The sequence below is a fragment of the Macaca fascicularis genome, chromosome 7, assembly GCF_037993035.2.
Source record: "Macaca fascicularis isolate 582-1 chromosome 7, T2T-MFA8v1.1".
Taxonomy (NCBI): Eukaryota; Metazoa; Chordata; class Mammalia; order Primates; family Cercopithecidae; genus Macaca; species Macaca fascicularis.
In genome coordinates, this window is record NC_088381.1 from 122,990,093 (window position 1) to 123,221,421 (window position 231,329).

Here is a 231,329-nt window from a genome sequence, read left to right on the forward strand (position 1 = left end):
TGAATTCCCCTCAGTGAATTCTTCACTCAGGTGATTCTGGAGAGGGCGGGGGAGAGACGCGGCCGCAGCCCAGGCCCCCGGAGCGCCACGGAACCGAACGGTGGTGGCAGAGGGCGCGCCCCTCAGCCCGCGCTCTGCCCGTCGGGAGCTTCCTGGTCGCCCCTGCGGCGGCGGCGCGGGGTGTCAGGCGGACGCGGGGCTCGCCCAGCATGGTCCGGGGAGAGGCTGGGCTGGGCAGGGGAGCCGCCCCGCCTCGGGAGAGGCGGGCCGGGCGGCGCTGGGAGTATTTGAGGCTCGGAGCCACCGCCCCGCCGGCGCCCGCACCTCCTCGTTAGCAGCCGTCCGGAACCAGCCAACGAGCGGTGAGCGGCGCGGGGCGCTGGGGACGCGGCTCCGGCCGGGCAGGGGTGAGTGCGCCCGGGCGCTGCTTAGGGCGCGGCTCGGAGGGGTTCGGCTCCCCGGGACCAGGCCGGGACGCGCGCGGAGAGCCCCACAGCCTGTGCTCTGCCCTCCGGGTGCGGGGCGGCGGGCCCGGGGCGGTCGCCTTTGATTCTTGAGGGCGCTGGCGCTCGGGAAAGGTTGGCAGCGCCTTCCGAGACCCACACACGTCCCCGCGGCGGCACGGGCCACCTTCTGCGGAGCCTCGGGGGCTTCACCGCCGTCGCACCTCCGCCGGCTGCGCTCTGCGGCCCCGGAGTAAGCCCCATCCGGTGAAGAGCCGCGGTCTGGTCACCCCAGTCCTGCCAGGTCCCGCTGCGAGGGGAGGCGGAGGGACTCGCTCAGCAAACCAGACGGCCGCTCCAGTTTCTCTAACTGGGGTTGGGGCCGGGTAACCCTTCCCCAGAGCTCGGCCGCGGGGGAGCGAAGGGACTTCTGAGGACTGCATAGGGCGCCTCCCGGAACCCACAGCTTGGCTCGCCCGGCCCCTTTTGAGCATCAGCTGAGGCTGGACTCGGAGGAGATCTCTCTGTGGGGCGCGAATGAGTTCTTCCACGAGGACCAGCTGCGGCCGGGCTGCAGCCGCTCTCTGGTTGCTAATCCCACAGAAATGGTGCTTGCCCCATGGCCTGAGTGGGCATGACCCGGCTTAGCGAAGACTGCAAACTCTTAAGCTTTTCCGAATCAAATGCCCTTCCCTGCCCAGACTGTCTGTGCCGAGGAAGTGTTGGGTGTGGCAGAATGTTGGTCCTAGTGTGCAGAGCCCTAGCGGGGGACTCCCAAAACATGTTTGAGAGTTTATTCTGAATTATTGGGTGCTCAAATAGAAACACTAAAACGATTGCCCTCTGAGAAGTAGGCACTAAGGGCCAGGGAATCGGGGACGCATGGTGGAGGCTGGGACTTAGGCCTCAGTCTTACCCTTCAAGTTAGCCATGCCGATTCCAGAGACTGCGGAATGTTTGTAAAGTGACTCTGGGAGTTGGGTTGCTGCACAATGAGGACACCTGGACCTCAGTGACCCAGGCTGTTTCTAGGATTGTGGGAAAGGAATGGGAGAAGGCTCAGTTAATTCTGAAGAAAATGAGGCTGATACAATGAACCACTTGGGCACAGAGCTTGAGAAGAAAAAGCTGTCGTCAGCTTCCAAAGTTCTGATTTGTTTACTTCAAGGTTTTTGTTTTTTGTGTTTTTTGTTTGTTTTTTTGAGACGCAGTTTCACTCTTGTTGCCCAGGCAATGGCACGATCTCGGCTCACTGCAACCTCCGCCTACTGGATTCAAGCAATTCTCCTGCCTCAGCCTCCCGAGTAGCTGGGATTACAGGCATGCGCCACCATGCCCGGCTAATTTTGTATTTTTAGTGATGGTGGTGGTGGTGATGGGGGTGTCTCTCCATGTTGATCAGGCTGGTCTCGAACTCCTGACCTCAGGTGACCCACCCGCCTCGGCCTCCTAAAGTGCTGGGATTACAGGCCTGAGCCACTGCGCCTGGCCTACCTCAAGTTTATAAACATTTCATGCTAGGAAATTGTGTGTTTCCACGAAAGGTAAAGTTGAATAATGATTATTTACTTTTCTCCAACAATGGTCTCCCTTTTAGACATTGACTCTAAATCCTTAGGGTAGGGTCTCTCATTCTAGGGATGATCATACCCCATCCTTGATCTTTGGGGGATTTAAGCAGCTTCCTAAATTCATATTTAGAGGTGACATTTAAAATCAGCACTTAGTCCAGATTCTGGGGAGAAGTTTGATGATGGTCCTTGAATATTTAGCACTTAGAAGTGCTAGGAGGATGCCTCAAAAGTTACGTAAGAAGCACAAGAGGACGAGTACCGCCTGATGGATTGACCCTGAAAACTAGTTGTGTCCAAGTAGAATAGGTGTCTTGCTCTGTTAAGAGGTCTTTAATCTATGATAGTTCGCTGTGCTACAAATATGCATAGGTGCTTTATAAAGACTTTTCACTTAGTGAGGTCAAGAGGCTAATGCTGGTCTCATGTATAATTTAGGTACCTTTTTACATAGAACTTTCATTAGCCAGACTATAAACCTTAACTGCAGCCGAGACCTATGTTCATGTAGTATGCCTTCAGAATCTCGTGTTGACCTTAAATGCCAAGTGACTTGTAAACTTACGTACTTGATACTTGCGGTAACTGATCTCAAACATAGCTCTTCTTTCCTGTCGTTTGGGACACAGGCTCCCACTCAAGGGTAGCTCCTTGTGTCTGGTGCCTGAACTGATCTTCTCATTAAATTCTGAGTGGGTAACTTGAGAGCCAGGCTAGGCAGTGCTTGCTGTATACTTCCAGTTCGCTATTGACTAAGTGTCATGTGTTCTCTTTTGACCCCTGTTCAGCTTTTCCATAGCGGGAAAAAATCAGTCACTGAGAAGCAGAAAGTAACTCTACCTTCCTTGATGCCAGGGAGCTATGATGAGAAAGAAATCCTAGGAAAGGACCAGTTCTCTTTATTCCAACTTAGCATCACTGAATTTGTCTTTGGAAAATGGGCTTTCCTCAAGTCCTGCTCTGTGTTTCAGCAAGGACAGAAAGTAGACTGCCTCTTGTGCTACTTGAGGAGCAGTGTGGGGCAGTGCCTAGGGGCTCAGGAAACAGTCTTCTTCCGTTACAGCTTGCGTACAGGTCAGGGACCTTTATGAGCAGAAATTTCAGAAGTGTTCCTGGGAACCCAGACAACCAGACTGATTGCTGGGTGGGCCTAGAATAGCATAGCGCAGCTACGCTTTGTTAAAGGGAAAAGCTACCAGTTAACTGATTAAAATGGTCTGTATTCTAACTCATGTTTAAATTCCTTATTCCAAAGCTACACTGAACTGCTTACTGTAGGTGTTTACAAATGTGGAGACCCAGCTAGTATTTCTCTACTTCTAGTTTATTTTTTGAAGTGTTTTTTTTTTTTTTTTTCCCTCTGACTCTTCAAAATTATCTGATCCTGGAAACACCAGGATGGGGTTCACATATCTATAGTGTCTGTAGAGTGGGAGGATTTCTGACATTTGATTGTATGTCTCTCTCTGTAAACTACTCATCTGAAAAGAAAAACGAAAAAAATTTTCAGGCAAGTAAGGATGATATTTATCTGAATAGATGTCTTTTTTTGTTTTCCTGGAAGTTTTGAGGTTAATAATCTTGATTTCAAAAGAGCATCAGTTATAATGCTTTTTTTTTTTTTTTTCCTCTTTTTCTTGAGATGGAGCCTTGCACTGTCTTCCAGGCTGGAGTGCAGTGGTGCCATCTTGGCTCACTGCAACCTCTGCCTCCCGGGTTCAAGCAATTCTCCTGCCTCAGCCTCCCTAGTAGCTGGGATTACAGGTGCCTGCCACCACAGCTGGCTAATTCTTTGTATTTTTAGTAGAGATGGGGTTTCACTATGTTGGCTAGGCTGGTCTCGAACTCCTGACCTCATGATCCTCCCGCCTTGGCCTCCCAAAGTGCTGGGATTACAGGTGTGAGCCACTGCGTCCGGCCTATAATGCTTTTCAAAAAAGAAATCTCATGGTTGGAAGTTGACATAATCAAAACCGTACATACCCAATTTTTGGAAAGTACACTTTATTGGTTAAAATATGGTTATAATTAGCAAAGTGACTACACAAAATGGCATTCTTGTATTAAATATTCAATATTATTTTGTGCTTGAATGAATCACCCAGTTAGTTTTCTGACCAAAACACAATCCTTTTTAAATTTTGTTTACAATTTCAGTGTGTTATGTAGTTACAGATGAGTTAGTCAGAGAATTAATTTCCCAGTGAAGTAATTAACACTTTCAAAGGACTGTACTTTAAAATTTCAAAGTGTGATATTTTCTATTGGTGTAGAATGAGCCTAAATAAGGAGTAAAAAGACACGAGCCCTACTCCTTGATCTGCCAATGACAGATGACTTTGGGCCACCATGTTATCTCTCTGAGCCTCAGTTTCCTTATGGTGAGAACACAGGAGTCTCCCCCTTATTTTCAGGGGATGCATTCCAAGACCCCCTGTGGATGCCTCAAACCATGGATAGTACCAAACCCTATATATACTGTTTTTTTGATCTGATAACCAAGCCTGCTACTAAGTAACTTGTGGGTGGGTACCATCTGCAGTGTGGATAGGCTGGACAAAGGGATGATTCATGTCCCAGGCTGGACAGCGAGATGGCAGGACAGTACAAGATTTCACCACAAAGATTGTCATTATAACTAAAATAGATAAGGTATGTGAACATGCTTTATAAGCTGAAAAGCACCACACAAATGCCAGGTTCTAGTGGCCTTGTCTAATATGTCGAGACAGAATCTATACTGCTCTCCAAGGTGGTGTTGAAACAGTGGAAATGCAGTGAGAGCTGCTTTGTTTCCCAAACTGGATTTGGTTAGATTGGAAAATAAACTAAACATGCTTGAGCGGAGGCTTTGAAAAGAATAAATATTAAATTATGGAAATGCCTTCTTTATTTGACTTTCTGGTTGGAATCAGCCTTTAAACACATCTTAATTTGAATAGAGTGATGTTAGGACCCTTTATAAAGCAAATTCAGGCTAGTTTGAACAATTGAAACTACCTTTTTGGTTTTGTGGAACCACGTGTGTACATTCATGTAGGGATACACTGCTAACTAGCTAGATTGGCGGTCCTCAACTAGCCATGATTTTGCTCCCAGGGGATATTGGCAATGTCTGAAGACATTTTTTTTTCCTTTTTTTGGTAGAGACTGGGGTTTCGCTATATTGCCTAGGCTGGTCTTGAACTCCTGGGCTCAAGCAGTATTCCCGCCTCAGCCTCCCAAATGACTGGGATTACAGGTGTGAGCCACCACACCCGGCCTGAAGACACTTGGTTGTCACAAGTTGGAGTGTGGTGTGCTGGAGTTCTGGCAGCATATGTAATGAAGCCAGCAATGCTGCTGAACATCCTACAGCGCACAGGACAGTGCCCCACAGCAAAGCATCTGACCTGAAGTGTCAGTGGTCCTGAGGTTTACAATAAGCTCCTGTGCAATGAGGACATTTAAAAGAAATCAAAATGTTGATAACATTATTGCTGGGTCTTTGATATGTTGCCTTAGGCTGGAAGAAGTATGTGTAATTAAAGGAACTAAGCTTTCTGCCCACCTTGAAGTTCAAGATTGTTTCCTACTGGCATCCAAAATGAGGGAGACTTTCTTTTCCTGAATTAAAAATTTTCATTTATTTTCCTTTTCTGTAACAACTCTTCTCTCAAGTTCCCCCTCCTCTAGCAACACAGTTTCTTATACAATAGTGTGGCAGCCTTTTGGGGAAGGAGGCACATGCAGAGGAGCTCACAACTTTTGCTTTAAAAAGCCAAGCACTACAGGATGTAAAAAGTAAATGAAAGATGCAGTAACCGCTGGAGTCACCGTGACTTCCCTGTCAAGCTGCCAGCAGTTCCCTAGGTTGGAAAATGGGCATGGTCATAACCTAACCACTTCTGAATAGGTTTCAGAATGACCATGTTCAAAAAGAGATGTGTGGCTGGATGTGGTGGCTCATGCCTGTAATCCCAGCACGGTGGGAGGCTGAGGTGGGAAGATCACTTGAACCCAGGAGTTTGAGACCAGCCTGGGCAACATAGTGAGACCCGGTGTCTACGAAAAAAATAACTCAGCTGGGTGTGGTGTTGTGTGCCTGTAGTCCCAGTTACTTGGGAGGCTGAGGTGGGAGGATCACATGAGCTTGGGAGGTGGAGGCTGCAGTGAGCCCTGAAATCATGTCACTGCACTCCAGCCTGTGCAACAGAACAAGACCCTGTCTCAAAAAAAAAAAAAAAAAAAAAAAAAAGAGGTGCAGAAATATTTTAGTCAAAGGTAATGTCTGACTATAATATAAATAATAGCAGTATAGTACAGGATGAGCATCCCCAGAGCAGAAATCTGAAATGCTCCAAAATCCCAAACTTTTTGCATGTCTGCATGATGCTCAGAGGTAATGCTCTAAAGAAATGCTCACTGGAGGTCTTGGATTTTGGCTCTTCAGATTAGGGATGCCTAACTGGGTATATGGACATATTCCAAAATCTAAAAAAAAAAAAAAAGGAAATCAGAAACACTTCTGGTCCTATTTCAAATAAGGGATACTCAACCTGTATAAAATATCCAGTGTGTATAAATGAAGCATGTTAAGCTCTAGGAGGAGCTCTGCCTGTTTGAGTTTTACCACAAAAATGTAATATTTTGTGCTTTTCTTTCTTTCTTTTTTTGAGACGGGGTCTCACTTTGTCACCCAGGCTGGAGTGCAGTGGTGCAATTACAGCTCAGTGCAGCCTTGACCTCCTAGGCTGAAATGATCTTCTCACCTCAGCCCCTCAAGTAGCTGGGACCACAGGCTGCACCACCACACCTGGCTAATTTTTGTATTTTTCATAGAGACAGGGTTTTGACATATTGTCCAGGCTAGTCTTGAACTCTTGGGCTCAAGCAATCCGCCCACCTTAGCCTCCCAACGTGCTGGGGATTACAGGCATGAGCCACGCCCAGCCAATATCTTGCATTTGAATCAAGTAGTGGACATTTATTGAATCCCTTGGGGCGATGTCATTTCTAAAAGTGATTGAGTAAATATCACAGGTAGGCAATCAAGGATATTCTGGTTGTTTCAAGGTCTATGTAATTCAGGCCATGGCACAGGTGATCCTGAGCTTAGGAAGAACTCACCCATGCCTCAGGGGCCCAACTGCCCTCCTCCCCTCACAGCTGGAGCACCTGCAACAGCTGTGAAGCATCTTGTGCTTTAGGAGCCTTGACATGGGAAGGAACAGGAGAAAGCAGGATTGATGTCTCCAGACCACCCCTTGTGGCAGCTTTGGGCAAGGCAAACCCTCTTTGGTAGCATCTTACACCCAAATATTTTTTTCTTTCACGTTGCCTGAATTTTTTCACCTTAGTTTGTTGTACTGCCAAAGATTTTATTTGGAATAACAAGTACCTTTAAAAAAAGAAAGCACATACAAACTTCAGCTGCCCTTTGAGGCTTAGCTCCAACAGCACTTTTCCTTTCCTTCTTAGAAGTAAGCTTTCTGCGTTTGAATTCCTACAGCACACATTCTAACTCATAGCATTCGTGACTTGTTATTTCACATTTCCATGGATGCATCTCATCTGCCTTGCTGGACTGTGGGCCCTTTGGCTTTTTTTAAAATTCTTAATCTTTATGGGTACATAGCAGGTATATATATTTATGGGCTACATAAAGATGTTTTGACACAGGTATGTAGTGCATGATAATCACATCATGGAAAATGGGGCATTCATATTCTCATTTATTTGTGTTACAAACAATCCAAGTATACTTTTAGTTATTTTCAAATGTACAATGAAATTATTGACTATAGTCACCCTGTTGTGCTGTCAAATATCAGGCCTTATTCATTCATTATAACTATTTTTGTCACCCATTAACTATCCTCACCTCCCTCCCACTCACCCACCCCCAGTACCTTTCCCAGCCTCTGGTAACCATCCTTCTACTCTATACCTCTGTGGGCTCAATCGTTTTGAGTTTTAGATCCCATGGCCCCTTTGACCATGCAGATCATGGCCTATTCATCTTCGCACCTAGACAGGAGCCTGCGCAGTGCCTGACCAAGAGCAGGCATAAGTGTGTGCAAATAGAGGAATAAATAACAGGGCAGCAACTATGTCTGGAGGTCATTGTCTTTCCTGTCTCAGTAGGAATCAATCACTGCTGATCTTCAAAAACCCAGAGGAGGGGATGGGGCAGTTAGTGGGGACAGAGGGCAGATGGGCAAGATGAACACACCAAACCCTTTATAAGGAGTAAGGAAGGAAGGTGAAGAAGAACCAAAAAGAAACCATGACTGTTTACATTTTTCACCTGGAAAAGGGACAGGACCTTTTCTTCCTCCCTGCCTCCTCCTCCCTCATGCATTGTATGGCCTCTTGGTCTCAGGATTCAGAGCACAGGCTAGTGTGATGGAAGTTTAAACTTGTGAGTTATATTTAACTCACAATCTAGCTGGAAAGCATCCCTGCCCCTTGAGGAGATGTTGTGTGGTCCCACACTACTGACTTAGGCATAATGCCTAGAGATTGACTAGAACTGCACAATGAACTAGTGGTGAGGTTCAATTTAATGGAAATCGGTGAAAGCTTTCAGGATCAAATGATAACCTTTGTCTCTTTCTTTCTCTCAGGAAAATGGCAGACAATTTTTCGGTAAGTGTTTTATGCCTGTTTCTTACCCTCGATCAACTCCACATGGTTGAGCGTTGGGGGTTTTGTTTTTACCATGACTTTCCCTTTTCACCCTCCCACTGTGTGGCTTCCCCTAGACTCATTTGTCCAACGAGGGCTTGTGAGCTGGAGCCTTGTTTTCCCAGCAGCAGATTTGGGAAGAAAGCCAGGCAGAGCAAGGCCTGGGACTCACTCACAGTAACCCTTTCACCAAAAGGCCCAGGGCGGAAGGGAGTGGACTCTGCTGGCAGGAGCTGAGAAATCCTCTGAGTAGCGGGAAGCGCGGTACAGTCTGGGCATTCTGATGTTTGTGATTGTTTTTCTCACAGTGATTAAAAAATATGTGCTGTAAATAGAGGAGCGCTAGCTCCTGACTTGGGCTAATTATGAAAATGCAGCCCTCCCTGATTTGAGACCTTGGGAGGCAAGAACAAAGTGAAAAAGCATATGTAACCCCAACGTCTAATTTTAGTCTTAGACACTCAAAACTATTAACAAGTGGAAAAAGTATAATGCTATGCATGTAATGCCTTTGCTATATTCCTCTCCTTCTTAGATCACATATTCCTATTTCCCTGAAAATTCTGCTTTTGAGAATGCTTTCTGTCCTGTAATTGTTTATGTCTTTCTTTACAGCTCCATGATGCCTTATCTGGGTCTGGAAACCCAAACCCTCAAGGATGGCCTGGCCCATGGGGGAACCAGCCTGCTGGGGCAGGGGGCTACCCAGGGGCCTCCTATCCTGGGGCCTACCCCGGGCAGGCACCCCCAGGGGTTTATCCTGGACAGGCACCTCCAGGTGCCTACCCTGGAGCACCTGGAGCTTATTCCGGAGCATCTGGAGTCTACCCAGGGCCACCCAGTGGCGCTGGAGCCTACCCATCTCCTGGACAGCCAAGTGCTCCTGGAGCCTACCCTGCCACTGGCCCCTATGGCGCCCCTGCTGGGCCACTGGTGAGATGGCATTCCTCCTTTCATGTACTTGGCATGCAGAGGGCTTCAGGGAGACCCTGAGCTTTAAACCTGCTGTGACAGCCACTTCTCAAGGGCCAGCCATGGGCATATGTTGGTAGAATCGAAAAATTAAGTGTTCATGTTGAGCTTATTGTGTGTGGTTAGTATAAACAGAAGGTAATGAATATTTTGAAGGCACTGATAAAGCTGCTTATGAATATAAACCAAAATTGTAGTAATGGAGAACATTTTGGTTATTATTAACACTTACTGAGTACATGTCAATAATATGCATCTACCTGGATGATCTAATTTAACCCCATTACCACCCTATACGATACTGTTAATAACCCCATTTCACATGTGGGGAAATGGGGCAATACAGAAGTGATATAATTTGTCCAGGGTCATTGAGCAAACAGGTAGAGGAACCAGGGTAATCTGGTTTTGAAAAACCTTCTAAAGATAATTTTGTGATCTAAGGGTTGAATTTTCATGCAAATTAAAATATGTCTTAGCAAGTGAATTCTAAATGTAAAACATAACTCTGTGGGGGATCCAGATACATCTCAGCCACAGGATCCTTCCTTTCCAGATTTATAGTCTAGTTAGATGATAAAACATATAATAAATATGAGGAAAGAGCTAAGTACCAGTGTGGGATTAGACCATTTCAGAACTATGCAGAAGATGGCACAAGATAGCATTGTCTCCTTTTAGGTCGGTTCAGAGTAGAAAGACTTGGGGGAGTGGGTGGCATTGAGATGGGCCTATACCAGAGATGGTTAGTCAGTTGCAGAGAGAGGGGGACATGAAGGCTGTGGAAAGGAACAGGCAGATGTAAGAGAGATGACAGAGGAAGAACCCCCAGAACCTACTGATTATGTCTTAGAAGACATAGAAGACTCTGACTTTTCAAGGCTGAGCAATTAGAGCCATCAGCAAAGCTTTAGCCCAAACTGGGAACTCATGAAGGGGAATTGATGGGGGAGGGGGAGGGAAGACCATTCTAGTTCACACTTGTTGAATTTGAGGCACTAGCAGCAAATCCAGGTGGGAAGAAGTACAGGACTAATACACATCAGGACTAGAAAGAAAAGATTTGGATAGGCTGGCTGTGGTGGCTCATGCCTATAATCCCACCACTGTGGGAGGCTGAGGCAGGAGGATCACTTGAGTCCAAGAGGTCGGGGCTGCAGTGAGCTATGATCACACCACTGCACTCCATCCTCAACAACAGAGACCTGGATTTTTGAAACCTTGTCTCAAAAAATGAAAAGGCTGGGGTGATAGTTAAACCCAGAGGGAAGCCTTAAAAAGGGAAAGAAAAGAGGCCATAAATAAATAGAGCTTTGGGGATATTCACAGTACCTTGAATGTAGATGGTCAATAAACATTTGTGGAATGAACCTCAGTTTTAACAGTGTTCATTCTATAAATATTGAGTATCTGCCACGTGCAAAGCACTCTGCTGGAGCCATGTGAGTACAGACCATATGAGAACCCACAAGCCCAGTATGTGATATGCTGCTTGCCCCCAGGAAGCAGAATAACCACAGTGAAGCAAGTGACATGACAGGGCCTTAAGAGTGATACAAAAATGTTAATGTTGATCACAAGATCTAGCTTAAGCCTTTCCAAAAAATAGCCAACATGAATGAGTAGATTGGGATGGCCATAGTAATGAGACTTACTGATGGCTTTCTTTTCAATTATTTGTACATGTAAGGAGCCTTATCTCTTTGGCCCCTGGGCAAAGTGGCCTGAGAGTCTGGAAAGATGGCATATACTAGAGTTATGTGTTTTTCACACATATTAATAGTAATGGAACTTCAGCAACATCGTTTTCTTTCCCTAAAGAAACATGACTCCCATATGTACTTGTTCATTCCCAGTCTGTGCCTTATAACCTGCCTTTGCCTGGAGGAGTGGTGCCTCGCATGCTGATAACAATTCTGGGCACGGTGAAGCCTAATGCAAACAGGTAAGGAGAGCAAAATTAACAAGCCTACCCTATTTGTAGATTGGTTTTTGAATAAAGAATGGCCTATTTTGATTTTTTTTTTCTTGCCCTGTCTTACGGTGCTATTTTGAATTTTGATAAAATTTTAAAAAACTACATATTTAGAATCTTGGCTATACCATCATATAGGATTATCCCATAAATCCGTACATATTCCCATATAATTTTGCTAAGCATCGGGGCACTCATAGTAAATGGTAACACACCTTATTCTATACTTTGATATGTATTATGTCAGCTAATCTCCATGGTTGAAGGCAGGATAAGGAATATTGCTTTCCCCTTTTTATAGACAAAACTGAGGCTCAGGTTCTACAGATGATCAGTGGTAGGCCTGGGAACCCGTCTTTTGAGTAGATACTATTTGCTTATGGGTTTGAAGAGATTCTTCAAGTTAAAAACTTCATCATAATAAATCAACCTTTGCTATTGGAAGTGGTTTGATTGATGAGGTGGGCTAGGATGGGGTGAGGCTTTATTTAGGAAAATACATGCTAATTATGGCTGTCCTGGGCCACTTGGCCCTGGTTGTCACCACTGGTTATGTAGTATTTACATATTATACAAAGAAGCTGGCCATGTCCTGAAACCATCCGGGATGCTTGCGCCTGAGGTTAGTGGAAGAATCTCTAGGTCTTATGAACAGTACCTAAATGGTACAGATTCAAGCCATGTACACAGGTTTATGCAAGAATCCATAAACAGTCTCAGTGTCTGTCACCTTGCTCCACATCCTGCCATCAAGAGATGGACTTCACTTCTGATCTGATAATTTCACATTGAAATGCTCATTCGCTCCACCTCAGCCAGCCTCCCCTGTTTCTGCAATGGTAGTCACTATCCTAAGCCAACCCATCTTTCCACACAGCCTAGACAATTTCTGTAAGCACAGAACTTCCCCATACAATAATGCCCGTCTCATAGCAAATTACAAATATATATATCCTCTATGTCCTTATCCGTATTTCCTCCCAACATCACATAGAACCCAGCACACCTTATCCTGTGCACACAGCACTCATGATTTATTAAATATCTGCTCTCCTCCTCCCACAACCCCTAATGCACACTGAATACCCAGTGTGGTATCCTTGTCTTGTTAGAGTCATTTCACTGGAAAGTTTAGCTCTAATGCTAGAGATGTAGATTGAGACTGGCAGATCAAAACTAATTCTGGTTGAAATGGTTAATGGTAGTAAACTAAAAAAACTGTTGCTTAGTCCTACAAATTCTATGACGAACTGCATAGAAAAAAAAAGTACTTAAGGTGACAGAGATGACAACATTGTATATTTAGTCAAATACAAATTCTATTGCTGTTTTTTCCTTACAAGTTTAATCACTGGAAGATCATTTGTGGTTGAATGTGACTTTTACTGGGTGAATCAAAATACAGAGAATCTTTGTTAGTTGGTCTCGAGTGCAGACCTGGCTTTAAAATAAGAATACCTACTGATGATTCTGGTGTTACTGCTCTATAGAGCACACTTTGAGAAACTCAGGGATGGGGTTAGTCAAAGAGGACTTGTGTTTGCATTAACATCCAGGGAGAAGGAACAGGGTCAAAAAGCTAAACTAGCAATTTCATTGGTTCCAGCTCACATCATAGAATGTTTACCACATTTACTATCATGACTTTACAACTTAGCAACAAGATACTGAATATTAACTACCTTATCTCATCCTTGCTGTTTTAGAGGAACTAGGGCTTCTGGTTAATTACGAGGAAGCCAGGCATTTGATGGCTGTTAACTATATAGCTGGCTTGCCTTTACCAGGTATTGAAAGCAAACTGGAAGAGCAGGAAACATTATCTATAGTAAGGGATAAAGTATCCTCAGAGTGGCTCTAAACCTCTGTAAGAAAACCTCGAAGGGTTTTCATGAGTCTGTAAAGGAGGCATTACAGATGAATGGAAATATGATCGAAGACAATGAGGCAAAAAAAATTCAACATATATTGTCTTGCTTACCTTTAGATTTTATGATAGTACATAGAATATCAGGTGTAGGATACTTTCCAGTTTGAACCCATTCTGATTTGCTTTCTGTTCAGAAAAATTTCCTAGGTACTGTATTATGAAATTATTTGCTTTTTAGAAAATTATATTCTTTACTTCGTGTAGATATACAGTTTTAATCATTTTAATAACTGGTCTTTGGTTTAAAACAGAATTGCTTTAGATTTCAAGAGAAGGAATGATGTTGCCTTCCACTTTAACCCACGCTTCAATGAGAACAACAGGAGAGTCATTGTTTGCAATACAAAGCTGGATAATAACTGGGGAAGGGAAGAAAGACAGTCAGTTTTCCCATTTGAAAGTGGGAAACCATTCAAAGTAAGTTATTGCTACTATTATATATTGATAATGTGCATTTCTCATGAGGAATCACTCTAAAACCACAAAGCACTTGAAATGAGTTTTTATCACCTGTCCTAAGGTGCCTAACCAGTGTATCTTCTCCCTGCCCAGGGGACCAGGCTCAGCAGGCTGAGAACATGGCCAGGAGTGGCACACTCCACACTTCTTTCAGGCACCTCACCAGCATCACTGCTGCCACCCTTCTGAGTTTAAGCCTTTCTAGAGATGAAAATAATATAATCTTTAACAAAAAAGGCAAAAGTCTTTATGGTACAGTTGTACTGCAACTTTGTTGCTTAAAACAACACAGTTGGGCTGGGCGCTGTGGCTCACGCCTATAATCCCAGCACTTTGGGAGGCTGAGGTGGGCGGATCACAAGGTCAGGAGATCGAGACCATCCTGGCTACCACGGTGACATCCCGTCTCTACTGAAAATACAAAAAATTAGCCGGGCGTGGTGGCGGGCACCTGTGGTCCCAGCTACTCGGGAGGCTGAGTCAGGAGAATGGTGCAAACCCAGGAGGCGGAGCTTACAGTGAGCCAAGATCAGATTGTGCCACTGCACTCCAGCCTGGGTGACAGAGCGAAAAAAAAAAAAAAAAGTTGGCATAGAGATCAAAACTACATGTTTTTTATTCTAAAATTAAAGTTTTATGAAAAGTTTATAAATTTTAAAATTAACAAGGTTTCCTTTCCTTTACTCCTTCCCCCATCCTCACAAAAGATTGCAATTTGATGAGTATCTTCCTAGTGTTTTCTGACATACAGCACGCTTTTTATTTGTAAGCACTGCTTCAACAAATATTAGGTCCACAGCATTGAGTTAGGGTTGACTATAGAGTGGTAAATAAAACAGCTGGACTGTAAACTCTTCAACAACAGGGACAAATAAGGACCATAGTCTACATTTGGTGGACATCTTTTCATATCAGAATATTGTTACTTAATAGCATTTTTTTTTTTTTTTTGAGATGGAGTCTCGCTCTGTCGCCAGGCTAGAGTACAGTGGCATGATCTTAGCTCACTGCAACCTCTGCCTCTCAGGTTCAAGTGATTCTCCTGACTCAGCCTCCCGAGTAGTTGGGATTATAGGTGTGTGCTACCATGCCCAGCTAACTTTTGTATTTTTAGTAGCGATGGAGTTTCACCGTGTTGGCCAGGATGGTCTTGACCTCTTGACCTCGTGATCCACCCACCTCGGCTTCCCAAAGTGCTGGGATTACGGGCATGAGCCACCACGCCCGGCCAATAGTATTTTATTTTTAGATGTGATAATTTAACTAGTACCCTACTGATACAAATTTACAGAATAGAAACACTCCAACCTGGAAATGTTTTACTAAAATACTGTAATAACTATCCTTACAAATATTTTCTTCCTAGAAGCAAATCTTCTAGAAATCTTTGCTTTAAATATGTATGTTTACAATTTAGGTATTATCAAATTGCTGCTTCCAAAAAGATGTAGGAATGAACATCCACTAACTATTGGAAGAGTAGATTTCTCCTACCCTTGCCAAAACTGATTATCACCAATCTTTACAACATTTGCCAAAAGAATCCTACTTTTGTGTTTTTCTTTCAGGTGTTTTAGGCCATACCAGAACTTTTGGTTGTTTTGAGACAGAGTCTCACACTGCCACTCAGTCTGGAGTACAGTGGCAAGATCACAGCTCATTGCAGCCTGTCAACCTCCCAGGCTCAAACGATACCCCCACTTGAGCCTCCTTAGTAGCCGAGACCACAGATGTATGCCACCCACGCCTGGCTAATTTTTTTATTTTTATTTTTGTAGAGATGGGATTTCACCATGTTGCCTGGGCTGTTCTCAAACTCCTGGGCTCAAGAGATCTGCCTGTGCCTTTGCCTCTCAAAGTGTTGGGATTACAGGCGTGAGCCACCACACCCAGGCTCTTTTAAGTTTTTATGCAGGCAAATCCTTAGCCTTCACCTTTATGGCTTCACTTATATATCCTTGTAATAAATTTGTTGCTTTTAAAAAAAATCTGAATAACTTGGAATTTTTGCTGTAAAGTTACTTTCCCTGGATCTTAACTGGTCCCGCGAATGATAAGGATGAAATGTTGGACATCCTGAGTTCAGGCCAGACTGGTTTGAAATTAATGGACTTTTTTTTCCTTTCAGTTGACAAAAAATTGTTTCTATCATGTACATGAAACATGTATATATTGTGGAATGGCTAAATCCAGCTGACATATGCATTACCTCATGTAATAGTTTATGTATATGCCATTTCAGATACAAGTACTGGTTGAATCTGACCACTTCAAGGTTGCGGTGAATGATGCTCACTTGTTGCAGTACAATCATCGGGTTAAACAGCTCAATGAAATCAGCCAACTGGGAATTTCTGGTGACATAGACCTCACCAATGCTTCATACACCATGATATAATCTGAAAGGGGCAGACTAAAAAAAAAATCTAAACCTTACATGTGTAAAGGCTTTATGTTCACTGTGAGTGAAAATTTTTACATTCATCAATATCCTTCTTGTAAGTCATCTACTTAATAAATATTATAGTGAATTACCTGTCTCAATATGTCATTTAATTGGAGTGGTTTATTCTCGATAATGTGCAATGGAAAAAATATGCAGCAATATTAATACTGCATTGGGGCCTCAAGGTTTCCTATACTTGTTAAAATCTTTTTCTTAAGGAAAGAAAGTAAATACTACCTCAAGATTCTCTCTTCCAGAATTTCATTAAAATCAGGAGACGTTCCAAGGAAATTATTCTGTCATTTTCTTAAGGAAATATGTTCAGGAAATGAGAATAGCATTAAGAAAAAGTTTACCTATAGATGACCTATAGACAATTATTGTTAGGATTCTGGTATATTTCTTGACTGCTTTTTAATCTCATTTCTCCTTCTAAACTATAGTTTGCTGCTTTCAGATCAGTAATTTGATATCAATAAAGGAACATCTCCCTGGTTTTTATGAAATCTCTTACAGAGAAAAAAGGTATCTTATATAGTCAGCTTTCAAAATTTAATTGTTCCCATCGTCAACATTCTTACCCATGCCTTTCTACCCTTATTAGCAGCAAGCCCAAAGATTAATAAAATTCCAAAACTAGGATGTGGCAAAACCACTTCATCTTATAGAAGACCAAATTTTTTTTTTTTTTTTTTTTTGAGATTGAGTCTCGCTGTCACCCAGGCTGTAGTGGCGTGATCTCAGCTCACTGCAACCTCCGCCTCCTGAGTTCAAGCAATTCTCTGCCTCAGCCTCCTGAGTAGCTGGGATTACAGGTGCCCACCACCATGCCCCGCTAAGTTTTGTATTTTTAGTAGAGACGGGGTTTCACCATTTTGGCCAGGCTGATCTTGAACTCCTGACATCATGATCCACCTGCCTTGGCCTCCCAAAGTGCTGGGATTACAGGCGTGAGCCACCACACCAGGCCCAAAATATTTTATACAATACTACCTTTTCACATCTGTTAAATTAGTAATTGTCACAGGTTGGGTTTCCCAGGAAGCAGAGAGATTAGATCTCAAGAGGCTTGTGAGGGAGTGTACTTGCAATCAGTACATGTGGGGATGGGAAAGACATGATTGGGTTGAGGGAGAAGTTGAGCAATAACTTAGCCTACCCTATGGGAGTTCTGAAGCTGGGATTCTTCAGAGCTGCAAGGGGGCCAGGCCTTTTTATACCCCCACTTTAATCAGTCACTGACTATAGGACAGCTGGGAAAGAATGTGACCTGAGATAACATGGCTCTCTTCAGCTGACACAGCACAGTCCTCACAAGGGATGTCAGCTGAGGGCTGCTGCCAGCAGCACTTCCTGCACCTCAAGGAGTAAGTCCTCTATTGCTAAAGAGGGATGTGGGCAGCATATCATAGCATATTTCAAAAAATTCCTTACCCCAACATTTGGGTCTTGACTTCTACTCTTATTAAATAAATGGAAGAACATAGCTTTGGAGAAAAGAGAGAACTTGGTTTACACAAAATTACTTAAATCCTCTGAGCCTTGGTTCCTTTGTCTATCAAATGCACAGGTCTTATAGAGTTACTGTAACATTAAGTAAAATATTGTTTGCAAAGGGACTGTCAAATAGTAGGTCCTCAATAAATAGCAATTCCCATTCTATTTTGGTAGAAAAGAACTTTTTTTTTCCTCTGACAATACACTGCATTAAGAACTCTTGCTCTGTCCAAAACAGTTTTCTTTCATTTTGTCTCTAAAAATTTTCCTAATACCTCATAATTCTAGACTCCAATAGCCAAGCACGTTATCTAGTAGGGGACACTGATGGTTGCCTACCCAATATCTATTCCTTGTTTCCTAAGAGCCAAGGTTTTATTCAGGTGTGATCCCAGATTCAACAGGGAATTCTGATTCATTTAAGTCAATCCCCTGCTGGCTTACTGATCTGCAGATGGGGATGTGGCATTAGTTGGTCTAATCAGGCCAAAGGGAAGAACATAACTCTAACTGCCAATAGCAGCCATCTTATGACCCCAAAAAGACCCAGCCGTAGAGGAGAAGCCGACATCAAGGATAACAGAATGAACTAGGAACAGAAAGTTGGACCTTGATGTGATCACTGAGCTATTGATTATAAAGTACCTGGAATCACTTTGATAACTTGTGAAATAATAAATTTCCTTACTGTTAAGCCAGTTCGAGTCCATTCCTTGTTTGAGTAATTCAAACAAGCCATGTAGGAAAAAGAAATATACATAAACTAGGGTTTTCTAATGGCCCAGGGCCATGAACAGCTGAAAGCTTTCTAAACAACTCAGTGATACATCTTATTAAAGATCACATTTACTGACATTGTCTTATTCTGATCTGCTTTATTTTTGAGAGCAAAATATTGTTGTGTCACATATTGCTTTGTATTAACTGTAAATCTTGGGTTTCTTTGTACCAGTTTTTTAAATGTTCATATGACTGATATGTTATATGATTGACACGATTTTTTTCAAAAGTAAAAAGCATCTCCTCAATGTCTCTTGGGCATGCCAATGGGAAAATGAAAACAAAAAGGCAAGGACTTAATGGGTACCTCTAATGATTGAACTGTTTGAAACCGCAGCATGTCAAACTGACTTCGGAATCCAGAAAGCTCATGTAAAGAAACTCAGAATACTATGGAAAAATGTAATACCCAAAGCTGTTCAATGTCAACAAATTTAGGATTTCAAACTAAGAATAAAGTGTAAAAAGATGCAAATACTTCTGTCACAGGTTAATATTTCAATTAAACTAAAGAATGTTTATAAGCGCTAAGTATACTTAGCCTTAAGCTTATTCCTTTCAAACAAGAGAGGCAAGGCACAGTATATTTTTTATTCTGTGTTGAAAATGTACAAAATATCCCCACTTCCCTTGAGAAAGAGTATATCTAAAATACACTTTGATAAACAGAGTATTAAAACATTATATGATACTATAGAAGTGAACACAAATACATTTTCTCCAAAATTTCAATAGTCTAAAGAATATATAAGCATTGATAATGTGAAGGAAAATGGATTTATTTTTAAATTCAAAATTCTCCTTGTAGAGGTGAAAAAGTAATCAAGTTACCACCAAAAGAAATGTGTCTGGCATGCTCTTGATGTCTCCTCTCCAGCTGAGTAAATGGATTACTGCACTGTAGACCTGGCTGGAGAACAAATCCAGAGAAGTCAGTAAAGTATCCATCACGAGTTTCACCAAGTAATTCTTTAACATTGCTATAGTAAATTAATAAATAACATAAATAAACCGGGTGCGGTGGTGCACACCTGTAGTCCCAGCTACTCGGGAGGCTGAGGTGGTAGGATCACTTGAACCCAGGACTTCAAGACCAGCCCGAGCAACATAGCAAGATCCCATCTCAAAAACAAACAAAAAGAAACATGTAAATATTTTCCCTATATAACAATAAAATTATAAACAACGATTATGCTACTTTCTAGCAGATCTTATTTCAAATGTATATTAGTTATTTTTAAATTGGAAAGGTATATTCAGAATATATGTATAAAATGTGAATAATATGTAAATGGACTCAACCAGTGTATGCAGAATGAATAAAACTGAGGCCATATCTTAAGCCACTTACACAGATTCCATAAATCCTAAACCATATAATAGCACTTAATAGCCCTTTTACTACTGTGTGATCCTGCTGAGATCTTTTTACTCCCTCAAGCCCTGCTTCAAGTTCAAATTATGCTACTGGGGCAAGCAATAATTTGGGTCTAAAATAGACATCTAAATATTAATATTTACAGAAGTGAAAAAAATCAGACTAAATGATAAGGTACTAAGATCTATCAATGAGAAAACATAATTGTGATGTACTTTTAATCACATTACTAATATATTAAAATATTATGATTTGGTAATCTCTGGATTTACTTATAACAACATATATTCTCAGAATCAATCATTCAGAGTTTGATCTGGGAACAGGGTTAAATCAGGTTTACATAAGTTGGCCTTATTCTAAAAGCCCTGATCCTCTAGGTCTCAGTGTATGATTAAAGAAGGCTAAAACCAAGAAAGAATGGTATGCGGGTCACAGTAACACATTTTATTCTGCTCCTGAGACACAGGACAGCCCAGGGCCTGACCACAAAAAAGGCAGCTTTGAAAAATAATGAAAGCCAAGATACACAAGGGTCTTTAAGGAATTCATGGCTTATGGAAGCTAAGTATTTGCCAGGTTTCATGAAGTTAACAAAAACTGTGGTTGTTTGATCCTATATTTGCTTTATGAATGAATTTCTTACATTCTGAGATTAAAGAAGAATAAAACCAAGGCCATTTTCTGATCTACTGTAGTAGTTAGTCCTGGAAAATTCCAAGGTAAGGCTGTAAACCAGAGGTGTAAACCATAAGAATCACTGATGAAGAAAAAAATGACAAATCCCTACTCCAGATCTTTGAAATAAAAATATCGGCCAGGCACGGTGGCTCACCTGAGGTCAAGAGTTCAAGACAAGCCTGGCCAACATGGTGAAACCCCGCATCTCTACTAAAAAATACAAAAATTAGCCAGGCACGGTAGCAGACACCTGTAATCCCAGCTACTCGGGAGGCTGAGGCAGGAGAACTGCTTGAACCCGGGAGGCAGAGGTTGCAGTGAGCCAAGATCACACCATTGCACTCCAGCCTGGGTGCAAGAGTGAAACTGTCTGCAAACAACAAAACAAAAAAACGTCTGGGATGGGGCTGAAACCAATGCTATATATAAACAGCAGGAAAGAGAGCACTTTTAATTCGTGCCATATCAAAGGTATGAATCGGACAGCTCTACTTAATGTGGAATTTACAGTTAATAAGGAATTAGATTCCTGAAGTTATATTTTTGGAATGCATTCATATTATACCCTGAATAAGAGATGAAATGTAAACACTGTATGCCTATGTGCATCTGTAGCTATATATAAATTAACATGGGAGAGATAAGAGCTTTTACAGAATGCTTCACAAAAGGGCTGTCTGAACTAGATTTAGAGGCAAGAGGTCACCAGAAGTAAAAGCAGGGAAGTAGTCACTTAAAATAGCAGGACATAAATAACCAATGACGACTGAAGGTGGGATAGACATGATTTCCCCAGAAGGGCAGAAACTGCCTTATATTTTTCTTGAATCACCTAGAAATATATTCAGACATTCAAGTATCCAGTTTATCAGAGCAAATTTGATAGAAAAACCACATAGAGAAACATATCTTCAGGGTTTAATATTAAAACATATTACATTTTAAAGTATATAAACACCAAATTTTTTCTTCATTCTGTGAAAAATAGTGAGTGAGCAAAACAATGACAAGATATACATTTTAGGCCTTGTACACAAATAGAAAAGCAATATTCATTTTATAAAACAAATCTAGAGTATAAAGGGACTTGTCAAATTAAGTTGGAAAACTTACCGAATCAAGAAGGTGGCATTCAGTAGTGAGACTTTTATCAAATAGTACTGAAAAACAACAAAAAAAATTAACTTTTTAAAGAATATTCTCACGTTCGAGGGTCTTAGAAATGGACAAAACCTTGAAAAATATGAAAAGTTCCACATATCAAATGCTAAGACAAAAATATAGACCATCTTATGCTATACTTTTTGAAAGTAGTTAAATTTCTTGGTTAAATTCTTATCCTTAACTTTGGTATAAAAGGAGTCTTCTGTAAACAAATCTCATACTTGTAATATTAAAAGTACCCAGAAGATGCTGATGAAGAACAGCTGGAAGACATTAAATGTCTGGCCAAGGTTATAACCTTTTGTTTTACCATAGGCCCCAGTTAGATCAGCTACAGAGTAACTGATGAAGATAGCAGGTGGAACTGGCACACATTATAACAAAAATACAGGAGCCATTTCCTATTGCAGAACCATCACAACAATATAGGTAGAACTAGGCAGTAGGGAAGAAAAATAGGATATTTTGAAGAAAGACTTGGGGATATGTGTTGAAAAGAAGGAGAACTGAAAAAAAGCCCAGCCTGACCAATGTGGTGAAACTCTGTCTCTACTAAAAATACAAAAATTAGCCAGGTGCAGTGGCACGTGGGGAGGCTGAGGCAGGAGAATTGCTTCAACCTAGGAGGCGGAGGTTACAGTGAGCTGAGATCACGCGACTGCATTCCAGGTCTGGGCGACAAAGTGAGATTTTGTCTCAAAAAAAAAAAAGCTTGAGGGAATTTTTCTAATTCATGGTCTTCACTAACAGTGAAGGTTCCTAAATAGTTAGCTCTAATGTAAAATGGACCTTATAGGATAATTTATACCTTAATCCAAGTTCATTTCTTTAATAAAGGCTCATTTAAATATATTTTAAATATCTCACCTGACTGAGAAATTTTAGTTTCCCCTTCTTCTAAGATGCTATTTTGTGAAGCTGTATTTTTTTCAGGGCTACTCATCAAAACATCCTGTGATGTAATCGAAGAATTCAGTTCCATGCCTTCCACAACATCTGAAATTCCTTCTTTTTTGTTAGTATTAATATCATCTGCTACTCCACCAGCAAGAAGAGGCAAACTCATTCCCTCACTGGGTAAACAATCCACCTTCAAGTTTGTCTTATTTACATCCTAGAAGTAAAAATGGCATTAAATTTAATTATCAATTACTTGGAACAAATTTTAAAAGTCTTGTTGCTATTAAATGTAAGAAAAACAGAAGGATGATATCCTGGACACAGGCTTAAGAACATTATAAATCCTACTATCCTGCCTCTTCAACAATTAGTTCAGATAAAATAGAAATAGTATGATTGAAGGCAAGTTTCTCAGCAAGTACCTATACTCTAGCTCAGGGACTGGCAAACATTTTCTGTAAAGGACCAAATAGTAAATATTTTAGGTTTGTGAGCCACAGGGTCTCTGTGATAAGTACTCAACTCTACCACTGTATTGCAAAAGCAGCCAGATAGAATACATAAACAAATATGTGGCTACGGCAATAAAATATGATTTGTAAAAATAGGGGCCAAAGTTTGCTGATTTCTGCTCCAGTTCACTGGTTCCATATTCATCCTGATATGAGTTGAAGAATACAAAATGACACTATGGTTTTAAACGACCCAAATGTCATTGAAACAAGAACCACCATTCTATATGACTGATCTAGATTTCCAATGGAAATTTTGGGGATGGTTTATGAAGTTACATTCTATAATGATATAAACATATGACATACTGGGGGCTATCTAACCACACTGGAATTGTACTTACATGGTTTTCTTCAATTAAATCTGGTAATCCAGGACACCGAGCATCTTCCACTATGCTGTTCCTAAAGAAGAAAAAAAAAACAGCATTACACTCATAATTAAACATATTGTTATTGTTTCACTTGTGTTTTGAGTCCATCCTTTATAATGGCAATTAATTTAGGGAATGGATCAAACATGGAGCCTGGCGCAAGATCAGGCCTGATCCAGATAGATTAGTTTTGGACTACAGCTACTGTGGGATGGCCTTATAAACTAAATGCATTCTTCTGCAGAAAGCTCACAAGTCTGTTACCATGGTGGTCAGTCAGGCTCAGGTGGCTCTATCAGCAATACTCTGAATCTCAGCCAAATCCAGAGCTATATACTAAAGAAAAGTCAAAAGGAAGGTGACTTCTGGAGACAGAAGCAACAACTCAATTATTGTCTAGCTGGAGTTAGCTACATTTACTTGTTACTTGTTAATCCATGAGCTGGAGTAAAGGTACCTGCTAAGAAACTTGCCTTCAATCATACTATTTCTATAATTTTATCTGAACTAATTGTTCAAAAAGCAGAACAGGAGTTACAATGTTCTTAAGTCTGTTGCTTGTTAACAAGTAAATGTAGCTAACTCCAGCTAGGCAATAATTGAGTTAGAATACAAGGTATTCTAATCCTGAAGTTACTAGCTTGTATCTTATTAGAAAGACCTGTCTTGGCCAGGCGCCTTGGCTCATGCCTGTAATCCCAGCACTTTGGGAGGCCGCGGCAGGTGGATCATGAGGTCAGGAGATTGAGACCATCCTGGCTAACATGGTGAAACCCCGTCTCTACTAAAACTACAAAAAATTAGCTGAGCGTGGTGACACGTGCATGTAGTCCTAGCTACTTGGGAGGCTGAGGCAGGAGAATCACTTGAACCTGGGAGGTGGAGGTTGCAGCGAGCCGAGATCGTGCCACTGCACTCCAGCCTCGGCAACAGAGTGACACTCTGTCTGCAAAAAAAAAAAAAAAAAAAATCTATCTCCGTTTCTTCCAAGTTACTTTTTAAAAAAGATATTCTCCATTTTTCTAGTGTCCAGCTTTACTTTGCCTTTATTGCACAAAGTTGCTTATTTGTATGATGCCCTTTGAGGGCGTTTTGGGGAATCTAAAACATTTTTAAAGAGTACTTATGGCCGGACACAGTGGCTCAAGCCTGTAATCCTAGCACTTTGGGAGGCCGAGACGGGCGGATCATGAGGTCAGGAGATCAAGACCATCCTGGCTAACATGGTGAAACCCCCGTCTCTACTAAAAAAAAAAATACAAAAAACTAGCCGGGCGAGGTGGTGGGCGCCTGTAGTCCCAGCTACTCTGGAGGCTGAGGCAGGAGAATGGCGTAAACCCGGGAGGCGGAGCTTGCAGTGAGCTGAGATCTGGCCACTGCACTCCAGCCTGGGCGACAGAGCGAGACTCCGTCTCAAAAAAAAAAAAAAAAAAAAAAAAAAAAGGGGGGGGGTACTTATAATATGACTCAAATGCAATTATGAAGCTTATTAGCAAACAATAGTAAACTACAAGATATACAAAGTAGGCCGGGTGCGGTGGCTCATGCCTGTAATTCCAGCACTCTGGGAGGCCAAGGCTGGTGGATCATGAGGTCAAGAGATCGACACCATCCTGGCTAACATGGTGAAACCCTGTCTCTACTAAAAATAGAAAAATTAGCTGGGCATGGTGGCACGTGCCTGTAGTCCTAGCTACTTGGGAGGCTGAGGCAGAAGAATCGCTTGAACCTGGGAGGCAGAGGTTGCAGTGAGCCGAGATCGTACCACTGCACTCCAGCCTAGGTAACAGAGTGACACGCAGCCTCCAAAAAACAAACAAAACCTAGAATCATATCTAGCCAATAATAATCGTTCAGTACACATTAACTCCCCTTTCAACATGCTCTGCCATCTGTCAAGACAACAATCTCAAGGTACTTTCTACAAAGGCAGGTAAAAAGTGCCTATCTCTCAACCACCTTGGGGAGGCATTAGCATTGCTGCTTTGTAGATGATGAAAGTGAAGCTAAAGAGAATTAATTATTCGCCCCAAAGTTGCATAGCTAGTAAGTCACAGAGCTCTTCTCAGCTCAGAACTGTTGAGCAGTACGTTTAGCACCAAAGGATACCATATTGTTTCTTTTCTTCTTAGTGCCACAGAATTTATGGATCTAAATGTAACCATTTAGTATCCTGAAATCTTAAGCTTTAGTTTTCTCATTTATAAAAAGGGAGTACTGCCTATATGTTGCAGAGTCATTATGAAACTTATTAACAATATATGTCTGGCACCTTTTACCATCTTAACAATCTGAAATGGCATTTAATATCAGCAACTGTTAAACTCTTATTAACATGTTAAAGAAATACCTGCTTTCAGGAATATTCAAAAACAAAGTCTTCTTCACATGTTCACTTTTAGTATTCTGAGGACCGGCACTTTCTGGTGACGTAGTTTGTTGTGGAAGGCCCATCTCATTTCTACTCTGAGATACAGCTTTGCTGACAGACTTAGGTGTTCTAAGTCTTTGAGAAGGGCCTTCAGAAGAGACAGAAATTCCTAGAAGATGAGAGAAATCGCCTCAATACCAAATAGTTCTTTTACTTTTCATAACTAGGAATACACTGAAAATCCTATCAGCCTCTTTCTCCTGTCAAATAATGTCTGTTGAAGACAAATGCCTGGGACTTTCTGTTTAAGACAGTATTGAAATGCATATCAGATGCTGCTTCCATTTGACATCCCACTACTTTTACATGAACAGAGATAATTTTTTTGTTGTCGTTGTTGAGACAGAGTCTCACTCTGTCACCCCGGCTGGACAGGCTAGAGTGCAGTGGTGTGATCTCTCGGCTCACTGCAACCTCTGCCTCTCAGCTTCAAGTGATTCTCCTGTCTCAGTCTCCCCAGTAGCTGGGACTACAGATGCATGCCAATATGACTGGCTAATTTTTGTATTTTTAGTAGAGATGAGGTTTCGCCATGTTGGCCAGGCTGATCTTGAACTCCTGACCTCAGGTGATCCACCTGCCTCGGACTCCCAAAGTGCTGGGATTATAGGGGTGACCCACTGCGCCGGGCCTGAACAGAGATAATTTTTTTTTATTTGGAGATAGAGTTTCATTCTTGTCGCCCAGGCTGGAGTGCAATGGCACGATCTTGGCTCACTGCAACCTCCGCCTCCTGGGTTCAAGCAATTCTCCTGTCTCAGCCTCCCGAGTAGCTGGGATTACAGGCACCTGCCACCAGCCTGGCTAATTTTTTGTATTTTTAGTAGAGATGAGGTTTCATTCACCATGTTGGTCAGGCTCGTCTCGAACTCCTGACCTCAGGTGATCCATCCACCTCAGTCTCCCAAAGTACTGGGATTACAGGCGTTAGCCACCGTGCCTGGCCAGAGATAACCTTAAAAAGCAGAACTCTACAAGGACAAAGGAAACTAAAGAGACAGCAACAATAACAACATTTTGGAAGCTATAATGTAGATTGTTGAGTGGGACTTAGACTCAAGAAAACAAATTCTAAGCCACCAATCAAGAAAAAAGAGAATCAATCCAATTTCTAGCACATAACCCCTCAAAATAACTGGTGGCTCTAAGTACCTTTGCAAGTGGAGATGAAAATGGAGCTAAACACAGAAGGAATGGCTCAAAGTCAGTTTAAACAAGGAGAGCTCAGATTCCTTTCCTCATTCTGCACAGCAAAGCAACTGTCATTACCCACCCCCATCACCAAAAACAGAAGGGTCTCTAGTTTAGAGGATACCAGATACAGTTGAGAGACAGGGTACTGCATGGAAAATAAGGGAAATAAGTGAATATTTACACATAAAATGTTGAGACACTTAGCTTTCTTCCCCCACATGGCTCCTGAAAGACTGGCAGCCAGAATGATACCTTCCAGGAAGCAGATGGAAAGCATCTTCTCTGGGGAATCTGAGTAGACTATGAGAAAAGTCTTAAATGCAGTGACGTGTAGGTTCCCAGCATAATGGCCCCGCTAACAGTAGGGCCCCCACAGTAAAGGTCCTACCCATGTGCAGAGAGTTTCCAGTCAGCTTTTTAGTGCCCTATTCTTAACCATGTGCAGGCAGTGAGAGATCACCAGATTCCTGAGGAAAGCCTCTAATACAAGAGACAGAAACCAAAAACAACTAGACGAAAGTACCCTGAAACAAACACTGTCTATAGTGGATGAAGAAAACATAAAAGCTATCATTAATATCCTTGGAAAGATAAAACAATGCACTTATGAAACAAGTGCAGAATGCTATAAAATGAACATTTGGAGAGTAAGAAAGGGCTCTTGGGAATTAAAAACATGATAGCCAGCATGAAAATTGAGGAAATCTCCAGGAAATAGAAGAAAACAGTAAGTACATGAAAGAAAGATTAAAAAGTCTACCAGAAGAAAAATGTGTTTTCAAAAAAGATCAAACCTTGTCAAGAGAGATGGTGGTAAACAACAAAAGACTCTAGTAAGAATTGAAAGTAGTTGCTTCCAGGGGCTGGCAAATGGAATGAAAAGGGCTTCCTCAGGGACTACTGTTTTGTAATTAGCCTCATATAAACTATGTGTTCTGTAACAATTTTAAAAGACCAATTTTTGCCATAAACCTTAATCTCCCTATCTATAAGGACTGAGTTGAGTATGCGAAAGAACAGAATGATGAGCTCATGGCTGTAAAAACCACGAAGATCCTTGACAGGTAGTAGAATGGGGCCACGTTATTAGCAGCAGTGAGAGATTCCTGGGTATCCAGGGAGTATAGCTGCTTAAGGAAACAAACAAAAGTGCAACAGATTTGATACCTAAACCAACAAGAAAGTTATAATATACTTGAGGATCACTGTAAATATCAGATAGCAGGTATTAGAGAACAATTTAGGTTTATTTTGAAAAAACTTCCTAGTGGACATCTATGGCTTATAAATAATTTCAATTGAGATAAATTCAATTCAAGAAAAATAGTCTGTGAAAAAAAGCTATTGACAAATACAATTAGAAAGTCATAAAAAAATGATTTCCTGAAGTATTAAAAACTGCTTTTACTGGAATATTTTTAAATTAGAAAATTAGTACATTTATTGCCTCTCAAAAAGATTTGAGCAAAAGTTTTAATACAAATGCAAACAAAACCAAACCCACTTTGCATAAACTTCCTTCTGTTTTTAGAGATAGACTCTTGCTCTGTCACTGAGGCTAGAGTGCAGGGGCACAATCATAACTCGCTGTAACCTTGAACTCCTGGGCTCAAGTGATCCTCCTGCCCCCACCTCCCGAGTATGTGGGACTACAGGCATGTACCGCCAGGCTCGGTTAATTTTTTATTTTTCTGTAGAGAGGGGCTCTCACTAAATTGCCCAGGCTGGTCTCAAACTCTTAGCTTCAAATGATCCTCCTGCCTTGGTCTCTCAAAGTACTGGGATTATAGGCATGAACCAACACACACAGCACATAAGCTTCATTTTAAAGCACAGCTAGAGAATTGTGATAGCTGGATGCTCAAGTTTCCTTTGCAGTTTAAATTCTAACCAAACTTCTAACTGACCTGAAGAAAATCACTTTACTTCTTCATGCTTCTGTCACTTCTCTTACCTCTTGGGATCCTGTGACCTTTCTCATAGACTGTAGGGTTACATGGTAATTACATTACAGATGTGAAATTACTTAGAAAGTAGAAAAGCAATCTTAGAAGACATATCGCACTTAAACTAATCTGATCATATCCATCAAAATGTGATTTACATGTGTTTGTGAGTGAGCGTAGTCTATTTTCTAAAAATCACAGAAAAACTTACGTCTCTTAATGTAAAAACTATTTTTCGCCTTACACAAGCCCCCATCTATCCCAAATATTTCTCTTAAGTAGTCTCAGGAAACAACAACAACAACAACAAAAACCAAAAACAACAACTAACCTGAGAATGATTTAATAGGACTTTCAACTCTGAAAAATCCAGCATCAAATACTATTTTATCAACTTCCTTTGGTATCACAGAGGCTGCTGTTTCAGCATGTTCTTCCTGCTTAATTCTCTCTCTCATTGCATTTTTTATGGCAGCTAGGCGATTTCTCGCTGCAATTCTTCCAGCATCATCCTGTTTTGGTTTACTCGCTATACCTGAGACAACTTTTTTCTGCAAAGAGAAACTGACATATAGTAAAGCTGCCCATTACCATCTTATAAGAAAAACACACAACAAAAACAAATTATCACTTAAAATTTTAATTTTTAAAAATAAAGCATACATAAAATATTTCACATTCATCATGTATTTATCAAGTTCCTAGTATGTGCTAAAAGGGTGAAAAGGTAAAGGACACAGTGGCTGCCCTCAAGGAGTTTGCAGCTTAGTGGAAGATCTGGGAAGTAAAGAAAGAAGGATAAATGTCCTGTTAGAAATAAATGTAGGGGCATCCTTCAGATTATAACCATGACACCCCCCTCCAAAAAAAAAAAGAAAAAACAAAAAAAAAAGTAAAGAAAGAAAAAAAGTAAAACATTAAAAGAAAATAAATAAGGATGACATCTAAACCAATCTTCAGACATCAGGAAAGGTTGTAGGAAGTAGCACCTATGCTGAAACCACATTTCATCAAACTAAAAGATGGGGTGAGGCAAGGGCTAGAGAGATGTTTCCAAAGCCAGAAATGAAAGAAAGCAAAGTGGAGTTAAACAATAGCTAGATTATAAAATCACCTGCATGTAAGTTTTAAGAAAATCACATTTACACAAAGGACAAAGGAATAGAGAGTTATTAGTGATTTTTAAGCAGAAGATTAACATTATCAAGCTGGTGTTTTAGAAAGATCACTCAGACTAAGGAGTAAGAGATGAAAAAAGTGGATAGATTCAACAGATATTTGAAAGGTAGAATTGAGAGGACTTACTCATCTATTGGATGTCTGTGGGGTGGAGATGGTGAAATAAAGAAAGCAAAGGACCAAAAGAGATACTGAGACTTCTATCTTGAACACCTGGTGGGATGGCAACAGCATTATGAGACAGGGCAACATTGGTGTGTGTGGAGATGCTGTCAGTTTGGGATATATTGATTTTTAAGGTATATTGAGTCATGATATATAGAATTAGAGCTTAGTAAGTATGGTCTGCAATACAGACTTGGGAATCATCACAGGTTGGGTAAGATTGCACAGAAAAATTATGGAAGGGAAGAAGAGAGTAGAGGTAGGAATTCTAAGTATCAAAAACATTTAAGGGATAAATGGAAAACGAATATGCAAACATGACTGAAGAATAGACAAAGAAGTAGTAAGGAAATATAATTTCAAAAACAAGGAAGTAGGTCAGGTGTGGTGACTCACGCCTGTAATCCCAGCACTTTGGGAGGCTGAGGCGGGTGGATCACTTGAGGACAGGAGTTCCAGACCAGCCTGGCCAACATAGAGAAACACCAGCTCCACTAAAAATACAAAAAATTAGCTGGGCATGGTGGCACATGCCTGTAGTCCCAGCTACTGAGGAGGCTGAGATGGGAGATCGCTTGAACCTGGGAGGCAGAGGTTGCAGTGAGTCGAGATGGCGCTACCGTACTCCAGCCTGGGCAACACAGCAAGACTATCTCAAAAAAGTAGACCATATTTAATACTGCAGAAAGGTTAGATTTATTTATTTATTTACTTATTTATTTATTTTATTTTTGAGACAGAGTCTTGATCTGTCGCCCAGGCTGAAGTGCAGGGGCATGATCTCGGTTCACCATAACCTCTGCCTCCTGGGTTCAAGTGATTCTCCTACCTCAAACTCCTGAGTAGCTGGGATTATTGGCGCCCGCCACCATGCCTGGTTAATTTTTTATTTTTAGTAGAGATAGGGTTTCACCATGTTGGCCAGGCTAATCTCGAACTGACCTCAGGTGATCTGCCTCCCTCAGCCTCCCAAAGTGCTGCGATTACAGCCTTGAGCCACCACGCCTGGCCTAGAAAGGTTAGATTTTAAAATTAAGTACTAATAACTTAAGCAACTAGTGGATTAATAATTTAGATAACTATTCTAAAGTTATAGAGGGGGTAAAACTGAATTGCAATGAGTTGGAGAAATAAAGGAACAAAAATAATTGAGTATAGACAACAGTCAGCTTGTCAGTGACTGGGAAGAAAGAAAAATGGGGGTATACAAGCAATTAAAGGGAGAAGCAGACACCACAGGTTTCTTTGTTTTAATGTAAACAATGATAAGACACTTAAACATGTTTAAAAACTGATGGAAAAAAGGGGGAAGGGAAAACAAGACTAACTGATGGAATTGATGGAATGAGGGATTAATAAATAAGAGGTAGTAGGGAGTGGTATCCAAGTATAGTATAAAAGATTAGCTTTACTTTGTTTGATTATCTTAACAGTAGCCTATAAAATAAAGTAGGAGAGAGACACCTGGTGATAACAGGCAGAATTACAAATCTCTCTAGGACACAGCCATGATCTGCATCACTGATGATATTAATATTTCCAGGACTAAATCCTTAATAAGAAATGCCCACAGTAGCTTTAATAATGAAGTAGCATCCTTCACTATTTATAGTTTTGAAATCCATTCAATCAATTTAGTTACTGTCCTCAGGGTCCTTGTCGTGAGACTTTATTAGTAAAAAAAAATTTTTTGAGACGGAGTTTTGCTCGTTGCCCAGGCTGGAGTGCAACGGTGTGATCTCAGCTCACCACAACCTCCGCCTCCCAGGGTCAAGCGATTCTCCTGCCTCAGCCTCCCGAGTTGCTGGGATTATAGGCATGAGCCACCATGCCCAGCTAATTTTTGTATTTTTGGTAGAGACAGGGTTTCTCTGTGATGGTCAAGCTGGTCTTGAACTCCAAACCTCAGGTGATCTGCCCACCTCAGCTGCCCAAAGTGCTGGGATTACAGATGTGAGCCACTGCGCCTGGCCTAGTAAAATATTTTTTAAGGCCGAGCACAGTGGCTTATGCCTGTAATCCCAGCACTTTGGAGGCTGAGGCAGGAGAATCACTTGAACTCAGGAGGTGGAGGTTGTGGTGAACCAAGGTCATGCCACTGCACTACAGCCTGTGCAACAAGAGCGAAACTGTCTCAAAAAAAAAAAAAAAAGTTTAAACATAAGGTTTAAAAAAAAAACACTTTAACAAGTTAAACTCCTAAGATAGGATTCAAGAGAGTTTTTATTTGGATTACATAGTATAATAAAATACCAATCTAGACAAGCTGAATTTATAACTACAAGCATTTTTCTCATATCACAAAAAAAAACTGAATGCTTAGTTTGAAAAGTGTCCACCCAAACCAAAAACTTTGAATTCAAAAACATTACTAGAAAGATAATTACTAGAAACAAATAAGAACAAAATCTATCATGTTAACAAAGCAACAAGGATAACAGCTTCCATTTCATATAACTGTTGTAAGGATTAAGTTAATATATATAAAGTACTTGGAATATTTGGCACATACTAAGCATTATATAAATTACCTACTACTACTATAACAAAATGTGTAAGTACAGTTTAAAGAATAAAACCAACACTCATATATCACCATGTGGTAACTTAGAAGCCCTCTGGGTACCCCAATTCAATCACAGCCCCTCCTTCTCTCTAGACATAACTATCCTAAATTTTATGTTGATCGATTTGCTTGCTCTTTCTTCAAAGGCAATCAATACACTGTAAGCAATATACAGACTTAACTTTGTAAAATGATGAGAAATCTGAAGTTAAATGTTTTTAAAACTTAAAAACAAATAGAAGAATCTATATTAGAAATCTGGATGTATGTAGAACAGTTCCTTAACTAGAAAAAAAAAATTTGGATATAAAACCCACAAACTTACCCTAAAGACATTTTTGTTCATATTATTATTCATATTATTATTGACTTGCCACCCAGATTCCTCAAGTTTGATCAGATTGTTGAATTTGTGGATTACATCTTCTATCTGTTAATAAATAAAGCACAAATTTAACAGATTAATGATAGCCATATTAAAGTTATAAACTAATGAGTTGAAGACTAAAAAATAAAAATGGCGATTCAGAAATCGCCAGTTATTAAGTCCAGTTATTAAAACTGGACTGAGTCATTCTCAATTTAGTGTTCAAATCAAGAATTTTTATGGTAAAGTTTTTCATTATCTTTCGTCTTACAAACCTCCAAAATCTACATAAAGAATATCATATATGAATAACTCTCCTAGATTATTTTTTACTAAAATGCTAAAATGGTAGAAAATACATCCTAAATGTTTTTGTTTCTTAATTACACAATGTGAACACAATCCAATTTCTTTTTATTTATCCATTCCTCCACTGAAGGACATCTTGGTTGCTTCCATGTTTTGGCAATTATGAATAAAGCTGCTATACTGCTAAAAACATCCGTGTGCAGGTTTTTATATGGACATAAGTTTTCAACTCATTTGGAGCGCAATTGCTGGATCGTATGGTAGGAGTATGTTTAGTTTTGCAAGTGACTGCCAAACTGTCTTCTAAAGTGGATATAACATTTTGCATTCCCATAGGCAATGAATGGAAAGTTCGTATTGCTCCATACCCTCCCCAGCATTTGCTGTTGGCAGTGTTTTAAATTTTCACTGTTCCCTAGTAGGTATGTGGTAGTATCTGTTGTTTTGATTTGTAGTTCCCTAATGACATATGATGTTGAGCATCTTTTCATATGCGTATTTGCCATCTGTATATCTTCTATGGTGAGTTAACAGTTCAGGTCTTTTGCCCATTTTTAATTGAGTTGTTCATTTCCTTATTCCTGGGTTTTAAGAGCTCTTTGTATCTTTTGAATAATAGTCTTATCAGATACATCTTTTGCAAATATTTTCTCCCAATCTGTGCCATTTCCCATTTTCTTGACATAATCTCATTTTAAAAGATACAAGTATATTTAATAGGATGGAAATATAATCTCCATCTTTCTGATACTTCCAGTCTCCTACAAAGAGTTAGTTACTGTCAACAGTTTGGTAACCATGCTTTGAGTTTCCACGTTATGCACTTATACACACACATCCTCTCAGCTTTGCTCTCCCTTAAAAATATGTAAATGTCTGTAGGCACTGTGGCACATGCCTATAATCCAAGCTACTTGGGAGGGTGAGGCAGGGGGATTGCTTGAACCCAGAAGGTCAAGACTAGCCTAGGCAACAAGTGAGACCCCATCTCAAAGGGGAAAAAAAAAAAAAAGTAAATGTCAAAATGACTCAGATTTACACTCATGACCAACTGATTTTCAACAAAGATGCCAATACAATTCAATGGGGAAAAGACAGTCTTTTCAACCAGCAGTGCTTGGAAAATTGGTTATCCACAAGCAAAAAGACGAATTTAGACTCACAATCTCGTACCATATACAAAAACTAACCAAATGGATCATAGACTGAACTGTAAGTACTAAAATCATAAGACTGTTAGAAAAAAACACAGGAGAAAATCTTTATGACTTGTGGTTAGGTAAGAGTTCTTAGACATGGTGTCAAAATCACAACATAAAAGAAAAAAAAAATCTGGCCGGATGCAGGGGCGCACCCCTGTAATCCCAGCACTTTGGGAGGCCAAGGCAGGTGGATCAGTTGAGGTCAAGGGTTCAAGACCAGCTCGGCCAACATGGTGAAATCCCATCTCTACTAAAAATATAAAAATTAGCCGGGCATGGTGGCATATGCCTGTAATCCCAGCTACCTGGGAGGCTGAGGCATGAGAATTGCTTGAACCTGGAAGGCAGAGGCTGCAGTGAGCCGAGATCACACCACTGCACTCCAGCCTGGGTGACAGAGTAAGACTCCATCTCAAAAAAAAAAAAAAAAAAGAAAAAAAAAGAAAAAATTTGAAAAATTTAACTTTAACCAAAAAAAAAAATGGCACTTCAAAAGATACCATTAAGAGGATTAAAAGTCGAGCTATAAACTCAAAGAATATTTGCAAATAATATTTCTCATAAGGGACTTGTATCCAGAATATATAAAGAATACTTAAAACTCAATAATAAAGACAATCAAATTTAAAAATGGGTGCAAAAGATTTACACAGACATTTCAGTAGAAGATACATGAATGGTGAATAAGCTCACAAAAAGATACTTAATATCATTACTCATTAGAGAAATTCAAATCAAAACTACAACGAGGTCAGGCATGGTGACACCTGTAATCCGAGCACTTTGGGAGGCAGAGGAGGGTGGATTGCTTGAGCTCAGGAGTAAGACCTGGGCACCTGGGTAACATGGTGAGACCCTACCTCTACAAAAAAATATGCACTCCTGCCTAGGTGACAGAGTGAGACCGACTCAAAAAACAAACAAAAAACAAAAAACCCTACAATGAGATACCTCATACCCACTAGGATGGCTATGCAACAGTTCCCCCTTATCTTCAAGTAATCTGTTCCGAGGGGATGCCTGAAATGCAGATAGTACTGAACCCTATATATACTATGTTTTTTTCTATACATACATACCTATGATAAAGTTTCATTTCTAAATTAGGCATAGAGATTAGCAATGATAATCAACAATAAAATAGAACAATTATAACAATATTCTGTAATAAGTTATGTGAATGTGGTCTCTCCTCCCTGCCAAATATCTTATTGTACTATACCTCAGGTAACTAAAACCACAGAAAGCAAGACTGCTGATAAGAGGGGACTACTATAATAAAAAAGACTGACAATAACAAGTATTAATGAGGATATAGAAAAACAGAACACTCATACATTGTTGGTGGGACTGAAAATGGTATAATCACTTTGGAAAATAGTTTGGGCAGTTTCTTAAAAAGTTAAACATAAATTTACAATATGACCTAGCAATATCTAGGTATCTGCCCAAGAGAAATTTAAAAAGATATGTCTACACTAAGATTTGTGTGGAAATATTCACAGATTCTTAATAATCACCAAAAAGTGGAAGCAATCTAAATGTCCATCAACTGGTAAATAGTGATATATCCATACAATGGAATACTACTCAGCAATAAAAAGGCATGAAGAACACAGGGCAAGCTACAATATGGATAAAACTCAAAAACATGGTAAGTGAAAGAAGCCAGATGCAAAAGACCACATAATGTATGATTCTATTTATATGAAATATCCCAAAAAAGGCAAATCTACAGAGACAGTAAATAGATTAGTGGTTGCCTGGGTCTAGGAATAGAAATGGGGATTGACTGCAAACAGGCAGGAGGGATCTTTTTATACTGATGAAAATGTTCTGACTGGGTGTGGTGGCTCACATCTGTAATCCCAGCACTTTGGGAGGCCAAGGCAGGTGGATCACTTGAGGTCAGGAGTTCAAGACCAGCCTGACCAACATGGTGAAACCCCGTCTCTACTAAAAATACAAAATTAGCCAGGCGCAGTGGCACATTACTGTAATCCCAACTACTTGGGAGACTGAGGCAGGAGAATCGCTTGAACCTGGGAGGTGGAGGTTGCAGTAAACTGAGATCGCGCCATTGTGCTCCAGTCTGGGCAACAAGAGTGAAGCTCCATCTCAGAAAAAAAAAAAAGTTCTACATTTGGATTGTGGTGATGGTTGCACAACTCTGTAAATTTACTAAAAATGATTGAACTGTACATTTCAAATGAATAAATTTTATATGTAAATTATACCTTAATATAGTTCCTTTGTGTTTAAAAAAAAAAAAAAAAAAAAAAGTGCCCCAACTTGAAGTGGCTCCCACTAAGCCAAAGCTGGGAAATGAGCATCGATCAAGATAATGACTATAGGCTGGTGTGGTGGCTCACACCTGTAATCCCAGCACTTTGGAGGCCGAGGTAGGCAGATCACTTGAGGTCAGGAGTTTGAGACAAGCCTGACCAACATGGTGAACCCCATCTCTACTAAAAATACAAAAATTAGCCCGGCGTGGTGGTGGGCACCTGTAATCCCAGTTACTCGGGAGGCTGAGGCAGGAGAACTGCTTGAATCTGGGAGGCAGAGGTTACAGTGAGCCAAGATCACGCCACCGCTCTCCAGCCCGGGTGACAAAGTGAGACTCTATCTCAAAAAAAAAAAGACTATAAACAATGAAAACACATCATACTTTTAAATCCACAACTAATAATGATACAAAAATCGCCACAGAATCATATAATCAGAATTGAAGGGTGCTAGTGAACCAACTATTATGAAAACTGGTGAATATATAAACACTGATCATAAAGTAATGCTTAATTATAACTACATAAACACTATTCATGTCTGAGCCATACAGTTGCTGAGATTCCATTTCTTTCCTCACAATGTTTTCTTTAGACTTAATAAATGTTTTGCCTTTTGTTTGCTCAGGGTTTTCATTTGGTTTTTTTGAGACAGGGTCTTGCCTCTTTCTAGGAATGGAGCCCACTCCTCTTTTCTTGGGTAACTCCCTCATCTTTGTGAGGGACATTCTCAGTTTCCTGAGAAAGGGTACATGGAAGGAGGTGAACTTTGAGATCTTGCGTGTCTGAAAAGTGCCTTTCCACCCTCATACTTGATTGGTTCAAATAGAACTCCAGGCTAGAAGTTAATTTCCCTCAGAATTTTCAGAGTATTGTTCTAGCTCATAATATTGCTGTTGAGAGATCAATGCTACTCTAACCCTTGATGCTTTGTATAAAATTTGTTTTCTTTCCCTGGATGCTTTAGCCTACCCTCTTTATCCCAAGAATTATATCACGGTATTTAATGATGTAAGTTGCTGTGGGTCTACTCTGATTCTCAGTGCTAAACACTCAACGGGCTCCTTCATTGTTCACTTCCTCCCCAGTTTTTTTTTTTTTCTGTTCTCTTTTTCTGGACTTTCTATAATTTGGCTATATTTCCTGGACTGGTCCCTGTAATTTTCTTATCTAAGCTCTTCTGTCTTTTTTTTTTTTTTGAGACGGAGTCTCGCTCTGTAGCCCAGGCTGGAGTGCAGTGGCCGGATCTCAGCTCACTGCAAGCTCCGCCTCCCGGGTTCACGCCATTCTCCGGCCTCAGCCTCCCGAGTAGCTGGGACTACAGGCGCTGCCACCTCGCCCGGCTATTTTTTGTATTTCTTAGTAGAGACGGGGTTTCACCGTGTTAGCCAGGATGGTCTCGATCTCCTGACCTTGTGATCCGCCCATCTCGGCCTCCCAAAGTGCTGGGATTACAGGCTTGAGCCACCGCGCCCGGCCGAGCTCTTCTGTCTTACAGCTTATACTACAGGCATGTGCAACCATACCTGGCTAAATTTATTTTCTGTAGAGACGGGCTCTCACTATGTTGCGCAGGTTGGTCGTGAACTCCTGGGCTCAAGTGATCCTCCCACCTCAGCCTCCCAAAGTACTAGGATTACAGGCTTGAGCCACTGTGCCTGGCTGAGATTTCCTTAACTTCATATTCTACCTATTGTATTTTACATTTCTGTTCTCATATTGCTTAACTTCAAAAAGCTATTTATTCTCTGAATGTTCTTTAACAGGTATTTTTACTTGACAGATGAAATGTCTGGTCTCTTTGGGAATATGAATACTTGCATTTAAAAGTCCATCCAAATAGCTTTCTTCCTAGATGTTTGCTTTGGCCTTTTTCTTTTAGCTTTGAAGCTTGGTTCGATGTCTATTGTTGACTGTTGGTTCTTGAAATGCTATTTTATATGCTTATTTCTAAAATAAGTTCAAAAAGCTAGAGTCACCTTCCCCCATACCTTTAAGGATCTTCCTAGTAATTTCTTTTATCACAGCAACTTTCTACATTAGAATTATATTTTGTATCTCAGTCACTAATCAAATTACAAACTCCTCTGGGATAGGGAATGAACTCTTTTATCAACTCCTAATACAATACTCCTAATACAATAACAGATTAATACAATATGGGCACACAACAGGAACTCAGTAACTGCTAGCTGAACTCAACTACCAAAGGCCAGTTGACTCATTTCTCACGGGTGGAATCATTACAGACTATTCAAGAATTGAAAATAACTTCAGTTTTCAACCTATATAGAAATTATCCTGAGAATATATGGGAGAAGAGTACATCAGTCATAAAATTTAGATGTTTTACAGTTTATAAAGGTGCTTTATAACATCTCATTTCATATTACAGGTACCTAAGCAGCGACTATTACCCCATTTCACTCCTGCTACTTAAAAAAAAAAAAAAAGTCCAAAGTTAATATATTTAAAATATTGAACCACATACCTGAAAACTAATCATATCCCAAAATCCATCCAGATCTGTACAGGTAGTTTCCTTTACACCTCGTTTATATTCACAATCACCAACCAGTCCTTCAAACTGTTTGAACCTTTCCTTCATAAGGAGTCTTGTTTGACCAACTGCTGTGCGAATAAGATCTTTAGCTGAAGGAAATAAGAGGTTTTTCAAAATTAAAAGACAAAACAGAACATTCATTGCAAGTCAGCCCAGTGATAAGACTTCACTCCAAACATCCTAAGGCTTACAGGTTGTTAAAGCAAAACAAAAAATATCTACCACAAAACTTTGTCATACAAATAACTGAGTATTAACTATTTGCTTCAATTCCCGCTCAAAATTAACAATATATTCTCATACCTATTGCTATATACTAAATAGCATTCTACTTTTTCTTGTACTTTATAAGAAGTCAATGTCAGCCGGGCACGATGGCTCACACCTGTGGGCACGGTGGCTCATGCCTATAATCCCAGCACTTTGGGAGGCTGAGGTGGGTGGCTCACCTGAGGTCAGGAGTTCGAGACCAGCCTGGCCAATGTGGTGAAACCCCATTCCTACTAAAAATACAAAAATTAGCTGGACGTGGTGGCAGGCACCTATAATCCCAGCCAACTGGGAGGCTGAGGCAGGAGAATCACTTGAATCCAGGAGGCAGAGGTTGCAGGGAACCGAAATGGTGCCACTACACTCCAGCCTGGGCAACAAGAGCAACACTCATTTTAAATTAATTAATTAAAAAAAAAAAAAAAAGGTCAAACAACTCACTGCAAATAATTATCTAAGAAGGACTTCATACTGAGAGCACATAATTTTTTCTAAACAGCTTCCCCAAATAAATCAGATTAAGGAACTCTTCAGAAAATCTTTCCCATATTGATTTAGGTAATTTTCATTCGGAATATATTTTTGTGTAAACAGTATCAGATATTGATATCACCCATAAAGTCTTATTAAAAAAAGCTAATAATATTCAGTGTTACTTGCTTGGTTAGAAAAATGTCTAAGTCAAAGGAATGATAGTCAATATTCTAATTTCTTAAATCTTTTAAGTTATATACCATTTCAGCACGGATGTTAGGGAACATATGTTGAGATATGAAAAACACTTGCTACTTTATTGTAGACATCAGGTTAAAGAAGAAAAATTCTTGCTACTTTGAATAATAATGAAACTATAAAGTTAGGCAATGCTATATTTTTATGCTTCAGATAAACATAACCATAGTAAAAGAAAGCAAACAAAAAAATATAAATGTTGCCTCACCATCATCTGGAATGTCCAATTCAAGCTTCCTGTCCCACTCGAGGCAATGTGAAGTTAATTTCTCAGTTTCTGATTGGAGGATATTTCTAAAATGATGACATACATTTCAGTTCTACAAGTAGTTTTTACACTACTGTCTAAGTATTAGCATAACATCATGATACATCATATTAGGAAGTTATAAAAGGGAGCCATGATATTTTCCCATAGTTGATACTGAATATTTATAAACTGTGATATATTAAAATCCATAAATACAAGTTGATACCCTGTGTATGTACATCCTTTTACACCTAAAACTTATGTGGATGGATAATACCAAGAACCTACTTTTTAAGCTAACATTTCTAGTTTGTTCTGTTCTTTTTCAGAGGCTGATCAAAGTCAGACATTTCTAAATGTGCATCAGATTATCTGCATTGTCTATGAAACTAAAGCCAACTCAACTGTCAAGAGTAAATTAAAGCTAAAACTGTTAATTCCAGGATTACAGTGATACGGCCTCACAGATCCTAATTATTAGGCTTTGCTTGTTTAAAGGCAGTGGTTCTCAACTGGGTCAATTTTGCCCCACTCTAGGGAACATTTGGTGATGTTTGGAAATATTTTTGATTGTCATGACTGGAGGAGTGCTACTGGCCAGGGATGCTACAAAACAGCCTATGATGTATAGGATATATACCCACAACAAGTATACAATCTAAAATGTCAATAGGGCCAAGGTTGAGAAACCCAGGCCTAAAAGAAGTTTAATTTGTGTCTACATAAAAAGTATCCAAGTATGTAGAGGGAAACTGGAACCCTTGTAAGCTGTTGGTGGGAATGTAAAATGGCAAAGCCACTATAGAAAACAGTATGGCAGCTCCTCAAAAAATTAAAAATAGACTTACCATATGACCCAGCAATTCTGCTTCTGGATATACTCCCAAAAGAATTTAGAGCAGGGTCTCAAAGGGATATTTGTACACCCATGTTCATAGCTGTTCACAACAGTTAAAATATGGAAGCAACCCAAGTGTCCATTGACAGACAAATGGATAAGCAAAATGTGTTATATACATACAATGAAATATTATTCGGCCTTAAAAAGGAAAGTCTGACACATGTTACAATGAATGAACCTCAAGGATATTATGCTAAATGAAGTAAGCCAGTAACAAAAAGACAAATACTACATAATTCTACTCAAATAAGATACTTAGCTGAGTCAAAATCATAGAAACAGAAAGTAGAATGGTATTTACCAGGGGCTGGGAGGGAATGGCTGAGGAATGGGGAGTTACTTTTAGTAGGTACAGAGTTTCAGGCACCTACCACCACTCCCAGCTAATTTTTGTATTTTTGGTAGAGATGGGGTTTCACCATGTTGGCCAAGCTGGTCTTGAACTCCTGATCTCAGGTGATCTGCCTGCCTCAGCCTCCCAAAGTGCTGAGTTATAGGCGGCAGCCACCACACCTGGCAGGTTTTGTTTCTTTTTTTTTTTTTTTTTTTTTTTTTTGAGACGGAGTCTCGCTCTGCCGCCCAGGCTGGAGTGCAGTGGCCGGATCTCAGCTCACTGCAAGCTCCGCCTCCCGGGTTCACGCCATTCTCCTGCCTCAGCCTCCCGAGTAGTTGGGACTACAGGCGCCTGCCACCGCGCCCGGCTAGTTTTTTGTATTTTTTAGTAGAGACGGGGTTTCACCGTGTTAGCCAGGATGGTCTCGATCTCCTGGCCTCGTGATCCGCCCGTCTCGGCCTCCCAAAGTGCTGGGATTACAGGCTTGAGCCACCGCGCCCGGCCTGGGTTTTGTTTCTTTTAAAAAAAAAAAAAAAAAATTAGGGCCAGGCTCAGTGGCTCATGCCTGTAATTCCAGCCAGCACTTTGTGAGGCAGAGGCAGAGGCAGGCAGATCACTTGAGCCTAAGAGTTCCAGATCAGCCTGGGAAACATGGTGAAAACCAATCTCTACTTAAAAAAATTTAGCCAGGCATGGTGGTACTCTCCTGTTATTAAAAAAAAAAAAAATTTAAATTTAAAAGATAAATGAAAATCACCTAACATCAGTTTCCCTCCACTATATTAAGGTTATAAATATTTTAGTTTGGGTTTTAAATGTCTAGATATTAATACAAAATTCTTACGCTAGAAACAGACATAGTCCCAGCTCCTCAGGAGGCTGAGGTGGGAGGTCGGGAGGTCAAGGTTGCAGTGAGCTAAGATCGAGACACTGCACTCCAGATTGGGTGACAGAGTGAGACCCTGTCTCAAAAAAACCAAACCCAAAAAATTTGAGTTGTTTATATTCAATGACACACATTGATGATTAATGAGGAAGCAGAGGGTCGGGCATGGTGGCTCTTGCCTGTAATCCCAGCACTTTGGGAGACTGAGGCAGGTGGATCACGAGGTCAGGAATTCGAGACCAGCCTGACCAACATGGTGAAATCCTGTCTCTACTAAAAATACAAACATCAGCCAGGTGTGGTGACACGCGCCTGTAATCCCGGCTACTCAGGAGGCTGAGGCAGGAGAACTGCTTGAACCCGGGAGGCAGAGGTTGCACACAGCCAAGATCAAGCCATTGCACTCCAGCCTGGGTGACAGAGCGAGACTCCGTCTCAAAAAACAAAAATCAAACAAAAAAAGAGACAGCAAAAATGATTTAGCCCTCACATTGTGTAGTTAGGTAGACTGCTTAATATTTCAATAACTCAGTGGAACGACAATGGATTAGCTACCTCTAAAATCCCTTATAATTCTAAAACCCAGTGCTCTGAAAAAGAAATCAAGCCAGACATAGTGGCTCATGCCTGTAATCCTAACAGTATGGGAGGCCGAGGCAAAAGGATCGCTTGAGCTTGCGAGTTCGAGACCAGCTTGGGCAGTATCGTAAGACCCTGTCCTACAAAAAAACAAAAAACAAAAAACCACCAAAATTAGCCAAAATTAGTAGGAGGATGGCTTGAGCTCAGGACAGAGAGGCTGCAATGAGCTGAGATCACGTCACTGTACTCCAGCCTGGGCAACAGAGTGCGACCATTTCAAAACAAAAAAAGAAATGAAGTCACTCAAAAAAAATATTCATAATAGAACAAATGAATAGTAAAACTATAGTGAGATACTTATCTATTTTGATTTGCAAACAGAATAGTGTATATTGTATGATATTGTCTAGATATATATATATTTTCTTTTTTTTGAGATGGAGTCTCACTCTGTTGCCAGGCTGGAGTGCAGTGTGCTATCTCGGCTCACTGCAACCCCCACCTCCCGGGTTCACGCCATTCTCCTGCCTCAGCCTCCCCAGTAGCTGCGACTACAGGCGTGTGCCATTATATTTTTAGTAGAGATGGGGTTTCACCATGTTGGCCAGGATGGTCTCAATATCTTGACCTTGTGATCCTCCCACCTTGGCCTCTCAAAGTGCTGGGATTACAGGTGTGAGCCACCGTGCCCAGCCTATTGTATTTTTTAAAAAAGAAAAAAATGTGTATGCCTATATTTGTCTACATAAGCATTAACTATCCATGGAAGTATTCACAAGAAATGAGTAACACTTGCCTTCATGAAACGTTCAGACTATGCGGTTGGGTCACAGTGCTGAGAAGACTTCTCACTTGTACCTTTTCCTACCCTTTGAATTAGGAACCACATGAATGTACAAAAGAAACTAAAATTTAAACGTGAAAATCACCTAATATCAGTTTCCCCCCACTATATTAAGGTTAAAACTTTTTAGTTTGGGTTTTAAATGTCTAGATATTAATACAACATTCTTACACTAGAAACACACAGACATACCTGAAATATGGCACATCATGGTGGGGCTGAGTTATTTGACCTTCATTTCTTTCAAGTGGTGGGACTTCTTTTATTGGAAGGCCATTTGAATTTTTAGTAGTAGCTTCGTTTTTATTTAAAACATGTTCTATAAATTAAAGAAAATCTTACATGTAAATTTCAAAGCGACAATTCCTAAAATGAAAGCCCCTAAAAAGACATTTTAAATATCCTTCAATTCTTTCCAATGTTTAAAATTTTATTTCTGCCTCAATCACTTAACTCACATTTCCTCTAAAGTAGCTCTCAATATTTTTTTTATTTAAATTTACATTTATTTCCCCTCTCCTGTCTGTATTCTTCATTCCAATGATCTCTTCAGGTATCTTTACCCATGCTTTCCTGTCTTTTCTGACCTTGAGTTCATATCCCCAAATGATATGGTGAAAAAGAGCTCCAAACAAATCTGACAAGTAATAATCCAGAAAAGTAAAAATTTAATTACTATACCTGAAAGCAAAATATTTTTTGTATTATTGATAAACATTATTCTAAAAAATGAATAAATTAATTAAATACTATACCTTCATGCCAAACTGTTAGAGGACCCAAAGGACATTGCAATTTATTTGAATCTTGCTGTATTGTCTTGGTAGAGTAAGTTTTACATTTTTGTGCCAATATTTCTTTTGTTGCTTCTTGAGACTCATCACTAAAAACAATAGCAAAAATATACTTCATGAAACATGAACTCCATGTATCTAATATAAAGGGTTTCAAAATTGTGTCACTTTTTATAGATCTGGGCTAAAATAGAAATGTTTCTATTTTTAAAAAATGTGTATTCTGGAGGGGAGAAAATGTAAACACCTATGGTGTGAATGTCCATCTTTAGTAATTAATTGTAGTGAGATTCAAAGATTTTGAAGATTTCTTAACAGAACATAAACACTTAATAGTCTTAGATGATGCTGAGTAGTTTTTAGTATATTTGCTGCCAGCCAGTCTTTGCAAAATGATCTTGCCTTTTCTTTTAAAGGTTCCAACTGATTTTTCCATTGTTTTGCAAATTAATCATGTTTGTCTTCAGAGGCAGTTTCTCTAAATACTAAGCCAGAAGAAAATAAGGAAAAAGTCGTATCTGAGTTAAATTAGTATAGCAATTTTCTTCTTTTGAAAAATGTATTTGTGTTATAATTAAGTCACTTATTAAAAACAAAAAAACCCAAATTGTATAGTGAAAATAACAATGCATAAGAAATATAAAAACTGTCAATTACATTACTGTACCTTCTGAAGAATTTTTTTTAAAGAAAAAATTTCATGATTCCTAATTAACATAGTTCACTAATAACTTTTTAAGAGCATAGACCAAATATAAGAAAGGCATTTATGGCCAGGCACGGTGGCTCATGCCTGTAATCCCAGCACTTTGGGAGGCCAAGGTGGGCGGATCACGAGATCCGGTGATCGAGATCATCCTGGCTAACACGGTGAAACCCCGTCTCTACTGAAAATACAAAAAATTAGCCAGGCGTGGTGGCAGACGCCTGTAGTCCCAGCTACTCGGGAGGCTGAGGCAGGAGAACGGCATAAACCCGGGAGGTGGAGCTTGCAGTGAGCAGAGATCTCGCCACTGCACTCCAGCCTGGGCGACAGAGCAAGATTCCGTCTCAAAAAGAAAAAAACAGAAAGGCATTTATTACCCATTTTATCAAGGGACTTATCATTAAGATCATATTCTTACACTTCTGTTTTTAAAGGAGTCCAGGTGTAACTGGGTGTCAAAAAAGCATTAGCACTTCCGGGAGTCATAGGTGTTACTTGATAGGTCTTCAGACCATCCAGTGGCTGAAACATAAAATCTTTAGGTGCGAAGGAATTCTTCCCTTTTATTTTTGCAGTATTCATCTCAGGTAAGTTTTCCATTTTTGATAAGACTCCATCTGGATCCATTCCACTTGTTGCACTAGTTTGTGAATTCAAAGTATTTTCTTCACTATCGGCTTTACAAGAAATACCCTAGGATGTGAGTTAACAAAGTAGAGTAAGATTTCTCTCTTGTGAGGATATATTCAACCAATTTTTATAGGTCTGAAAATATGACAACAGAAATATATGTCCTATGTACATAATTTGAGAGATAAAAACAGATACAATTAAGTGTATACATGGAATCAGAAGACCAGTTATGCTAAACCCATTGCTATTCCCCGGGAATATAATCAATTATTTATTTTTTTTTTTTTGAGAGGGAGTCTCCCCTCTGTCGCCCAGGCTAGAGTGCAGTGGCGCCATCTCGGCTCACTGCAAGCTCTGCCTCCTGGGTTCACACCATTCTCCTGCCTCAGCCTCCCAGAGTGGGTGGGACTACAGGTGCCTGCCACCATGCCCAGCTAAGTTTTTGTATTTTTAGTAGAGACACGGTTTCACTGTGTTATCCAGGATGGTCTCGATCTCCTGACCTCATGATCCGCCCGCCTCAGCCTCCCAAAGTGCTGGGATTACAGGCGTGAGTCACTGCGCCCAGCCCAAATCAATTCTTATTAAAAGACTAACTAATACCTTTCAGGTATTACAAGAAATTAAAAGATAATGGAAAATTAATATGGAAAAACTTATTCAACAAATATGTATCTTTTTACTTAAATTGATAATCATGGCCGGCACAGAGGCTCACGCCTGTAATCCCAGCACTGAGAGGCCAAGGCGGGTGGATCACGAGGTTAGGAGATCGAGACCATCCTGGCTAATACAGTGAAACCCCATCTCTACTAAAAATACAAAAAATTAGTGGCAGGAGCCTGTAGTCCCAGCTACTTGGGAGGCTGAGGAAGGAGAATGGTGTGAACCCAGGAGGTGGAGCTTGCAGTGAGCCAAGATCGTGCCACTGCACTCCAGCCTGGGTGACAGAGCAAGACTCTGTCTCAAAAAAAAAAAAAAAAAAATTATGTTGATATTTACAATGGTTTAAAATCAGAAATCTAACATTATGGAATGACTATTAAGGACCAAATCCTTAAATAACCTTAGATTATAAATAGTCTTATCACAACAGCAATACTTTCAATGTGACACAGAAGATTAACCATATAAAATACAAAGCATATTTACTATTTCAAGTCAATGTGTTACTTGGTATTTAAATAATTTCTCGAGATTTCTAGGTTTCTGATTTTTAGTAAGATATGAACTCAAACTCAGGTATTTCAACCTGGACAAGAGTTTAAGTGGTAACACTGTTGAAGCCAGCATGGTAGTCAAAGCAAAAACTAGTGATAATCCTTAAGGGTTCATCTTAAGGGAGGACCTATAAGGTCCAGATGCTTTATCTGTGAAGATTCACTGTATATTTCCTTTCTCAATCTGTGTTTGATTTTTTACTAAGAATCTAGCCAGGTTACTTAATCTTTGATACTTTTTTTAAATTAAGAAATTATTCTGAGGCCGGGCGCGGTGGCTCAAGCCTGTAATCCCAGCACTTTGGGAGGCCGAGACGGGCGGATCACAAGGTCAGGAGATCGAGACCATCCTGGCTAATCCGGTGAAACCCTGTCTCTACTAAAAAATACAAAAAACTAGCCGGGCGAGGTGGCGGGCGCCTGTAGTCCCAGCTACTCGGGAGGCTGAGGCAGGAGAATGACGTAAACCCGGGAGGCGGAGCTTGCAGTGAGCTGAGATCCGGCCACTGCACTCCAGCCTGGGCGACAGAGTGAGACTCCGTCTCAAAAAAAAAAAAAAAAAAAAAAAGAAGAAGAAATTATTCTGGCCAGGTGCAGTGGCTGCTAACGCCTGTAATCCCAGCACTTTGGGAGGCCGAGGCAGGTGGATCACCTGAGGTCAGGAGTTCAAGACCAGCCTGGCCAACATGGTGAAACCTCATCTCTACTAAAAGTACAAAAATCAGATGGGTGTGGTGGCGTGTGCCTATAATCCCAACTACTCAAGAGGCTGAGGCAGGAGAATCACTTGAACCTGGGAAGTGGAAGGTGCAGTGAGCCAAGATTGCGCCATTGCACTTGAGCCTGGGCGACAGAGTAAGACTGTCTCAAAAAAAAAAAAAAAAAAAAAAAAAAAACCAGAAATAAATTATACCATAGATTATAAGCCAAGGGGTTGGGTCCTCAAATGGGGCATCTTTTTTGAAGACCTTATTAGAAACCATGCTAGACGCAGGCAGAAATTTTAGTTTATTTAATTCTTACAACTACTCTATGTAGGTATTCCATGTTAGGAATAAGAAAACAACCTCATAAATTACATAACTTGCCCAGGGTTATGCAGCTAATTGGAAGCAGAGAGAGTATTCAAACCCAGGCCTAAATGAATCCAAAGTCAATGCATTTCACCCCACTTTACCCTATGTCTTGGCTAATTCCCACATACAGGTTTCTCTCAGCTGTGTTTTTATTATTTTTCTCCATCTTCTAACCAAATTATGCTCTCTCTACCTATAAAGCTCTGAAAATAAGATACCTGAAAAACAACAAGAGTAAATCCTCTTGATGCTTTCTTATGGTTCAGGAAGTTTTAACACACATGTAGGTTAACCTCTTGAAGCAGTTCTTTATGTTTAATTTCAACTTTATGAAAGCAGCAATGAGATTTTCAAAGCATCTAGAAGTAAAAAGATTTTATTCTCTACCTTGTCAGGTTTTGTTCCTACATTTTTGGCAGGTCTTCCTTTATTACTTGGCACCTTTCTTTCTGGTTCATTTTCTAAAACAATAAAATATTTATTTTACTAGATAGAAATGCTATATTAAAATACTAGGTAACTTGGGAAAGGAAAAGAAGCAACAGTGGGAATATATGTCTTGAAGGATTTTTATGATTAAAAGCCATATTATAAAAGGGGTTATGGAATTTCCTGCCAAATACAAACCATCTGTTTTCAAAACCAGAGTGTTTTATCTTTTTCCTCTGAATACCAAATACAGATTGAGTATCCCTTATCCAAAATGCTTGAGACCAGAGATATTTTAGATTCCAGATTTTGGAATATTTACATTATACTTACAGGTTCAGCATACCTGATACAAAAATCTGAAATGCTCCAGTGAGCATTTCCTTTCAGCATATGACCTTTGAATGTCATGTCATGTTGGTGCTCAGGATTTTGGATGTTTTGATTAGGGTAGCTCAGCCTGTACATATTTATTACAGACAATTAGAAAAATACAGAAAACTATAAACAACAACAATGACAAATCACCCAGGATTCCATTACTCAGTTGTCACTTCGGGGTATGGTTTTCCAGTCCTATGTCCACATATTCACAAACTGCTTTTTAGAATTGCGATCCTACTGTTCAGAGTTTGACATGCTCTTCTTTGCCCACATAATATATCATGAACCACATCACTGAGTGTTCTTTAATAATACTGTTCTTAATGGCTACATTATATTGCACCAAATAAATGAACTGTGATTTATTCGGAGCATTAATTTTTCACTTTGAAACACTGCTTATACTAATTAAGTTCTTCAATGTTTGGGCACCCATTGTGTGCCAACCAGAAGTCAGGGCACAGAATCTATTTTCAGGTATTAGAATTTCCCGTTTCCTTCTCTCCTACTCAAAGAAGTACTTGTTGATTTTTGAAATGGAACACAAAAACCTCAAGGACCAAACATTCTAGTTCAGTCACTGATCAAGGAATAGTTTTTACCATTAGCAGCTCTTGTGACTGGCTTTCTTGCTGTGGTAGATGAGACCATTCTGGGAACCTGCTTTGCCGCTTGAGTAGCTGATCGAGTCATTCTCAACGACATGGGCATTACAGGCTGCACGACTGTGGGGAAAAAAAAAATAACCAAATTGAATGTCCCTTGTAGTTATTAAATTACGGCTGTGAAGCCAGGCACGGTAGTGCATGCCTGTAGTCCCAGCTACTTGGGAGGCAGGAGGATCACTTCAGCCCAGCAGTTCGAAACCAGCCTGGGTAACATAGTGAAACCCCGTCTCTACAAAAAATATAAAAATCAGCTGGGCATGGTGGCAAACCTGTAGTTTCAGCTACTCAGGAAGCTGAGGTGGGAGGATCACTTGAGCCCAGGAGGTGGAGGCTCCAGTGAGCTATGACTGCGCCACTGCACTCCAACCTCGGCGACAAAGCAAGACTGTCGCAAACAAATAAATTCCAGTTGACCTTCTGGACACTTAAAAAAAATTATGGCCATGGTAGCCTCAGAGGATTTATAGTAATTGCTAATATTCCTACCTTTTTTCTCTTTGTTTGACACTTTCTTTTCAGAAGTTTGTCTTTGACCAGGTTGGATTGCTCGAACATCACTCTCATTATCAATCTATTTAAGAGATTAGGTGCTACATGATTTAATTGCATAATGAATCAAACCATCATATTTTTAATCTGTAAATTGATTCCTCATCTGAAATCTGATCACTGTAAATAACCCAACAACAAAAAACTACCCCAAATAAAATGAGAAAGAAAAGCTTAGGCTGGGCGCGGTGGCTCAAGCCTGTAATCCCAGCACTTTGGGAGGCCGAGACGGGCGGATCACGAGTTTAGGAGATCGAGACCATCCTGGCTAACACGGTGAAACCCCGTCTCTACTAAAATACAAAACAAATTAGCCGGGCGAGGTGGCGGGCGCCTGTACTCCCAGCTACTCGGGAGGCTAAGGCAGGAGAATGGCGTGAACCTGGGAGGCGGGGCTTGCAGTGAGCTGAGATCCGGCCACTGCACTCCAGCCTGGGCAACAGAGCCAGACTCCGTCTCAAAAAAAAAAAAAAAAAAAAAAAAAAGAAAGAAAAGCTTTCCATTAAGCTTCCAAAAAAGGTTACATCCTTTTTCAGAATCACAGAACTAAGAAAATGCGAATAACCCAAGCTTTTAAAAACAGCTAACTATAACTTGCCTTCTGAAGGTCCTTAAACACTCCTAGACATGTTTTCACTTCAAGACCTTCTAATTTTGCCTAGGAAATGCTTCTCCTGGATAAAAAGCTCTTTCCCATGGTCTCTCCTCCACTTCCATAATGACTTCACTCAAAAGGCTTTCATCTCAGGGAGGCCTTCCTTAACTGCCCAATCAAAATTCTAGCCCACACCTACTTCTAGTACACCCCATCTCCCCATCTCTTCCATAATACTTATCATCTTCTGACATATTATGTATTTATTTTTTCTTAAAGCCTTATATGTAAGTTCCACAAAGGGAATTTAGTTTATTATATCCAAAAGCCTACAACACCAGGAACATCATAGCAATGCAAAATATATATGCATATATGGAACTTAGCTTCCTCACCTGATAAAGACGTATACTATTTCCCTTCTTGCCCACTTCATTTTGTTTTAGTAACCCTCCTAATATCTCTATTACAGTATTTTGAAGACCCATAAGTTTATAACACCTACCCTGTGTGCTTTCCTCCCCATCTGCATTTCATGCAGGTAACTTGGAATGCATAATAGGAGCCCAGTAAACAAGAGTGTGACACAAAGACAGTTTGCCATGGATCTCATAAGGAATGCTGGAGCAAATATTTTAAGTGAAATTGCTCTACGTCACCATACCAAGAACAGTGACTTTGGTACCTGTTAACTAGTAAATTAATCATTATGTTTGAATCTGATACTAGATTGAAAATGAATTTACTTACTAAAAAAGTACACTTTATCATTTTAGTAACAATTATCTGCTATCAACTATACCTTAGTCTGCTCCATTTGGTCTTTGGCCTTTGACCTTGTAATCCGTACAGAAGATGGAATAGCCTTAGAATAGTCAAAAGAAGATAAACTTAAAAAAAAAAATGAACTGGTAAAGGTTTACTTGCATAACTTATTACAAAATAAAGTTCCCATTTTAAAGTTAAATTTTATCCTTAATCTCTTATAGGAAAAAGATACTTAAATTCCTTTTTCTGGTTCTAGCTTGATTTAAATTAAGTTAGTAACTTCAAAAATTACTCATATTTCTCAGTGAGAAAGAAATTTCAAACCATATTTTCCAGGTATTGGAATCATCATTAATATGAGCTTCTATCCTCTCTTTTAGTTCTCCTGCCTCTCTGACCAGTCCTCAGCCTGGTACTGGACTTCTGCCTACCTAAAGGTGCTCCCTAGAGCCCACTTTTTCATAATTTTATATATCCTTATTGGAATGGTCTCATTTAGTCCTACAGCTTAAACACCCATCCATACTCCCAATATTATATCCTAAATCAACATCTTAGCACCGATTTCCATTCTGCTTTCCAAATGTTTGCTAATATCTAGGTGGCCCACACAAGTTTAAGATTTTTTAAAAGGTTATTAACATGCACCCACTTAAGCCTGTTCCTTTTCTTGTCTTATCTCTTATCTCTGCTTTTTCAATTTCCTTTACCCCTCACCATCTACTTGGCCACCAGTCCTGTCAAATGCCTTTATTTAGATGTCTTACACCTATTTTTTCCTTTTAAAACCCACTGCCCCTTTCCATCTATTCTATTACAATAGTCTCACAATTGGTCTCCCTATCTATAAATGTTTCCCTTTCCAGACCAAAATCTTTAGGGCTACGGTATTTTCCTGAATTATTAATTTGACAATGGCACTACCTTCATTTATAAACTTCTCTTGATTCTGCATAACCTACAGGATAAACACCAAATCCTTTGCATAACATTGTTTTAGCCTGGTTCTACCCATTTTCCTAGTTTTATCCTATCTCAGCTTACCTACAGCTATCTTAAGGGACCTGATTTTCATTCTTGTGAGCTACTATTATGTCATTCCCACCTTCTACCAACCAGTTAATAAAGAGACTAAGGGAAAGGGGTTATTTTAGTCACTTAATGTCTTGAAGAAAATTCCAAATAAAAAACTATTCCTTTATATTAAGACACTAAATTTACCTTTTTTGGCTCAGCTTTCACAGCATTCTGGTTTGATAAAAGAAAACAAGGCATATCAGGTCTATAACGACCCACTTTAAATATTCCTCGTTTAGCTTTCTCTCTCTGCTCTTTCAATTTTTGAAGCTGCTTTTCTTCTTTGTATTTTTGGAGCATCTGTTTTCGTTGATCACCTAGAATAGTTTTCATTGCCCCTAGGCAGAAAAAAACCAAAACCACACAGTATATAACACATTTCAGATGAAAAGTTATGCAAACGTATAAACAATTATTTTTGTGTCATTTCAACTGCTGCTAAAAAATGCTTTCAGGCCGGGCGCAGTGGCTCACGCCTGTAATCCCGGCACTTTGGGAGGCCAAGGAGGGCGGATCACCTGAGGTCAGGAGATCGAGACCAGCCTGGTCAACGTGGTGAAGCCCCATCTCTACTAAAAATGCAAAAATTAGCTGGGCGTGGTGGCAGGCACCTGGAATCCCAGCTACTTGGGAGGTTGAGGTAGAGAATTGCTTGAACCCAGGAGATGGAGGTTGCAGTGAGCCAAGATCGCGCCTTTGCACTCTAACCTCGGCGACAGAGCAAGACTCCGTCTCAAAAAAAAAAAAAATGTTTTCAATAAGCCAGGCACAGTGACACATCTGTAGTCCCATCTACTGGGGAGGCTGAGGCGGAAGGATCATTTGAGCCCAGGAGTTCAAGTTCAACTTCAGTAACACAGCAAGACCTCTCCGCACAAAGGAAATGCTTTTAATATTTCTTGTTAATTCTTTAGCACTCTAACCACAAGTTTTTTCAACCCCTAGTCTTTTAAAATTTGTATTCATTTTGCCTTCATGTGTTCAAATATTAACTGCTTGCTATGCTTCACTTTTAAATTAACTAACTTGTATGATAGCCAGCAACCAAGCTGCCCTCTACTGATCCTCACTTCCTGGTAGTCTTGCCCTGTGTCATCCCCTCTCACACTGAATAGGGCTGACTTGTGTGACCAAGACAGTATCACAGGAATAATGGAATATGACTTCTAAAACCAGGTAGTGTTTGCCTTGCTCTCTCTTGAAGAGTCGCTTGCTCTGGGAGAAGCCAGGTGCCATGTGGGGCCTTAAGAAGACTCAAGTAGTCCTATGGAGGTGTCCACATGACAAAGAACTACGGCCTCCTGCCAAAAACCAGCATCAACTTACTGTTCATGTGAGTCAGTCATCTTGGAGGCACATCCTCCAGTCTCAGTTAAGGCTTCAGATATATCTCTGGATGACATCTTGGCTGTTACCTTCAGAATCACCCAGCTCAGCCATACCCAAGTTCCTGACCCACAAAAATTGTATGAAATAATCAATGTTTATTGTTTTAAGCTGCTAAGTTTTGGGATAACTAATACAATTATAGGTGCTATTTATTATAATAGATGTACTCCCTTCCTTCTCACCTATTCAAGGACATTCTTCCAGCAACTTATCCTCTCACTCATCTATTTTTTCCTCTACTGAATTGTTGCCATTATGAAGTTACAAACATGCAATAATTTCTCCCAACCTACATCCTCATCTAGCACTTATTTCTCTAGTCCCATTTAAGGCAAAATTCTTCAAGAGAGTTACCTGTATCTCTACTATCAACACTTTTATTTATTTATTTGAGACAGAGTCTCGCACTGTTGCCTGGGCTGGAATGCAGCGGCATGATCTCAGCTCACTGCATCCTCGGCCTCCCAGGTTCAAGTGATTCTCCTGCCTCAGCCTCCCGAGTAGCTGGGATTACAGGCACCCACCACCATGCCCAGCTAATTTTTTGTATTTTGGGTAGAGACGGGGTTTCACCATTTTGGCCAGGCTGGTCTCGAACTCCTGACCTCGTGATTCACCTGCCTCAGCCTCCCAAAGTGCTGGGATTACAGGCATGAGCCACTGCGCCTGGCCTGTTTTGAGACAGAGTCTCACTCTGTTGTCCAGGCTGGAGTGCAGTGGTGCAATCTTGGCTCACTGCAACCTCCACCTCCTGGGTTCAAGCAATTCTCCTGCCTCAGCCTCCCTAGTAGCTAGGATTACAGGCATGCGCCACTGCGTCTGGCTAATTTTTGTATTTTGAGTAGAGATGGGGTTTCATCATGTTGGCCAGGCTGGTCTTGAACTCCTGACCTCAGGTGATTCACCTACCTTGGCCTCCCAAAGTGCTGGAATTACAGGTGTGAGCCACCACGCCCAGCCTATTTCCAACACTCTTTATATTCCCTCTCTTAATTTTTCAAAATTATGAAAAACCTCTAATATACACACAAACAGAATTCTGATGAACCCCATATACCTATTACCCAGATTCAATATTTATGAACATTTTGCTGCAGTTGTTTAAAACAAATTATGCTTAGAAGATTTCATCTCTAAATACTTTAGTATATACTTCTAAAAAATAAAGACATTTCCGGCTAGGCGTGGTAGCTCACGCCTGTAATCCTGGCACTTTGGGAGACCGAGGTGAGTGGATCACCTGAGGTCGGGAGTTCAACACCAGCCTGACCAACATGGAGAAACCCTGTCTCTACTAAAACTACAAAATTAGCCAAGCGTGATGGTGCATGCCTGTAATCCCAGCTACTCAGGAAGGCTGAGGCAGGAGAATCACTTGAAACCTGGAGGCAGAGGTTGCGGTGAGCTGAGATCACACCACTGCACTCCAGCCTGAGCAAGAAGAGCAAAACTCCGTCTCAAAAAATAAAACAAATAAAAAAATAAAATGAAGACATTTCCTTTCACAGCCACAATATCATCATCACACTTAACAAAATCAGCAGTAATTCCTTGTTATCTATTACAGGATCCAGATTTAAACTTCTCTGTTTGTTTCAAAGAGGTCTTTTAAACCATCTATTTATTTAAATCAAGAACCAAGATCAACGCATTTTATTTGGATGTCTTTTTAAATCTCTTCATCTAAAACAGATCTGTCTGACAAAACAGATTTTGTCTTACTGACAAAAGGTAGTCAGTTTTCCTACTGAATGTCCTTGCAAGCTATATTTGTTTATTTACTCATTCCTCTAGGCCCCATGTTTTCTATAGACTATAAATTATATCTAAAGGTTTGATTATACTCACCCATTCCAATCTGACTTTCACTCCCTGAATCTCACTCCACCAAAACTATTCAAGATCACCAGTGACCTCCACAGTGGTGAAGTCCAAATTCTCACCTCTATTATACTTGATCTAACAAGCAGTACTGACTAACATAGTTAATTGGTCTCTCCTTGATATGCACTTTTCTATTCGGTTTCTAGGATAGCATGTTCTTCTGGTTATCCTCTTACATTACTTTGCACTGTTTCTTGGTTCTTTACTAGTTTTCCCTTTTTCTTCTTTTTCGAGACAGAGTCTTGCTCCGTCACCAAGCTGGAGTGCAGTGGCATGATCTCGGCTCACTGCAACCTCCACCTCCTGGGTTCAGGTGATTCTCCTACCTTAGCCTCCCAAGTAGCTGAGACTACAGGTGCATACCACCATGCCCAGCTGATTTTTGTATTTTTAGTAGAGATGAGGTTTCACCAGGTTGGCTAGGATGGTGTTGATATCTTGACCTCATGATCCACGGGCCTCAGCCTCCCAAAGAACTGGGATTACAGGTATAAGCCACCACGACCAGCCCCTTGTCTTTTAATACTTAATATCAACTAAATTATTGCAATAGTCTACTTACTGCTCTCCCTGATGTCATACATACTACCCTACAATCTATTCTCAACACAGCAGCCAAAGTGATCCTTTTTTTTTTGAGATGGAGTCTCACTCTGTCACCCAGGCTGGAGTACAATAGTGTGATCTCAGTTCACTGCAACCTCCACCTCCCGGGTTCAAGCGATTCTCCTGCCTCAGCCTCCTGAGTAGCTAGGATTACAGGTGCATGTCACCACACCCAGCTAATTTTTGTATTTTTAGTAGAGACAGGGTTTCACCATGTTGGTCAGGCTGGTCTTGAACTCCTGACCTCATGATCCACCCGCCTCGGCCTCCCAAAGTGCTGGGATTACAGGCATGAGCCACCGCGCCCGATCTGATCCTTTTTTTTCTTATTTTTATTTTTTTAGGGGACAGGATCTCCATGTGTTGCCCAGGCCAGAGTGCAGTGGCCTTTCACAGGCACCATCGTAGCACACTAAGCTTCAAACTCCTGAGCTCCAGATTTCCTGCCTCAGCCTCTGGAGTAGCTAGGGCTACAGGCCTGACTCCAAAGTGATCCCTTTTTTTTTTTTTTTTTTTTTTTTTTGAGACGGAGTCTTGCTCTGTCGCCCAGGCTGGGGTGCAGTGGCCGGATCTCAGCTCACTGCAAGCTCCGCCTTCCGGGTTTAGACCATTCTCCTGCCTCAGCCTCCCGAGTAGCTGGGACTACAGGCGCCCGCCACCTCGCCCGGCTAGTTTTTTGTATTTTTTAGTAGAGACGGGGTTTCACCGTGTTAGCCAGGATGGTCTCGATCTCCTGACCTCGTGATCCGCCCGTCTCGGCCTCCCAAAGTGCTGGGATTACAGGCTTGAGCCACCGCGCCCGGCCCAAAGTGATCCTTTTAAAATATAAATCAGATTACATAAACACTCATTAATGGCTTCTCATTTCAGAGTAAAAGTCAATGTCCTTATAATGATGGTCCTTAGGATTCTATGCAATCTATCACCCTTGCTCATTCTTTTATACCCAGTTACCTACTTGCATTCACTAAAACATATCAGGCACACTCCTATCTCTAAGCCTTTGCAAATGGGAAATAAAGGATATTTTAATAGCATACTGACATAGTTCAAGCATACTGACAGTAGTCATACTGACAAAAGTCATACTGACTGACTTTTATTTGAAATATTTTTGGTTAAGAAATGGAGCATTTGAGAGGACAAGAGTAAAGGCAAGAAGATGACTTAGGAGGTAACACTACCACCCTTTCTCAAATAAAAAATGTTTGGTTCTTTCTGCCATTCCCCATTTATCCTAGCGTTATTCAATGCCATCTAGCTCCTAATGCCTGCTATATGAACACAACAAATAGGAGTAGGGTGACTCCTGACTAAACACAAGTCATTTCTCAGTTCCCTTTCTCTTCTCTGTAGCATCCTTTGCCTTCTAAGATGCTCTATTTTCATCTTTTTCTGAGATTATTCCTTTCTTCTTTAGTTGGTTCCCTCCATCCTAATGGTCCCAATCCTTCTGGGCAAGCTGCAAGGATGGATTCTTTGCTCTTCTTAGTAATGTTTCCATTGACAAAGTACTCTCATTTCATGGATACTTTAATTATTCTATATTTACATTGCTTATCAGTTTATCTTATTAACACTTACCCTACCCAAGCTCCATAAGAACTTTAGGATTTCTATGAGGCAATATAGATAAAGTGTTATAATACTCCATAGGTAAATGGCTTTGCCTTAAAGACAGTAGTTAGTTGCAGAAAACAGGTTAAGGGGCCAGGCGTGGTGGTTCATGCCTGTAATCCCTACGCTTTGGGAGGCTGAGGCAAGAGAATTCCTTGAGCCCAGGAATTTGAGGTTACAGTGAGTACGCCACTGCATTCCTGCCCAGGTGACAGTGAGACCCTGTCTCTTGTAATAAAAAAAAAAAAAAAGAAAGAAAGAAAGAAAAAAAGATAAAAGACCAAAAAAGAAAAGTTATTTATAGAATGATATTTCAAAATTCTTCTGGCCAGGGTTTTTTACTCACACAGGCATTAAACCAACTATTATTCACTCTTCAAAGTACTTAAAATTACAACAGACCTTTACTTACTTGGCTTAACGATGGCCTTTTCTGGAATAAGCTCTTGAGAAGTCTCATCTAATTCAACAAGAATTCTACCTTCCAAGGTTGGAATGTTTACATCTTTCAAACCAAAGTGTCTATTTCGTTCGTATTCCTTATGCCTGTTTTCTTTCTGAGACAGTGATTTCCTATGAGCAATTTTAGTTCTAATCATTTCAGTACTTAAATCCTTCCTGTGTCGACTGGCAAAATGTGATGAAGACATCCTGTCAAGGAAAAGGACAAAACCCAACTTACATGAATTTTCATTATTTAAAAAATTAAGATTATAGTTCATCTCCTGTCCCACTTCAGGGCCTTCTGAAATAAAAATATAAAATGTGCAATGAAAGAAATATGTAACACTGAAAAGTGGGAAGATGATTATCAGAGCATAAGAAGCTACCTATTTGGGGGGTTTTAAATAGGAACTTGCTTGACCGATGAAGAGAAAGCCAGGAAGCTATAGTCCAGAATAAAAGAGGCTCTGGGCTTAGAGAACACTGCAAAAAGAAAAGCGTGAACTAAAGGTGAAAATAGGTTAAGTGAAGGACCATGTACAGAATGGTTTCCTTACCCATGACGACGAATGCAGGTAGTCTAACATTTCCTCTAAAGCCAAAAAAAACAAACAAAAACCCCACATCAGGTACCTATTAGTCATGTAGAGATAATCAATAGGCAGCCAGATACAGATAGAGTTGGATAGAGAGGCACAGGGCAAAGTATGTGGAAAGGAACAAGGAGCTTCCATGCTCTCTCAGGTAGCACCACCGTTTAGGAACCTTCATGTGTTCACCTAAGAAGCTCTCCAAACACAGGTGTTTTTTTTTTTTGTGGTTTCTATGGCAGCTTCATTACATAAGCATGAGTGATTAAATCATTGGCCACTGGTGATCAAGTCAACCTTCAGCTCCTCTCCCCTCCCCAGAGGTTGTGAGGTGGGGCTGAAAATCCCAACTCTGTAATCCTGCCTTGGTCTGTCTAGTGACCAGCCTCAATCCAGAAGCTACTGAGAGGCATCCAGCTATCAGTCAATCATTAGCATACAAAAAGATACCACTTAGAAGACTCCAAGGATTTTAGTAGTAGTTTACCAGAAAACAGAACAAGACGAAATACATAGTTCACAATAACCCTATCAGTTTGCTCCATTATTTTCATCCATACAAGAAATCATACAGTTTAGGCTGGCAGGGTGGCTTAGGCCTATAATCCTACCACTTTGGGAGGCCAAGGTAGGAGGATTGCTTGAGCCCAGGAGTTTGAGACCAGCCTGGGCAACATAACACGACTCCATCTCTATAAATTTTAAGAAAGAAAAGCCATACACACATACACACACAGACATACACACGCACGAAATCATATAGTTTACTTGGCACATGCCTTTTTCTTGGAAAGATCTTTGAGAATGTATTCAAGCAAAACAAAAGAGGACAATAAAGACGATGCCAGTGGGTCCAACTGGGAACAAAGAAAACTGGAAAGTTTGAGGGGGTCACCTGGGTAGCTGGTATAGAGAACTACCAAGCCAAACTGGAGAAAGGATACTGATTCTCAGAAGTCTTGGCAGTTAAAAAACAAAAAACAAAAAAAAGGTAAGGGGGGAGGCTCTGTGATAGGCACACTATGGTATACTCTTTAACAAGAATTAACTAAATCCACTAGAAAACTCCAGACAATAGGAAAATTGGCACAAGTAATGCAATAAATTGTTACATGATTCTTAGCAATCGACAAAATATAAAAAATGAGAATCTGACCTGCACGCTAATAACATTCTCCTCTAAGACCCAAGGAAAGTGACAATGGACTGTGCTTTTCATAAAGAACTCTTTTCCACTATTTATCTCCTGCAGCATTAATTCGCTGAAGATTGAAGAAAAATTAAGACTTATGTATTAAATACAGGCCAGCACTATCCACAGCAAGAGAAAGAGCGAGCGAGGACAACATTAAAGGTATAATTATCAGAATAACCCTGAAAGATAGTTACTATTATCGCTCTCATACAGATGAGGTCAATTAACAGCTCACATCAGCATATCTAAAAGGTGGTGAAGCCGGGATTCCAAGCCAGGCACCCTGACTCTTCACACACACCTAAATTTTGTTTGGCTGAGTGGCGTTTCCTCCAGCTTGAAAGTCTAGAATGCGTTAATCTTGCTTGACTAGAGGTTCTCAACCGGGCGTTTTTAGTTGCCATGGGACCTGGGAAGAGCTACGGAAATTTAATGTCGGAGCTAGTGAAGAACAGTTTCACCCCAAAGGCCAATTACGCCCCGGTGGTGAAACATTGACTTCTACAGAGGTCACGACAAACATACGGACTCTTCTAAAGGTTCGCGTTATCAGCTTCAGGAAGAGCAGGTAACACCCTCCTAAAGGAGCCTGCCTCTGACTGGCTCCGACGCTCGCAGTCCCCGGTCCTCAGACCCTTCTAGACCTTCAACGGAAGCGGGCCAGCGTTCTCCGTCCAGCTCTTCAGCACCCACCTACCTGAGGCACCTTCTAGCGTGAAACCTCAACCAAACAAAAAGTAAAAAACACTCGTTCTGGACGACCACCGCCGACTCCGAAGCAGGAACCCTCACAACCCGAGCCTCCACGAAATTCAAACTTTCCGCACGGAGCCGCTGATTGGAGGGGCTTTAACCAACACTTCCGTGGAAGATCCCGCCCCTTCCACTCAACTAGGCTTGCGATTGGTTTGCTCCTTGCGATATTTGAATTGATTGAAAGGTGAAGGGACGGTTCAAAAGATGGGTGTGAGAGGGAAAATAGGCGGGACGGCGACGCGGGATGAGAAGGGGTGGAGCGGTGAGGGCGCTCACCTCAGGTGAAGGGCAGGAGTGGGCGGCGGAGCCCAGGGGGTGATGCTGGGCCCCTGGCGAAACTGGGCTGCGGGAAATCTCCCCCAGAACTCCTGCGGCTTTTTTTGGTTTTGTTTTTGTTTTTTGAGACAAGGTATCAGTCTCGCTCAGGCTGGAGTGCAGTGGGCGCCGACCACTGCTCACTGCTCACTGCTGCCTCGACCTACTGGATTCAAACCATCCTCCCACCTCAGCCTCCCGAGTAGCTGGGACTATAGGCGCGCACCACCACGCCTGGCTAACTTTAAAAAAATTCTGTAGAGACAGGGCTTCACTACGTTGCCCAAACTGGATTCAGGGCTTTTTAATATCTTTGTTTAGTCACGGAACCCAGCAGACCTTCTTGAAATGTTTTCTTTACTATAGGTTTTTTAAAAAAGGCTTACCCCAATTATTAAAAACTTACATCGTTTAGTGTTACTTTTCAACGTCGCTAGCCCCTCCCCCCTTTTTTTTCTTTTCTAGTTTGTTTTTTGTTGAGGTGAAGTTTTCGTACAGTGAAAATAATAGTTTTTTGCCGGGCGCAGTGGCTCACGCCTGCAATCCCAGCACTTTGAGAGGCCGAGGCTGGCAGATCACAAGGTCAGGAGATCGAGACCATCCTGGCTAACACGGTGAAACCCCGTCTCTACTAAAAATACAAAAAATTAGCCGGGCGTGGTGGCGGGCGCCTGTAGTCCCTGCTACTCGGGAGGCTGAGGCAGGAGAATGGCGTGACCCTGGGAGACAGAGCTTGCAGTGAGCGGAGATCGCACCATGGCACTCCAGCCTGGGCGACAGAGCGAGACTCTGTCTCAAAAAAAAAATAAAAATAAAAATAAAAAATAATAGTTTTTTTCCCCCCAGTGGACAATTTGATGAGTTTTGGTAAATGTACACAGCTGTGTAACTACCACCCAATCAGGACGTAGAGCATTTCCATCACTCAGAAGAGTGGCCTGTTTCTTTCCAGTCCATCTCCCACCGCATCAGCAACCACTCCTCTTATTTCTGACACTATAAAAATGAAGGTGATAGGTACTCTGTTGGGTCTGCGTGAACCAGAAGTTAGTAGTGTTTGTTATTGAGAGGCATTCCATTGAATACTTTATGCATTCGCCAGTTGATTGATATGTATTGCTTTCAATTTTTGGCTATTATGAGCAAAGTTGCTATAACCATTCTTGAACAAGTCCTTGTGGGCATGTTTTATTTTCCTTGAGGAAATACAGGAGTGGAATTTCTGGGTCGTTCTGGGTATGTTTAACTTAATTTTTTTTTTTTTTTTTTTTTTTTTAAGAAGCAAGGTCTCTCTGTCCCCCAGGCTATACAGTGGCACAATCATAACTCACTGCAGCCTTGGCCTCTTGAATAGCTGGGACTATAAGCGGGTGCTGTCACCCTTGGCTATGGGTATGTCTAACTTTATAAGGAATTGCCAAGCAGTTTTCCAAAGTGGTTGTACCATTTTACAATTCCCACCAGTCACGTATAAGAGTTCCACTTGTTTCACATGCTTTCTAGCATGTGGGGTTGTCAGTCTTTAATGTTCACCCTTCTAGTCAGGCACTGTGGCTCACGCTTGTAATCCCAGCACTTTGGGAGGTTGAGGCGGGTGGATCACAAGGTCAAGAGATCAAGACCAGCCTGGCCACTATGGTGAAACCCCGTCTCTGCTAAAAATACAAAAATTAGCCGGGCGTGGTGGCACACACCTGTAGTCCCAGCTACTCAGGAGGCTGAGGCAGGAGAATCAGTTGAATCCAGGAGGTGGAGGTTGCAGTGAGCTGAGATCGCACCATTCCACTCTGGCCTGGCCTGGGTGACAGAGCAAGACTCAGTCTCAAAAAAAAAAAAAAAAAAAAAAAAAAAAAAAAAAGAGGCTGAGAATGGTGGCTCATAATTTCAGCACTTTGGGAGACCAAGATGGGAGGAGAATCACTTGAGTCTAGGAGTTCAAGTCCAGCACTGGCAACATAGCAAGACCCTATCTCTACCAAATAATAATAAAATATTAGCTGGGCATGGTGGCACACATCTCTAGTCTCACTACTTGGGAGGCTGAAGTGGGAACATCACTGGAGCCCAGGAGTTTGAGGTTATCGTGAGCTATGATGGCACCACTGTACCCTAGCCTGGACAAAAAAGTGGGACCCTGTCTCAAACAACAACAACAACAACAAAACAGAAACAAAACTATTCTGCCATTAAGAAACTTGGATGCATTCTTCAGCATGTCAGTTATATATATATATATATATTTTTTTGAGATGGGGTCTGGCTCTGTCGCCCAGGCTGGAGTGCAGTGGCGCGATCTCGGCTCACTGCAAGCTCCGCCTCCCGGGTTCACGCCATTCTCCTGCCTCAGCCTCCCGAGTAGCTGGGACTACAGGCGCCCACAACTGCGCCCCGCTAATTTTTTTGTATTTTTAGTAGAGACGGGGTTTCACCGTGGTCTCGATCTCCTGACCTTGTGATCCGCCCGCCTTGGCCTCCCAAAGTGCTGGGATTACAGGCGTGAGCCACCGCGCCCGGCCTTCAGTTATATTTTTTGACCCTAGAATTTCTGCTGCTTTTAAATTATTTCAGCTTCTTTGTTAAATTTATCTGATAGAATTCTGAATTCCTTTTCTGTGTTATATTGAATTTCTTTGAGTTTCCTCAAAACAGCTGCTTTGAATTCTCTGCCTGAAAGTTCATATATCTATGAACTTTCATAGATATACGAAATAGGATAGAAAGTTCATGTATCTATGTTTCTCCAGGGTTGGTCCCTGGTTCCTTATTTAGTTCATTTCGTGAGATCATGTTTCCTGGATGGTGTTAATGCTTGTAGATGTTCATTGGTAAAGCTTGTAGATGTTCATTGGTGTCTGAGCATTGAAAAATTAAGTATTTATTATAGTCTTCACAATCTGGACTTTCCAATCTCTTACTTCCTTTCCCCTCATTACTTATTTATTTAATCATTTGCCTATATCACGATGGAGTCTTAGAATATTTATTTTATACTTTGGGTTATACTCCCATACTACTTTATTTTATTGCTCAAATTGTTCCAGCTACAGCCATTGGCAGCTCTTTCCGTTTGTTCCTCTATCACTTTGACATATTCCCATCATTGTACAGGTTTTTTTGTCTCTGTTTATTTGATTTAGCACTTCCTTACTCTTTGATACCATATAAAGAAGAGGCTCATAACTCATCTTTTATATGTTTTCCTGCCACAGTGCTAAAATCAGCATTTTTCCAAGTAGCATTAATTTGTATTTTATTTACTTGTATTTTTAAAATTAGAGAACCTGTGAAACTTAGATAAGTGGTTAAATCATTTAAATCATTCTATAGAGCTTAATTCAACATGCATTGAGCCCTACTACGTACCAAATGCTGTATTTAAGCACAATTGAAGAAGATACAGTTCCTGCCCTCACACAGTTCTAATGGTGAAGTTGTAAGCAATTTTTTTGTTTCAAGTCCACAGGAGCCATGATAACGCCATTCACTGTTAATCAACTCTGTTACCTGAGCAGTCGCATGATCAGCCAACTAGCAATTGCTTATTGAATGCCTAATATTAATGACAAACATAAAATTAGTGACATTTTAACGAACACTGATAATCTCTGAACAATGTACAATTTTAAATCTTTCAAATCTTAGCAGTCTTTTATACTGTATACTAAACATTTTAAAAATGAGTACAGTTTCATTAGGATGCCAGTGAATTGTATGCTCCATAAAAATCCCCAAATAATTATTCCCAGAAGAGGATTCTGCTGCTGTCTGGAATGGTGGCAGTATTCACAAGTCATTTATTTATTTATTTATATTTTTTAATTTATTGTTTGAGACAGAGTCTTGCTCTGTCACCCAGGCTGCAGTGTAATGGCATGATCTCGGCTCACTGCAACCTCCCCCTCCTGGGTTCAAGTGATTCTCCTGCCTCGGCCTCCAGAGTAGCTGGGACTACAGGTGCACACCACCAAGCCTGGCAAGAAACTTGCCTTAAAGTAACCTACTCAAGATCACACAAGGAAAGTAGACAAATAAAAAATATTGGATTAATTCTTAGATCCAGAGAGTATAATTTTATCATTTATATTTTCCTCTTCTTATGATTACATATTTTCCTAGTTTTTCGATATGCACCTAATATATTTTGTAGTTATAGCATTGTTTAACAACACAACATCCAAGTTTTATGATCAGTAATATTGCTCAATAAAATAGGAGTAAATGGAGTGCTGTGTGCCAGCATATTTCAATACAAGCATACAGTTCTTTACTGTTGAGCATGCAAAGAGCATTTGTATTGACTATTTGATGACATTTTCTTGCAGCTTTGAATAGGGAAATGAAATGACTTAGGAGGCGCATTGGTAAAGTTAGAATGCTCCTTTTTGAGTGTGAAAATCCTTGGGCTTGCGTTTTTTTCTCCCCGTGGGAATACATGCTATATAAAAAAAAGTAACTTTACACAAAAGTTCTACAGAATGAATCTAATATATACATATTAATCCAATCATAATCTAATGAAACAGGGCATTGCAGAGTCAGCAGTGCTGCTATAGTAACTGGTTTTTAACTGCAGCTCCCGCTTTAAACAGTGGTTCTTGCTCGTTACTATTGCTTCTTCAGGCCAAGTACAGTGGCTCATACTTGTAATCACAGAACCTTGGGAGGCTGAGGCAGGAGGATCACTTGAGCCCAGGAGTTCAAGACCAGCCTGGGCAATGTTGTGAGACTCCCATCTCTATGAAAATTAAAATTTAGCCAGGTGTGGTGGTGGGAGAATCACTTGAGCCCAGGAGATGGAGGCTGCAGTGATCCAGCACGAATGACAGAGTGAGACCTGTCTCAAAAAAAAAAAAAAAAAAGAAGTGACATAACAATATATATATTGTTTTGTCACTAGTTATTTTTTGTTACTGTTTCCTTCTAGTTATTTTGCAAGTGTTTCTTCTTGGGTAAATTACTTGTTCATCTGTATAAAGCTAAGGATTTGTTTAAAATGCGAACATTTTAGCAGATGCTTATAATATGGAAAGGAATTTAATAACAAATTTTAAAATTGTAAAATTAAGACAAGTCAGACCCTTAAAGAGTTAAAGTCAGTTTTATTCAGAAGTCTTACTGAGGATTACAACCCGGGAGAGTTTCCTGGAGAATGTCTGTCATACTACTCCAATACAGCATTTCAGTTCAGTTTTTATACAAGCAGTGAAGATACAGTGTAAAAAAAAAATTGCAGTAAAGCTTGAGTGCAAGAGTACCTTTGGTTCCAGTTTGCAGGCGCATAATCTTGCAACCTTGGCAGGCTTTGTCTTATGTGTCAGAAAAGGCAAGGACCAAGGTCATTTATCTTTGAAGGAGTGTAGTATCTCAGGCGAGAGACTGGGGAGCTATGTGCTCTATCCTGTTTATCATCTTTAAGGCATTCTTTGGAGAGCTGCAAAATTATGCTGGCAAGCAAACATGGCTTCTTATGTTTGCTACTCTGTTTCACAAAAGCCAAGATCTAGTGCCCACGGGCATATTTTAACATGAAATCTTTATTAACTATATCTTATAAATATTTATGAGGTAGTGTGTTGGAAAGGAGGTAGTGTTGTTTATTTTTAATTAAACTAATTTTTGTTAGAAAAGGATCACATTTGCATAATATAAAGATAAGGATAAAAAACTCGAAGTGAAAAATAAAATCTTCCTCCTCTGCTCAACCATGTCCTCCCCAATCCTGAATTCACTTCCCAGAAATCACCCCTGTTAAGTTTCTGCTTTTAGTTTAACCATACTTATCTACTTCAAGTTTTATCAAGTTTACACAAAATCTATTGATTTTCTACTATGAAAGATTAAGAATTTATCATGACCTACCTACCCCTCCACCTCTGGACTTATTTATAGTTTATATTTTTCTTCTTCTTCTTCTTTTTTTTTTTTCAGAGACAGGTCTAGCTTTGTCACCCAGGCTGAAGTACAGTGGCACAGTCATGGCTCACTGCAGCCTCAAACTCCTGGGCTCAAGTGATCCTTCCAACTCAGCCTCCTAAGTAGCTGGGACTACAGGTACGTACCACCACACCCAGCTAATTTGTAATTTTTTTGTTAAGACAGAGTCTTACTATGTTGCCTGGGCTGGTCTCGAACTCCTGGCCCCAGCAATCCTGCCTCAGCCTCCCGAAGCACTGAGATTACAGGTGTGAGCCACTGTGTGTGGCTTTATTCACTTTAAACAATGTGTTTAAATGTTGCTTTATTCACTTTAAACAATGTATTTAAATGTTTAATTCTTCATTTATCAAATTTAACATGGATTGAATAACCACAATGAAAGATAAGAATACTATCCTTTCTACTTCTCTTCTATCTGCTTCTCAATTTTTCTTATATTAATATGTGTCTGAATAATATTTATGATATTTGTATTTCTCCCTTTCCATTTCTCCACTGAAGCAAGTAACAGCCTCTGAATTTTATCATATCAGGGAGGTATGGGACACGGAGGAAAGCAGAATTAGTCTGTACAATTTTTCCTGGATTTTGTTTTCTGTAAAACTAAATTCACTGAGGAGTGCAGGATTGAAGGGAGGCAGTGTGGTGACTGGGAGATACAGGAGGTGGGGAGAAGCTTCTCCCCTAGAGATTCCATGAGGGTGGGTGGTGGTGAAAAGGTATGCAGGATTCAAACATTGCTCCATGGTGGAGCTCCAAGGAGGAGGCTCAGAAGGGTTAGATGTGTCAGATATCTGGGGAAGGAAGGACCCTAGCACAGGGTTCCCCAGCTTAGCTAAAACTCTCATGCCTCATATAGGGCCCCAAAAGTCCCAAAAGAGCAGAGACTTGCAGCATGGGAAACAATCATTCATCAAGGCTCTGTTACCTGGGTATAGAGATCACTCATGATGGGAGGGTCTCCCTTTTCTCTGATGCTTTTGTAACTGTGTGCCATTGACCAGACCAAGGGAGGGCAGAGTAACCCCAGAAATGTCTGTGATTACATTTCCCATCAAGCCGGACCTATGAGGGAGGTATGGGGAGAAAGAGGATATTTCCTAGATACAGAAATTAAGTTGAAGTGTAAAAAATAAGGTGATATTTCTTGCATACTTGAATTCGTTGAGATTTTTCATGTGATTCTTTAATATAATTATTAAATATACTGTGATTTGGGTATTGTTATACCTGAAATTGAAAAATCAATAGCTAGCACTTATGATAATATGATTGCATAAGTATTATTCACTATAAACAAATATTGTGATTGGACTAAGCTAGAAGGAAACTTAATCTTACGACATTAAAACTTTGCTGCTGAAATCTTTCCTTCATTTGTTTCTGGTTCTACTTAGCTGCCACCATAATCGCATAACCTGATACCTTAGATTCCTTCTTTTGTGCTGAAGAACTTCCTCAAGTCATGCTTTTTCATATAGGGAGCTTGAATGGTAATTTTTTTTACTTCCCAAATGTCTTTGTTTTGTCCTCATGCTTAGTTAATAATAATGCTGACTTCCAAAAATTTTTTCCTTAGACCTTTGAAGATATTACTCTTTTTTTTTTTTTTCCTGTATTCTCACTTACTTTTTGTCCACTGCTGTAACATTGATTAAGGGGGGTTAATTGAAGTCTACCTCTAGAGTATTTCTAGTTCTCCTTGTAACTCCTACAGTTTTTGCTTTGAGTGTTGATGCTATGTTATTTGGTGTATAGATGCTACAACTTCATTATGACTATCTAGTTTAATGCTTTTTTCTTTTCTTTTCTTTCTTTCTTTTCTTTTCTTTTCTTTTTTTTTTTTTTTTTTTCTGAGATAGAGTCTCCTTCTGTTGCCCAGGCTGGAGTGCAGTGGCGCAATCTCAGCTCACTGCAACCTCCGCCTCGCGGATTCAAGCGATTCTCGTGCCTCGGCCTCCTGAGTAGCTGGGACTACAGGCCCACACCACCACACCTGGCTAATTTCTTGTATTTTTAGTAGAGACAGGGTTTCACCATGTTGGCCGAGCTGGTCTTGAATTCCTGACCTCAAATGATCTGCCTGCCTTGGCCTCCCAAAGTGCTGGGATTACAGGTGTGAGCCACTGTGCCTGGCCTCTAGTTTAATTAGTTTAATTCTTTTTTTTTTTTTTTTTTTTTTTGGCCCAGATTCTGTGATTATTCCAAGTCTGGCTTTCATTTTTCTCTCAGGCCCCAGTTCTCTCACCAGGAAGCATCTTTAGTGAACTACTCTGATGGTTGCTCCACAGCCCATTCCTCTCTTTGAATTTGCTAATGCTGAACCTGGAGCTTATCTGAGGCTTTCTTGGAAAGAACCTGGCTTGTCTTTGGTGTTCTGAGATGCAATTTTCTCTCTGTTGATTTTTCTGAAAATTCAAACCTATCTGTGTTTTACTTTCCACATAGTTATCAACATTTCTGATATATTGATGATACTCTAATTGTTTTCCACTGTTATGTGTCTGTGCTTTAAAAAAAAAAAAAAACCTGTCTTGGTTACTTAATGTGATTTTTAACCCTTAAAAAAGTGGAGATGTATACATTCGTTAAAAATACCTTGAAAGCATTTTCTTTCTCCTGAGGAAAAGTGAATTTCTTGTCAGAATATCTGACTGATCCTGTAATTTAAATTAAAAGAAAATTTTGGAGAAACAGCAAAACAAACAAACAAACAAAAACTGTCTTGAAGTTGCTGTGGGAGGTATAGAATTAATCGTGTGCATATAGTCTATTGCAGCTTGACCTAGAACCTTTCCTATGAGAGATTCTTAATAATAAGCTCTGCATCCATAAGAATAAAACTTCATTTAGTGGCCCATCCATTTATTTCTTCCCTCTCTGGGTCTTCAACATGCATCATATGTGCACACTAAATCATTTAATCATTTTTACACTTTTCCTTAATATTCATTAAGCTGGCTGGGCGTAGTGGTGGGCGCCTGTAGTCCCAGCTACTCGGAGGCTGAGGCAGGAGAATCTCTTGAACTGGGGAGGCAGAAGTTGCAGTGAGCCAAGATCGCGCCATTGCACTCCAGCCTATGTAAAATAGTGAGACTCCATCTCAAAAAAAAAAAAAAAAAAAAAAAAAAAATATATATATATATATATATATATATATATATTCATTAAGCTATCAATGCTTGGGTTCTCTTTTTTCCCTATCCTGAAAATGTAAAATACTGGAAAGACCTATTTGAATAATGTGTCCCTAATAAGCATTAAAAAATTTCAGTGTACAATTTAAGATATACTGTTATTGTTATGTAGCTGTTATAGGTCGCCATAATTCTAAAGGGAATTATAGTAATTTACGGTCGGGATACAGTTTAAAATAAAAATATATCAATAAGTGCGAAGGTTTGAATAAACTAGTTGCATGTAATTTTCTTCCCCTCCCTCCCTCCCTCCCTCCCTCCCTCCCTCCCTCCCTCCCTCCCTCCCTCCCTTCCTTCCTTCCTTCCTTCCTTCCTTCCTTCCTTTTTTTGAGTTGGGGTTTCACCATGTTGTCCAGGCTGATCTTGAACTCCTGAGCTCAGGCAATCCACTCACCTTGGCCTCCCAAAGTGATGGGGCTACAGGCGTGAGCCAGCCCATCCGGCCTATTCTCATACTTTCTATACATTACCAGCCTCAAGACATTTTACAGCTAGTGGCTGATAATACTTGAAATATCTGCCAACCTAAAATGCAAGGAAAATTAACATAGGCTGTTGTATAGTAGACCATGATATATAAAGGGAGATGCAAACCCAGTGCTGAAGCTGTGTCTAAAACAGAATAATAAGATACTCGTGGATTTCTGAAGCTATTTAACTATCCCATTCTCTTCACAAAGCAAAAAGGAAAATAATACTGACAGATGGTAGCCAGTGCTACAAAAGACAACAATACTGTCTATTCTAAACACATAAAAAGTAGTGATTTTGCATTTTTAAAACACCAAGAACAGTTTTCTCCATTGCTTTTGACCAACTCCTTCTTAAGTCAAAGGATCCCCCTTGTCTGCTCTTCAGGATGATACCCAAATTCCAGCTCATGGAAGGGCGGTAGTAATCTGGACTCCATCTTCCTCTTAAGCTTTATTTCCTAGTAGTTACTCTCCTGTTGGCCATATTCTAACCACATTGAGCTGCTTTCTCTCTGCTTATGGACAAGTCAAGTTTCCATTCCCCATACCTTTGTCATTATGTTCCTTCTGCTTGAAGAGTCATTCCTCGCTCTTACTGCCTTATACGCACTTATTCTTTTTTCAAGACTGAATCCAAATAATATCTTTTTGGGGAAAGTCTTACACAAAGAATCAACATTGACCTTTCTAGTGTTTATGAAATATGTTGTGCTTTTATTACCATTGGATTGTACCATATTTCAGAGATTAAAGTTGGCCTGCTGGGCTTGAACACCATGACTTTTACAAAAATCCAGTGTTTAAATAAAATTCCTATTGATACAGGATTTTTTACTCCTTAGCTCAGCTAGATCCAAGTTATTGTCTCATGACCAGGAAAAATTAGGCATGGGAACATCAAAGAGTGAGTGGAATAGAATTTATTAAGCAAAAAGGAGAGCTCTCAGCAAAAAGAGGGGTCTTGAAAGCAGGTTGCTGGTTGTCTTCCTTCACAGTTGAGTATAGTTGCTTCTACATCCGCTGATGGGGCTGGGTTCCCTATTTGCATAGGGCACCAATTCCTGGTGGCTCCACCCCATCCTTCCAGTGCGCATGCTGGTCCTTAGTCTGAGCTGCTCCACATTGATTTATTTCCTTTCTACGGATGTGTTAACGGATGGAATTTTTCATCGCGGGCTGTGGGGAAAAGAAAGATCAGACTGTTACTGTGTCTATATAGAAAGAAGTAGACATGAGAGACTCCATTTTGTTCTGTATTTGAGATGCTGTTAATCTGTGACCCTACCCCCAACCTTGTCCTTGCAAGAGACATGTGCTGTGGTGACTCAAGATTTAAAGGATTTTGGGCTGTGCAGGGTGTGCTTTGTTAAAGAAGTGCCTGAAGGCAGCTTGCTGGTTAAAAGTCGTCACCATTCTCTTAATCTCAAGTACCCAGGGATGAGTACACTGCCAAAGGTTGCAGGGACCTCTGCCTAGGAAAGCTAGGTATTGTCCAAGGTTTCTCCCCATGTGATAGTCTGAAATATGGCCTCGTGGGAAGGGAAAGACCTAACCGTCCCCCAGCCTGACACCCGTGAAGGGTCTATGCTGAGGAGGACTAGTATTAGAGAAAAGAAGGCCTCTTGGCAGTTGAGATAGAGAAAAGCATCTGTCTCCTGCCCGTCCCTGGGCAATGGAACATCTCGGTGTAAAACCCGATTGTATGTTCTGTTTACTGAGAAAGGAGAAAACCACCATAGGGTGAAAGGTGGGACTTGCTAGCGCAGTGCTGCTCTACATGCACTAAAAAGGTTTATGGAGATGTTTACATATGCATATCAAGGCACAGCACTTTTCCTTAAACTTATGTCACAGAGATCTTTATTCACATGTCTTACTGCTGACCTTCTCCCTATGATGATCCTATTATCCTGCCCCTTCCCTTTTTCTAAGATGGCAAAGATAATGATCAATAAATACTGAGGGAACTCAGAGACAGGTGCCGGCGTGGGTCCTCTGTATGCTAAGCACCAGTCCCCTGGGCCCACTTTTTTTCTCTATACTTTGTCTCTGTGTCTCATTTCTTTTCTCAAGTCTCTCGTTCCACCTAACGAGAAACGCCCACAGGTGTGGAAGGGCAGGCCACCCCTTCAGCGGGCATGTTTAAGCAGGCCCCCTGTGCACAATGACCTTGGCAGGTCGGGGGTTCTCCAGGGACCCTCCCCTATCTGCCTAGGAGAGTTCTCTGCCTCCTGCCTCTATCAGTATTCTCTTGTCAATGCCAGGCTGCAATCTTTTTTTCTTTATACGCTAAATATACAAGTAGAAAGTTATATGATCAATTTAACTGTGAACATGTAATGTCATTATGTACATGATCTTAAATTATCCTTTTGGAAGATAAGTCTTTTTCTTTTTTAGTGGAAATATTAGGTCCTCTGTTTTCATTGTTAACCACATCAGAATCTGTATTATTACTTTTTAGTTTGGAAATCTGTTGCAGTACAGCAGGCTTACCATATGGTGGCACCCAAAAGCCCAGAAACCAACATCGTGCGGCCCAGTATTAGACATGTGTTCAAAAATGGGGGCAGTCAGCTTTCTAGCAGGTAGCAACAGGAAATAAAGAGTCGTAAGACAGTCATCTTAAAAGGGTGCTGGAAATATTCTACATTGCACAGGTGTATATGTAAAAATTCATAAAGCTATATTCTTAAGATTTGTTCATTTTATTCTTTGTATGTTGCACAACAATAAAAATTTAGGCCAGGCGCAGTGGTTCACACCTGCAATCCCAGCACTTTGGGAGGCCAAGGTGGGCGGATCACTTGAGTCAGGAGTTTGAGACCAGCCTGGCCAACATGGTGAAACCCCGTCTCCACTAAAAATACAAAAATTAGCCAGGCGTGGTGGCGCCTGCCTGTAATCCCAGCTAGTTGGTAGGCTGAGGCACTAGAATCGCTTCAACCCAGGAGGCGGAGGTTGCAGTGAGCCGAGATCCTGCCACTGCAGTCCAGCCTGGGCGACAGAGCAAGACTCTGTCTCAAAAAAAAAAAAAAAAATTAAATGACTATAAATGAGAACCATTTTATATAAGCCATCTTAAATATTTCCCTATTATTGAAAACAACAACAAATTTTAGAGAGTACTAAATATTAGCAATTTTCCTGCATAGGTATGAAACTATTATAGTTATTTTATTTTATTTTTTCTTTTATTATTCCCATTTTACACATGATCTAGTTATTTGGGCTTATTTCTATACATTTAAAACATTAAAAAAATTGTCAGTTTAAGTTAAAATTGTACCATCAGCAGCACAACAGTACAATGAATGAATAAATTATGGGCACAATCACATATTGGAACAATATACAAAAGAAGAATTAAAGAACCACAACTGCATGCATTGACATGGATAAACTCCCAGGCACGGTGGCCCATGCATGTAATCCCAACACTTTGGGTGGCTGAGATGGGAGGATTGCTTGAACCTGGGGGTTCAAGACCACCCTGGGCAACCTAGTGAGACCCTGTCTCTAAAAGAAAAAAAATTAGCCAGATGTGGTGGCATGTGCCTGTGGTTCCAGCTACTCTGTAGGCTGAGATGGTAGGATCACTTGAGCCTGGGAGGTTGAGGCTGCAGTAAATGGTAATCATACCACAGTACTCCAGCCTGGGCGACAGAGTGAAACCACATCTCAAAAAAAAAAAAAAAAAAAAAAAAGGATACATTTTATAAACACAGTGAAAGAAACAAGTCATAAAGATCACTTACATAGAAACTTTTGTATAAAGTTCAAAAACAGTCAAAATAAACTATATTGTTTATGGATACCTAAACCTAAGAAACACCAGACAGAATGATTATCATAAAAGTCAGGATAGTGGTTACCCATTGAGGGAAAGGAGAAGGATGCCACCCGAGGAGAGGAACACAGATAGCTTCTAAGGTACTGGCATAGTCCTACTATTACTATATTTCTGACTGGGTGCAGTGGCTTATGCCTGTAATCCCAGCACTTTGGGAGGCCAAGGCAGGTGGATCACGAGGTCAGGAGTTTGAGAACAGCCTGCCCAATATGGTGAAACCCCGTCTCTACTAAAAATACAAAAATTAGCTGGGCATGGCAGTGCGTGCCTGTACTCCCAACTACTCGGGAGGCGGAAGCAGAAGACTCACTTGAATCCAGGAGGTGGAGGTTGCAGTGAGCTGAGATCATGCCACTGCACTCCAGCCTGGGTGACAGAGCGAGACCCTGTCTCAAAAAAATAAATAAAAATAAAATAAAAGTGTATATATATTTCTTAACCTGAGTGGTGGTTACACAGGGTCTTACTTTATAAAAGAGGCAGATCTAAAAGTAAAATTCCAGCAATCAGGTATTTTGTAGTCCAGAAAGTCCATGGTTTTACCCTTTAGTAAACTAAAAATTGTCACTGTGAGAGGTGAAGCCAGCTGGGCTTCTGGGTTGGGTGGGGACTTGGAGAACTTTTCTGTCTAGCTAAAGGATTGTAAATGTACCAATCAGCACTCTGTAAAAACGCACCAATCAGCACTCTGTGTCTAGCTAAAGAGTTGTAAACACACCAATCAGCACTCTGTAAAAACGGACAAATCAGAACTCTGTAAAATGGACCAATCAGCAGGATGTGGGTGGGGCCAAATAAGGGAATAAAAGCTGGCCACCTGAGCCAGCAGCCACAACCCGCTGGAGTGCACTTCTATACCGAGGAAGGTCTGTTCTTTTGCTGTCATAATAAATCTTGCTGCTGCTCACTTTTTGGGTCTGCACTACCTTTATGAGCCATAACACTCACTGCAAAGGTCCGCGGCTTCACTCCTGGAATCAGCAAGACCACGAACCTACCAGAAGGAAGAAACTCCAGACACATCTGAACATCTGAAGGAACAAACTCCGGACACACCATCTTTAAGAACTGTAATACTCACTGCGAGGCTCTGTGGCTTCATTCTTGAAGTCGGTGAGACTAAGAACCCACCGGAAGGAACCAATTCCGGACACAACAGGCCCTTAGAATTACGTGTAAGGTCGCCAGATTTAGCAAATAAAAATACAGAACTACAGCTAATAAATATTCAGGGCTGTGAGTTGAATGTTAACTTCAGATAAATAACAAGTTTCTAGTATAAGCATATCCCCATGCGATATCTGAGACATACTTATGATAAAAAACAAATCATTGTTTATCTGAAATTCACATGTAACTGGGTATTCTGTATTTTATCTGGCGACACTATTTGTATGGCCAGTTGCACAAGCAGAAGCAGTTCACAGTGGCCCAGGGTAAGGAGTACCCAGAGGAGGCTGAAGGAAAGGGAAGAGGAGGAAGAAGAAAAATCTTAAAGTAAGTTAGCCTGACCCTAAGTTCCTATTTGAATAATGGTGTAAATGAATTTGCTGACCAGACGTGGCGGCTCACGCCTGTAATCCCAGCACTTTGGGAGGCCCAGGCAGGTAGATCACCTGAGGTCGGGAGTTGGAGACCAGCCTGACCAACATGGAGAAACCCTGTCTCTACTAAAAATACAAAATTAGCGGGGTGTGATGGCGCATGCCTGTAATCCCAGCTACTTGGGAGGCTGAGGCAGGAGAATTGCTTGAACTCGGGGGGTGGAGGTTGCGGTAAGCTGAGATTGTGCCATTGCACTCCAGCCTGGGCAAAAGAGTGAAACTCTGTCTCAAAAAAAAAAAAAAAAAAAAAAAAAAAAATTTACTGAGTTCAACCATTATTGCAATAGTTTATGGGAATGAATCTCCATAATGCATTGAATAATTTCTATCGACAAAAAGCAAATGTTTAAAAGAGCCATCATTGTTTCTCCTTAAAAAAATCTCTCTCTCTCTCACTGCATCAGCCTTTCTTCTATTTACTTTGGATGAAGATAGTATAGATGATAGTCTTGACGATACTCTTCTATAACTAATTTTTTTTCTAATTTGTAGCCAATGCTTAGAAGTGAAGTTTCAAGGTAGGTTGTTTTGTTTTTTTTCTACTAATACATGTATTCTCCTGACCATGTACCAGGATCTGACTTAGGCCCAAAGGACAGGACAATGTATGATACTGACACAGTCCCTTCCTATGGAGCTCAGATTCTAGGCCCTAGAAGACTGTAACGTGTGTGTGTGTGTGTGTATGTGTGGGTGTGGGTGTGATGCACTTGGTAAAGCATTATCTAGCAACAGTGAATATCTGTTGTTCGTTGCATAGCATCCCACCTTCTTTTGGGAAACCATCCAGACCCCATTCTGTTACTTGGTTTGGGTGAAATTGACCCCAAATCAGTCACTACCTTTGATGATAATTGATTCAAGAATGGTCATATAATCCAGTAAGAACTGATGAACACCTGGGAGCCAATAAATAGAGACTTCTGGAAAAGAGAGGCTTTCATTCTTGCCTTTCAGCTTTGCAAGGTGGTAAAGCTTGGTAACAGTCACCATATAGCTAACTTGAGTGGAGTCATCCAGATAACCAGGGCTGTCAGATACCCCCAGAGAGAACCATTCATATGTGCAAAGGACGAACTCAACACCCAGAAGAAGCATCCTAGTGACACACTGGGCAGCCCTGATTCAAGAGGAACCTGAAAGTACTCACAGATTTCATTTAAACTGAGCCAATAAATTAATTCATTTCTTAGGGCAGTTTCAGTTTTCTGTCATTTGAAGCCTAAAGATCTGGTGTAATAAAAGTCTAGGAGGAAATAAAAGATTTCTTTCCTATTCTCAACCTCCAGTATCATCTCCTAGAGATGATCACTGTTTCTTACAGACATACGTTTGCAAACATGTATCTAATGTATGTCTTTTAATGCAAATAGGATTGTATTAAATATATAGTTCCACCACTTGCGTTTTTAAAACTTACGTTGTATTATCGGCATCTTCCTTTGTCAACATATAGATCTACCACTTTTTCTTTATAGTTGCATAAAATTCTATAAATTAGATGTATCATCAATTTAATCTCTTCCATTGATAGAAATTTAGTTTTTCCTCAATTTTTTACTTTGACAAACATTACCTTTGTACATATATCTTTGTGCATTTGTGTAGCTATAAAAGGAAAAAAAATCCTAAAAGTGAAAGTGCTCAAAGAGAATGTGCACTTAAAATTTTTGGCCTCCAGAATTATTACAGCAATTTACACTCTTTTCAGAAACATGAAGCTATGTTTCCTCAGCACTGATAAAACTGATAAACTTTAGAAAAGTTTGCCAGTGCGATAATGAAAAGCAGTATTGTTTTCTTGATTTGCATTTGTTTAGTGAGTGCATATATATATATATATATACACACACACACACACATACACATGCAGACATACATGGAGAGACACATGCATATTTAGGCTATTTTATAACTTCATTAACTATTTTAATGTAAATTTTTTATTCATATCCTTAGCTGATTTTTCTATTGGGTCATTTATCTTTTCCTTATTGATTTGTCTTTACATATTAAGAAAATCGATTCTTTTCTCCTACATGTTTTGAATACTCTTCAGTTTTGTTGTTTGTCCTTTTGGTAATTTATTTCTGAATTTCTTTTTCTATTAAATGTTCTAAGTAGAGAGAAAACAGGAGAGGATTATATAATGAGCACTCATACAGCTACTACCTAGTTTTAACATGTTGTCATTTTGTAATATTTGCTTCAGCCTTCTTTTTTTAAAAGAAAAAATGTTACAGATACAACTGAAGTTCTTTCATACCCTCTCCAATTCCATTCCTTTCCACCCCTCACCAGAATAACTAGCATCCTGAAGGAAATGTGCCTGTGTTTTTGGAGACCCTTTATACCTCTCAAACCCCCATCACATGAAACAAATATTTAAATATTTTCCTTTGTCTTTCAGGAAAAAAAAAAAAGAAAATGTTAAAAAGACAGAAATAACAATTGGGGCCAGGCGCAGTGGCTTACACCTGTAATCCCAGCACTTTGGGGGGCCAAGGTGGGAGGATCACCTAAGGTCAGGAGTTCAAGACCAGCCTGACCAACATGGCGAAACCCTATCTTTATTAAAAAATACAAAAATTAGCCAGGCGTGGTGGCGGGTACCTGTAATCCCAGCTACTCGGGAGACTAAGACAGAGAGAATGGCTTGAACCTAGGAGGTGGAGGTTGCAGTGAGCCAAGATTGTGCCACTGCACTCCAGTCTGGGTGACAGAGTGAGACTCCATTGCAAGAAAAAAAAAAAAAAAGAAAAAGAAAGAAAGAACAAATGGATTGTTAACAGTTGTTCTTCAGTAAGTTACAACAGGATCTTCAAGCATCTTTCTAAGAGAGATTAATTTCACAGTATTGCAATAGTAACACTTGCATAGTTCCCATGAGAAGCTATTCTCAAACTGTGCTAGCCTCTTGACAGATGTTGCTAATAAAGAACAGAGAAGGATCTGCCCATGAAACTTGGCTCAAATGAGGTCACTGAGTTATGATCAGATGGCATCATTATACTTTATTTCAACCTCAGGAGAGATTATTTTTTTAAGGTCATAAGATCTGTTTCTGTCCACTTTGAAGCACATATTAGTTGGCATCAAAGCCCTCCATGTCTGCTTCTGCAAAAGGTCATGGTTGAGAGAGTTGGGGGTGTTCAGGCTTGCTTGGACATATGAAAAATGAAGAAACTTCATAAGCACTGTAGTGCTTATGAAACCAATGTGGTCATGTCTGAACATTTTTGAAGAATGAATTTTAAAACAGCTTAAAAAACCCCACAAACCTTTTGAATGGTCTCCAGTTATTTGGTGTACTGAAACTTCTACCTCATTGCTTTATTTTTCTATTAAAGTTTTGTTTGTTTGTTTATTTTTAGAACTAGGGTCTCACCCTGATGCCCAGGCTGATCTCAAACTCCTGGGCTCAAGCAATCCTCCTCCCAAAGTACTTGGATTACAGGCATGAGCCACCATGCCCGGCTGCTTTTTTTTTTTTTTTTTTTTTTTTTAAGGACCCAAATTAGGCCTAGCCTAAACAAGTGAGTCACCTCCAATTTTGACAAGTACCTTAAGCATTATAGCAAGGGCCTTCAAAAAGATTTTGGAAAGTGCCTTTTATGAAAAAAACTAAGAATGGATTTCAAAATTTTTTGGCACCAAAGGAAACTCGCATTATCTTGTCATAACATGTCTGAACAGAATCTAGTTTGAGACACTAAGAAGAATAAGACATCAGTTTGAAAAGAACCCCTCTTGGAGCAACATAAATTCTGCTAAAATTGAAGCAAAAGCCAACATCATATTTATGGTGCAGCTTGAGTGGAAGAATGATTAAATCACTGATGCTTTATGAAAAGTTTATGGGGACAACGTGCCAAAGAAATCAGCAGTTTACAAATGGATAGTTCATTTTAAGAAAGGACAAGATGGTATTGAATATGAAGCTTGCAGTGGCAGACCATCCACATCAATTTGCAAGGAAAACATTATACTTTAAGAGCACCAGTGATGAACAACAGAAACAAAAACCAACACCACAGACATCTCAATTGGTTCAGTATACACAATGCTGACTGAAAAATTAAAGTTGAGCAGTCTTTCCACTTGATGGGTGCTCATACAATTGCTCCCGGATCAGCTGCAGACAAGAACAGAGCTTTCAGTGGAGATTTTAAGTAAATGGGATCAAGATCCTGATGGCTTTCTTTGAAGAATTGTAACGGGAGATGAAACATGGCTTTAGCAGTATGATCCTGAAAACAAAGCACGATCAAAACAATGGATACCAAGAGGTGGAAGTAGGCCAGTCAAAGCAAAAGTGAACTGGTCAAGAGCAAAGGTCACAGTAACAGTTTGGGGGAATACTTAAAGGCATTTTGCTGGTTGAGTTTCTGCTGACCGTGAGAGTATTTTGAGAAAGTTAGCAATGCTTTAGCAGAAAAATGGCTGGGAAAGCTTCACCAGAGAGTCTTTCTCCGCCATGACAATGCTCCTGCTCATTCCTCTTTCAGACAAGGCAATCTTGTCACTGTTTCCATGGGAAACCATTAGACATCCACTTCACAGTCCTCACTTGGCTCTTTCTGACTTTTTTTGTTTCCTAATCTTAAAAAATATCTTTAATGGGCCACCATTTTTCTTCAGTTAATAATGTAAAAAAGACTGCACACATTTCCTGAATGCTCAGTTCTTTAGGGATGGACTAAATGACTAGTATTATCTCTTACAGAAGTGTTTTGAACTTGATGGAACTTATGTTGAAAAATAAGCTTTATATTTTTTATTTTTATGTTTTAATTCCATTGTTTTCATGAACTATTTGAAATCCTCCAATACTTCTGTGGTTTTATGCTTCTTCCACAGAGCCATGTTTTTTAAATTTTGAATTATTTATTACTTGAGACAAGGTCTTGCTCTGTCCACCCAAGCTGGAGTGCAGTGGCACCATCATGACTCACTGCAGCCTCGACCTCCCAGGCTCAAGGGATCCTCCCACCTCAGCCTCCCAAGTAGCTGGGATGACAGATGCACACCACCACACCCAGCTAATTATTTTTATTTTTGTAGATATGGAGTCTCACCATGTTGCCCAGGCTGGTCTCAAATGTCTAGGCTCAAGTGATCCTCCTGCTTCGACTTCCCAAAGTGCTGGGGTTCCAGGTGTGAGTCATGATGGCTGACCCTAACATTTTTAAATAATATATTTTTGTAAAATGTTAACATTTATATAAATTGCATCTACTTTGCCTATCATTCTGGAATTCACCATTGTTATTCAACATGACCTCAAAACTTATTTATGATGAAACATGTAGATGGAGTTTATTTATTTTAAATAATGAATAGTATTACATTTTATGAATTTGTCTTTCTATTCTAAAATTAATAAACATTTAGATTATTTCTCCTTTTTTTCACTAGTAAAAACAATGCTGCTTTGAACATACCTCCTTATGCAAATGTCTGATTTCTCTAGGTTATCTATTTACAAATGAAACTGATGGGTTATAAGGTTTGCACACCTCTTTACTGGATATTGCCAAATCGCTCTTCAAAACAGTTACATCAGGCCTGGCACGGTGGCTCATGCCTGTAATCCCAGGACTTTGAAAGGTCAGGGTGGGCAGATCACTTGAGGTCAGGAGTTGGAGACCAGCCTGGCCCACGTGGTGAAAACCTGTCTCTACTAAAAATAAAAAAATTAGCCGGGCATGATGTTGTGCGCCTGTGATCCCAGCTCCTCAGGAGGCTGAGGCACGAGAGTTGCTTGAACCCGGGAGACAGAGGTTGCAGATCACAATAGCCTGGCTGACAGAAGGAAACTCAGTTTCAAAAAAAAAAAAAGGCTACATCATATAATTCTTGCTCAGTCAGCAGTGAAGATCACTGTTTACTCACATCCTTTCTGCCTCTGGTATTTTTGTTTTGAGGTTGTGTTTTTGATAGTAGTTTAATTTATCAAACTTTGCTTTATGACTCCTAGCCTGTGTGTGTTGTAGTGGGGAGGTGTGTGTGTGTGTGTGTGTGTGTGTGTGTGGTCATATTTAGAGATTATTTTTGTCTTGTTTAGTTTTGGTAGCATATTTACTAATGGCATTTGGTAGCCAGCTACTAATGGCTATTCCAGTTTAAGTTGCAAGTACAGTTTGTTTCACAATGATGAAATAAAAAGAGAATAGCGCTAATAGTCCAGAAATCTGGTAATCCTACAACAGGATTTTATTTATATTGTACTTTGCCTGCCAAGTATTAAGAGGGGCCAAAAGCTAAATCAAATTCAGAAAACTGTGTTTGGGAAACTGCACTAAATACTGTATGTAATAGCCAGACATTTTTCATTGACAGTTTTTGCTCATTGCACAGAACTGGGTTATCTAATGCAGCATTAATTATTGTATCAGGTCCAGGGTACACAGATAATCTGGTAGGTCCAAAACTGTTGTTTCTTTCCCCCATCTTCCTCCTCCTCCTTTTTAAATAGTATTGACTTTTTCTTCCTTATCAGGTCAGTCTTAAAGTCTCAGGAAAATCTTAGATGTAACATAGTTCAGGCTAAAAATGTTTGCAGTGTAAGCTTATCCAAGGCATTAAACTCTGTCATGCCATCCAGCTAGAAACAAACTAAAACTCCAATCTGTAGGATTCCCAGATGTGACGTCTGCTGAACCATCCTGTATTTAAAAAAAAACAATAAATTACAGAGTGAGGAAGGAATGTAGCAGGTGTGGTAAATCAGGAATGGCTTCTTGACATAAACTGATGATGTGCTTACTTCTGAAACAAAGAGGTGTTTTATCTTACACATTCAACCCTTTTTGTAAAAGATATTTCATAACAGTATAAGATCTAACAGTAGTTTTCTATACTATTCCTGACTATGAGGGTAAGGATTACTTTACTTCATCATGTATATGTACCTAAATGGAGAATTTTTGCCTTGAGTATTTCCCCAATTTATGTGTGAATTTTTTTCTTCTTCTTTTTAAAAAAGAAGAAGAAAAAAAGAAGTTTGTCCTGCATAGGAATAGTGATTTTGTTTTTCAGTTTTCACAATTTTTAGAAGATAGGAAAATCTTTAAACCCTTTTCGCCAGACCTCAGTTTTTAAATAAAATGCATTTAAAGAAAACACATAAGTCTTCACTCAAGACACATGGAAAGATATTCCTAGTTGATGAAGCCTTCTCAGACCCTTATGATAAAGTATTCATATCCTATTCTTTCCAAGGAAACTCCAGGGCACTCTTGGTTGCAACTTGTGCTGCAACATCTCTCATTTGTGTTTTGTTCTTTAATTATTGGCACTCAGTGTTCCAGAAATCGGTGTGTGCCATTTAGCCTCTACCTGACTCCCTGATCCCTGATTCCTGCCTTCCGCCAACTTCAGCTCTCAGGCGAAATGGGTAAACTCAGGTGTGAAGCAGGAAATGACCACTGATCTTGATGATGGAGATGTTGGATTTAAAGCAGCTGCTTGGGAAGCAGACATTTGTGCTAGACAAGAAGGCTAAGGTTCTTCAAGGCCGTTACTATCTTGGCCTAGAAATAACATTCTACAGGACATTTGGTTTGTTTCAGGATTGACTTCACAAGCTTTTTTTCTTACTATTTATGTCTCGTCATTAATGGTCCATTGTTTTTTGTCTCTTTTATTATATTCTGACATAGAACTGGTTAAAGCTTTGCAAATCTTTTCAGAGGATATGAAGCTACATGTAATTTTTCATTCAATTGCTGAGTTTGACTATTATAATAGGATATCACCTGTAAGTAGTGAGACCTAAGACCAAAGATCTAGATACAAAGAGTAATACTTAGTATTACTATTAATATACCTTGTTTGTATTTCCTACAAGATATTTAGTGGTAAATTTATTCGCTTAAGAAAAATACTTCATTGTATTATAATTGTCAAGGAGTGAAAATCTTTGCTAAAAGCATTGGCAAAGTTATACTTTGCAAAATCTTTTATGTATGAAATGTAAACATACATCATATCCCAATAGGCATAGGCCTTTTAGGAAATCATAAGTGATCTAAGGACAAAAAAATTTAATTAATTAATTAATTAATTAATTAATGTATTTATTTATTTAGAGATGGGGTCTTGCTCTGTTGCCCAGGCTGGAGTGCAGTGGTACAATCACAGCTCACTGCAGCCTTGACCTCTCAGGTTCAAGCAATCCTCCCACCTCAGTATCCTAAGTAGCTGGGACTACAGGCACACACCAGCGCACCTGGCTAATTAAAAAAAAAAAAAAAGAATTGTAGATATAAGGTCTCACTATGTTGCCTAGGCTGGTCTCAAATTCCTGGGCTCAAGTAATTCTTCTGCCTTGGCCTTTTAAAGTGCTGGGATTCCAGGTGTGAGCCACTGCATCTGGCCAAAAGTCATTTAATTTTACAATAGATGTATTAACAAGATTCAAGTATTAGTTAATTATTCATCCCTGTTTCAGATGTTATCCTGGTAAAAAAAATTTTCTCAGCATCTATTGACTATATTTGGAAGGAAAAGGAAGATAATAAAAGCTTTTAGTCCTGCAAAGAGCAATTTCAGTCAATGAATTTAATAGCATAAATTATTTTTACTATCGTCTTTGATGGTATATGGAAAAAACTTAATAGATCCTCTCTTTTCACATCTGGAACTTATAAATCAATCCTCGTTAGTAGCATGCTTTCTCCATGCTTGATGATAACTCATAGCAGCTGGGGGTTGGTATTAATCTCTTCCTTATTAGAGAAGCACATGCCACAAATTCATCATTCTGCATGAGAGCAAAGGTGTTAAATCCATTCCTCTGATTCTTCTCACCTTATTCTCCATGAAGCAATCCATAATGACTCTAGTGTTCATCATACAAAGTACGGGTTGATAGAAGAATGAAAGTTTGAGGTGGAGAGCCTGGATTTGAATCCAGCCTCTAACTAGCTGTGTGATCCTAGCCATGTAACTTAATCTCTCTGAGCCTTAGATTATTAGTCTGCACATAGTCATTCTAGTTACCTCACAAGACAGTGGTGATGATTAAATGATGTAATGCATGGGAAAAGCATCACTCAAATGCCTTTTGAAAAAAACTTTTAATTATTGAAAATTTTAATTCTTAGGTCAAGAGAAAATTATTTTGTACCATCATGTGCCCATCACCCAGCCTCAACAATCATCCATTCATGGCCAATCCTGTTACATCTATACTCCACCCAGTTTCCCTTCCTTCCTCAAAAGGAATATAAAACAAATTCCAGACATCATGTCATTTCCCTGCTTAAATATTTTAGTATGTGTTTCTAAAAGGTAAAGTCTTTTTTTAGGCATAACTATGAAACCATTATCACACTTTAAAAAGTCAACAAATATCCACTAAGTATCTATTTCCCTAATTGTGTCATAAAAAAAGTTTTAATAATTATTTTACTTCCAGCCTGGGCAACATATGAGACCCAGTCTCCAAAGATTTTTTTTTTTTTTTTTTAATTCGCCACAGGTGAGGCACTGTGGCTCATGCCTGTAGTCCCAGCAACTTGGGAGGCCAAGGCAGAAAGATCGCTTGAGCTCAGGAGTTTGAAACCAGCCTGGGTAATACAGCGAGACCTCATCTCTACTAATAAATAATTTTAAAAAATTAGCCAAGGGTGGTGGCATGCACCTGTAGTCCCAGCTACTCAGGCGACTGAGGTGGGAGAATTGCTTGAGCCCAGGAGGTTGAGGCTGCAGTGAGCTGTGATCACGCCACTGCACTGCAGCCTAGGTGAGACAGCAAGATCCTGTCTCAAAAAATAAATAAATAAATAAAAATTATCTGGGCATGGTGGTGTGTTCCTGTAGTCCCAGCTACTCTGGAGGCTGAGGCAGGAGGATCACTTGAGCCTAGGAGCTGAGGCTGCAGTGAGCTGTGATTACGCCACTGCATTCCAGCCTGGGCAACAGAGCCAGACCCTGCCTCAAAAAAAAAAAAAAAAAGAAAAAAAAAGAAAAGAAAAACATTATTTTGTGTGACTCAGGATTTAAATAAGGTCTACATGGAGCTTTTGGCTGATCTGTCTTTTTAGTTTAATCTGTAACTGCACTGTCCAACATTGTAGCCACTAGCCACCTATAACTATTTAAATTCAAACATTAATTAAAATTAAATCAAATTAAATATTCCATTTCTGCAGTAGCCATGTTTCCAGTGCCAAATAGCCACATGGATAGTACAGATACAGAACATCTCTATCATTGTAGAAAGCACTGTAGGACAGTGCTAATCTACAAGTCTCTCCCTTCTTCTATTTTATTCCTTTCAATTCAATTGTTGAAAAAAACCAAGTCATTTGTCTTATAGAATTTCCAACATTCTGGATTTTACTGATTGATTCCTGTGGTGTCATTAAACATGTTCTTCTGCCCCATGCATTTTCTATAAACTGGTGGTTAGAGTTAGAGACTAAAAAGCTTTACCCTTTTTGTGATCTCAAGTTCAACCATGTGATCTTGAGCGTGTAACTTGGATTATCAGTTCTCTCATATGTAAAATGGGAATAATAGTGTACCTATTTGTTGTAAAAACCAAATTATATAATTGATACAAGTGGTTAGCTTTGCACATAGATTCAGTATATATTAGTTATCATTTGCATCATTATAATTGTTATTAGGCAGTGATTCTTAAATCCCAGTTCAATTATATTTTCTGGATACATAAAAAAATTAAGTTTTCTGGAGACTCTAATTCAGTAGGTTTGTGGCCCCCCCAAAATCTACCTACCAGGTGAGGTAGCATGAGTTGTAGCTACTCAGGAGCCTGAGGTAGGAGGATGGCTTGAACCTAGGAGTTGAAAGCCAGCTTGGGTAACACAGAGAGAATCTCTTAAAAAAAATAATTCTCAGATGATTCTAATGCATTTGTGGGTTTGGAAATTGATGGCTTTGTGATGTATAAACTTGACTAGGCTGAACTACAGTCCCCAGAAGTCCCTTTCTAGTATATTTCCCATTTGAGTGAATGGCAACAGATCTCTTGCAAAAGTTGGGAGATGAAAGGGAGGCAGCAGATGTTTTGTCCTATTATAGTATACACATACTTTCCTTCAGTTATTCAATCAAACATAATCTGAGTGCTATCATGAAGGGATTTTGCAGTTGTAGTTAAAGTCCCTAATTAGTTGACTTTAAGTTGATAAAAGGGAGATTATCCAGGGTGGTTAATTCAATCAGTTAGAAGGCCTTTAAAATAGGGCTCTTCCCAGGCCAGGGCTTGCTAGTGAATTCTGTCAAATACTTAAAGAAGAACCAATTCTTCACAAATTCTTCCAAAATGTAAAAGAGGAGAAAACACTTCCCAAATTATTCTATAAGGCCCGATGCCAAAATGAAAGACAGCACAAGAAAAAAAACTAAACACTAATATCTGTTTTGAATATAGATGCAACAATTCTCAATAAAATATTAGCAAACTGGATCTAGCAGCATATAAAAAAGGATTATACACCATGACTAACTAAAATTTATCCCAGGAATGCAAGGCTGGTTTAACACCTGAAATCAATTAATGTAATAAACTATATAGTAGAATAAGGGACAAAAACCACATGATCATTTCAATAGGTGAAGAAAAAGTATTTGACAAAATTCAGCAACTCTTCATAATAAAATAAATCAACAAATAAGGAATAGAAGGAAACTTCCTCAACCTAATAAAAGGCATTTATGAAAAACCATGTTGGGTGCAGTGGCTCATGCCTATAATCCCAGCACTTTGGGAGGCTGAGGTGGGCAGATCATGAGGTCAAGAGATCGAGACCATCCTGGCCAACATGGTGAAACCCTGTCTCTACTAAAAAAAAATACAAAAATTAGCTGGATGTGGTGGTGCACACTTGAAGTCCCAGCTACTTGGGGGTCTGAGGCAGGAGAATTGCTTGAATCTGGGATGCGGAGGTTGCAAGTGAGCCAAGATCATGCCACTGAACTCTAGCCTGGTGACAGAGTGAGACTCAGTCTAAAAAAAAAAAAAAAAAAAAGAAAGAAAGGAAAGAAAAACCAACAGCTAACATCATACTTAGTGGTCAAAGGTTGAATGTTTTCTTCCTAAGATTAGGAACAAGACAAAAATGTCTTGTCTCACCACTTCTAATCAACATTTTACTGGAGGTTATATCCAGGGCAACTGGACAAGAACATTAAATAAAAGACATCCAGATTGAGTAGAAACAAGTAAAAATTGGCCAGGTGTGGTGGCTCACGCCTGTAATCCCAGCACTTTGGGAGATTCAGGCAGGCAGATCACCTGAGGTCAGGAGTTCAAGACCAGCCTGGCCAACATGGTGAAACCCTATCTCTACTAAAACTACAAAAATTAGCTGGGCATGGTGGTGTGCACCTGTAATCCCAGCTACTTGGGAGGCTGAGGCAGGAGAATTGCTTGAGCCTGGGAGGCAGAGGTTGCAGTGAGCTGAGATCATGCTATTGCACTCCAGCCTGGGCGACAAGAGCGAGACTCTGTCAAAAAAAAAAAAAAAAAAAAAAATTCTAGCTGCCTTTGTTACAGAAATTAACAAGCTAGTCCTAAAACTTACATGAAAATGCAAGGGACCCAGAACAATCAAAACAATTTTTTTTTTTTTTTTTTTTTTTACCAGTCATCTTTTATTTGGAGGTTAATTCCCATTAGGACATGAAAGGATTCAGCAACGATCGAGATTGTGTTCCTCACGGAGGGGCTCAGGCCAAGGTCGTGGGGTCAGGGGGTGGTGCATAGTGTGTCCTCTTCAGTGGTATTTGCGGAGCCGCTCGTGCTTGAGATGCTTGTAGGAAATGCTGTAGTTGAAGAGCACGTAGCATGTCAGCACCATGGTAATCCCTGAGATTCTCCCCTTCTTCATGTTAATGTACTTGTTGTAGTACCGGTAGTAACCTCTTCGAAATGCTCCGAGAATGCCACTAGGGCTGAAGTCCCGCATCAAGATCCAGTTTGTCAGCTCCCCCAGTTTGACCTCCAGAAGTTTCTTGTCCTTCACTGGTACGACTGACGCCATCTTGGAGTCCTGATGTCCGCTGTGCCTCCAAAACAATCTTTAAAATGAACAAAGTTGGAGAACTTACACTTCCTGATTGCAATACTTACTACAAAGCTATAGTAATAAAGATATTGTGGTGCTGACAGAAGACAGAAATATACATCAATGGAACAGAATTGAGAGTCCAGAAATAAACCCTCTTACATTTATGGTCAACTGATTTTCAATAAGGGTGCCGAGATAATTAACGAGGGACAGAATACTCTTTCCAACACATGTGATTGAGACAACTGGATATTCACATATACAAGAATGAAGTTAAACCTTCAATCTCACATTGTACACAAAAATTATTTCTAAGGGGATTATGGATCTAAATATAAAAGCTAAACCTATAAAACACGTAGAAGAAAACATAGGAGTAAATCTTCTTGATCTAGGATTAGGGAATGATTTGTTAAATATGACACTAGCAACCAAAGTGACAAAAGAAAAATATATCTATATAAATTGGACTTCACCAAAATTTAAAATGTTTGTGCTTCAAAGAATATCATCCAGACAGTGAAAAGACAGCTTACTAAATGGGAGAAAATATTTGCAAATTATGTAGTTGATAAGGGACTTGTATTTAAAATATATAAATAACTCTTACAATTCAACAATAAAAAGACAACCCCATTTGCAAAATGAACACAGGATTTGAATAGAAGTTTTCCAAAAAAGATATATGAATGGGCAGTTAGCACATGAAAAGGTGTTCAACATCATTAGTCATTAGGGAAATGCATATTAAAACCACAACGAGATACTGTTTCACATCCATTAGAATGGCTAAAAAAAGTTTTTAAAATATACAATAACAAGCCAGGCATGGTGGCTTATACCTGTAATCCTGGCACTTTGGGAGGCTGAGGCATGTGGATCACTTGAGGTCAAGAGTACGAGACCAACGTCGCCAACATGGTGAAACCCCATCTCTACTAAAAATATTTGAAAAATTAGCCAGGTGTGGTGGCAAGCACCTGTAATCTCAGTTACTCGAGAGGCTGAGGCAGGAGAATTGCTTGAACCCAAGAGGCGGAGGTTGCAGTGAGCCAAGATTGAGCCACTACACTCCCGCCTGGGCGACAGGGGGAGACTCTGTCTCAAAAATAAAATAAAAATAAAATAAACAGTAACAAGTGTTGATGAAGATGTGAAGAAATTGGAATCCTTATTAGTTGCTGGTGGGAATGTAAAATAGTGTTGCTATTTTGGAAAACACGTTGGCACTTCCTCAAAAATTAAACATAGAGTTACCATATGACCCAGCAATTCCACTCCTAGGTATAAACCCAAGAGACATGAAAATATATGTCCACACAAAAACCTTTACACAAAAGTTCAGAGCAGCATTATTTATAATAGTCCAGGAGTGAAAACAATTCAAATGATGAATAAATACTATTTTATTATTTTTTTATTTTTTTATTTTTTATTTTTTTTTGAGACGGAGTCTTGCTCTGTCACCCAGGCTGGAGTGCAGTGGCCGGATCTCAGCTCACTGCAAGCTCCTCCTCTCGGGTTCACGCCATTCTCCTGCCTCAGCCTCCCGAGTAACTGGGACTACAGGCACCCGCCACTTCGCCCGGCTAGTTTTTTGTATTTTTTAGTAGAGACGGGGTTTCACCGTATTAGCCAGGATGGTCTCGATCTCCTGACCTCATGATCCACCCGTCTCGGCCTCCCAAAGTGCTGGGATTACAGGCTTGAGCCACCGCGCCCGGCCTAAATACTATTTTAAATGTTATATATTTACACAATAGAATATTCAACAATGAAAAAGAATGAAGCACTGATACATGCTACATCATAGATGAACTTTGAAAACATTTTGCTAAGTAAAAGAAGTCAGATGCAAACATATTCTATGAGTTCATTTATATGAGTTGTCCAGAACAGGCAAATCTACAGAGACAGAAAGTAGTTGTCTATGGCTGGTGGTGTGGGGGTTGGATGGATACAGGACTTTTTCCTGGGGTGATGAAAATGTTCTAAAATTGATTGTTATGATGGTTGCACAACTTTTGTAATATACTGTCATCAACTGAATACTTTAAATAGGTGCATTATATGGTATGTGAATTTTATTCCAATAAAGCCGTTATTTAAAAAGCAGGGAGGGAAGGGTTACATCTCCCCTGAACTCACAGACTCCAAACAGCAGCTGGACTTGCAATTGCACTCCCTTCCTCCTGGATCTTCCTTCCTGACTGCCTGTGGACAACAGACTTTAGCCTGTTCCCATAGGGTTCCAGCCTGCTCATGATCTTCCCTTCCTGACTGCCCACTCTGTGGATTTCAGGCTTGCTTAGCCAGCCCCACAACTGTGTAAGCCAATTCCTTGTAACAAACTTGTTCTGCCTACTGGTTGAAACCTGTTATGGAAACCAGTGGTCAAGGGTTTCTCTAAATATGTATCTCAAGAACCTGGGGTAGTTATCTGGTTGAGGATTTAGGGGTCATGGATTCTGCCAAATATCAAATCACCATTCACTTTTAGAATGATTGTTGACAAGGCTTTGGTCAGAGGGAATAGCAGTAGTTGGGACTGGAAAAGCAGCCTCCAGTGAAATCATAGTGATTCTTTCTTTGTCCAAGGCGAAGAGCTCTCTCTTCTTGACCATGAGCTTAATTTTTAAGCTCAATGGGTAAAGCGAACAAAAAGCTGAGTATTTTGGGAGGCCAGAGAACATTTATTGCTTAACTTGATGTTTCCCCTGCTGTGGAGAATCACGCATTTTTTTAACACCCTTGGTTCTATGCATGCTCTCACTCCTCTCACACACTGTAATTGATTAATGAGTTTGCAGAAGATAGTGGGCAGGCACAGCCTAGCTACATCCTCTTTCTTTCTCTGGGAACTGAGCTTTCTGCAGGGAGCCCACACTTCCCTTTGCTCTTCCATTCTATAAATTGTACTTATATAGTAAGTCCTCACATAACATTGTTGATAAGTTCTTGGAAACTGACTTTAAGCGAAATGATACATAATGAAACCAATTTTACCATGGGCTAATTGATATAACAAGAGTTAAGTTTCTATGGCATATTGCTGTCACAAAACATCACCAAACTTCTAAATAAAGACCCAAAATACTACTAACATTAAACATTAAAATAAATGTGAAGTTACCATATATTAAAGAAAGATTAACAAAGATAAACAAGGTAATTATTTACCCAATTTTTGATGAATCAGTGAGCAATGGCAGTCATTGTGGTGGAGGTGAAATCTAGGAAGAAATGTTTACAAAGTGAAGATTTTAAGGAGCACCTACTACCACCACAAAGTTCAAAAACAGTACGCCAGGCATGATGGCTTATGACAGTAACCCCAGCACTTTGGGAGGCTGAGGCGAGTGGATCACCTGAGGCCAGGAGTTCAACACCAGCCTGGCCAACATGGAGAAACCTCATCCTACTAAAAATACAAAAATCAGCCAGGTGCGGTGGCACGCTCCTGTAATCCCAGCTACTCGAGTGGCTGAGGCATGAGAATCGCTTGAACCCAGAAGGCAGAGGTTGCAGTGAGCTGAGATCACTCCGCTGTACTCCAGCCTGCCTCGAAATAAATAAATAAATAACAGATATGGTGGGCTTGCCAAGTGCTTTTATGTGGCATTATTGTCAGGCATTTGTATGATTGCATGACAATCATACAAATTTGCAGACTTTACAGATTTTTACTTGACAATGATTTGTATTATTCATTCATTCCTTTTCCAACCGTCTTGTTCCAGTTCAGGGTAATGAGTGGCTGGAACCTCTCCCAGTAGCTCAGGGCACCAGGCAGAAACCCACCCTGGCCAGCATGCCATCCAATCGCGGGGCACACTCACACCCACACTCACTGAGATTGGGACCATACAGCATGCCAATGAACTTCACTCACATCTTTGGGATGCAAGAGAAAATCCATGCAGATGTGGGGAGAACACACAAACTCCACACAGACAGCGGCCCCACTGGGAATTGATTTTTTTTCATAATCAACCTTATAACAAAATGATACTAAATGAAAGGACATTATTCAAGGACCTGCTGTACTTGACCCCATGAGAAGAGGGCTAGGTTAGGCCAGAAATATCTGAACTTACACATGCAAGACTGTCTTGTAAGTGTGAAGTTGTTTTAAGAAGTCAATCTGCCTACAGGTAAATGTCATATTATCTGTTCAAGTCTTTATTAATAATGAAGATGATATGTGGCCTCCACTCAATCCCTAATGTCTTAGACTTTATTTTTTTTTTTGCAGGGGGTTGGCGGGGTGGGTGGCGGGACAGAGTCTTGCAGCTAGAGTGCAGTGGTGTGACCATAGCTAATGGCAACCTCAAACTCCTGGGCTCAAGTGATCCTCCTACCTCAGCCTCCCAAGTAGCTGGGACTACACGTGCACACCACCATGCCTGGCTAATTTTTAAATTAGTAAATTTTTGGTTGTGATGGGGTCTCACTAGGTTGCCCAGGATGCTCTTGAGCTCCTGGCCTCAAGTGATCCTTCCACCTCAGCCTCCCCAAGTTTTGAGATTGTAGGCATGAAACACTGCATCCAGGCTAGATTTTATCTCATACTTTATCATTTGATTCAGAATTTGAAAGGGATGGTAGTTATTGGCCCCCACAAAGACTTCAGCATGAGACAGTAGAAGAAGCAATTTACAAAAAAGTTTTGGATATGTGCAGTAGTAATGCCCAAAGTAATAATTAAATTCTTAGACTTTTTTAAGAGTCAGAAGGTGGCCGGGCGCGGTGGCTCAAGCCTGTAATCCCAGCACTTTGGGAGGCCGAGACGGGCGGATCACGAGGTCAGGAGATCGAGACCATCCTGGCTAACACGGTGAAACCCTGTCTCTACTAAAAAATACAAAAAACTAGCCGGGCGAGGTGGCGGGCGCCTGTAGTCCCAGCTACTTGGGAGGCTGAGGCAGGAGAATGGCGGGAACCCGGGAGGCGGAGCTTGCAGTGAGCTGAGATCCGGCCACTGCACTCCAGTCTGGGTGACAGAGCGAGACTCCATCTCAAAAAAAAAAAAAAAAAAAAAGAGTCAGAAGGTATCCTGGAGATAACCTAGCAGCTAGATTCCAACCCATAGAGGTTAAGTAATGTGTCCAAAGCTACCGAGCCTTCTAGTGACATATCAGAACTACAATCCAAATTTTCTTTTGGCCCACTGCACTTTCCACCATGCCCTGCTGCTTCCTTAATATGCTGAGATTTTAAAAATATCACATTTATGCTATTTTGTTCTCATTTTATCTGTTTCCCTGAGTATCAGACTTTTGTCATTGTTATAAACAAAGGAATAAATGCGCTTCAGGTTAAATAATTTTCCCATGGCAATAGGGCTTATCAGAGGTAGCACTGGAAATGAAATATAGTACTCTAATTTTAGTCGAAGGTTGTACTCATGAGATTTATTTTTTCTGTCAAAATGCCAACCTGAAATAAATAGAAGAGTGGGACACCATGGAAGTGGAGTTGCTGTGGTGGAGGCTGTGGTTCATATATTAATTCAGCCAACGATCTCTGGTTCCTTTTCTGCCATGATGTCACAGTATGTTGTGGGATTAAAATTTCCTCCAAAAGAATAGAAGGAAATAAGTAGAATGGGGTGTCACTACCTAACTCCCAAAGCCTGTGATATTAATTAACTCTAACATTGACTGCCTCCCCAGATCTATAAGGTGCAAAGGTAAACTTTCAGACAGTACAATAAAAGTTTGAGCAAATTTCTAGAAGCAGTTTACTTATACATTATTCATCAGAGTAATATAATTTAGCACTTGTATATTATAGGTTTCTTTAAATAACCATCCCTGCAGTTTTATTGCTGGAAATGCAGTGAAGATACACATTAGGCTACAATTAGGACAGCATGGAGAATTACTTAACAGACTGGCAATCTGTTAATGAAGCCATTACTCCGAGTTTCTACAAAATCTACAACTGAATTTCATTTGATTTCTGACCAAAGGTCTTTAATCTTACCTGCTTTCCAGGCTGAGAATTAAATCATTCATTCTTTCACAAAATAGTTTTAATCTACTGTGAATCAGGCACTGTTTTAGGCATTGGGAATAGGGTAATAAGTAGAACAAAGTTTCTGACCTGATTGAACAGAATATGTTACAAAATAATAAGCATAATAGAACCCCTTATTTGCTGCTGTTACAGATAGGCATACATCTTGTTTAATAAAGATATTACACTTGTGTCCTTAAAAAAGGAAAAACTATGGTCAAATAAATTTGGGAAATAATGCAATTATAGTCCCTTTTTAATGCTTTAAAATACACATTAGCTTATTAAAGACTTTAAGATATTACACAATAAAGAAATCTGTTTGACTTATTTGACTACCTAAACTTCATTTTTCTCTTTTGGAATCTTCTTCTTCTTCTTCTTCTTCTTCTTCTTCTTCTTCTTCTTCTTCTTCTTCTTCTTCTTCTTCTTCTTCTTCTTCTTCTTCTTCTTCCTCCTCCTCTTCCTCTTCCTCTTCCTCTTCCTCTTCTTCTTCTGCGACAGAGTTTTGCTCTGTCACCCAGGCTGGAGTGCAATGGCGCGATCTCGGCTCACCGCAACCTCTGCCTCCTAGGTTCAAGCAATTCTCTGCCACAGCCTCCTGAGTAGCTGGGACTACAGACACTCGCCACCACGCCTGGCTAATTTTTGTATTTTTAGTAGAGACAGGTTTCACCATGTTGGCCAGGCTGTTCTTGAACTCCTGACCTTGTGATCCACCTGCCTCGGCCTCCCGAAGTGCTGGAATTACAGGCGTGAGCCACCATGCCCAGCCAGAATAGTGCTTCTTAACCTCCTGTGAATGCATGTTTCAAGAAGTCATTTTTAGAAATACTAAGCTGTAAGAACTCATTATTATACATGAGATAAGGAGTTAATATCCAAAATATACAAGGACCTGAGACTATTCAATAACAAGAAATCAAGTAACCCTATTAAAAATGGGCAAAGGACTTGAATAGCTATTTCTCAAAAGAAGACACACAAATGGCCAATAGCTATATGAAAAGATGTTTAACATCTCTAATTATCAGAGCAATGCAAATGAAAACCACAATGAGATGTCACCTCGCACCTGTTAGATTGTATATTATTGAAAAGATGAAAGATAGCAAGTGTTGGTGAGGATGTGCAGTAAAAGGAAACTTGTACACTGTTAGTGGGAATGTAAATTACTACAGCCATTTTGGAAAATACTATAGAGGTTCCTCAAAAAACCAAAAATAGAATTACCATAAAATCCAGCAATCCCACTATGGGGCGTGTGGACAAAGGGAATGAAATGAGTATGCTGAAAGAATGTCTATACTCCCACGTCCATTGCAGCAGTATGCATGTTAGCCAAGATATAGAAACAATCTAAATGTTCATCAACAGATGAATGGGTTTTTAAAATTTGATGTATATACACATTGGAGTACTATTTAGCCTTTAAAAAAATAGGGAATTCTATCATTTGTGACAACAAGGATGAACCTAGCGGATATTATGTTAAGTGAAATAAGTCAGGCATGGAGAGACAAATACAGTATGATCCACTTATATGTGGAATCTAAAAAAGCCAGACTTCTAGAAGTAGAGAGTAAAATGGTGGTTACCAGAGCCTTAGGGACAGGGTGGGGGTGAACCAGAAAGGAGAGAGAATTTGTCAATGGGTGCGAAGTTACAGCTAGATAGGAGGAGTAAGTCCTGGTGTTCTACTGCACGGCAAGGTGACTATAGCTAATAATGTATTGTGTATTTCAAACGAGCTAAAAAGAGAGGGTTTTTAATGTTCTCACCACAAAGAAACAATAAATATTTGAGATGGTGGATATGCTAATTACTCTGATGTAATCATGCCACAATTTATACACGAATTGAAATATCACTTTGGGGCCAGGCACGGTGGCTCATGCCTGTAATCCCAGCACTATGGGAGGCCAAGGCAGGCGGATCATGAGGCCAGCCTGATCGACATGGTGAAACCCCATCTCTACTAAAAATGCGAAGATTAGCCTGGCGTGGTGGCGGATGCCTGTAATCCCAGCTACTCAGGAGGCTGAGGCAGTGAGCCAAGATCGGGCCACGGCACCATCTCAGCTCACTGCAACCTCTGCCTCCCAGGTTCAAGCGATTGCAGAGGTTGCAGTGAGCCAAGATCGGGCCACGGCACTCCAGCCTGGTCGACAGAGTGAACCTCCTGCTGAGGCATGAGAATCACTTGAACCTGGGAGATGGAGGCTGCAGTGAGCTGAGATGGTGCCACTGCACTCCAGCCTGGGTGACAAAGTGAGACTCAAAAAAAAAAAAAAAAAGAGAGAATATCACTTTGTGTTCCATAAATATGTACAATTATTATTTGTCAATTAAAAATAAAATAAATTAAAACCAATGACCAAAAACCAAACCCTGGAATTTTGGAATCAGCCATTTCTCCAAGAAAACCTGGTTTCTTCTAATGGGAAATGATACTTCAAGACCACAATGGAGTGACTGTTTCTAAGTCTTTTCAGTGGAAAGAACTACATATAGTAGGTATAATGTCTTATGAGTTGTGAACTTCAAAAATCTGAGACAGTTCACAGTTAATTTGGAAAGTGTATTTTGCCAAGGCTGAGGACCCGCACCTGTGACACAGCCTCAGGAGTCCTGACAACATGGGCCCAAGGTGGTAGGGGCACAGCTTGCTTTTGTAATTTTTTTTTTTTTTTTGAGACTCACTCTGTCATCCAGGCTGGAGTGCAGTGGCGCCATCTCAGCTTACTGAAACCTCCGCCTCCTAGGTTCAAATGATTCTCCTGTCTCAGCCTCCCAAGTAGCTGGGATTACAGGTGTGCACCACCACACCTGGCTAATTTTTGTACTTTATTAGTGGAGACAGGGTTTTGCCATGTTGGCCAGGCTGATCTTGAACTCTTGACCTCAAGTGATCCTTCTGCCTTGGCCTCCCAAAGTGCTGGGATTGCAGGCTTGAGCCACCGTGCCTGGCCTGGTTTTGTACGTTGTAGGGAGACATGAGACATCAACGTGTGTAAGATGTACATTGGTTCAGTCTGGAAAGGTGGGATGGACAACTTGAGGCAAAAGCAGGACAACTGGAAGCAGGGAGGAGCCTTCCAGGTCATAGGTAGATAAGATTTAAATGGCTGCATTCTTTTGAGCTTCAGATTAGCCTCTCCGAATGAGGCAATCAGATATGCATTTATCTCAGGGAGCAGAGGAGTGACTTTGAATAGAAGGGGAGGCAGATTTGCCCTAAGCAGTTCCCAGCTTGAGTGATTTTTGGGGCCCAAAGATTTATTTCCTTTCCAGAGTTTATGCTAACATTTCCATTTTAAATTATAACTACAAGGTTTTTAGTTAACTTCTGTATTACATCTGTATCTCCTTTCCTCCACGCCAAGAACCCTAGTTCTCAAGGTAACAGGGGATGATAGAATTGGAAAATTTCATGACTTTCATTTACTTTTTCCCACATAAAACCAGCAGTCATAGAATAATAGTAGTAGTTATTTTAGAATAACAACATGTTACTACTGACAATTAATGTTCATAATATAATCACCGCCAACTACTGAAAATGGTAAACAATTTTGCATGTTATCCCCATTCTTACCCCAGTTTTAAATTGTTGTATCATAGCTACCCTGTCAGATCATATAACCTTTATATTCTATCATCTGCCTCCCTTTTAAGTTTTATTTTGTCTTAGTTCTACAGGCAACTTCCTCCTTTCATCTACTACTTCTCTTAAGGCATTTTGTGTATGTATGTGAGTGTGTTTCCCTTTTTTCTTCTAGTTTATTTATGTATTTATTTATCTATTTTTTGAGACAGAGTCTCACTCTGTAGCCCAGGCTGGAGTGCAGTGGCACGATCTTGGCTCACGGCAAGCTCCACCTCCTGGGTTCAGGCTATTCTCCTGCCTCAGCCTCCCGAGTAGCTGGGACTACAGATGCCCGCCACCATGCCCAGCTAATTTTTTTGTATTTTTAGTAGAGATGGGGTTTCACCATGTTAGCCAGGATGGTCTCAATCTCCTGATCTTGTGATCCACCCGCCTCGGCCTCCCAAAGTGCTGGGATTACAGGCGTGATCCACTGCGCCCTGCCTTTTGTTCTAGTTTAGTGTTAATTATTACTATAATTTTTTTTTCTTTCTCCTTTTTTTAGAGATGGGGTTTCCCTATGTTGCCCAGGTTGGTCTCGAACTGCTGGGCTCAAGCAATCCTTCTGGTTCAGCCCCGCGAGAAACTGGAACCACAGGCGTGCACCACCACACCCAGCTAATTTTTTGTAGAGACAGGGTTTCGCCATGTTGCCCAGGCTGTCTGGAACTCCTGGGCTCAAATGATCCACCCGCTTTGGCCTCCCAAAGTGCTGGGGTTACAGGCATGAGCCATATGAGTCATTCCGTCTGGCCACATTATAGTGGGCTTTATTTATTTGGGGTTTTTTTTTTTTTCCCACATTATAGTTTTGAACTGCTTCTTGAGTATGTCTTTATGCTGTACTTTTATTTTTTGTAGCAATGTTATTCTGCCCCTTATTTCCTCTTTTTTTCTTTTAGTAAATTTGGAATTTGACCTTAGTATTTTTCTATTGTTCGTTCTTAAGTAAAATTAGTTTTTCTGAACTTTTTTTTTTTTTTTTTTTTTTTGAGACGGGGTCTTGCTCTGTCACCCAGGCTGGAGTGCAGTGGCCGGATCTCAGCTCACTGCAAGCTCCGCCTCCCGGGTTTACGCCATTCTCCTGCCTCAGCCTCCCGAGTAGCTGGGACTACAGACGCCTGCGACCTTGCCCGGGTAGTTTTTTGTATTTTTTAGTAGAGACGGGGTTTCACCGTGTTAGCCAGGATGGTCTCGATCTCCTGACCTCGTGATCCGCCCGTCTCGGCCTCCCAAAGTGCTGGGATTACAGGCTTGAGCCACTGCGCCCGGCCTTTCTGAACTTTTAAATCGTGGCTAGGTTCAGATAGATTTTGCTAACATCACTGAGGTACTTCTTTGCTTTTGTGTAAAGTTTTAAATATATAGCTGTCTGCACTTTTGAGATTTCCTGGCTCTGCTCTCCTTATTTACTTTTTATCTGGATCTCCTTTTTTTTGTTGTTGTTGAGATGGAGTTTCACTCTTGTTGCCCAGGCTGGAGTGCAATGGCATGATCTCGGCTCACTGCAACCTCTGCCTCCCGGGTTCAAGCAATTCTCTTGCTTCAGCCTCCCGAGTAGCTGGGATTACAGCCATGCACCACCATACCTGGCTAATTTTGTATTTTTAGTAGAGACAGGGTTTCTCCATATTGGTCAGGCTGGTCTCGAACTCCCGACCTCAGGTGATCCACCCGCCTCGGCCTCCCAAAGTGCTGGGATTACAGGTGTGAGCCACTGCGCCCGGCCTGGATCTCCTTTTTATGTGTTGTCCCTATCTTGATCGATTTTGATCACACACCCAGCAGTTTCTTTCCGAGCTGTGTCCTGGAAGTGAGATTTGGACAGATAGTATTGGAAATTCAGAGGGGCTAGAATGTCTAGAATGTCCCCACCCCTTTAGGTCTTACTGGGTTTCCTTGTGCTCATCTGCAATTAAAATGGGCAAAACCCCTTCCAGTTTCAGTTGCCACTCACGGATCGATCCATTGTGCTTTCCAGTGAATGCCTGTTGCTCTTTGGAATCTCCTGTTCTCAGTCTATCAAATGTCCCATGGGCTCCCTTTCCTGTCTGTTACATACACTGCGCCATCATGCAGGCCCTGTGCTTGATGGTGATGTGTCCCCATATGCTTGTATTCTGTGGTTTGGGGAAATGCCTTGCCATCTTCTTTTGCTGTAAATGTGACCCGTGAGTTTTAATTTTGTTGTCTAGTTTCTCTGTTTATATGTAGGGGTTGGAGAAGATCCAAAACCATGCTCTCACTGTCACGTTTCTAGAAGCCCTATAACTTTCAGGGAACTGAAATTTAATATATTTTATATGATACATTATGCTTTTAAAAAATAATTCTTCTAAAGTAATTTCAATCTTACAGAAAATTGCAAGAATAATTTGGAGACTTCTTTGTATCCTTTACTTAGGTTTCCTAATCAATTGTTAACATTTTACCACATTATCTTTTTCTCTCTCATTTTGTATATAAAACATATAAAAGTCCAGTAAAATCATTATAATCAGTAAATTAAAATTGATACAATACTAACATCGAAGCTGCAAACTGCATTCAAATTTCACTGATTGTCTCCATAATGTGCTTTATAATCACCCTTTCCTTTCTGACCCAGGAACCAATAGAAGATCATGTGTTGAATTTAATTGCTATGTCTCTTTAACCTCCTTCAACTTGGAGATTCCTCAGTTTTTCCATGTCTTTCATGTTGACAGTTTAAAAGAGAACAGGCAATTAATTTGTAGACTGTCCTTACACTTGAGTTTGCCTTAAGTTTCTCATGGTTAGATTCAGGTTATTTGTTGGTAGTGGGTTTTTGTGGAGACGTACCACAGAAGTGATGCTATGTTCTTCTCAATGCGGCATCAGAAGGCAACAATGTAATTTGTTCTGTTTCTATCAGTGTTGACTTTTATCACTTGGTTAAGATGGTGTCTGCCGAATTTCTTCACTGTAAAATTAATTAAGTGTTTTGTACTTACTAGGTTAAAAGTTATGAATAAGTATTTTGTGGAGAGCTACTTTTTTTTTTTTAAGTTCAAACTCATTTCCCTTTTATTAAAGTCCAAGTTACCATTACATGGCTTGGTACTTAATAAAGGAAAACTTTTTCAAATAAGGTAATATGTTATCATCAGTATTTCCAGGTAACTGTTTACACTCAAGTAGCAATATCAATAAATCCTTGGGAAGCCATGGAGTTTACATTTTGTCAAGGCCCAGTTCCTCCGGAGTGGAGATTCCGAGTTCATTTAAAGTTGATCTAAGTTCCTGGATGACATAGGGGTAGATTTCCTTATGAGGTCCTGCTTTGTCCTAAACGACCTCTAGGATGCGAACTGCACTAGCAAAATCGTTTAACCGTCTGCATGGCCACAAAGCAACATCAATGATTTTGGGCTCTGGAACCAGATCATGGCTAACAAGTGTGTTGTTCATCCCTTTATGCAATTCCCAGGCATCTATATCTGGCTTGTTGGTGTATGTTACCCAGCGAGCATCAAACTCCTCATTTGTCTCGTGTGACCCATGGGAATAGCAGTGAACTGACTGGATAGCCGCAGCGGGGCCGGGGGTTGGGGCAGAATGCAGGAGGCCTCGAGGGCCGGCCCGGGCGGTTGCGGTCACCGCGCAGCGGCGGAGAGCGGCGCCAGCATGACGGCGATGGTGGCGCGCAGGCTGAGGATGGAGAGAAACCGGTGTGAGTTCGCGGGTTGCTCCGCATTTGGTGGGGGCCGGCGAGAGCTACTTTTTATGTTATATAAATATCGCGTTCTTCATCACATTCCCCAGTCCCCACTCCCCCACTGGCTTTAGCATCCATTATTGGTTTTTTCCTAAATCAATTATTACTATAATGGTTGACAAATGATGCTATTCTAATCCCATTATTCTTTCTACATTTATTAGTTGGCTTTCTATTATAAGGTAAAGTTTTCCTTGGCCTAGCACAGTGGCTCATGCCTGTAATTCCAGCACTTTGGGAGGCAAAGGCAGGTGCACTTGAGGCCAGGAGTTCGAAACTAGCCTGGTCAACATAGTGAGACCTCATCTCTACAAAAGAAAAAAAAAAAAAATCAAAAGATTAGCCCGGCATGGTGGTGCATACCTGTAGCATCACCTACAGGGGAGGCTGAGGAATGAGAATCACTTGAACTCAGGAGTTTGAGGTTGCAGTGAGCCATGCTTGTGCCACTGCACTCCAGCCTGGGTGACGGGGTAAGATTGTCTCTTAAAAAAAAAAAAAAAAAAAAAAAAAAAAAGCTTTTCCTTCTCCCTTGTTTACCTATTTTATTCAATGGATAATCTGTTGCTATCATTTATTTTGATATTCAAATTGTTCCAGATTTAGCTAATGGAAGCCCTTCAAACTAGGACTTCTTCTTCTAACATGTCCTCATCATTCTTTGACTGCTTTCCTACTTTCGTGATAAACAAGATGTTCCAGGAACATTTTGTACTGTCCTTGTTCCAGTCCTAAAATCAACCATTTCTTCAAGGATTTCTGGATTCTGTTAGTGGAGAATGGTATTCAGAAGCCTCCATCTGGGTGCTGGGTGTGATCATTGCTACTAGGAGATCACTGCTTCCAGGTTTAGTCTTCTCCCTTTCTGAACTGTTAATTCCCTTTTGTGACAGAGAAAAACCCAGCTCTCATCTCAATACGCTCACTTAATTAATCTACCTGTATGTAACCAATCTCCTGACCTTATGGCTGCCTTGCAGACCAAGATATTACTTTGCAGTGAGGCCATTGTGTAGTAGAAATGAGGCTAGCCCCTTTGCTCTTCCCACTATAACTTGTAAATGCACTACACAAAGCCAGTGAGATCCTTTTCTAAACTAATTCCTATTCTTTATGCAAAAGAGAGTACGTGTAAAATTTGGGACTCCATTTATTGAATTTATTATAATTTTGTGAAATTTATTTTGCTATAAAAATGAATGTATAAATATTATAATATTAGAATCAAAATTTATTTTTAATCTGAAGTTTCTGGCTTTGCGTTCATGAGTTTGTTATGATACAATGAGAATATTTGCTCAACTGCTTTTTGGATACACAATTTAACAAATGAGACCTGACCAGTAGGGGAAGAAATAGTGAGAATTTAAAAAAAAATTAACTACAAGTTCAATATGTTTTTAAAAAGTGATTTTAAAAGATAACAAGTCTCATATCACTTTTAATCAATGTTTTCTAAAATATTTACTACATCATTGTAAGCTTTGTTATTACTAATAATAACTGTGATCTGTCTGAGCATTATTGCTTACAAAGCACCTAACAAATATTATCTCAATCTTTTCCCAGCTCTGTAGAGTAGATGATGTTATCTCCATTTTACAGACAGATCATATACTTATTGAGGCTATGCAACTTGTTAAAGATTGCCCAACTGTTAGGTGGCAGAAACGGTATATAAACAGAGTTATTTTAACTTACCATTTATTCTTCCCTTTTCATTATTTCATTCCTCTGAATTGGGAATTGTCTTTTTTTCTTTTTCTTTTTCTTTTTTTTTTGAGATGGAGTCTCGCTCTGCCAGGCTGGAGTGCAGTGGTGAGATCTTGGCTCACTGCAAGCTCCACCTCCCGGGTTCATGCCGTTCTCCTGCCTCAGCCTCCCGAGTAGCTGGGACTACAGGTGCCTGCCACCATGCCCGGCTAATTTTTTTGTATTTTTTTTAGTAGAGACGGGGTTTCACTGTGTTAGCCAGGATGGTCTTTATCTCCTGACCTTGTGATCCGCCCACCTCGGCCTCCCAAACTGCTGGGATTACAGGTATGAGCCACCGCGCCCGGCCTGAATTGGGAATTTTCTCTCATCTTGCCTGTCCTGTTTGACAGATTATAAATGAATAACTACTCTCCATGTAATTTACTAATTTTGTCACCTAGGCTTAGATCAATCAACTCTAATAGGTTCATTTATTCAAGTTCCCGAAAGTGCCTATTGTCCCCCAGTATTTATTTCCCCTGCGTTCTAATAGAATGTTTAGCCAGACAAATGGCCACCTCAGAAAAAAGTTCATTTCCGGCTGGGAGCAGTGGCTCACACCTGTAATCCCAGCACTTTGGGAGGCCGAGGTAGGCGAATCACTTGAAGTCAGGAGTTCAAGAACAGCCTGGCCAACATGGTGAAACCCTGTCTCTACTAAAAATACAAAAATTAGCCAGGTGGTAGTGGTGTACACCTGTAATCCCATCTACTTGGGAGGCTGAGGCAGGAGAATCACTTGAACCTAGGAGACAGAGGTTGCAGTAAGCTGAAATCGCGCCACCATACTCCAGCCTGGGCGACAGAATGAGACTCCGTCTCAAAAAAAAAAAAAAAAGAAAAGAAAAAAGAAAAAAGTTCATTTCCTAGCCTACTTGTTAGGTGGGTATGGCCATGTGATAAGGGTAGTGATGCTAACAGCTCCTAGGAACCTTCCTTCAAATGTGCCCCGTACTTCTTTTTTGTCACTTCTTCCATCCTGTTTCCTGGAGCAGAAATCCTGCCTTGTATAATGAGAATTAGGGCTCTACCCCAAGAATGTCATCAGGGTGGTGAGCTAGAAGGAGACCCCTGGGTCCAAATAACTTTATGGGGCAGAGCTACCATATCTATCGGGACTGCAAAATTCCAGACTTCAGAAAACTCAAAAGCCACTCGATGTTTTTGTTTAAGAGCATGTCGCTTTGTCACCCAGGCTGGAGAGCAGTGGCTATTCACAGGCACAATCTTAGAACTTTGCAGCCTCCACCTCCCAAGAGATCTCACCTAAGCCTCCCAAGTAGCTGGAACCACAAGTGCAGGCCACCATGCCCAGCTAAGCCACTGATATTTTGACTTGGCCAATCACAACCTAATGTATACATTCAGTATCTATCTGCAGATCCTACCTAACCAGTCCCAAAGTTGAGTGAGACTGACCATTCACCCCACATCCAGAGGCAGGCCCTGATTGCTTTAGGGCCCCTCAGGGTGATTTCAATGTAGGGCATAGGACCATAGTGGTTGGTTCAGTAATGAGTGCATAAGTCAGTCAGCTTACAGCCTTCCCCTGGCCCCAGTGGCTGGTTCCCTAAGACACGAATCATGGGAGGTTTGGGAGAGGTGCCCTTTCTTAGGGAAGGATGTAGCCCAGGTGTAAACATGGAGGCACATAGCTTTAGAGAAATCAGGCTGAGGATGTGACTGGCTGGTGGAGGAAGGTAGAAATGAAAGAATTGTGGATGTTTTCCTTCAGATTCGACCAACCCTAAAACCTGCCTGACTTGTGGTCTTTTCAGAGAATGAGCCAACAATCATCCAGTTATATTGTTTAAGCTAATTTGAATTGAGTTTTCTGTTCATTGTATTCAAGGTCATATAACTGATATACCTTCCAGTGTCTTCAGGATTACATCAATGTTTAATAATGTAGATTGACATTTTTAGGGTAGTGTTTCTTGATATTTTTTTGACCAGTTTGAACACAACTGTAATGGATTCCTATTTTATTCAGTATGTGATCACCTTTTGCTATTGTATGTGTGTGTGTATGTGTGTGTGGTCTCACTCTGTCACCCAGGCTGGAGTGCAGTGGTGCAATCATGGCTCACTGCAATCTTGACCTCCTAGACTCAAGGGCCCATCTCAGCCTCCCAAGTAGCTGGGACTACAGGCATGTGCCACTATATCTGGCTAATTTTTTAAATAATTTTTTGTAGAGATGGGGTCTCACTGTGTGGTCTAGGCTGGTCTTGAACTCCTGGGCTCAAGTGATCCCCCTGCCTTGGCCTCCCAAAGTGCTGGAATTTACAGGTGTGAGCCACCACACCCAGTCTTATTTATTTTCATGTTCAAATTTCCCCAATTTAACACAACTTTTTTCACACAGTTTGTCCCGTTGCTTTATTCTCTGATTTTATTTTTCAAACCTTGAAGGATGGTTTTGTAAAGGCTGCAATGGATGTGTTAAAATTCCAATGTGAAGCTTACCCTTTCTGGAAAATCACTCCTTGGTTTTCTTATGCTGTCTCATTTCTCTACTGCCTCGTTTCTCTACCTCTTCCTTTGCCCATTTTTCAAATTGTTTCTGTACTGACTCCCTTCACAAATCTGTTTTCTTCTCCAGCTCCTGAAAAGTGCTAGTTTTTTGGTTTTGTTTTTTACATCTTATTTTTAAAATTCATTTTAAAAAATCTTGTATATTCTTCCAATGAAAAAATTATTTCTTTAATTGACAAATTAAAATTGTATATATTTATGGTGTACATTGTGATGTTTTGAAATATGTATACATTGTGGAATGGCTAAATTGGGCTAATTAATACATGCATTACCTCATGCACATCATTCTCTTGTGGTAAGAACTCTGAAAATCTACTTTCTTAGCAATATTCAATTATGGAATAGAGTATGATTAATTATAGTCACTGTGCTCTACAGTAGATTCCCCAAACGTTTTCACCTTGCAATTGAAAGTTTGTGTCCTCTGACCAACATCTCCCCATTTCCCTCCCCAGCTCTGGCAATCATCAGTCTACACTCTTGCTTCTCAGTGTTCCAATTTTTTAGAATCCACATATGAATGAGATCATGTGGTATTTCTTTTTGTGCCTGGCTTATTTCACTTAATATAATGTCCTCCAGGTAAATCCATGCTGTTGCAAATGACAAAGCTTAGTTCTTGACCCACAGATTTAATGTGAAATCTTTCTCAGAGGTGTCACTTACTCATAACTTCAGATAATCACCTTTGCAATTGTCTCCAATCCTCACTGTGTTTCAGGCCTCGATTTCCAACTCCACTAGGAGGCACGGTAGCCATCTAAAGGCAGTATACCTCAAACTGAAATCTTTCATCCTAAACTATTAATAGCTGTCTGCAAGTTTTTCTATTCTTACCAAGCATGCCTTTCTTTCAGTCTCTCAATTTTAAAACTTTGAGGTCATTCTTATCTTCTACTTTTCCTTTTCTACCACATTTAGTCCATAAGCAAAGTGTTGTTTCTTCTATAAAGTTTTCAAGGACCACTACTAGGGCATAGCCCTTCACAATCTCACATCTGAATAAGTGTGTTTATTTTTTAACTTGTCATTTTCTCTACCCTTACAACTCAATTTATATGTGAATTATGAAAAACTGCCCTGCTTTAAAGACTCCTCAAAACTCTTATCCTAGCACTTAAGGCCCCCAAATTGGTTCTTTACTTGGCTCTCCAAACCCATCTCCCCCTACTTGTTTACATCAACTGGACAAAGTGGTGTACCAATTTCTTCCCAAATGCTACATTTGCCTATCTTCTTCTTCTTCTTTTTTTTTTTTTTTCTTTTGAGACGGAGTCTTGCTCTGTCGTCCAGGCTGGGGTGCAGTGGCCGGATCTCAGCTCACTGCAAGCTCCGCCTCCCAGGTTTAGGCCATTCTCCTGCCTCAGCCTCCCGAGTAGCTGGGACTACAGGCGCCCGCCACCTCACCTGGCTAGTTTTTTATATTTTTTAGTAGAGACGGGGTTTCACCGTGTTAGCCAGGATGGTCTCGATCTCCTGACCTCGTGATCCGCCCTTCTCGGCCTCCCAAAGTGCTGGGATTACAGGCTTGAGCCACCGCACCTGGCCATTTGCCCATCTTCTTTGTTCCATCATTCTGAAATGCCCTCTGTCTTCTTACATGTTTAATCTTATCTCTTTTTCAGTTATTATTATTTTTTGAGACAAGGTCTCATGTCTTGCTCTGTCGCCCAGGCTGGGGTACAGTGGTGTGATCTCAGCTCATTATAACCTCTGCCTCCCAGGCTCAAGCCGTCTTTCCACCTCAGCCTCTTGAGTAGGCTGGGACAACAGGACTGTGCCTTGCTAATTTTCATGCCTGGCTAATTTTTGTATTTTTTGTAGAAATGGAATTTCACCATGTTGCTCAGGCCGGTCTCAAACTCCTGAACTCAAGTGATCTGCCCATCCCAACCTCCCAAAGTGCTGGAATTACAGGTGTGAACCACCACACCCAGACTAATTTTATCTCTTTTTCAAAGCTCAAGTCAGTTTCTTTGTTTTCCCTTTGGCTTTTTGTTTTCTTTTTTGAGACAGAGTCTCACTGCCACGCCCAGGCTGGAGCACAATGGCGTCATCTGGCTCACTGCAACATCTGCTTCCCGGGTTCAAGCGATTCTCCTGCCTCAGCCTCCCAAATAGCTGGGATTACAGGTACACACCACCATGCCCAGCTAATTTTTAAATTTTTAGTAGAGGCAGCGTTTCACCACATTGGCAAGGCTGATCTCAAACTCCTGACCTTGTGATCCGCCTGCCTCAGCCTCCCAAAGTGCTGGGATTATAGGCATGAGCCACTGCACCCAGCCTCAAAGAAATAGTTCCTAAGGTGGTAAGATGGAGGTCCGATCTCCACTTTTTCCCTTTCTCTTCCTAGAGTCAACCTAATCGAAGACACCCAGCCATCTAGCACACCTTCCAGCAAATGCAGAAAACACCTACAGGATGTTTAATCTTACCTGTTAAAACAGTCTGATTATTTCATAGACACCACAACCTGAGGGCAGACCACCAAGGCCTCTTTTTTCTCCTTCTACCTTGAGCTTCCAGTATTGGAAACCCCAACCCCATCTGGAAAAACCAGACTGGATCCAAAGACTGACAGTCAGCCCCAGGAGCAGTGGGTCCCTGGAGTCAAGAGAAAGAGAGATTAAAGAGAGAGAGAGAGGAGGGAAGGGAGAGAGAGAGAGACAGAGAGAGGGAGAGAGAGAGACAGAGACTACAGGAGAGGAGGCTTTTCTGTGAAGGGGATGGGAGAAGGAGAGGCTGAGACCTGGCCCCAGTGAGAGAATCTGAGGGAGTAGAAACTGCTAGAAGAAACAGAGGAATCACTCCTGTATCTCCAGTGCTAGAAGCAAAAGGCTGTTTTGTACATTCTTTCAGACTGTGTGAACTTGCCCTCCTGGGTAAGGTCAGGTAGTAAGACTACTTGGGGACAAGTACAGAATTATTCCCTCCTTTTTGGAATATGAATGCAATGTACTAGTCAGGGTGCTGGCTAGAAATAGATGACACATTTACTGGGTTTCACTGAAGAATTTAATAAAGGGACTGTTTTCAGAGGGGTGGGCAGGATTGAGGGACCCATCAAAGGCTAGTAAAGCACCCAGGGATTAAATATATTACCACCACAGGCCTGAAGAGACAAGGGAAAGGCACAGTATCACCATAGACTGGGCAGTCAGAACCGTGGAAAAGAGACAACCTGGCAGTAGCTGTGGCCACAGAGGGTGGTAGGAAACCAATTGCTCTTTCCCTCTTCCCATTACCAGGAGTAGTGCTTCTCTTTGGCCATTCCCAACAAGAAGCCACAGAATAAGGGAGGGCAGTGCATACAGTCCTTGGAAATCATCCTTGTAAGATACAGAGGAGGGCAGAGGAAAGGCAGATTATGGATCTGTGGTGAGAGGATAAACCCAGCATATATAATGCACCACAGTTATAACAGTGATTGTTCTCTACTCTGAATCCCGTAGCACTTATTGCTAAAACCCTCATTTCAATTTTCAACGACCATCTCCTGCGTGCTTCCCAAAAGTACTAGATGCTTGGGCATGATACACAAATTAACCACACATGGCCCCTTTAGGAGCTCAAATCTGGTGGGCCACCTTTGGACACAGAATTTGCTGCTTTATATTGTGTTTTGTCTTTTCTATGGGTGCGGTGGGTGGGTTGGATTTTTATAGATGAAAAGAGCAGAGATGTTTTCAAGTCTGATGTGATGGGAGTTCTACATCAGGCTCCACACAAAATTAGAATCTCAGTCCAGATACTGTGGCAAATGTACTGACACCATAACAGGTTTTGTAACTATCGCATCTGACTCAGATGACGGTGTCGCTCTGCTTCCTACTTTTGTCTGACTCCCATTCTTGTAACCTGACTTTCTCTGCCTGCTCACTGCTGACCCTCTTTGTATGTCTCACTTTCAGATTCCCTGAAAGAGGATGAAATTGGGCCAGTTTATCCTTCTCTGTTCTTACTGGGCAGAGTGCTTCTACAAGCCATTTTAAGTGGCAATGCTTTGCTTTATGTCCGGTCTATAGATGAGCAGCTTTGTCCTGAGTAGCCAGATCACGAGACAAATACGGCAACTGTCATGAACATCTGTCATTTGCAGCTGCCCGAAATCTTCCAAATAGTCTCTCCTCGTTATCACAGTTCCTCAGTAGAAATCCTGCCTTCTCAATGTGGAACCCCAAACTCCCTTTCCGAGATTTCCTTCTTGTCAGGGTGCATACGAGTGACGTAGATTCTGCTAACTAGATTCAAGCATTTGTTTCAAGATGGAGTTACATGGGGAAGGAGGGAGAGTACAGGGCCTGCATTTTGCAGGTGCAGATCCTGGCAAAGATGGTGTGGTTCTGGAGCTGGTGAAGTGAACCATAGAAACAAAAGAAGCAATGGACATTCACATCTGCACTTACTCTATATCCCAGTTCTAGATAACTTTTTGTTTCCCTGAGGATGAGGACTTCATGGAGAGAAAAGGCTGTCAAAATAGTTGCTGACATCCTGCAGCCAGAGAAAATGTTTCAAAATACAGATTGGATCATTACCCTCCAAAGGTTTTCTTGTGCCTCTGCTATAGCTGAGGGAAGACAAGAGTGAGCTCTCCTGTTGTTCTAGGAAGAGGATGAGAGACAGGTAAGGCAGGTCCTAGTGCATAGTTAGGGGCAGCCTACATCAGCTGACTCCCAGCTGACCCAGAGATACATTGAGCTTGCCCTGCCCAGCCCACATCAGCTGACCCCCTGCTGACCCCAAAACACATGAGCAAGTCCAGCTGAGATTAGAAGAGCTGCCCAGTTTAGCCCAGATCAGCTGACCCCCAGGTAACCCTGGGACATATGAGCAAGGCCAGCTGAGGTCAGCAAACCTACTCATCCCTACCCAGTTAAAATCAACCAATCCCCAGCTGAGCCACAGTTTCATTGTTAAGATAGAGCTACTCATTGAACTGGACCAGTCCTGGCTCCAGGACTGGAGACTGTGGCACTTTTCAGGTGCTACATTGAAAAGATACTCAGGTGGCCCAATACTCTTGCCTTTGTGAGAGAGAGGAGATCCCTCCAGCACTCAATACCCCCTCAGATTATTATTTTGAATAGTAGCAACCTGAAGGGCTTTTGTGTCATCAAACATTTCACTACCACATGCAGGAATCATGCAAGAATAATTATTTCCTTGATCACAGTTGGACTCCACATTCTAGAAACATGAAGACTTTGAAAGTACCACTTGCTTCCTCCTTGGCTTTTTTTTTTTTGAGATGGGATCTTGCTCTGTCGCCCAGGTTGGAGTGCAGTGGCGAGATCTTGGCTAACTGCAACCTCCGCCTCCTGGGTTCAAGCAATTCTCCTGCCTCAGTCTCCTGAGTAGCAGGGATTACAGGCATGCACCACCACGCCCAGCTAATTTTTTTTTGTATATTTAGTAGAGGTGGAGTCTCGCTCCGTTGCCCAGGTTGGAGTGCAGTGGCGAGATCTTGCCTCACTGCAACCTCTGCCTCCCGGGTTCAAGCAATTCTCCGGCCCAGCCTCCCGAGTAGCTGGGATTACAGGCTTGCACCACCACGCCCAGCTAATTTTTTTTTGTATTTTTAGTAGAGATGGGGTTTCACCATATTGGCCAGGCTGGTCTCAAACTCCTGACCTTGTGAGCCGCCCTCCTCGGCCTCCCAAAGTGCTGGGATTATAGGCATGAGCCACCGCGCCCGGCCTCGTCCTTAGCTTTTTAATGTTAAAAGTAGTGAAGTAAGTTGAAATCATTTGTATGACTCCTCCAGTAAATTGGCCCATTCACATTCAAAGGCTAGACAAAAATCAAGGAGGGAGCTGAGAATGGGGAGTTTTCTTTGACCTTTGTGCAGAATAAAGCCCTCATGGCCTTGGAATGAAATATGAACTCAGGGAAGGAGAAGCTTTTGGCCAGCATTTTATGGGCTTCCCTCCCCTGCTTCCACTGAGGTCTGTGCCTGTTGCCAGCTGCTGGTTTGGTTCTAGGTGCAATGCTCGCTGGTGCTCTCTGCATCTGATGTGGCTGGCAGTGTCCTGGCAACCTGAGGGATTCAGAGTGATAATGATGATGCTCTGTGTCACACCTGTCCTAGGGATACTGTGCCAGGTGGTGGCGGCATAACCAGGTGCCTCATCCCAGGCCCACGTCCTCATGGATTGCTGTGGAAAATGGTGGTATTCATAGTCATATTTCTAATTATTAAAAGTCTACTTTATGCAAGTAGAGACAAATGACTGGCCACTTTTGCCCTTCTGGAGAAAGACATTAAATATTTTACAATTTTAACCTCATTCAGAAGAATTTTTAAAAGGCTACTATGGCTGGGCGCGTTAGCTCCCAGGTGGCTCACACCTGTAATCCCAGCACATTGGGAGGCTGAGGTGGCGGGTCACCTGAGGTCAGGAGTTCGAGACCAGCCTGGCCAGCATGGTGAAACCTCATCTCTACTAAAAATACAAAAATTAGCCAGGCATGGTGGTGGGTGCCTGTAATTTCACCTACTTGGGAGACTGAGACAGGAGAATTGCTTGAACCCGGGAGGTGGACGTTGCAGTGAGCCAAGATTGTACCACTGCACTCCAGCCTGGGTGACAGAGACTGTCTAAAAAAAAAAAAAAAAAGGAAAGAAAAGGCTAAATACTGTATGATTTCAAGTATCTGACATTCTAGAAAATGCAAAATTATGGAGATGGTAAAAAGATGAGTGGTTACCAGGGACTGGGGGACGGGGTGTGAATAGTCAGGGCACAGAGGAATTTTAGGGCAGTGAGACTATTCTGTACAATACTGCAACAGTGGATACATTCCATTAAACATTTTTCAAAACCCAAAGAATATATAACACCAAGAGTGAGACCTAATGTAAACGATGGACCTTGGGTGATAATGATGTATCAATGTAGGTTCATCAGTTGTAACAAATGTATCGCTGTAGTGTGGGATCTTGATCGTGATCGAGGTTGTGCATATGTGGGAATGGGGATATATGGGAACTCTCTGTGCTTTCTGCTTAATTTTGCTGTGAACCTAAAAACTGCACTAAAAAATAAGGTCATTATTTTCTTTTAACCTGAAACTTACACTAAAGTTGCAAGTGCAGTACAGAACCTTTTTTTTTTTTAGACAGAGTCTCTCTCTGTTGCCCAGGCTGGAGTACAGTAGCCCGATCTCTGCTCACTGCAAGCTCCGCCTCCTGGGTTCAAGCGATTTTCCTGCCTCAGCCTCCTGAGTAGCTGGGACTACAGGCGCCTGCCGCCATACCCGGCTAATTTGTATTTTTAGTAGAGATGGAGTTTCACTGTGTTAGCCAGGATGGTCTTGATCTTCTGACCTTGTGATCCGCTTACCTCGGCCTCCCAAAGTGCTGGGATTACAGGCGTGAGCCACCGCGCCTGGCCAGAAACCTTTTTTAAAAAAATATTGGCTGGGTGCAGTGGCTCATGCCTGTAATCCCAGCACTTTGGGAGGCTGAGGCAGGCGGATCACAAGGTCAGAAGATCAAGACCATCCTGGCTAACACAGTGAAACTCCATCTCTACTAAAAATACAAAAATTAGCTGGGTATGGTGGCACACACCTGTAATCCCAGCTACTCGGGAGGCTGAGACAGGAGAATCCCTTGAGCCTGGGAGGCGGAAGTTTCAGTGAGCCGAGATTGCATCACTGCAGTCCAGCCTGGGTGACAGAGCAAGACTCTGTCTCAAAAACAAATCAAACAAAAAAAACAAAAAACATAATCTTAAACTGTTTGGGAGTAATCACTATTTGTGATGCCCTATCACCCACCCCCAGATATTTTCAGGAGTTTACGTAGAACACTCTCTTATTTAATCACACAAAAAAATCAGGGAATTAACATTGGTAATTAGTGGTATCTAATCCTGAAACCTCATTAAATTTCATCAGTGGTCCCAGTAATAAGGCAAAATAAAGAATCCACTTCAAGAAGAAGAAGAAAAAAAAAAAAGGAATTGAGAGACCTTGAATAATTTTAACGGAAGTCACATTTGAGAACAAATGATCAAAAACAGAAAAACTGGAGACCATTAATAAAGAGCTGGAAATTTTCAACTCTTTTCTTGGGCTCAAAATAAAGAGTTTGAGAAAAGGACTGATAGAAGAGAAATCTGAACATTTAAAACAAGTTGAGGTATGATTGATTTAAAAGAAAGATTCAGTCTTTAGAAGATGCATCAAAACACATACAACTTTAAGTAGCTGCAACCAAAACATTTTTCAAAATACATGACAAGAATGAAAACAAATTGGCCGGGCTCGGTGGCTCAAGCCTGTAATCCCAGCACTTTGGGAGGCCGAGACGGGCGGATCATGAGGTCAGGAGATCGAAACCATCCTGGCTAACACGGTGAAACCCCGTCTCTATTAAGAAATACAAAAAACTAGCCGGGCTAGGTGGCGGGCGCCTGTAGTCCCAGCTACTCGGGAGGCTGAGGCCGGAGAATGGCGTGAACCCGGGAGGCGGAGCTTGCAGTGAGCTGAGATCCGGCCACTGCACTCCAGCCTGGGCGACAGAGCGAGACTCCGTCTCAAAAAAAAAAAAAAAGAATGAAAACAAATTCAGAAGCACTAAAAGATGCTTTGGATGAAAATTCTGGTTTTCAAGAAAACATAAAGGGCTGGACGTGGTGGCGTCCATTGTTAACAGTGTAATCCCATAATCCCAGCACTTTGAGAGGCTGAGGCGGGAGGATCACTTCAGCCCAGCAGTTCGAGACCAACCTGGCCAACATAGCAAAACCCCATCTCTACTAAAAAAAAAAAAAAAAAAAAAAATACAAAAAATTAGCCAAGCCTGGTGGCGCACGCCTGTAATCCCAGCTACTTGGGAGGCTGAGGCAGAAGAATGACTTAAACTTGGGAGGCGGAGGTTGCAGTGAGCCAAGATTGCACCACTGCACTCCAGCCTGGGTGACAGAGCTGGACTCTGTCTCAAACAAAACAAAAAAAAAGGAAACATAAAGCGAAAAGTGGAATGGGAGTATAAATTACCTCATCTAACAGAAAAAAAAGTTAGAAACTCTAAATTGCACATGGGACAAGGCTTTTTGTTTGTGTTTGAGACACGGTCTTGCTCTGTTGCACAGGCTCGAGTGCAATGGCGCAATCTTAGCTCACTGCAGCCTCGACTTCCCCAGTTCAAGTGATCCTCCCACTTAAGCCTCCCAAGTAGCTGGGACTACAGCTGTGTACCAACACGCCCGGCTCATTTTTTAATTTTTTGTAGAGACATGGTCTCCCTATGTTGCCCAGGCTGGTGTACGAACTCCTGGGCTCAAGTGATCCTCCTGCCTCAGCCTCCCAAAGTGCTGGGATTACAGGCATGAGCCACTGCTCCCAGCCACAAGGGACAAGCTCTAAATGATAAAAGCAAGCCTCTGGGTGAACATGTGCTAAAAGTGGGAGATTAGGCTGCCATTCTTGAAGAAGCGAGCCTAGATGATGGGAACTTACATTTGGATATAATGAAGATAAACCAGAAGGAGCTTGAATAAATGGATTGGTACTGATAAGTTAATTATTTAAAACCTCTTGAAAAAAAGAAACAAATGTCACTAACTGACAGAAGGTAAATTAACTGACACACTTAAAGATAATCTTAAAAGTCTCCAAATGAGTACAGGTCATTGCAGGAAACAAACAAACAAAAACCAACAGCAACAACAAAACAGGAAGGGAGAGGCCAAAGCTTTGGCAGAAACTTTAAGTTCTTTCAGAAATGCTTCAAGGAAAAAAATGAATTTTCACTGAAAAAACAATTCAGAGAAAGTTTGCGCTATAACTACAGAGAAGAATCTTTTGAAAGCAGATGTAAAGATCAGTCATGCATGTAAAGAGCTGAACACCTATAAAATAGAAACCAAATTCTTTCAGAAAAATTTGAAAAAAAAGCTGGCTATTATCAAAGCTATCTTATTACCTATAAAAGAAAGGCTTATGATAATGAGCTGGGAGCTGTGTTGGTTGAGAGAAACCCTGATAATTTAAGAGGAGAAAATGCATGCATTCGGATGTCTGGAAAAGAATCCTTGTATTCCAAATGGAATATTTGGCAGAGGCCCAAGAGGATCACTAGGGAATCCTCTGGATGACCAGATCCCCAGGGAAAAAGGAACATTCAACTGTACTGTCATGGAGATCCAGGGCTCCGCGTCTTGTATGAATCATATGCTGCCTTCGTTGGGTCAGGATCCCAGAGAAAGGCTCCCTTCATCAGGAGGCCAACTCCATCTCAACGTGGATCTTCTACAGGAGCAAGAGAGACCTTGTCTTAGTGTCCTTCACACTAACAGATACTTGGGATCTTCTTTTGGCTCACCTTCCTACCTGACCCAGGAGTCACTGGTTCCAGTTGATTCTTCTCTTATCTTCCTGTCAGGGGTGAGATGTTATAGAGGGGACAGAAAAGCCCCAGGACACACTACGTTGCCTTTCCATCCCTTACTGTAACTTCATCATCAAAAGCTCCTAACTGTGGTGGAGCTAGCACTCAGGTGCTAGTGAGAGCAGATTGTACGCATCTCTTCCCAGCTTCACATTAGTAGCTTGAAACTGGCCACGATGAGAATATTTACACCATGAAATAGGCAAACGTGATAGAAATCAAGCTTCCCTGCATAGCCCACCCCCCTCCCCAAAACCAGCACTTTGGCCAGCAGTCCCTGTCCCTTTGGCAGTAATTCTTCATTATTCATCAAAATCATGCATGCCGGGGCTCCTCCTCCCAGAGATTCTAATTCAGTTGCTCTGGGGCTGTCACTATGCATTGTACTTTTCCAAAGCTCCCTAGGTGATTCTAAAGTGCAACTAAGATTGTAAACCACTGCCTGTAAATGCTTTCAATGAGCCTTTGATCTGTTTGTTGTAGAAGAGGCCTTTAGATGTTACCTTAACATTTCTTTAAGGAAAAATAAATCTACCTTGAGTTCTAAGTTGCCATCTACTCCCCTGAGGCAAGTAAAGACCAGCATGGGAAAAGGTTGTAGAATGCCTTGCACAGAACCCAGGGTGTTCTAAGCTAGCAAAAGCCCTCTGAGTGTACTTTGCTGTTACTAGCTCTCCTTCTCATCAGGTACCCAATATTATCCCAGAATGATTTCTTTATGTTGGGTGGAGCTTTTGACATAGGTCTCTGGCACTAGCTCCTTTAAAATAAGTGCTGCCTTTTCTTTTTTTTTAACAAGACTTTTATACTTTTTAGGCAAAAGTAAAAGGCTTTAATAATTATTCAGCTTTTTGTTTAGAGCCTGCTGAGGCTTCATTAGCCCTAACAATATATTTGCAATTTATTTTGCATGAAGCATATGGATCAAGAATTTGGGCATGTGATGCAGTGTGACCATAGACTTTGCCGTATCTCCATAAAGACAAGGCTGGGATCCTGTGCATTTCTCCTTATGTATTTCTTGGCTCCCTGGGCCCTCCACTGTGCTTGGTCATTGAATGGTACTGTTTTGTAACAGGTTAGCCACGAATCTCTTTGTTTTGTGTACACACTCTGAGAAGGATACAGGCAGGAGCCAGGGAAATAATGGGTAGAAGAGGGCAGTTCCCTGGCAAAGGCCCCACCCCCAAGCCTGGAAACCCATGGCCTTAAATGAAAACAGGCATTCCTCTTTTCGTGCCCAAATGTTGCCTTTTGGCCTGCCACGCCCCCCATCCTGTCCCCATATAAATCGCAAACCCCAGGCTCCATGGGCAGATGAACAGAAGAGCAGAGGAATAAAAGAGTGACATGGCACGGAAGAAAAGGAGAGAAGAGAAGAAGCGTTTAAACATCGAGAGAGTTTGGCTGGGGATGGTTGGATAGGAGATAAGCCGCGGGATGGCTGAACTCCAGGGGAAGATCATCTTCCCACTGCATCCTCTTTCCAGCTCTCCATTCGTTCTGCTGAGAGCCACTTCCATCTGGCAATAAAATCCCCCGCATTTACCATCCCTCGATTTGTCCATGCGACCTGATTATTCCTGGATGCCAGACAAGAACTCAGGTACCAAGAAGGCATTGAGCTGGTTAACACTTAAGCTGTCTGTGGATGGCAGAGTTAAAAGAGCACTGTAACATGCCCACTGGGGCTTCAGGAGTTGCAGGCACCCATCCCTAGATGCTACCATGGGGCTGGAGCCCAAAAGTGCTCACCCCAGCTCCTGCACCTGCCTGTCTGCGTGCTCCCCCTCCCATAAGGACCCACACCCCTGTCGCACATCCCATGAGGGAGGTCACGGAACTCCTCTTTCAAGAGTATGGAACCAACTAGAAAAGAAACTGACAGAAGGATGATTTAGGGGTAAAAGGAGAACTTTGATATCTGTCTCATTGCCATTTCCATGTGTGCTCTTCCCAGCATTACAGAAGCATTTGCCTGCCCCTAGACTTCAAATTCCACGTGTCTTATAAATGCCTAGGATCTGTTATTGTCTTCTCAGTGGAAAAATAGAGCAGTTATGCCCATAAATAGTAGTAGAAATAATAGCTTCACTTTTTCCACTTAACAAAGAATTATGTTTTATATAGTAAGGCTTTTAAACATTTAGCTAATAGTGTCTATGTTTCATAAATGTTTTGGGATAAGAACAGAAAATAAGAATGAATCTAAGGTTTTTTTTTGTTTCATTTCAATATTACCCAGAGGTAATTAATAAGTTTATTGGTTTTCTTCTCAAAGGTATTCATATCACAACTTCTAAATTTTTCAAGTGAAAAATCTGCACTTAATTGTTACTTTTATGAAATATATCTAAGATGCAAAAAAGGTCAGAGTAATTTTACAAACATCCACAGATTCACCATATTTTGTTCACATATTTTCTTTCTTAAATATGATGTTATGGATAAAATTGAAGCTCTTTTGTGCTCCATTCCAATTCTTTCCCCCTTCCTTTCTCCCCAGGGGTAACTATTATTCTGAAGTTGTTTTGGATATTTTTTACGCATGTCTTTAAGCTTTTATTGCAATTGTAGCTGTCCGTAAGCAATACCAAGTATTGTTGTGTGTGTGTGTGTGTGATTTGTATGTTTTTAAGATTTGTATAAATGGTAGCATACTGTGTATGTTGTTTTGCAATTTGCTTTTATCACATGAACAAAATGTTTTCTGGCCCTTTCTCTATTTTTTACCCCAGTGAATAGGGGAAAATAATATACAGGAAAGAAATAGTTTGCATTCTCTTAAGTATTTGAAAACAGCTTTTAAAAAAGAATTAGGTACTTCTGAGTCTGACTCTGGATTTAGATTTTACTGACAGTTCCATAAGACTGACAGGGAATCAAATAAAAGGGTACTCGGACTGGACTAAAATGTTGTCAGGTTTTTTACTTTGATCTCTATTGCTAAAAAAAAAAAAAAATTGTCAGATTCAATTGTCACTTAGATGAATATTAAATTGTGTTTTTATTTATTTATTTATTTTGAAACAGGGTCTCACTCTGTCACCTAGGCTAAAGTGCAGTGGCATGAACATGGCTCACTGCAGCCTCAGCCTTCTGGGCTCAAGTGATCCTCCCACCTCAGCCTCCCAAGTGACTGGGAACACAGGTACATGACCTCATGCCTGGCTAATTTTTTTTTTTTTTTTTAGACAGAATCTCGTTCTGTCACCCAGGCTGCATTGCAGCTCACTGCAGCCTTGGCCTCCCAGGCTCAAGTGACCCACCCACTTCAGCCTCCCTAGTAGCTGAGACTATAGGCACGTGCCACTATGCCTGGCTAAGTTTTGAATTTTTTGTAGAGATGGGATTTCGCTGTGTTGCCCAGGCTGGTCTGCAACTCCTGGGCTCAGGAAGTCCTCTCCCTCAGCCTTCCAAGTAGCTCAGGGTGTGCTAACATGCCCCACTACTTTAAAAAAAGTTTTTGTAGGCCGGGTGCGGTGGCTCACGCCTGTAATCCCAGCACTTTGGGAGGCCGAGGTGGGCGGATCATGAGGTCAGGAGATCAAGACCATCCTGGCTAACATGGTGAAACCCTGTCTCTACTAAAAATATGGAACATTAGCTAGGCGTGGCGGTGGGTACCTGTAGTCTCAGCTACTCGGGAGGCTGAGTCAAGAGAATGGTGTGAACTTGGGAGGCAGAGCTTGCAGTGAGCCAAGATCGCACCACTGCACTCCAGCTTGGGCAACAGAGTGAGACTGTCTCAAAAAAAAAAATTTTTTTTTTAGAGACAGGATCTTGCTATGTTGTCCAGACTGGTCTCAAACTCCTGGCCTACAGTGATCTTCCTGCCTTGGCCTTCTAAAGCATTGGGATTACAGGCATGAGCCACTGTGCCTGGACTCAGATTCATATAATTTATCTTTGACAACAATGTGCAAATTTTAGTCTCATCCATGATAATAAGGTTCAATCTGCCAACATTTGAAATCAAACTCCCTGAAAAGAACATGTAAGTCATCTTACCCTCGAAAAGGCACCAAGAAAAATGTCAGCCTTTGGAAAGGCCAGTAAGATTCATTCCAGCACATTCAGGTAATGAAGACTAGTTAACGATTCAGGAAAGGATCCCAAAGCTATGGCCTTTAGGGAGGGTCATACTCTTTAATTTTGTTCCATTTATGTAAAATCGACAAATGTGGCAATTTAAATATCACTGCACTTAATGAAGAAGTATTTTTATCTCTGAATAGTGTGATGTAGTAAATGAAATTGTTCTCATTGATTATTCATCCACTCACTGATTCAATAAATCAGTAGCGTATGCCCTTAAAGAGCTCACGGAGGGAAAGGGGTAGCTCTATGCATAAATTACATTAAAGTGTTTTAAATGAAATAGCAAACATGGAAACAAAGTATACCACACGATCATAGATCTTGGGAATAACTAATTTGTTTAGAGAGGTAGGGAAGAAGTCACGGGGAATGACATTGCAGTAAGTGGATAGGAACATGTTGATGTGGGTCACAGTGCTTGTGTCTTCTCTGGGCGGCTTGACAGCCACCCAGGAGAAGCACAAGGGTGGAATTAAAAGAGGCGATGAATACCAGCTTTACTCATTTTATACTTTGTATGGGCTCTTGAAAGAAGGATGGCTCAGCCGATAATTTTGGAGCTTGAAAAACTCCATGTTTCTTTTTTTTTCCTGTGATGTTCCAACTGGGCTTTTATTTATCAGAACACAATTTCCTCCTTAAAGCAGGAAATTAAGAATTAGATGTGCCGGCTGGCCGCAGTGGCTCATGCCTGTAATCCCAATACTTTGGGGGGCCGAGGCAGGCAGATCACAAGGTCAAGGGGTTTGAGACCAGCCTGGTCAACATAGTGAAAGCCCGTCTCTACTAAAAATACAAAAATTAGCCAGGCATGGCGGTGCATGCCTGTAGTCCCAGCTGCTCAGGAGGCTGAGGCAGAAGAATCGCTTGAACCCGGGGGGTGGAGGTTGTGGTGAGCCGAGATTATGCCACTGCACTCCAGCCTGGGCAACAGAGTGAGACTCTGTCTCAAAAACAAAAACAAAAACAACAACAACAACAACAACCAGATTTCGATGTGCCAACACACAGAATCACGCAGATGTGAAAACATATTTAGGGTATTTTTTTAGAAGGATTTAATGAACTTCAAAATGGAGCTAGTGACCACACTGTTTTTTTTAGAAACAGGGTATCAGTCTGTCACCCAAGCTTGAGTGCAGTGGCACAATTGTAGCTCACTGCAGCTCCGAACTCCTGGGTACAAGCAATCCTCCAACCTCAGCCTCCCAAGTGTCTGGGTCTATAGGCACATACCACCATGCCCAGCTAACTTTTTCTATTTTTTGTAGAGACGGGATCTCCTTATGTTGCCCAGGCTGGTCTTGAACTCCTGGGCTCAAGCAGTCCTTCCTGCTAGACCTCCCAAAGTGCTGGGATTACAGGCATAAGCGCCGGTGCTCAGCCATTACCACACATATTAGCATTTTTCAGAGTACAGAACTCTAGAGTTTTGCCAGTACTGAAAAATGTAAAAAAGAAAATGCATGCATCCATGCAAAAGCAGCCCCTGAGTAGCAAGGAATGGAGGAAAGAGTTGAGAAAGGGAGAGGATTCAGATCTACACTCCACACGCAGAGACCAGAGGGATATCATGCGCAGATCAACAGGAGTCTTCTTGGCTAGTGATGACTATAGATGTCAAGCCTATTGGAAAGAAAGTAAAAATATATGGGAGATATGGTAGGGACAGAGGCAGGAGAGAGAAAGAAATACAGAAAGCTAGAAAAGTGCAGCAATAGTAAAAGTAACAGATGGCAGAAACCACAGGAGCAATGGGGCATTAAGGAGCATAAAATCTGGGTGTGAAAATGTCAGCTCCAAGATAAGCAAACCAGAATAGATCTGAACCAGGAGGAGCAATGAGATGCTCACAACTTCAGTAATTTTCTAAGGTCGTCTTTATGCTACTTTGAAGGTACACTTTGGCTTTGCTGAGGGGAGGGACATCAAGAGAAAGGACAAAAAGACTCAACTGACTTTAGTGATACATGTAGGCATTACTGTTCAGAGTGAGTCTTGCTGAAGGCACACAAAAATACATATAGCTCAGCAGTCTTAAGAAGGGCCAAGGCATGAGTTGCTGTGAAAGGTCAGTGGGATTCTCTGTCAGTGACAGTGAACTGTAATACAGTGGCATGATCGAGCCTATATAATGGTACATTTTTTAAAAAGCCAAATTGACTGGGCACAGTGGCTCACACCTGTAATCCCAGAACTTTTGTGAGGCAGAGGCGGGTGGATCATCAGGTCAGGAGTTCAAGACCAGCCTGGCCAAGATGGTGAAACCCCATCTTTATTAAAACTACAAAAATTAGCCAGGCGTGGTAGCAGGCACCTGTAATCCTAGCTACTTGGGAGGCTGAGGCAGGAGAATCGCTTGAACCCGGGCAGCAGAGGTTGCAGTGAGCCAAGATCATGCCGCTGCACTCCAACCTGGGTGACAGACAAAAAAAGAAAAAAAAATGCCAACTCGCCATAAACTTTTCCAAGGAAAGTATCTGATGGCACCCCTATTCAGGTTCAATACTAATTAACAAAACAAATGCTTTTTTTTGGTAAGGAAATGTTGATATCCAAGCCCTGTGCTTTTTGAAAAGTTGTCTTTGGTATTTCAAAGTAAGACTTGGCAATAAAAGCATAGTTATGCCTGATAAGAAAATGTCAGCAAACCCTAAAACTGCAGAATAAGTTGCTGGGGTTTTTTTTGTTGTTGTTCAAAGAACTCAATGCTGAGCAAAATCTATCCACAGGACCATTTTTAGCAGGCTGATGTAACTAGGTTATTTTAACCAGGCAGCTCCTCCTTTGCTGTAGCAGGTGCCTGTGAATTAGGTGTGCTAGAAGAATAAGGACAGGCTGGCTGGTCTTATGCTAATGCTGCAGGCTCCCTCAAATTAAATTTCAATGACTGGAAAATGTCATTTTCTTGAAGATTTCAAAATGTCACATGAGTGCCTACTCATTTACTTAAATAACACAGACTTATGTATTAATAGATAGACTGTTTCCCCCACTGATTTTATCAACTTCTGGTATCATTAGTTTAAGATCATTCTGGAAGCACAGCAAAGCAAAATTATTTTATCGCTGGACAACTGTAGAGCTTGTCTCCAAAGGAGGTTAGTGTCTTTCCTCCCACATTTTATTTTCTCTCCCACATATCAAATAAAAATATAAAATGTATATCAGGATATTTTCAGCTATAATTTTTCTTTTTTTTTTTTTTGAGATGGAGTCTGGCTCTGTCGCCCAGGCTGGAGTGCAGTGGCCGGATCTCAGCTCACTGCAAGCTCCGCCTCCCGGGTTTACGCCATTCTCCTGCCTCAGCCTCCCGAGTAGCTGGGACTACAGGCGCCCGCCACCTCGCCCGGCTAGTTTTTTTTAATATTTTTTAGTACAGACGGGGTTTCACCGTGTTCGCCAGGATGGTCTTGATCTCCTGACCTCGTGATCCGCCCGTCTCGGCCTCCCAAAGTGCTGGGATTACAGGCTTGAGCCACCGCGCCCGGCCACACCAGCTATAATATTTTTTAAAGCCCTGTACATGACTTAAATAGCAATGGAATTTATTATCTCATATAACAAGAAGTCTCAAAGATTGGTTAAAGCAGAGGTGCACTGATGTCCTCAGCCTCAGGTAACTTCCATCCTTCCTCTTTGCCATCCTCCTGTTTCTCCAGCTAACTCCTCTCATGGTTCCAGGATGACAGCCATAGTTCTAGACACCACATTGCAGACACAATGGCATCTAGCAGCAGATAAGAGACGGTTTATTGCATGTTTCTCTTTTTCTCATTGTGGGTAAATATGATTTTATTTAAGAAAGTAATGCATTTCAACAGAAAATGAATGTCTCTTTTTAGGAATGAGAGAGGATTTTTTTCAGAAGTACCTCAGCCAACTTCCCATTGCATTTTATTGGCTAGAATTACCTCACACTCCCGTAAGACTATTATGTGAGTTGAATCAGTCACTGACAGGGAGATTAGGACCACACTGATTACCCTAGAGCAGGTTCTCTCAACCTTGGCACTGCTGACATTTTTGGTGGGATAACTCGTTGTCATAGAAGCTGTTCTGTGCATTATAGGATATTGAGCAGTAGCAGCCCTGGTCTCTCCCTTCTAGATGCAGAGCGTGCTTCCTCTCAAGTAGTGACAACTGGAAATGTCTCCAGACACATTGCTGATGTCCTCTGGGAGGCAAAATCAATCACTCCATGAGAACCATTAGCTGAGGTCGATCATTATTCACACAATGGTTCTGGGCCCACCTCCCCAGAAGCACAGATAGGGTAGCAGATCAGGATTCTGTTAACAAGCAAGAAAAGGGGAAATTGCTGTTCAGTCGGCAGCCAGAGGGCAGTGACTCCCACACCCCCACCATTTTCTTTCTTGCTATTTTCAACAAACAGACCAGGGGCTTATTAAAAATATAAAATATTTTAACATTAAGTTATTTGGCATTACCTAATGAATACTAGTCATTATCTAAATGCCAACTGGTTATGCAAATATCCGGTAATCAATGGGTGATCTTGGTAATTAAATCACAGATAATTTGTGTTGAAGCATCAAAATCATAACTGGCTGGTTGGCTAGGTTCTGTAGGGTTCAGAGGTTTCTACTTTTGGTCACATATTTGCAGCAATGACTTAGATTTTGCCTTTATTCAGGTCCTATTTTTAATGTACAAGTCTCTCTACTCATGTTACTTTTATTAGTCATCCACTGTAACATTTGTGGCCTGGATTAAATATTTTAGGAAAAGAAAATATAAATATTTTTATTAATTCAACAGATATTCATTGGGTGCCTATTATGTGCCAGGTAGGAGGCACTGTAAAGGAAAACAAGGCTGAAATACTACACAGGATGGTCAGGGAAGGCTTTCCGAGGGGATGACATTTTAGCTGAGACAAGTTGGGAGAATAAAGAGAGTTGATAAAAGGAACATGTCTGATTATGCTGGGCCACAGTAAAGGGTTCTGATTTTATTCTAAGGGCGGGGAGAAGAATCAAAGGGCTTGAAGATTGTGTGTGTGTGTGTGTGTGTGTGTGTGTGTGTGTATGTGTGTGTGTGTGATGAGCTACTTCCCTTTGCCTGTTATATTTTTGTAGTTGAAGTGCAGCTGGGTTTAATTCCTTCTGTGCTATTATAATTAGTGGGATATGCAAACCTGCGTTCTCCTTTTGTGATTTTTTTTTGCCTTCTATTTCTTAAGGCAATGTTACTCTTTTGGCTTCTAGTCTCCTATGCACAGCTCTTCCATCTCCTGGTTCTTTAAAAGGTCCAAACCTCCAGATTCAAGCTCCAGGGTCTATGGCTTTATCTGGATCATGTCTTTTTTAAAATTTTTATTTATTTATTTATTTTTTTGAGACAGGGTCTTGCTCTGTCACCCAGGCTGGAGTGCAATGGCGTGATCTTGGCTCACTGCAACCTCCACGTCCCAGGTTCAAGCGATTCTCCTGCCTCAGCCTCCCGAGTAGCTGGGATTACAGGCACCCACCACCACGCCGAGCTAATTTTTGTATTTTTAGTAGAGATGGGGGGGGGGTTTCACCATGTTGGCCAGGCTGATCTCGAACTACTGACCTCAAGTGATCCACCCGCCTTAACCTCCCAAAGTGCTGGGATTACAAAAGTGAGCCACCGTGCCCGGCCTGGATCATGTCTTTTAATCTGACTCCATTGGCTGTGGAGAGAACCCTGCCTGGGGAACATCCCACTTTCCTAAGGAGCAAGGTTCCCTCATTTTCTTCCCTCTCCCTTTCAAAAACTTCTTCCATCTTTCATAACTGCAAGGGTTAAATGATTCTAAATATAGATCACTGTTGTCCTTGCAGAAAATCGTTCTAGCATTTAAACATAAATTATTCTACCGTTGTAGAATCCCAAAAGCCAGATTCAAGTACCTGGTGTGCAGTCAGCCGAACACAGATACGTCAGCCTTAGGAGCAGAGAAAGCTTATTCAATTTGGCCAAAGTGTGAGGGTAGGAGAGGCAAACTGTCAAATCCAACCTGCCTTTGTGCATAACTGAGTGTTTTTATGAGAAAGGTAGCTATGTGGAAGGTGAGATCCTTAGGCCGATCAAACTTCTGAATGCCATCAAGGAGGTCTGAATGACCCGGGAACAATTTTTCTTTTAAAGAAAAACAAGTTCATTAATCTCGTGGGCAGCCCCTGAGGGTTAGGATATGAAGTTAATCAATTATTAGTGACCACCCTCTACTGAAATGACTATGTGCGAGCAATCACGCATGGGAGAAGAAAAGAACAAAGAAAAAAGGAAAACAAGTTTTAAATCAAGTTTAGTCTAAAGCTGCCTCTTTACGTATTTTAAGTTCAGCCTAAAAATTTATCCATATGTAGTAAACTGAAACCTAACTGAATGTGCAAACAGACTAACCTACCTCTCAGTACTAAACCCCCTGGCTGGTACCAGCCTCCTGGGTTTTGGCCAGTAGGTGGCCAACTATTTCAAACTGTGCTCAAATAAGGCAAATGCTGAGCTGTATCCAATCTGGCTGTTTCTGTACCTCACTTCCGTTTCCTGTATGTCACTTTCCATTTTCTGTCCATAAATCTTATTCCACCACTTGGCTGTGCTGGAGTCTCTCTGAGCCTACTCTGACTCAGGAGCCTCCTTGAGTCGTGAATCTTTCTTTGGTCAGTTAAACTCTGTTAAATTTAACTTGTCTAAAGTTTTTCTTTTATGACAAGTAAGACAAACACCTTATGATGTGGTTGTTTTTTAAAAAAATAATATAGGCTTGGCCAGGCATGGTGGCTCACGCCTGTAATTCCAGAACTTTGGGAGGCCGATGGCGGTGAATCAGCTGAGGTCAGGAGTTTGAGACCAGCCTGGTCAACATGGTGAAACACTATCTGTACTAAAAACACAAAAATTTGCCGGGCGTGGTGGTGTATCCTTATAATCCCAGCTACTCGGAAGGTTGAGGCACGAGAATCACTTGAACCTGGAAGGCAGAGGTTGCAGCGAGCTGAGATTGTGCCACTGTACTCCAGCCTGGGCGACAAGAGCGAGACTCCATCTAAAATATATATATATATATATATAATATATATATAGATTTTAAATGTAGGGACATCAGGAATGCAGATTGTTTCTTGTGCCTAGAATTCTAGTAAAAATTCAAACATTAAGGTGGGACTTGGAGACCATTGTGGCCTGTTATCTAATCTGCCCAAGTGTTAATTTTGATGAAAAGAATGTGAAGATTTCAGTCTAAGCCTTGCTTATAACTTTAGCAAGAGAAGGACTTTCTCCTTTTTTTTTCTTTTGAGACAGACTCTCACTCTGTTGCCAGGCGGGTATGTAGTGGCGTGATCTTGGCTCACTGCAACCTCCGACTCCCGGGTTCAAGCTATTCTCCTGCCTCAGCCTCCCGAGCAGCTGGGACTACAGGTGTGTGCCATCACATCTAGCTAATTTTTTTTTTTTTTTTTATTTTTAGTAGAGGTGGGGGGGTCTCACCATGTTAGCCAGGATGGTCTTGATCTCTTGACCTTGTGATTCGCCTGCCTCAGCCTCCCAATTTGCTAGGATTACAGTTGTGAGCCACAGAGCCTGGCTAGAATTTGTCCTTTTTTTTTTTTTTTCTTTGAGATGGAGTCTCACTCTGTTGCCCAGGCTAGAATGCACTGGTGCAATCTCGGTTCACTGCAAGCTCCACCTCCCGGGTTCACGCCATTCTCCTGCCTCAGCCTCCCAAGTAGCTGGGACTACAGGCACCCACAACCACCCATGGCTCATTTTTTGTGTTTTTGGCAGAGACAGGGTTTCACCATGTTAGCCAGGATAGTCTCGATCTCCTGACTTCGTGGTCTGCCTGCCTCGGCCTCCCAAAGTGCTGTGATTACAGGCGTGAGCCACCGCGTCCGGCTGGAATTTCTCCTTTTATATGCTATCAGAAGTGAGATGTGGGCACAGTGACTCACACCTGTAATCCTGGCATGTTGGGAGACTGAGTTGGGAGGATCATGTAAGCCTGGGAGTTTGAGACCAGCCTGGGCAACACAGGGAGATCCCATCTCAACAACAACAAAAAATTAGCCAGGCACAGTGACGGGCATCTGTGGTCCAAGCTACTTATAAGGATGAGGTGGGAGGATCACTTGAACCCGCGAGGTCAAGGCTACAGTGAGCCAAGCTGGTGCCACTGCTAGCCTTAGCGACAGAGCAAAATCCTGTCTCAAAAAAAAAAAAAAAAAAAAAAAAAAGGTACCTATGGAAATTGTGTGGCTCACTGTATTGATAGTGTAGAAACCATCTTCTGAATGTTCTCCAGGGCAATACCGTGGGGATAGGGGGATCTGGGACCTTGATTTGTTTCCCATCCATTTTACTAGAAGGGCTGTCCTTGCTCTACATGTCTCTTACACTCCCCATGGGAGTGCAGATCACTATAAGGCAAGTTGATCTAAGGGACTTTTTGAGACAATTAAAATTATCTTCGAAACTGTGTGTGTATATCAGGGTGTGCTTTTTTACTTCTGCCAAAAGTCTCCAAAGAGACTCTTGGTTTTTAGCTCTTATCAGATTTTCACAGGGGCACAAGATCCAAAAAGAAGGATTATAACTATGATTTCCTAGTTTTAATACTTATTCAACTTTATGTCACCATCCACATCTTAATTATAAGATATACCCATATCTGTTAGATAGTCTGCTGCCTTGGTCTTCTAATTTTTCCTGAGTTGTTCTATTCATTGTGGATAATATTTATATTCTCATGCCTGAGTAGCTCCTGCCCATCCCCCCATCATCACCAATGAGCTTCACACATGCATAAACCTGGGCATAAGCTCAGGGCTTGAAGCATGCTCCAACAGCCACATTCCAGGCATATTTTTAAGTGCAGGCTTTACCTTTGCAAAGTTGAAACTTTTAAAAGCACTTTTGCTTCTCTTTTCTTATTAGGTCTTTATAATAACACCGTCAAGTAGGTAGGGAAAGGCATTATCACGCCCAGTAGCCTAGGTTCTGCAGCAAAGATGGGTCTAGATGCAAAGTCTAATGGAGACTGCCTCTTGGTTTCCTTTCTCCAGCAGTGGGGGAAGTAAGTTTGATAAGGAGGGGCTGGGGGTGAGAGGGAGAAGATGAAATGGTGGGTGTCCTAGTCGGTTTTGTGCTACTATAACAGAACACTTGAGACTGGGTCATGTATAAAGAACAGAGATCTATTTCTTACAGTTCTGGAGGCTGGGAAGTCCAACGTCAAGGGGTTCATATCTCCTGAGGGGCTTCTTGCTACGTCATCCCACGGTATAAGGTGGAAGAGCAAGAGAACACCTGACAGAGCAAGAGATAGAGACGACCAAGCTTGCTTTTATAGTAACTCACTCTCTTGATAAGTAATCCACTCCCTTGATAATAGCATTAATCCATTCATGAGGCCGGAGCCCTCATGACCTAATTGCTTCTTAAAGTCCCCGCCTCTTAACACTGTTGCATTGAGGATTAAGTTTCTAACACATAAACTTTGGGGGACACGTTCAAACCATAGCAATGGGTGCTTTTCTTTGGAGGTTGGAGTAAGCTCATTGAGGAATAAACAGTAAGTTCCTAGTTTTTGTTTTTTGTTTTTTTCTGAGCAGAGAACAGAAATGAAACCAAGTCTATACAAGACAAGCCCCTTGTACTGAGTTTTAATATAATATGATGTTTGCTGGCTTGAGACAACTAAGTTTTAATTACTAATGGAATAACCTAATTTATATACTATATACATTTAGAACTTTTCTGCTGCTGTGCCACCTCAGACTTGTCCTTCTTTTGGCTCTTACCAGTCCCATGGCCTCAGTGTGCCACCCCATGCTCACCTGGGGAGCACCTTCCTGAGGACCTACCACAGGGCCTGTGGGTTGATAAACTATACTGGCTCTTCTGACTTTGCTTCTAGGGGATCACTGCTATTATACAAATGGAGAAACAGAATCAAGGGAAGGTCTTGCCTAACATGGGTACACTCTCTCCTAGTTCTTTCTCCTAGACTGGGGCTATTCAAAGTGTGGTCCACTGGCCATTCTGAGACAAGAAGCGAAATTGAGATTAAGATTTTAGAAACTTTACTAGCAATTTGATGGAATAATTTTATGTCTGTGGACTTTAATAATCAATAATTCATAGACTAGGCATGGTGGCCCACTCCTGTAATCCTAGCTACTTGGGAGGTTGACAAAGGAGGATTGCTTGAGGCCATGAGTTTGAGATCACCCTGGGCAACATAGTGAGATCCTATCTCAAGAAAAAGATAAAAAAAAACCAATTAATAGTTTGGGCTTTCATTATGTTTTTTAAAATTAATTTCATTTTTATAGTGGTTTTCAGTTTTATGACATTTTACAAAACAATCAGTTCACAGTGTCCTAAATACTTAGAAACAAAGCAAAATGACAGCAAAACTAATCTAACTACAAATTGTTTGAGAAGCACTGCTCTAGAACACATGAACTCTGATGGAACTTTTGACAATGATGTGCTATTCATATGGAAACCACTGTCATTTCAGTTCAATGATATCTGCATTATGCTTTGTAGTTTCAATGTCTTTGACCCATTTGAAACTCCTAATAACAATATAGTGACATGGTCAGGGCTCTGGAATCTTTGCTAAGTTTGACTCTATACCCTGGGCCAAACAGCTTAATGCTTTAAGCCCCACTCTCCTCTTCTGAAATAACAATAGTCCTTACCTCACAGAGGTGTTTTTCTGATTAAATGAAACAAAGTATGCAAAGTACTTAGAACAATGTCCGGATGATGCATCATAAATGTAATAACATCATAAATGTAATGTTGGATACTAACACACTGCAGTAAAGACATATATATATATATGCATATATATGTGCATTATATATATATTTTGAGACAGGGTCTCCTTCTGTTGCCCAGGGTGGAGTGCAGTGGTGTGATCTCCACTAACTGTAGCCTCAAGCCCCTGGGCCTGGCCAATACCATTATAAAACAGACATCATACTCATCTACTGTCATGAGAAAAGTGTACATCACTAATATGGTTGTAATTATTCATTAAACATTTAAGCAATGTTAAGTGCAATACTCTTTAGTGAATACTAGGATATAATCTTTCCCCTAGCAATTTAGAATCTAGCAGGGGCTATTAAATACACATATGGAAGATGTGTGTGGAGTAATATAAGGGCCATAAAGGAAGAGAAAAAATTAGAGGAATCAACTTTTTTATTCCTCTGATCAACAGGAATCAAGTTTGTTTGTTTGTTTTTTAGATGGAGTCTCACCCTTGTCGCCCAGGTGGGAGTGCAGTGGTGTGGTCTCAGCTCACTGCAACCTCCGCCTCCCAGGTTCAAGCAATTCTGCCTCAGCCTCCCAAGTAGCTGGGACTACAGGCGTGCACTACCACGCTGGGCTAACTTTTGTATTTTTAGTAGAGATAAGGTTTCACCATGTTGGCAAGGCTGGTCTTGATCTCCTCACCTCAAGTGATCTGCCTGCCTCGGCCTCCCAAAGTGCTGGGATTACAGGCGTGAGCCACCATGCCCAGACGGAATCAAGAGGTTTTAAGAAGGACAGTGTTTAAGATGAATCTGAAAGGATAGATTGAAGTTTTACAATTTTGAGCTAACTATGACATAAGGAACCTTCAAATGATAATGATATATTGAGCTAATATTGATCATATATTAAATCAGACATACAGTTTGATGCCAAGGTATACCATATAACACCCCTCCTTAATTTTTTTTTTCTTTTTGAGATGTGAGCCACCATGCCTGGGCTTCCCCTCTCCAATTTTTATTAAAAATATGTGTATAGATAAAGGTCTAGATGGAGATATTAAGTGGTTATTTCTTGGTGGTGAGATTATGGGAAATATTTATATTTATTTTGCTTTTATGTTTTAATATTTAAGATTTTACACATATATTTTACAAGAGTAGTTTTATAATTGGACAAAAGCACTTTTGTTAAGGACTGGCTAAAATCAAAGTTGCTGGTTTAAGTGTAACTTGGTACAACTTTTAAAAAATAATTTGGCAGTTTGTATTAGTAACTGTGAAAGTGTTGATAGTCTTTTTCACCTAGTAATTTCACTTTTGGGTGTCTTTAAAAATCTACATTCATGAAGATGTTCTATGATTTCTTTATAATGGCAAAAAGTGAAGGAAACAATTTATGTCCAAAACTAGAGAATTAATGCAGTAAATTTTATGTCCACTTAATGTATTTTTATGCAGCTGTTAAACTGGTTATGAAGCTTATGTAGAAATATGAGAAATGCTTATAAAAGTGAAAAGAGGATGCAATATCGCATACAACTACTATTACACAGTGTAGTAAAATATATGTGATGGGGCAAAAGGTCTAAAAGAAAATACATTGTCCTCATGTTTTTCAATGTGGTTAATATTACTTTCACAATGAAAACAATAATAAGTTTAAAGGTTGGGGATCAAAAGTTCCTCACTGACCCTCTGATTTGAATGTAAAGTATTAAAAATTTATGTCCATCATTGGCCGGGCGCGGTGGCTCAAGCCTGTAATCCCAGCACTTTGGGAGGCCGAGACGGGTGGATCACGAGGTCAGCAGATCGAGACCATCCTGGCTAACACGGTGAAACCCCGTCTCTACTAAAAAATACACACACACACACACAAAAACTAGCCAGGCGAAGTGGCGGGCGCCTGTAGTCCCAGCTACTCGGGAGGCTGAGACAGGAGAATGGCTAAACCCGGGAGGCGGAGCTTGCAGTAAGCTGAGATCCGGCCACTGCACTCCAGCCTGGGTGACAGAGCGAGACTCCGTCTCAAAAAAAAAAAAAAAAAAAAAAAAAAAAAATTTATGTCCATCATTAACCAGTCCTTAAGCTTCTACAGACTTTAACAGTTTGGTGTCAACCTCAACGTTTATCTACTTTCTGACAGGTATCCCTGCCATGATTTGCATGGGAAAGAGAGTCAGAAGGGACCCTTCCAATTTCGTCATTTCACAAATTGAAACTTGAACCCCAGCCTTCCAAGCTAGCAGCAGAACCAAGATGGGGATCCAGGTCTACTAGGTTATCTAATGGTATCTGAGACCATTTATAGCTTCAGGTCTACCCACGAATATTCATAAACTTGACATGTCTGCTGACTGAACCCTGGCATCACTACCCTTCTGGCTGGCCTGGGGGGTTTGATTCCCCACAGTAGTGCTCAAACTTATTTTCTACCACTTGGGGGCCGCAGACGCGTCATCCAGGTCTCCCTTTTCACTTTCCCCCTTCCCGCCCCCAGTGGCCGGCAGGGGGCGCCGTGACACCCTGGTTCCGTGGCCCCTCCCCCGGCCAACCGTCGATTGGGCCGGCGCGTGACGTCACTCCGTTTTAGCCAAACAAATGGGTTTCGGGGCGAGCGTTGGGCGCCGCCGCGCCGTGCTGGGTGCTCGGTCCGCCTCAGCGGTGGGGAGCGAGCCAGGCCTCCCGCCACCGCTGCCGCCGCCGCCACTGCATCGGGCTGGTGCAGCCCCGGTCCAGGCCGTGGCCGGGGCAGGAGCGCAGGTGAGTCCGGGCCGGGGTGGGGCGTGGCGCAAGGGCCGCGCGGCTGGGGTTCGGCGGCGGCCACCGTGGCCGCTCCCCGCCCCCTCCCGCCGCCTGCCTGAGCTCCCGGGGCGCCGGGCGGGTGGGGGCGGGGGCGCCGCCCGCAGGTCCGGGGCAGGGACCCGGCTGCCTGCGCCTCCTCCGGGGCGGCCCTCCCCGCGCGCACGCACGGCCCGGGCGCTGAGCGCCCCCGCGGGCCACGGAGGGTCGGGCGGGTAGGGAGCGGGGTCCCGGGTCCCGGCTGAAGCCGAGGAGATCACAGATAGGCCGTGAGCGGGCACCGGACCGGCGCTCCCACCTACGGGACCCCGGGCGGTGAGGAAGTCAGCCTTTGGACTTGGGTCGCCTCGCCCCTGTCGCGCTCGGCCACTCTGCCCTTCCCTGCCCCAGCACAGGTGAGCTGGCGCTTGTCCTTAACCTTCCTCGGCGACGAGGCGGGACGGAGGCTCGGACGCCTCCCCAGCCTCTGGGCTGGCGCAAGCCGACTGCGATTCGTCCCCAGTCCGCGGTGAAGTCATAGAGCTGTGGGTCCGCATGTCTGTGACGTCAGTAGATGGGTCCTGGGATGTCACCGCAGGCCCGGGCGGGGACCTGGGGTCGCGGAAGGGCCGGGGGGACCCGCAGGGGAGAAAAAGGAAGTTGTGTTCCACGAACGCCTGGAATCGCAGTGAATTTGAATCGAAAGTTGTTCGATATCAGCATTTTGCAGTTTTAATGTAATAGTTGTCAATTTCTTTAACTTCTTGTCCAGCAAGCGTTTCGAGTACAGCTTAGTATAAGACATTTGATTTAGAAAAATTTAAGTCAAGGTAGGAGGTTTTTTGGAGGGTGTAATGTAAAAAGCCTTTTAGGAAGCTAAATTCATAGTTTGATGGTTTGTGATCAGAATTACTGAAAAAAAGAGAACCACTTCTAGTGCTGATAAATCAGTTTGCTTTACTTTTGTTTTTTTTTTTTTTTTTTAAACTGGACATCTATCTGCTTGTTAGCATTTTTTGTTAGCAAATGGCTAGGAGGAGGGAGAGTGGATCTTACATGATGTTTTTCTTTTTTTTCTGTTGTAAAGGGAGGGAGGAGTTTGAATTAATCCAACATTTGTCTTAAATAATAATTACCTGAGGAATTAATTTATCCAGGTTGTCCCTATCCTACCCTGTGCTACCATGCTACCACCCCTTGCTACCATGGTTTAGAAGTCAGCAACAAACCTTTTTCTTGCTTTCTTACTAAGACCCGGCTGTAACTTAATATAATAACATATTCCAGGACCGCTTGTCTGGATAGTTAACTAACATTTTGTCTTTAGTGCTTTTAAATATGAAATTACAGAATTAAAAAAAAATGATTTGTCAATGAATGCTGTTTTTCTTCCAAAGCTTTCAAAAGAGATCTAAACTGGAAGAGAAGCTAGTCACTTGTCGTAGTAACTGACCCTCTTCAGTATTCCAGCATATCAGTACTTTTCATTTCCTCCTCTTTGTAGAATAATGTAAATGGAATCTAGTTCAAAAGGTAGATGGCTTAAAATTGAAGCATAGGTACAATTGGTGTCTTTAGCAGGAAGCTTGAGTAGAAGTCCTTAGTCCTTCCTCACTGACCTTGACTTGTAATGGTAGGGTTTTTTTTTTTTTCTCTCTCTCTCTCTCTCAATACTTCCTGCTCCCCATTTGTCTTTTAAAGGTGATTGATAACATATTGTCTCTCTGGGTTTTACATCAACATGCAGGTGGAAGTTATGCCCATTTTCAGGCAGGAAATAAAAGCAAAAATTCACCCCTGTTAGGTACTATTGGATTTGACTGGAAGTTCACAAAACAAGGCTTTTCTGTACATCTTATTTTGATCCTCACCACAACCTTGGGAATTTGACAGCATTGTGTGCACTACTGAAAGTTGTTCTGTTTTTTTCTTCCTTCTTTTAAGAAATTAGGAATTTTATGCTGACAGTGTTGAGTGAAGTCTCTAAAGATACAATTCTGTGTACAAATTATTTTTTGTATATACAAACTTTGTATACAAAATTTTGTATAAAAGATACAAATTTGAGCCTTTGGATAACCAGAGACTTGAGAGGCACCTGAATTAATATGAAACTGCTGATATTGAGAGTTAGTCAACCTTCTCTTGAAGATGAAAGAGTCTTGGCAAGATACTATGTAATGCAACTGAAGGGGGTCCAAAATGGAACTTGCATGTGTTTTTCCCAAGTGGTAGCCATTCTGGGGCCGGCTACATGGCTCTCTGTAAGTTAGGTGTACTCGTTTGTTTGTTTGTTTTTTTGAAACGGAGTCTTGCTCTGTCGCCCAGGCTGGAGTGCAGTGGCACGATCTCGGCTCACTGCAACCTCTGCCTCCCGGGTTCAGGCGATTCTCCTGGCTCAGCCTCCCGAGTAGCTGGGACTATAGGCGCGTGCCACCATTTCCAGCTAATTTTTGTATTTAGTTTTACTGTGTTGGCCAGGCTGGTTGTGAACTCCTGACCTCGTGATCCGCACACCTCAGCCTCCCAAAGTGCTGGGATTACAGGTGTGAGCCACTGTTCCCAGCCAGGTGTACTAGTATTAATGGGAAAGGATGAAAGTCAGACTAAACCAGAAAGACCTACAGCTGATAAGGAGACACCTGCTCTTTGGCAGTGCTTTTTTCCTCTCTGTTTTGCTTAGCAATTGCGAAGTTTTACTTTTTCCTCATGGAAAATGAGTTAATAGGTGAAGAATACATGTCGTAGGGCATACTGATGTGACTGAGGAACAATGACAGATATTTAAAAAGTCAGCTAGTGAGTGTTGTTGTGCAGTTATCTAACAAGCCATAACTCGTGTGAAACATTTTTACAGTCTGTTTCTATTTTTGGCAGGATATTTTTCACCCATGCTTTCCAGTTTTGGGTCTGGGAAGCAGCTTTTACTTCATATAGATGGTTTTATGGAAATTAATTTTGAGATTGGTTTATTATTTTAAGTCATCCACTTATGTAATTTGAAGGCACTAAATTAAACAGTCATTTGTTATGTGGCATCTTTCTGATGGATAAAAGCAAGTGTCAAGAATGAGAGTGCTGTATTGTAGAAATTCCTCAGGATATGTTTATTGGATCAATTATTTTATTAACATTTAGGATTTAAATTCTTACAAAATTTTTACTTTATTTTTTAAACTTAATTTATGTTTAGCTTAATTTGACAGTTTTTATATTCTAGTAAATTTTAATCTTGTTTTAGTATTTGTTTGGGAGAGAACGTACTTATCTTTAGAGACATCATTTAGTTTTATCATCCAAAATTTGCAGCTGTTTAGAACCAGATACTTGAGGGAAGCTACTATGGTATGATGAATGCCTTCCTTGTTAGGTCATGTGTGACAAAGGCAAAATTCAGCAAGTGCATAATCTGCAGTCCTTTGGAAGCAACAAAAACAAAAAAGAGCAGATTAACTTGAAATGCATTTAGGTCATCTGGAAATTGAATTCCTGTCAGTTCTTATCTTTGCATAATTTATCTTCTCCCCTTTAGTTAATGCTTATGGTATTTTGAAGCTGATGACATACTGTATTTTCCAGGAGAGCATTAATACAGTGTAGTTGTTTCTTAGTGTTGGTTAAAAGAACTTATCAACCTTTCATTCCAACCTCCATCTTCTAGTTAATGCTCCACAGAAGAGGCTCTCATTAGTCCCTTTAAAAATATTCAGCTTCAGAAACCTAACATGTACATTTCCTACCCTCCATATAGTATAGTTGTAAATATGAAACTAAGTGCTATGTAAGTGTGGTTATTGCATTTTTAGGTATGGATTTCATTCATCCAGCAAACATTTTTTTGAGGATTTCTGTGCCGCATACTCAGGATCTGTGACACGGGGATGAAATGTCCTTGCTGCAAGGACCCTTAAAACAAATTAACATTGCCCTGGTGGGTCTTGGGTGTGAGAGGCTAGAGTTGGGTCAAGAGGATAAACTATTGGCTGGGCGCGGTGGCTGACACCTGTAATCCCAGCACTTTGGGAGACCGAGGCGGGCGGATCATGAGGTCAGGAGATCGAGAGCATCCTGGCTAACATGGTGAAACCCCATCTCTACTAAAAAAAAAAATACAAAAAATTAGTCAGGCGTGGTGGCGGGTGCCTGTAGTCCTAGCTACTTGGGAGGCTGAGGCAGGAGAATGGTGTGAACCTGGGAGTTGGAGCTTACAGTGAGCCGAGATCGCGCCACTGCATTCCAGCCTGGGTGACTGAGCGAGACTCTGTCTCAGGAAAAAAAAAAAAAAGGATAAACTATTTATGTTATGCTAGATTGGCCAGAGGTGTTAGTTAAAGGTCAGTTTAAGGAGGTATTAGAAACTCAGTTAAAAAGAATAGGGAATAGCTTATTATAGCCCAAGACAAAGGATCTAGATACCACAGATTGAGATTGTGCTAGAATGAATGGAACTTAGTGAGTTCGGGCTTCCTCAGAGGCAAGAACAAGTGCTCAAGGCCAGAACTAGTCTGTATAGGCAGTCTAAAATTAGAAGCAGAGACAACCCGAATACCTGTTCTCCTTTCGCATTTACCTTCTTTTCCTTTAAAGTCAATCCTTTTCTTTAATTGATGAACTTGGGAAATATGCAAGCCTCTCACAGCCTTCATTTCCAGTGTTTGCTTTCTTTCTGGAGGATTTTATAGTGAAACATTTCATTCATTACAGAAAAGTGGAAAGAATTGTTTGTACATTGCATACCTAAATACTCACCATCCCTATATCGTTAGTCATATTTTGCTATATTTGCTTTATTGCCTATCTATCGGTCTATCCATTCATCAATCCTTTTGTTTTTGTTGTATTTCAAAGTATACTTTACACCTAGACATTTCCCGATGCCTATTATTAAATTTGTTTACTTGTTTTCAGGCAAAACTTGTATATAGTAAAATGTACAAATCTTATACCATTCTGTTAGTTTGAACAAGTTCATACATCTGTGTAACCCATATATCCCTGTCAAAATATAGAACATTCTATCACCACAAAAAGTTCCTTCCGGCACCTTGTAGGTTAATTTCATTAGCTGTTTAATCTCCTGCAGTCTTATTTCTACTACTTTCTTCTGAAACTACTTGTTCAAATGATCTGCTTTGTTAGAAGTACATTAGGGTAGCATTGTGATTGGTGTTCAGAGTATAAAGAAATGAAGAATATAGCCCTTGCTCTCTCTGTGATTCAATTTTTTGTTTTGTTTTGTTTTTTTGAGACAGTCTCGCTTTGTTGCCCAGGCTGAAGTACAGTGGTGCAGTTGTAGCTTACTGTAACATTGAGCTCCTGAGCTCAAGCCATCCTCCTTCCTCAGTCTCTTGAGTAGTTGGGTCTACAGGTGTGTGCCACCATGCCTGACTGCTTTTTTTTTTTTTTTTTTAAAGAGACTAGATATTGCCCAGTCTGGAGTGCAGTGGCTGTTCAGAGGCCTGATTATAGTGTACTGCAGCCTTGAACTTTTGGACTCAAGCGATCCTCAGCCTTCTGAGTAACTGGCATGTACCATGGGCTTAGTTTGGGTTTTAATTAGGTATCTGAAGAGAGGTAAGTAAATGTTACATGAATTCAGAGGAGGAAAGTTTCTTCGGAGTGGGTCTTGCTAAGGTCTGAGTGTTGGTGTCCCTCCAAAATTTAAATGTTGGAACTTAATCTCCAGTGTGATAGTGTTAAGAGCTGGGGCCTTTAGGAGGTGATTAAGTCATGAGTGGGATTAATGCCCTTGTAAAAGAGGCTTGAGGAGCTCTTTGTCCCTTCCATCCTGTAAGGTGCCATCTCTGAGTAACAGGGCCTCACCAGACACTGAATCTGCCAGTGCACTCATCTTGGACTTCTCAGTCTCCAGAACTGTCAGCAGTAAATTTCTGTTGTATAAAAGTTACACAACGTAAGGTATTTTATAGCAGCCTGACTGAACAAGGACAGGCCTTTATTTAAGGATCCAGAGAAGAATTTTTATTTTTTTTATTTTTTTAAAGACTGACTAGAAGCTTTTGCATAAAGGAACAGTAGCAGGCAAGGTGGTTGGGTCCAGGCTTTGGAAGGAGTTTGAGTATTATTTTGTACCCAGTGATAGTTTTTGAGGAAGGAAGTAATGTTTTTCACAGATCTTTCTGTTAAATCTTTATCCTGTTTGTCATCTTTGGTACTTAGTTGTATAGAAGACTTCGTGTTTTGAGTTCTCTCTTCTCTTAGTTCTTTGCTTATCTCTAATTTCTCAGCTTTTCTGACGATTCTTTCTCTTCCAGATCCAGACTCTCTAACGCTCTGTTCTTGAACCTTTATTCCTTCTTATAATCCAGCCCTTACCTTTTGGGTAATTATAACTTCTCAGTTATAATTCTATCCAAGTCATGCCTACATTTTTATTCATAAACTGTTAACTCTTGTTGGGTTTTTGACTACTAAGAAGATGCTTCTTTTGTATATCCATTTTTACTTTGACTTATTCAGGATCATGTAGCAAGAGCGTTTGCTTTAAGCAGTTATAGCAAACAGGATTTATTGAGAGAAAGAGATTGTAAACTTTGAGTGGGCTGCGTGAACAGATTAGTCTGAACTTCTAGAAACAAACCCCTGAATGACACTGCAGAGCTTGCCTGCCAAGGGGGCTGCTGCCACCACACGACTGAGAACCATGTTGTTGAATCAGAAAGCTGCCATCAGAACTTTAACTTCCTTGGGTAGGACTGTACTTTCTGTTCTCTGTGTCTTATGCGGTATGTCTGCTTGCCCATACTTAGGTCATATGTGAAACCTTAGCATTGCCTATATATAAAACAGGAAGTGCATGTGAGAGCTTGATTGGAGTGTTGAGTCTGAAGTACATTCAGTTTGTGAGGAACTGAACTCATTTTCCCCAATTGCCTCATTGTGACAAAGTTAAGGCTTTTCTAAGTTTTCTTTTTCAGTCCAAAGGCATGGGTATTGTTCTAGTTTTTGGAGGTAGAAACTATTGAAAACTGTATCATTTAGATTTTTTAATGCTGATATAACAGAAAACCAACTCAAACTCACTGGCTCACAATATTAAAAATTCCAAAGGTGAAGCTTGATTCGGTTACACTTATGTGATCAGACTTCATCTTTCTCTTCCTTTATTTAATGAGCTCAGCTTCCGTGGTTTTGTCCCTTTGTATTCACGTTTGTTGCAGCTCAAGCGCTACATCCTCATGCTGTCAAGTCCAGAGGAAAATATATAGGACTACTGTACAAAGAAAACTAGTTACATTAAAATATAGTTATAAAAGTATTTTTAAAAATTGTTGGTAATATCTGTTTCTTTTTTTTGAGACAGGTTCTTGATCTGTTGCCTAAGCTGGAGTACAGTGGTGCTAACACGGCTCACTGCAGCCTCAACCGTGTAGGCTCAAGTAATCTTCTCAGCCTTCTAAGTAGCTGGGACCACAGGTGCACACCACAACACCCAGCTAACTTTTAAGTTTTTTTGTAGAGATGAGGTCTCGCCATGTTGCCCAGGCTGGTCTCAAGTTCTTGGGCTCAAGCCATCCTCCTGCCTTGGCCTCCCAAAATGCCAGGATTATAGGCATGAGCCACCATGTTCACACTGTTTCTTTATAAAAAGATTCAGTGAAGGCCAGGCGTGGTGGCTCACGCCTGTAATCCCAGCACTTTAGGAGGCTGAGGCAGGTGGATCATGAGGTCAGGAGACCAGCGTGGCCAAGGTGGTGAAACCTCATCTACTAAAAATACAAAAATTAGCTGGGCATGGTGGTGAGTGCCTGTGATCCCAGCTACTTGGGAGGCTGAGGCAGAGAATTGCTTGAACCCGGGAGATGGAGGTTGCAGTGAGCCGAGGTTGTGCCATTGCACTCCAGCCTGGGTGACCGTCAAAAAAAAAAAAAAAATATATATATATATATGTGTGTATATATATAAAAATATATATAAATATATGTATATTTGTATATACATACATATATAATATGTATATATTTAGTGGGGTCTAATAATTTCCAAGTGGTGATGAGTATTATCACTATTTGGAGGTATCTGCAACCAAAGATCATGTGATAGGAAAATAAATATCTGTGATTTCTACTGGTGACAAAATGAACAGATATTGCTAATATGATACTATTGTGGTGTGTTGGCTGAATTCACAGTAAAAGGAAATGCTAACTTTCAGTTGGAGGTTAAAGATGTAACTTGTTTTTCTCATCTGAGTTTAAAGACACCCTGAATTCTGTATATAAACCCTTGGAGTGTCTGTGAGCCTCAGCTTAAGAACCACTGCTAGAAGAGAGTTTCTCTTTCTGGAAGCTCAAGAAATGTATTCTTGTGTCTCATTGACTTTGGGTTATGTTGTCATTTCTGAATCAATGATTAAAGCAAGAGAAATAGGATTTGCTAATTAGTTGAGCGAGCCTGGGCCTACCTCTGGAGTTGGGGGTCATTCCCTCCTAAGTAGCATCATGGGAGAGGAAGTGGATTTCCAAGGGAAAATTGAGAAGCAGCGGATGGCAGGATCTGGAAGATTTGCTAAGTGCCCCTCCCCTTCAAAAAAAAAAAAGAGCCAGTAGATACTGAGTAGCAAATAGCATTATGTCCATCCTCTCCCTTTACTTCCATGGTCAACCAGTCATTAAGTTTTAGTGAAACTTTCATTTGCATTTGCCTTTTTTTGTTTAGTCTCTTTGATAATATCTTAAACCTCCAGTGTGGTAGTGTGTGGATTAGTCCATTGGATTGTGGAAAGAAAAATATTGAAACTTCTGTTTGTTCTTCTCATTCTACTAGTATTTATGTGCATTTTATATGTATGTAAAATATATTAGTACATGATATATATACATGTACTACTGTATATATATCATGTAAAAAGTGGTATGTAGATATATACACACACACAGTGGTACATGTGTATATATCATGTGTATATATATATCATGTACAGTGGTACATGTATATCATATTTCATATTTGTGGGTACATGTTAAAAATGTTTTAAAAAATGGAGATGGGAGAATCAGAAAAGTTGAGATAACTATGTAGAGCAGTGCTGTTGTGTAGAAATAGCCCTCTATCTGTGGGTTTAGCATCCATGGATACAACCAACCTCAGATGGAAAATACTTGAGGAAAAGAAATTACATCTGTATTGAACATGTACAGATATTTTTTCTTGTCATGGCAGTACAGCGTAACTCTTTACATAGCATTTACATTGTATTAGGTATTTTTTTTTTTTTTTTTTTTTTTTTTTTGAGACAGAGTCTCGCTGTGTCGCCCAGGCTGGAGTGCAGTGGCCGGATCTCAGCTCACTGCAAGCTCTGCCTCCTGGGGTTTTACGCCATTCTCCTGCCTCAGCCTCCCGAGTAGCCGGGACTACAGGCGCCCGCCACCTCGCCCGGCTAGTTTTTTGTATTTTTTAGTAGAGACGGGGTTTCACCGTGTTAGCCAGGATGGTCTCGAACTCCTGACCTCGTGATCCGCCCGTCTCGGCCTCCCAAAGTGCTGGGATTACAGGCTTGAGCCACCGCGCCCGGCCGTATTAGGTATTTTAAGTAATCTAGAGTTTATTTAAAGTATGCGGTAGAATGTGCATAGGTTATATGCAAATACTACACTATTTTATATCAGGAACTTGAGCATCCACGGAGTTTGGTGTCCATGGGAGGTCCTGGAACCAATCCCCCATGGATACTGAGGGATGACTATAATATGAACCTTGTATGTATGTAATTTAACATTTTCTAGTTAGCCACATTAAAAAAGAAAAAAAGAAACAGATGAAAAATATTTTAAAAATATGTTAACACAATATATGCAAAACATGATTTCACATTGTAATCAATATAAAAATTACTGAAATAGTTTAGTCTTTTTTTTCATATAACATCTTTGAAATCTGGTGTGCATTTTACACTTAAAGCATATCCCTCTGGGCATGATAGCCCATGCCTATAGTCCTAGCTGCTTGGGAGGCTGAGCCAGGAGAATCTCTTGAACACAGGAGTTTGAGGTTATGGTGAGCAATGATTGTGCCACTGAACTGCAGCCTGGATGACAGAACGAGACCCACCTCCTTAAAAAAAAAAACACACACACACATCTCAGTTCAGACTACTAATATTTCAGCTGCCAAATGCAACATGTGGCTAGTGGCTGCTGTATTGGATAGCACAGATCTAGACCAATGATCATTGTGAATTTAGATTTCTGTAATTGTGTCTGTGATGGTTTTTTATAGTTCTATATTTGCCCCCTTCAGTCTTATACACAGTTGGCAGGTTAGTTGGACAGAAATTCCAGTGGGATGATGATATTACTCTCCAAATGAAAACCTGCCTAGGTTTAGACGTCGTAAGATAGGCCCACCCTTCCTCTCCCTTTTCTGGGACTCCCTGCCGTAAACCTGGTATTCAGGCAGTTTCCTCAGCCTTGCTTTCTCCTTTCATTTCTCTAAATATGACATCTGTTTTGGGAAGTCTGTTCCCATAAAACCTTGTTGGACTCACCAATCCCTCTGTAACATGCTTACCATTTCCCACATTCCTATGGTGTGTGTATTGAGTACTTAGCCACTCAGCACGTTGGCATTTCATTGTATGCTGTTGCTTGTTGCTCCTTGTTTCACACACAATGAGCCTTATCTCCCCTAATAAATTCTAAGCTTCATATATTATCCCTGAATTACAGGCACATATTGAAGACTTGGCTTTTCCTTATCTTTAGAAAGGACATAGCTGGGCTATGTAAATTTGTAGCTTTATGTTTTTTTGAAATTAATTGTTTACTCCAAAAAGTTTCATTTTTAAATTTAGCTTTTTTAAAATTTAAATTTTTATTTTATTTTATTTATTTTAGTTTAGTTTAGTTTAGTTTAGGTTTTTGAAACAGAGTCTTATTCTGTTACCAGGCCAGAGTGCAGTGGTTCGATCTCGGCTCACTGCAATCTCTGCCTCCTGGGTTCAAGAGATTCCACTGGCTCAGCCTCCCGAGTAGCTGGGACTACAGGCGTGTGCCACCATGCCCGGCTAATTTTTTGTATTTTAGTAGAGAGAGGGTTTCTCCATGTTGGCCAGGATGGTCTTGATCTCCTCGGCCTCCCAAAGTGCTGGGATTACAGGCGTGAGCCACTGCACCCGGCCAAATTTAGCTTTTTGACTGTGTACTTTTAACAGTTTCACAATGATTTTCTGCTTCTTGATAAGGAAGACACCCTTGATCCTGTCATGGACTCATTTAGCACACATCGGACCACGATAGGCCCTGCTGACATGTTTTTTTCCTTGTAGACAACCTTATAAGAACTTTAAATCTCAGAGCACAAGCGCTTCGAAGTCTGGCTGGGCACATGCCCCATGCCGATTTTGTGTCTTTCTCAACCTTCTTGGTGGGTAGACAGTTCTATTGCCAGGGCCTTGGGTCGCCCTATTTCTGTTGAAGGCTGTATTGTAGGAAAACTGATGATTGTATGTCATACACTGGATCATGTCTCTAGACAATGAGTGACTCTAGACAATGTCTCTGGAAAAAAAAGCAGTTGCTGTGTTTTGTACTCTGCTTGTTTACTTAGACGCTTTTTAGCAGATTCATTTGTAGGAGTTGGTGTTCATTTGCTTTATGACAATTAAAAAGATTTTGTTTATAGAATAGTTTATTTGAAACTGTAGAATCATTCTTGGAACTACAGAATAGGGAATTATTGATTAGCTGGAGTTTCTGAAGATGAAATTTGAGTTTCATAAGGTAGTCTCAGAGGACACTTTTTCTTTATTGTCCAGAAACCAGGAGAGGCAAACTTGTTTCCAAAGTAGGGCAAGAGGTTTTATTTCAAGTTCAGTCATCAGGATTATTCTCTGGAGGTTGTCAGTACTTTTTACAAACTCCAGTCACTTTAACCCTAGGGAATAGGTTTCTCTTGTTCAGACTGTCTTCTTTCTTGGATGAAGAACTCTACCATCATCACTATATTTTAGCTCATTTGTGGAACAAAGGACTATCAAAATATTTCCTGAAAAAAAGTCCAGAGAGGGCCGTAGAGCTTTATGCTTTAAGGAATCGTCTTTCATTTAACATTTTCTTTGCTGTATTTTGCTTAACATAGGCTATGATTAGATTGATAAAAAGCTAAAAAAATACACCAACATTTTTAACTTGTGGAATTTCACAGCCGATTTATTACAGCATATTTTATATGCCAGGTATTAAGTGCATTAGTTAATTTCTGTCACTTTTTCTTTTAGCATAATTTTACAGATATATTATTTATATTCTTTGGCAAATAGCAGTCTTTAAGAATTTATTTATTTATTTATTTATTTATTTATTCATTCATTCATTTATTTTTGAGACAGAGTCTCGCTCTGTCACCTAGGCTGGAGTGCAGTGGTGCGATCTTGGCTCACTGTAACCTCCACCCCCTGGGTTCAAGCGATTCTCCTGCCTCGGTCTCCTGAGTAGCTGGGATTACAGGCGCCTGCCACCACGCCTGACTAATGTATTTTTAGTAGAGATGGGGTTTCATCATGTTGGTTAGGCTGGTCTGAACTCCTAACCTCGTGATCTGCCTGCCTTGGCCTCCCAAAGTGCTGGGATTACAGGTGCATGAGCCACTGCGCCCGGCCAAGAATTTATTCTTTTTATTTAACACTTTGTGTTTTCCCCCCTTTAGGTAAATATAATAAAATTGGTTATTAAAGTCCAAAAAAATTAACTTTACTGGAGAGTTCACATTTTTGTTTTATTAGCTGGTAGGAAGTTACAACTTTTCCTAAAATTAAAATGTAACTTTACATTCTAAGTGTGTGTGGTTTTTTTTTTTAGAGATAGGGTCTCATTCTTTTGCCCAGACTGGAGTGCAGTGGCACAGTCATAGCTTACTGCAGCCTCAGACTCCTGGGCTCAAGCAGTCCTCTTGCTTTAGCCTCTCGAGTAGCTAGGACTTACAAGCGTGCACCACCATGCCTAGTGCTAATTGCATATATTTTTAAGACTGTAGGGTATACAATTTTTTTACACTTAAAAATTACAGTATATGGGTTGGGCGTGGTGGCTCACGCTTGCAATCCCAGCACTTTGGGAGGTCGACAGGGGTAGATCACCTGAGGTCAGGAGTTTGAGACCAGCCTGACCAACATGGTGAAACCCCGTCTCTACTAAAAATACAAAATTAGCCGGGTGTGGTGGTGCATGCCTGTAATCCCAGCTACTCGGGATGCTAAGGCAGGAGAATCTCTTGAACTCAGGGGTTGGAGGTTGCAGTGAGCTGAGATTGTGCCATTGCACTCCAGCCTGGGCAACAAGAGTGAAACTCCATCTCAAAAAAAAAAAAAAAAAAGCAAATGATTTATTTTCTTCTCTTTTTATTTGATTCAGGGACGTAGCCTCTGGATTTCGAGTGTTTGTGGTTACCTAAAATGTTGTTTATGTTACTTTTTGTTTGTTTGTTTGAGACAGGTTCTCTGTCACCCAGGCTAGAGTATAGTGGTGCATTCTCAGCTCACTGCACCTCAACCACCCAGGCTTAAGCAATCTTTCCACCTCATCCTCCTGAGTAGCTGGCACTACAGGCATGTGCCACCATGTCCAGCTAATTTTTGTATCTTTTGTAGAGATAGGGTTTCACGCTGTTGTTCAGGCTGGTCTTGAACTCCTGGGCTCAAGTGATCCTACCGCCTCAGCCTCCCAAAGTGCTGAGATTACAGGCTTGAGCACCATATCTGGCCTCACCTTGGTTCTTATTGCAGTTGTCTTGTTTTATTTTGTGAATCTTTACCATGTTTATCTTGCTTTTAATGGTCCTATTTTAAAATGCAGAGAACATTCTTTCTGGCCAAATGAGGTTAAAAGAAAAAAAATTGCAAAGATGAGGGGTTGTAAAGCTTCTTTTAAGAATTGTTCCGGCTGGGTGCAGTGGCTCACACCTGTAATCCCAGCACTTTGGGAGGTCAAGGTGGGCGGATCATGTGAGTTTGGGAGTTTGAGACCAGCCTGACCAACATGGAGAAACCCCGACTCTAATAAAAATACAAAATTAGCCAGGCATGGTGGCGCGTGCCTGGAATCCCAGCTACTTGGGCTGATTCAGGAGAATTGCTTGAACCCAGGAGGCAGAGGTTGCGGTGAGCTGAGATTGTGCCATTGCACGCCACCCTGGGCAACAAGAGCGAAACTCCATCTCAAAAGAAAAAAAAAATTGTTCCTTCTCCCGGGAGTTTAGGAACAGCAGGTTACCTAAGGAGGGGTGAAGGGAGGTCTCCAGGTCGGAAACGGAGCAGGTCAAAACTCCCATGCTGATCAGTAGTGGGATTGTGCCTGTGAATAACCACTGCTGTCCAGCATTGGCAACATAGTGAGACCCTATCTCTTAAAAAAAAAAAAAAAATTCCTTTATGAACATTTCATGGGATTTCTGCCATCCCCTTTTAAGGGACATAACAAGAAGGAGAACATGCCTCTTTAAAAGATAACAGTTTTAGCAATTAAAATCTTCCTGCCAGCTCATTTGTTGGTCTACTTAAACATTCCAGTTTTATTTCATTAAAGGTCTTTTCAGGTGTTTCAAGTTTTCCTTTAAGTGAACACTTGTTGAACTGAACACTTGTTCATGTTTCTCATGTTTAATGGCTATGATTTAAATACATGTTGGTGTTACTGAAGTCATAATCCAGTGAGAATTCCTGTTTAAAGTGTTAAGATTTTGGACTCTTGCATAAGTTCAGTCTTGCATAAGTCAGATATTCAGTCAAAATTGGTTAGAATTGAATTTGAGTAACGCCTGTGCTTGTATTTATACTGCTTATTTAGTATTCATGGATAATACTGTATGAAAATTTGATTAGTTCATTTTTTTCCCTTCCAAATTGATAACTTAGAAGAGAAAATTAATCTCTACCTCTTTCCCTTCCCAATTTGTAAAAAATGAGTGTAATTTCCCATCTTTCTACTTTTAAAGGATGTTAGACTTCTTGGTTTGTTAAAGTAGCAGTGATATTCTTGAAGATTCAACGTGAATTCAATTTAGTGTTCTTGGCAGACACAAACTTAGTTTTTTTCCCTTTAGAAGAAAACCATATCAAGCCTTCATTAATGAACCTCGGTGTAATTTTTGGCCTTCTTCAAGACATTTGTCATTTGCATTGTACGGCTGTAGTGTAGATATCTTGAAATAATGCTTAATTTTATTTCCTTGTGCATTGTATTTGTTTTTAAACTCCTGTTCAATTTACTTACCAAATACTAATAGTGTGCCTACTTTGAGTCTTCTACATTTGAATATTCCTTTAGTCTATGTTGCTGAAATTCTGCTTTATAGAATAATACACATAACTGTATTGGAAAGTGTAGTCTTTGCCGTCAGGAGCATTTACTCTGATAGGGTTAATGATTGTAAGCCCCTCACGAATTTTCCACACTAGTTACTAAGGATTTTTAAAGGATAAGTGATTTTGTTTGTTCCAACCCTGTTCAAAACAATTTGATGTTTGTACTACATGTTGAATATCTCTTATCTTACATGCTTGGGACCAGAAGTGGTTTGGATTTTGGATTTTTTTTGGAATTTGGAATATTCACATATACACAATGAGATATCTTGGAGATAGGACCCATGTTGAAACAATTCATTTATGTTTCATTTACCCTTTTTTTTTTTTTTCGAGACAGTGTCTCGCTCTGTCGCCCAGGCTGAAGTGCAGTGGCTTGATCTTGGCTCACTGCAACCTCCGCCTCCAGGGTTCAAGCGATTCTCCTGTCTCAGCCTCCCAAGTAGCTGAGATTACAGGTGTGCCATCACACCTGGCTAGTTTTTGTATTTTAGCAGAGATGGGGTTTCACCATGTTGGCCAGGCTGGTCTTGAACTCCTGACCTCAGGTGATCCACCTCTTTCCCAAAGTCCTGGGATTACAGGCATGAGCCACTGTACCCAGCATCATTTACATCTTATACACATAACCTGAAGGTAGTTTTATACAACATTTTAAATAATTTTGTTCAGGAAACAAAGTTTGTGTACATTGAACTGTTAGCAAAGGTGTCACAATCTTAGTCACTTACGTGCATAGTCTGTAGTTATTTGGCATCACCATCACACTCAACTGAATTTATATGCTACTGATAAGCGGTCATTTTCTTTTACTTATTCACACGTAAGTATAAGAAAAAAGTAAAAAATAACAGTAAAAAGAATGACATACCATTAATATAGTGGAATAATAATGTGTTCAGGGTAACTAAGCACAATAGCATCACCAGAATATCTGTAGCTGCTGTTAAGCAACAGCATCAGCAAATAAGGTTAGGCTTTCAGTCTCCACCTGTGATGTTATTTTTTGATTAAAAGGTTTCTGGACATTTTTTGTTTGTTTGTTTGTTTTATTAAGGCCGGAAGAAACATCAGAATCAATTGAGGGACCAGGAAATGGGGCCTCTAGGGAACACAAGGCATTCTGCTACATGGCTTTTAAAAATATTTCCTCCGGAGTCACTTGTCTCTTTAACAACAGTTTTTGTCTTACAAGTCTCTCTTTGATTTTATAAACCAGCATGATTTGTTTTGTTATGAATGCATGCTGCTCTAGTTCTCTAATAAGCCCATCATGCTTTTGCATCATGTCGGCAATAAGCACTTTTTTTGCTGTGTTAACATTGTCATCTTCATTGTTGTGTGCCTGTGTTTTGACTGTGACCTGTCACATGAGGTTGGGTGTGGAATTTTCCACTTGTGGCATCATGTTGGAGCTCAAAAAGTTTGGATTTTGAACCAGTTTGGATTTCAGATTTTTGGATTAGGGATTCTCAACCTGTACTATCAGCCAGGAGGTATAAATGATGTTTCCTTTGTGGGTTTAAATATAATTTATTGCTTAAGAAGTTACTTGTAATTGGTATGGATCAATAATTTTTTTTTTTTTTTTTTTTTTTTTTTTGGAGACGGAGTCTCGCTGTGTCTCCTAGGCTGGAGTGCAGTGGCGTGATCTCGGCTCACTGCAAGCTCCGCCTCCCAGGTTCACGCCATTCTCCCGCCTCAGCCTCCCAAGTAGCTGAGACTACAGGCGCCCGCCACCACGCCCGGCTAGTTTTTTTTTTGTATTTTTAGTAGAGACGGGGTTTCACCATGTTAGCCAGGATAGTCTCGATCTCCTGACCTCGTGAATGGATCAATAATTTATGCTTCATGACTTCTACCTTATGATGTGGTTAGTCATCTTTTGGCATTGGTGTGAGAAACAAGGTTTTCCAAAAGGAAAATCAAAATTTTTTTTGTGGAAATTTCTAAAAGGATTTTTTTTTATTTTGTGTATTTAAATTATAATCATTACATAGAAATAAGTACAAAAAAATGGAAAATAAAATTACATACACTAATCATAGCTGGGAAAAAAAATAGTCCAAGACTTGGGCTACTGCAAAATTAAATGGTTTAATTAAGAGTAGTTAGATTTTGAATAACTCTTGTTATGTTATTTATGCCATGAAAAAGGCACGAATTTATATTCACATATTTTAAAATAGTGTTGAAAAGAAAACCATGTACGGCCTGTTTGATACATTTTTCAGAAATCCTCATTTTATTTCAATCTGATTCATAGACTTTCAAATGATCCTACTTGTAACGGTTGAGAAACTGTATTCCTCTAGCAAGAAAGAACCTTTTGTAATGATTTCTTCAGTTAATCAGAGAAAAGGCTTGTTGGACGATTTGATTTAGCTAGCTGCTTTGTTTGTTTTACCCTAAGAGCAAATGATGAGAAATTTAAAAAAAAAAAATATAGGGCTGGGCATGGTGGCTCACGCCTGTAATCCCAGCACTTTGGGAGGCTGAGGTGGGTGTATCACTTGAGGTCAGGAGTTTGAGACCAGCTTGGCCAACGTGGTGAAACTCCATCTCTACTAAAAATACAAAAATTAGCCAGGCATGGTGGCGCATGCCTGTAATCCCAGCTACTCGAGAGGCTGAGGCAGGAGAATCGCTTGAACCTGGGAGGTGAAGGTTGCAGTGAACTGAGATCGAGCCACTGCACTCCAGCCTGGGCGACAGAGCGAGACTCTGTCTCAAAAAACAAAACAGAAAAAGGATATATAATACATATTTCAAGCAGCAAAATGACCCCAAAGCTTCTCTTTTTGGTTAAAATGTTTTCTTGCCCTTTTCTCTCAAACGATTCAGAGTTCTTGCCCTCTCTTTTTTCCCCCCCTTCCAACATTTTTAAATTTTGTTATTTTTGTATCTAGTAGTTCTTGGGTAATTACTTTAGTGTGGAAGTATTTCAAAACCAAAATCTAATACAGACCTTCAAATCGTTGAAATCTCCATATATCACAATTTCAAGAAAGTTTATATTTTAGTAGGATGGAAGAACATTTACTTTTTGAATAATATGTTCTCGTGATTCAAACACAAAAAGTGCCAAAAATGACGAGTTTTCTTCCTTCCCCTGTCTGTTGGGCACACTTTACCCCTCTCTGGAAACAACCAATGTTACCAGTTTCTTATCTGTTCTTCCAGTATAAGATTCTTTCTTTCGACATATGTACGTATGTATGTATATATGACAGAAAGAAAGAGGTCTCACTCTGTGCCCCAGGCTAGAGTGTAGTGGCATGATCACCGCTCAGTGTAGCCACAACATCCTGGGCTCAAGAAATCCTCCCACCTCAGCCTCTCAAGTAGTTGGGAATACAGGCATACACCACTATGTCCAGCTAGTTTTTTTTTTTGTAGAGACAGAATTTCACTTTGTTTCCCAGGTTGGTCTCGAACTCCTGGACTCAAGGATTATTCTGCCTTGGACTCCCAAAGTGCTGGGATTACAGGAGTGAGTCCCCAGGCCCAGCCACTGTCTACCTTTTTAAAAGAAACAAGTTTGGTAGCATACTCTATATACTCTTAGCTTGGTTTTTTTTACTAACAGTAGTTTTAAAATTCTTTACATATTGGTATATGAAGAGTGTATTTGTGATAGAAAACTTAACAGCGACTCAAACAACAACAAAGTGTTTTTCTCTTGAAGGTTCAGGTAGGTGATTTAGGGCTCATCTGGCACTCATGGTGTGCTGTTTTTCTCTTACTCTGCTTTTTTTAAATTGAGGCATAATTTGGCCAGACACGGTGGCTCATGCCTGTAGTCCCAGCACTTTGGGAGGTGGAGGCAGGCAGATCACCTGAGGTCAGGAGTTTGAGACCAGCCTGGCCAACATGGTGAAACCCCCTGTCTACTAAAAAATACAAAATTAACTGGGTGTGGTAGCAGGCACCTTAATCCCAGCTACTTGGGAGGCAGAGGCAGGAGAATCGTTTGAACCTGGGAGGCGGAGGTTGCAGTGAGCCGAGATTGAGCCATTGCACTCAAGCCTGGGGGACAAGAGTGAGACTTCTTTCAAAAAAAATAAAACAAAACAAAAAATAAATAAATAAATAAAATAAATGGAGGCATAATGGATACAGTAACATGCACAGATACTAAGTGCATGGTTCAGTGAGGTCATCACCCCCTACTATCACTTTTCTGATTGGCCTTTTTCTATACTAATACTGCTCTGTGTATGCTGCCTGTGTCCTCATTGACTTAGCAAGATCTCCAGCTATTGCAGCCCATTCTGAGCAGCAGGATGCATGAAAGGGCAGAGGTTCTATGTTACCCTTTTAAAGGAAGGTTTGTAGAAGTTGTCACTTCATAGCAGTTTGAATTATGTTTCATTAGTTAGAACGTAGTGTCATAGCCACATCTGAATGCAAAGGAGGTTGAGAAATGCAGTCTTTATTATCTTTTTTTCCCATTATAAACAATGCTGCAGTGAATAACCTTGTTCAGATTTATTTTTATTTATTTATTTATTTTGAGACAGAATCTCTGTTGCCCAGGCTGGAGTGCAGTGGCACTATCTCAGCTCACTGCAACCTCCACCTCCCGAGTTCATGATTCTCCTGCTTCTGCCTCCTGAGTAGCTGTGATTACAGGTACCTGCCACCATGCCCGGCTAGTTTTTTTTGTATTTTTAGTAGAGACAGGAGGTTTCATCATGTTGGCCATGCTGGTCTTGAACTCCTGACCTTAAGTGATCCTCCTCCCTTGGCCTCCCAAAGTGCTATGATTATAGGCATGAGCCACCATACCTGGCCTCAGATGGTGTTTTGTGGGATAAATTTTTAGAAGGGGAACTACTGGATCAAAGAGTATTTGCAGTTGGACAATACACTTATTTTCTCATATCCTTGCTGACACAATTTTTGTATTTGCTAATTTCACAGGTAAAAATGTGACAGAGGGTAGCTCTAATTTGCCTGATAGGACATGTAGGTAGAGAAAATACTTCTACCCTTACATACTGATGATACCTAGAAAGCATGGATTGCACAGCTAATTAATGTAATGCTAGTTGGGTGAAGCATATGCAGCATGTTTTCATTTTATGTAGGCCAATTGTAACAGAAGACTGATGGTTAAAGGTCGATGAGAAACCCTTCTACTCATAAACATGTCACAGTAAACTGACAGGAAAACGGGAATAATGTATTTTTTAGGAGTTTTTTAATTAAAAAGTAAATTAGGGCTGAGCATAGTGGCTCGTGCCTCCTCACTTCAGGAGGTGAGATGGGGAGGATTGCTTGAGGCCAAGAATTGGATATCAGCCTGGACAACATAGCAAGAACCCATCTCTAATAAAAACCCCAACAAATTAGGTGTTGTGACATGCACCTGTAATCACAGTGCTTTGGGAGGCCAAGGCAGGAGAATTGCTTGAGCCCAGAAGTTTGAGATCACCCTAGGCAACATAGGGAGACCCCATCTTTAGAAAAAATATTAGCTGGGCATAGTGGTGTGCACCTGTATTCCCAGCTGTATGGGGGTGGCTGAGATGGGAGGATCGCTTGAGCCCAGGAGTTGAAGGTTACAGTGTGCTGTCATTGCACCACCGCTCTCCAGCCTGCGTAACAAAGTAATACCTCATTTCTTTAAAAAAGAAAAAAAAAATCAATTCATGTATAAGGTTAATTTAGCATTAATTTTCTTTGGTCCTGTTTTCTATCACATACATTTCTTAACATTCAGAAACATATTTTTAACTGATCTTAAAGTACCCTTTAACCTAATGGGGAAAAAGAAAGTAATATATATTTTTGGTTCTTTTCATGTAATATTTTTTGTTGTATTTTCTTTTTATTCTCCGATTGCTAAATGGGTTCAGATACATTGCATAATATGTATTCTGCTTAAACTGTAATTTTTAAAACTAGAATGTTAGGTGTCCTTAATTATATTTTCAACTCTGTGAGCTTTTGGTTGGGACTTAAGGAAAAACTTCATAGTAATTTTCTATGCCACTGGGTAGTATTATAAGCTGTATTTACCTTTTTTTTTTTTTTTTTTGAGACAGCGTCTCGCTCTGTCATTCAGGCTGGAGTGTGGTGGTACCAACACGGCTCACTGCAGCCTCCATCTCCTAGGCTCAAGTGATCCTTACACCTCAGCCTCCAGAGTATCTGGGACTACAGGCGTACGCCACCATGCCTGGCTAATTTTTGTATTTTTCTTGGTAGAGATACGGGTTTGCCATTTTGCACAGGCTGGTCTTGAACTGTTGGGATTCAAGACCCTTCTGCCTCCCAAAGTGTTGGTGTTACAGGCGTGAGCCACTGTGCTTGGCCTGTACTTACTTTTAAAGTAGGAAATGGGAACATTAAAAGAAAGGATATATATGCATGTTTTCCTCATACCACCTGATGAAGTCTTAGATAGCAGAGACCTCTTAGTTAGCTACCATAGGTACTGTGGCATAGTAGATTGGACTCCCAATAGCAATGTTTTGGCTCTTCTGCTCTTCTGGGTGAGAGGGAGGGTAGATGTTAGTACTTTTAAAATGTCAGTTCTTTTTTTTTTTTTTTTTTTCTGAGACGGAGTCTTGCTGTGTCTCCCAGACTGGAGTGCAGTGGCGCGATCTCGGCTCACTGCAAGCTCCACCTCCCGGGTTTACGCCATTCTCCTGCCTCAGCCTCCCGAGTAGCTGGGACTACAGGCGCCCGCCACCACCCCCAGCTAATTTTTTGTATTTTTAGTAGAGACAGGGTTTCACCGTGTTAGCCAGGATGGTCTCGATCTCCTGACTTCGTGATCCACCCACCTCGGCCTCCCAAAGTGCTGGGATTACAGGCGTGAGCCACCACGCCGGGCTAAAATGTCAGTTCTTTAGGTAAAGAAACTTTTCTTTTTTTTTTTGAAATGGAGTCTCACTCTGTCACCGAGGCTGAAGTGCAGTGGCACAATCTTACCTTACTGCAGCCTCTGTCTCCCAGGTTCAAGCAATTCTCCTGCCTCAGCCTCCCAAGTAGCTGGGATTACAGGCGTGTGCCACCACACCTGGCTAATTTTTGTATTGGTAGTAGAGATGGGGTTTCACCATGTTGGCCAGCCTGGTATTGAACTTCTGACTTCAGGTGATCCACCCCCCTTGACCTCCCAAAGTGCTGGGATTACAGATGTGAGCCACCCTGCACCAGCCTTTTTTTTTTTTTTTTTTTTTTTGAGACAGGGTCTCATTCTGCCACCCAGGCTGGGGTGCATTGGCATGATCTCAGCTCGCTGAAACCTCTGCTCCTGGGTTCAGATGATTGTTGTGCCTCAGCCACTCTAGTAGTTGGGATTACAGGCGTGCGCCACCACACCCAGCTAATTTTTGTGTTTTTAGTAGAGATGGGGTTAACCCTTGCCATGTTGGCCAGGCTGGTCTTGAACTTTGACCTCAAGGGATCTTCCCACCTTGGACTTCCAAAGCAGTGGGATTACAGGCGTGAGCCACTGTGCGTGGCACTAGGTAAAGAAACTTTATAAGGGCCCGATATCTATAATCTGAAGATAGAGACTTTGAGATACTTTGAGTACAGTATCATCTCACTTATCTGGAGATCAGATTTCTGTAAATCTCCGCCTTTTTTTTTTTTTTAAATCAATGAAGGCTTAATAAGGAGTAAGAAAAAAGTATTCCTTAGTAAATGACCCTTTGCTAAGGTTCCTGTGACCGAATAGAAAGTATTGCCTGTCATGTTCTTTTCTGTATCCTTAGCACGGAAAGTGGGACCTAGCACGTGGGTGTTATTCAGTAAACATTTGTTGAATGAATGAATTTTTATGAATTGAGATTTTTTTTTTTTTTTTTTTTTTTTTGAGACGGAGTCTCGCTCTGTCGCCCAGGCTGGAGTGCAGTGGCGCGATCTCGGCTCACTGCAAGCTCCGCCTCCCGGGTTCACGCCATTCTCCTGCCTCAGCCTCCCGAGTAGCTGGGACTACAGGCGCCCACAACCGCGCCCGGCTAATTTTTTGTATTTTTAGTAGAGACGGGGTTTCACCGTGGTCTCGATCTCCTGACCTTGTGATCCGCCCGCCTCCGCGTCCCAAAGTGCTGGGATTACAGGCGTGAGCCACCGCGCCCGGCCTGAGATATTTTTTGTTTGTTTGTTTTTTCCTAGCACAGGTTTGTGTGTGTATGGAGGGAGGGATATAGAAACTTAACAGCAATGACTGATATTTTTGCTTATTTGTTAGGTCTTGGTGGTGGTGGTAATCAGGTACGCATATGCTTTCCTTAGGATTTGCATTTGCTGTTCCCTGTGTCTAGAATGCTATTCCTGAGCTAAATCTTCATTCCTTACCTCCTTAAAATGTTTTCTCATCTATCACCTTCTTAAGGAAGTCTGTACTGATCACCCTACTTAAAATTATAACTGCCCCTCTTTGATTGCACTTCTAAGCTTCCTTATCCTAGTCTGTTTAGGATAGGATACCTATCCTTGAAAGGAGGTAACTGTAGAATTTACTTATTTCTACAGAGCTCTGTAGAATTTACTTATTATGACTGTTGTCTCTCTTACTATCAGAATGTTAGTTCCTTGAGGGCTTTGTCTATTAGTTCATTGTATTCCAGGTGCCTAATAGATGCTAAAAAAAATTATTATTTTTTGAGACAGGATCTGACTCTGTCTCCCAGGCTGGAGTGCAGTGGTGTGAACACTGCAGTCTTGACCTCCCAGGTTCAAGTGATCCTCTGACCTCAACCTCCCAAGTAGCTGGGAGTACACACACACACCACAGGGTTTTGCCACATTGCCCAGGCTGGTCTTGAACTCCTGGGCTCAAGTGAGCCACCTGCCTCGGCCTCCCAGAGTGTTGGGATTATGGACATGAGCCACCATGCCTGGCCTTAAAAAAAATTTGCTATATGTGTGAAGAGAGGAAAGGGTATAACGTAAGAAAGTTAGCTGTAAAATAGTTTACATTTTAAATACTTATATTTAAAAGTATTATTTCCATTATTTAAAAAGGAATTTTAAAATTTTGCTTTTGGAGACTACTGTGTTCCATAATTATACCAGGGCAAACACAGCTGTGCTAAGTTTAAGGCCTGTGTATTCTGTTGGTGGAAAAGGACTGAGTATTGGTTTGCTCAGTACATCACCTGCCTCAGTCTTCTAGTGGTTTTGTGGTAAAGTTGCTTTCAGTGGTGGTTTAGTTAACGCTCTTTGACTTATGTCCCGATAAATCAGTTGAAAACAAACGCATTTAATATATTTAACCTCCCAAATATCATAGCTTAGCCTAGCCTACCTTAAACATTCTTAGAATATGTACATTAGTCAACAGTTGGATAAAATCATCTAACACAGAGCCTACCTTGTAATAAAGTGCTGAATATCTCATTTACTTTATTGAATACTGAAAGTGAAAAACAGATCAAAATTTGAAGTGCAGTTTCTACTGAATGTATATCACTTTTGCACCATCATAAAGTCAAAAAGTCATAAGTTGAACCATCCTAAATTGGGAACCTTCTGTAATAGAAAAAACCTCTAGGTTTGAATGTGTTCCCTAGTGTCCAGATGGAACATCCCTTTCCTACTGGAGGTAGCTTTCTGCACAGTGAGGTATGACAATGTTAATATTAATAGTTAGCCTTATTTCTTAATGTGGACTAGGCCTTATGCTAAGCATTTTATGAATATTATCTATTCTATATAATAGATCTATGAGGTAAATATTCTTTTTTTTTTGAGACAGTGTCTCCTCTGTTGCCCAGGCTGGAGTGTAGTGGCCTGATCTTGATTCACTGCATCTTCTACCTTCTGGGCTCAAGCGATTCTCCAGCCTCAGCCCCCCGAGTAGCTGGGATTACAGGCATGCGCCACCATGCCCAGCTAGTTTTTTGTAGTTTTAGTAGAGATGGGGTTTTGCAATGTTGGCCAGGCTGGTCTCGAATTCCTGGCCTCGAGTGATCTGCCTACCTCGGCCTCCCAAAGCGCCACTGCGCCCGGCTGAGGTAAATATTCTTGGCCATTTTTTCTTGCAGAAAATTGATTCTTCGTTAAACACCTTGTCTAGCTAGTAAGTGTTGAAACTGGAATTCAAATCCAGCCAGTCTTACAGAGGAACTTCACTGCACAAAACACTTTCCTATTATAGTAAAGAATATTTTGCTGAGGCAGGAGAATGGCGTGAACCCGGGAGGCGGAGCTTGCAGTGAGCTGAGATCCAGCCACTGCACTCCAGCCTGGGCGACACAGCGAGACTCCGTCTCAAAAAAAAAAAAAATTTTTTTTTGAAGTAAAAAAGAAATTAGGAACAGCTTAGTGGAATACTAATGTCACAAAGAGACCATTATCTTTTATTTGCTCTACCTTCCAATGATTTACTAGATTGATTGAGACTGCTGTGACTGAAGCAGTAATGTTACATTAAAGTTAACTAATGCTGCCAGGCACAGTGGCTTGCACCTGTAATCCCAGCTACTTGTGAGGCTGAGGTGGGAGGATCTTTTAATGCCAGTAGTTTAAGATCAGCCTTAGCAAGTCCCCCCTCCTTTTTTTTTTTTTTAAAGTTAACCAATGCTAATTTTAATAAAGTAAGTATATTTTAAATAAAGCCATAGTTGGCTCCTAATTATCTCTTCTACTACTTAGACTTAGTTCAGGAAGAGTTTAGCTTCTTTTTGGAGCAGAATTTGTATGTTCTGCCTTTATCCCTAAAATTAGATTCAGCAAGGCAAAAGTTTTAACTGTATAGCTGGACAGGAAGTATAATTTAGTGAAGGAGTAGAGGGGTAGACAGTGGGTAGGTTTTGCTATTCTTTTTTTTTTTTGAGACGGAGTCTAGCTGTGTCACCCAGGCTGGAGTACAGTGGCTCGATCTCGGTTTACTGCAACCTCTGCCTCCCAGGTTCAAGCAATTATCCTGCCTTAGCCTCCCGAGTAGCTGGAATTACAGGCGCCCGCTACCACACCTGGCTAATTTTTTTTTTTTTTGTAGTTTTAGGGGAGATGGAGTTTCACCATATTGCCCAGGCTGATCTTGAACTCCTGACCTTTCCTGACCTTGTGATCTGCCTGCCTGGGGCTCCCAAAGTGCTGGGATTACAGGCATGAGCCACGGTGTCCAGCCACTGTTCTTGATTTTTAAAAGAAAAACTTGCCCATAATTTATACAAAATTATAGTAATGGAAACAGTCTTCCTCTGCCTACCATAGAAAACAATTTTTAATTTAAAATTTTGACTAGAATATTCTGATTCTTCAATGTGAATTACTTTTGAACCTTAATTAGCCATTTGTCTTCTACAAAATATGTATTTTATTCCCCACCATACATATATTTCTGTTCTGTTCTAAGGAGCTTCAGACTATACCTGGTTATCTCCAGTACATAAATCAGTTTTAATTTGTTTTAAAACAGTAGTTTAGGGGAGTAAATTAGAATCTACAGTTGTAGGGAGACCCACCCTAATCTTATTATGCAAATGTTCTTTCCCCTTGACCGGTGCCATTTTGGCTGCTCTTTACAGTACACGTGGCTGGCAGAGAGAAGGGAAGATGGAGCCGCCATTTTGAACCTGATTGGCACAACTGCCAGCTTCCATGTCTGCAGCTCTATTTTACAGGCTGCTCTTTGTTAGGAAAATGATTTGGGGCTGCTTTTCATTAAAAGGAAAACCTTACCGAGGACTCGCATACCCTATCTGCCTAAGTAATTTCTGTTTTTTTTTCTTTTTTCTTTTTCTTTTTTTTTTTTTTTGAGACGGAGTCTTGCTCTGTCGCCCAGGCTGGGGTGCAGTGGCCGGATCTCAGCTCACTGCAAGCGCCACCTCCCGGGTTTACGCCATTCTCCTGCCTCAGCCTCCCAAGTAGCTGGGACTACAGGCGCCCGCCACCTCGCCCGGCTAGTTTTTTGTATTTTTTAGTAGAGATGGGGTTTTGGCCAGGCGCGGTGGCTCACGCCTGTAATCCCAGCACTTTGGGAGGCCGAGACGGGCGGATCACGAGGTCAGGAGATCGAGACCAGCCTGGCTAACACGGTGAAACCCCGTCTCTACCAAAAAAAAATACAAAAAACTAGCCGGGCGAGGTGGCGGGCGCCTGTAGTCCCAGCTACTCGGGAGGCTGAGGCAGGAGAATGGCGTGAACCCGGGAGGTGGAGCTTCCAGTGAGCTGAGATCCGGCCACTGCACTCCAGCCTGGGCGACACAGCGAGACTCCGTCTCAAAAAAAAAAAAAAAAGAGATGGGGTTTCACCGTGTTAGCCAGGATGGTCTCGATCTCTTGACCTCGTGATCCACCCGTCTCGGCCTCCCAAAGTGCTGGGATTACAGGCTTGAGCCACCGCGCCCGGCCCTGTTTTTTTTTTCTTTTGTTTTGTTTTTGTTTTTGAGATGGAGTCTCGCTCTGTCGCCCAGGCTGGAGTGCAGTGGCGCGATCTCGGCTCACTGTAAGCTCCGCCTCTCAGGTTCACGCCATTCTCCTGCCTCAGCCCCCTGAGTAGCTGGGCCTACAGGCGCCCACCACCACGCCCGGCTAATTTTTTGTATTTTTAGTAGAGACGGGGTTTCACCGTGTTAGCCAGGATGGTCTCATCTCTTGACCTCGTGATCTGCCTGCCTCGGCCTCCCAAAGTGCTGGGATTACAGGCATGAGCCACCGTGCCCGGCCAGTAATTTCTTTTTAACTCCTATGTCAATATTAACATAGAGTAGTTCAAATGTTGCAGTCAGACTGCTAGGGTTCAGTCCTGGTTCTGCTATTTACTGTTTGGTGCCCTAAGTTACTTAACACCTTACTAGCCTCTTGGTGCCCCAGTTTTCTCATCTGTAATATTTGGACAATAATAGTACCCACCTATTAGGGTTGTTAGGAAGATTTGGTTTAAAATACATATTAAATGCCTAACATATAGTAAGTGCTGAGAGCATGTTAATTTTCCTTTCTCTTTACTAGCAAAAACGATTATGTGATTTACATATGGTAGTGATAGCCTCTGTTGGAAATTTTGACAGGATTAGGTAATTTTAGATTGTTTTTCTTTTTAGAACCTCAAAGAACACTTGGTATCATTACATGAAATGCTAAAATGTATATGTGCAAATATTTTCATAAAAGTCTTTGAAAAACCCTCTACTTCTTCCCAAGAAAGGATCTCACTGAAGATTACTTGATTTAAAAAAAAAAAAAAAAAAACAACAACAACACCTTGGAGCACAGCCAAAAAACCGGGAATGAAAAAATAACTGTTTTCACGCCCAGAAACTGTGTATGTATAATCAGAATTGTACGTCTTAGGATGTTAGGGAAGCTTTCTTTGTTCCATAGAAAACAAACACTGGCCGTCCACTTCTTGGACTTGAGAAATGTTGAAAGTTTCTTTGTAAATAGATGTCTAGGGCAGGACTGGCAGGAGGAAATAATTCTTTTCCCAAAACATTTTTTTTGCTTCCAGTAAGTGAAGGAACATTGTTGAAACTTCCCTCACCACACCCTCTGCTGATTATTTGTGAAACTCAGGTGAGTTAAATGTGTAGTGCAAGCTTGTCCAACCCGCAGCTTGTGGTGGCTTTGAATGCGGCCCAACACAAATTTGTAAACTTTCTTAAAACACTATGAGTTTTTTTTTTTTTTTGAGATTTTTTTTTAAGCTCACCAAATATCGTTAGTGTATTTTCCGTGTGGCCCAACACAGTTCTGCCATTGTGGCCCAGGGAAGCCAAAAGATTGGACACCCCTGGTGTAGTGGTTCCTCCCCCTTCTCCCATACTTGACCCTTATTTGAACTAGGATTATTTCTCTTTTTTTACCCTCCTGGATGAGTGGAGGAAGTCCTTGAAATCTATTTTACTGCTACTGTTATTACTACTTTTAGAAATGGAAACATACACAGAAGTAGAGTCAGTGAGCCCTTATGTTTGTAGCAGTTAGTTTTATCCCACCCCTACATTTGACCTACTTGTTCTTGTCCTCAGCTTTTAAAAAAAGCAAATTGGGAAGGGCAGAGGCGGAGGAGAGGCCTGCGGCAGCAGGGAGCGACGGGACTGGGAGCGAGCTGAGCTGGAGGGGGTGGCGAAGGCTGGCGCGGCGAGCAGCAACCGTGTAGGTGTTTCGGACACTGTTCGGGACTGGAGGCGGGTAAGGCCGGCAAGGGCGGCCCGATCCCCCAGGAGGCCATCCAGCGGCTGCAGGACACGGAGGAGATGTTAAGCAAGAAACAGGAGTTCCTGGAGAAGAAAATCGAGCAGGAGCTGACTGCCGCCAAGAAGCAGGGCACCAAAAACAAGCGTGCGGCCCTCCAGGCACTGAAGCGTAAGAAGAGGTATGAGAAGCGGCTGGCGCAGATCGACGGCACATTATCAACCATCGAGTTCCAGCGGCAGGCCCTGGAGAATGCCAACACCAACAACGAGGTGCTCAAGAACGTGGGCTGTGCCGCCAAGGCCATGAAGGCGGCACATGACGACATGGACATCGATAAAGTTGATGAGTTAACGCAGGACATTGCTGACCAGCAAGAACTTGCGGAGGAGATTTCAACAGCAATTTGGAAACCTGTAGGGTTTGGAGAGAAGTTTGACGAGGATGAGCTCATGGTGGAATTAAGAACTACAACAGGAGGAACTAGACAAAAATTTGCTGGAAATCAGTGGACCCAAAACAGTCCCTCTACCAAGTGTTCCCTCTATAGCCCTACCATCAAAACCCGCCAAGAAGAAAGAAGAGGAAGACAACGACATGAAGGATTTGGAGAAGTGGGCTGGGTCCAGCGCGGGCTGGGCCAGGTTTCTGGTGGCCTGCGCAGCGAGCTGGCGTGTGCATGTGCGCGGCAGGCAGGATGGATGTGGTGCAGGCAGGTTCCATCGCTCTCGACTCTCACTCCAAAGCAGTGGGACTGCATTGCTGCTCACTCTCTGCATAGCATGATCTGCACCTGGTGGGACGGGCGGGGGCGGATGGAGGAGAGGGGCAGTGGGGGGAAGTGCCTGCTGTTTATAATGTTGAATTTCTGTAAAATAAACTGTTTGCAAATCCAAAAAAAGCAAATTCTAGAGATGTCATGTTGGCTCTAATTACGTTGGTATGTGTCTTTTAAAAAGATATTTTCCCCCCATAACCACAGTGCCATTATCCCCACCTAACAAAACCGATCTGTTGCCTTAGATTGATCTGAGTCTTAGTGTCCTCAGATTCCTTTTTGTTATCTAAAATATTAAAATATATTAGATAAATATTGAAAATATTAAAATAGATATATTAAATATTGAAAATATTAAAATATATTCAAGTTTGTGGTTATCACTTTTAAATGACCCATTTTTCATTTACGTATATTTTGTAAATGTTTGACTTTCTAACTTGCTAGGGAAATTTTCAAACAAAAGTAGGTGGAATCCATATAAGAAACCCTCATGTACTTATCACTCAGCTTCAACAGTTATCAACCACTCTCCTCATGTAGGAGGGGAAATTATCAAATGCCCAAGTTTGTTTGATCTATTTCCCTCCAACTTCCTCCTCCTGAATTATTCTCAGGCAAATTCCAGAGTGGATATTATTTTATTGGCAGTCTAGTCTGTATCTTTGAAAGAGGGAAAGGATTATTTAAAATGAGTGTGTGTGTATATTTATATATGGATAAGGATTCTTTAACATGAGTTACATATACATATATAACATATATAACTGATATTAAAGAATCCTTGTCTTTTAAAGATACAGACTATATCTGCATATGTATATATCCACAATACCATTATCACCCCTTCATTCTTTAATATCTTCAAGTATCTAGTATTCAAATATCCATTTGTCTCAGATGTCATAGTTATTTTGGTAATGGTTTGAATCAGGATCCATATAAAGTCTCTACCTTGCAGTTGGTTGATAATGACCTTTAAGTCTAACCTTTTAGTCTATAGTCCATTTTACTACCTCTCTTTGGTAATTTTTTTTTTTGTTCAAGAAACCATGTTGTGGCCGGGCGCAGTGGCTCATGCCTGTAATCCCAGCACTTTGGGAGGCCGAGGTGGGTGGATCACGAGGTCAGGAATTTGAGACTAGCCTGGCCAATATGGTGAAACCCCATCTCTACTGAAAAAAAAATACAAAAATTAGCGGGACCATGGTGGCACGTGTCTGTAGTCCCAGCTGCTCAGGAGGCTGAGGCGGAAGAATCACTTGAATCTGGGAGGCGGAGGTTGCAGTGAGCTGAGATTGTGCCACTGCACTCCAGCCTGGGTGACAGAGCAAGACTCCATCTCAAAAAAGAAGAAACTATGTTGTTCTAGTGTTTCTCAGAGTCTGGATTTTAATGATTACATCTGTGGCTCAGTTCAACACTTTTTTTCGTATGTCCTGTATTTCCTGTAAATTGGTAATTGAATCTATAGGTATACTTAGTTTTAGAATATATAATATATGCACATAGTAAAATTTAAAACAGTTCAAAAGTCTTTGTAATGAAATGTCGGTCATTTTCCCACACAGTATTTTAGGTATCTTCTCCAGAAGGAATTATTTTGTCTAGGATGAATAATGTGTTTTTATTAAGCTTTATATCCCATTGAGCACACTAAATATTCTTGTAATTTTGAATATACTAAAGTTATTTTGTAAATTTTAGGATTTGATTTAAATGCTACAAAAGCACATGGTGCCAGTCACTAAGGTGTAGCCTTTTTATTTTTGGTAAAGGAGAATTTATAAGGTGAAATGATAGTGAATTAGAAGTTGTAAACCAGATTCCTTGTTACTACACTGGACTGCTTTTCATATAATGAACAAGGAAAATCAGCTCTGTAGGGCAATGTTAAAAAGAGTCGTCTTGGCTGGGCATGGTGGCTCATGCCTGTACTTTGGGAGGCCGAGATGAGAGGATTGGTTGTCTCCAGAAGTTTGAGACCAGCCTGGGCAGTATAGTGAGACCCCCATCTCAACAGAAATTCAGAAATTAGCCAGATGTGGTGGCATGTGCCCGTAGTCCTAGCTACTCCGGAGGCTGAGGTGGGAGGATCACATGAGCCCAGGAGGTGCAGGCTCCCATGAACTGTGATTGTGCCACTGCACTCTAGCCTAGGTGACAGAGTGAGACACTGTCTCAAAAAAAAAAAAAAAAAAAAAAAACAAGAGAAACTTCTTTGTTAACATTATACAGTATCTAGTATTGTTAGTTTTACTTTCTTTTTTTTTTTTTTTTTTTTTTTTTTTTGAGACGGAGTCTCACGCTGTTGCCCAGGCTGGAGTGCAGTGGCGCGATCTCGGCTCACTGCAAGCTCCGCCTCCTGGGTTCACGCCATTCTCCTGCCTCAGCCTCCTGAGTAGCTGGGACTACAGGTGCCCGCCACCGCGCCCAGCTAATTTTTTGTATTTTTAGTAGAGACGGGGTTTCACTGTGGTCTCGATCTCCTGACCTTGTGATCCGCCCGCCTCGGCCTCCCAAAGTGCTGGGATTACAGGCTTGAGCCACCGCGCCCGGCCTAGTTTTACTTTCTTAAATGTGAAGATAGTGAAGTACCATAGTTTTCTCGTCTGTAAAATAAGGGCATTGCTGTGTTTACATCGGTGGCCTTTGGTAGGTCTTGAGTGAGAAAGTATCTAGGGAGGAGACTTGAATGTTAATTTCCTTTTCTGTAAGTATGGCCATAATTAATTGTGAAACTCTGCTATTTTCAGTAGGAAGTTTTAGGGACAAGGCACATGGCCAGGAATGTCATGCCCAGTGTAATGGGTTAGGTTGGGATCAAGAACAAGTCTTTCAAAGTGAGCCAGGCAGTATTATCTGAGCCACTTGGTCAGGACAGGTTATGGAACAGTTAGAACAGGTGAGTCATGTCACGTGTACCATACCACAGTCTGCTTTTCCTTGGCTCCCCTCCCCATGCCTACTCTGGTCCCTGTCTGGCAAATAGTACAGTTCAGAAGATAGGCATTAGATCAGTTTTAAGCATATAGGAAGAATGATAATTGGATTACCAGCAAGGCAGAGCAGCAGATCAGAGGCCATAGGGAACTGGGACCAAATAAGGAGACTCTCCAAAAGATGCAGATACAGCCCTAGCAGCAAGGAAACACAAACTGGTTGCAAAATTACATGTGTAAAGTCGATTGAGAACAAAAATAAAGCAGCAGTCCTGGCTCCTTAAGTGATAGTTTCTTTTATGAGACCTCAAGACAGTTTACTGATAGGAGTATTCCAACTAAACTTCTAGGTTTGAATAGCAGGACATTACATGGAGGTAATTTTTTGGAATATATTTCTCTTCAGCTGTATAGAGATAAGCAGATAGGTAGATTTGGACCTGGGATAATTGTCATCTGTTAGTTTGCCTCGCCTGGTTGTGTAGAAAGTTTGTATGATGTTAGGCAGTTAACAGGATAGAAATTTTTAAATAGCTTTGCTCTCATCAAGTGACTGTGTAGTCTTTTTTTTTTTTTTTTTTTAATTGAGGCAAGGTCTCACCATGTTGCCCAGGTTGGTCTGGAATGCCTGGCCTCAAGCAGTCCTCCTGCCTTGGTCTCCCAAAGTGCTAGGATTACTGGTGTGAGCCACTAAACTTGGCCTGTATTATCTTGTTTGGGGGCAGGGAAGTATGGAGATATAGGAGTCTTTTCAAGTCTTTTAAACTCCTTTAGTAGCTATTTTACTCATAGACTCTGTGGCTAGAGTAGGCTTTATAATTAGAAAGTAGTGCTAAGTGCTTCTTTACTAGATACAGAAACAAGTTTTATGATGTTTCCTGGGTTTAGAGAAGAATTGGTTAAAGACTAAGAAATTTTGTTTTCTTTGGAAAATCTTTTAAAATCTAATGTAAGTAGTTTTGGGGCAAATGCAGGAAAGAATTAGGGACTTGCTTTTGGTTTGCACTAGATGTGTTTCCTTTTTTTGGTGAATAGTGGAAGTAGTAAAGAGGCTAATAGTTGTCAGGGCTTGTCAGCCGATACGGGATTGAATACTGCTGAGGTGAGCAACTCTTGCCACCAGTGTTTTGCGCCCTAAAGATCTTTAATTTAGGCAAAGATAGTTTCTCTTCTGGAATAAATTCTGAAAACAGAATAGTATGTTTTAATGTGCATTAATTTCTCTTTACAGGCTTTGTTTTTAAGCATGGGCTATTTAAATTTTGAGTACTTCACTGTGTTAGCACCATTATAAGAATTGTCAGCTGTGAAAAAAGATGATGCAAGAGTGAGCATTAATTTTGATTTGCTTTGAACAAAGTACACAGGGTGAACCTGCGTAATTATAGTATCAGCTGGATACTGTGCTAAGTAATCTAACCCTCATCACAGCTCTATGAAATGTCAGACTCAGAAATAGTGACATGCCCAAGGCCATAGAACTAAGATGTAGCTTCTCTTAGGGCAGAATCCAGGCTTTATAGGAGGAATTAAGATGCTATTTTGCCTTAAAAATTTGGGGAGGAGAGAGAGTCTTCTTTGTGTAAATGGGTATATCTAAGGTCATGATATCATAATTTACTAAGTAGACCAGCTTTTATCAGGTATCACAAAGTAGAATTTGGTAGCTAGGACAACTCCCCCCTCCCATTCTTATCTTTTTTTTTTTTTTTTTAAATAGTTGTAAAGTTTCTGGGAATTTATGGGAACATGCTTTTCTTTCTTTATATTCTTTCTTTAAAAAAACCCTTAATTTTCGTCCTCATTTTGCTTCCCACTCCCTCTTAATAAAAAGAATAACTTTTGTGAAAGGGAGAATGATGTTGTGAATTCAGCGGGTTCAGACAAGTGTTGTGAGTGTGGAGGCCAGGAAGCCATGTGTACCAGGACCATGTTACTGCCTAAGAAGAAATGAGAGAGTTCAGATGCAAGGGAGGTGAATAGAGAGTCAGTTTCAGTTCCCGTTGGTTACTGTGATTTATATGGATCTTCTGGGACTGATGTAAAGAAGAGTTGTTTCACCAGACTTACTGGGAAGCCCTCTGTTTTGTGTCCCTTGTGATAGTGATTTTAAATCAGAAATAAGCCATCTGATACGGGGAAAGAATAGCGTTTGGATTTATTGCTTAGTTACAGTGACATGTATGCTGTTAAAGTGATGAAATTGTTTAGTGTGAGTTAGCATATATCTTAATTCTAGTGAAACTAGCTCTAAGTCTATGTTTATGCTTGTGATTTTAGCTTTTACTATGGTAACCTGATTTCTATCATTAAAAACAGTAAAAACTCTACCATGTATTGAGTGCTGTACTTTTTATGTTAGGAATAGCAGATTATTTTCAGTACTTGAAACATCAGCTCTTCAACTCATTAACATCATCATGGTTATTCTCATCCTTGAAAATCTTTCTCTTTTACTTCTTTTTTAATTTTTAAAATTTTTTGTAGAGACAGGATCTCACTGTGTGGCTCAGGCTGGTATCAAACTCCTGGCCTCAAACAGTCCTCTTCAGCCTCAGAATGCTGGGATTATAGGCATGAGCTAGCTGTAGCACCCAGCCAGTCCCCCACCCCGCTTTTCCTTTTTTGAGACAAGGTCTTGCTCTGTCACTCAGGCTGGAGTGCAGTGGCATGATCTTGGCTCATTGCAAGGTCAAACTCCGGGGCTCAGGTGATCCTCTGCCTCAGCCTCTGGAGTAACTGGGACCGCAAGTGCATACCACCGTGTCCTGCTAATTTTTACATTTTTAGTAGAGACGAGGTCTTGCTGTGTTTTCCAGGCTGGTTTTGAACTCCTGGCCTCAAGTGATCCTCCCGCCTGTCTCCCAAAGTGTTGATTATAGGCTTGAGCCATTGTGCCCAACCCAACCTAGCCCATTTTTATTGTAATAATCTTTCTAGGTTTGGAGCTCTATAAGACAGGTTTGGTTTTTCAAAATCTTTTTAAAAAAGATTTATTTAAAATGTGTTTTTAACCTATTTTGTTTTTGTACTTTTTGGTGAAAATTATCATAGTCTGTTCCTATTCTTGAGTACATTAGGGCAGGAGTTGCCGAACTCCGCTTTCAATCAACTTCCCTTTCAGTTTAGTTTGAGCAATAGATTTCTCTCACACCAGCATTTAACCTCAAATAAACATCCTAATTAGTGCATTAGAATTGCAACTGAAAAAGACTATTTCAAAAACGAGTGTTGGCTGGGCCTTGTGGCTCATGCCTATAATCCCAACGCTTTGGGAGGTCAAGGGGGGTGGATCACGAGGTCAGGAGATCGAGACCATCCTGGCCAACATGGTGAAACCCTGTCTCTACTAAAATACAAAAAATTAACCTGGCATGGTGGTGCGCGCCTGTAGTCCCAGCTACTCAGGAAGCTGAGGCAGGGGGAAGTAATGGCTTGAACCCAGGAGGTGGAGGTTGCAGTGAGCCGAGATCGCCCCACTACACTCCAGCCTGATGACAGAGCATGACTCCATCTCAAAAAAAAAAAAAAAAAAAAAAAAGAAGGAGTCTTAGTTCGGGCACGGTGAGTGGTGTGGCTGAGGTGAGTGGATCACTTGAGGTCAGGAGTTAGAGACCAGCCTGGGCTATATAGTGAAACTCCATTTCCACCAAAAAACACACCAATTAGCCAGGTGTGATAGTGCATGTCTGTAGTCCCCAGCTACTTGGGAGGCTGAGGCAGAATAGCTTGAACCCAGGAGGCAGAGGTTGTGAGCCAAGATAGTGCCACTGCATTCCTTAAAAAAAAAAAAAAAAAAAGCCTTAAAAGAAGCCTCTACAATAGGAGTCGTACAGGGGAGGGGGAAAGTCAGCAATAAAATTACATTACAAAAATTTTTACTGAATCAGCTTCAATAGCAGGATTTTTCCTGATCTGAATTTTATCTCCTATATTTATCCCCATTACTGCAAGTACTGTATCTATGTATAAGGCTACATTGATTTGGCTGTAAAGTCGTAATTTATCAATTTTGAGGCTGGTTTTTCATCTCCTTTCTGATTTTTGCCCTGAAGCCTGTCAGCAGAGCCACAATGACAAAGTATCACATTTTAAACCTGTGTGGTCTAGTAGTAAAGTAGTTAGTTCAATGTTTGATCAACTGAACTTTACATTCTAGCTTAAAGGCCTACTTAAGTATGTGTGCATGTATGTAATACATAGTCCTCCTCTTTTCCCAATCATTAAAAAAAAAAAAACAATTTGAGTTTATGCTCAGCTCGTAGTAAGCCATGGAGTTGAGTTATGTGAACACTAAACTTCCAAAAAGTTGCTTAATTGCTTAATGTTTTGGACTTCATTATGATTAGGGAAAATGGAGTCAGGGAAACCATATGGAGAATAATTTGTTTCCTAAGGAATAAAAGCAGTAGAAACCCACAACAAACCACACATTAGACTTTATGTTGTTACTTGTTGGCTTCATTCAGTTTGCACTTTGTGAAACAAGTGGTTTTCTTTAGAGTCACAATGATTACATGTTTTTAAAGGTTTCCACTAAAGTCATTTCTACACAGCATCATTTTGAAATTACATGATGTCAAATCCAGCATCCAGTGCATATATTTTAACAGATTATACAAGGAAATGGTACGTGGTCTTTCAAACCTTTGTTTAAAAACAGGCTGGCTGGGTGTGGTGGCTCACTCGTGTAATCCCAACACTTTGGGAGGCTGAGGGGGCAGATCACTTGAGGTCAGGAGATGAGACCAGCCTGGCCAACATGGTGAAACCCCGTCTCTACTAAAAATACAAAAATTAGCCAGATATGGTGGCACATGTCTGTAATCCCAGCTGCTTGGGAGGCTGAGGCAGGAGAATTAGTTGAACCTGGGAGGTGGAGGTTGCAGTGAGCTGAGATTGCACCACTGCAGTTCAGCCTGGGTGACAAAGTGAGACTCCATCTCAAAAACAAAAACAAAAACAGGCCATATTTAGGTCTTAGTAAATGGAAACCTTTCTCAAGTAGTGCTTTTCAAATAGTAAAAAATTTTATTGTGTAAAGGAGGAAGAGAACTTAGCATCTGCATTGGAATAATTTTTTCCTATATCCTATTAGTTAATTCTGAGATTGTTTAATATGGTATCCACCCATTTCATTTGGCTGCACCCTTTGCTCTCATGAAAGCAAGACTGATTGTTCTGAATTGCTGTGTATGTGTACTTTGGCACAGCATGAAGGTACCCTTCATCCATTGCCATTGTCTTTAAAACAGCTTGCAGTTATGGCTACAAATAAAAGGGTGTGACAGGAGGGCATGACAGATAATGGTTCTTTTTTCCGTCCCTCTGTTTAGCAGATCTGCTTTGTACTACTAGCCTTTTGTGTTATCTGGACTACCTACTATATTTTCTGTATGTTTTTTCTGGTCAACTAAAATGTGTTTGCATATTTGTCACTGTAACTTGCCTAGAGTGGACCTCTTTGAATTCTTTTCTTGGAGGCAGGCAAAACGATGTGTGGGAAGAAGGTGAGTGGCCTTGCTGCTGTTGGCATTTTTTCCCCCCACTTCTGTGATTAAACACATAAGCTGTTAAATTATTTTGTGTGACTCTTGTCCTCCAAATGTTTATTTACTTCTGTCTGGTTTAGAAATTTGGTTATTATCCCTTTCCTTCACTGCACATCTTTACTGTGTAATTTCTTTATAAACCAGGTAGAAAGAATGACCGGCGGTTTGAGTGTTTAAGTTGCTGAGAGATAACGTACTGACATGAGCAAAGGTTTTTTTGTGTCCTACTTTATTCTGATTTAAAATAACTTTATCAAGTGATGGAGGAAAAAGTAAATATAATGCAGAAATTAGAAAAGTTTCCTTGTTGCTTTAGGAGGTTACCTCTAAATTATATTATTTCTCATGGATACCTTTAAGAGAAGGGGACTGGCATTTAATGACCTTCATGGCAATCTCATATGACTGTTAGCATTTATTCCCATTTTACTGATTCAGAAATGGAGGATGAGATGGTTTGGCTGTGCCCCCACCCAAATCTCACCTTGAATTGTAATAATCCCCATGTGTCAAGGGTAGGGCCAGGTGGAGATAATTGAATCATGAGGGCAGGTTTCTCCCATACTGTTCTCCTCGTGGTAGTGAGTAAGTCTCACGAGATCTCATGGTTTTATAAATGGGATTCCCCTGCACAAGCTCTCTTGCCTGCTGCCATGTAAGATGTGACTTTGCACCTCATTCACCTTCTGCTATGATTGTGATTAGTAGTGCGAGAACAGGCTAATATAGAGGGTCAGAGAAAACAAGCATTTTGCTTAGAATAGCAGGCATATATCTTATTACAGGCACATATCTGACTCCAAAGCTAGTTTTTTGTTCTAAACATATTTTTCATTTGAAGAAGCTTATTACTAAAGTCAGTTTGTTTTTCAGGAGATCTACTGGATAGTTTTAAAGATATTTAATGTATGAAATAGTATTTGATGATACTTAAAGTACACTAAGGAAAAAGAATAACTTATCCAATTTCTCATGTAATTCATTGCCTCGCTGTAGTACTTAACATGGATTTTAAAATTTGGTTTTCATGTTAAGGTTCTTCCATAGTCAGTTATCTTTATTTTACAGATGATGAAACTGAGTTGCACATAGAAACTATAATAGATTTTCTTACCTTGAAGTATATTGTTCTTTACTCTCTATTGTAACTGCCAAGTATTGCTAGATTTGAGGTTCAGGTTTTCAGAAGAAAACACTGGTTTACTGTAAACAATACCCAGTGATTCCTGATTTGGAATCAAGATACTCTAGGCAAACAATATCATCAAATTCCTCCTTAATTCCCTCATCTTTAAAATGAAGAGTTTGAACCAAGAGATCTCAGTACCTCTTTAAATGCTTGAGAATGATTATGGTTTAAAAGCTTCAGAGGTCTGTGAATTTGAGAAAAAAGTTACTTATTTTTGCTAGTCTCTGACTGAAATGTAGCATTTCTAACCACTGCAGTACTACCATACCTGTGATTTTGTCATCAACAGAAATCACAGCTATTTTCTTACTACATTGTAGTTCTTGCAGACATCATGAAAATACCATTTGTGTTGATTACCATTTGGAAATTATGGTAACTAGTAGACCTGTTATTAGAGCTTGTTATTTAATATGTTAAAAAAACAAACATGTATTTACTTAATATCATTAGTTTTTGAAACTATTTTAACTGTATTTTAATATAATTGGTATTCTGTGTGTGTGTGTGTGTGGGTATACACACTTTTTGCTTCAAAAAAGTATTATGAGAGTTTATAGTCTTTACACACTTCCAGAGGAGTTTATGGAACAAAGTTAAATATTCCTGTGAATATAAAATGGCCAAGGTTGATGTGAAAAAAACTTTCTGGACACTGCTGTTTTTTTTGCAGGAGTGTGGCGGTGTGTGGGTGGGGGAGATGCCTCTACAGCAGTATCATGGTTTCCAGAACGATGGACTATGATTGTGTCACATTCCTCTAGTACAGAGCAAGCTAGATAGAGCAGAATGATGATAAAAATAAATTTATGATTATTTGGATATCCTTTTTGCAAGAATTAAGCTTCTAAACAGTTGTTCCATTTGAGGGGTTAGGAGAAGACCTCTTATTTAAACTTAGATCTGATTTTTTAAGCAGGAGGACTAGCTTGCCAAGAACAAAAGTTACCCACACAACACATGTACCGCATAAAATTATTTCTGAAACAGCAAATCAGTTGGAAGGCTGCATTACTTTAAAAATATTAGCACATTCACTGCTGAGTTTTTGTGTTTCTGTTTTTTATTTTTTTGCTTGCTTGGCTGTTAGTAATTTACATACTAACTGGTTATGAGGGAGGAAATGGTAACAAATTCTTCATATTTGTAATAATTAGAAATCCATACAAAACTCAGTAGCTTCATTGTGACACAAAGACTGCTGGAGTTCTGTCCTTTGTTGAGCCTGTTATTCCATTCGTAATGCATTTATCTTTAGATTGGGTAGGGTGAGATTTGCATTAAGTTGCAATGAGTTTTCTGATCCTTATCAGTCAGTATTAGGAGTGACTGTTTTTAATAGTGATAATGAGGCAGCTATTCCCGGGAGAAGACTTAGTCACTGGTAGAATTGTCAGAACCCTCAAATAGTTTGGGAAAACTCAGGATGGAAAAAGTAAGCTGTTTCAAAAACAGAACAAAAAACTTGAGTTGCTTTTTTGGGAAGGTTGAGATGGGGATGGATGGAGGTAGCAAGAAACCAGATGAACTTCCTTGAAGCCTGTGAGCTATCTGGAATGGACAAGAGATTAGTACTGTTTACCTAAAGTACTGGAGTGTGACCATAAAGGTTTGAATAAGACCAAGTTGGTAATAGCTATTAATGTGGAAGTATGTTTGTTCTCTGTATAAATTGGCAAAATCTAATTTGGCTTTGAGAAAAAGAGAAATGCTAGTAATAGGTTACTTTTGTTGCCAGTTGAGAGAAAAATTCAAGTAGCATTTCATGCCAATAGAGTATTTTACTGTTGTTAGAGTGGAAGTGGGGAGTGCTCATGGACCTGCAGGTCACACCACCAAACCAGGGTTTACGATTAATAATGGAGACAGGATAATTTTTGGCCTCATTAGGAAGAATGAAGATAAGAAATGTAGACTATGCCTTCAGGTATGTCTATCCTACCTCAATTTTAAGTGTAAAAGGAATCTTGGCCGGGCGCGGTGGCTCAAGCCTGTAATCCCAGCACTTTGGGAGGCCGAGACGGGTGGATCACGAGGTCAGGAGATCGAGACCATCCTGGTGAACACAGTGAAACCCCGTCTCTACTAAAACTACAAAAAACTAGCCGGGCGAGGTGGCGGGCGCCTGTAGTCCCAGCTACTCGGGAGGCTGAGGCAGGAGAATGGCGTGAACCCGGGAGGCGGAGCTTGCAGTGAGCTGAGATCAGGCCACTGCACTCCAGCCTGGGCGACAGAGCGAGACTCCGTCTCAAAAAAAAAAAAATAAAAAAAAATAAAAAAAAAAAAAAGTGTAAAAGGAATCTTTTAGATTAGGGTTTCTTCATGGCTGCCTGCCTGCCAACATAACAAGCTGTAAAACCTTGTTTAGTTTTCTTTAAATCCAGAAATGATTTTATACCAAATCCATACAAACCAAATCACTCTTAAGGGAATAAGTGAAAACATGTTTATCTGCCTTGGCTGGACTATATCTATCTGCAGATTGCTTCTATTCTCTTTGCTAAGCAAATTTCTTAAACATCCTGTGATAACCATCATCAAGTTTGGAGGTAAATACAAGAGGTGTTAGTGTTTTCTTATCTGAACTGTTTTATAAACTCTGACTACACTAACTTTTCTAGCTAGATAAGAGTCAACCTATCACTGCAAGAAAAAAAAAAAAATCCAACCTGACATATATAAAGACAAAATAAGAACAAATGCAGTTTGATTGCATTAAAACAATATACTGCATGTTGCAATTTACATATTGTATTAGTCCATTCTCACACTGCTGTAAAAAACTGCCCGAGACTGTAATTTATAAAGGAAAGAGGTTTAATTGACTCACAGTTCCACATGACTTGGAAGGACTCAGAAAACTTAATGATGGAAGGTGAAGCAGTACCTTCTTCACAATGTGGCAGGAGGGAGAGGGAACACAGGAGGAACTAGCAGACACTTGCAAAACCATCAGATCTTGTGAGAATTCATTCACTATCACGAGAACAGCATGGGGGAAACTGCCCCATGTTTGTTACCTGCACCTGCTCTCTCCCTTGACATGTGGGGATTATGTGGATTATAATTCAAGATGAGAGTTGGGTGGGAACACAAAGCCCAGCCATATCATTGTGTTCTGGCCCCTCCTAATCTCATGTCCCTTTCACATTTCAAAGCCAATCATGCCTTCCCAGCAGCCCCCCCAAAATCTTAATTCATTCCAGCATTAACTCTGAAGTCCAACTCCAAAGTGTCATGTGAGACGAAGCAAGTCCCTTCTGCCTAGCAGCCTGTAAAATCAAAAGCAAGTTAGTTACTTCCAAGATACAGTGGATCAGATACAGGCATTGGGTAAATGTTCCTGTTCCAAATGAGAGAAATTAGCCAAAACAAAGGGCCTGCAGGTCCCATGTAAGTCCAAAATTTGGCTGGGCAGTCATTAGATCTTTTTTTTATTTTGTTGTTTGTTTTTTTTTAGAGGGATTTTTGGTCTTATTGTCCAGGCTGGAGTGCAGTGGCGTAATCTCAGCTCACTGCAACCTCCGCCTCCTGAGTTCAAGTGATTCTCCTGCCTTAGCCTCCCAAGTAGCTGAGATTACAGGTGCCCACCACCACACCCAGCTAATTGTTCATTAAATCTTAAAGTTTTGGCCAGGTATGGTGGCTAACGCCTGTAATCCCAGCACTTTGGGAGGCTGAGGCAGGCAGATCACGAGGTCAGGAGTTCGAGACCAGCCTGACCAACATGGTGAAACTCCGTCTCTACTAAAAATACAAAAATTAGCTGGGCGTGGTGGCATGTGCTTGTAATCCCAGCTACTCGGGAGACTGAGTCAGGAGAATCACTTGAACCTGGGAGGCGGAGGTTGCAGTGAGCTGAGATCACATCTCTGCACTCCAGCCTGGGAGATAGAGTGAGACTCTTGACTTTTGTCTCAAAAAAAGAAAAAAAAAAAACAAAAACTTAAAGTTCCAAAATGATCTCCATGTCTCACCTCTATGTCACACTGTTGCAAGATTTAGGCTCCCATGGCCTTGGGCAGCTCCACCCCTGTGGCTCTGCTGGGTACAGCCCCCTTCCTAGAGGCTTTCACGGGCTGGCGTTGAGTATCTGTGGCTTTTCTAGAAGCACGCTGCAAGCTATCAGTGGCCCTACCATTCTGGGGTCTGGAGGATGGTGGCCCTCTTCTCACAACTCCACTAGGCAGTACTCCAGTGGGGACTCTGTGTGGGGGCTTTGACCCCACATTTCCCTTCCACACTGCCCTAGCAGAGGTTCTCCATGAGGGCTCTACCCTGCAGCAGACTTCTGCATGATCTTCCAGATGTTTCCATACATCCTCTGAAATCTAGACAGAGGTTCTCAAACCTCAGTTTTTGACTTTTATGCACCCACAGGCCCAATACCATGTGTAAACTGCCAAGGCTTGGGGCTTGCACCCTCTGAAGCAATGGCCTGAGCTGTACGTTGCCCCATTTTCACCCCAGTGGGGATGCAGGGCACCAAGTCTTGAGACTGCACAAAGCAACAAGGCTGTGGGCCTGGCCCAGGAAACCATTTTTTCTCCTGGGCCTCCAGGCCTGTGATGGGATGGGGCTGCTGTGAAGACCTCTGGCATGCCCTGGAAACATTTTCCCCATCATCTTGGCAATTAACATTTGGCTTCTTGTTACTTATGCAAATTTTTGTAGCTGGCTTGAATTTCTCCTCAGAAAATGGATTTTTCTTTTCTGTCACATCACCAGGCTGCAAATTTTCCAAACTTTTATGCTCTACTTCCTTTTTAACCATAAGTTCCAATTCCAAACCATCTCTTTGTGAATGCATAGAACTGAATGCTTTTAAGAGCATCCAAGTCACCTCTTAAGCTTTGCTGCTTAAACATTTTTTCCACGAGATACCCTAAATCATCTGTCTCAAGTTCAGAGTTCCACAGATCTCTAAGGTAGGGGCAAAATGTTACCAATTTCTTTGCTAAAATATAGCAAGAGTCACCTTTATTCCAGTTCCTAATAAGTCCTCCTCTTCATCTGAGACCACCTCATCCTGGACTTCATTGTCCATATCACTATCAGCATTTTGGTCAGAGCAAGTTTCTAGGAAGTTCCAAACTTTCCCACATCTTCCTGTCTTCTTCTGAGTCCTCCAAACTGTTCCAACCTTTGCCTATTACCCAGTTCCAAAGTTGCTTCCACATTGTCAGGTATTTTTGTAGCGGTGCCCCACTCTTGATATCAATGTGCTATATTAGTCTGTTCTCACACTGCTATAAAAAAACTCCCTGAGACTGGGTAATTTATAAAGGAAAGAGGTTTAGTTGACTCACAGTTCCACTTGGCTGGGAGACCACAGGAAAGTTACAGTCATGGCACAAGGTGAAGAAGCAGACACCTTCTTCACAATGTGGCAGGAGGGAGAATGAATGCGGGAGGAACTACCAAACACTTGTAAAACCATCAGATCTCGTGAGAACTGACCTCACTGTCTTGAGAACAGCATGGGGGAAACCACCCCCATCATGATTCATTTACCTCCATCTGCTCTCTCCCTTGACATGCAGGGATTATGGGGGTTATAATTCAAGATGAGATTTGGGTGGGGACACAAAGCCTAACCATATCACATATACTGGAAACTGTGTGTGTATGAGACAGGGTCTTGCTCTGCCACGCAGGCTGGAGTGCAATGGCATGATCACAACTTACTGCAGGCTTGACCTTCCAGGCTCAAAGTGATCCTCCCAACTCAGCCTCACAGGCAGCTAAGACCACAGGCATGCCACCATCCCTGGCAATTTTTTTTATTTTAATTTTTTTTGAGAGCTGAGGTCTCCCTTTTTTGCTCAGGCTGGTCTGGAACTTCTAGGCTCAAGTGATCCTTCCAGTTAGGCCTCCCAAAGTGTTGGGATTACAGTCATGAGCCACCATGCCCAGCCCTGAAAACCTGTAATTTAGTGTTGGGAATAATAAAGATATGAAAAAAAAAAAAAAAAAAAGGATTTTGTTGCCACCTTAGGGCACATTCTAGAGTTTATCGTGTTTATCAGTTTCTCACAACTTAAGTGGAAACAGATGATCTTACAGTGCTTTGACAGACTGTAGCCTTGTGGAGGGAAACCTAATGTGAAATAAAGAGTTACCTAAGTACACACCTTGGTATAAACTACCAAGCTACCTCCTGGAAGGGAAGCTGCTATCTTCCTGAGGTGTGCCAGATTGGGTATCACATAAATGTTTGTCTTCCCTTGAGTCTATTCGCTGGGAATGGATTGGGTATCATATGACATAGGAACAGCTGAAAATGGAGTTACAGATGATTGCGAATATCAGACAGTAGTAACAGGTATGTGTAAAATGATAGTAAGATGATAATAAGTTTTGATTATATAAGCGTTAAATTTTTGTTGTAGAAAAATTGGAGAATACAACAAATGAAAGAAAACCTTGTTGGAAAAATTTAATCTGAAAAAAAAAAAAGGAACTAAAACGTTTTGAACTTTATCACTATTCTTATGCTTTTACATTGTGTTTTTGATTGAAATATTAAATGTAAATAGTTTAGTTGATAGCTGTTTAAGACTTGTTTTGAAAAGCATCAGTCTTTCTCCCACTTCATCCCCCGCACTTCTCCCTCCTGGAGGCTTTCTTTTAGCTTACTATTTTTGCATTTACCTCCATGTTCTTAACAGCATTCTTGTATTCTGATTTCTTGATTTCTCAGCTTCAGATATTGTCTTTTGATTTTCCATTGTGGCACATGAGGATTTAGTTCTTTTTTCTCAGCCCCAGGAATATTTTTGTCCACCCATTTCCCTGATATATAGGTATTTATAACATTGCTTAGACTAGTATTCAGTGTTGACACATTAAGACTGAAAGTGCTATTCACAGGTAGGCCATATAGTAATCATGACTACTTTTACTTTATTACTTTTGGTTTTCCATGAAATTTGTATTTTTCTTTATTGTTTACTTTTCTGTTAACTTCTCACTAATTTATTTTAAATTGTAACTTGGCCTTATTTACTTTCAGGAAGGTCAGACACTTCAGGTATTCTATTAGCTTCATATTCCTGAAGATGTGTTCCCATCTGGACTGGTTGCCTACTGGGTTTATGCATACCTGTTATCCTGGGACTTCCTTTTACCAGCACCTTAGAGATACTCATTACCTCTTTGCATTGCATTACCTGTTTTTTAGATTTCATGTCTTCTTTCTTGGTTTAGTCTTTCATCTTGGTAGAACAGGTTCTCCAAGTAGCTGCCTGTGAAAGGGTTTATGTAAGTTAAACTTTGAGATCCTAATAGGCTGAAAATGTCTTACTCTGTTCTTACTCTTAATCAATTGTATGGCTGGGCATAGAATTTTAGCTTGAAATTTTTCCTTTGGAATATTAAAGGGAAGCTCCATTGTTTTCTAGTTTCTTCTATGCTTTCTGCATTGCTCCTGAAGACCTAAGCCATTCTGATTCCTGATTTTTCATGTTATCAGTTCTTTTCTTTGTCCGTCAGCATTAGAAATTTCACAATAATGTGCCTTAATGCTTGTACTTAATGCTGTACTTGATGCTGAGTACTTAATGAATCCTTTCCATCATTGTGAGTAATTATGAACCCTTGCAGTCTGGGAACTACTTTTGCATTATTTTGTTGATGACTTTCTCTCCTCCTTTTTCTTCCTTAGTTTTCTCTTGAACCTTGTTACTCAGATATTGAACATTTTGGACTGGTTTTCCAATGTTTTCCTCCTTTTCTATTGAGTTTTTCATTTCTACTGAGAAAGCATGCTTGTGCTTGCCCTGTATCTTCTTTTAGTCTTCTTTTTTTTTTTTTTTTTTTTTTTTTTTTTTTTTTTGGTAGCATACTGCTCTTCTTATTTGAATATTTTCTCTTATATTTCTGAAAATAATGATTTGTTTTTCTCCAGAAGTTTCTTCTGGCTGCATGGTCTCTATCAGGAATTGACTACATAATTTGCAGGGCTGAGTACAGGATGAAAATGTGGAGTCCCTTGTTCAGCATTTATCAAACAATTCCACTACAGGCTGGGTACAATGGCTCACGCCTGTAATCCCAGCACTTTGGGAGGCCAAGGCGGGTCGATTGCTTGAGCTTAGGAGTTCGAAACCAGACTGGGCAAAATGGTGAAACCCCGTCTCTACAAAAATAAAAAAAAAAGTTAGCTAGGGCAGTGATTCACACCTGTAATCCCAGCACTTTGGGAGGTAGAGGTGGGTGAATCCCTTGAGCTCAGGAGTTCGAGACCAGCCTGGGCAACATGGCAAAACCCTGTTTCTACAAAACAAAACAAAACAAAAAAAAGCCGAGCACAGTGGCACATGCCTATAGTCCTAGCTACTCAGGTGGCTGAGGTGGGAGGATCACTTGAACCTGGGTGGTTGAGGCGCATTGAGCTGAGATCATGCCACTGCCCTACAGCCTGGGCAACAGAGCAGGACCATCTCCAAAAAAAAAAAAAATCGTAGAAGAATTTCAAGACGGCAACAGCAGAGCATTAAACCAATGATCAGACTCAAAGTCCATGGCTCTGCACGACTGCCCAAGTCACACGCCTATAAAGTTGATCCTGCTCTCTCTTTTTTCCAACTTGTTTTTCTTGTTTTTATCTCTTTTATGCTAGAGATGTCTAGCTGTTTGCTCATATTCAATAGTGAGATTCTTAAAAAATTGATTAGAAGCTCTGAATATGCAAGTACGGCTTATCAACGAAGCTTCACTGGGGGATGATCTGGCTGGCAAATTTAGACTGTGGAATTTTTCAGTATCTGTGTGTTTCTCCTTTTAGAATAATGGCTGATCAGATTTCCCACAGAAGTCTCTTCTAGTTTCCCCTCCCTGGAAATCAAGGCCTTACTGTGTCAGCCTTTTGGAAAGGGGTAGAGGGGGCTCTGGTCAGTGGTGTGTTAGAGCTGGTTCATACTAGCTTATCAGAGCCAATTGTTAAATTTTCAGAAATTTTGCAAGCCAGTTGCTAAATATAACAATTATTTAAAATTATACAAATTTGTAGTTAAGTAAGTTATATAAAAAACCAAGGCAAATATAAAAAATTAGCTGGGTGAGGTCGTGCATGCCTGTAGTCCCAGCTACTTGAGAGGCTGAGGTGGGAGAAGCCCTTGAGCCTGGGAAGGCAGAGGTTGCAGTGACCCGAGATTGTGCCACCGCACTCCAGCCTGGGTGACAGAGTGAGACCCTGTCTCAAAAAAGCAAGGTAATAAATACTAAAAACTCATCACTTTCTAATTGTTTTTATTACATTTTGTTATTATGGATGCTCTCCTATTCTGTTTATATGGTGAAATACCGTATAGTAATATATACTGTGCATCTCTTCTGAACTGTGTTCAGTGACATCATTTAGTAGCTTGAAGCTGCCATGGTAAGATATTTATACCCCAGAATCAGCAAATACTACAAACAACTGCCCTCATTCTCCCCATTCCCCCTTTCTTTAGCCAGCTGATAAACATTTACCCACCCACCATAGAGTGGGATCTGGCTTGCACATGTTCACTTAAGCTGCCCCATCTTACATGGTGATCCCTAGTCCAGATAATCCTCTGTTTTAACCCTCTGCAAAGATCATCTTCAGCCTTTTGCAGGGGTGGGCATTTGCCCTCCTGCCTAAGAGTAAGAAAGGGGATATGGGAATTGGTTTGCATTTCAGAAAAATTTTCTGTTAATCCTTCCTGTTTTATCTTCTACTTCTAATTTCGGAACCTTTTGTAGGAGAATGTTCCCTGATGCTTACCTTAGGGTTTGGTTTTATTGGAGGTTATCTGAGTCCTTTAACTCTTACTCATTTATTTTTTAGCTTTTAAAGTTTGTGGCTATAGTCTCCAGTTCCCTTTGACCTGTGAGTTTATGTCTTTAAATTTCCCTATGTCTTTGGGGAAGAATCAACAAAGAGCTGTGTGTTTAGTCTACCATCCTTAACCATAAGTCTGGGACATAATTCTTTATGAAAATAGGTAAATAACTTAAACAGTTTAAGTTCTAAATAGGCATAGCCAATCCCCCATTGGTTTGCTAGTCATATATATATATATGCAGTCAGTAAGTTTTTTTTTTTTTTTTTTTTTTTTACTGATTCCGGGGTATTTTTCATTTCCTTAAAGAAGTAACCATCTATATGTAGTTGTTCAACCACATGACTTGTATTTGTTTTTTTGTTTTTATTTTTAGAGACAGGGTCTTGCTATGTTACCCAGGGCTGGTCTCAAACTCCTGGCCTCAAGTGATCCTCTTGCCTTGTCCTCACAAAGTTTTGGGATTATAAGGGTGAACTACTGTACTGGGCTTTATCAGTTTTTTATATGGATGTATGAGGAGATAAGAAAACACACAAAATAGTTTCAGGTCATATTGTTTGGTCTTGAGAATTGGAACAATTGGTATTCTATTGTCTCTAATTCTTCAGCAATTCCAGTTACCCATCAGTAGCTGGATATGGTGACCTGGTCATCTCACTTGCTCTTAAGTAGGCATTTATTGCTCTGTTATCCAAGACTGGAAGATTGAGTCTTCCAGTCTTGTGACTGTCTCCGTGGGATTTGATGTTATTGAGTTGGTTAGACTCTCATTGTGCTTACTTTCACACTAGGTCATCTCATAGTCCACTAAGTTCTCCTTTGTCTATTTGTTGATGATTTTGTTGTTGTTGATGGCCAGTGTAGAAGGGTCGTAGGATATGAAAGTGGCAATTTAAGTAGAAAAATTTCCCTATTATTCCTAGGGATTAAGAAGGGGGAATGTAGGTCTGTTAGGCACTTAAGAAACTCCTGGATTCCTTTATTGAGGGATGCACATATTTACACTTCTTTTAAAAAAAGATTTTTGTGGTTCAGGACAATGACAGCTATATCTAAAAGAAATAAATACCTGGTCAAGTTTCTTTTGACACTGTACCTGTGATACAGTGTACATGTGATCGATTTTTAGGTGAACCTTCTCTTTCAAAGTTGTGAAGGTGGTAATTATTTTTAAAAATCCAGTGTACAGAAATATCCAGTTGCCAAATTTTATTAAGCATTTATATAGAAAGGACTTCTAGCAACAACTTTTTGTTGTTGTTCTTTCCATTCTCTTCTTCTTCTCTCACTATGATTTGTGTTCGAGTTTTTTTCAGTTTATACGATTAGTCTGTATGGGTTAATGGCTGTTTTGTTTTTAATCCTTTGTAATTTTTGGTGATAACCCTGGGAAGAAATGCTTTTCTTTTCCTGGATGGGTGGCAGGAGAATTCGTCCAGGTTTTTTCATGTGATTATATGCACAGGACCAACATTCATTTTAGTGTGTGAAAGGATTTATTTTTCCTGAACTTTCTTTTTTTAGATGGAGTCTGGCTCTGTTGCCAGGCTGGAGTGCAGTAGCGCAATCTTGGCTCACTGCAAGCTCCGCCTCCCGGGTTTATGCCATTCTCCTGCTGCAGCCTCCCAAGTAGCTGGGACTACAGGCGCCCACCACCACCCCCAGCTAATTTTTTGTATTTTTAGTAGAGACAGGGTTTCACCATGTTAGCCAGGATGGTCTCTATCTCCTGACTTGTGATCCACCCACCTCAGCCTCCCAAAGTGTGTGTGAGCCACTGTGCCCGGCCAGTTTTTCCTGAACTTTCATAGGAAACTATTTTAAGAGTACAACTGTTATATCACCTTGAAAGGCATATTTAACAAATCACTTTAAGTGAAAAAAAAATGTATGCAATTGGACCGTCTCCAGTTATCTAGGTCCTTTAACTGCCATGCTTGCCACAATCTTTGCTCAAAACAGACCTGCACCTACCTTGGCATTGCCTGAAGCATGCATTTGAAAGAGGAAATCTACCAAGGAGGGACCTCGTTGGCGTGGTTTGGGGAGAATTATGACAGGTTTACGATAAACTTGCTCAGGCAGTTGTCTTTGTCAAGGTGGTGATGATTGTGTGCTTGACCAGCAGCCTCAGACAAGCTCCTTTTCTCAGCCTAGATGGGATAGTGGTTAGCTGCCCAAAGCTAAATGGTGGGGTGAATTTTTTGCCAAACTTATCAGCAGATTCTTTTTTCTTGTCTCTTTGCTAATACTGGGTGCTTTTAAAAAAATAAGTTTTAAGGTGAGAAAGTTGAATACTTTTAATGTATAGTCAGTCTTTGTTAAAACTTTTGTTAAATCTGGGATACTGTTGAGATAGCAGATGGCTGTTATAAAATGGGAACATGTCAGCTGTAAAAGGAAACCAGTGTGGATTAAATCATAATTTAAAATATCTCTGATTCACTAAAATATTTTTCCTTTGGGTTAAATATTAATGTTGTTATAGTTTTCTTTTTATTCATCTTTTGAGAAAACCAAAAAATAAACAGTGGACACAAAGAAAATGACCAAGGGTAGCTTTGAAATTCCTTCATTTGGAGATTTTTTAGGACATGGACTTTCCAAAGTCAAAGAATCTTAAAAATAAGAGAGTTACTTGTAAAAGCAAGGCTGATATGGGCTCTTTTTTGTATTCAGTGAGTTATCAAAAAATAGATTATGTTATCAGGAATACTTGGCCATCTTGTAATATAAGGAATATCAGAAGGATATTGTCCACAAATGCCTTAAAATGGCAAGTGCTTTACACATTCCACACCCGCTACCTGCAAAGAACACATGCCTTCTATTCCCTGGCTTCCTTGCATGGTTGCCCAAAGTAGTTACATATGACCTTTTACTGAGACAACTTGCAGTGTGTGTTTTTTTGTTTGTTTGTTCGTTTGTTTGTTTGTTTTTCTGAGGCAGGGTCTCACTCTGTTGCTCAGGCTGGAGTGATTTCAGCTCCCTGCAACCTCTACCTCCTGGGTTCCAGTGATCCTCCCACCTCAGCCTCCTGAGTAGTTGGGATTACAGGTGAATGCCACCACCCCGGCTAAGTTTTGTATTTTTTGTATAGAGGGGATTTCACCATGTTGGCCAGACTGGTTTCAAACTGCTGACATCAAATGATCTGTCCGCCTCAGCCTCCCGAAGTGTTGGGATTACAGGCGTGAGCCACTGCACCCAGCCAGCTTGCAGTGTCTCTGACTGGTCCCAGTGCTTAGCTCAGTACCAGGGCACAGTAGGTTTTCATCATCTGTTGAATGGAGAAAGCGAATCAATACCTATATGCCTCTTATGTCCATTATCTGTAAAGCTGCTGGAGGGATCTGTCAAAAATACTCATCTTTAGTGGCCGTCAGATGCCTACAGTTTTGCCTTTCAGACTTTTTGCATCCAAAATTGTTTTTGAAATTATGTAATTTAACATGTATTTGTGATCAGAAATTCAAACCACGTTGAAATAGATGCAAAAAAATCTCTAACTTGCCTCCCCAAATATTCAGTTTGCCAGTTATTATATAAGACATCTCTCTGTGTTATTTACAAACTATATACAGTCTTTTCAGTTTTTACACCGATAGTATTATGCTAAAATATTGTCTCTGTCCTCCCCCACCATTGGCTTCAGTAAATGATTTAATGTGGTGGACAATTTAAGAAACAATTTATATATTTTTAATGAGTTGGGGTCTCGCTCTGTTCCCTAGGCTAGTCTGGAATTCCTGGGCTCAAGTGATCCTCTCACCTGGGCCTCCCATAGTGCTGGGACTATAGGCATGAGCCACCATGCCTGGCCAGTGTCATGGAAATTAATCTTTTGTGCATATTGCAAATATTATTGTCCCATTCTTTTGCTTGTGTTTTAACTTTATGGTGTCTTTTTTCCAAATAAAAGTTTAACGTTTATATTTAGATATGTCAGTAATTTATGTCTTTAGAAGGAGGAAGTTACCCAACTAAGATTATAAAGCATTCTCCCATATATGACAGTATTGGATTTTACATTTTACTCAATCTTCCATTAAAATTTTTTTTATTAAAATTATTTTTTTGGCTGAGCACGATAGCTCACGCCTGTAATGCCAGCACTTTGGGAGGCCGAGGCGGGCGGATCACGAGGTCAGGAGATCGAGACCATCCCAGCTAAAAATACAAAAAAAAAAAAAAAAAAAACCAAAAAAATTAACCAGGCATAGTGGTGGGCGCCTGTAGTCCCAGCTACTCGGGAGGCTGAGGCAGGAGAATGGCGTGAACCCAGGAGGCAGAGCTTGCAGTGAGCCGAGATTGCGCCACTGCATGCCAGCCTGGGTGACAGAGCGAGACTCCATCTTAAAAAAAAAAATTATTTTGTTTTAGATACAGGGTCTCACTTACGTTGCACAAGCTAGTCTCAAGCTCCTGGCCTCAATTGATCTTCCCTTTTTGGCCTCCCAAAGTACTGGGATTACAGGCATAAGCCACCCCTCAACCTGGGCCATTTTAAAATTTTTTATTTTTTATTTTTTATTTTTTTGAGATGGAATCTCGCTCTTTCGCCAGGCTTGAGTGCTATAGCGTGATCTTGGCTCGCTGCAGTCTTCGACTCTCTGGTTCAAGTGATTCTCCTGCTTCAGTCTCCCGAGTAGCTGGGATTACAGGCATGTGCCACCACGCCCAGCTAATTTTTGCATTTTTAGTAGAGACGCAGTTTCACCATGTTGGCCAGGATGGTCTCGATCTCTTGACCTCATGATCCACCTGCCTCAGCCTCCCAAAGTGCTGGGATTAAATGCGTGAGCCACTGTGCCTGGCCAAAAATTTTTGTTTATGTTGTAGGCCTGTATCTTTTCACTCAGAGATCCAGTTTTCTCAATTTATTCAGACGTCTTGCATTTCCCATTTACTTGATGTCTTCTTAATCATTTGGGGTGCAGTTTATTGAACCACTTATTTCTGTACTGCTGCCATACTGTCTTGATTACTATAGCCATTTTGGGAGTTGTTACATTTTTCCCACTGCTGATCTTATTGACTTATTTAAAAATTTAGGTATTAATCGCATACCACAAAATTCACCCTTTGAAAGTGTACAGTTCACTGGTGTTTGGTGTATTCACAAAGTTGTGCAGTTATCACCACTGTTCAATCATAGAACATTTTTGTCACCCCCAGAAAAACTCCATACCCATTAGCAGTTACCCTCCATTCTCTCCTCTCCCCAGTGGTTGCCCTAGACTACCCCTGGTCTTTCTGTCTATAGAATTGCTTCTTCGGGACATTTCATATAAATAGAATCGTATAGTATATGCCTTTTGTGTCTGGCTTCTTTCACTTAGCATGATTTCTTCAAGGTTTATCCATGTTGTAGTGGATATCAGTACTTAATTCCTTTTGATGGCTAAATTAATATTCCATTGTATGCTTGTACCACAGTTTGTTTACCCATTTATCTCTTGGTAGACAGAAGGGTTATTACCACCTTTTAGCTATTCTGAGTAGTGCTGCTATAAATATTTGTGTATAATTATTGGTTTGAGATCTTTGGGGTATATACCTAGCAGTGGAATTGCCGGGTCATGTGGTAATTCTTTAAGTTTTTTTTTTTAATGTTGATCTTTTATTTGTTAAGTTTATTGAGGTTACTATTAGACTAGTCTAAATAATTTTTAATTTGTTGGTTTAACTTGAAAGCCCTACATAACATGTAGTTTGCAAGTAATGATAGTTTTTTTTCTCAGTAATATGATAGCTGGCATAATATTTTTTCTCAGTAATATTATTTCTGGCTCTATATGGGACTGTTTTTTTAAATATTTTGCCATTGTGTATATGCTATTTTCTGTAAGTTTCTGATGAGTGCCTTTTATTAAAGGAAAAGAAGTTTTCCTCTATCCCTAGTTTGCTAAGAATTTTTATCAGGAATAAGTGCTTGTCTTAGTCTGTTTAGGCTGCTATTATAGAACACCATACACTGGGTGGCTTATATACAACAGAAATTTATTAGAACAGTTCTGGAGGCTGAGAAGTCTCAGATCAAGGCAGCAGCAGATTCGGAGTCTGGTGAGGGCCTGTATCCTGGCACTTAGATGATCATCTCAGAAAGGACAAGTGAACTCTTTGGGTCTCATAAGGGCACTAATGCTATTCACAAAGCCTCCATCCTTATGACCCAGTCGTCTCCCACAGGCCCCACCTCCAAATACCTTCACATTGCGAATTAAGTTTTAACATGTGAATTTTGGCCAGGGTGTCGGGGAATGAACATTCAGTCTATTAATAGTGCTGAATATTATTATTTCCCTATAAGAATTTGTTGAGGTATGGCTTCTTTAATCTGTTATATTTTAGCAGCATTGGGCTTGCACAGTACTATTTGCCTTAGTTGGTTCTTACTTTAGTGGGTTTTTCTTCCCAACCAGACTGTTGCGTAGGAACGTTCTAGACTTATGAATATTTTAATGTGTTTCATGTATTTATGGGCAATCTGAAAACCTCTGTTTGTTCTGAAAGATCTGCAGTGCTGAGTTGTGATAGTGTAGAGCTGTACATGTTAGAATACAGTCTAACATGTTTATTTTCTTTGGTCTTCTTCCTTCTTTTTTCTCGTAAACTAAATTATTATTTTTTTGAGATGGAGTTTCACTCTTGTTGCCCAGGCTGGAGTGCAATGGCGTGATCTCAGTTCATTGCAACCTCCGCCTCCCGGCTTCAAGCGTTTCTCTTGCCTCAGCCTCCTGAGTAGCTGGGATTACAGGCATGCGCCACCACGCCCAGCTAATTTTACAGTTTTAGTAGAGATGGGTTTTCTCCATGTTGGTCAGGCTGGTCTCGAACTCCCAGCCTAAGGTGATCCACCCACCTCGGCCTCCTAGAGTGCTGGGATTACAGGCATGAGCCCCCATGCCCAGCCGTAAACTAAACAATTTAAAATCTTGTTATTCAGAATCAAGAAACACACTCCTTTACATGTTACTTAAATATACTCTATAATTGGTTCTGCTGCTCCTCCCACATCATTTCTGATGTTACAAAACCAAAACTATAGAATGCTTGAATTTTCAGCAAAGTGGCAAATTATCCCCATTCATGGGGCACTTATTACCATGGTAACAAGGAGTCAACTCATTCTTGAAGGGCAGGATTCTGGTCCATTGGTTTCAGGATCTGAAACAATCCAAATACCTTTTTTTGTACACTTGACAGCATGGCCTATTCAAGGTGTTTCTAAACATTCTTAGCATACACAAAGCACAGCTGAGACAGTTTGTAGAGGAAGTAAAGTCCCCCAAGTTGAGGTTCTCGGTCATATTACAAAGCTCTAAAACAAATCCAGTCTTTATTTCTGAAGATAATCACACAGCTTCCTGTTAAGGTCCATTCCTCTCCCTCTGTCTCCTCCCCCTTCTCCACATTCACATTGAAGACAACTAGTAGGGAAGATCTGGGGGACTAGATAATTAAATGAGGCAGAAGTAAAATGTGATTTTTTTAGACTTGGGCCAGGTTGCCTAGGTGAGGGCTACAGGTAATCTTTAGTCTAAATATGTTGTGTTAGATTTTCAAGTGCCTTTTCTTAGGTCTTGCTGTGGGACAACGTTGTTTGGGCCTACATCTTAGAGATTTTCCTTAGCAGTTGTGTTTGAAGCTAAAATCTGGAGGAGCAGGTTTGGTGAGGAGAAAAAAAATAATAGATCAAGATGTGAGACTTTCTGTCCAAAAATGATTTTTAGAGAGTGTAAGAAATAAAAGTAAATTTCCCAGTAGCTCGTAATAGAGGACAATCTAGTTTCTTAGCTTATGAATAGAATTTAAGAGTCCAGGAAAAGCAAAGTATAATTCGTTTTGGATTAGTCAGATCTCTTGTTTATGGATATGATGATGAAAAAGAGCATTTTATTTTATTTTTAGGAGAAGGAGAGAATTTCAAATGCAGGATAGAAAACTCCCAATAATATGACCTTTTAGGGATGTTTTGATGTTAATGCAGACAAAACAGTTAGTATAATTTTACCTCCTAAAACAGCTGGCATAATTTTTATTCTGCATTTGAGTGTCTATAACGTTATTATTTTGGGCCCGTTAAATATGGCAGTGAACAAAACTAAGTCTGTCCTCTTAGAACAGATGATCTAGTGGAGAGAGATGTACCATGGACACATGTTGGAAAGGGGAAAAAAAGTGCTGCAGACAATGTATAGCAAGAGAAAAGGGGAATAGGGAGTGTGGGGAATAGTACTATATGAGGACAGAGTAGGGAGTGCCTCTCTAAGATGACATTGAGCAAAAACCTGCAGGATGCAAAAGAGTGACATGGGTAAATATCTGGGGGAAGGAGCAGAGGGAACGACAACACGTAAAGGCTCTGAGGTGGGATTGTGCTTTGTGTGTTCCAGAAGCAGCAAGATATCTCATTGGAGCAGAGTAAGCAAAGGGGAGAGATTTGAGTTGAACATGAAAAAGAGAGGGGGCATCTTAGAAACCATTGAAGGGTGTGGTACAGAAAATGAGATGATGGAACTTCCCCTTTTATAAGATCACTCTGGCTGCTGAGTTTGACAGTAGAAGCAAAATGCAGGTGAGAAATGGTAGTGGCTTAGAACAGGGTAGTAGTAGTGGAGGTGGTGAGTAGTAGTTGTATTCTGAATATATTTTGAAGGTAGAGCCAACAGGATTTGCATATGTGGTTTGTGAGAGAAAAATGGAGTCATTTGCCAATAGCATTAGCTATTGGGAAAAAAATGTTGCTGTTTACTAAAATAGGGAAGATTTTGGAGAGTAGTGGCGGAAAGTGCACAGGGAATCCCAGGGTTTTTACTTTGGACGTGTTGAGTTTAAGGTGCTTGACATCCAAGTGGAGATTTTGAATAGACAACAGTCCCTCTTATCCTTGGAGGATATGTTCCATGGCCTCCCATGGATAGTACCAAACCCTATATATATTATGCACGAATTCTTTTTTTATTCACAATTTTATGGACAGAAGATTCATCCTTACCACAAATCTTAGCGACCTCATCATATGATTTTCTTTGTTGTTGTTGGTTTTTTTTTTTGAGACAGAGTCCCACTCCATCACCCAGGCTGGAGTGTGGTGGTGGTCTCAGCTTACTGGAGCCTCCACTTCCCGGGTTCAAGCAATTCTCCTGCCTCTGCCTCCTGAGTTTCACATCGTGCCTCAGCCTCCTGAGTAGAGTAGCTGGGATTATAGGTATGTCCCACCATGCTTGGCTAATTTTTTTGTATTTTTAGTAGAGATGGGGTTTTGCCATGTTGGCCAGGCTGGTCTCGAACTCCTGACCTCAAGTGATCCACCTGCCTTGGCCTTCCAGAGTGCTGGGATTAAGGCATGCGCCACCAAACCTTGCCGATGTTATTTTGTTTATTAAGTCGAGAACTTTCATCTTTTCACTTGAAGGAAACACTATTAAGGCTTCTCTTTGGCATGTGTGAATTGGCCAGCATCGCTACTCTTGCACTTTAGGGCCATTATTAAGTAAAACAAGGGTTACCTGAACACAAGGTTACCTGAACACAAGCACGGAAACAATAGAGCTGGTCCGTAGAGATGGCTACTGAGTGACTAATACATTGGGAAGCCTAGACAGGTGGATGCCCTGGACAAAGGGATGATTCTCATCCTGCATGGGATGGAGCAGAGATTTCATCACACTTCTACAAATGGGGTGTAATTTAGAACGTAATTGTTTCTGGAATTTTCCATTTACTATTTTTGGACCACGGTTGACCTTGGGTAACCAAAACCACGGATAAGGAGAGACTACTGTATACAAACTTGTACCCCTGGAGAGAAGTTTGGGTTAGCCACTTGGAGAAACACGTAGGTAACACTTAGAGCTGTGAGATTCAGTTGGTGTATTCATTCCCAAACTGTTTGAGGTGCCCTGGAGCATTGCAGTGAACTCACAGGATATTTTAAAATTTCCAGGAAAACAGTATGATAGGATGTGTATTTGATGCCTGTGTTTTCAAAATGATGTTTAGGATGTAAGCATGTGTGCATTTTGTATTCCCATGGGGCTGGGTCCAGTTGTATGCCTTTGTGTGTGTACACCTAGTATTCTTCTTCACTGAAGGTATAGTACATTAGCAAATAGTTCCCATTTTACTCAAATTGTTCCCCCAATGTATCAATCCTGTTATAGCAGAACTGATTGTAGAGAATGGAGTAGCCTAGAGGCCCAGGAAAGGGCTGAGGGAGATTTGTGAAAAATGTCTTTTAAATGTGGTTTATTTCTAAAATTGATGCAGCTGAGTTCTTTTCTCCTGTATTGTCCCAATCTTAAAATTGTTTCAATTTAATTTTATAGAATGTTTGTTGCAGGAATGAACGTGTCGGTAGACTCCTCTTCTTAAGACATGTACTAGTTAACTTTGAGATGACTCTTAGAAAAGTAGGGAGAATTAGGTGGTAAAGGATGAGATCAGATATCTTTAGAAGGAACATAATGCAGTAAATCAGCATCTAGAAAGCTTTAGAACAGTCAAGGAAACTAGTTCAGACTTAGAATATGAACACTTACGAAGTTAAAAATCCATTCAATTGTTTCATCTGAAGAAAGTGTATAATAAACCGATTTGGTGATCTTAAAGGATGTTTCACCAGGTTTTATGTTTCTTGACACTTGAATCACTCCTTTTCTAAAGGTTTAACTTTCTATTCAATAGTATTTTTGAGGAGTCACTTGAGTTTTCTTTGTTTCTGAGATTTGCAGGAATTGGGTAGAAATGGTGGAATAGGATTAAAATATCTGTGGACCTGTTTTTTAAAAATGTCATTTTGGCTTGAAGTCCTTTTTTTAAGACCAGAAAGAAAATTTCACAGTAATTTGATTTATCTGATTAAATTTGACTAGCATATTGAGTATTTTCTCTTAGCCTCTTTAAGCCTTACTATTCCTCTTTTCCTAATTCCATGCCAAGAAAACTATCAGCTTTCAGTGGTGTTTTCTTTACCTGCTGGCTAGCATTTTTACAATAAGATAGATTTTTTTTTTTTTTTTTGAGACGGAGTCTCGCTCTGTCCCCCAGGCTGGAGTGCAGTGGCCGGATCTCAGCTCACTGCAAGCTCCACCTCCCGGGTTCACGCCATTCTCCTGCCTCAGCCTCCCGAGTAGCTGGGACTACAGGCGCCCGCCACCGCTCCCGGCTAATTTTTGTATTTTTTTAGTAGAGACGGGGTTTCACGTGTTAGCCAGGATGGTCTCGATCTCCTGACCTCGTGATCCACCCACCTCGGCCTACCAAAGTGCTGGGATTACAGGCTTGAGCCACCGCGCCCGGCCGATTTTTTTTTTTTTTAACTGCTTGACTGGCCTGTTTTTTGTTTCTCTGCTACTGGTGTTCCTGTTCCTCCTTTTCTGTCTTCCCACATGAGGACCTGTGGAGGGCATTTATCTGATTTGTGCGTTTCTGTAATTGTGCAAGGAATTTAGAGTTCAGTGGCATCAGATAGCCATGATGTCACTTTTCTCTTCCATCCAAATTTAGTTTTAGTATTGTAAACTTGGGAAATACTACACTTACTTGCTAACAAAGAGTGACTTTAAAATCTGACATTTTAACCTGATTGGTGGGTGTTCTTTCCACACATTCTTTCCCTTTTAAGTTTTTTTGCCTCCATAAATGTTCTTCTAAAATTTGTTTCAAATCTGTTTTAGGAATGGTTTGAGCACACACCAGGATCAGATTCAGTTTCAAAAAGACCTTGCTTTTAGTGCCATTTTGTTTCGGTTACCCTGATGTTCTCATCCCATTCTGGATTTGTCATATAAATGGGCACTCATACTATATTCTTTTTGTGGGTTTTATTTTTCAAAACTTTTTGTTCTGTGATCTGCATGACTGTGAAACAGCTTTCCAAAATCTTGTGACTAAATAAGTTATTTGTGGTGGCTCACACCTGTAATCCCAGCACTCTGGGAGGCCAAGGTGGGAGGATCGAGACCAGGAGTTCAAGACCAGCCTGGGTAACGTAGCGAGACCTTGTCTCTACAAAAAATTAAAGTTAAAAAAGAATTAGTTGGGAGTGGTGGTGTATGCTTGTGGTCCCAGCTACTTGGGAGGCTGCGGTGGGAGGATGGCTTGAGGCTGGGAGTTTGAGGCTGCAGTGAGCAGTGATCACGCCACTGCACTCTGGCCTGGACAACAGAGTGAGAGAGACCCTGGTTCAATCAGTCAATAATTTGTGTATGGCACACACATACCTTGCTGCCTTTTTTCTCCATAGCCTTTTATATACTGTGTACCTTATTAATCTGTCTCTCAGCTAGAACATAACTTTGTTGAGGATGGAGATTTTGTGCTTTATTCACTTCTGTATCCCCAGTCTCTGAAAGAGTGCTTGGTACATAGCAGATGCTCAGTATATATTGAGTGAATAAAAGATCTTTTTGATAATTTAGCTCCCAAACTGTGGGATTTGAATAGGAGAAATGATTTGAACACTGAAATTAGAGACAGGAAATTTTTTTAGACTTGTTACGTGAAACAGAAGAAAATTCACCAAGGTTACAGTTTGGGCTTCTATTATAATAACCCTGATCTCTTTAGGCCCCACTAGGTAGTTTCAATTTGAGCACAATTCCAGTGTTGTGTATCTGGAGGAGACTGGCTAGAAATTTCTCCCTCTTTGTGGTTTTCATTAAATTTTTCTGGTAAAAATATATTAATGGCTTTTCCTATGCTGCTCTCATTCTCTCCTGCACTGAATAGTTTCTGTTCTAGAGTAGTAGTTTGTAAATTTGAGTATGAATTCTATACAAAAGAAGACATGTATTGAGGTTCTTAAATGTAGATGTAATTTTCTAATTTCTGTGTTACAAATATATATGCAGCTATAAAGAGCAGATAAATACATAACACCTCAATATTATTTTGATATTAATTTGGTTAGAGTTTGGAAAACTAAATTGATGCATTGTGTGTATATATATATATACACACACACACACACACAGACACACACAGACACACACACACACACCCCCCAACACCCACTTTGCTGATTCTTTTGTGTTTGTCATTTTTTAAAGATACTGTAGTAACTCATTCTCACTACTTTTCTCCACTTGAACTGCTGCTGGAACCTTTGATCACACATTGGTTTTCATTTTCATTCATTAAATCAGGGTTTCTAGCACATTGGAGCATATCTGTAGGTGTTAAATTGTTAGTAAATTCACAAGCTCTAAAGTACATCTTTTTTGATTATCCTTGGTCATTTTTCCCACCTATACATTCCATACGTAGTAGCAATAATTATGGCAAATGTTACTCTCCTTAAAAGTGTTGTTATGTAAAAATCAACTGATTTTTAAAAGGTCTGCCTAAGTGTGAACCGAGGTCTCGTGCTATCACCTCTTCATAAGATCCCAGGTAATGCAGATTAACTTCTGTTTTCCATCTGGGTAATGTTTAGTTATTTGTTGATTATTGTAGAAGTCTTTTTGGATAAAAAGCTCTTTCTCAGATTGTGTTTTACTTTGCTTCTAAAACTAGGAGGGAAGTATAATACATGATGGAACTGAGTGTTAGTATGGACATACTGTCAAATGTTTTCATAGGGAGAACTTGGTGTACCTCATTATCTAGATTTTTAAAATATAACTTTAAATGTGGTATGTTTTGAGCTTTTAGTGTATCAGAAAATGTTGACTTTTGATGTAATGGCTACTTCTGTAGCTACTGTGATCTTCAGCAAGTTTCACTTTCTGAACTTTTTATCTTTTCTGTGCAGTGGTTGCAGGTTGTGAGGTATGGAGATACTGAGGGGTATGAGGCACTGTTTGTGGTGACATGAGAGCCACTAGTGGACAGAGACTGGGGAGAAGGATTGATCAGCTGGCGCATTAGCTGCAAGATGCATATGAGTTTGGGAACAGAAAGAGGGCCAGATGAGATGTTTGTGAAAATAGTTTGTAGATTTAAAACATTCCTTCCAGCTCAGGTGCTGTTGTGTTTAAGGCAGATGTGCGTGTTTTCTCTTTTCTAGTGTGCTGTTAGCTACAAGGTGACCTTGCCTAGGGCGTAGGATCCTGCTTTGAGGGAAAAGGAAAAAGTTGGATCCATAAGACACAAATCCCAGCAGTTTGTGGTTACTGCTGGAATGATTACTGTTTTTATTTGTACTAATAGTCGTTGTCTTTAAGATTGGTAACAGGAGAGTGAAAATAAGTTTACTCTCAGAAATCGTTGTTGAGGGAGTTTTGTATAATTTCTGACTCTTACCACATTGCCCTTGACTTCATCCCTCTTGGTTTTGCTGTTTGCTGTGCTCTAGTTTTACCATCTAATAACCCAGCATTAAAATCTGATCTTGGGGCCGGGCGCGGTGGCTCAAGCCTGTAATCCCAGCACTTTGGGAGGCCGAGACGGGCGGATCACGAGGTCAGGAGATCGAGACCATCCTGGCTAACACGGTGAAACCCCGTCTCTACTAAAAAATACAAAAAACTAGCCGGGCGAGGCGGTGGAGCTACTCGGGAGGCTGAGGCAGGAGAATGGCGTAAACCCGAGAGGCGGAGCTTGCAGTGAGTTGAGATCCGGCCACTGCACTCCAGCCTGGGCGACAGAGCGAGACTCCGTCTCCAAAAAAAAATAAAATCTGATCTTGGGTATCAGATTCTCCTTTGTGGTTTGGTTTGTTAATAATTGAAATACCTAATGGTTCTGGGTGTGAACTGTGCATACTTTACAATTAATCTAGAACCAGGGAAGTGAGTTTCCTATTGAAGTAATAATAAAACCTTGTGGCTCTTAAAAATATATAAAAACTGTTATACAGAAATAACCAAAATGTAACAGGATATAGTTTAATTAATTATGTTTTTATAACATAAACCTTAAAGATAGAAGTATTTTTAAGCTTGTTGGTGTCCTGTTCCTTTCTAGTTTGGGTGTGTAGGAGTCTGTTTATCAGGAATTTTTGTTAGTGCTAATGCTGGGGTGGCTGTTTTTTTTTTTTTTTTAAATCTACGTAAACATGACCCTGTTAGAAAGCTGTGTTTAATGTAGTGAAGAATCATGGGGAGACTTTACAGTGTTTCTTGTTGGGACTTAGTGTCTGTATATTTTAGTATTTAAAGGATGTGGTTTGGTGCTTTGAAAATGAGAGGGAGGTCACCTGACTCATAGCTAAATGCCTGCATGTCTAGATTGTTCCATCCTGGAGGTTATTAACAACATGAAAGTTGTTTTTATTCTAGTTAAACTGATAGTATTAAGTTAAATAACTTTATTGTGGAAGTGTTTGTTTACACATGGCTGCTGAGTAGAATTTTCCTTAAAATCTGATTACATAGGAATGTTTTAGTAACTAGAGCGCTGGAAAAAAGCTGCTACACTAGCCAAAGTCTGTTGTGCTTTGCAGAACAGTAACCAAGATGAAGTGTCCTCTTTTTCTCCACCTTCTCCGCCGCTCATCTTAGAGAAAGCAGGGCACTGATCAGGTGGAGTTGCTTAATTGCATTAAGTTCGTGGGCTGCTCAAGGATTGATTAGTCAGACTCACAAACTTCCACTTAACGAGATTCTTGCTGACTGGCTGGTTTAAGTCCTTAAGTTTGATGCATATTCACTCTAATTAGTACTTACCATGTACAGGGGACTGTGCTGTGTGCCCTATGATGGACACAGAAAAGAATAAGATTACTTCTATCTTGAAGACAGGGTGGAACCTGGGAAGTGTCCCAGGGAAGGCACAGTTCTGGGAATTCAACAAGGCATATAGTTAGTAGCCATTGTGTAATATTGATGGGGTTGGGGTGGGGCAGTAGATGTGATCTGGGCAACGAGTGGCTAGTTGGAGAAGTGGTTTCAGTAGTTGCCATGGGTAAAATGTGATAAAGATGCTCACAAAGCAGAGAGGAAAGGTAAAATTGACAGGATCAGGCCACTGTGAACATGGAGGGCAAAGTTAGAGGAACTCAGGCAGGAGCTCTTAATCAGGAGCCCTGAGCTTTCCCCCAAATCCTACCAAAATCACTTATGTGTGTGCTTTGATGTTTTTGGGCAGCAGAGAACTTAGACCTTTTCTCAGATGTTAGGAAGGGTCCAGCATCCAAAAAAGATTGACACTGCTGCACTGAGTTTTCATCCATTGGTGACAAGATGGTGAGACTTGTGGGGAAATAAGGTAGTTTTGTGGTAGAACACACTCTTCCTTGTGGGAGGTATAGTGGGATTTGGGGAATAGGGTTTATGAAATGGTCCCCAGAGGGGGATGGCTTGCCTTTTCAAACGGGGTTTCCCCACCCGGCAAGTTAGGTTGACCCATTGCAGTGGATTGAGTGGAGGGCAGGTGAAGGGCTTGTGTTTTCAAGTCAAAGGAGTTCAGGTGAAGGGCAGGTGCTTTTAGTCAAAGGAGTTCCTTAGCATTATTTCCTCCTTTATTTGGAGATCAGATTGAAGACGTAGGGGATTAGAATGCAGTTGTAGTTTCTGGTGTTTACTTTTTATGGAAAAGTGCCTCGTATGTGAAAAGTGTTCTGTGCTTGATCCTAGGGGTGTAGGGGGTTATAAAAATGTCACACTTGGGATCCTGCCCTTGAGGAGTTGATGGTAGATAACACTTTCCTTTGGCTTTTTGTTCATCTTGGGTCTGTGTATGTTCAGTTATCTTCAGCCATTTCCTGGGCAATGGGAAACATTTCTGTTAAAACAAACTTCTGACTTTGATCTGTGACTTATATTTCCTTTTAGATAATGAAGAACTGGGATTAGAGGGTGTATAAAATACAATAATAAATATACTGTATGTAGGAACTTCTGTACAACCAATTTGGTGACTTTTAGGCAACTAATTTGACTATTTGACTGTTAGATGTGTGTGCATATAGCTTTGTTTAAAATACTATAAAGCATGTTTTAAAAAATGACCCAGTACTTAGTATTCTACGATGAACTGCCATTTGTATAATTGATCATTTGAAAATGCTTATTACACTTTTTTTTTTTTTTTTTTTTTTGGAGACAGAGTCTCGCTCTGTCGCCCAGGCTAGAGTGCAGTGGTGTGATCGCAGCTTACTGCAAGCTCCGCCTCCCGGATTCATGCCATTCTCCTGCCTCAGCCTCCTGAGTAGCTGGGACTACAGGTGCCCACCACCACGCCCAGCTAATTTTTTTATATTTTTAGTAGAAACGGGGTTTCACCGTGGATGAATGGATCTCCTAACCTTGTGATCCGCCCGCCTCGGCCTCCCAAAGTGCTGGGAATACAGGCGTGAGCCACCGCGCCTGGCCTAAAATTCTTATTACACTTTTAATCAATCAGTTTCTGTGTTTATGAAATGGGAATAATAGTTATATCTAGCTCATAGAGTTGTCTCGAAGATGAAATTTGAAGCTCTTTAGAGCAATGTATAACTACATGCCAACTGTTCAAAAAATATTAATGGCTACATCATTAATATTTTAAAATTAGTACTGTCATTTTCCCTTCCTACATGACTGAATGTGGGAGGTGACTATTTTTGTTACAAAAGGATTTAGAATGAGATACCTTGGAATGGTAAAATTTCCTATGCGTTTATTTAAATGTTCATATATGTATGTCTTTAACGTGTGAAAGTTAAGTGCACTTATACAAGGCAGATTCAGGTACTAATTAAACTGCTCATTTAGATTACAGAATGAGGAACTGAAAATTATATGTATTTAATTAGGAATTGGATTGATTGGTCTTGACTGCTCTTGTCTTTCAGTTCTTTTTTATTGTTAGACTTCCCATGTGTTTGTCTCCTTTTCTTTTTATCTTTTAAAAATTGCTTTCTGATTTATTTCCTGTTCGGTTTTCAGTAATGGGTGTGGAGTAGGGCAAGAACTTGTGTTGGTGCCCGTTGTTTGAACCAGGAAGGAGCGACTGCATCAGACAGCCTGGAGCTCAGTTGGGAGGGACTTCAGATCAGTCCCGGCAGAGCTGCCTGGCTTAGGGAACCACTGAATTCCAGTTTCCTAACTCCAAATCGGACAGTTTGTGGCTCTACACTGTATGTGCATAATGAACATTTTAAGGCTCATTCATACAGTGTTTTCCAAATGCTCCCATTTGTTTAGTTCTCCTTTTTAAAAACAACAATTATGGAAAAATTTAGCTATGTACAGAAATAGTAGTGAGAAACCCCCCCACTTAGCCATCATGCAGCTTCAGCAGTTGATCATCTCATAGCCAGTCTTGTTTGCTCAGGACTCCCATCCATTTCTTTTCTCCCATATTATTTTGCAGGAAATCCCAGATACTGTATCATTTAATCCAAAAATATTTCAGGATGTTATCTGTAAGAGATGAGGACTTAAAAATGCATACACACATTTTGAGAACTTTCCAGAAATGTGTAAAAAAAAAATGCATCCACACATACAGAATACGTACACGCACACGTGCGCACACACACACATACTATTTTATGGTCTGACTCAGAATCCTATATGGTGTGTTTGGTTGATAGGTCTCTTCAGTCTTTTTTTGAGACAGTCTCACTCTGTCGCCCAGGCTAGAGTGCAATGACACGATCTTGGCTCACTGCAACCTCTACCTCCTGGACTCGAGATCCTCTTGCCTTAGCCTCCTGAGTAGCTGGGACCACAGATGTCTACCACCATGCCTGGCTAATTTTTGTGTTTTTAGTAGAGATGGGGTCTCACCATGTTGCCCAGGCTGGTCTCTTAACTCCTGAACTCAATGGATTCACTCACCTTAGCCTCCCAAAGTGCTGGGATTGCAGGCATGAGCCACTGTACCCGGCTCATGCCTATGGTTATATTTTAATGTCATTTTCTTCTGTTCTCTAGCATTTCTCATTCTATGGAACAATGTTTTGTAAGTAAATCCATTATAAATTGACACCACAACAGTATATCTGTGCAGATTCTCTTCCAGGTGTTCTGTATAGTTGTACCAGCCTTACTCTTTGATGATGTCATCTGTCCTCAGGCCTCTGTTCAAGACTATCATATTCAATTTTTGAGGTCTCTTTTTGCCAAAAATAAAACTTGAATGTTTCTAATGATGGTTGCTTTTATTCCTAAGTTGATTTCAATACATTAGAAAATTACAGATTTGGAAATGAATGAAAGGCTAAGGAATTAATGCATCTCTCTCAAATGTGCCTTGAGGGCAGAAATTGCTCAGTTTTGTTCATGCTGAAGCCACAGGCTAGCACAATGTCTGACGCTTAGAGGGAAGTTAAATATTTGATAAACAAATGAATTAATTTTAAGTAAGGTATCAAACTTGAGGCATCCAGAATTGAACCTGAAGCCCCAGTTCTGCTTCCTTTCACAGTCACACATCTTATACTCCACTTGCCACTTGAGAATAAGCTTGCTGAGGAGTACCCCGCCATGGGCCCTTCAGAATTTCCTTTCCTCATTGCATAGTGTAGTAGTAAGAGCATAGGTTTTGGCTCCTGACTGCACACATATCCAACTCCATGATATGCTTGCTGTGTGATCTTAGCAAGTTTCTTAACTTGCCTCTGATTCAGTTTGTTCATCTACAATTGAAGATAAGAGTATGTACTTTTTTTTTGAGATGGAGTCTCTCTCTGTCGTCCAGGCTGGAGTGCAGTGGCACAGTCTGGGCTCACTGCAACCTCCACCTCCTGGATTCAAGCGATTCTCCTGCCTCAGTTTCCCAGATAGCTGGGACTACAGGCATGTGCCACCACACCTGGCTAATTTTTTGTATTTTCAGTAGAGATGAGGTTTCACTGTGTTAGCCAGGATGATCTCCATCTCCTCACCTCATGATCGGCCTTCCAAAGTGTTAAGATTACAGGCGTGAGCCACTGCGGCCAGTGAGTATGTACTTCTTTTATGGGTATTGTGACCTTGATCTTTGTAAGTTCCTTAACCCATCTCTGATTCAGTTTCTTCATCTACAGTTGTAGATAAGAGTATGTACTTCTTGGGATTTTATGGATATTTTGAGCTTAAAACAGTACCTGGCACATAGTAAACATTGTAGAGGTATTAGAGCTATTACTATTCTAGAATAAAAACAAGTTATTCTCGTCTCATTTGTACTTTTTATCTCTAGCTCTACCTTGATTTCTTTTCTTAGGCCTAAAAACAATTCTCTAAGATACAAAACCCTTGCCATAAAACTTGCATGCTTGTCTTGCTGGTAGCAGTGAAAATTAGCATTATCCCTTTGGAGAGTGGTTGGGCAAGATATAGCCAGTTGTGAAAATACACTCTGACTCAAGAATTTCACTTTTGGAAATATTTCCTAAGGACATACCCTTAAATGCATAAGAGACTGTACTCATGAAAATGTTATAATGTCCAGGTTTAGAGAGAATGGTTAAATATACTCTGGTACTTACACATTTACAATATTGGTTTTGAAGACCATGTAATAACATGGAAAATATCTCCTTGTGATAAAAAAGTACATTGTATGTACAATATGATCATAACCATATTAAGTAATATATACTGACATTCAGGAATTTGTAGGACTTGTAACTGCTCCTTTAATCACCTGTCCCCTCTCCCCCAGTCCTGGATCTATGCTAACCTGGTTCCAAAGGCCCAAATTTTACCTTGAAACTAGGTGCTCTGTATCCTTTGTATAAGCCATTATCCTCGATGTAAGGCTTTAGGAATTCCAAGTATTGTCGGATTCTGCAGAATAATATAAAAAGATGAAGATTCCCTCTGTGTACTTAAGGAATAGTTTTGTTTGAAGGATAAGACACATACACCAGATAACATTACAATTTGGGCTCTTGTTGCCCAATGATCTATAGTATAGATTTATTTCTCACAGTACCCCTTGGAATGCTGATTTTTAACCCCAATAGTTAAATTTGCCTTGGTAAGCTACAAAAACAGGCACCAAAGCTCATTTTTTTTAGTTTTCTGTTGAACATAAATCTCATTTCTTTACAAGTAGTAATTCTAAACAGAGTATGCCTTAACCAGCCAGTGCACAAATTGCTACTTCAGTCTTGGTTCAGCAGATCCTAGAGGCATGTGGTAGAAGGAAGAACAGTTACTCAGCAGGTGGGCAGGCAGGACAGTGACTTTGGCTTTCTTTGGTAAACAGCATGGGGCCTATTTCTGAAGTAATTCCCCACCCCCTTCACTCCCACTCAGTATTGCTGACAGAAGTCTTAACTTGCCAACTCTTTTGTCTACATTGATGCTATAAACAAACTATTATTTTTAGAGACCGGGTCTTGCTGTGTTACTCAGGCTGGACACAAACAACTGGGCTGTAGTTATCCTTCCACCTCAGCCTCCCGGGTTGCTGGGAGTACAGGGGTGTGCCACTGTGCCTGGCTTGCAAGCAAACCCTTTTGCTTGGTGCACTAATACTTATTACCCTGAATTTTTACCAACGTTTGCTTGTTTTTGAGACCAAGTCCCTCTATTTAGCCCTAGCTGGAATGTAGTGGCATGATCGTAGCTCACTGCAAACTCTTAACTCCTGGGCTCAAGCAATCCCATGGTCACCTCCCAAATATGACTACAAATACATTCCACCATGCTCAGCTTTTTTTTTTTTTTTTTTTTTTTTTTTTTGGCGGGGTCGGGGTGGGGGAGGTGATAAATAGGAAACTTCCCTATATTGCTCAGTCTGGTCTTGAACTTTTGTGCTCAAGTGATCCTCCTGCCTTGGTATCCCAAAGTGCTGGGATTACACATGTGAGCTACCATGCCTGGCTGGCTCTGAACTTTTATTTTAGCCTATTTTTTTTCTTTCCCCGGGGTTAAGCCATTTTAAAATTCAGTTACATATAACTGTGTTAATGGGCCAGCCTGTGCCCAGGTGGCATGTGTTAGGTACTTGGCCTAAGATCATTGTCCAGCCAGGGATTTGTGTGTATGGTGGCAGACATGTGCAGTGTCAGGTTGCATTTATACTCTAGAATTAGTAGCTGTACTCTTATTTTTCATATCAAATGTTATTTGACACATAATGGATTTTTGAACTGGATTCCAGGTTAGCCTTGGAATCTTGAATATTATCCCTTAAGAGAGAGAGCCTTTTGTTTGAGTTACATTTTGGTCAAATAGGGCATATGTTAAAGCTCTCATCAACTCTTTGAAAGTACTGCGTATGCAAGTGATGTCAGAAATTGCTATTGCCTTAAAAATATTTTTTAAAAATTTATGTTTACATAAAAATGTATGTTAAAGAAAAAACTAATGATACTTGTTAAAGGTGGGCAAAGAAGACTATTCAGGACCGTGGCGATAAGTATATAGGGACCACTGCAACGGGATCTTGCAGCAAAGGAAAGAGTTTGGGCTCAACTCCAAATACATCATGGGCAATGAACAGGGTAGGGGTCAGTCGAAGGTAAACTACTAAGAGGAAGCATTTGGAGTAAGGGGGATTCTGGCTAAACCCATCTAACAGGATTCTTGCTGAAGACAAGCCAGGGTGATCAGACATCACCTGGGAGATGGTGGAAAATGAAGAACTTGATCAGATATTGAAGATGGGAGGGGGTCTTTTGCTAAAACTGGATTTTGTAAGGAACTGCACAGATGGGCCTAGAAGAAAGTTCGGAATCCTTACTAAAGTTGGCCAAGCAAAGTATCTTTGTCATATGGAAGAATGATTGGTTTCAAAGTAAAAGCAAGCGTCAGCCCACTCAAGGAAGTAGTGGTTTGCTATGCAAAGGGATAGGAGTTTTATTTTCCTTCATTTTCTGTAAAAAAATAATTAGAATAGGTAAAATATGCAAGAGAGTTGTTAACAGGAACTCTGAATATCTGAAAAATCCTTGGAAATTAAATTTTCCTGGTAATTCTCAATGTACTTTTCAAAATGTATTAATTTTTTGGACTTTAACTTTTTATTAGGTTTCATCTGCATTTTGGTGTTCATTCTAGTGGCATTTACCAGTGGTAGGCTTTTCATTTGCCTGTGTAGCAGTAAATGTGATATGCTGGAGTTTTGTGGGTGTTTGGCATTATGTCACAGGAGCAATAGGAAATGACTACAGATTAACTTAGACATGGTTAAGTTTAACAAAATGAATACTTCATTTTGTCTCTATCCTGAACTGTTATTTAATAATTCACAACAGCCTAAGCAGAAGTTCTTTTCCTCCAGGCCCTTCTCTTCCCTCCCTGCTCCAACAAAAGCAGGCTGGGGACCTGTGTTAATTTGCATAATATTACTAATTCACTATTTTGTAATACTGTCCAACAGTATTAGGTGTTGCATTGGTTGTGAACACAATAGAAAAGCAAAGGATAGTGGCTGTTGTTCCCAACTTGTCAATATTCCTTTTTAATATGTTTTGGATACTTGGTTGTCCCATTAAGCTTATCTACTCTACTTTCTGGAAGTTAGCTTCATTTGGTCAATATTATAGATAACTTTGAAGCAGGTAGGTGCTGTATTTAAATACCATTGTGAATTCTAAGATGGAAACCATGAGCGATGAGCTTTTGAAAACCATACATGTGTTTCCAAAGGCCATTCTCTTTATTACTTAGTATCCATTAACAGACAATAAAGGATTTTTCTGTCGTGCACCACTAACCCTAACCACCCAATCCTCGTAAGGCAAATTTAGAAGTTCCTTGAGTTGGTTTTAGAGAATATTCCCTAAAAAGAAAAGGAGTGGATTGCCTCCCCAAAAAAGCCATCCCCCAATATTTTGAAAGTTAATTTGAGAAATACTGCATTTTCTGACTTACAGGGTTTTTTCCCCCTTTTTTTCTTTTTTAAAACAGGCATGCTGTGGGAGTTGGATGCATTCTTTCTGTCAGTGCTTAGAGACATATGGAGGGGGACGTCTTTTCTTGTGCCTCTGCCTATATTCACACCCTCCTGCTCTTGGCATTTTTTCCAATTTAATAGCCATCAAAACAGCCTTTGTATGCTTTTATATTAGTATGGTTTATGTGATCTGTCTGCCTTAATGCATCACAGCTCTGTGTAGTAGTTTTATGTGGCACTTATGAAAAACTGACCTAATTTGAAAGATAAAAGTTCTTGGAATAGATGCCGTCAGAATTATTTAATTTTATTTGTGTCATAATTTATCATAGGTTTTTGATGTATCGTCCTTCATAGTGGGGAAAATATAGATCCAGGAGACTGTATTTCCTATCTAATTCTAATCTTAATTTTACCACTGCCTAGCTGTGGGGCTTCAGAAGTCACTTTATTTGTGCTTCCTCATTTTTGAAAACAAGGATTTCATTATATATATCTGCAGCACTTTGCCGAGTTGCTAATTATTTGTACAATGGTCCAGTGAAGAAGGCTGTCATAAGATGGTCTCTGGAAGCTTCTACAGTTTTTAAGAAACAAATGATGAATTTCCTTACTGTATACTTTTTTCCTCTCTAAAGGTATTATATAATGAGAAGGGGCCTTTGTATACTACTCTATTTTTATTCCTCCAATTTTTTTTTTTTTTTTGGTCCCACGAGACGGAATCTTGCTCTGTCACCCAGAGCCAGTGTACAGTGATGTGGTCTCAGCTCACTGCAACCTCCGCCTCCCGCATTCAGGCAATTCTCCTGCCTTAGCCTCCTGAGTAGCTGGAATTACAGGCGCCCACCACCACACCCGGCTAATTTTTGTATTTTTAGTAGAGATGGGGTTTCATCATGTTGGCCAGGCTGGTCTCGAACTCCTGACCTCGTGATCCGCCCGCCTCCACCTCCCAAAGTGCTGGTATTACTAGCATGAGCCACTGCCCCCAGCCATTATTCCTCCGATTTTTATAAATAAAGAGTGGCTGTTATGCTAATAAGTGACTCCTTTTTGGAATTAGCATTCCTGTGCCTTTACTGAAGCAGAAAGACACATGAACTGCCTTATCTTCTAACTTGTTTTGATAAGCAAGGCTGAAGACTAACAAGTTAGAAAACCGGCATCTGCCTTTGATATTATGGCTTCCTATTAGCAGTAAGAGAAATCTCGTCCTTTCCCCTATTCTGACCACATATTGTCATTCGATTTGTCATCAGGTTTACCCCTCTGTGGACAAGAGTTAGTATGACTCTTGAAGTGTTGGGATTTATCCAACTACATTTTTTTAAAAGGAAAGTTTAGTTGTCTTTTATGGCTTCATTTTGGGGAGTGTATACTCTATTTAGGTGAGAGTTTTCTTTTTTAAGCTGAACTTAGAGTCTAAAAGGAATAGTGGAATTATTGAATACAGGATTTGGGCCTTTACTGGAATAAAGTTGCTCAAATTATACCTGGTTCACTGTTATATCTCCCTGTAGACCTGGAAAGGATTTAAGGTGACAGGTATGTTGAGACTGTCCTTCATAACCAAGCTTAGTGAGAGAGTCGCTGTCGTTGGTGCTCACCCTCTCAGCTTCTAGTCACCCCTCCACCATGAACTTTTGACTTCTTGTGGTTTTTTTTTTTCTTTTTTTTTTTTTTTTTAACTTAAAGTTCTGGGTTACCTGTGCAGAATGTGCACGTTTGTTACATAGGTATACATGTGCCGTGGTGGTTTGCTGCATCTGTCAACCTGTCATTTAGGTTTTAAGCCCCGCATGCATTAGGTATTTGTCCTAATGCTCTCCCTCCCCTTGTTTTTACCCAGCCCTTCGATAAGATGCTTCAGTATGGACTGTCTGCTTGATTTTTTGTTGGGCAGTTCCACCTTAACCCCTGTTAGTAGCCCAGCACCTAAGTTCACATCTAGAATCCCACTTTTACATTAGATCTAACACGTGACCTCTAAAGTCCCTTTCAATTTCAACCTAACATTAAAAACAGATTCTGGGCCCAGTCTGAGAAATTGTGATTTAATGGGCCTAGGGGATCTTAATTTCTTTTAAGGGCCTTTCTGAGAATCTAGGGAACATTGATGTGTAGGTGCTATAAACCTGCATTTTATTTTATTGCAAGAGAGCAGGACTTTATTATAGCAATAGTTTAAAATACAATTGTGATGAAGAGGTAGGCAACCATGGAAACGTAGCTGGAGCTTTACCCCACCCATGCCTGTCTTTGTGTGTGGGGGTGACTTGGGGGTGGGAAAGTGCCACCATCTGTTGTAATGTGTTAGAGATTTAAAGTTTTTGCTTTATGGATTTTTGCAGCAGATGCCCTTTGCTTCCTGCATTATATCCTCTCAGGCCATCACTGGTTTCAAACAAAACTTAGATTTTTGTAGTTTCTCTACATCTTGCCAACAGCTTTCTATTTTCTGCCTCAGGGCTTTCAAACCCAGCACATAAGGGGGAAAGGCTAACCTCAGGCAACCTTCAACCAGTGAGGGATTGGAGCTGGTGCCTAAATGTCCTGCTTCTTTCAGGGGTCTCACAGGATCACCGCACTTTCCAGCAGTCACCTTGTGTGTCCTTATTGGCTATTTTCCTTCCCTCACATCTGTTCCCTGGGATCATCTCCTATTTTAATCTCGCTGAAATCTTGTACACATAGTGTTAGTTGAGCTGACTTTAAAGCTCGAATGCAAATAAAAGCCTTCTGTAATTACATTAGTTTCTTTTTAATGTCCCTGTCTGTCAATAATAGCACCTAAAATAATACATGGGGGAAGAAGTAGAAGAGAACATATTGTGCAATGCAAAATGGCACACATACTGCTAAAGTTTAAATTAAATTTGTTCATAGATACTGTGTAATGAGATCATTATGTGAGAATTTATTGGGTTTTTTGACACTTCCATTTCATTTCGTTTAGGAATGGGGTTGAACGGATATGAAAACCCAGAAAATAGTTGGCACAGAGAGATAGCACTAGGTGTGCCTCTTTTATTCATTTATATGTCATCTGTTCTTGAATTCTGGGTGGCTGTATTTGTAAGACTATACAGTATAATAATAGAAAGCTATTAAAACTGTCACAGTGCAGAAAGGGGGAAGATCTCTACAGATGATTAGACTATAAATTGCCAAAGATCAGAAAGACCTTGATAATATCTATTTCAAAGGTTTTGTTTGGTTGTTTAGTTGGGTTTGTTTTTTTGTTGTTTTTGGAGACAGGGTCTTGCTGTATTGCCCAGGCTAGAGTATAGTGGCGTGATCATAGCTTACTGTAACCTTAAACTCCTGGGCTCAAGCGATCCTTCTGCCTCAGCCACCCTATTCGCTAAGACTACAGGCACGTGCCATCACACCTGGCTAATTAAAAACATTTTTTTCTTTAGATATGAGGTCTTGCCATGTTGTCCAGGCTTTCCTAGTTGAAGCGTACATCTTGGACAGCTCAGTATATTCATCCTTGTTTGCTCCGCATTTACTGAGTGCCTGCCATATGGCTGCCTCTATGGTAACTGTTTTCACATATCAGTTTTAATCACCAGGAATAAACTTGGTCCCAAACTCCTGGCCTCAAAGGGTCCTCCTACCTATGCCTCCCAAAGCACTGGGACTATAGGTGTGAGCCACCATGCCTGGCTCCTGTTTCAGGAGTATCTTTTAAAAAACACTTTTGTATGCTTTAAATGCAAAATTTCTCTTTATCTGGCTAGAAGATAACAGTATCCATAATTATTCTTTTATCTGAGACTAGAACGTAGGATTTAAAAGTTGAAGTGAAAGGTAAACTTGTTCTAGACGATCACTTTCATTCTTGGTGATTAAAACTGATAACCTGAAATCAGTTACCACAGAGGCTGCCATATGGCTGGCACCCGGTAAATGTGGAGCAGAGGATGAATAAACTGAGCTCTCTGAGATGTATGTGTTCAGCTGCTGTCCCAGTGAGCAAGAGCAGGTGAAACTTCACGTGCTTAGACCTGTAGGTGCTGTTGCCTCACTCCCACCAAACTGGGACTGCAGATCTTTATTTTAGTTTCTAAGTTTATTTTGCAGGAGTCCAGGCATCCCTAGAAAATACTCTTTCTTCCGTCCAGGGTGTTTTGTGTATCTGTGTGCTATTTTATGTAAATCGTACATTTGACCAGTTCATTAGGTTATCTAGTATTTCAACCCCTCAGTTAACGTTTCAACTGAGGCCGAGAGAGGAAGTGACTTGCCCAAGGTAAAATCACCCTGTCTAGATAATCAGTGATGTGGCAGGGACTAGAACACTAGTCTCTGCAGTAATCATCTTTTTGTCTTATTTCTGAAATAGCTCCCATCTCTAGCCCTGGCCAAGGACCAAAATAAGGCACCATCTTTCTGAACTAGTTCAAAATGGTTTTAGAATTAATAAGTACTGTAGGGTCTATATTTAAGATGGTTACAGGAAATTTGACAGTTAAATGTTTCTACACATAAATTATTTAGAAAATCAAGACTAATAGATGGGCAAAGTACACAAGGAAACAAGTGAAAAATTATAAACATCTAAATATTCAGTACTCAGTGGTATGGGAATAGTTTAGGAAGCAATAATTTTCTTTTTTTTTTTTGAGACAAAGTCTCACTCTGTTGCCCAGGTTGGAGTGCAGTGGTGCGTGTGATCTTGGCTGCAGCCCCCGCCCCTGGGTTAAAGCAGTTCTTGTGCCTCAGCTTCTCGAGTATTTGGGATTACAGGCGCCCCACCACGCCCGGCTAATTTTTGTACTTCTAGTAAAGACAGGGTTTTACCATGTTGGCCAGGCTGGTCTTGAACTCCTGGACCCAGGTGATACGCCTGCTTGTCCTCCCAGAGTGCTGGGATTACAGGCGTGAGCCACCATGCCTGGCCAGGAAGCAATAATTTTGATGGGCTATTTGCAACTAATAAAATGCTAATTGTGATGATCTAGAAAGAGTGTTTAAAAACCTAACAGGGATCATGGAGGAGTTCTTTTTATACTTTCCTTTCTTCTATGCCTAAAACTTAGGTGTCTTCAGGAAGTTCAGATTTTTTTTTTAATTTAAAAGGTTAAGTTTACCAAATGTTAACTGATGTCAGTTTCTGAAGTTCTTCAGTCAAAACCGATTTATTTTCGGTAAAAAAAAAAAAAGTACTACACACCATATAAACTGGTTATATTTTGCTTTTTGTTATTCTTGATACGTGCAGTAAAAACTAGCTATCATGAGAGAGTTGGTAAAGATTTAGTGAACTGGTAGAAAATGTTCTTCTTAGTTGCTAGAACCATCTGAGCTTAAATTTAAAAACATTTTTTCTAAAAACAAAATTGGTTTCTGAATCAAATGTGTATTTCTTTCCTATAGGGGCTTTGTTATGCACCTAAAGCCATATTGGAAGCTCCAGAAGAAAGAGCACCCCCCGGAAGTCAGCAGGGAAACGCAGAGAACTCCTATGAACCACCAAAAGGCTGTAAATGATGAAACATGCAAAGCTAGCCACGTAACACCAAGTGTCTTTCCTTCAGCCTCTCTTGGTAAAGCATCATCTCGAAAGCCGTTTGGGATCCTTTCTCCAAATGTTCTGTGCAGTATGAGTGGGAAGAGTCCTGTAGAGAGCAGCTTGAATGTTAAAACCAAAAAGAATGCACCATCTGCAACGATCCACCAGGGCGAAGAAGAAGGACCACTTGATATCTGGGCTGTTGTGAAACCTGGAAATACCAAGGAAAAAATTGCATTCTTTGCAGCCCACCAGTGTAGTAACAGGATAGGATCTATGAAAATAAAAAGTTCCTGGGATATTGATGGGAGAGCTACTAAGAGAAGGAAAAAATCAGGGGATCTTAGAAAAGCCAAGGTACAGGTTGAAAGGATGAAGGAAGTTAACAGCAGGTGCTACCAACCTGAGCCTTTTGCATGTGGCATTGAGCACTGTTCTGTGCATTATGTGAGTGACAGTGGGGATGGAGTCTATGCCGGGAGGCCTCTGTCAGTTATACAGATGGTTGCCTTCTTGGAGCAAAGAGCCAGTGCTCTGCTAGCTAGCTGTTCAAAAAACTGTACAAACTCACCTGCCATTGTGAGGTTTTCTGGCCAATCCAGAGGTGTGCCCGCAGCCACCGAGTCCTGTTCTGCCCCAGGAGCTTGTGAAGAAAGGGGAAATCTTGAGGTTGGTGAACCACAGAGCGAACCAGTCCGTGTCCTCGACATGGTAGCCAAGTTGGAGTCTGAGTGCCTGAAGCGGCAGGGCCAGCGTGAGCCTGGGAGCCTCTCAAGGAATAACAGCTTTCGTCGAAATGTGGGCAGAGTTTTGCTTGCAAATAGCACTCAGGCTGATGAAGGCAAAACAAAGAAAGGCGCCTTGGAGGCACCCGACACTCAGGTGAATCCTGTGGGGTCTGTATCTGTGGATTGTGGCCCCTCAAGAGCTGATCATTGTTCTCCTAAAGAGGACCAGGCCTGGGACAGTGCTTCTCAGGACTGCCCCCCATTGCCAGCAGGAGTGAGTTTCCACATAGACAGTGCAGAGTTAGAGCCGGGTTCACAAACTGCCATGAAAAACAGCAACAGGTATGATGTGGAAATGACAGATGAACTCGTTGGGTTACCTTTTTCTTCTCATACCTATTCCCAAGCCTCTGAATTGCCCACAGATGCTGTTGATTGTATGAGCAGAGAGCTTGTGTCGCTTACTAGCCACAATCCTGATCAAAGAAGAAAAGAATCTTTGTGCATTAGTATCACTGTGTCCAAGGTAGAGAAAGACCAGCCTTCCAGTTTAAACTCCTGTGAAGACCCACTTCCAGGGATGTTGTTTTTTTTGCCACCTGGTCAGCACTTGTCAGACTGTTCCCAGTTGAATGAAAGCACAACAAGAGAGGCTTCAGAGGCCAGCCAGCTTGAAGATGCTGCTGGGGGTGACAGTGCATCTGAGGAAAAAAGTGGGTCTGCTGAGCCATTTGTGCCGCCAGCCTCTTCTGTGGAAAGTACATTACCAGTGCTTGAGGCATCCAGTTGGAAGAAGCAGGTGTCGCATGACTTCCTGGAGACCAGGTTTAAAATCCAGCAGCTTTTGGAGCCTCAGCAGTACATGGCTTTTCTGCCCCACCACATTATGGTAAAAATCTTCAGGTTACTTCCCACCAAGAGTTTAGTGGCCCTTAAATGTACCTGCTGCTATTTCAAGTTTATCATTGAGTACTACAATATCAGGCCAGCAGATTCTCGCTGGGTTCGAGATCCACGCTACAGAGAAGATCCTTGCAAACAGTGCAAGAAAAAGTATGTGAAAGGGGATGTGTCCCTGTGCCGATGGCACCCCAAGCCCTATTGCCAGGCATTGCCCTATGGGCCAGGGTATTGGATGTGCTGCCACCGGTCTCAGAAAGGATTCCCTGGCTGTAAGCTGGGGCTTCATGACAATCACTGGGTTCCTGCCTGCCACAGCTTTAATCGGGCAATCCATAAGAAGGCAAAAGGGACTGAAGCTGAAGAGGAATACTAAAGTCCATGTGAGAGGCAACGAAAGGACCGATTTTTAAAACTGCAAAACACCTAGATACACCATTCAAATGAGCGTAGCCCCCTGAGTCATCACTTTAGAAGAATCTGTACTTCATCAGGACCGCATTGCTCAGGCATAAACTCTAAATTTACGAGCCGTACAAAAAAATTGGTCTTGTTGTTTATAGTGGCATCTCACATTTGAACCTGGTGGTATCCCACAGTTTGTTTCAGTTGCCTGTGAATAACTCTGCCTGTTTTCCTAAATCAAACCCATCCTCCAAGGATGAAGACTCACCACCATCCAGGACATTCAGAAGAGTTCACTGCAGACACTCTCAGGTAGTCTTCAAAAAGGGGTTTGAGAAATGTTTTGAGCACTGGCACCATCTTTGAAATAAGTGAATAGTGTCCTGTGAAAAGAATAGCAGGACTTTTAGATGAAAAGTATTCTTAAAAAGAAAAGTCAGGCACCCCACCTTAGACCTCGTATGCTTGATCCTGTGAGATTGATGTTTGTGGCTGGAGATGGATTTCATGCCCTGTGGTGTTTACAGTGTATATAATGGTTGTGTTTTCATAGGGCTATGAAAGTGCACATTAAACCTGAGCGCCTTTACCTTTAGATGAGTGCTTTGGCCCCTCTGTAAATAGCACGATTAAAATCCAGTTGTATATAATGGACAGCTAACTGAACAACATAATCACAATGCAGCTAGGATAGTGTTGCGGCTATAATTGTGTGTGTTTTTTTTAATTGTCTAGTCTTAAATTTGTACATCCTGTATAAAATATGAATGTTTCCCAAATAAACTATGAATGTTTCCTGTATAATATATGAATGTTTCTGAGAAGAAACTCTAAATAGTTGAAAGGCTAACCTGCTCAAAGGATACCAAATAATGGTTTAACTGGACAACCTGAAAATTAGCATAGAAAACAATCCTTCATTATATTTTAGTGATCCACAACATTGAGAGAATATTATATAGTTAGCTCATAACATTCTTGTCTACTTTATCCTGTCTGGTTACAAAATTTTTTAAAACTTCAATAAAAACATGCATCTTAAATGGAACCCAAGCTTTGCGAAGATTTTTTCTGTTTTGATGCAATGTTGAAGAAGGTTCTTGTAAATTGAATCATAAGAATTCTTTTTAATTATTTTGAATTGTTGGAGATAAGGTGTTTTTTTCTGTCAGAGAAGAGGCCATCTTCACTTAACATTGAAGTTTAAATTTTTGCAACCCTTCAGTTCTTCCGTTGTTGTCTGTTCACAACCACTGTATTTCCTGTTCGGGTGACGTATTATCTAGGAGATTCTTCCAGCTTATCTAGGCGTTGTCATTTGGGAGTCACTAAGGATCTATTCAGGCCTGTAGCTTTGTAGTGCCTGGTGGGGTTGGGAGGTGTTGGGCCCCAGAAAGCTGCTGTGGGTGGAAGATCTAAAAACTAGGCTGGCTTGAAATCGAGTACCCGCCAAAAAGCCTTGTGACCGGTGTCGGCTGCAGGCTGTGGAGAAGGATGGTATGTGGCTGTAGGGTAGGCTCTGTGCTGGGCTGATGTGCTTGGTGACATGGTAGGCTGCAGCCTTCAGGCTCATCAGATTTGTCTGTGACATGGGATCAAGAGGAGGCTGAGAATAGCTTTTCCTTCAAGAGTGTTTTTCCTCGTGACTCACCCAGGTGAGGCATATTGGAAAATGCTTTTAAATCCTAATTGTCGCCTTGACTGAGGTTTCCAGTGTTTGTCCTACTGCCCTTATATTTGCTCTAAACTGGCCATCTCAGTAGCGCCTTCTTAATTGGTTTGTTATGATTCGTAATTAGGATTAAAGGAGATGAACATAAAGGACCTAGAATACAACTTGCCTGTAAGTGTCAGCTATGGCTGACATTGACTATGGCTCTACATTGGCCCAACGTGGACACTGGATAAACAACTCTCTTGGTTGGTTTTCACAAGTCGGTCACTCTTGATCTGGTTTTCTTGTGGGATACAAAGCTGTGACTGCGTGAGGGGTTAAAGTGATCAAGAGCAGAGGGCACAGTATGTCCCAGCCCCAGTTGGCATGCAGTACTTGGGTCCCTCAGAAATCGCCAATCATCTGTTTTGAACTGTGTGGCAGGACCTGGTTCCCAGTGCTGTCTGCATGAAAGGTGGAGGATTAGCAGGTGGCATCAGAGGATACCCCCTCCCAGGGCTTCATTTCTAGACAAGTGTAGCTTTCTCCTTAGGTGAAAGACGCTGTTCTTCAGGGCCCTCTAGTGCCAAGCTGGTGAAAACAGCCCACTTTTAAAATGTCTCTGGCAGTGCCGCACTACCTGCTTTCCTGCATTGCTGTAGGATCACAGAATTCAAGAAAGGAAAAGACGTGTCAGTGTGGGCACCAGCACCTTAGCCTGTCCCCACTGCACCCTGACCCCACCAAAAAAGGGAAAACCTCCCCCCTCAGCTTTTCTTCAGGGACTCAATACACCTGGCTTAGTTTTTTTCTCTCCTACTTCATACTTGAAGCCCTCACTTGATCATTTGAAGCAAAAACCAGAACCATGGAAACTAGAGGAGTCAGGGAGTTGCTCCCTCTTGTCCCTGGAGTGGTTCACCTCTCCCCTGCCCAGTGGATGGTCCAGACCCAAAGAAGGAGTAAATTGAAAGCTAAGGAAGGGCCAAGGTAAGATTAACATTTGCTTTTTTAGGCTCTCTCAAATGACTCCAGGTTAAAACAGCCATACGAGAGGACTGTTCAAACCCTAAAGCACATTGGTGGCTCTGTGCTTGGGAGATACCTCTTTTGGAACCCAACCCTATGCCCCTGCTTGGCTGGGTGCCTTTCAGCGCCCTCTGCACATCTGCCGCCATATGCCCTTCTTTTCTGTCACTGTATCTTTGGCCCTCCCCATCTGTAGGTTCTGCATCGCAGGTTCAACCAACCTCAGATTTAAAATGCTCAGAAAAAAATATTGTGTCTGTAGTGAACATACACTTTTTCTTGTCATTATTCCCTAAACAATACAAGCATAACAACTGTTTGCATTAGGTATAAGCAATCTAGAGGTGATTTAAAGTAAATGGGAAGCTATGCGTGGGTTATATGCAAATACTAAGCGATTTTCCATGAGGGACTAGCATCTGCAGATATACCGAGGGACCACTGTGGAGCTTGCCCACCCACTGCACTCAGAGGGCCTTGCCCACAGTGCCTCACACAACACACCCTGTAAAATGCATGCATTCCTCTCAAGTGACCATTTTAATATGAGGGGTGCTTCCAGGACCTGACTGCTCTGGGCCATACCATAATTTTCTGTTTAGTATGAGAAACCTGACAGGTAGGTAAAAGGAGTCTTGGAGGACCTTGTCCTCTGGCCACAGCTGGTCTCATGGGAGCTTCCTTGGCGGAAACTCCCACTGCAGCTATGTGGGGTTTGCTCAGTACTTCTCATTGTGCATCTGGTGTAACCTCAGCTCTTAGCACCAGTAGCTCCCGTAGCAGCAGGCTCTGAGCCGGTGGTTATGTTATGACCCAGAGGTTCCCTTCCTGGGCTTTGTCCAGTCACTGCTTCTATCTTGGACTCGTCAGTACCTCCGTGCCGACCTTTTTGGACCAGCTTGGGACACTATTTTTATGTGAGTGTTCCCAGGTGTTTTCCATAGCTCCATTCTTTCTTCACTCAGCAGACTGGCTGTTTGTCCTCCTCTGTCTACAGCCTGATTCAAAAACATGACATTAGCCTGCACTGCGAGCCCTTCTTTTCTGTACACCACCGACTAAACCAATGAGAGCTGATGTTATCTAGCTGTATGTCGGGTATGCTTCGTTTAAATGCATTCTCTACTGTGCAGTGTCTGGCACTTGGGGAATCTGATTGTTTGTGGGGTTGGTTTGTTTTGAGATGGAGTCTTGCTCTGTCTCACAGACTGGAGTGTGGTGGCATGATCTCAGCTTGCTGCAACTTCAGCCTCCCGGGTTCAAGCGATTCTTCTGCCTCAGCCTCCTGAGTAGCTGGGACTACAGGTATGCGCCACCACGCACAGCTAAATTTTTTTTGTATTTTTAGTAGAGATGGGGTTTCACCATATTGGCCAGGCTGGTCTTGAACTCCTGACCTTGTGATCCACCCACCTCGGCCACTTTGCCTCCCAAAGTGCTGGGATTACAGGCATGAGCCACTGCGCCCAGCTGTTTCTGGTTTTTTGAGACAGGGTTTGTCTCGCTCAGACTGGAGTGCAGTGGCATGATCTCGACTCATTGCAGCCTCTACCTCTTGGCCTCAAGTGATCTTCCTGCCTCAGTCTTCCAAGCAGCTGCAACTACAGCTGCATGTCACTATACCTGGCTAATTTTCGTTTTTTTTTTTTTTTTTTTTTTTTTTGTGGAGACGGAGTTTTGCCATGTTGCCCAGGCTGGGAATCAGATGGCTTTTTTTTTTCTCATTTTTCCTCAAATAAGCTAGTATTTTAATTTTTGTGAGCTGATCAAGGTACCTGTGTGGGAGATGTGCAGTCTCAACTGACATACATGTCATTCCTGCCTATCATTTGTGGCCATAGCTGATGTTTGCACAACCTCATGGGAAGAGCAAACTTTGGTGGTTATAAACCCTTGGGTAACATCCAGTGCATTTATACCAAACTGATGTAAGGAAAAGCACAGTAAGTAGCTTCACCATTCTAGGTGGTTGCTTTGACCTTACAGTTTTAGGGGAGCAGAGCCAGTGTCGGGGAAGAACTGCAATGGAAGCAGAGATGGCAGTCCCTATGCGGCAGCAGCCCATGTAAGAGGTGATGTTCCTCTATCTGAAAGGCAGAACAAAACATTTCACCCTTTCTCCCAGAGGCCCCATCATCCAAGTGTCCTTCAGTGAGCAGAGAACAGGCCTCAGAACAAACTCCTTTTGGGACCCCCCTCTCGTTCTTTTTGAATTAAGGTGGACTTTTCCTTCACATACTGGTACTGAAGTCACAGGTCTGTTTATTAAGAAGTATGAAGGGCTCGGCATGGTGGCTCATGCCTGTAATCCCAGCACTTTGGGAGGCTGAGGTGGAAAAATAATTAAGCTCAGACCAGGCTGGGTAGCAAAGTGAGACCCTGTCGTTGTACAAAAAATAAATTAGCAGGGCGTGGTGGGTGGCACACACCTGTAGCCCTTGCTATTCAGGAGGCTGACACAGGAGGACAGCTTGAGCCTAGGAAGTCGAGGCTGCAGTGAGCCATGATTGCATCAGTGCATTGCAGCTTGGGTGACCCTGTCTCAAAAAATATGAAGATGTTGATAAAGTTCTTAAAAAACTAAAAATCAATTAGTTAAATAAAAAATAAATTAATTGCTAAACATGAGTAAAATGGAAAGCAAGGTTGTATTTAATTGTATCTGTTCCCTCTCCATTGTGAGGTTAATCTGTTTGCATAACTTGAGTGTTTGCAGTCTGGTTCAAGGGTAGGGTTGGAGCCAGGCCTGGCCCACCCAGCCTTCCCTGTTCTGGGACCAAACTGTTGGCCTTCACTCTGCCCTTCCTCACCAATCCTCCCCTATACAGACAACCCAGCATGATTCTGCTGCAGGGTGTGTGGCCTGTCTTGAGCAATTCCCTTTCTATACCAGCCCTTATTTTCTCTCCTAAGCAGAGATGACTTGGCTGCCCCAGTGCCTAAGCTGGGACCTCTCATGTGAACTTTTGCTTTTCCATGGCCAGTAGTCTTGGCTTTAGGCCCCTCAGATTTCTAAGTCTGCTCTGTGCAGGGTCTTGAAAGGAAACTGCTGCACACTTGAAATGAGTAAATTCAAGGATTTATTATAAGGGTGTAGATACAGGGACAAGCCCTCCCCAGTATTTGCAGGGCCCATGGCAAGAACACAGAAAGCCCTCCTGCAGCACATCCCCTCCAGCATCCTCCCACCCTCTTACTGAGCCACGCCTCAGTCACTTCTCAGGCTGAAGGGATCTGTCTGGAGGACAAAGCTGTGGAAGGGCTGGAGGTCCTGAGGTTCTGGGAGCCTAGGTAATGGTTTATAAGGGGAACAAAGGTTCTGGGACAGTGTCTGCCCCCTTGATCCTTCAAACTCCTTCCCCATGAAGAGGCGCAGGGCAGGAATGCCAAAGGATTGGCCCTCCTAATGTGCAGGAGCCAGTGCAGAGGCCCCAGCTGCCTGGTTGGGGATCGTATTGGGCAGGGTAGTGGCTGCACATTAGAATCAACTGTGGGGCTTTTAAAATTCTCAATGCTTAGGGCACACCCTAGACCTATTAAATCAACCAATGGGGGTGGGAGCTCCCGGGTAATTCCAGGTGCAGGTGGGGTTGAGAACTACTGATACGTGTAATAGAACCACAGGGTGAGTGTGGTTGGGATGATGGTTCCCAGGTCTGGTGGAAGGAGGAGGGTGGTTGCTGGGATGGGAAGGAGGGAAGAAGGAAAACAGACATGGCAGGGAAGGAGCCAGGGAATGAACACCTTGAGCCTCAAAGGGCCTGGAGCCTGCCGATGCAGCACTCCCAGCACAGTCTGTCTGGCAGTGAGCAGAATGAAGGGGAGGGAATGGACCTGGAGGGGCAAGTGAACCAGAAACAGCCTTCTGTGGAACATCTCAAGCAGGGAGAGAGTCACTATTTTATGTCAGAACAAGCCTCCCCCCAGCTCTTCTTCAGCTCCCCAAAGGCCAGTGCAAAATTTCCTTCTCCGTGCCTGTGGAAGAAGGAAATCTATTTCCTAAAACTTGATGATCCCTAGGAGGCCCTAGATGCACACCTGGGAAGCTGTTCACCAGGCTCTAGATAAAATTCCTTCCATCCAACAGTTCCAGACCACTGCAATAAAGCAAGTCATGAATTTTTTGTGCATATACAAGTTGTGTTTATGTGATACTGTACTAAGTGTGCAATAGCATTATGTCTAAAACACAATGTACATGCTTTAAGGAATGCTTTATTGCTTAAAGCATGCCAACTATCAGCTCTGAGTCATAATCTTTTTGCTAGTGGATGGTTTGCTTCAACATCGATAGCTGACAACTGATCAGGGTTGGTGGCTGCAGAAGGTTGGGGTAGCTATGGCAATTTCTTAAAGACAACAATGAAGTTGCTGTATCGATTGACTCTTCCTTTCACGAAAGAGTTCTCTGTAGCATGTGATGCTGTTTGACAGTATTTTATCCGCAGTATAACTTACTTCAAAATCTCAAACCTCTCTGTTATTTCAACAATGTTTGTAGCATCTTTATCTGGAGTAGATTTCATCTGTTTCTGCCAGTAATCCCAGCACTTTGGGAGGCCAAGGCTGGAGGGCTGCTTGAGCCCAGGAGTCCAAGACCAGGCTGGGCAACATAGGGAGACCTTGGCCCTACAAAAAAAAAAAAAAAAAAAAAGCATGGTAGTGTATGCCAATAGTCCCAGCTACTTGAGGTGCTGAGGTGAGAGGATCACTTGAGCCCAGGACGTCGAGGCTGCAGTGAGCCGTGATCATGCTGCTGTGATCCAGCTGCTGTGATCCAGCCTGGATGAGAGTGAGGAAAACAATTTTTTTTTTTTTTTTTTTGAGACGGAGTCTTGCTCTGTCACCCAGGCTGGAATGCAGTGGTGCGATCTTGGCTCACTGTAACCTCTACCTCCAGGTTCAAGAGATTCTCTTACCTCAGCCTCCCAAGTAGCTGGGACTACAGGTGCACACCACCACACCTGACTAATGTTTGTATTTTTAGTAGAGACGGGGTTTCACCATGTTGGCCAGGGTAGTCTCAAACTCCTGACCTCAGGTGATCCGCCTGCCTTGGCCTCCCAAAGTGCTGGGATTACAGGCGTGAGCCACCACGCCTGGCCAAAAGAAATACTTTCTTTTGCTCATCCATAAGAAGCAACTCCTTATTCAAGTTTTATTATGAGATTGCAGCATTTCAGTCACATCTTCAGGCTCCACTTTTTAGTTCTTTTGCTAGTTTTCACGACATCTCCAGCTACTTCCTCCATGGGTCTCGAACCCCTCAAAGTCATCCATGAGGATTGGAATCAACTTAAAAACCCTGGGTTTTTTTTTTTTTTTCACTCTATTTTTTGTCTTTTCTTTTTTTTTTTTTTTTTTTGGAGACAGAATCTTGCTCTGTCACCCAGGCTGGAGTGCAGTGGTGCAATCTCAGCTCACTGTAAGCTCCACCTCCCAGGCTCACGCCATTCTCCTACCTCAGCCTCCCGAGTAGCTGGGACTACAGGTGCCCGCCACCACGCCCGGCTAATTTTTTTTGTATTTTTAGTAGAGACGAGGTTTCACTGTGTTAGCCAGGATGGTCTCAATCTCCTGACCTCATGATCCGCCTGCCTTGGCCTCCCAAAGTGCTGGGATTACAGGCCTGAGCCACCGCGCCTGGCCTATTTCACACAAGATGTTTATTTTAAACAACCAGAGGCTAGACTTGAAGGTGAAAGTAGAAATTAGACTTAAAGGTGAAAGTAGAAAGGATTCTAAGCCAAACTCCTGTTAATGTTGATATTTTGGCTGGGCGTGGCGGCTCACATCTGTAATCCCAGCACTTTGGGAGGCCTAGGTGGGTGGATCACCTGAGGTCAGGAGTTTGAGACCAGCCTGGCCAACATGGTGAAATTCTGTCTCTAATAAAAATACAAAAATTAGTTGGGCATGGTGGTGTGTGCCTGTAATCCCAGCTATTTGGGAGGCTGAGGCAGGAGAATTGCTTGAACCCGTGAGGTGGAGGTTGCAGTGAGCCGAGATCATGCCACTGTACTCCAGCCTGGGTGACAGAATGAGATCCCGTCTCAAAAAGAAAAAAAAAAATATTGATATTTTTCTTCTTCCCATGAATCACAAGTGTTTTTAATGGCATCTAGAATAGTGAATCCATCCCAGTTTTCAGTTGACTTGGCCCAAATCCATCAGAGGAATCACTATCCATAGCAGCCTTACAAAATGTATTTCTTTTTTTTTTTTTTTTTTTTGAGACGGAGTCTTGCTCTGTCACCCAGGCTGGAGTGCAGTGGCCAGATCTCAGCTCACTGCAAGCTCCGCCTCCCGGGTTTACGCCATTCTCCTGCCTCAGCCTCCCGAGTAGCTGGGACTACAGGTGCCCGCCACCTCACCCGGCTATTTTTTTGTATTTTTTTAGTAGAGACGGGGTTTCACCGTGTTAGCCGGGATCGTCTCTCGATCTTCTGACCTCGTGATCCGCCCATCTCGGCCTCCCAAAGTGCTGGGATTACAGGCTTGAGCCACCGCGCCCGGCCCAAAATGTTTTTCTTAAATAAGACTTGAAAGTCAAAATTACTCCTTGAGCTATTGGCTGCAGAATGGATGTTGTGTTACTGTGCATGAAAACGTTAATCTCCTTGTATATCTCCATCAGAGCTCTTGGATGACCAGGTACAATGTCAATGGGCAGTAATAATTTGAAAGCAATCTGTTTTTCTGCGCAGTAGGTCTCAATAGTGGGCTTAAAACAATCTGTAAACCATGCTGTAAACAGATGTGGTGCTGTGCAGGCTTTGTTGTTCATTTACAGAGCACAGGAAGAGTAGATTTAGCATAATTCTTAAGAGGCCTAGGATTTTTGGAATGGTAAATTAACACTGGCTTCAACTGAAAGTCCCCAGCTGCATTAGCCCCTAATGAGAGAGTCAGCCTGTCCTTCCCAAGCTTTGAAGCCAGGCACTGGCTTCTCTCTAGTTGTGAAAATCCTAGATGGCATCTTCTTCCAACAGGATTCTGTTTCATCTCTATTGGAAATCTGTTTAGTGTAGCCATCTTCACAGATTACCTTAGCTAGATCTTCTGGATAACTTGTTGCTTTCTCTACACTTTTATGTTACAGAGACAGCTTTTTACACCTCATGAGCCAACCTCTGCTAGCTTTCAACTTTCCTTCTGCAGCTTCCTCACTTCTCTCAACCATCATAGAATTAAAGAGATAAGAGCCTTGTTCTGGGTAAGGCTTTGACTTAAGGTAATGTGGCTGGTTTCATCTATCTAGACTACTAAAGCTTTCTCCATATCAGCAATAAGGCTGTTGTGCTTTTTAAATCATTTATGTGTTCACTGGAGTAGCATTTTTCATTATTTTCAAGAACTTTTCCTTTGCATTCACAACATAGCTGTTTGGCACAAGAGATCTAGCTTTCAGCCTGTCTTGGCTTTTGACATGCCTTCCTTACTAAGCTTAATCATTTCTAGCTTCTGATTTAAAGTGAGAGACATGGGACTCTTTCATTTGAACACTTAGAGGCCTCTGTAGGGCTATTAATTAGGCCCAATTTCAATATTGTTGTGTCTCAGGGAATAAGGAGGCCTGAAAAAAGGGAAATGAGGGAACAGGAGGTTGGTGAAGCAGTCAGAATACACACGTTTTTTAAGTTTGCTCTCTTATACAGACAGACCATGGACCCCCAAAATAATTACAACAGTAGCATCAAAGATCACTGATCACCGTAACAGATACAATGAAGAGATTTGAAATATTGTGAGAATTACTGAAATGTCAGACATGATGAAGTGGGCACATGCCGTTGGAAAAATGGCGCTGATGACTTGCTCAACGCAGAGTTACCACAATTTGTGAAAAACCCACTGAGAGGTGCGACAAAGCAAACCACAATAAAACAAGGTATGCCTGGATTAAGGCAAAAAGAATGTAAAATGTCTCAAAGGAGTAGCAGAACTCCTTTAAGCCAGTACCAATGGCCCCTGAACCAGAAAACAGCTATTTCCTCCTGTGGATACTAGACTTAGTCCTCTTTATTTTGAATGCAACTGTGAAACTGCTGACCACAAAAGTTACTCTCTGCTCCTATCATTCTTTCATCAGCCTTGGGTTGGGAGGTCTCTCTATTCCATCTACCATCAAACCACTTGGCACTTTCATTCCAAATTGAGAGCAACATACTTACGCTCCAGAAATGCTGTCTTGACAATTTTTTTTTTTTTTTTAAATTAGGGAAGTAAGCTGCTGGAAAGCGTAGGAAAGTTCTTTCCTCAAAATCCAGGTGCCTTCTGAAGCCATATAGTAAATGCTAAAATGTCACACCCAAAGGGAGGGCGAGGTCAGGAACAATCTGATATGGATCTGGAGGTATCAAAGCCACAGGACCCTTTCTTTTCTCTTTTTACTTACTTACTTACTTACTTATTTATTTATTTATTTATTTATTTATTTATTTATTTTGAGACAGTTTCGCTCTTGTTGCCCAGGCTGGAGTGTAATGGCACAATCTCAGCTCACTGCAACCTCTGCCTCCTTGTTTCAAGTGATTCTCCCGCCTCAGACTCCTGAGTAGCTGGGATTACAGGAACACACCACCACTCCTGGCTAATTTTTTTTTTTTTTTTTTGTATTTCTAGTTGAGACGGGGTTTCATGATGTTGGCCAGACTGGTCTTGAACTCCTGAGCTCAGGTGATCCACCCACCTTGGCCTCCCAAAGTGCTGGGATTACAGGCATGAGCCACCAAGCCTGGCCTTTTCTTTTTTTGACATAGAGTCTGCTCTTTCATCCAGGCTAGAGTGCAGTGGCATGATCTTGGCTCACTCCAACCTCAGCCTCGCGGGTTTACATGATCTTCGCATCTCAGCTTCCTGAGTAGCTGGGATTACAGGTGCCCACCACCACACCCAGCTAATTTTTGTATTTTTAGTAAAGATGCGGTTTCACCATGTTGGTCAGGCTGGTCTCAAACTCCTGACCTCAGGTGATCCACCCACCTTCATCTCCCCAGCCCACAAGACTCTTTAATGCAAGCTTGTCCAACTCGTGGCCCATGAGCTGCATGCGGCCCACGATGGCTTTGAATATGGCCCAACACAAATTTGTAAACTTCCTTAGAACATCATGAGATGTTTTGCAGTTTTTTAAAATAGCTCATCAGCTATTATTAGTGTATTTTATGTGTGACCCAAGACAATTCTTCCAATGTGGCCCACAGAAGCCAAAAGATTGGACACTCCTTAATGCCTCTGAGTTTTTTTTTTTTTTACTCAACTGGCTCTAGCCCATTTTCAACACTTAACTAGTGTCATCAAATACCTTCTGCAATTTTTTTTTTTTTTTGAGACAGAGTTTCACTCTTGTTGCACAGGCTGGAGTGCAACGATGTGATCTTGATCTCGGCACACTGCAACCTCTGCCTCCCGGGTTCAAGCGATTCTCCTGCCGTAGCCTCCTGAGTAGCTGGGATTACAGGCATGCGCCATCACTCCCGGCTAATTTTGTATTTTTAGTAGAGACCAGGTTTCTCCATGTTGGTCAGACTGGTCTCGAACTCCTGACCTCAGGTGATCTGCCTGCCTCAGCCTCCCAAAGTGCTGGGATTACAGGTGTGAGCCACCACACCCAGCTAATTTTCTCACTTTTTAAAGGGGAGCATTCATTCAAAGGCTCTTTTAGATCCCTCCCATCACCAGAGTATCTCTCACTCCTCCCTACAAAAGGCACAACAAAGAAGTCATTGATGTAACTCTTGTTAGTTTACTATCCTCTTTCTTGGAGGAAAGATTATCCCACTGGTGGTTTCTGGGGGTTTTTGTTGTTGTTGTTTTGAGATGGAGTCTTGCTCTGTTGCCCAGGCTGGCATGCAGTGGCACGATCTCAGCTCACTGCAACCTCCGCCTCCTAGTTTCATGCGATTCTGCCACCTCAGCCTCTTGAGTAGTTGAGATTACAGGCATGCACCACCACACCTGGCTAATTTTCTTTTGTATTTTTAGTAGAGATGGGGTTTTGCCATGTTGGCCAGGCTGGTTTCGAACTCCTGACCTCAGGTGATCTGCCCGTCTCCGCTTCCCAAAGTGCTGGGATTACAGGTGTGAACCACTGCACCTGGTTTTTTTTTTTTTTTTTTTTTTTTTTTTGAGACAAGGTCTCACTCTGTCACCCAGTGAGTGTACAATCACAGCTCACTGCAGCCTCAACATCCCAGACTCATCCCAGCTCAACCTCCTGAGTAGCTGGGACCACTGATGCACATCACCACGCCTGGCTAATTTTTAAATTTTTGTAGAAATGGGGTCTCACCAGCTGGGCGCGGTGGCTCATGCCTGTAATCCCAGCACTTCGGGAGGCCGAGGCAGGCAGATCAGGAGGTCGGGAGATCGAGACCATCCTGGCTAACACGGTGAAACCCCCACCTCTACTAAAAAAAAAAAAAAAAGCCAGGCGTGGTGGCGGACGCCTGCAGTCCCAGCTACTTGGAAGGCTGAGACAGAATGGCATGAACCCAGGAGGCAGAGCTTGCAGTGAGCGACAGAGCAAGACTCCATCTCAAAAAGAAAAAAAAAAAAAAAAGAAATGGGGGTCCCACTATGGTGCGCAGGTTGGCCTTGAACTCCTGAGCTCAACCAATCCTGCCTTTGGCCTCCTAAAGTCCTGGGATTACAGGCATGAACCACTGTGCCCAGCCCTAAAAATAATTCACTTCAACTATCTAAGCAGACTGTGAACTCGTTCCAGTGTATTTTCTCACCGGGTCGGCTGGTGGTGGTTTTCCTCATTGAGAGTTTCAAGGCTGAGGTGCGGATGGCTTGCCCAAGAGTCCAGTTTCAAGTTTTCTGGTACATTTTATTGATGCAACTTTTAAATAATCTCCCCACTACCAATGACAAAGTTATCCTTAATTCCTCCCAATCTGTTTCAATCTGATTCCTGCATCAATCATGATGTAACTCGGGATGGAGAGATCTCCTTTTAAACACCAGATGGGAGCATGCTTTAAACCGCTGCCTGGAAAGACTGAAGGACAGTGCCACCGAAGCACACACGCTGTTCGAGGACCCTTCCGTTTCCTTGCCTATTTCCTCCTGTTGCCTGCCAGCCTTCTGTTCCAGATAAAGGGGCAGTGTGACCATGGCAATAGCTCCTGGGGGTATCCCGGCTGGCCTGGCTCTTCCACAGCAGTCACTCTTGGTGTCTCTCCACCACCTGCAGGTGGTCCTTCTCTCCAATCATCTAAGCTGAAGGGCACCACTGACTACCCACCTGGGAGAAATTAGTTATAAAAGAGAAGGGGTGTTGGGTCGGGGAGGGATCCTCCAAAGCTACTCAGGCCTCTGAGTGGTTCCC

The 231,329-nt window shown here is 41.1% G+C and overlaps 3 protein-coding genes and 3 pseudogenes across 10 annotated transcripts; 3 read left to right on the forward strand and 3 right to left on the reverse strand.

The window, feature by feature from the left end:
- The first annotated feature begins 316 nt into the window (after positions 1-316).
- LGALS3 (galectin 3) lies at positions 317-16,550 on the forward strand. 3 transcript variants are annotated; one of them, XM_065548830.1, is made up of 6 exons: positions 317-1,987; positions 8,623-8,644; positions 9,299-9,616; positions 11,512-11,600; positions 13,812-13,977; positions 16,262-16,550. In XM_065548830.1, exons 2-6 carry the CDS (start codon positions 8,627-8,629, stop codon positions 16,415-16,417), a joined length of 747 nt encoding a protein of 248 aa, XP_065404902.1. In that variant the 5' UTR covers positions 317-1,987; positions 8,623-8,626; the 3' UTR covers positions 16,418-16,550. The 3 variants fall into 3 exon arrangements, with proteins under 3 accessions (XP_065404902.1, XP_005561371.1, XP_045252392.1); XM_005561314.3 differs by having other exon boundaries at positions 317-407; XM_045396457.2 differs by having other exon boundaries at positions 317-362.
- Positions 16,551-19,319: 2,769 nt separating this feature from the next.
- DLGAP5 (DLG associated protein 5) lies at positions 19,320-62,209 on the reverse strand. Of its 6 annotated transcripts, XM_005561317.5 has the most exons (20): positions 62,082-62,209; positions 59,568-59,806; positions 53,804-53,997; positions 52,617-52,679; positions 51,157-51,241; positions 50,605-50,727; positions 49,577-49,650; positions 46,679-46,953; positions 45,516-45,643; positions 44,953-45,079; positions 41,172-41,257; positions 39,890-40,050; positions 33,558-33,662; positions 29,654-29,873; positions 26,102-26,291; positions 23,722-23,782; positions 22,833-23,079; positions 21,915-21,961; positions 19,774-19,864; positions 19,320-19,652 (listed from the first exon to the last, which is right to left on the reverse strand). In XM_005561317.5, exons 2-20 carry the CDS (start codon positions 59,803-59,805, stop codon positions 19,633-19,635), a joined length of 2,535 nt encoding a protein of 844 aa, XP_005561374.2. In that variant the 5' UTR covers position 59,806; positions 62,082-62,209; the 3' UTR covers positions 19,320-19,632. The 6 variants fall into 6 exon arrangements, with proteins under 6 accessions (XP_005561374.2, XP_073853531.1, XP_005561372.2 ...); XM_073997430.1 differs by lacking the exon at positions 52,617-52,679; XM_005561315.5 differs by lacking the exon at positions 19,774-19,864.
- A 27,905-nt stretch (positions 62,210-90,114) lies between these two features.
- LOC102115810 (ATP synthase subunit f, mitochondrial pseudogene) lies at positions 90,115-90,549 on the reverse strand (annotated as a pseudogene).
- Positions 90,550-103,246: 12,697 nt separating this feature from the next.
- Positions 103,247-120,243, reverse strand: LOC102123322 (cytochrome c oxidase subunit 5A, mitochondrial-like; annotated as a pseudogene).
- A 15,934-nt stretch (positions 120,244-136,177) lies between these two features.
- Positions 136,178-218,356, forward strand: FBXO34 (F-box protein 34). The gene is made up of 2 exons (XM_045396458.1): positions 136,178-136,314; positions 215,140-218,356. Exon 2 carries the CDS (start codon positions 215,150-215,152, stop codon positions 217,277-217,279), a length of 2,130 nt encoding a protein of 709 aa, XP_045252393.1. The 5' UTR covers positions 136,178-136,314; positions 215,140-215,149; the 3' UTR covers positions 217,280-218,356.
- LOC102114778 (putative charged multivesicular body protein 4B-like protein CHMP4BP1) lies at positions 165,632-166,669 on the forward strand (annotated as a pseudogene).
- Positions 218,357-231,329: the final 12,973 nt, after the last annotated feature.

Coding starts and splice junctions, on each gene's coding strand:
- DLGAP5 (XM_005561315.5), bottom strand. CDS start 59,805: ATGTCTTCATCACATTTTGCCAGTCGACACAGGAAGGATTTAAGTACT. Junction 40,051..41,171: donor ATTGGACATTCCAGATGATG/GTGAGGCAACAT, acceptor TATTTCCTTCAG/CTAAAGATCTTATTCGCACA. Junction 23,783..26,101: donor TTGAATATTCCTGAAAGCAG/GTATTTCTTTAA, acceptor TTTCTTCTTTAG/GAACAGCATAGTGGAAGATG.
- FBXO34 (XM_045396458.1), top strand. CDS start 215,150: ATGCACCTAAAGCCATATTGGAAGCTCCAGAAGAAAGAGCACCCCCCG.
- LGALS3 (XM_065548830.1), top strand. Junction 9,617..11,511: donor GCGCCCCTGCTGGGCCACTG/GTGAGATGGCAT, acceptor GTTCATTCCCAG/TCTGTGCCTTATAACCTGCC. Junction 11,601..13,811: donor GTGAAGCCTAATGCAAACAG/GTAAGGAGAGCA, acceptor GGTTTAAAACAG/AATTGCTTTAGATTTCAAGA.